The following is a 204,729-nucleotide window of genomic DNA, read 5'->3' as shown; positions in this document are numbered from 1 at the left end:
CACCCAGGGGCCTCCCAAAGGGATCCAGTTTTTGTCTGAGGAAGCGACTGGAGGTGAGCTTCCAGTCCCACTCTGCCATCGACTATGTGGTCTTGAGGAAGTGTTCCCCATTTCGGGCCTCTCTTTTCTTATCTGCAAAATGAAGTGCTAGGGAATATGAGGTCCTGGAACTCCCTCAACTCTGACATACTGTGGTTGAGTCTTAAAACCTGTTTGTCCAGCTGTGAGTCAGCCTGTGAGCTCTATGGACAGTGACCACAATACTCCAGGAAAGGGATGGGCTGAGACAAGTCCAAGATCACACAGCTGTGCACCTTAATCCCTCTCCCTCCCAGCTGGTGGTGGCATCAGGGCAAAGGATGATCAGGACTTCCCGTGCCTGTGAGGAGCCTGGCTTTGGGTCCCATGGGGTTGCCTGTTGCTGCCCCAGAAAAATCTCTTCTGGAGCAGTTGTGATTCCCAAGCCCTCCCACTGAAGGTCAGCTTTGGGGCTCTGAAAGGAAGTAGAGGGAGGACACAGAAGGGGAGGAGAAAGTCCCATCCCCTTCCTCCCTCACCCTCACTTTCTCCCTTGCTTTGTCACAGATGAAATCGGTCGTGGCTTGTTGAAATAGAAACTCTTCCTGTGTTGGTGGAGGAACCTCTGTGAAGCAGGCTCAGTGTGGAGAACATTTTCTTCTGAAGGAGTCTAGTTTCTCTTTATTCTGAACATTTGGGGACTTGAATTAACTCCCCTGGTCAGTCTGTCACTTTTTGTCAGTTCACCTCATTAGTCCATTTCCTTTTATTTAGCTCATCCTTTTTTTTTTTTTTTTCCAAATAAGGAAGACATTAGAAAACAGAATCTTAGAACAGAGACTGGATTAGCTATCCTTCCAAAAGACAGGAGCAGCAGCTGGTAAGACGCGTGAGTGAGTGAGTGAAGTCGCTTAGTCATGTCTGACTCTTTGCAACCCCATGGACTGTAGCCTACCAGGCTCCTCTGTCCATGGGATTTTCCAGGCAAGAATACTGGAATGGGTTGCCATTTCCTTCTCCAGGAGATCTTCCCGACCCAGGGACTGAACCCAGGTCTCCCACATTGTAGGCAGATGCTTTACCGTCTGAGCCACCAGGGAAGTCTTCCACCTGCTGGGGCCACATAGTCACTCACCACTGCTCACTGCTCCTCTTTGTGCAGCTCTAGGTCCTCCCCTCTTTAAGTCTATTGGGTTCTCTCCAGTTCCACTGCCAGAACCCTGGTTTAAAGTCTATCTTTTGTCCTCAGAAAACTGAAGTGGCTGCCTCATGTTTCTCCCCACATCCACTCTCCCGTTCTCCTCACTACAGCCAGGGTGATTTATTAAAAATTGAAAATGTACTCAGTGGTTTTCCACTGCTCATGAGATAAACATCAAAACCTTAAGCCTGGAGTGGAGCCAGATTATGATCTGCCCACATTCAGTGGCCTTTGCTGTGGTGTCCCTCTTTTTGGGGGTTATACAGCCCTGTCCCTTGTCTGTCATTGCAAAGGGGCTGCTGAACAGGGAGAGAAATGTGAGCACACACTTAAGAACCAGTGCGTAACTCACCTCTTCTTTTTCTTTTTCTCTGGCAAAGATGATATATAGACTGCTCTGTCAGCTCAAGACGAGAGGGAAAATGACATGGAGCAGAGCCATGTGAGCATATATATATATCATATGGTGTGTAGTGTGTATTATCTAGCATGTAGTATGTACTATACATGAAGCATGTAGTATGTACTATGCAGCATGTAGTATGTAGTATGTATATACAGCACAGGTTCTCTGGTCTGGATGAAGGCTAATTCTCTGACTGCTGCTTTTCTTACGTTCGTAAATTCCTATGGTTTCTATAGAAAGCACCGTATCTTGGTATTTTTCTTTCTTTGGATCAGTTGTTCAGTCACTAAGACACGTCCAGCTCTTTGTGAACCCATAGACTGAAGCACACCAGGCCCTGTCCTTCACCATCTCCTGGAGCTTGCTCAGACTCATGTCCATTGAGTTGGTGATGCCATCTAACCATCTCATCCTCTGTTGCCCCCTTTTCCTCTCATCTTCAATCTTTCCCAGCATCAGGCTCTTTTCCTATCAGTGGGGTCTTTACATCCAGTGGCCAAAGTATTGGAGCTTCAGCATCAGTCCTTCCAATGAATATTCAGGGTTGAATTCCTTTAGGATTGATCGACTGTTTTGATCTTGCTATCCAAGGGACTCTCAAGAGTCTTCTGCAGCACCACAGTTTGAAAGCATCAATTCTTCACTCCCACATCCGTATATAACTACTGGAAAAACCATAGCTTTGACTAGATGGACCTTTGTCAGCAAACTGATGTCTTTGCTTTTTAATACACTGTCTAGTTAATATAGCTTATCTGTGTTGTGTTAAATCCCAGTTGTTTAGGATCTCTTGAGGGCAGGCCTCTATGAAGAATAAAATGCTGTTGGGCCTACTTCAGGACAGTTTCTTTCTCCCCTGCTGGAAGTGGAGCACATTGTCTCCTTTTTCAGTGCAAGAACTGAGTAGAATTCTGAAGGTAAGTCTCAGAAAGCTGGGGGGAACCGTCCTCATACTGGGCCTCCCCAAAGATTTTAAGTCTCAGACTGGCTGCACTGAGCCTCCAGCATCTGTCGATTGTGATCCAGGTTTCCTCCCTGGTGTCCATGTGCATTTCTGCTCCGGTGCATCAGAGCCCACCTGTCTGTCTCTGAGACCTCGGGCCTGCAGTTGGCCTTCTGACCTACCTCACTTCTCTGATGACTCTAACAGAGCCATTATTGAAATTACAGATTTTCGGTATAGTTTTTCACTTGTTAGAATGGCAACTTCCAAACTCTTCACATGCTGAACCAGAAACAAAAAAGCTGAATTGTCCTTTTTATTCCTTTATTTCCCTGTGAAAGCTTTGCTTTTTTCAATGATTATTAATAAAACCATCTTTCATTTCATTCTTAATTCCCAATTATTTGTTATACTATACCATGGTTTGTCTAACTATTCGTCCTTTGATAGAAATTTGGTGATGTCCAGCTTCACTATTTATCATAGACACTGCTGCAGTAAGATTCACGTAAAGAATTTATTACACTGATAGCTAACTGCTCAGTTTGTCTTGCTTCCTCTTAGATAGCAAGCAATTTTTAACATTTCTTTTGTGGGGACTGTATGCTTTATAGTGACGTTAATGCTATCCTTGGATAAAGACTCTTATGAAGAAACTGGACTTCAAGGCTGTCCATCTCAGTATTCTGGGGGGAAAAAATCATGAAATTTCAGAAGTATTATGCTCACTCTGGTCTTCCCAGGTGTCACTAGTGTTAAACAAGCCACCTGCCAAGGCAAGAGACACAGGTTTGATCCCTGGGTGGGAGAGATCCCATGAAATAGGAAGTGGCAACCCACTCCAGTATTCTTGCCTAGAGAATCCCATAGACAGAGGAGCCTGGTGGACTACAGTCGTCCATGGGGCCAAAAAGTCAGACACGACCGAGCGGCTAAACACACATGCACATGCTCATTGCATCACTTTTTAACAAATTAGTAACATTCTTTTTAAAGAATAAAAAATACTTTATGCGTCATAATACAATCTCTGAACAACTCAGCCTGAACTCAGGCTTATGGGGTGGGGCATATGTGACAGATAGGACAGACTCTAAGTTAAATTTAAATAGCCTCTGTTCTTTTTGCTCAGGAAAAGTATCACTTCCTTTTGCCTTTAAAACTTCTGACTCCAGGGGTGTCAGAGAGGATGAGATATCACTGTTGCACTTGCTGCTCCTCCACTGCAAAGCTGCCAGTTCTAAAGCTTGTAGAATTGAACATGGTGCAGTAGACATCTGGGTTTTGGGTCAAATATTCAAAGCGATGAACCCAAGAGAGGGATTGACAAAGTTTGATTCTCAATAAAGAGTATCCTTTGACTTCCCCAGGACTCCATGATTACTGAAGAAAGTTGCTCATGATTGTGGAGATATGGTTCTGCTGATGATGTATGGCTTGAACAACAGTAGTTAAGGCTACTATGTCCATGGGTGGGTTAGAGTTGACCTCCTGATGACCTCTGCTGTTGGTCGCCGACCATGGGAAATTAAGAATTTAAAACAGCGCAATGCTGGAAATGCTGATTGTACAGTTTGATGGAAGAACTTATTAAAATATTTATTCATTTGGCTGTGTCGGGTCTTAGTTGTGGCATGCAGTCTTTCATTGCAGCGTGTGGGCTTCTCTACTTGCGGTGCTCAGATTCTAGAGAGCATGGGCTCTGTTGCCTCATGACATGAAGGATCTTAGTTCCCAGGCCAGGGATTGAACCCAAGTTCTCTGCGCTGGAAGGCAGATTCTTAGCCGATGGATCACCAGGGAAGTCCCTGGAACAATTTTTACTATCCATAAAATTTACAAAACTCTGATCTTTAAAAGAAAAAAAAAGTACTTTTCCCACAGTGTGTGTTTACAAATGAAATTTCTATCTCTCTGTTTTAAAAAGTTTCTATTTATCTGATGAATTTATCTTTTAATTGGGATTCTAGGAAATGTGAAAGAATATCATGCTCCTTCAAAGAAAAGCAGCCATAGAAATTTTTGACTGAGGTTCTTTGATTTGTTTGATATTAAGCTGTATGAGCAGTTTATTTTGGAAATTAATCTTTTATTGGTTGCATCATTTGGAAATATTTTCTCCCACTCTGTAGATTGTCTTTTCATTGTATTTATGGTTTCCTTTGCAAAAGCGTTTAATTAGGTCCTATTTACCTTTATTTCCATTTTACTCTAGGAGACAGATCCCAAGACATCTCTGCGATTTGTCAGTGTTTTTTCTGCCTATTCTCCTCTAGGAATTTTATAATACCCAGCCTTACATTTACGTCTTTAATCCACTTTGAGATTTTTTTGTATATGGCATTAGAGAATGTTCTAATTTCATTCTTTTACATGAAACTGTTCGCCTTCCCCAGCACCACTTATTTTTTTCTCCATTGCACCTGTCTCCTTTGCTGTAGATTGACTGTGTGTGTGTGTTCTGTCGTGTCTGACTCTTTGTAGTCCCATGGACCATAAATGGGCTTATTTCTGGACTTCTGTGCCAGTACCATACTGTTTTAAATACTGCAGCTCTGTAGCATGGTCTGAAGTCAGGGAGCCTGATTCCTCCAGCTCCATTCTTTCCATCTATTTGTATGGTTGTCAGTTTCTTTCATGAGCATCTTAGTTTTTGGAATATGGGCCTTTTGTCTCCTCTTAGGTAGGTTTATTCCAAGGTATTTTATTCTCTTTGATGCAATGGTAAATGCAAATGTTTCCTTAATTTCTCTCATATTCCACTGGTGGTTTGTCTCAAAATGCAACAGATTTGTGTGTTCATTTTGTATCCAGCAACTTTACCAAATTAATTAACAAGCTCCAGTAGTTTTGTGTCTTTAGGATTTTCTCCATACAGCATCATATCCTCTATAAAATGGTATTTCTGTGGTGAGTGCAGACAGGAAAGGGGAGCGAGGCCAGGTCAGTGTCCTGGGGTGGTCCCTGGAATAGAGCAGGGCTCTCACAGGACACTTTTCTTCCTCTCTCCTTTTCTCACCCCCCTCTCGGTTGCTGGTAGAGGGGATAGCAGCCAGTTGGTAGGGGCAGGGGCAGCTCAGGAGCTCGTAGCCCTCTAGAATGGATGTGGCTTTTCCACAGTCCTGTGCTTTGGTCAAGTCACAAGATTGTCAACCCTTCCTGGTGGGAGCTTTCAAAGACAAAGCATGGCGGAGGAGGGGGGGAGGGGTGATGGAGGTGGGCCAGTGGGGGTGTGTGTAGGAGGTCCCTCAGGGAAATGTGCCCAAACTGATGATGGACACAGCACTAGCAATCACAGTACTGAAATCCTTCCGAGCTGAGTGAAAACCAGACACGCTCTAAGCTCACTATCAGGAGCTAAAGGGATACCACCTGGGGTTTTGAACTTCATCCCTTGAGAACACCCTTTGAAAGCAAGCTGCACACAAACTGCTTGTCAGGCCTGAATTCTACTTTCCATCAGAAGATGCAAGTGTCACTCAGGCCCCCGCAGCCTGGCCCCTGCAGGGCAGCCCTCTTGGTGCAGCCAGGGGCTGAGTACACATCTTGGTTCCTGACACGGCAGTCACCCAGGAATACGATCTGCTCACAGAACAGGAGGTAAAACCCCATATCACACTCTACCTGCAAAGAGCAAGGGAAGTGTTTCTGTAACAAGTCAGCATTCGGACCACAGGGACTGGTCCCTGGAGAAGCTGAAGGTGTAAGGTGGGTGAGGCCAGGGTGGGCAGCAAGGCTGGAGATCCTCAGTGTCCCCTCTGGGGGACAGCTCCTGGGAGCCCACAAGAGGCACAGAGCCTCAGGGCCCACAACAGACCCTGTGCTCTGACAAGACCTCCGAGGCTCACAGTGCACTGAGCTGGGGAAGCGCTGGTCCAGGATGGTCCCAATCTCTCGAATCCCACTGACTGACAGGCAGAAGTCACATTCCCTCTAACTGTCCAAATCAGCAATTTATCGTCACATGCTGGTGCAGAATATTAAACAAAAACTTCAAAGGACACACTCTTGTAAAGCCCTGGGGCCTGGCTGCCTTCAATGATGTTTGTGATCCTTCATGAAGAAAAAAATGCAGCCAATATTGCAAATTCTAACAACCAGGAGCAGCACACAGATAATCTAAGTTTTATTATGAATTTAAAAACCTAAACATTTCATGAGGACTGGGAAGCCCGCCCACAGAGCCACCCTGCTGCATTTCCAACTCCCCATATCCATACCACATTGCACACGCCCCAGTGACGCACAACCCGCAGCACAGCGAGTGTCCTTTATTTGTACTATTGGTAGAAAACTGTGTTTTAGATTTCAAAATCTGTATTACAAAATTACAAGCAGCAGTTTTGAGCATTTCAGCAATGTTGATGAACTCTACTTTGCTGACACAAACAAGGCAGGCCCTGTGCAAGGTGGACTGTCACACGTCCTGAGGCACTGAGGCCGCCCTGCTCAGGACCCATTGGCAACAGTGTCTTCTTCCATCTCCTCTTCACCATCATCAGTGGGGCCTAGAAAACACACAAAGCCAGAAGTCACACCTAGGTTAGAGCACGTGTGGGCGCCCACCCACGATGCTGCTGTTGCCTGCCAGACCCTAGACCAGGTGCAGACGCCTGACAGCGGCCTCAGCCTAGAGGAACTCAGGTCCAGGGACCACCTGTCTTTGGCAGGCCCTGGAAGGATGGTCAGCTCCTAGGGAATGGGTCACAAAGCTGCTTCATGAAAGTCAACTCTATGCCTGCTGTTCTAACCCACTCTGGTCAAGCCTGTAACTCATGTTTTGTCAAGATAAAAAGCCTATACTCTATGTTTTGTTCTTGCCACGACGATGGGCAAAGAAACTAGGAGCATTCCAAAGAAAGATGGGAGAGGATACCTACTACATGCTGCAGATAGTCAGCCAGTGATTCTGTCTAAATTAGGTTTCCAGTTAGACCCAAACGTTACATTTTTAGACACAAAACTAAAGAAAGAGAGAATGTCACCAGGAACTGCTGTTCAGACACCTAGGCCCACTGAAACCTACAAGAACCACAAACAATTCCCACTTTCCTCTCCTCAAGGTGCCCCACATGTGTTCAGACGACACTGAAAAGCCCTACGTGAACCCCAAGCCCACATAACATAATCAAGGGGAGGCATGGTAACTGAGGAATTCTGCCACACTGCAGCGAAAGTGAGCCACGTGACACAGCCTCATCCCTGCCTGTCGTCAGCCCTGTGGGTCTTGGCAGCCTGTGCTGTTCTCAGGGTCACAGGTCCCTCATTTCGCAGCCTCTGGCTGGACAGGGCCCTCTGGCTGGACTCAGAGCTCTCCCTGCCAGCCTGTTTCACCCGTCCCCCCTGCTGGCTCTGGACCTTGGCTCACAGTCCTTCTTCAGGCCCAGGGTGCAAGGCTCTCTCACCACAGAGTGCGCCTTCCCCTGAGAATGCCATTCTGCTCTGTCTAGGTCACAGGTTCTCAAATACTTTAGTTTTAGCACCCAAAGAACTTTTCTTCAAGTAGATTACATTTATCAATACTGTGTTGGAAACTGAAAGCATTAAAAAAACAGTAATTCCTTAAAACAATAAACCTAGTACCATTAATGTTTATATTTTTATAAAATTCAGTATCAATATTTTCTAAAATAAAAATATATAGTGAGAAAGTTGGTGCAGTTTTCTACTTTTGCCCATCTCTGCAATGTCTGCCCAATGGTAGACAGGCCCTTGTTCTGCCTTCAACACTTTACTCGCCAAAATATGTTGTTCTGACTAAAGGGTGTGAAGAAAGCCAGGCCCACAAAGACATGCAGTGAGAAAAGGGAGGAGTATTTTAACAGCCTGTGCAGGCAGCTGTGGATTTCTTTTTGATACTATGCCAAAACTTGACAAAAGTGGTAGTTTTTTGCTTTTGTTCTTTTGGTCTCCCCACTTAGCTTGTAGGATCTTGGTTCCCTGATCAGGGATCAAACCTGGGCAATGAAAGCTGAATCTTAAGCACTGGATCACCAGGAATTCCCCAAAATGGTAGTTTCTTAAAGGTTCGATTGCAAATGCTGGCCCATTTCTTCACATCAAATGATGTGTCCCTGGGCTGATATCCAGGAATGCCAACGATCCTCACTGCTTCACAAAGGACTTCACTGGGTACACAGCAGCTCAGAATGACACCTAGTATCATTAGTCCTGTGAACCCACATACCTGGGCTGAGGCACCAGCAACTCTTCCTGCCACTGCTCTAGCACTATGGGGCACAAATGGTCACACCACGTAAAATGCAAATAATGCCTCGGTGTTTGTAAGTTTTCCTCATGGAGCCCCAGGGGCCCAAGGACCACACAGTGAGAACTGCTGCTCTAATGAATGTCTTACTCACTTTTAGCTTCAGTTCAAACATTATTTCCTCAAGGGAACTTGCCCTGAGCCACTGGTCTAGACAGAGCCCCCAGTTACCTTCATGTCAAACCTGTAACATGCACCATCCGTAGCAGTTTTCACTTTATACCCCAGTCAGTATCCATCATGCTGCCCAACAGAGAGCCGGTGTCCACAATCAGAACAGCTCACATCCCGTGCTCAGGGCCTAGGAAGCCCCTTACTTAGTCCTCCCAACAACCTTCTGAGGTCACCACTACTACTATTTGGTTAAAGATGAGCAAACAGATTTAAGATCAAGTGGGGTTAAGAAATTCATCCAAGGACAAAGCTGGTGAAGCTACGCTCTGAGCCTCAAGTCTGTCTGGCTCCAGAGCCCATGCTCCCCACTGTTAAGTGGGCCCACACGGACAGGGGTCAAAGGCATCGTGGCCACCTCCACTGTTCGCTTTCACTCCATGGCTGTGGACTAACATTTGTCTCAACTGTTACAAAAACCCCAGAGTCCTAGGACATACGCTTCTTTATCAAATGATTTCTTTTCAAAGAGCACTTAAAGGCATTTTGTGCAGATTATAATGGTAAGGAGGCATTCGAGGATCCTTGGATCGCAGCATCTAAAGCAATTTGCGATCACCTGGAGTGTATCATTAATCTGGAAAGGAAGACAGAACGTGGTTCCTGACCTGCTCTGCGTTCCCTGCCAGGTATCTGACCGGACTGCAGCAAGCCCTTCAGCCGCTCCACTTCAGCCAAAGTTGACGCGTTTGCTATAGCGTTCTGGACACCAGGAAACAAGAGAGATGGACAGTTATTTTCATCCAGTTAACAGAAAACACTCACAGAAACTCATGCCACCTTTCTGAACTGGAATATTAAATAGTCTCTCTCGCAGGAAGAATTTTGTTGGCACAGTGAAATCAACCCCAAAACCAAATTATGAAGTTCCCAAATTGATAAAGAGCTGCAGACCCTCTTACAGGAGAGCAAATAATGAGGGCATGTGCCCTAAAATTCTAGTTAATTCGAATTATGCCACTGGATGATTTAGGAGGCAGCATTACCAAATTAGGATTTCTCATCAAGCAGGATCTTTCAGGCAGCAAGTCCTTCAAAGTAAAAATCAAGACAGCAAGCAAAGGTAACTAACTGTTCAGACAAATGCATCCTGAGAAAATGAGAAGACCAGAGTTGCCTCCACTTTGACCAGCTCACATAATTAATTCAAGTCAAACTCTGGTCAAATAATATCTTTAAGCTAGCTTTTCCTTACACAAAAATGTAGCTGGATTCTAACAACTGTGGGAAAAACCTGCAGTGTCTAACTCATTACTTGAGTTGCTACGTGACTGAACAGCTCACTCAGTCTGAGAATCCTGACTTGTGCTCACCTTGATGGCTTCCACATCCCCTGGGGACGGCCCACCTTTCTTTTTGTCAGTCGGCAAACCAGCACCTGGATTGAAACTTGGGAGGGGAGGGAAGAACAAAACTGTCAAATCCAAACTGACAGAAATTGCTTCTCTTTTACTTTCAAAAGCTTTGAAAGTAATTCAACCAGTGTAGTATCTTATCTTTGTTAACAAACTGATACAAGAAACTCTCCTTCAGAAACACCACCCAGTTCATCTTGCCACAGAGGAAGAGGGTGCAGTACTATCATGGCAGACTGAATACTGGAGCGTCCGCTCTCTTCTGCTAGAAATCTCACGTGATATAGGGGCCACTGTGGGCCACGGATCATCACTGTGCAAATTTAGGACTGTGTTAGTCACAAGTGTTTCATTTCATTTCGCAAGAGGCAAAATGCCAGACAGATAATGTTTCTGAAGGCGAAGTGGAGTGAAGTTGGATATCCAGATCTTACGTTTTGCTTCTCCTGGCAATATCCTTTGCAAGCTGTGCACCCCGTTTGCCCTTGAACATTTTCTCTGCTTCCTGACGCTCCTACAGCGACACCACACACAGAGTTAATGGAAATAGGAATACCACGTGCATTTAGATGCATTCCTCAGAAAACATGGAAGAAAACTCTCCTGGAATACTCTGGGCTGGTAAAATACCACAAAGCCCATTTCAAAGTAAGAAGAGATACAGCAGTCCCCTGCTCTGTGAAGGTCCCTGGAGAGAGCAGAGCCCTCTCCCCAAAATTTCCAGGAGGGGCTCTCTGGGAAATAAGGAAGGTAAAAAAAAAATCCCCAACAAAGGAAGAATCATCCTGACAATTACAGCTAGTGCAAAGTGAACAACATGAAGCTCCCCAAGAGCATGTATCTAGGCAGGCCGTCTGCTGTGACAAAGCCCACGGCGGCTCTGAAGTCAGGCCACCTCTGGAATGACCAGCCCCACACACATACCTTAACTCTAAGTCCCACCATAAACACTGCTATGGAAAAAAAATTGACGTAACACTCCCCGACCCCCATCCCCACATTCCTATTACAAACTAATAATAAAAGTCAGTAACAAAAGTATAAAGGAAAAGCACCCACCAATAACAACTTACAACAGAGTAACACTTACTTTTAGTTTCACTTTCTGGAAATCCAGTACTCTGACTTGTGGAACTTTATAAATCACATAGAGTCTGTAATGCTTCTTATTGGTTACAGGGTTCCTTAGAATACTACAAGAAAAGGAACAGTTTGATGCCAGTCTTGTTCCTAGCACAGTATTCAAGAGGTCCATTTTATGGGAGAAGGCAATGGCAACCCACTCCAGTACTCTTGCCTGGAAAATCCCATGGACGGAGGAGCCTGATAGGCTGCAGTCCATGGGGTCATGACACGACTGAGCAACTTCACTTTCACTTTCATGCATTGGAGAAGGAAATGGCAACCCACTCCAGCATTCTTTCCTGGAGAATCCCAGGGACTGGGGAGCCTGGTGGGCTGCCGTCTATGGGGACGCACAGTCGGACACGACTGAAGCGACTTAGCAGCAGTAGCAGCAGCAATGGAGTCCAGGAAGTAAGGAAAAGTTCACTATTCTTCACTTTTCAATGTCATAAGAACCTAATGCTAGGGAAATTTTAATAGAGCCCAAAGGAAACATTTTTAATATTTGTTTTTTTAAAAGTACTTTTTTACTATAACTTCACCATCAAGGTCAGCAATGCTATTATTTTAAAAGACTACTGTCACCACCACAAACAGTTTCCATACCTCAGATAAGTCAGTGACTTGAGAGATGCCAGAGGGTCCAGATCACCCTGTGAAATAACAGCCACAGGTAAGAACAGAAACACCACAGCCCACCATGATCCCATGACATGTTGACACCTCTGCAGAAGGACACACCTTGTCTTTCATACATTAACTTGTCTTTCCTGCCCCAGCACCCAGCACAGCCCTAGAACATCACAGACGCCTGGTGTATTTTTACTGAATAGCTGGTTCATACATTTGAACTTCTTAATATCCCGGACACAGCAGCTTCTGTCTCAACAGCAGAAGAGACGAAAAGAAAAAATATATATCATTTCCTGTAGCAACTTCAAAAGAGCTACTGAGTAATGATTGAGAAAAAAAATAAAAAGCAATGTGAAAAGTGATGTATCTCCAGGGAAAGTTATTCATACAGGGAACCTGGTGTGAGGTGGTTCTTCCTGCTGCTGCCTGGGAGAAATGCAGGCATGTCATCTTTGTCACCTTTATTCTAGGTTCCCCTAAATCTCTTCAAATACATTTTCCAAGGACGAGGAGTATAGTTATAAGGGGGGGAAATATATATATAGGAAGAATGCAAGTTAGTTTTTCAATCTTCCCAAACTGTCCTATAAAATACAGTGCAACAAGGATAGGAAAACCAAAAGGATGTGGTCAACAGCTACAGCCAAACCAGATGAAAATGTACTCTGGCAAGAACCTGAACTTGGGACCAGTAAGGACTAACTGTTGTGAGAGCTATAAGACCTGCACGGTGACGACACCACACAGGAAGAAGCGGGGAAAGGCAAAGAGGGCAACAGGCATACAGCCTAAGAACAGCAGCCAAAGACAGGCGTGTTCCAAGCACAAGCACACCAGGTGTGTGACGAGGCCTGGAGGGCCTCCTGAAACAGGGCCACACACGGACGAGAAACTGACAGAACAGATCTAAACTGAGTGAGCCGAAAGGGGCGACGAGGAAAAGCGCAAGTAACACAGGGGAGCGGAACAGAGCCACAAGCCCAGAGAGCTGCCACTCTTCATGACGACACTGAGCGAGCAATGATGCTCGCAACTGGAGTACCATCATAAAGGAGATCTCCAGAACAGTCTGAAAAGCAACAGCTAGCGGGGAGCCTGGTGGGCTGCCGTCCATGGGGCTGCACAGAGTCGGACATGACTGAAGTGACTTAGCAGCAGCGCAGCACCACTAGAGATCTACAGAACAAAGGAAAATGGAGCAAAGCCAGACAAATGTTGCAGGACCTCACTTTTAAGTGAAATCTCAAAAAACGGAACTCATAGCAACAGAGAGTTGAAATGAGGTTACCAGAGGCTGGGAGGTGGAGGAAAAGGGGGGTGAAGCTACTGATTCAAGAGGATAAACTTTCAGTTATAAATAAATAAATTCTGGAGATTTAATATACAATGTGGTGACTATCATTAAAAATAACATAAGGTGTACCCAATACGATAAAAAAATAGAACTCAAGTGTTCTCACTGCACACACACATAGATGGTTGTTACATGAAGGGGTGGGTGTCAGGGTACAGATATCAAATTTCACATTATACACCTTAGATACTTATAATCTTCATTTGGCCATCATAGCTCAATAAAGCTGCAAAAAACAAAAGAAAGAATGGTAACCTTACACACACAGACCCACAGACAGACTGTGCATGACACAGTGATGTCTCGATGTAGGGGTGGTGAGATGCTTGAGGTGCTGTTTCGTTTAGGAGGTAAAGGTTATGGTTAACTTTACACTTAGATGCTAATTCCCAGTATGCTAACAAAAAAAACAGTCAGTTAATTTCTAAACTATCAGAAGAAGTGGAATACCAAAAAGAGAGACAGCAATAAAGGAGAGGAAAAAAATCTGCAGATGGATGGGACAAGAAAAAAAAATTCTAGAAAAGAGACAAGATAAACTCAAATATACTGGTAATTACATTAAACATAAACAGACTATTCCATTTAAAGACAGACTTAAGACTGGATTTTAAAAAAGGATCCTATCAAATCCTGTTCTCAAGACACAAATTTAAAATATAAGTGCAGAGGAAAAAAATTGAATTTTGGATGGAAAACAATGATCACACAAATACTAACTGAAAAAAAGAAAGCTTGTTTTGTTACACTGCAGTGGATAAAACAGACACCAAGGTAAAAGTGCACTAATAAAATATAAATGATAAAAAGTTCATTTCATCAGTAAGATACATAAAATCTGGATATATCAAATGAAGTAACCTGAAAATATATACAAGTAAAATTGACAGAACTCCAGGGAAATCTACTACCACACAATTTTAATATGCCTCTTTCAGAACTGACAGGACACCCTTCATCTGTGCAAACAGCTTTAAGCACAACTACAACACACAGAATGTACTGCCTCAATACGCCACACATTCTGCACGGGCACACATTTGGGGTTAAATACCTCACAGGGTTTAGAAAGGACATGGCCTCAGATTGGGGGCTTTCTGACTTTTGGAGCCAAGCACTCCTTTGGGAATCTGAAGGACAGTCAGGGACCTCGTCCCTCAGGAAAGGAATAGTCAGGGAGCAAGGAAGGGAGGGGTCAAGGGCATAACAAGCTAAAAATCAAGTCACACCATAAGAATGTCAACATCCAATATTTAAGTGAAAAATTTAGGTTACAAACAATATACAGCCTAAACTCAACAGTGTTAAAAATTATACATTCAGAGTAGAAATTTAAAAAGCAAAAGCGGATCAAAATAGTCATATCCAAACAGAGAAAATGAAACTTGCCCCTTATCTTAAAAGAACACCAGTCTCAAATGATTGTTGATCTAAATGTAGAGTAAAACAATAATTTCTTGAACAAAACTCCCCAACAAAATTTAATGTATGTCACATATGTAACTGTCTAGTAGTGACATTAAAACAGAAGGAACTAGTTTTAATAATATATTGTTTTACCTATTTTCCAAAATATTACCATTTTAATGTCAATATAAAAAATTATTGATAGTGTAAAATATTTTTCTTTTGCACTAAGTCTCTGGAATCTGTAGTGTTTTATACTTCTAGTAGATCTTAAAGTAACCACTTGTGGCTGGTGGCTAGCATATTGGACACAGAAATTCTAGAAAAAAGGATAGTGAGTCTCTTTAGAAGCTGAACAGAACTCAAAGCACCAAGGACAACAGACCGGTGACACAGATTATGCTGGAATTAGGAACTGCTCCATCAAGCCCCCAGGAGAGTCCAAAGGTGAGTGAGCAAGAGTAGAAGATATGTGTAACACAAAACCAAAAAAACCCCATGTCCTAATAATGAAGAAAAAGAAAAAAGGTGAAGAGATAATCTTCTGGACTCTCCAAGTTTTCTATTAAAGGCAGGCAGTGCCTTTAACTCCTCCTTGTAAATACACTTTCCCCATTTGACTTACCAGTTCCACAAGACTGTTATTGGTGAGAATGAGTTCTGTCAGACAGGGCAGAGCCTGATCAAGCCCCTCACCTATACGGCTAAAAGGAAAAGACAAAATCTTAATAAAAGTGAAAATGCAGTAAGCTAAAAACTTGACCTAAGCACTTGCCCAGAGGACTTCAAAGTGGGAAGAACCTTGGAGATCTTCCTTCCAACACTATCTGACAGAAGAAAAATGAGGCACAAAGAAGAGGCGTGTCTGAGATCACAAAAGCGGGATGATTTGAGAACCCACGACTCCAGAATGCTGCCGTGGCCTCTTCCCACCACCATACTAGCCCCAAGACAGGGAGAAAGTGTTGTGGACATAAACAACCTGATTCATCTCAGGTCTTGTCACCAGGAAGCACAGAAATACATGTGTATCTGCAGTCACAGCTCAGAAGCACAGGATACACAATAACCAAACCACAGTCAACAGTTTAACTCAGGAGAAATGTGCCTATTTAAAAAAAGCAGCTCACTACCCAGAACTTCTTGAAGACCCTATCAACACACCTTCAATAACTTTTTTCCAACAAAATTTACAGAGATGATGTGAGCGTGCGCTCAGTCGTGTCCGACTCTTTGGGACCTTAAGGACTATAGCCTGCCAGCCTCCTCTGTCCATGTGATTTCCCAGCAAGAATACTGGAGTGGGTTGCCATTTCCTCCTCCAGGGGATCATCCCAACTCAGGGATTGAACCCATGTCTACTGCACTGCAGGCAGATTCTTTACCACTGAGCCATCTGGAAAGCCCAAAGACATGATGAAAGTGGGTAAAAAAAAAAAATCTTAATTTCTATAAACAATATTCTACAAGTCAGCTGCAGTTAAAGAAAAACAAATACCAGAGGATTTGGGGTAAAATGAGATGTTCAGTTAAAACTATAATTGTTGCATTTTATGTATCTCTTTAATATGACCCCTCTGATAATTATAATTATTTTAGAAATGAGCTAAAATGTGTACAAAGCACCAGACTTTTAATTTAAATTAATTTAAATTAGAAACTTACTATGAATATATAAATATACCAGGTTTCTGAATAAATGCAAATAAGACTTGACCAATGACAAATTAAACTCTGAATCTGTATGGGGAAATTGCTCATTTACCATTTGAGAAATAGGCAGGTAAAAAAAATAGAAATCTAGTTTAACTGGCATATACACTGCAGTTTCTTCAGGGAACTCTGTAGCATCTGCTCTAGGGTAGGAAGCTACTTTCCATTACCGCATGCTTACCATATTCTATTGTTGTTCACTAATAATGTTTTCAGTCTTCTCAACAAAGGAAAACCATCCAGTTTCCTGATTTCATTGTCGGAAAAATCAATGGCATCAAATTGGTCTAAGGTGGCACCGAGATTTTCAATGACAGGAATTTTATACCCTGTAAAAAGGAGAAAAACCCAGACAAGTATTAATATAAATAAAAGGCGCTTTAAAACATTAGTAGCATTTCATGGTAACTTGACTCACAACTTAACGTTCCTTCCCAAAGTGTTTATGTGGCACCTATGCAACCACCAGACCCTGCCAAAGTACTGGTACACAACACAAGGAAGAACACAGTCACAAATCTCAGCTGCCGGGAAGCTTCCGGTCCAGTTGTGGATGTGAGCAAGGTGATGGTGATGAGGGCCATAAGGATGACAGTACTCATCAGCAGGAACCAGCGGCTAACCATTTCAAGATTACTTATAAGTACGTCACACTGCTCTAAGCAAGGCCTCGCAGCTAGAGAAACGGTCTAACAGGACTTCACATCGTGAGCGGCTTTCAGCGTCCAAGCACTGTCCACACGGGGTAGACAACAGCTGTCTGCACTCCATAGGCCAGATTCCTAGAACTCTCTGGGATATCGTCTTAGTATTAAAACACCTCCCCCTTACTTCACCTCCCCCAGCTCAAACCTAGAGCTGAAAGTCAGTGGTTGATACACAACGGTAAGTCACCCTGCGGACAGCTCACTCAAACACCTCGATGCGTCCAACACGGGCATAAAGACTGTGCCAGCTACTCGAAGAAAAAGTTAATGGAGCCAAGGAGCCGTAAGGGCTACAACAAAGGAAGCGCTGCACTCAAACGAGAATCCTCAACGGTGGGCGCACTTCGGACTCGGAGAGAAGGCAGACAGTGAAGGCTGCCTGTTTACTCTCGAGTTCAACCCTTCTCTGAGAAACTCGATTTCAACAAAAACCAAATTCCTGAGCTTTCAGCGGACAAGAAAGCCAGCAGAAGGCAGAGCCTGCAGCCGGCGTTTCTCCCCGGGAGCGGATCTCAGGCCAAGACCGATGGCCGTACCCTCAGGGAAGCCGCCTCCTAAGGACTCGCACTGTTTGGGGGCTTCCGCACCGCTTCCGCCGGCAGGCGGCAGCGCCGGCTTCGCGCCCACAGTCCGGTAGAGGGAAAAAGACAGCAGAAGCCAAAGCGAGGAAACGCAGGGGAAGGATAGCTTCCGGTCCGTACACCGCTCCCTCACTCCGCACCCCGTCCACCCCCTCAAGACGTCATGTTAGTTCCGCACGAAGGCCGCAAGCACCCGTACGTTTATCCCCTGCCCCTCAGCGGCTCAGACCGCCCGGCGGCCCGGAAGACGCCCGCTGTGCGACCGGAGCATTGAAGTGGCCCCGTTGTGCAGGGAGGAGCCGGGCTGAGCGTGCCTCGGTAGGGCCCAGGGAGGGCCTTCCGCCGCCGACGGCGGGATCCAGTCCGGCACCGGGCGCTGGACGCACGCTGCCGGCCACGCCTCGGCGGTCCTAGGGCACGCGGCTGGGCTGGGCCAGGCCACCAGGCCGGCGGGGAGGCCGGACCACCTGCCACCACCCGACTCACCCCGCAGGTCCAGCTCTCGGTCCCGCACCGCGTTGGTGTACTGGGCCGCCTGCTCGATCAGCTCCGCCGTCAGCTTCACCATCCTGCAGCCTCCCGCCCGCCGCTCCTCCCGCTTGTCCCACCGCACCGACGTCCCGGCGTTCCCCGCGCGCGCCGCCAGGCAGCACCAATCGCCGTTCGCGTGCGCGCGCAGCGGGGCATCCAGGCTGTATCAATCGAGGAGCCACGCCCCCGGGCTCGGGCTCCGCCTCCCAGGCTCCAGCTCGGGCTCGGGCTCTGCCCCCGATGTCTCGCGCGCTTTGCTGCACCTCTGGTTGTGTCTCCGTACCTTTCACGTATCCGCAGCGTTGTGTCCGCAAGCTAACAAAGTATGAAAACCCCCGAGGGTAACTTCCTTGCGCATCAATGCACCGTGAGGTGAAAGGGAGGCTGTGACTGTCCTCGTGGGATCCAATGATGGGTCCCGGCTTTTGGCCCCCTGTGCAGACTGGAGCTGGGTCACCTCTCAAGGTCCAGTTTGCGGTTAGGCTTGTGCTCGCTGGACAGTTTGGAGGAGGAAATGGCAACCACTCCAGTATTCCTGCCTGGAGAATCCCACGGACAGAGGAAACTGGCAGTCTACAGTCCATAGGGTCTCACAGTCGGACACTACTGAGCAACTAAACCACCACCGCTGCCACTGGAGAGTTAAGATGTTCTTGCTGAAGCCTGACACGCAGGAAAGTGCGCAGATCAGAGGTCTGCAACAGCGAGAGCACACCTGAAGAAACACTATTCGGAAACTACCTCCCACACCCACCTTCCAAACCCGCCCCCAAAGGCAGCAGCGAATCCCACACCACAGATTCGTTTTGCTTGCTTTTCATAGAGACGCGTGCAGTCCGCTTCTGGGCCTGGTTTCTTCGGCGTTGTGTCCTGCCTGGAATCCATCCAGGTTGGAGGCATCAGTGCTTTGTTTACTTGCTACTGTGTGCAATTCCATTGCACCTCTCATACCATCACATACCCATTTTGCTTCTCACCTTACCCTCTGGTTGCGCCGGTTGCTCCAGTTCCGGCGATTCTCCGAAACGCTGTTGTGAATCTTCCTCTGCATGAACTTGATGCAGCTGCGCCTGTATTCCCCAGGAGTGGAGCTAACGGGACACGGGGTGCGGCATCATCAATAAATGATGCCTGACCATTACTGCCAAGAAGCTGAAATCATTTCCACACTCTCGTGGTGTATAATGGTTTCCATCACTTCCAATGTCAGCTTCACTGGCCCTGTCAGTCTTTATAATTTTAGCGATTCCGGTGGGCCTCTGGTGGTATTGCACTAATGCTTTGCTTTCAATTCAGTTCAGTCGCTCAGTCGTGCCTGACTCTCTGCGACCGCATGGACTGCAGCACCTCGCCTCCCTGTACATCACCAACTGCTGGAGTTTACTCAAACTCATGTCCATTGAGTCGGTGATGCCATCCGACCATCTTATCCTCTGTCGTCCCCTTCTCCTCTCGCCTTCAATCTTTCCCAGCATTAGGGTATTTTCCAATGAGTCAGTTCTTCACATCAGGTGGCTAAAGTATTGGAGTTTCAGCTTCAACATCAGTCCTTCCAGTGACTTTTCAAGACTAATTTCCTTTAGGATGGATTGGTTGGATCTCCTTGCTATATCCAAGGGACTCTCAAGAGTCTTCTCCAACACCACAGTTCAAAAGCATCAATTCGTCAGTGCTCAGCTTTCTTTATAGTCCAACTCTCACATCCATACATGACTACTGGAAAAACCATAGCTTTGACTAGACAGACCTTTGTTGGCAAAGTAATGTCTCTGCTTTTTAATATGCTGTCTAGGTTGGTCATAACTTTTCTTCCAAGGAGCAGGTGTCTTTTAATTTCATGGCTACAGTCACCATCTGCAGTGATTTTGGAGGCCCAAAAAGTAAAATCTGTCACTGTTTTCACTGTTTCCCCATCTATTTGCCATGAAGTGATGGGACCGGATGCATGATCTTAGTTTTCTGAATGTTGAGCTTTAAGCCAACTTTTTCACTCTCCTCTTTCACTTTCATCAAGAGGCTCTTTAGTTCCTCTTCACTTTCTGCCATAATGGTGGTGTCATCTGTGTATCTGAGGTTATTGATATTTCTCCTGGCAATCTTGATTCCAGCTTGTGCTTCATCCAGCCCAGCATTTCTCATGATGTACTCTGCATATAAGTTAAATAAGCAGGGTGGCAATATACAGCCTTGACATACTCCTTTCCCAATTTGGAATCAGTCTGTTGTTTCATGTCCAGTTCTAACTGTTGCTTCTTGACCAGCATACAGATATCTCAGGAGGCAGGTCAGGTGGTCTGGTATTCCCATCTCTTTAAGAAGATCACAGTTTGTTGTGATCCACACAAAGGCTTTGGCATAGTCAATAAAGCAGAAGTAGATATTTTTCTGGAACTCTCTTGCTTTTTTGATAATCCAACGGATGTTGGCAATTTGATCTCTGGTTCCTCTGACTTTTCTAAAACCAGCTTGAACATCTGGAAGTTCACGGTTCATGTATTGCTGAAGCCTGGCATGGAGAATTTTGAGCATTACTTTACTAGCATGTGCTGCTGCTGCTGCTGCTGCTAAGTCACTTCAGTCGTGTCTGACTCTGTGACCCCATAGACTGCAGCCCACCAGGCTCCGCCATCCCTGGGATTCTCCAGGCAAGATGGTAGCATGTGAGATGAGTGCAATTGTGCAGTAGTCTGAATATTCTTTGGAATTGCCTTTCTTTGGGATTGGAATGAAAACTGACCTCTTCCAGTCCTGTGGCCACTGCTGAGTTTTCCAAATTTGCTGGCATACTGAGTGCAGCACTTTCACAGCATCATCTTTTAGGAAAATAGCTTAACTGGAATTCCATTACCTCCACTAGCTTTGTTCATAGTGATGCTTCCCAAGGCCCATTTGACTTTGAATTCCAGGATGTCTGGCTCTAGGTGAGTGATCACACCCTCATGATTATCTGGGTCATGGAGATTTTTTTTTGTCTAGTTTCTCGTGTATTCTTGCTACCTCTTCTTAATATCTTCTGCTTCTATTAGGTCTGTACCATTTCTGTCCTTTATTGTGCCCATCTTTGCATGAAGTGTTCCCTTGGTATCTCTAATTTTCTTGAAGAGATTTCTAGTCTTTCATTCTATTGTTTTCCTCTATTTCTTTGCATTGATCACTTAGGAAGGCTTTGTTATCTCTCCTTGTTGTTCTTTGGAACTCTGCATTCAAATGGGTAAATCTTTCCTTTTCCCCTTTGCCTTTTGCTTCTCTTCTTTTCACAGCTATTTTTAAGGCCTCCTCCCTGGTGGCTCAGACAGTAAAGTGTCTGTCTACAATGCGGAAGACCTGGGTTCGATCCCTGGGTCGGGAAGATCCCCTAGAGAAGGAAATGGCAATCCACTCCAGTACTATCGCCTGGAAAATCCCATGGACAGAGGAGCCTGGTAGACTACAGTCCATGAGGTCGCAAAGAGTCGGACACGACTGAGAGACTTCACTTTCACTTTCACTTTAAGACAACCAGTTTGCTTTTTGCATTTCTTTTTCTTGGGGATGGTCTTGATCCCTGCCTCCTGTACAATGTCATGAACCTCTGTTCATAGTTCTTCAGGTACTTTTTTATCAGATCTAATCCCTTGAATCTATTTCTCACTTCCAGTGTATAATCATAAGGGATCTGATTTAGGTCTTACCTGAATGGTTTAGTGGTGTTACCTACTTTCTTCAATTTAAGTTTAAATTTGGCAAAATAAAAATTTTTTTGATTTGCTTTTCTTCAATAACTAATGTTGTTGTTGTTGAGTCACTCAGTCATGTCTGACTCTTTGTGACCCCATGGACTGTATTCCTCCAGGCTCCTCTGTCCATGGGATTACAGGAGTGGGTTCCCATTTCCTTCTCCAGGGGATCATCCTGACCCAGGAATCGAACCCTTGTCCCCTGCATTGCAGGCAGATTCTTTACTACTGAGCTACCATGAAGTTGAGGATTTTTTCCTATGCTGCATTCTGGTAATTTTTGCAAAGTGCCCATTCAAGTCTTTCACCCATTTGTTTCTATTGGGTTCTCTGCTTTTTGAACAGTTCATTATGGAATTTATTATATATATTCTAGGTATAAGTATATTCTGTGGCTTACCTTTCACTCTTGGGAAGGGGGGTTTAAACTGCTTAAATACAAAAACCTCACAGGTAGCAGGAATACTGTCCTTATGCCTACAATGCAGGACTACCCAGGTTCAATCTCTGGGTTGGGAAGATCCGCTGGAGAAGGAAATGACAACCCACTCCAGTATTTATGCCTGGAGAATTCCATGGACAGAGGAGCCTGGTGGAGCTACAGTCCATGGGGTCACAAAGAGTGAGACATGACTGAGCAACTAACACACAGAACATCCTCCCTGTAATCCAGTTTGGTCTAAGAAAACATCTTAGTCCCCAAATCACCAAATCATAATTTGGGCTGTAATTTGAATCAAATGGATAGAAAATGTGACTGCCTCTTCCATTTTGTAGAAGAAATGAGCTTCCAAAAGGTCCAATTCAAGAAGAGACATCAGCAAAAGGAGAAGTTTTTACTTCAGGAAGCTCTACCCATTGACAGCATCTTTTGTTCTCCTCTGGGCAGGGGGTGGGGTCAGTTTTACTATGGTCATGTAGGTCTGGGACAGGAAAACATTTTCTGCTTCATAGCCCAGGGACGGGGAATCCTCTTCACGTGATTAAAGATAACGTCACCCATAATGAAATAAATCAAAGTCCTGTATCACCTACTAGGATGCAATAAGAAGAACACAACATTGCTTCTGACAGATTTATGTCAAAGATGCTTGACCTGAATGGCAATGTGAGGAAACCTCAGACAAGCACACACTGAAGGACAGCCTGTAAGTCCTTCAGGACTTGGGCTGAGGGCTGGTCATCTTGAAAATGTTCAGGGTCACGAAAGTCAAAGAATCAAGGAACTATTCTAAACTGAAGGAGATGAGAGCCATGATGAGTATGTGCAGAGTATGATGTAAACTGGACCCTTGTGCTAAGGGCATTATCAGGACAGCTAGCAAGAGGTGAATCTAGTCAGAGGATGGGCAGTAGAAATGTATCAGTATCAACTTTCTGATTCCCATGGTTATGTAGGAGAAGATACTTGTTGATAGGAAATGATCTAAAGTGTTTAGGGGGTGATAGGGTAACCTCAGATATGCAGATAACACCACCCTTATGGCAGAAAATGAAGAAGACCTAAAGAGCCTCTTGATGAAAGTGAAAGAGGAGAGTGAAAAAGTTGGCTTAAAGTTCAACATTCAGAAAACTAAGATCACTGCATCTGGTCCCATCACTTAATGACAAATAGATGGGGAAACAGTGGAAAGAGTGGCTGACTTTATTTTTCTGGGCTCCAAAATCACTGCAGATGGTGATTGCAGCCATGAAATTAAAAGATGCTTACTCCTTGGAAGGAAAGTTATGACCAACCTAGACAGCATATTAAAAAGCAGAGACATTACTTTGCCAACAAAGGTCCTTCTAGTTAAGGCTATGGTTTTTCCAGTAGTCATGTATGGATGTGAGAGTTGGACTATAAAGAAAGCTGAGCACTGAAGAATTGATGCTTTTGAACTGTGGTGTTGGAGAAGACTCTTGAGAGTCCCTCGGACTACGAGGAGATCCCTAAAGGAGATCAGTCCTGGCTGTTCATTGGAAGGACTGATGTTGAAGCTGAAACTCCAATACTTTGGCCACCTGATGCAAACAGCTGACTCATTGGAAAAGACCCTAATGCTGGGAAAGATTGAGGGCAGGAGGAGAAGGGGACGACAGAGGATGAAGTGGTTGGATGGCATCACTGACTCAGTGCACATGAGTTTGAGTGGACTCCGGGAGTTGGTGATGGACAGGGCGGCCTGGCATGCTGCAGTTCATGGGGTCGCAGAGTTGGACACGACTGAGCGACTGAACTGAACTGAGGGTAGTGTGTTAGTAATTTGTTTTCAAATTGTTCAACTGTTCTGAAATTTTGCTTTGTGTTTTTTTTCAAAATAAAAAAGAACCAAACAATGTAAACTTCACTTCATTCCAGAGAGAACCACCAGGTGGAGTCCTTAGGTCAGAGAGTTGATTTGACAAGCCCTGTTGTTCAGTTGCTAAGTCCTATCTGACTCTGTGACCCCATGAACAGCAGCACACTTCCCGGTCCTTCGCTATCTCCCGAAGTTTGCTCAAACTCATGTCCATCGAGTCTGTGATGCAATCTAACCATCTTATCCTCTGCCGCCCCCGTCTCCTTTTGCCTTCAGTCTTTCCCAGCATCAGGGTATTTTCCAATGAGTCGGCTCTGCATCTGGTACACAGTATATAGGAGCTTCAACTGTAGCATCAGTCCTTCCAATGAATATTCAGGGTTGATTTCCTTTAGGATTGATTGGTTTGATTTCCTTGATGTCCAAGGAACTCTCAAGTCTTCTCCAGCACCACAGTTCAAAAGCATCAATTCTTCAGTGCTCAGCCTTCTTTATGGTCCACCTTTCACATCCATACATGACTACTAGAAAAACCATAGCTCTGATTATACCGACCTTTGTTGGCAAAGTGGAGTCTGTTAATACAGTCTAGGTTTGTCATAAATTTTCTTCTAAGGAGCAAGCGTCTTTTAATTTCATGGCTGCAGTCACCATCTGCAGTGATTTTGGAGCCCAAGAAAACAAAGTCTCTCACTGTTTCCATTGTTTCCCCATCTATTTGCCATAAAGTGATGGGACCAGATAACATGATCTTCATTTTTTGAATGTTGAGTTTTAAGCCTGCTTTTTCACTCTTCTCTTTCATTTTCCTCAAGAGGCTCTTTAGTTCCTCTTTACTTTCTGCCATGAGGATGGTGTCATCTGCATATCTCAGGTTGTTGCTATTTCTCCTGGCAATCCTGATTCCAGCTTGTGCTTCATCCAGGCTGGCATTTTGCATGCTGTAGTCTGTATATTAGTTAAATAAGCAGGGTGACAATATACAGCCTTGACGTACTCCTTTCCCAATTTGGAATCAGTCTGTTGTTCCATGTCCAGTTCTAACTGTTGCTTCCTGACCTGCATATAGGTTTCTCAAGAGGCAGGCCAGGTGGTCTGGTATTCCCATCTCTTTCAGAATTTTCTACAGTTTATTGTGATCCACACAGTCAAAGGCTTTGGCACACTCTATGAAGCAGATGTTTTTCTGGAACTCCCTTCCTTCCTCTGTGATCCGACAGATGCTAGCAATTTGATTTCTGGTTCCTCTGTCTTTCTAAATACAGCTTGAACATCTAGAAGTTCTCAGTTCACATACTTCTGAAGCCTACCTTGAAGGATTTTGAGCATAACCTTGCTAGCATGTGAAATGAGTACAATTGTGCAGTAGTCTGAATATTCTTTGGAATTGCCTTTCTTTGGCATTGGAATGAAAACTGACCTTTTCTAGTCCTGTGGCCGCTGCTGAGTTTCCCAAATTTGCTGGCATATTGTGTGTAGCATTTTAATAGCATCATCTTTTAGGATTTTAAATAGCTCAGCTGGAATTGCTCAGCTAAACAAGCCTTTCTCCTATTAAACTAAAAACAAAAGGGTTTATTTCTTTACTTTAAAATAGTAAAGTGGCATGGGTTTCCCTTGCTTCAGCACATGAACAGAGACATAAATCCAACTATAGCTGGTTTGATTCATTTTAGGGGTTCGTCTAGGAAGGGCTTCCCAGGTAGCTCAGTGGTAAAGAATCTGGCTGCCAGTGCAGGAGACACAGGAGACACGGGTTTGATCCCTGGGTCGGGAAGATCCCTTGGAATAGGAAACGGTAATCCGCTCCAGTATTCTTGCCTGGGAAATCCCATGGACAGAGGAGCCTGGTGGGTTACAGTCTATGGGGTTGCAAAGAGTTGGACACAACTGAGTAAGCACACATGCAGAAGGTTGAGAATAGATTTTCTTGATCTCGTTTCTCTTGACTAGGGTTTTTCCAGCCTTGGCACTGTTGACCTCTGGGGACCGGATAATTCTTTGTTGTGAGGACTGTCTTGTGCATTGCACAATGTTTAGCGGCATCCCTGGGGTCCAGTGGCTAAGACTTTGCTTTCCAATGCAAGGGGTGTGGGCTGAGTCCTGGTTGGGGAGCTAGGATCCCACATGGTTCGTAGCCAAAACACCAAAACATAAAGCGGAAGCAGCATCCCTGGCCTCTGCCCACTGGATGCCAATACATCCCTCTAGTCATGACTCCAGTTGTCTCCAGAGATTGCCAGGTGTCCCCAGGGAGACAGAAATCACCCCCACGGTAGAACCACTGCGCTTGCAACATTCTCTGCTCTGGGCACTCTGGCTGCTGTCTGCTGGACAGAAAGTTCAGGAGACCTCTGACCACACTTAGTGCCCCTGGTGCGTCGGGGTAGCTTTCGGTGGTGGGAGCTGCTGTACTACGTGGTGGTGTTGTTCTGTGCACAGACAAGCCTCCGAGAAGGGTCAGGACCAGCCTGAGGCAACCAGCAGGAAGGACAAAGCCTGGGCTCAAGAAGGAAAGCAGCAGGAAAAGGCTTGGACAGGATGTAAGCTCCTCCTTTCCCAGGACTATCAGCCCAGCCAGCTGCCTCTCCGCCTGCTGGGCTGAACCTCATGATGCATGAGAAAGACTTGGCTTTGTAATGTATACTCCCCATGCGTGCTATGTGCGTGCCAAGTCACTTCAGTCATGTCTGACACTTTGCGACCGTATGGACTAGCGCTCACCAGGCTTCTCTGTTCGTGGGATTCTCCAGACAAGAATACTGGAGTGGGTTGCCATTTCCTCCTCCAGGGGATCTTCCTGATTCAGGGATCAAACCATGTCCCTTGCATCTTCTGCATTGGTAGGCAGGTTCTTTATCATTAGCGCCACCTAGGACGGTACTTTCCATAGACCCTGCATGTTCCTATTAAAATATCCTTCCTACTGGAGGAATCAACCTGCCTGACTTCAGGCTCTACTACAAAGCAACAGTCATCAAGACGGTATGGTACTGGCACAAAGACAGAAACATAGATCAATGGAAGAAAATAGAAAGCCCAGAGATAAATCCACACACCTATGGACACCTTATCTTTGACAAAGGAGGCAAGAATATACAATGGAGAAAAGACAATCTCTTTAACAAGTGGTGCTGGGAAAACTGGTCAACCACTTGTAAAAGAATGAAACTGGAACACTTTCTAACACCGCACACAAAAATAAACTCAAAATGGATTAAAGATCTAAATGTAAGACCAGAAACTATAAAACTCCTAGAGGAAAACATAGGCAAAACACTCTGACGTACATCATAGGAGGATCCTCTATGACCCACCTCCCAGAGTAATGGAAATAAAAGAAAAAATAAACAAATGGGACCTAATTAAACTTAAAAGCTTTTGCACAACAAAGGAAACTATAAGCAAGGTGAAAGACAGTCTTCAGAATGGGAGAAAATAATAGCAAATGAAGCAACTGACAAAGAATTAATCTCAAAAATACACAAGCAACTCCTGCTGCTCAATTCCAGAAAAATAAGCAACCCAATCAAAAAATGGGCCAAAGAACTAAATAGACATTTCTCCAAAAAAGACATACAAATGGCTAACAAACACATGAAAAGATGCTCAACATCACTCATTATCAGAGAAATGCAAATCAAAACCACAATGAGGTACCATTTCACGCCAGTCAGAATGGCTGCAATCCAAAAGTCTACAAGCAATAAATGCTGGAGTGGGTGTGGAGAAAAGGGAACCCTCTTACACTGTTGGTGGGAATGCAAACTAGTACAGCCACCATGGAGAATAGTGTGGAGATTCCTTAAAAAACTGGAAATAGAGAACTGCCATACAACCCAGCAATCCCACTGCTGGGCATGCATACTGAGGAAACCAGAATTGAAAGAGGCACGTGTATCTCTCATCACAGCACTGTTTACAATAGCCAGGACATGGAGGCAACCTAGATGTCCATCAGCAGATGAATGGATAAGAAAGCTGTGGTACATACACACAATGGAATATTACTCAGCTATTAAAAAGAATGCATTTGAATCAGTTCTAATGAGGTGGATGAAACTGGAGCCTATAATAGAGAGAGAAGTAAGTCAGAAAGAAAAACACCAATATAGTATACTAACACAAATGTATGGAATTTAGAAAGATGGTAACGATAACCCTGTATGCGAGACAGCAAAAGAGATAGAGATGTAAAGAACAGACTTTTGGACTCTGTGGGAGAAGGTGAGGGTGGAATGATTTGAGAGAACAGCATTGAAACATGTATATTATCATATGTGAAACAGATCACCAGTCCAGGTTCGATGCATGAGACAGGGTGCTCAGGGCTGGTGTACTGGGATGACCCTGAGGGATGGGATGGGGAGGAAGGCGGGAGGGAGGGTCAGGATGGGGAACACATGTACAGCCATGGCTGATTCATGTGAATGTATGGCAAAAACCACCACAATACTGTAAAGTAATTAGCCTCCAATTAAAATAAATTAAAAACAAATCCTTCCTTTTACTTCACTTTTCCAACACCTCCTCTGTCCATCCTGTGATCTAAACCCTCCCTCACCTACTCCCAGGGCCCTGGGTCTGAGCTTGCAGGGTTAGGGCCCCCTCCAGACATATGATCAATGATCTAAATGTAATGAGTGGCAGTTTCCCAACTTCAAGAGCATCCTATATTGGCCACATCTATAGTATGTTGCCTTCTTTGTTCTTAAGGCTCCGTTCAGCCCCCATTTGTTATCAGTGCATTTCCTATAGGAAGTGCAGTTCTTCCCAGCCCTGTGAAGAGATACGAGGTATGCTGTCATCTGTGGCCTGGGAGGATGGGGACCTGCAACTGGGGACCACCATGGAGCCTTAAATTGGGGGACAAAGTCAGAAAAATGTCACCCACCAGGAATGAAGACAGTTTAAAGTGAAGGCACCATAGCTGCATCCAGCCAGCTGCTGAAGTGACCATCTCCCTGCGAGAGCCAGCCTCCCTCCTAGGCACATGATGGAACAGCCTGGCCCAAGTCAGCCTGAGCCAGGTCCCGTCAGCTCTACAAGCTGCGGTCTATGACAGGATGGGTTCAGAGGATGTGCCTCATGCGTCTATCACAGGAAGCAAAATCCTCAGATATGTCCTGTCCCAGCAGGGCCCCGACAACCCTCACGTCAGGCCATCTGCACACAGGCATTCTACGTGGTCAGTTTTCTAACCCTTTTAACAAGGGGCTTCTGGGTCCTTAGGATTTGGGGAGCAGCTTCTCAACTCCACACAACAAGTGCCGACCCCAGGACAGGCTGGCCTAGCCACGGCCAGGAGGGTACATGTGCTCCAAGGTTGCCTGGTGGGCTTCTTGTAGGTGGTGTCCTTTGAGACTAACAGGACTTGTTTCTGGTTCAGTTGCAACTGAATGTGTTAAACTGTATGCTCTCTGTGGACAAACAGCTCTTGGGACTGTAATGGCACCTCGCCCTGGAGGTCCTCAGCAAGCTTCTGATTTTAATTCAATCACAGATAGTCCTGGCTACCGACTCCCAAGCAGACACCTCACTTCGTCCGTCCTTCTGCCTCACACTGACGACTCAGGTCAATTCTGGCCCATGGTGGAGTGTGGTAGGTTGCATGGCCACTCCCCATGCCACCCCCTCACCGCTTTCCCATTTTCCCAGAGCTGCTGCCACCTCCACCCAGAGAGTCACCACTGGAAAGCCTGTCCTTGTGGGCAGAGCTGGGGGCACCTGGCAAACCCAGATGAGGGGCAGGTGACCCAGGCCCACAGCAGGCTCAGAACCCCAAGGGGCAGGCCTGGCACCAGTTTTCTCGGGAGCTGTGGGTGGTCCTGCCTGTCACTTCTCTCGTCATGTGCAGCGAGAGGAGGTGCCTCAATCCCCCAGAGAGGGTCCAGAGGACATGGGCTCCCAAGGGCCAGCAGCAGCTCTCCTGAAATCTAGAGACAACCCTAGAATCCCAGAACAACGCCCTCACGCACTTGTTTCTTCCTGAGTCAGTTCCTGGTGGTGGATTTCCTTTATCTGCAGCCAAAGGACTCCTGGTAAGGACAACCTCTACCTACAGAGAGGCCAGGGTGAAACCCCCACAGTGTGGAGCCCACGGGCCTGGGGCTTCCGGCCACCATGCAGAAGATGCTGCAACCTAACTAAACGACACTTGTAGATACAGCTGAAGACACCTGCCGTCTGGGCTCCCCAGGGACAGAAAGGAGGCCTCTCTACATCCAGCCCCTCCCTCCTCTGGCCCAAACTGGGTCTGTTTGCCTGATGACACGCTGGAGCTGGGGCTGTGTGATTCTCCCACAGCTTAGCTGTAGCATCATTTGTTAAGGCTCCAAGACCTTGCAATAAAACCACATGTAAAGCCATCTCATACACTGGCCAGTGCCCACATTTAAATGTTGTGCCTTGGAAAGAAACACAGGCTCCTCTGCCATGGAATGTTAACTCTTTTATTAATTTAGGGTTAACACCGTGTCTGCCTCGTGAATTTCTTTTTCGGAGTTGTGGATTCAATCAACAACAGCTGGGCTCCCTCCAGCTGACCGGTGGCTTGTCAAAGGCGTTACAGTCACAGAGGGGAGCAGGACGAAAATGGAGAACGAGCTTGAGAAAATTTAAGGCAAATGTTAATTCCCATATTAAAGGGACTTCATCAAGCAGATCTGTGCATATCAATGAAAATATATGAAATATTTTTCAAAATAATTAACATTGGTAAAAATTAGAACATGTAGCTTATAAAATGCCCACACAGGTTTGGCAGAAGTAAATTCAACTGTGTCGATAGGCTCACAGCAAATACAGACACAGGTGAGCCCACCTTAAGACAAGTGTCCTGAAAAGCAGGGCCCACGGGCTTTCAGAGCAGCTCCACGGAAGGGAAATGACTGACAACCGGCAATTCATGGACAGGCTTACATCTTGGTAGGAAGAACTGCTTGCTTGTTGAGGCTACCTTCCATCAGGTAGAGGTGACCATTTGGGCCATGAGACTCGCAGAGGCGCAGATGGGATGTGGTGACCCGGGGCCCTCGGCCCACTCAGAATTGAGGGCTGTAGATGAAGGAGGGTCTCTCCATCTCGTCCCACTGGGATGTAACTTTAAGCCATGGCTGTGGTTTCAGAAGTCACTGACCATGTAGAAACAGACGCTCCATCCCCAGTGGTCACAGGTTTTACGCTCCCAGATCTGTTCTGTTGAGTCTGACCAAACCACCTCCCAGATGGTGGCTGGCAGAGAAGCAGGTGCGCCCCAGGCCCTTTCTCACGGGGCACAGCCAGGGCTCTTCGGGCGGCATGGAAGCACGGGGAGGAGGGTGCTGCTTAGGGCCACGTTGGCTGGCCTTTCTGCTTTGGTCTTGGAGATTCAGTGAATGCGTGGTCTCAGGAGCTGTGGATCCCCAGAGTTCATGCTGCTCCTGCTGTGACTTGGCCAGAACGCAGCAGCCGGCAAGGGGGTGTGAGCGGGCATCACCGCTCCCGGGACACCTCCTCCAGGCACCCCCTGTCCTCGCCTGGCCTGGGTGCCCAGAGTCGCCAGGAAGGACCTTGCTCCTAGGGAGACGAAGCTGTCAGATGGGGGCGCCATCCCTGAAACAGGCTCTGGCCGACAGCCTGGAGAAAGGTGGACGGACAGACAGACGACGGGAGGGGCCCTGCCCTGTGCGGGGGCCGGGTGCCCCTACCCGGCCAGGAGGCACGTGCGGCAGCAGAACTGGATGAAGAGCTTCCGTTCACAGAGCCGGTTGGATTTGACCATCTCGCAGAATGTCTCATCAGCTGGGTTCCCCCAAAGGAGAAAAGGAGGGACAGGTCAGATGTGGGGGCCAGACATGGCTGCTCCCAGCACCCCACTCCGGAAGGCAGCCGTCTGCCATTACCCCTGTGGTGACAGGTGGCCAGCCCAGTGAGGCCGGGGCTGGAGCTGAGCCTGGAGACGAGGGCGGATGGGGGAGGAGACAGGTTCGGGGGGTGGGGGTTGGCAGGGTCTGGGGACACCGGGCTGTTCGGGGAGCCCTCCGTGGTCACTGTTCCTCTTTCTGGACGTGGGAGAAAGCGGGGTCAGACTTGGTGGGGGCAGGGTGGGGGCTGCTCCATGATGCCTGGGATGCCCCAGTGGGGGAGGAGGGATGATGAGAGGAAGGGGTTCATCAGGGCACCGGGAATGGCTGAGGGAGCGGAAGAGCCAAGCCCCTAAGGCCAGCCCTTCCCCTGGCAGCTGGCCTCTGGGGACCTGCACTCATGGGGCAGGGACAGCCTCACTTTCTGGGGCTGGGACCTCACCCGAGGAGGTGGCTTCCTGAAGTAAGCACTTCCTGGCCTTAAAGGAACACGATTCTCCAAGGCAAGGAGGCCACCTCATGGTCTGCAGGGCATGCCAGGGCTCTCTCTGGGGGCTTCACACTCTGCCAGGCCCAGGCCGCTGCCAGCTCCATGCTCAGGGACCTCGTGGTGCTGGCAGCTCTCCCTCCAGCATACCAGCAGGCTCTCAGTGCCCAGAGACAGCTTCGGGCTCCTCATCCCTATGCTTCCTGAGCCACGGTGGCTCCTTACCACGGCACGTCTGCCCATGGCCTCTACCCTGGTCTCCAGGCCAGAGTTCTGTGTCAACCCTTCCTCTTGCCTGGAACCCCCACCCTGGTCTCTGAGTTTCCACTTTCACAACCTATCCTCACATCCCAGTCGACCAGATGCCCAGGGCTCTCCCACAGCACACACACGGATCCTTCCTGCGGAACATGCGGGCCTCTCCTAACGCATGCCACCACACCCAAGCCACCTGGGGCTACTGGAGTGAGTGGGGACCACGTCCAAATCATTCCTGAGTCACTCGTTGGACAGACCCACGGTAGCGGGGTGGCGGCTGGATCCTCTCTGGTCAGTGGGAGGGGCCTGAAGGGAAGGGGCACCCCAAGGACAGCCTGTGGTCCCTGCCCCTCTCTCCCATTCTCTTTTGCCAGGCAGCCAAGGGGCTTCGGTCCAGCCCATGCCCACTCACCATTGCTGCACGTGTGGTTGGTGATGCACGAGGTCCCCAGCTGTGTGAAGCCCGCTTTACACCGGCTACAGTTCCTGCTGGAGCCTTCACAGCTCAGGCAGCTCTCGTCACACCTGTGGGGACACGGGTTCCCGATAAGGAGGGCCGCCACCACTCCGGCCCCTCCCAGGGCCCTCCGGCCGGCCTGCCTGCCCTCCTGCAGTGCCCCTGGCAGTAACCCTGCCCTCATGGTGGTCTCTCCTCCTGTCTGACCTCTGTCACCCGTTTGACAAACAGGACCCAGGAGCTGCTGGGGCGCCGCCCATCAGTCTCAGCCTCCTTTGCGGTGAGGTCGGTCTCACCCCTGGGGACAGGGCTGGGGGTGCCCTCTCGGTCCTGTCCCAGAGATGGGACCCAGGACTACTACCATCAGAGCGCCGTGACCTTGGGGGTCAGCACACTCTGGCCTCGGGCCACACCAGCAGCTTTGCTGGGACCTGTCTTGTCCATCTGCATCCAGCTGTGGCTGGGCTGCAGCACTGGGGTTAAGCAGCTGCTCTGGAGACTGGTCGGCCGGCCCAACCTACAGGGCTCACTGTCGGGCCCCTCAAGAGGGCTGGCTGATGCCGACCTGCTCTGGGCCCCGCACAGACCTCGCCTGCCCGCTGCCTCTCCAGTCTAGCTCCATTCCAGGCACCAGGTCTCCCCAGACCCGCTGTGCTGCAGGCCCAGCAGCCCGGGAGCGGGCTCAGATAGGCAGGCAGGGTGGTGGGCAGGAGGCGGCTCAGCTAGTCCTGGGCCTGTCCCATGGGGCAGCTCCTTGCATGGGGCAGTGGCCACTTCCAGTCAGCCCCCCACCCACTACCTCACCACCAAAGATCCCTGTGACTGTGTCCTCCACCTCTGCAGGGTAGCACCCACTGCAGCCCCACCGCCTGCCCTCAACTGCCGGGACCACCACCCACTTGCGTCTTTAGGCTGCTCTGGTGACACTCAGATGGCAGAGGCCTGCACGCATCCTGCCCCAACAGTGAACCCGGAGAGGCCGGGCTGGGGCGGGAGTATGCTGGGAAGGCAGGGAAGGCAAGGCTAGCAACCCCTCAGGCAAGTACCTCCTGCCCCCTGAGTTGTTCTGTCTTCAAAGAGGTTCTTACTCCTCTTCCAGGTCTTCTTCCTAAGTCTCGGGGTGTCCAGACCTCATCTGAAGTACTCAGTGTGGACAGTTCTCACTCTCAGCCCTGTCCCTCAGCTTCATGGGTTTCCTCAGTGCTCAGGCTCCAGCCCAGCTGGCTGGGCCCTGCCCCTTGAACCTGCCCATCTGTCCTCTCCAGGAATGGGCCTGGCTGGCACTGGACAATGGGTCTTGGAGAGCCAGGTTCCCTGGGAGCTGCTGCTGCCCAAGTGGGAAGAGGCCCTGAAGAACCAGGGGACCAAGGCTGTCCATCCTCCTTGGGGAGCCACACAGAGGGGTCTTCAGAGCCAGGGACCAAGGCCATGTGGAGGGGTCTTCGGAGCCAGGGGGTCAGGAGGAGGAAATTCTCTGCAATGCCAGCATCCAACACCTCAGTGCCCCATGCAGGCCTCTTCCTGGGATGCACCTCTGAGACCCGCTGTGTCGGCCCCAGTGCTGGACCCCGCTCCAGGCTGAAAGCCTCATCTCCCATGGGGGAGAGCACCCAGGGAGCTCTGGCCTCTGCAGCCCAGGAGGAGCTTTCCTGGGGCTGGGAGACCTCACAGTGTGGGAGCACCCTGCACCCCCAGGGGTCCAGGGTGTCTGACAAATGAGACTGTTATCACTACAGAACGTGTAGTCCCTGGGCTGTTGCCCTAGAAAGAGTTGATGAGTTAAAATCAAGGTTGACTTCAGATGCTGGTGTCAAGGGGCCTGCACGGACTTGGCCAGGCTGGGTGAAGGCAGCTGGACAGAAGGGCTGAAACCCCAACCTTCCTGTGTGGGTCCTACAAATGCAAGGACTGGGTGGTATCTCATTGACTTACCACAGAGTGGTTGGTGTTCCTGTTTTATGTTTGGTTTCTTGGTTTTTGTTTTAAGAGGATAGGTTACAATCTGGAACAATTCTCAAATATATCCTGGGGGCCTTGAAGATCCCCTGTGGGTCCTTAGCTGTGAGCTGGAAGATGGGGTATGGTCTGTCCACACTGCTCTGATGTGGGCCCCGGGCTCCCTTGTTTCCAGTCTATTTCAGGCTCAACATCAAGGTCTTCAAGGTCACCTGCAGACTCCTCATGGTCACTCAGCCTGGATGAGGCAGGCTGCTCTGCCCTGCTCCTGGGCTTAGGTCACGAAGCCTGGCGTGAGGCAGCCTGCAGCAGGACAGGAGGAGGACACCAAGCAAATGGCCTCTCATCACTGCCCACGACCCACGATGACCAGAGTCCCCAGACGAGGATGAGGCGCTGTGCAGATGCAAAGGAGGAGCGGAAAAGGAGACTGGGAAGGCTTATGGCATCGCTGCAACGGCTGGAAAGGGCTTTAGAATGAGGAGCCTGTCAGGACCTTCTCTTTTTCTCTAAGTTATCTAATTAAGAATCTAAGCAAACCCAACAGGTGGTTTCCACACAGAGTGAGCACACTGGTCTGTGGCAGTAGGTCTAAACAGATACTCAGAAAGTGAACCCCACCCTAGTCCCTGAGACAGAGGCCTCCAGACCTGGTCGCTCCTCCATGGACACTATGCTCGGCCATCTAGGGCTGGGCCGAGAGGACTGCCTGGAGGAGGCACCTACCTGCGGCACACCTTGTGGGGCAGCCCTGGCATGTCCTCTGCGTAGAAGCCCTCACCACAGGCTGGCACGCATCTCCAGTCTTGGAAGTAGAAGCCGGGGGCACAGTGAATGCACTCCTCTCTGCTGGGCCCTGAGGGGTGCGGGCAGAGAGCAGAGGTCAGTGACCACCCACCATCTGCTGGGTGTCACAGATCTGCTGCCTCACCCGAGAGCCAGGTCCTGTTCCAACACCCCAAAAGGCTGCCCCTGCAGCAAGACCACCACCCCCCACTGGTGCCCACCACATGTCTATACTGGCCCCCTCGCCCACTCCTAGGAAGTAGGCCTTACACACCAAGCTCAGCGCACTCCCCCGGCCCCAGCCACATTCACCAGCCTGATTCTAAGGGCCTTCTTTCCCAACAAGCCTGGGCTGGTTTAAGCTAGGGCAGCTGGGTGTAGCCTTGAACTCAAAATGGGGCCTGACCACACAAACTTACTTGTTGGATTTCAGAGATGTAGTTAAAAAAAAAAAAGTAAAATAGCTCACTGGTCTTTAAATATCAATTACATGGAGAAATGGTAACATTTACATACATGTGGTTAAACATGATGTTCTATTGATTTCCACCTGCTTCTCAGGGTAACTTATACCCGCATCCGCAGCCCACGCGGTGTTTCGAGGGGACCGAATGTGGTGTGAGACGACGTGGAGAATGGAAAGAGGAGGTGTGTGGGCCTGGGGCTGACAGAGATGTGGTGTGAAGGATCGGGACAATTTCAACAGAAAAAAAGCCACTCGGTCTCATGGGGCGGGGTGTGGGGACAGAAGAGGCAAAGACTCTGAATGAAGGATCAAGAGTCATGAAGGGAAACCTGCAGCTCAGTCAACAGGGCTCGTCAGCATGGGGCAAGCACGGCCCAGACTGAAGAGACTGTGCTGTCCGTCTCTGCCCACCTCCTCCCCATTCACACCAATAGCAAGTGAGCGCCAGGCATCCACTCTGTGCCAAATCTCCAAAGCACCTCACGGGATGTTAGAGGTGGCCAGGAGGCCACAGGCTGACGGCACAGAGGGTCAAGCGTGGGGAGCAGTCAAGCGTGGGGAGCAGTCGTCTCGGATGTGCCCCTCACTGGACCTCCCCGCACTTTGACTGGGGTCTGGCCTCGGCTGGAGGCCTGGCAGCTTAGGCTGAGGTGTCCAGTCGTCTTCAAGGAGTGACTTGTGGACCTTGTGGACTTGAGGGCCTCACGCCTGCGTCAAGGGAGAACCCCTGCAGACGGCTCCATGCTCCAACGGTTGGTCTTGTGTCTCAGAACCACAGCTGCCGGCCTGGATGGGGTTCTGAGAATCTAGGAGGATGGGGGTGAGGCAGAAGTGGGAGCCCGTGCGTGACGGGCCTTCGTGAAGGACAGGTGCCCACTGCCTGGGTCTGCATGGCGTGCTGTCCCCCTGCAGCTGGGGTGTGGTGGGAGAGCCTGGCACACGTGCTTCTGGACTGATGGCTGCTCCTGTGCCCCCTCCTTCCGCCCCCGCTTATCTCCAGGGAGCATGTGCGTGGGTGGCTCCCCACTGACCCCCACCCCCATCCTACCACCTGGGCCACTCCCCAGCATCTGCAGCAGTCTACTTCTACTTTAATGCTCAATTCACTAAACACAAAGTGGGTGAGATATGCTCAGCTGTGGCTGGAAGCCAAGAAAGCCCTGGATGGGTGGAGGCCCCGCCAAGGTGTGTGCCTCAGCACGGTTAAGACGGTACCTTCTCCATTCTGGATCTTTTACCATGACAACAAGAGCCGGACACAGAGCCGGGTCTCCTGCACCCACCACGGCCGACGGGCACCCCAGGGATCCCAGCCTCCTGACTCAGAGGTTCTGGGACACGGACTGACCATCCCAGGGTCCCCGCCGCCTGGGGTGGGGACAGATGCCCCCAAGCTCCTGTGTATTTGAACCTCCCCACACGGTGCCCAGGGCCCTCACAGACAGGGCAGCAGGGGCCCCTGATTGAGAGCAGAAGGGGAAGGCCAGGTGGCTTGGGCCTCCAGGGGCTCTGGACAGGGACCCTGACCAGCAGCGAGGGGCCTTCTGAGACTCAGAGCTGGAGGCAGGGTCCCTCTACCCACATCAGCCGAGGTGGGTACACACATCCCAGAGCATAGAGGGCACCTGGGCAGGCAGGCGTGGGTGCAGGGCAGCCCTGGGACAGCTGGGCCCCTGAAGTGACAGGTGGCTGGGCTGGGTGAGAGAACCCACAAGCGACTATAAAGCCATCCACCAGCAGGCAGTGTGGGGGTGCCAAGAAAGGAAATTCCATTGAATGAGCAAAAGTGCTATAAAGACAAATGCCTGGCTGGGTGTTATGGACTCAACAGACTGATATTTGAATAGGTGATGCCGGTGATGTTCCTTTATCAATCTGGGCTAAACAACGAGTCAAAGACATAGAACCAACGTTGACAGGCATCAAGGCAAAAGGCAGGAGGGCTGCCCGACAAGCCCTGGCCTTCTGGGGGGCGGGGGCGCTGTCCCAGAGTGGCCCCAGGGAGGCATGGCTTGCTCCAGAGGCCTTGAGGTTATGGCCTTGGCCATGGCACATCTACCCTGGGAGGCTACCCCGTCCTTCTGGGACCCACATTACATCCTTAGTGGAGAGCTCATCCTTACACCCTTTCTGCAGCAAAAGCTCCACCCAACGTGGGTTTCCTAGAACAAGGACCCCAGCGCTGGGTTGGGAATGAGGGTCAGAGGAGAAGATTCAACCAGAAATGTACGTGGGCCACAAACTCCGATGTGCGGCGGCGTCTGCTGCACAGAGCTCTGCAGCACGAGCCGACAAAACAATCACTCTCAGATTCTACACAGAATCTGCGGCTGGACAGCAGCTCTGCCATCATCCCGTGTGTGTGCAGTACACACACACCCCTTACGGAAGCCTTTCCTCTGTGAGTGAGTGTTGAAGCTAAGACAGGCCCAGGAACTAAGGCTATGTCTTAAGAAGCCTTCTCCTTCATTCACACTCGGAACTTACCCTGTCTCTCCCCGATGACTCTTGAATCTTTAGGACTTGAACCTCAGGCACTTGCCCTGGCAAGAGCTAGAGAGCAGTGAGCAGCCCGGCCTGGCCTGGACGCAACCCCTGCCTGGCCGGGCTCCTAACGCCAGGATGTGGGCCCTTGTGGTTTTTCTTTATTTAGTTTTTAAAAATTGTGGTCAAATATACACAATGTAAAATTTACCATGTTTACCACTTAATATAGTTCAGTAGCATTAGGGCTTCCCTGCTGGCTCAGATGGTAAAGCGTCCACCTGCCAATGCAGGAGACACAGGAGGCATGGGCTTGATCCCTGGGTTGGGAAGATTCCCTGGAGAAGGGAATGACAACTCACTCTAGTATTCCTGCCTGGAGAACCCCAGGGACAGAGGAGCCTGGTGGGCTACAGGCCATCGGGTCGCAAAGAGTCGGACACGACTGGGTGAGTAGCAACACGATATTATAGTACAGCTGTGTCTTTCATATGTTGCCTTAGGCATGCTCAGAAAAACTAGGGTAGAGTACACCATAAAAAATATCTGGTCTGGCCCTATGGTCAGTGGCACTAAGGAGATTCACACCATCGTGAGCCATTAGCACCACCATCCACGCCCCAAACGTTTTCATCTTCCCAAACTGAACCTCTGTGCCTGTTAATCACTCTCCCTCCTCCCGGACTCAACGCTGCAACATCCACCCACAGAGCCCTAAGTGCCAGGGCTTTCTGGGTTTCAGGTCCTCCGCCCACCCGCTGGCCTAGGGAGCAGGCCTGAACTCACCCACGCAGGTCCGGCAGGTGTGATGGCACTCCCCACATCGGATGAGCTCAGAGTCGAAGTAGGTGCCTGGCTCACAGTCTGGAATGCAGCTGCCCCGGGCAAGGCTGGTGAACAGGGAAAAAGGCAGGTTTTCACATCCTTTCTGAAACTCTGACTGTATTAGGATTTGTCCTCAACGTCTTTCCTGAGGAAATGAGAGGTGCTAGAACACAGGTGTTGGTGTCACTTCAGGTTCTGAGCTCAGGAAAAGTGGCTGGGAGGGATGCTCAGGCCTTCTGGTGGCCTTGTCCCCAAGCGGGGTGCCGTTTCCTGTGTACTTTCTGACACCAGCCACTATGGAATCTGAGGCCCGAGGGGGTGGTGGGGTCACCCTGCTGGCTCCGTCTCCCAGGGCACAGCTTCTGTAATGCGGGAGAGGGGCCAGCAGCAACAATCATCTTGACACTCGATCGGTTCCAGCCTTGCCCTTGCCTGAAACCTTTCGTGTTTCACAATGAACTTGAAATAAAATCCGCTCCTGGGACCTGGCAGGCCTGCAAGCTGTGACTCCCAGGCTCAGATGAGAACGGGGGTGACCTGCAACTCTGGGGTTTTGGTTCCCTTGCCTTCCTGGCTCCCTGGACCCTCTTCACTCCAATCCCCTGATCTGGAAGTGATCAGAGGAAGCTCAGGGCTCAGGGAAACTCAGGGCTCAGGGAAGATTGTTCCTCTCCCCGTTAGTAACTGCGATAAAGATTAAATGGTGAGAGCTGATGGAATAAAATGCTCATTACGCTTCCTTCCCTCACTCCTTGCTGCACAAGAACTCAACCCTGTGGGAGTTTTTCCCTCACAGTGGCATTCGGGTGGTGGAAGGTGGGCGGGGGAAGGTGGGCCACAGGACCAGTAACCTTGTCCCCTGGCCTGGTGAGACATGCTGAGAGTCACAGAGCAGCTGGGTCAGCATCTGCATTTTAACAAGACCCCTTGCCCTGCCCTGCCCCCTCGCAGCAGGGCAAGGCGGGAGGCGCTACCCTCAAGGACCACCTCTTGTCTCTTCCTTTCTTCAAGTGCAGACCCCAGTCTGAGACTGGACTTGGGGAGGGCCTGCAGCACAATTCCTAACAGAATGACTTCTAAGCTTCTAGACGGTGACTTCAAGGAACAAGTGGTGTGTAATTTGATGGCATGAAATGGGCTAAACCAACATTTCAAAATATTCCCGTAAAAACCTTTAATCCAGTAAGATGTTTTACAGGAAACAGTAAGATGTTTACAGGAGAGCTCCCTGGGAGGAAACACGAGGGCTGGGAGACAGAGAAGGCCGGGCGATGGGGCAGAGGGAGGAACCCCGTGTCCAGACCAGGAGGGAGACAGGTGGGTGGGATTCGGGGCCTGAGAAAGGAGCTGGACTTCCACCCTCCAGCTTCCAGCCCCACTTTCTATCAGCAGATCAGCTTTGACTGATTCCCCAAATGCTGCCTCAGACTAGAGACCTTCCTCATCCTCCAACTTTCTATCCTAAACAAGCTCTAAGTGCAGATCTGATTTTGACTTGGAATCTTTATCCTGAAAGGGCTTTGAGCCTCTGAAATTTTAGCTTTTAGGAAAAAGTGTAAATCGACAACAGACACTAAAACCAGCGTACACCGCGGCCACACCCAACAGGAGGGTCTTACCTGAATCCTTCTTTACAGACAGTACACTTCTCTGGCTCATCAGTGCACTTTTTACAGCTTGGGTGGCATTTAAGGCAGTTTTTCTGACCTGGAGAAAAGTGAGAGGAGGAAAAGAGAAGGGTGAGAAGAGTGGATGTAGGTCAAGCTCGGGCCAACAGGACTGAAGAGTTTCAAGAGGGGCTGACTGATGGAACAGCAGTCACGGGCAACATGTCGACAGAACCGCCACAGCCATATGGGGACCACGTGCCTGGGGGTTGGGTCACAGGCCTTGCACCCCTTTTCTGGACTAAACTCAAGTCCTCAGGTCACCTTAAGGTCTGGAGGGGGCCCTTAGCTCTCTCCTCGGGGACTGGAGGCAGCTGAGCAATTTCCTGAGTGAGATGCGTGGGGCCACAGGAGCCCCTGAGCCCCCCAACCCAACACAGGGTCTTCACAGCGGTCAGACACAAAGCTCAACATCTGCCACACCTTGAAGGGGAAGCCCTGGGTCTTGGCGATCATCCAGGTCACTCATCCTGGCCTCTTGGCCACTACACCTTGGGGCGTCCTCCCCAGGGCCCGCAGGCAGCATCATATATGCTGCAGGGGCTCAGAGAGCACATCTTGGGGGACAAGGCATCGGGGTGGGATGGGGAGTGTGGATGGAGGCGTATCCAACCTGGCCCCTGGACAGGAGTCTGCAAAGGCTGTGAAGCCTGTCTTGCCTGACTCTGAGGCTCCTCTAAAGAGGGTGGTCGTTCCACAGCTGTAAACATCCTTAAAGACTGCCTGGCACCTCCCCACAGCAGTGACAGCAGGGCATGATGGGGCCTCCTACAGGCCCAGGCCAGACACGAGCTCCTGTAAGGCCTGTCATCCGCACCACAGCCAACACACCATCTGAGAACTGTCTCCATTGATTTAACCTAGACTCTCTCTGCACTCTCCTCCAGGATGTGGGGGGTGGAAGGTGAGCTGTTGGCCCTGGGGCCGTCCACCCTGCTCCCCGGGACAGGCAGGGTGGCAGGATGCTAGTGTTGCTCTGAGCTCATGCCCTGCTGGATCTTCGAAGCTGGGCCCTCTTGCCTTGCTCAGCTTCCTCTCCTCAGCAGGGTCGCCTAGCTGGGAGCCTGGTCACTGTGAGGCGCATGGCCCAACCCTGCCCCCCTGCCCCCCTACCCCATGCCATCTTCCTAAGCCTAGTCTCACCCAACAGCAGGCTCTGCTCACTCACGGAGGCCCAAAACCTCCCTGTCTGCAACCACAACTTCAGCACAGCAGCTAAACCACCAAAGCCACGAGCCGCTGACAGGGGTGGGGATGTTGGTGGGGGTGATGGTGGGGTCTGTGCTCCCCACCCCCCCAGCCTCACACCCACTGCTCCAGGACAAGCGGCGGGGTCCTCAGAGGCCTTTCCATCTGGGTGTCTGAAATCAGTGAGCCTAAAGGCCCCTGACTCAAGTCACCTCTTGTTCAACCTCTGCAGTGGACACTGACCTGCACACGCATGACAGCCCCGGCTCCAGGGGCTCCATCTCTGTGTCACATTGAACCATCTTGGCCAGGCCCCGTGTGAACCGCTGTCCACTACCAGGGTCCAAGGGCTGTGACTTCCCCCTTCCTCCCCACTCCTTCCCATGAAGGGTCCTTGCACACAAGAAGCAGAGGGCCAGGGCAATTCTCCGAGGAGAGGGGAGTGGACCTGAGGGGACAGTTCTCCCGGAAGAGGAGAGCCAGCCCCAAGGGGACAGTTCTCTCAGGAGAGGGGAGCCAGCCCCAAGTGGATAGCTCTTCCAGGAGGGGACCCTAGCCCCAACTGGGCAGTTCTCACGGGAGACGGGACCTCAGAGGACAGTCTTCTCAGGACAGGGAACCCCAGCCCCGAGGGGACAGCTTTCCCAGGAGGGGACCCCAGCCCCGAGTGGACAGTTCTCTCAGGAGAGAGGACCCTGCCCCGAAGGGACTGACTCCTATCCCAGGCCCAGGAACAGACACGCACTTACTTTCGTCAGCGTAAAATCCGGCGGGACAGAGTGTCACACAGGAGTTCACCTCCTGATGGTGGTAGAAGCCACGGCGGCAGGTCAGGCACTGTGTGGAGCCCCGGCCAGAGCAGGTCTCACACCCCTTGTGGCACCGGCGGCAGCGGCGGGCTGCGGCGTCCCCAAAGTAGCCCAGAGGGCACGCACTCACGCACTTCCTGTGGGGGCAGACACGGAGAAGATCATACTGCTGGGCCCAGTCCCCACCTGCACAGGGGCACAGGGAGGGGTGGGCCAGGGCAGGCAGGGGGACCCCTCAGCTGCCCCTGGAGGTTCCTGATGCAGTTGAGTGGGGAAGGCTTGCATGGGAAGCCCAGAGCCCTTCCCTCTCAAAGCTTCCCCAAGGGGTGGGGGCACTTGAAGGGCACGTGGCTTCCTTGGGCAGAACTCCCAGCACCAGCAGAAGCCCCCTAATAGGCAGCAAGTGGATCTCCAAGGTCACCATGAGGGCTCAGCAGCTCCCCTGCCAGAGCCCTGGCCGCTGAGTGCACCCCAGGGGGCTGCACCCCTGCCTGGGCACGCAGGGATGGGGAATCCTCATTCTTGGCAGACTCTGCTGGTGTTTACAGCAGTACTGGCCCCAGAGATGATGTTTGTCTGCAGTTTCCAAGCGACTGCCATGCTCAGTACGACCCACTTTTGTTTAACACAATGGAGAGAAAAAGCTTACGAACATAGCACAATGCCACCCGTGGCCTCTGAGTTCTGTCTCAGTCACGAGCTATTCACATGATGAGAACAGAAGGCTGCGAGGCATAAAATTTTCAAGCAGTGACCCTCCAGGTGACCTCCTTTCAGGGTATGTGGCTGTGACCCTCAAAGTGACTTCCCTCCAGGGTGTATGGCTGTGACCCTATATGTGACCTTTCCCTTCCGGGTGCTGTCGCTAATCCCTATGTAGGAGCCGGGACACACAACTGCAGCCCAGCCCTTTACCTGCTGGTCTTGACACTCCCCAGGCTGAAGTGGACGCAGTTCAAGCACTGGTCTGCACCGGGGCCATCACAGCCTTTGTCCCCACACTCCGGATGGCACACACCTTAAAGAAACAACCGTTTCCTTTCACCCACAGAGATGTTGTCTCAGTCATGTCGAGCCCCCAAGAAACCGGCGTCTGGGTCCTACAGGCCCCTGCTGGGCCAACACACCCATCCTGTAGGGACCCGCCTGGGCTGAGAACAGAGGGTTTGATGACCTGAGATAGGGGCTGCCTGAGGACTAGCAGGAGAGTGGTGGGCAGGGATCCAGGACTGTGACATTCTAGCATCCTTCCTGCAGCAATGTCACAATGCAGGGCTGGCCACCACCCCAATCTCCACCGTGAAGGGCAGTGCAGAGTCACATGCAGACCAGTCACCACACCCATCTCCACCATGAAGGGCAGTGCAGTCACAAGGGGACTGAGCATCAACCCCTTCTCCACCATGAAGGGCAGTGCAGAGTCACATGGAGACCAGTCACCATCCCCATCTCCATCATGAAGGGCAGTGCAGTCACAAGGGGACTGAGCATCAACCCCATCTCCACCATGAAGGGCAGTGCAGAGTCACATGGGACAGCTGTGACCAGGCAGCCACTTTCTGATGAGGAATGAAGGAGAGAAGCGGGGTGCACCATGCCGCCACCCTTACGCAGTGATGGAGCTGGGCAGGTCTCCATGGCCCTAGTGGGTCTGGGCTGAGCCCTGCTTGGCTCCCCCATCTTGACCTCAGAGGTGTCCCCCACTGCCTTCTCTCCATCCCCAGTTCTAACTCTGGGAGCTTGTGTGTTGCTGGAACTGGGGGAACCCCGCAGAGCCCGTCCCAGTCTCCCTTCCACCTGTGCTTCAGGGAAGAGACCAGCTCTTCGGTTCTGGCCCTTGGGCTGGGGGGCCCTCCACAGGGATCCTCCTCACCTGGGCACTGGGCTGAGCTATGGTGGAACCCCCCTCCCATCCCCTCCCCACCTCCCCCAGTGTCTCCACTGGGAAGTGGCTCCAGAAAGCCTCCCCATGTGGGTAGAGGCCTGGTGGGGCATTTGAAGGCTTTTGAGTCCCTGGAAGAGAAAACAACCACCTTCTACAAGGTTTCAGTTGTCGGAGAGGGTGGGGAGTAAGTTCAGAGTCAAAGAGGAGGTGACTAGCTGGTCACAAGCATTTCACAGCCAGAAGGGAAAGACACAGGGCTTACTCTGTGCAGCCACAACGGGTCTTTGCTAAGGGCACAATGTCCCCTTCATCCCTCTTTAAAGGGCCTCCAGACCTTCCTAGTGTTAGACTCGCTGTATTTGGCTTTCCTCCCCCAAGGTTTATCGTTGTCAGCATTTCCAAAGTTTTCACTGTGGGTCCCACTGGGAACCCCTTTCAAAGCTATGCTCATCCCTGGGGATGAGCTAGACGGCTCCTCAGGGTCTGGGGGCATGAGGCTCCCCTATCCCTCCCTCAGCTACAGGAAGCTGTTGGATTTGGGCATCAATTTGCATTTGAGCTGACTCTTGTCTGCTCATCCTTTTGTGGCATCCAGCCCTCCCCGAAGAGGCCTGACAACCTGCGGCCTGCGGTCACCTCCCCCCAAGGCAGGTGAATCTCCTGTGAGAAGTTGAGAATAACTTTCTTAACCCTAAGGAGAAGTGTAGGAATGGGAGGAGATAGCCCACACTCCCCACTCTTCCCCAGCCTGGCAGATGGAGCTCCACAGGGCAGGTCCTGGTCTAGTAACCATGTTGTATGCCAACTTTCTGGCACCTGAAAGGCATTAGGACGGCTCAGAGCAGGTGCTCAGTAAATACTTGCTGAATGGCTGAGGGTGAGAAGGGATGAAAGAGCAAGGCACTGGGATACTGGGGCAGCCCAGTGCCCTCCTGTCCACACACAGAATGTCCTCAGATGTCCCAAGATGTGGAAGGCTTGCAGGAGGCCTGGTGCACTCAGTCCCCTCTCCCTGGGGCCTCTCTGCAGGTGAGAGATTAGTCAGGGACCCATTGGGGAGCCCCATGCTAGGTGGGGGTTGCAGAACCCTGATAGGGTGCCCAGGGATGGCAAGTCCAACCCTGCACAGGGGGTGGATAGCCTTGTGCCAGGGAGCGCGGTGAGATCCTCCCAAGCAGGATCCTCCGGTCTGCATCTGTGAGCCCTCTCCCTGTGCCAGTCTCTTCCTGGATCACCCTGAATAGCCCAACAGGAGGGTCATTCCTGCCAGGAATCATTCCTGAACCCTGTCTGCCAGCTGGGCTGCCTGGTCCCACCCCCACTGCTCCTCAGAAGCACCTGGGTTCCCTTGGGCTCAGCTATACCCATCTTCTGGGTGGGTGCGTCTATGCCCCCTTTCCCTCTTCTATCCAGGAGCCTGAATGTTCCTCAGAGACCCCTCGCTTTCTGTCTCACCTCCCAGGGCCTCAGCCACAGGGCAGCATGACACTCTCCCCCTAGCTTTGCAGCCAGCAGGATGGTGGCCAACCCTTGAGAAATGGATTATTTCCTGTGCTATTAGTAAACAAGGAGGTCACAGGCATCAGTGACTCCAGCCCTCCAGGGCAGCCAGGAAGGAGGAGAAGCTGGGCCATCTGGCAGCCATGGGGCTGCAGCCACTCCCTACAGGGAGCCCTGAGGAACTCATGATATGACTGCACAGGACAGAGACCCCAGACAGCTGAGGTGCACATGGAAGGAGAGATTTCAGCGAGGCAGACTCCTGTATCGTCCCATGCACAAAAGGCAGATGCAAGAGTCTGGGCTCACCTGATGGTTCACACAGTAAAGAATCTGCCTGCAGCGCAGGAGACACAGGGGACCTGGATTCAATCCCTGGGTCAGGAAGATCCCCTGGAGAAGAGAATGGCAACCTTCTCCAGTATTCTTGCCTAGAGAATCCCAGGGACAGAGGAGCCTGGCGGGCTACAGTCCATAGAGTTGCGAAGAGTCGGACATGACTGAGCAACTAACGCTTTCACATTCATTTTCATTCATACACAGAAAAATGCTAACTTCCTTGACTTGGGATATCTGGTTTTCTTTAATTCACAAAAATATTTTTGATGTTCAGACTGCCTGCCCTTAGTTGCAAACTTCTGTATAACCTGGCTTCTACCCCTCTCACCTCCTCAGAGCAGTTATCTCAGGGTCACTTGAGATGCTGCCTCCCAGGCTTAAGTCCTAAAAGCTTCCCTCCAATAAAACATAACTTCTCGGTTGAGACTATTTTTTAAGTTGACACCCCTCTGCAGGTGCTGGGCTGACACTGGGTTATTTAAAAACTCTTTCTTGAGTCCTGTGTGGGGTGAGTCCAGGATAAAAACATACGTGAGCAAACATTAGAAAGCAGCTGGGGGTTCTCAATGGCTCTGTCCTTATGGGCTTAGGCCTGAAGGACCAGGTATATTCAGTGAGTCTCACAGTCCTTGCCATTCTCACCACCCAGAAGCCTAGCCTCCATGTCACCATGAGGCTTGAGGTGGGCACCAGGGGATCCATCTGCAGAGACCCTTACTACCCACGGGCAGCTGACCTCCTCTCTGGCCCCCTACTTACCTCCTCCCCTTTATTTACTTCTTGGCTCCCGGAGGGCTGGCCCGGCACCTGTCCACCCCTCATCACAGCACTGCCCGGTGCCCTCACTGCCAGAGCCAGGAATGAACAGGGCCCAGTGCCCCCCAGGCACCATCAGCATGACCAGCTTGGCATCCAGGAAGGCTCCCCAGTTCTCGGCCACCTGTCAAGCTCAGCCCTCAGCTGTGTGAGAAACTCCACAGTCCACAGTCACAGCTGCACCTCATAGTCTCCCCCACTCGGTCCCTCTCCTTCTCCCTCAGCTTCTGTACCCGGGCTTGTCTGTCTGTGACAGAGGGGATCCCCAGGCACCCAGGAGATGGCCCCTCTCCCCCAAGTCCTCACCTCTCCTTCCATGCCCCTCCTGCCCTGGCCCCTTTCCTGTTCTTCTGCTGTTACTGGTATGCCCACCCTACTTGCCCAAGACCCCAGGGAACCTCCTTGAGGGTCAGGAACACCCCTCAGTCCCAAAGAAACCCCTCTAATCCCTGTGGTCGGGCTCTGAGTGGCCTGGGCTGCATAAGTGTTAGAGTGACATTCCAGGACAGTGTGAGGTTAGAGCCATAGCAGATTTTAGCGGGGAGGGAATCCGTCCTTTATTAATAATTACTGAATCTTGCCACTGTTTATAAATCACAGGGGGAAACAGAGCAGATTAGTCCATACATAATTCAATGCTTCATTTTAAAGGCATGGTAGGAGAAATTTAAAATTGAATCACCCATAATTTATGCCTGATCTGTATTGATGGAATTCTCCATTTTGTTATTTTTTTTTTCCAGAAGCTATTAGATAACTCAAAGCAACAATAGTCTTAGATCTCACTCATCATTTATCAAGCAGCTGAAATATTTAGCCAAGGAAAATATGCCCAACCAGAAAGATTCCACATTTCACAATCACTGGGGTGGTTCTGAGGCAAAGGAAAGCTTTCAGCCAGGTATGCCCACGAGATCATGCCCGGCCCAGTGCTGGGAGCATCCACGGCTGCCTAGGCTGCCAGGTCCTTGGCATGGAGCATTGCAGGCTGAGCCAGGGCTACCCGTGGGGGTGCTGCAGGAAGACCACTGGCAAGGAGGCACCCCTACTGCTTGCGAGTGTTCCTCCGACATCAGGCCTTGACCCTGTCACGCGTCCTCCTCCAGTCCCCCCACCCTATCCCCTGGTCCTCTGTGGTCTCCACGCCAGCCACTCCTCCTGGCCATGCCCACACGTCCCGGCTCCCGTCAGTGCCCTGGGCCTTCCCACATCCTGGCCATGAGGACGGAGAGCAGACAGATGAGGGAGAGGGTCTGGAGGCTGAGCCGGGAGCCAGGGGTCCCCTGAAGGAAAGGGGGTGCCCCAGAGGAGTGCCACTAGCCGGGGGCAGGTCCATGTTCTGTTGGGGCACAGGGGACCTGTATCACCGTCCTAGGAAGGTTGTAGAATACTTACTGGTGTGCAGCATACTTACTGGTCTGTAAAAGACTAGGAGAGCCGGGGGAGGAAGGAGCTGCGAGTGCAAATGACCACCATTACTACGACTCCCGAGCAAGAGGAGACCGGCAGCCCTAACCCGCCTGCCACCGGGGAGCGGACAAGCAGGCGTGTCCTCCGGCTGCAGGCTCAGTACCTGTGTAGTCCTCTTCGTCCTCTGGAACCTCGGCCTGGGACAGTGACATGGCAGTCCTCGGGGGCTCCAGCTCCGAGGCAGAGAGCTCCAGCATCCGAGAGCGGGACTGGTGGGTGCTGAAGGCTGTGTAGGGGTGCTCAGCGGTGCCGTACAGGATGAGGGTCCACTCCCTCAGCTTCCCTGGAAGGCACAGGATTCAGATTCACCCAGAGTCCAGAAAGCCCTCAGGAGGCCCAGGACGTGCTCCAGCCAGGGATCTCCGCCCCTCAGAAGTGCCTGGCGCTGCCGGCTCAGGTCGCCAGCCCTCCTCTGACAGCAGGGCTCCCAGCCCAGTGCCATTCCCCCCTTGTTACCCCCTGCCCAGCCACCTCTCCCTCCTTGGGTGGTGGTGCAGCCCCTCCCCCACAAATGACTGCCACCCCCACAACAAGTAGCTCCCTCCCTGTCTGGGAAAATCCAGGGGATGGATCTGGGTTAGGCGGGCCCTCAGCCTCATCCCATGTGTTCCAACATGCTAGCTGGGGTCTCTACCCTGGGTCACAGGACGGTGAGTCTTGGAAACAGAAAGACGACTGGCACCCTCGCTGGTCTGCATGTGTAGGCAAGGGGACAGGGAGCCGCAGGGACCACCCTGCTGCCTCTATGAGGGAAGGAGGCCGGGGCAGCTGGATATGCTCAGGTGTGAGGAGAAGGGGAACCTGGCCTGCACCGTGCAGGTGGGATCACTGATGTAATACAGCCCACAAGGGCGGGGGTAGACACGACTGCAGGCCGCCTCCCTCTCTCAACATGTGTGGCCAGCGTTCGGGGCTGTGGGACTGTGTTGGGAGGGTCACTGATGTCACCATCGTGCAGGTGAGGGGCCGAGGGCCAGTGTGACCTGCTGAAGGACAAGCGTCGGCTCATGCTAATGGGCTCCGGTTGCCCCAGCTACCCAGGGTTTATTGAGAAGAGGACTGACTCCACAGGAACTGGTTCTGCCATGCAGTGGGAGATAGGTCAGCACTGGTTTCTCTTACCCAGCATGGCCGGATAAGGTCCCAGCCTGAGAGCTGCAGCCACCAAAAAGCCCCCAAGACACGCTCAGGCCCTCTCGGCCTGACTAGGATTAAAGCAGGTAAGGAACCTGTCCTGGGCTGACGGACCCCTGGGACATGTCTCCAGAGGGTGTGGCTCTTTCCGTGGCCAAGTTCCCAACACAGCAAATGATACTGACAGGGAAATGCTTCATGTGGGCCCAGGTGCAGCAAACACAGCCAGGCTAGGAAGCACCGTCCATTCTCAAGCCCCAAGGATCAAATCAGTTCCTCACAGTGCTGAGTGAGGAACACTCATGGTGACTGCAAGGGGAGCGTATGACCACAGGCAGCAATGAGGGCTCTACGAGCTGTAATCAGAGTTGAGATTTATTTCAACTTTGTATCATGTCTCCAGAAACCCCACCAAAGGCCTCGTCACTAAAGTCAGATGCTTATTTTAGGCAGAGGTTTGGTGGGACAAACAAGAGAAGGGAGGCTGCTCAAAGCTTGGGATCAGCACAGCCTGTGTGTGAGCGGGGAGAGCAGAACCAATACCAAAAAACCATGGGAACAGCTCCTAAGAGTTCTCCTCATGAGGAGAAACCAGCTTCTTTCCTTCCTTGTGTGTCTGTAGGACACGATGGGTAGGACCTTAGCGAGACTGACTGCAGCAATCACTTCTCGCTATGCGGAAGTCACTGTGCTGTGACCTTATGCTTCTCAGGGCCACGCGCCAATTATATCTCGATAAAGCTGACAAGAAAAATAATCCCAAGAAACCAGCAGGAGGATCTGTCTTGCAGGGAGGCCTGGAAGGGAGGCCGAGAGGGGAGGCCGGGAGAAGAGGCTGGGGTTCAGGAATGGAAGAGAGACTTCCTTTTTATTGTTTTCCTTTGTGGATGGTTTGATTTAAAAAAAGAAAACCAACCAAAAACATGGCATATATTGCCTTTCACATATATGAATATTAAGTCATTAAGTTTAGTTTAAAAATCTATAAACAGGGACTTCCTGGTGGTCTAGTGGCTAGGACTCCACACTCTCTGCTTCCCCTGAAGGGGGCCCAGGTTTGATCCCTGGTCGGAGAACTAAATCCTATATGCCACAGCTAAAGATCTTGTGTGCCGCAACTAAGACCAGGTGCAGCCAAATAAATGATTTTTTTTTAAAACGAGATCAAACCAGTTAATCCTAAAGGAAATCAACCCTGAATATTCATTGGAAGGACTGATGCTGAAGCTGAAGCTCCAACACTCTGGCCACCTGACGTGAAGAGCCAACTCACTGGAAAAGACCCTGATGCTGGGAAAGATTGAAGGCAGGAGGAGAAGGGGATGACAGAGGAGGAGATGGTTGGATGGCATCACTGACTCAACGGACATGAGTTTGAGCAAGCTCCAGGAGATGGTGAAGGACAGGGAAGCCTGGCGTGCTGCAGTCCACGGGGTCGAAAAGAGTCGAACACAACTTAGCGACTGAACAACAACAACAAAGAAACAAACTGGTTATACAGTCGAGGAAGCAAACGTGAAAAAGCTGAGGCCCAGTGCTTTTGATTTACATTTCTGAAACAAACGCGAAGGCTCAAAATCTACAAGTGCAGAAGGAGCAGAGTGGAAGTCCCCCCAACCTGCCTGCCCGAGCCACCATCTCTGTCCACGGCTACTCGGCTACCTGTTTCCTGAGCATCCTTCTGGAGGTGTTTTATTCTTATCCAAGCAAACATGAATACATATTCTGCCCCGTCCCTTTTATCAACACACCTGGCAGCACATTCTGCACTTGGGCTTTTCCATTAAAACACATCCTGCTGATCTTTCCATCACTGCCTCAGAGAGATGTGGCGTCACTTACTAACAATGCTCTTGACAGGCATTGAAGTTGTTTTTGAATGTCTGCAGTCACAGACAGCCTATAGCCTGGGTCACATGAGGAGGCACCAGGCAAGGCTGGCAGAGCAAGGACCCGGCACTGAATCTTGGCTCAGCCACCTGCTAGCTGAGAGGCGTCAGGCAAAGTACTCACTCTCCCTGTTCTTCAGTGTCCTCATCTGTAAAGTGGGATCACATTAACAACACCTACTTCACGGATCGGCCTGGGGAATGAAATGACTTTAACGATCGTAGAGATTCAGAAAAGTGACTCACATGGAAGTGCAGCTCTGGGCTCTCAGCTGCAGGGTAGTCCCTGCGCCCCCTCCCCCAAGTCCACACCCATCCACAGCTCCGAGGATGTAGCCCATAGCCCGTCCTAGCTCCCAGCACTCTTTCCATGCCCAGAGTCCACCCTCATTGTGAGGAGAGGAGACGCAGAGGGAAGAACCAAGGAGGAAGCAGAAGACCCACCATCCAGGTTTATAGCAGAGACCCAGCCCACACTCCATAGGACTCCATCCAGGGTTAGAGCAGAGACCCAGCCCACACTCCACAGGACTCCACCCAGGGTTAGAGCAGAGACCCAGCCCACACTCCACAGGACTCCACCCAGGGTTAGAGCAGAGACCCAGCCCACACTCCACAGGACTCCATCCAGGTTTATACCAGAGACCCAGCCCACACTCCACAGGACTCCATCCAGGTTTATAGCAGAGATCCAGCCCACACTCCACAGGACTCCATCCAGGTTTATACCAGAGACCCAGCCCACACTCCACAGGACTCCATCCAGGGTTAGAGCAGAGACCCAGCCCACACTCCACAGGACTCCATCCAGGTTTATAGCAGAGACCCAGCCCACACTCCACAGGACTCCATCCAGATTTATAGCAGAGACCCAGCCCACACTCCACAGAACTGCATCCAGAGCAACAAAGACCCAGTCCATACTCCACAGGACTCCATCCAGGGTTAGACCAGAGACCCAGCCAGCCAACACTCAACAGGACCTTCACCCAGAGCAGTAGGACCTTTTAACAAGAATGTACTGCTTATTGGTCAACTCTGCACAAGGTATCCTTACAGAAACCCAACCAGTACCATTAGTTTCCAGGAAAGGGTTCTTAAAAGATGCCCTGATCCCAATGCTTTGGCTGTCTCTCCATCAGATTCCTGAGACCATAGAAGAAGGAGGGGCACATTTGCCTGCTCAAGTGCTTGGGCAGCACTGCAGGGAGAGGACAGGATAATCCAAGCTGATGCCCGAGGTCGCTGACAAATGGCCTTGTCTTCATTCACTGTCTTCAGTGCATTTCCTCTCAATGAACTGAGCTCCTAATGAACAAACAGGGTTATTCCTATTCAAAGAGAGAACAAGAATTAAGGCAAGACTAAGGCAGAGTTTGCCAGTAGGAAAGTACCACCAATGATATCGCTTTTCTCTTCCAGCGTTTTGAATTAAGCGCTAATCCAAACAAGCTAGATGTGGGGGAAAGATTTTGTTAGATCAAGGGCTCTGAACTAATCTTTTTGAATTCCTGGCTTTTCTTCAGCCATAAGCAAAGTTATGAACAACAAAGAATTTATTAAATCTCTGCCACCCTCACACTCTTATGGCAGAAACTGAAGAGGAACTAAAGTACCTCTTGATGAAGCTGAAAGAGGAGAGTGAAAAAGCTGGCTTAAAACTCAACATTCAGAAAACTAGATCATGGCATCCAGTCCTATCACTTCATGGCAAATAGATGGGAAAACAATGGAAACAGTGACAGACTTTATTTTCTTGGGCTCCAAAATCACTGCAGATGGTGACTGCAGCCATGAAATTAAAAGATGCTTGCTCCTTGGAAGAAAAGCTATGACAAACCTAGATAGCATTTTTAAATGCAGAGATATTACTTTGCTGACAAAGGTCTGTCTAATCAAAGCTATGGTTTTTCCAGTAGTCATGTATGGATGTGAGAGTTGGACCATAAAGAAGGCTGAGTGCCAAAGAATTGATGCTTTTGAACTGTGCTGCTGGATAAGACTCTTGAGAGTTCTTTGGACTGCAGGGAGATCAAATCAGTCAATCCTAAAGGAAATTGAGTTCAGTTCAGTTCAGTCGCTCAGTCGTGTCCGACTCTTTGCGACCCCATGAATCGCAGCACGCCAGGCCTCCCTGTCCATCACCAACTCCCAGAGGTCTCTCAGACTCATGTCCATTGAGTCAGTGATGCCATCCAGCCATCTCATCCTCTGTTGTCCCCTTCTCCTCCTGCCGCCAATCTCTCCCAGCATTAGAGTCTTTTCCAATGAGTCAACTCTTCACATGAGGTGGCCAGAGTACTGGAGTTTCAGCTTTAGCATCATTCCTTCCAAAGAAATCCCAGTCCTGAATATTCATTGGAAGGACTGATGCTGAAGCTCAAGCTCTAATAGTTTGGCCACCTGATGCAAAGAACTGACTCACTGGAAAAGACCCTGATGCTGGAAAAGACCGAAAGCAGGAGAAGGGGACAACAGAGAAGAGATGGTTGGATGGCATCACTGACTCGATGGACATGAGTTTGAGCAAGCTCATGAGTTGCTGAAGGACAGGAAAGCCTGGCGTGCTGCAGTCCACAGGGCCACAAAGAGTTGGACACTACTGAGTGACTGAACTGACCGAACTGAACTCAAGGAGGGGGTCTTCAGATCTATAGGCAGTCGGTCAAAAGCACAGGTGATAACCCAGGCTTACAACTGGTGTACCAAGCACAGTGGGGTGGGGAAGAGAGGGCAGATAGTCTTGCTGGACTGAATGCTCAGTCTGTAGGGCTGATGCTGTCCTGTGGCAGGTGGTGCCAGAATGGAGTTACATTGTAGCACACCCAGGTGGAGCTGCAGAGAATTGCCTGGCCTGGGGAAATCCGCACAGGTCCAGGAGGGAGGTAGAAGTGGGTTTTTCCCTACTCCATGTTTCTATTTTACAACACCAGCTGCAGTTTTCTTGAAATTTTCTGGTCCTGCTCTTTGTTTTTGCTGCCTGAGTTGCTTCTTCCCCCCAGGGTTTGTTTTCTGTAAAGTCTGTGTCTGTTTTGATGTTGCATAAACTTCTCACATGTGTGGGGGTCCTTTTCTATTTATCAGTGAGGCACTAAGAATGATTAGAGGTTCTGCATGCTGGAATGTGAAAACACACTTTTTGTTTATTGATTTCGTATTCAGCAAACTTGCTAGCCAGAACAAAATGAGAACGGAAATGTTATCATAGCATGCCAGCTAGCTGAGATGTAAACAATGCTTGTTTTCATAGTAAATGCAAGCACTTCGCATCAGAAACAGTGGAGACCGGAAGAAAATGTACTCTTTTTAAAGTGCTGAAATAATAGAAAAGAAACAGGACTGACCCAGGATCCAGTGAAAATAACTGTTCAGAAATAGGTGGAGCCATGGCACCCTCGCCTTGATTCCGGTCGGCAGAGTCAAAATCAACGTGTCAGTAAATAAACCTATCCTTAAAAACAAACCAAAAGATGGGTTGAAATAAAGATATTCTGAGATAAATCCAAGCAGGGAAGGGTTATGGCCAGCAGGCTAAGAAATGGAGAAGCAGCTCTTCAGGCAGAAGGAATATGGTCACACCTAAAACCTGGATCCACAGGGACAGCATGAGGAAGAGTAGCTTTTTTTTTTCCCTTCACCCGGGGCTAGGCCTCCCTCTGTCACCTCTATTTAACCTTCACTACCTGTTTGGATCAGCAGTATTTTTATAATCATCCAGTTCCAACGACCTCCTATTTTAAATTATGGTATTTTCCTTTGACACAAGTCATTTAGTAGTGTTGCTCAACTATCAAATGTATAGGCTTTTTCTAGTAACCTCTTAAGTTTTGATTTCTTACGTGTACTCTCAGAGGACAGGGTTTATATACTACCAGTCCTTGGAAATAGCCTGAAGCTTGCCAAATGGCCCATGACGTGCCCAATTCTCATAAACAATCCACCTTGTGCTGGAAAGGCGAGTGTGTTCTTCAGTCATTGTGTATAGGCCCACTGGTTGGACCTAATTTTCAACTGTGATGTTCAGAATTCTCTTCCTACTGACTTTTGCTGTTTTATCTATCAAACGTACTTGAGGTACCCTAAACCTCCCACCTTGTGCGTTAGTCTGTCTTTTTCTCTTTGGAGTTTTAATGAATTTTTGCTTTATATATTTCGAGGCCATGTCAGGACTGAACCAAATCTTTTATCAACATCAGTGATCCTCTTTCCAGCTTCAGGAAGGCTTTCCACCTTAACGTTTGTTTCTCCAAAGTTAAGGGAACTACATCGGCTTTCTTTGGTTAGCATTTTCTTGGGCTACCTTTTACCATCCACTGATTCTTAACTTTGCAGTTTTCTTATAGTTTAAATATTGTTCTTACATATAGCTCTCTTGGTCAGTCACAGCATGAAGCAGATAGCATAATTAAACTCAGATAATCCAATGGCTTCCCAGGTGGTTCAGTGGTAAAGAATCTGCCTGCCAATGCAGGAGATGTGGGTTCAATCCCTGGGGTTGGGAAAATCCCCTGCAGAAGGAAATGGCTACCCATTCCAGTATTCTTGCCTGGAAAATCCCATGGACAGAGCAGCCTGGCAGGCTACAGTCCATGGGGTCCCAGAGTCGGACACGACTGAAGTGGCTTAACAACAATGAGCAGAGGAAAGGGATGATGGGGTTCCCCAGGGCTAGAAACAGAAGCGGTGTTAGGCCCACAGGTGTACTATAGCCTATAGGCAAGGGGAGGGGAGGGTGTGACCCCAAGGGATGCTGGAGGGATAAATAACTCACACAGAAGTACCCCTTTCCTCCCTCTATTCTCCTGCTGAAGTTCTCTTGGCTGAACTCCACCACAAGCCATGGGCAGAGAGCCTTTGCACAAGCCAGCCTCAAGGCAGAGTGGGGCAGACGCAACAGCAAACACTCAAAAATCTAATCTGACGATCTTTGTCTTCTAAATGGAGCAGTCTGTCTACCTTTATTGGAACTGTCAACATAGCTGGACTTCACAGCTTGTTTTGTGTATTCTAGTTGTTTCGCTACTTGTTCTGTTCTTGGTCTTTCTGGTGCCAGACACAGAAGCCCACACCATCTCTTAACATTCCAATTTCGTCTTTGTTTAGGGGTAATTCACTAGTAATTTATGAAAGATATTTACCTTATACTAAAAAAAAAAAAATCAAATAACAAAACCTCAAATCATACCATGAAGAAAATCAAATCACTAAGTGGGAATAAAAAGAGAATGAGCGAAACTCTAGAGAAGAAATTTAAGAAGTCAAGTGGGCCTTAAAAAGCATCACTATGAACAAAGCTAGTGGAGGTGATGGAATTCCAGTTGAGCTATTTCAAATCCTGAAAGATGATGCTGTGAAAGTGCTGCACTCAATATGACAGCACATTTGGAAAACTCACCAGTGGCCACAGGACTGGAAAAGGTCAGTTTTCATTCCAATTCCAAAGAAAGGCAATGCAAAAGAATGCTCAAACTACTGCACAATTGCACTCATCTCACATGCTAGTAAAGTAATGCTCAAAATTCTCCAAGCCAGGCTTCAGGAATACGTGAACCGTGAACTTCCTGATGTTCAAGCTGGTTTTAGAAAAGGCAGAGGAACCAGAGATCAAATTGCCAACATCCGCTGGATCATGGAAAAGCAAGAGAGTTCCAGAAAAACATCTATTTCTGCTTTATTGACTATGCCAAAGCCTTTGACTGTGTGGATCACAATAAACTGTGGAAAATTCTTCAAGAGATGGGCATACCAGACCACCTAACCTGCCTCTTGAGATATCTGTATGCAGGTCAGGAAGCAACAGTTAGAATGGACATGGAACAACAGACTGGTTCCAAATAGGAAAAGAAATACATCAAGGCTGTATATTGTCACCCTGCTTATTTAACTTCTATGCAGAGTACATCATGAGAAACGCTGGGCTGGAAGAAACACAAGCTGGAATCAAGATTGCTGGGAGAAATATCAATAATCTCAGATACACAGATGACACCACCCTTATGGCAGAAAGTGAAGAGGAACTAAAAAACCTCTTGATGGAAGTGAAAGAGGAGAGTGAAAAAGTTGGCTTAAAGCTCAGCATTCAGAAAACGAAGATCATGGCATCTGGTCCCATCACTTCATGGGAAATAGATGGGGAAACAGTGGAAACAGTGTCAGACTTTATTTTTTGGGGCTCCAAAATCACTGCAGATGGTGATTGCAGCCATGAAATTAAAAGACGCTTACTCCTTGGAAGAAAAGTTTTGACCAACCTAGATAGTATATTCAAAAGCAGAGACATTACTTTGCCGACTAAGGTCCGGCTAGTCAAGGCTATGGTTTTTCCTGCGGTCATGTATGGATGTGAGAGTTGGACTGTGAAGAAGGCTGAGCGCTGAAGAATTGATGCTTTTGAACTGCGGTGTTGGAGAAGACTCTTGAGAGTCCCTTGGACTGCAAGGAGATCCAACCACTCCATTCTGAAGGAGATCAACCCTGGGATTTCTTTGGAAGGAATGATGCTAAAGCTGAAACTCCAGTACTTTGGCCACCTCATGCGAAGAGTTGACTCATTGGAAAAGACTCTGATGCTGGGAGGGATTGGGGGAAGGAGAAGAAGGGGATGACAGAGGATGAAATGGCTGGATGGCATCACGGACTCGATGGATGTGAGTCTGAATGAACTCTGGGAGATGGTAATGAACAGGGAGGCCTGGCGTGCTGCGATTCATGGGGTCGCAAAGAGTCGGACACAACTGAGCAACTGAACTAAACTGAACTAAGGCTATATATAAGTCTTAAGACTATTTAAGTCAAATAAGAGACCACAAAAATATTTATAGGAGCTATGATCCAGAAAGGGTTATTACATTTGTATTTTACATGAAGCACCTATTAGCTTGATAATAACAATACTGACTATTCTCCGGACAAAAAAAGAAAGGGTAATTAAACACACACACACTGTGCACACAAACATATGGGAAAGCGTTCAACCTCCTAATTATCACAATGCAAATTGAAAGGAAGATAGCATTTATCTCCTTGAGAGTTGGCAATGACAGTGCTTACTTATGCCTGATAACCTTGTAGGTTGGTTCAACCATTTTGAAAAGCAAATTGTAAAAATGTATCAGGAATATGTATATTTGTGGTTTCCACTGCTTATCTGTCCTATGACCTTTTATTCTGGTGAATGACTCCAAGAAAATACTTTTAAATTTAGGAAAACACTTTCTGCACTAAGTTGTCTATTTATAACAGCAAAACCCCCAGAAAATAATCTATGTGTCCTAAAACAGTGGGATGTTTAACTAAATGACTTTCCTAGTGGCTCAGACGATAAAGCGTCTGCCTACAATGTGGGAGACCAGGTTCGATCCCTGGGTTGGGAAGATCCTCTGGAGAAGGGAATGGCAACCCACTCCAGTACTCTTGCCTGGAAAATCCCATGGATGGAGGAGCCTGGTAGGCTACAGTCCATGGGGTCGCAAAAAGTCGAACAAGACTGAGTGACTAAACTTTCTAAATAAGTGATGATGCTTCTATTTGGCAAGGTATTATAAAAATACATAAGATGCTGCTTACAGAGATGTGCAAGTAGCAAAAAGAAATACAAAGTCAGACATGCTGCACGGTTAGAAAACACTGTAAAATGTCAAGTCTGAAAAACTCAAGTGGAAATATGGACATACTGAATACGACGTGTTTCTGAAAAAGGATAAAGTTAAGTGTTTCAAACATTCAATGCACTTGAGGGTGGGGGACTGGGGGGAGGGGATCTGGCTGCCAGAATGCTGACCAGGGTGGCTGCACCTCTGTGGCTGATTCGACGGTGGGGAACCTAGGGATGGGGTTTTCAGGAGAGCTCTTCCTCTTCCCACGATTCCCTGTTCATTTTTATCAATGTCTAGTGCATTATTTGTAAAAATGAAGTATTCAAGAAAAATCTCATCTCTTTGTTCCACCCAAGACCAGGAGACACAGAATGATGAATGAAGCCATGACTTGAGAACGTGCACAAGCTTGTACAACCTGGACAAGCAGGGTGTCGCCCTCCCTCTCCCTCCTGCACTAGGAGACTCGGGGGAACAATGTCCTAAAACAGGCCCCTGAAAGAGCAGAAGGGAGGCAGAGGCCCTCTGAGACCCACCAAGTACTCTCAAAGCTAATGGGGTTAGAACAGGGCTTCTGGACATCTGTGTGTGTGGCCTCCCGACGTGCTCAGTTCTCTCCAGGCAGCAGGAGCAATCTCCCAGAAAAGGAGTTTTAGTGACAAACCTGGAAGCCAGCACAGAAGGCATTGCTGGAAACCTGACTTTCTTCCTAGCTGCCAGTACGAGATAAATCGAGCCATCAAACACAGATTGCAAAAGCTCCATTCTTCTTCTCGAAGTGAAGATTAGCTCAAAGCAGATGTCAATTCAACAGTCAATAAAACCAACAAGAGAGTGAGAATAGCTATGCTCTCAGTAAGAAAGAAACATATGAAAGTTACTGAACTGAAATCAAGAAACCATGGAAATTTTTATGATGAAAAAAGGGAAAGAACAGTCACATGGGAGAGACTAATTTCTTCTTTTGTTAACTGATTATTATACGGGTTATGAGTTTAACCTCAGATATGCAGATGACACCACCCTTATGGCAGAAAGTGAAGAGGGGAGTGAAAAAGCTGGCTTAAAATTCAACATTCAAAAACTGAACATCATGGCATCTGGTCCTATCACTGCATTGCAAATAGATGGGGAAACAATGGAAGCAGTGACAGACTTTATTTTCTTGGGCTCCAAAATCACTGCAGATGGTGACTGCAGCCATGAAATTAAAAGACGCTTGCTCCTTGGAAGAAATGCTATGACCAATCTAGACAGCATAGCAAAAAGTAGAAATATTACTTTGCGGACAAATGTCCATCTAGTCAAAGCTATGGTTTTGCCATTAGTCATGTACAGATGTAAGAATTGGCCCATAAAGATAGCTGAATGCCGAAGCATTGGTGCTTTTGAACTGTGGTGCTAGAGAAGACTCTTGAGAGTCCTTTGGACTGCAAGGAGATCAAACCAGCCAATCCTAAAGGAAATCAACCCTGAACATTCATTGGAAGGACTGATGCTGAAGCTCAAGCTCTAATACTTTGGCCACCTGATGCAAAGAACTGACTCACTGGAGAAGACTCTGATGTTAGGTAAGATTGAAGGCAGGAGGAGAAGGGAACGACAGAGGATGAGATGATTGGATGGCATCACTGACTTGATGGACATGAGTCTGAGCAAGCTCCAGGAGTTGGTGAAGGACAGGAAAGCCATGGGGTCACAAAGAGTCGGATATGACTGAGACTGAGCAACTGAAATGAACAGATGAGTATGCACAGCTTAAAACAGATGATTCAAATTATATGGGCTTTTGATTTAAACAAGGTTTACAGCCACAGGCACCTTCACTCACTCCCCCATCCAACAACTGCATGTTAGCCACATTCCAGGTGCTGGAGAGGAGAGACAGCATTCCGCTCTTTCTTAGCACACCAGCATCACACTGGGCCAGTGCTGACAGATGCCCATGATGACCACCCTCCCAGCACTTCACAGGGACCACTGGAGCACACACCCAATCTGCCAATGACCTTGTGCTGAGGTCATGTTCTCTAGAAAGCCAGAGTCTGTGGCAGAGCCTATGGGCTGAGGCTTTACAAGGAGGGGCAATCATGGGGGTAGGGAAGGCTGGGCAGGCAGGGGGCAACAGATACTGAGCTGGCTGTGTGTTCCCAGCAAAGTTGCAGGTTCTAGGCTGAGGAGCTCCTCCCCACGGACCTTGAAGGGCTAGGAAGGGTGTGCGCCCTGCTCCCTGGGCAAACCTCCAGTGCACTCCAGGTGTGATACCTGCCCCTCCAGGTAGCTAGGTGCTGGCGTGAACTAAGACCTCACCTCCGTATCAGTAAACAAAGGATGCTGCCACCATGGAGTCAGCTGGACCAGAGCGCTGCAGGAACTCAGAATGGAGAGAACAGGTTGCCCATGGTGCCCTCAGCTGCTGCAGCACCTCCAGCCTCCCACACAACCATGCACCCTGGAGGACTGCAAGATGAAGAAGGGTAGGGTGCTGGCCTCGGGTGTTGGGGTGCCTGTGTCAGAGGAACGCCTTCAGGGAGCCCAGAGCTCTGTCTCTTCCCACACACAAAAACACGCCAAGTTCCTTAACTTGAGATGGCTGGTTTTCTTTAATTAATACTAATTTTTTGATATCTGGACTACCTGGATTTTGTTACAAAAGCTCTAAAATGCCCTGGCTCCCTGCTTGCCCTTTGGAGCTGTCCCTCAGAGCTATCCGAGAGGCAGTTCCTTGGGCTTTAGCCCTGTGTGTCCACTGAATAAAACCTAACTCTCAACTCACCAGGTATGCATTTTTTCAGTTGCCACTGGAAAGCTGGGATTTACACGTGACCTGGAGGTGGAGAGAAAGCGGCAGCCTTCCCATGTCCTCTTGAGTCTGACTGGCCCTCCTTCTCCCTCTCCACAAGGGCCAGCTCAACTTCAAGCTGTACGACAGGGCAGCTGTGGCCCAGACATGCCTTCAGCTTCCAGGAGACCCAGGGAGCTGACATGGGGCATGACCTCCCCACTGGGCCAGAGGCAAGGTCCCCAGGCAGCGGGGCTGAGCAAACCTGGGAGGACACAGAGGGTGTGGTGCGAGATAGACAGAGCAAAGTGTGAAGTCCAAAAAGAACGACTTCCCTGGGCTTTCTTTGGTCCCTTCCTTTCTATCCAAGGGAACACCACAGGGGTGTCCCTGGTGGTCCCATGGCTAAGACTCCATGCTCCCAATGGAGGGTGTGCTGTTTAGATCCCTGGTCAGAGAACTGGATCCCACATGCCACAACTAGAGATTCCACATGCCACAACTAAGACCTGGTGCAGCCAAGTAAAGATTCTTTTTAAATCTTAAAAAAAAAAAAAAAAAAAAAAAAAAAGACTTGCAATTTCCTTAAAAATGAGAGAGTACCACAGCTTGGTAAGGCAGACAGAACAGCAGGCAAAGAATCACTCAGCTTGCCAAAGAAAAGAAACACATGACAGGTCCAGGGATGCCCACTGCAGACGTCTCTGTTCACCATCTGCACCATCGTGACCTGGAACCTCCCTGGCCTGCAACACAGGGGCCATGATCCCCCGACACCACAGGGCAGGAGACTGGGAGCTTCCAGGATCAGGTTACACCCTCAGACACCCTGCTCCACGCTCACTGCACTCAGAGTCCTCGGGCCTGAAGGCAGCAGGGTTCTGGGGTCTGCAGGCCCGGGCTCCCTCTCGCCCCTGCCTCCTCACAGACTCTGCCTCTTCTCCATTAGGTTGGCGTGAGCATGGAGCAGGTTCCAGCTGCATAACTTACCCAGCCCTGCAGCTTTACTCCGCGTGACTTGGCAAACACACCAACCAAACACGGCTGGGCCTCTTTGATCGCGCCCTGGCTCCGACTGTCAGGTTTAGGGAAAGGAGAAACTCAAAGCTGGGATTCCATAGAAGTGAGCTGGTGGAGTTGGTGTGCTGGGTGGGCTCCAGAGAAAGCCAAGAAATATAGGACCTTTGCTCAAGGCTCGACCCCAGGACACCCCAAGCTCACACAGCCACTCAGAGCTGGGAAGGCAAGCTGTGGGTTATGTTTTCCCAACAGTTTCAGAATCAAGCTGTGAGTAAATTTTTGCTTCTTCTGTATGAAAAAAATGTTGCTTAAGAAGAAGAACGGATATAGAATAGATCTGCTGAGCTGCAGGCTTGAAAGAACGGACTGGATGGTAACCTAGCGAGCAGGCCCTTGACTCTGGTGTTCCCAAGCCCCCAAGCTCTCCACTCTCACAGGCAGGTTAACCCTCCCCACAGGCACCAGGCAGGTCTCCACCTGTGTCCTCTGGGCAAAAGCCTCCCCAGGGGCACGTGGGCCAGTTCCCAAAGGTTGCAGTCAGAACCTGCACTTGTGGGACAAGGTGAAAAGCGGGCAAGTATCCAGGGGAACCCACTGTGTGCCACGTCGTGCTGGAAACGCTCACACCCATCAGGTGCCCAAACACGCACGACGGAGTTCCTGTCACTCACAGGGTCCCCCAGGCTATACTCTGTGGAGCTGGAACTGGGACCCAGGCCTCTTGACATCTGCATTCAGGCTCTTAGCACCAAATCACACCGTGGCCCCAAGTGCGGAACGCCAGGCACACTTGGGAACTTCCACTCACTTGCTACCCTGACACAGTAAACTCTACATGCGAGCCTTCAAGTTGTAGGCTTTCAAATATGTGAACGTGTGTTCACAAGTCCACTCATGAGAGTTAGTTCGCATGTCTGGTGTACACTATCACATGAGTGTGCCCTCTACACGTGGTTGTGCTCATGTGTACTTTACTGTACAGTCCTGCATAGAGGACAGTAGTTCTGTGACTTTATTTCAAGCTCAGGATGTCTAGAAGCAAGTGTAAAAGCAGCGGTGATGTAGCTGGTACTGATGTACTTTTCAGGGTACTGCACTATAAGATTAAAACTGTTTCCTCTCTTTTTCGTGTTTGTTTTTTATGCGGCATTTGTGCAAAAAGTATTATACAGCTACCACAGTGCGGTACTATATAGCCGTGTATGTTAGTTGGACACCTGGGCTGACTTTGTTGGACTCAGGAACAAATTGGACTTATAATGAGGCTCTCAGAATGGCACTCATTCATATGGAGGAGACTTACTGTATTTAACTGCCCATCTCTGTTCTAATTTATATTTTATTTTATTACTGCAAAGATTAAGTAAGTGTTAGTTGCTCAGTTGTGTTCAACTCTTTGCAACCCCATGGACTATAGCCTGCCAGGCTCCTCTGTCCACGAGATTATCCAGGCAAGAAGACTGGAGTGGGTTGCCATGCCCTTCTCCAGGGGATTGTCCTGACTCAGGGATTGAACCCAGGTCTCCTACACTGCAGGTAGATTCTTTACCACTGAGCCACCAGGGAAACAGCTGTTGTTGACTGGTTGCCACTTTTCTTATGAATTGCTTTTTTAAGCTCTCTGCCTATTTTTCTAGTGGGAAGCTTTGCATCTTTCTTAGCAATCTGTGAGATTTCTAGACTTCTTAGTGATTATTTATATATTAATATTAGGTTATATTAATATATAAAACATTAATATTATATATTAATATTGTCTGTCTGCAGTCATCTAACCATGGGAGTTGAGATGTTAAGAGATGAAGAAGGTGTCTTCCTGCCTGTGTATCAGAATTTTTTATACCAAATACTGTTTAATTATCTTCCTTGGAAAAATGAATTTTTAGCATATTGAGAACTCAAATGATGACTGTTCACTGATGAGCAAGATTTAATAAAAGAAAAAAATGTAGTTTGATTTATTAAATAAGCAATTAAACCAATGGTGATTAGACTTTTACTCCTCCAAGTGGAGAAGTAAAGAAATGAACTAACGAAATAAGAGCTCCTGATTGTGAAGTCTGGTCCTTGGGGCAGAGTCAAGGCTCTGCTCAGAGGGGCTGGCTACTGGAATAATAAGGAGTTGGGGTGTGGGTGGGTAGGCAGAGCAGTTTGTAAGGTCTGAGTCCTGGTTGTAATTGAATGCACTCCCACTTAGAGTATGCTCATTCTCACAGCAAGTCCTTGACATAATGAGGTAGATCTGCCATTACATGCAGATGACATGGAACTATCTATAGAAAACCCTGAAGGTTCAGTTTAGTAAATCCAAGAACTATCAGAACTGATAAACGGGTTCAGTGAGGTAGCAGAATGCAGTGTCAGCATACAGAAATTGGTCGCATTTCTTTACACTAACAATGAAATAGACAGGAAATGTAAAAATAAAACAATTCCTTTCAAAATCACATCAGACAATAAAATAAAATACTTGGGACTAAACCTGACCAAGAAGGTGAAAGAATTACACGCTGAGAACTATAAACGTTAATAAAGGAAATGGAAGGTGATTCAAAGAAATGGAAAGATATCCCATGCTCTTGGATTGGAAGAATTAACAATGTTAAAATGGCCATGCTACCCAAAGCAATCTACAAATTGAATGTGATCTCTATTGAATTAACCATGATATTTTTCGCAGAACTAGAACAAATAATCCTAAAATGTATATGGAACTGGAGAAGACCCAGAACTACCAAAGCATCCTGAGAAAAAAGAACAAGGCAGGAGCTATATCCCACCTCCTGTTTTTGTAAAGTTCTGTTAGGACAAGTATGGTCTTCATGTGTGTATTTCCTGTGGCTGCTTTTGCACTCAAACGGCAGAACTGAGTTGCTGGCACAGAGACCAGAAAGCCCCTCACAGAAACAGTGTGCAGTCCTTGGGCTACAGAGAAGTGAAAAAGGCCGTCTGTGAATTGCTCGAGTTTGTCCAAAATATTTTGTAAATATTTTTCTGATTTTAATATTATGGTATTCTTTGCCAAACAGAAGTTTCTACTTATGTGTGTATGAATCCACCAAGATAATGATTTCCTTTCCAAATGGTGCACCAACTGTCAATAGCTTTGATCCAACACTTTGTTTTTGCCCCACCAGTTAGAAACACTGCACTCAGTGTGTCTACATGGCTCGGCTGTGGTCCCTTTGCCTCATCTATTTTGGCACCAATGCCATAGTTTTTTAAAAAAATTTTATTTTTAATTGGAGGATAACTGCTTTACAATACTGTGTTGGCTTCTGCCATACAACCGCATGAATCAGTCATAAGGGTACCTATGTTCCCTCCCTCCTGAAGTGCCCTCCCACCCCTCACCCCATCCCACCCCTCTAGGTCATCACAGAGCCCCGAGCTGAGCTCCCTGTGCTCTGTTTACATACGGTAGCGTATGTGCTTTAATCCTACTCTCTCAATTTGTCCCTCCCACTCCTTCCTCTGTTGTGTCCACAAGCCTGTTCTGTCTGCATCCCTGTTGGTGGCCTGCAAACAGGTTCATCAGTACCTTTTAGATTCCATACATATGCATTAATATGTGACATTTGTTTTTCTTCACTCTGTTTAACAGGCTCAAGGTTCATCTACCTCATTAGAACTGACTCAAAGGCATTCCTTTTTATGGCTGAGTAACATTTCACTGTGTATATGCACCACAACTAACTTATCCATCCATCTGTCCACAGACATGTAGACTACTTCCATGTCCTCAGTTCAGTGCAGTTCAGTCGCTCAGTCGTGTCCGACTCTTTGCGACCCCATGAATCGCAGCACACCAGGCCTCCCTGTTCATCACCAACTCCTGGAGTTCACTCAGACTTGCGTCCATCGAGTTAGTGATGCCATCCAGCCATCTCATCCTCTGTCGTCCCCTTCTTCTCCTGCCCTCAATCCCTCCCAGCATCAAAGTCTTTTCCAATGAGTCAACTCTTCGCATGAGGTGGCCAAAGTACTGGAGTTTCAGCTTTAGCATCATTCCTTCCAAAGAAATCCCAGGGTTGATCTCCTTCAGAATGGACTGGTTGGATCTCCTTGCAGTCCAAGGGACTCTCAAGAGTCTTCTCCAACACCACAGTTCAAAAGCATCAATTCTTTGGCACTCAGCCTTCTATTGTAAATAGTGCTGGAATGAACACTGGAGTATATGTGTCTTTTTTGATTATGATTTTCTTAGGGTGTACGCCCAGTAGTGGGATTGCTCCATCATATGGTAGTTTTATTCCTAGTTTTTAAAGAAATCTCCATACTGTTCTTCATAGTGGTTGTATCAATTCACGTTCCCACCAACTGTGCAGGAGGGTTCCCTCTTTCTACCTCCTCTCCAGCATTTATTGTCGATTTTTTGATGATGGCCATTCTGACTGGTGTGAGGGGATACCTCAGTGTAGTTTTGATTTGTGCTTATCTAATAATGAGTACCACAGCTTTTTAATTATTATAGTTTGAAAATGTTTAAATATCTGCATTTAATTCTTTCAGAATTTTTTTCCCTTGTCTACTCTTTCAGAAAACTTCATGATCATTCAGTTGAGTAACACTCCATCCCTTAGTTTCAAGGTGATATTTGCTGGGAGTGTGTTAAAATGGTAGATTTGTTAAGAATGGATTAATTAATGATACTGAAGCCAGGCAGAGTATATAGAAAAACTCTTAAAGATTGATAACCATCTATTCTAAGCGCCTATTGTGTTTCAAGAGCTCCGGTGAGTTAAAAAAAAAATACAGGGCCAAGTGCACACCTGTGGGTCACAGTGAGGTCTCAGAAGTCAAGTGTCCCCTGGAGCCTCAGGCCAGGGAGAAGGGAGGAGCCCTGACCCTGGTGCACAGCAAGCTCCAGGTTCCAGGCATCTGTTAGCCTTTGTTATTTCATTTGATTTTTATCTCCTAATTGCAACACTTAAAAGCAAAAAACCCAACCACAAACATCCTAAAGCCAGACACCTGAAGGCTGGCCACAGGGATAATGAAGGAAACCTCTGGGTCGGACTGATAAGGGTGTGCTGAACACCGATCAACTGAAATGCCAAGGGCAGAGGCAACCCAGCTGTGAGCGGGGTTTGTACTCGATTGCACTCCTAATCTGGCCTGTGGAGGGAGTGACCCTGGGAGAAGATGCACCGTTTTCTTTGGCCTAGGAACTGAGGAGGAAAACAATCTCCTCTGTAGGTGAAAGAAAAAAAGTTTTAAAACACGACACATACCAGGCTGAGAATGACAGGAGGTGAGCACTGTTTGAGGGAGGGAGTCATCTGAGGACTTAGTTACTCAACCAGCCCGGGGTCTGGTCCCACTCGTGGAGAGTTGTCATCCAGCATACCCCTGAAGTGAATTGGTTGTTTTCTTTCTTAAGCAATTAAGACGCAGAGGATGAAGGGGACTTAAATGCACAGTACTGATCAGCAGTCTGGTGCCCCACGCACTGGTTCTAGGGATCACGGCAGAGGAAGGACTGGCCACATTTTCTGCCGCGGGTGGCTCTGTGCTGCTGCTGCATTCCTGGCCCTGAGGCCAATGGAGACCTGGTGCCCAGGGGCCACCCTGACCTGATGACCAGTGACGGGACAGCATGCCAGCACCGACCACATCCTCGAGGTGGCTCATAGGCCCGAGTTTCTCCTGGGCTTTGGGGTCAGCATCGGGGTAACCCCTGGTTGTCCTAGGTCACTGTCTGGGGCCCCACCACGCCAACCTGCATGGTTCAGGACCTGGCCCTCACTCTTCCCCTCCCGGCCCCTCTATATGCAGAGAGCCAATGAAACCAACGCTGGCTCCACCCGGACGGCCAAGACTGGGGGCCTGTTCCTGTCCTGCACGGGGAGCAGAGCATGTGGCTTGTCAACACTGGACACCCTGTTCCCATAAAGGCCACCTCAAGAGTGGTGTCTCCACAGGTGGAGCTCACACACATGAACCCGCCCCAGGGGCCACTGCAGGGTCAGGCAGACGCTCTGGACACTGAAGGGGGTGTCCCCGCCCCCTTAGTCCAGCAGGTCAGACAAGTCCAGAGCTAGAAGGCAGGTGTTTACACTGCTCTGGGAAAGGACAGTCTTTCCAAAAAATGGTGCTGGGCCAACAGGACCTCCATACACAAAAGAAGGAACTTGGACTCTCACCTCACACTATACACAAAAAGTGATTAAAACCAGACCCAAGTCCTAAACCAAGGAGCTAAAACTATAAAACTCCTGGAAGAAAACAGTTTTCAAGCTTCTTTACCTCAGGTTAGGCAATGGTTTCAACATGATGTTAAAAGTGAAGGAAAACTAGAAAAAATAAATTGAATTTCCTCAAAATAAAAAATGGCTGCATCAAAGGGTACTATTAATAAAGTAAACCATCCACACACTGGGGGAAAAGGTTTGCAAATCTCATTGTTTGGTAAGAGTCTAGTGTCCAGAATATTTAGAGTTCCTCTAACTTGATGATAGAAGACAAGCCAGTTTCAAGGTGGACAAATGACTTGAACAGACATTTCCCCAAAGAAAGGATAAAGTGGCCAATAAGCATATGAAAATATGCTCTACATCACTAAGCATTAGGGAAATGCAAATCAAAACCACAGTGAGACACTACTTTTCATCCACTAGGATGGTTATAACAAAAGAGAGTGCTGGTAGGGAACTTAAAATCCTCCTATCTTGATGACAGGCACTGTCTGGCCACTGTCAAATTTCCCAGCAATTCCTCCAAAAGTTAAATACAGACTTACCACATGGCCCAGGAATCCCACCCTAGGTACACAGCCCAGAGAACTAAAAACACACGTCCACACAAAAACTTGTACATGGATATTCATAATATTAGTTATGAAGAGAGAAAAAAACCTCAGTTGTCCATCAGGTGATGAATGAATCAGCAAAATGCGGTCTCCATCAGTACAACGGGAGAGTAGTTAGTCGTAATAAGGAATGCAGTGTTGACACTGGCTATAATACTGATGAACCCTGAAACATGATGCTACACAGAAGAAGCCAGTGAGAAAAGGTCACAAACACTGTGATTCCCTTTATATGAAACGCCCAAAAGCGGCAAGTCCAGAAATAGAACATAGGTTAGGAGCTGCAGGGTTGCGAGGGGTGGGGAGTGGGGTGACTGTTGAACATGTAGGGATTCCCCACTGGGATGATGACCAAGTTCTGGAATTAGATAGTGTGATGGCTGCACAATACTGTGAATGTACTGAAAGCCATTAAAATGTACACTTAAGAGTGATTAAAGCAGTGAAATTTATATTATGTAAACTTTACCTCTAAGAAAAAGCGAAGAGTGGTTGAGGTACTGTGGCTGAGTCAAGTCTAGGGTTAACCACAGGGTTGAAACACAGGAGGTGTTGGGACCATCCCAGGAGCCACTGACCTTGCTTCTCCCGGTTGCGGACCTGGGACGGCATGTCTTGGATTTCCAGCGTCCATTCCCCCTCGGCCTTCTCTCCCCAGCAGTGCACGGTCATGAACTCCCAGTTTGTAAAGCCTTCATTGGAATGATCCAACAGTCTGCAATCGGAGTCGCGGGGTCAGTCCAGAGGGGCCCAGAAGGGATGGTGGGTGGACCCTGGCTGTGCAGCACCACCCTGCAAGGTGCCTGAACCCTCAACCTCGACAGGTCCCCAAGCGCTCACTGAGGAAGGCGGCCAAGGGGCACTTGTGGCGCCCAGCATGAGATGGGACTTCATCCCCCACCCTAGGCTCCTTCCCCACCCTAGCTCTCACACGAAGACTCCAGGCCCAGGGATCTGCTGCAAGCCCCCCTCCAGTGACTGGCAGAGCTGAAATGCCCTCTCCTGTCCTGGGTTCTCTCCATCATCAATAAGTGCCCTCATGCTCCACCCCAGGAGGGTTCCACAGAGCTGTGATCCCAGTTCCTGGACACTGCAAAGTGATGGCAGTGGGGCCATATCATTCCTTCCTGCAAAGCCACAAGGTGTCATGGAGAAGGCTCTTCCGAAATGCTAACTTGTAGAGTAAAGGAAACACTCACATTGTCTGAGAGCAGCACTGTTCTCCAGAAGATAGGAGTGAGGAACATGAACCACTGCTGAGCCCCGGGGAGAACATACCCTCGCTTGGGCCCCAGGGCTTAGCAGGTCCCCGCAGGTGCACGTGGGGAGAGGAGACACCCTGGGCACTGTCCCCACCTCCAGGTCCCCACAGCTGCACGTGGGGAGAGGAGACACCCTGAGCACTGGCCTCACCCCTCCAGGTCCCCACAGGTGCATGACCCCCTCGGGCCTTCCTGCTGGACCTCCGCCTGGGTCCACTTTCTCTAGCTTGCTTCAGGCAGAAACAGGGAGCCGCTCACGGGTGCCCTCTATCTCCAGCCCTCAGACCCCGAGAAGAAAGGTTTCCAGGCTCCTCATGGATGGAGGAGCCTGGTGGGCTGCAGTCCATGGGGTCGCTAAGAGTCAGACATGACTGACCGACTTCACTTTCACTTTTCACTTTCATGCATTGGAGAAGGAAATGGCAACCCACTCCAGTGTTCTTGCCTGGAGAATCCCAGGGACGGGGGAGCCTGGTGGGCTGCCGTCTATGGGGTCGCATAGAGTCGGACACGACTGAAGCGACTTAGCAGCAGCAGCAGCAGCATCTCACTCTTCCTTCACAACCTGTCTATCTCTACCTCTAATGTGTAGGGGCTCTTTACTGTTCATCAGAAACTCAGGTTTCATGTGACGTCAGACTCAATTCCCAGTCGGGGATTCTCTAAACGTCCACCATGCAGAAATGTTTACAAAGGGAGCATGTTCTACACAAACAGAGAGGGGAGGGGAAAACTGGTACTTTCTTCTAAGAAACCACCAAGGTCAAGGCTGATCTTCACAGATGACCCCCGATGAATGTAGAATAAAGACAAGCTCTTTCTGGGATTGAGAGACGTAAGACATCTGCTTACTCGAAGCAAAAAGCAACCTAGAATCCCAAAAAAGCCGCTGAATTAAGCAAGATCAAAAATAAAGTAGGTGATCGATCCCACACTTGATCTTAGCTGAGAGGTCAAAAAGTGACTAGATTCTGAAACAGACACTGCTGCTGTAATCCCACAGCCTGCCCTGGAAAGATCCAACTCCCAAGACTCAGCTGACGGCCTGGGCTCAGTGTGACCCAGGGCATGGGCAGCTAGGAACCAGGTGAGCCCAGGTTCATAGCCCTCTCATCTCGGGGCTCCCACCCTGGGCCTGAGCAAGGAGTGGGAGTTAGGAGGGGAGGAGCACAGAGTCTGGGCCAGCACTTCTATTGGGTTATCACATCTAGTCCTCATAACTCTGCTAGCTGAGATGGAGGAACCCTCAGGATGCCTCCAGAGCCAAGGAGCAGTGGTACCCCCCTGCACCCGCTGGCCCGTGGAGGAGCAGGCTGCAAGCTCCGGTCTCTGGGTCCGACAGCCCATGCCTGAGAGGTGACCTCAAGAGGGCCGGGAGATGAGCAGCCCTGCCCGGCCTCAGCTGATGCAGGGAAGGCCCTGAGCTCTCTAGTGAGCGTCTGTCCGTGGAATGCAAGCCTGCTACCAGACAGCTTCCAATTTCTCAAGAAGACTAGACTTGCGGATTTTTAAAGGAAACTTCTAAAAGTTCTAACAACAACTCTGGTTGCAAAATAGCACAAAGCTGCAGCTTGCCGGCTAGCATCCTCAAATGCTTGTGCCCACATGGTCCCCAAGTGTAGAAGGTGGCCCGGGCCCCCTCCAGAGGGGAGACACCACTGTCACCCTTGTGCTATGAGGGGGAGCCCAGCAGGGGCACGTATCTCTCCACCAAACAGACAGCCAAAGCCTCTATCACTGCCTGCAGTGATAGAAAAAGTGGAAAAGGTTCTGAATGTCTGAAGGCTAGGCTGCAGGAGGCTATTTCTCAGGTTTGGGGGGCTGCGTGTGTGTGTCTCCAGAGCCCCCAACATGCTGGCGCCTTGCAGAGTCCTGTGACACTGAGCTGTGCCCAGCCCCTACCTACCCCTCGCCCAGCCACCCTCTCCAGACCCCATCCCCTAGCCCCCCGGCCCCTGCCCACCAGGACTCACCTCTTTGCCAGCAGCTGAGACCTGGTCCCAGAAGGGGATGTCAGGTGGATCTGCAGGTCCCCACGGCGTGGGTGGGAAATGGAGACGCGGGCCACCACGTGCTCCAAGAAGCCCACGTGCTGGTCTGAGTGGTCAGCGCAGGCAGTGGTGTGGGCGGTGGTCCACAGCGTCTGCACCACTGGGATGCTCCTGCCAAGGGTACGGGGTGGGCTAAGGGTGGGGCTCCAAACCCCAAACTTGTGCATCAGGGGACAGAACAGGCCTCTTGGTCAAAGCCCCTTGTGTCCCCCTTTAGACACGCCTGTCAGAGTCACATCACCTGCCCTGAAGAGGCTGATCATTCTGGGATTTGCTCAGAGAGACTTAAAGAGTGTCTTCCTGTGCAGACTCAGCCTGTACACCCAGAATTCGGCCCCCTCAGTGTGGCCAGCTAGTCTCCTGAGCAGCCTAGGGTATGAGAGGCTTTAAAACCCCGCCACTCTATCTCAAAGACTGGCCTTGAAGATACAGGTCATGATGCCAAATGCTAACAACAGCAAACACTTCCTGAGTTGACTACATGCCGGGCACTGGCCCCTGGTCTGCATACCGACAAGGACCAACCCATTTAACCCAGAGAGGTCACAGAGCTGTGGGGGCGCAGAGCTGGGACACATGAACACATGTGAGGCTCCGAGTCCCCTGCGTCCACCTGAGCCACGCTGTCCTACATGGACCCACAATCACATTCAAGAAACCAGGAAGTAGGAGAGGAACAAGGGACCTGGGGTCACTGGTGGGGGCCACACTGACTGGACCAGAGGACTCTTCACGGAGGCTGGACAGGAAGTCTGCTCTGGACGGTCCTGATGGAAGGCTGTCCCCACCTCCCCCACTCCACAAAGGGAGTCTGTTCTCTGAACAAACCCAGGGAGTTTTCCATCTGGGGTGATCTCTGGGGATAGGCACCATACCCTGATCCCTCAGGATTCCCCAGACGGAGCAGACAAGCCTTCCCCTGACACTGCTGCAGAGCCAGGCCAGGCCACCCGCTGACGCTTTACCTGCATAGCTCACCCTGACGGCCTGTGCTTAGGAAAGGCCACCCTCTGCCCAGCAGCATAGGAGTAACTCTGCAACACTGGGCCAGCACTCAGTTTACTGCGGGGAGTGCTGTTTCCACTATGCCGACTTCCCTCTGGGGAGGGGGCTTCCCTCAGAGGGAGCTCCCGTGTGGGCTCAGTGTCTCCGGAATTAAATCGCTTGGCTCGACAGGGCCTGAGTCATAAAAAACAATCAAAACACTTATAAACAGTGATGTAATTCCCGAGGAGACTCTCTAAATATTTGAAAACATGACTTGTATACGTCGTAAACTGACTGAGCGATGATGCCTACTTCTCCCAGTGCTTCTCCCAGGTTTTACTATCACTGTTTAGTGGTCAGCAGCCACGCCCAGCCCCACAGGCATTCATTCATCTCCAGGTGAACTATTCCCGCCTCCTGCATTGAGGAGGCAATGTAGGTGCTGGGGAAGGGGGTGGTGGACACTCCCCTGTGAAGACTCACTAAGCAACCTAACATCTCCTCATCTGAAAAGCAAGACAAGGGTGAAACAGACACAAAAGTCACAACCAAGCTCCCACCCCCAACCATCTGCCAGCCGGGATGGGAGCAATCACTTTGCTCTAGAAATGCATCCCACCTAGGAAACCCCGCTACCAGTGATGAGGGGCCTGACCTCAGGGTACAGGAACAGAAGACCTTCACACTCCCCACAGCTGCCTCCCCAGCCTGGCCTTGGAGCTGATGCCCCAAGAGGAAAGTGCATTTTAGGGAGCACACGTGGCGTCCTCACTGAGGTTGGCAGAGCCTCTTGGGGACCCCAGCTGCCGGCTCTTCCTGAGGGCACACAGACTGGCCGGGCTGAGCACAGAAGCTGCGGGGTTTCAGTCAAATCATGCACAGAAACACAAAAGCAGGTAAGCTGCACGTTAATCACAAAAGCTGATCTAGAAAGATCATAAAGCTCCCAAGATAACTGAGAACCGTCTTCTGCTACTAAACTCTGAAACTGTCATCTGTGCACAAAGCCATCTCTCCAGGACCCCAGGGAGCCTGAGGACTTCAGAGGTCCCTTCAGACCCAGAGATATTCAAGCTGTGGGGGTTGCCCTCCTGGAAAAGGGCTCTGGGGACAGAGGTGTGTCACTTCCTGCTGAACTGTGCCATACTCAGTGCTGGACCCTCCAGGTGTTCCTTCATCCTATGCCCCTCAGCAGCTCCCCTCTCAGGGAAGGTGAAGGGCGACCAGCCCAAAGGCTCATAGTCACTTCCTAGATCTTGCATTCAGCTTTCTCCAGTACATGACACCACCTAATTGCTCGTATATCTGTAGAGACAAGTTCCCAATTTACTAAATTCAAGGCACTCACCTAGTCACAGTGCTTATAATCTTAGGGCATCCAAGTGACGTTCAGAACCAGAGGCAGAACTGTTTTTGAGTAAACCAAGTGTTGGGGAAGAGCAGGAGAAGCTGGGCAGCAGCAGGGTGCCCCCGCCCCCTCCGCTCTGCTCAAGCTGGGGGGCCACGGCAGTCAGCACAGGGACCTCCCTCCACTGCCGTGCTTTACAAATTGTCTGTGGTAACCCTGCGGCAGCCCAGTCCGTCGGCAACACTTTTCCAAAAGCATTTGGTCACTTCGTAGATCTCTGTCACATTTTGGCAATTCTCACAATATTTCAAACTCTTCAATGAACTTTGAAGCTTTCACACTTTTAATAAAGTTCTGGTGATGTTTGATGTACAGTTGTAAAAAGATTACGACTCACTGAAGGCTCAGATGATAGTGAGTCTGTTTTTTTCTTTTAGCAGTAAATGTCTTTCTTTTGTTTTCTTTTTAGCAGTAAAGTACTTCTTACTAAGGTAGGTACATTGTCCTCTTAGACACAGTGCTACTGCACACAACAGACTACAGTGTATCAGAAACGTAACCTCTGTATGCACTGGGAAACCAAAAAGTTCATGTGACTTGTTTTATTGCAGTGATCTGGAACTGAACCTGTAACATCTTCCAAGTCTGCCTCACTTTGCACTTCCACCTGGAAGACCCCTCCCCAGCGTAGTTTCAAGCCCAGAAATGCATCCTGGCCCAGAGTGTTTCAGAACCCCTGGGAACCTCACTGTATCTCTCCAGTGTCTATGGTGACTTCTTAGAAAAATGAGGACAACTGTATCATCCAAGTTCCAATACTCATCTCAGAAGCAGGGAGCATTGGACTTCCCTGGCATTCCATTGGTTAACACTCCATGCTTCTACTGCAGGGAGCATGGGTTCAACCCTGATCTGGGAAGATCCCACAAGCCGTGGAGCAACTAACCCCGTGTGCCACAACTAAGGAGCTTGTGCTCTGGAGCCCGTGTTCTGCAACGAGAGAAGCCACTGCAATGAGAAGCCCGTGTACCACAACCAGACAAAAGCCTGTGCAGCAATGAGTACTCAGAGCAGCCAAATTAAAAAAAAAAATAATAATTTCCAAACCTCACACCCGTGTTGGGGGTTTTGAATGAGTGAATCCATACACACAGTGCTTAGAACAAAGGCTGGCACACAGTAAGCGCCTGATAATCATCACCCATCAACCCACTACATATGTATAAGCAGAGCTGTTGTAAAAAGACCATCACATGTGGTCTGGTTTAACGAGACGCCAGAAGAGTAAACAGCATGTGGTTAATGTACAGTTAATTCTTGAACATCTAGAAATAGATGTTCTGCTTTGGAGATAACCCTGAGTCAAAGCTTTTAGTTTTGAAGTATCTTTGCATGGTGGGTGAGTTTTTTAATAAAAGACAAGCCACACTATACACACTGTCTGGATGGTAACCTTCCAAACCTGCTGAAACCGAAGACGAGCAGGTCAATTCTTCTTGCTTGGCTGTCCTTCAGCATGGAGTTGGGTGGCACAGATGTCATCAACTGTCCAGCTGTAGCTGGGTCTTTAAAGATGTAGGGACATGCTAGCTAGAAAATCCTATGGGTCAGATAAGATTCTTAAAAGCTGGGACTCTTTTTCATTCACGGGAATTATACTAAGGTTGATTTTCACTTTTAGAAAGGTTATAAAAGTGTCATTTCACTCTTCTCTATCTGATACCCCTAGACTTTAAAATACCTTTGCTCAGGCAGATGGCACTGGTCATGACCCGATTTACTTTCCATTAATTGACAGAAACTTCTAAGTAGGTTTAAACCGTTTGTACCCCAAACCAGCCAAGAATGCCATCTTTGTGTGCCTGCACGTTACAACAGAGGCTGGGCCTCCACTCATATTTCCACAGTGTCACCTGTATGGCCTGTACAAGGCATTCTCAAACATGAATATGCCCGGTGAGGTCAAGGGACTGGCCCTCCTGCTGGGCTATACTCCACACTCGCTGACAGCCGCCCAGCCATGCTTGGCCCTTATGCCTGTTCTGTGGGTGCCGGGGGGCTGCTCTAGGGGGCGGGTGGGTGAAGGCTGTAATCAGGTGGCCCGGGGAGATCTGGAGATCAGTGTTTGGGAACAGGAGTAGGGGAAGGGCTGGCCCCTGAGGGTGCGGGGAGGGCCAGCCCCTGGGGAGTAGGGCGGGCCTGGCCCCTCTCCTTCCTCACCACCCCACTCCCAAGGGCGCCGCTTTCCCGGCCTCTCCTGGTGGCTCCACGGCCTACTCCATGAACTTCAGGGATCCCAACAGACACAGGCTGCCATCCCCGCACTGCCAGACCCAGGATGCGCAGCGTCCAGACAAGGGGGTCAGCATGGCCTTTCTGCAGAGAATGACTGACCGCTCCCCGGACAGTCCCTGATGGAGCCCGCCCCCTGCCCCCATCACCGCCTCTCTGCTGTGCTGCTGGCCCTCTGCCCCTCTGGCCTGAGCCTGACTCAGGTTCGGGGTGGCACTGGACAGAGCCCGTCAGCAGAGGGACACCAGCAGGGCCTAGGCAGTCCTCCAAGGGCACAGGGGCTGTGATGCCCATGTCTGAGCACAGGCAGGATCTGCAGAGAGGGCAGTCCCGGGACTCCTCTGGTCACGGTCGGGGGACCGTCTCCCTAGACAGGACATACCCCAGGGAGGACTGAGGGCTGGACGAGGGTGGAGAGCTCTTGGTACTCTTCATTCCTGCCCTGCACGTGACCAGGGACACCCAAGCCTCTGGCCCACAGCCCCACACGACCTCACCTACATCACCACGGACTTGCCAGGACGCCTGCACTTAATCCCAGTGAACACGGTTCTCTGAAGTTTACACTGAGGTGGACTCGTCCTTCCACTCAGGAGGAAGGGCAGGGAAATAAGTCCCATGTGGGTACAAAGGTCTGCACAAGATGCCCAAGGAGGCCCCCTCTTCCCCCTCGCTGTCTCTCTCTCCCTCCCTGTCCCCCTCTCCTTTTCTCTCTGTCTCTCTCTTCTCTCTCTCTCTCTCTCTCTCTCTCTCTCTCTCTCTCTCTCTGCTCTCCACAGGAAGCACTAAAGCTGGGTCTAGGACACTCACAGCGTTCCTGGATTCCACCATGAGAAGGAGAAACCAGAAAGAGGCTGAGAGAATGAACAGCCATCCTGGGGGACCCCTGGACCAAGAAGCATCCGTGGAGAGGGAGCAAGGAGAGGCAAGGGAGGAGAAGTAGGTGTGTGGGAAGACTTCCTTTTCACCTTTAAGCCAAACCACCCGAGCAGCTTAGTCAAAGCTACACAAGAACCTGATAAAGGAAACTGGCCATGAGCACTGGGGGCGCCGAGCACCCTGGCTCAAGTGACCCTGGCAGGCAGGCTGTGACCACAGGTCAAAGCAGGCATGTGATTCCATGCGGAGCACCCGGCTGGTGGCCCGTGTGTCCGTGTCCTGGCCCTCACGTCCCTGGGGACAACCGAACCTGTAGCTGAGTCTGTGGTGTGGGACAGCTGGCTGGCTGACTAGTCCTGCGAGGCTAAGGTTGCTGAACGCAAAGACGATTTTCCCTTAGAGACAGACGTGTGATTCTCCTGTCCGCTGGAGTATGTGGCTTTTCCCTCCTCAAAGGACAGAAACAATGTCACACTGTGTGTGACGGCTGCGCCCCTCCACCCGTGCTGTCTAGACTCCATGGACCAGCACTTAAAAAACAAAATAAAATAAAAATAAAAACAACCCTGCGCCACCGAGGCACCACTCTCCCATCTTAAAACTATTTCTGGCAGGAGAAGAATGCTTCATTCAGGAGTCGCCCGACGGGGAGGCCGGCAGGAGGGAAGGGCTGCAGCCCGGACACACCCCCGGGCAGGCGTCACGTAACCTGGAACCTGAGGACCTGTGAGCCAGGCATCTCCCAACCAACCATGCAGAAGAACGTGACAGGCCTCCTCAGGCTCAGGGAACCTTCTATTTTCTTCCGAATTGGACAGTCTAAGGCTCCTCAGAGAAAGAGATGCCTTCCAGCGTCAAGAGTGAGACCTATCTGCTGGGTGACCAGCTGGTCAGGCGGGACGAGCTGGCAGTCAGTCTTCACTATCAGCATCAGGAGGGAAATGTAATTTTTCCAAAGCTCCCACTGTGTAGTATTCATCCAACAAATACTTTCTGAATTCCTACTGCACACAAGGCATCAACAAAAAGTTCTTCTTTGAAAATTTTATCACAAAAGGGCATATTATAAGAAGCAGATGCCTTCAAGGAAAAGGCGACCTCAGAGAGTGATCTATTTTTGTTGACAAAGCAAGAACCATTTTCAATCACCTCATCATTTTTTTTAAAAAACACAGATTTTACAAAGGTTATAAATGCTAGAAAGGAATGCATCTCATTCTTCCTTTCTTCACCAGATTTTAAGGCCTAGAGAAACACTCTAAGAAAGGGTAAAGGGGACAGTGAAACAGCAGAATTCAGGAGAATCATCTGAGCCTAATGGAACAGGGTTCTTGCCATTTTGATTACTTGACAGCTGAAAATTTTAAAACAAAAATTTTAATGAACAAATGCAACTGACTGAGAATAACTTACACAAAGGGCAGTGCTCAACCTTGGCAGGAAGGTGAAGCCAGGACTCTGCAAAACACGGCTCGAGGCAGGTTAAACCCCAGCGCTTAAACCTTCCAGTCATCGGAGCCCAAACACAGCGACACGCTGTGGTGTTCCCTAGACACCAGACCCTGCCTGCAACAGAGGAGCAGCAGGGCTGCCACCCCGGGCCCTGCAGCAGGTGCCATTGCTGCCCGTCACCCCAGCTGGCAGGGCAGCGCCCTCCTCTGGGAGCTCCGCTAAATACACGCTAAGAACTTCCAGTCCTCGTTAGGGGCTCAGGCTGAGGGAGCAGCAGATAAGAGGGAACGATAGCAACAGCAAAAGGCCTCGAAACAGTCCTGGAGTGAGAAGCGATCCCTTTACCCGTCTCATAATCCACAGGGAAAAACGGCAGACACATCTGCAGATGCACCGCAAGTGTATACACACACGTGCACGCACACAAGCATACACACACACACACTGGCGTGCACACGTGTCTCCATCGACAAGCACAGAAATGCACGTGTGAACATCTGCCCCCAGCCCCCCCAACCCCCAAACGCCCCCCAGCAGGGCCCAGTGCATGTGCAGGAGCCGAGCTCACCTGGGTCTCTTGTCAGTGACGGCAACACAGGTGTGCTGCGGGGGCACTGCCATCCATTTCTTGGCCTCCACGACCAGGGCATCCGCATCCACCAGGCCAAATCCATAGAGGTGGCTAACTGAAAAGACAGGGCCTTCAGATGCAGCCCCCCATGCCCAGGGATGGCTGCCTGTGTCCCCCCCATAGCTGCAGGGCCATGGCCAGCTCCAGAGTGCCCCGGCTGCAGCCCCTGTCCCCCAAGGACGCACCAGGGTCCCAGCAACCTTACTCTCTGGACAGAACTCTTTCAGACCAGGAGTGAGGGCCAGAAAATGTGTCCCGTTTGGGTGCAAAGTGAAAGAAATGCTGGGAGGGTCTAGAACTTTCTTTCTGTGAGATAAGGACCACTTTCTTTAGGTTAAAGGGAATTCTTGGCATCTGTGCTCCCAAGAGAGCCCCTTGGATTGCAAGGAGATCCAACCAGTCCATCCTAAAGGAAATCAGTCCTGAATTCATTTGAAGGACTGATGCTGAAGCTGAAACGCCAATACTTTGGCCACCTGATGGGAAGAACTGACTCACTGGAAAAGACTCTGATGCTGGGAAAGATTGAGGGCAGGAGGAGAAGGGGACAACAGAGGATGAGATGGTTGGATGGCATCACCAACTTGATGGGCATGAGTCTGAGCAAGCTCCGGGAGTTGGTGATGGACAGGGAAGCCTGGAGTACTGCAGTCCATGGGTTGTGAAGAGTTGGACACGACTGAGCAACTAAACTGAACTGTGCTCCCTGAGTCTTGAACAAGACGAGAAAAATAAGACCCAAGATACTGTGGCTCATGCAACCATGCGTGCAGTAGACACAATCAAACAAGGCTCCGCTCGTCTCTTTTTCTGTTTGCTTTTCCTGTGGAATTTCCAAGGCGTCCGGGGAAAGCAGCATCGCCCAGTACACAGGCTGGCCTGAGACAGTGTTTAATCTGGCCATGCAGGGGAGTTTCAGAGTTAGGAGGCAAGGTTAAAAACTAGATACAACCCCTTTTCCTACTAATTAGGTCAAAACTGAAATGTAGGTCGGCTCCTGTTACAGTGCACCACCACCACCAACATCCCTGTAAGACAAGGACACATCAGGTCCAGCCAACCTCCTCATTAAAGGAACGTCTCTTGGAACTTGGGGTGACAACGCTTGACCTAAATTTTACAGACAGGAATGTCAGGCTCAGTGTCAAGATAGTTGGATCTGATCCTAAGAAAAGGGAAAATGTTCTCCTTAATATACCATGGCTGAATGTAAATCCCTTTCAAGTGTCTCTGGTAAGAAGCAAGGCAGACAAATCCAGGAGCACACTCCTATCACCACCTGCTCAAGGGGCCTCACATACCTGGCTGCAAGCCTGACCACGGGCTGAGCTCACGGTACCTGGGTCAGCCCCAAGCTGTGATGGCAGACAGCCCTTTTAAAACGCAAGGACTTGCTGACAGAAGTTCTACAGTTATAAAGTAATTCACATAACCATCTCAGTGTCTTCACTGCACAGATGTGGAAACTTAGGGATAGCTACTCAGGGCTAAGAGTGCAAGTTGCCCTCAGGTGGCATGTAAGCAAACTTCATTTATTATGATTGGCATCAGGCCCACGACTGACTGGTGGCTCAGGTGATATAGAATCTGCCTGCAATACAAGATACCTGGGTTTGATCCCTGGGTCGGGAAGATCCCCTGGAGAAGAGAATGACAACCCACTCCAGTATTCTTGCCTGGAGAATTCCACAGACAGAGGAGTCCAGTCCATGGAGTCACAAAGAGTGGGACACAACTGAGCTACTAACACACACATGACTGACTAGATGTAATGCAGTTTTCTTTTAGAACATTTTCCTTTGTGTAAAAAAAAAAAAAAAAATAGGCAAAAATTTAAAGAGAACCATGAAGTCAGTATCGGTACTGGGGCCCCAGATGTGGCAAAGGTTGGGAGGTTTAGGGAGCCCAATACTCAAGTAACTGTAGAATTGCGCTCCTCATTCTTGTGACACACAATTATTGTTGTCTGGGTTTTTTTTTTGTGTGTGAGAAATCCATGTTCCCCCATACAGGCTCTGGAAGGTCACCCACAGGCTCTGCCCGGATGGCACCTGGCCCTGCCCAGCCCCCGAGTCTTGGCCGCACCTTTATGACCGGCACCGTTCACCTTCCAGTCGTTTGCTTTGAGGTGGGCCGGCCTGGACGTCTTCACTAGCAAGTGCTGGACGTCCCTCCAGGTCAGCTGGCTGCTGCAATGACACAAGGACAGACAGCTGTACTCACATCAGTCAGCAATGCCGACCACCAGGTCCGTCAGAGGTGGGGCACTGGGGGCTGGCCTCGCTCCTGTACTTGAGGAGGCCCCAAGACACTACCACTTGGCAAGGGTAGATGTCACACCCTCTCGGTCAAGAATTATTTTTGATCCTCGAAGCCTGAGATAAGACGGTGCAGCAGGTGACCTGACACCTGGGGAAAGTCCAGCCTTGGGCCACAATCCCCGTGAATCCATGAGACGATGGCACTGTGTGTTAGCAGGTGGTGGGAAAACCTGGGCTGCTCTGCACCCCATGAGGGAGTGCTCTGTGCACTGGGGCATGCCAGCCATCACCTGTCCATACCCTACTCCCAGGACTGCTGGCCACACGTTAGAATTTGAGATTCTAGTTACTCTACCTTTATGACATATTCATTCTGGTGTGGAGTACAAGCACTTTGTTAAAGAACACTTGCCTACTACCAAAAATGCCCAGATAAGATATCCTTGCCTGCCTTTTCAACACTTTTCAACACAAGCTCTCAAGACCCCTCTGTGCACAGTGCTAGGACTGCATCATCAACAAGGACAGTCTTCAACGTCTCCTCCTCAACAGCACCTGCCTGACCAGTCCTCACAAACATCCTTCCAACTGCCTGCTCTTTGTGTGTGTATTTACAAACATACATAACATGAAATGTACCATCTTAATGGTTCTTAGACATACAGTTCAGTGCCATTAAATACATTCCCTGTGCTGTGCAGTCGTCACCACCATTCACCTCCAGAGCTTGATCACCTTAAGCCACTGATCCTCTGCACTCATCAAGCACCAACTCCCCTCCTTCCTCCCATCCCTGGCCCCAGCTCCCACCACCTTCCATCTCTGTGAATCCGAGGACTCCAGGCGCCTCACACGAGTGGAGTCATGCGGGATTTGACCCTCTGTGACTGACTTAGTTCATGCAGTGTCATGCCCTCGCTGCTGCAGGGGTCAGGTCTCCTTCCTTCTCAAGCTGAACGACATTCCATGGCTACACAGAGCACACTAACCTACTGATGGATGCCTGAGGCACTTCCACCTTTTGCTGTTGAGTAGCGATGCTACAAACATGGCCATAAAAACATTCCTTTGAGCCCCTGCTTTGATCCCTGTGGGTGCACACCCACAAGTGTAATTGTTGGATCACATGGTAATTCTTTAATTTTTTTGAGGAGCCATTAGTTTTTTTAACAGCAGCTCCACTGTTTTATTTTCCCAGCAAATGTCCCTTCTTTACCTGCGAGACATTTATCTGTAGCTTGGGTCCTGGGTGGGGGGTGTCCTCCTCCCTGGGAGCTCTTACTCCCCGGTCCTAGCCCTGGCCTCCCCTGACTTCACCACATTCTCTCCACTGTGCTTGTTCCTGGCCAGATATTGGCCTCCTGGCTGCCTCATCGCAACGGCTTCCATCGGTCCAGTTTCCAGACTTTCCTTGGCACAAGCTGACCTGCCATCCCTTCATCCAGGGCCCCACCTGAGGACCACAGCCAGCCTGTCAGAGGAGGACCTGCGGCCCCAGATGCCCAGGGCCATGTCCTCTGGCAGAGAGGTGGGTACAGACCACAGCTCTGACAGAGAGGCCGGGTGCAGGACATGACCCCTGCTGGAGAGTTTAGGGACAGGTCACGCCCCCTGGGGAGAGGTCATGCACAGACCATGCCCTCTGGTGGAGAGGCGCCATAGGCTGCATCTCCTAGTGGAGAGGCCAGGCAGAGACCACACCCTCTGGTGGAGAGGGGGCAGACCACGCCCTCTGGTGGAGAGGGGACAGACCACGCCCTCTGGTGGAGAGGGGCACAGACCACGCCCTCTGGTGGAGAGGGGGCAGACCACGCCCTCTGGTGGAGAGGGCACAGACCACGCCCTCTGTTGGAGAGGGGACAGACCATGCCCTCTGGTGGAGAAGGGTACAGACCACGCCCTCTGGTGGAGAGGGGCACAGACCACGCCCTCTGGTGGAGAGGGGGCAGACCACGCCCTCTGGTGGAGAGGGGCACAGACCACGTCCTCTGGTGGAGAGGGGGCATAGTCTGCATCTCCTGGTGGAGAGGCCAGGCATAGACCACCCTCTGGTGGAAAGGGGCACAGACCATGCCCTCTGGTGGAGAGGGGTAAGATCACATCCTCTGGTGGAGAGAGGGCTGACCATGCCCTCTGGTGGAGAGGGGCACAGACCACGCCCTCTGGTGGAGAGGGGCACAGACCACGCCCTCTGGTGGAGAGGGGCACAGACCACGCCCTCTGGTGGAGAGGGCACAGACCACGCCCTCTGGTGGAGAGGGGGCATAGTCTGCATCTCCTGGTGGACAGGCCAGGCACAGACCACACCCTCTGGTGGAAAGGGGCACAGACCATGCCCTCTGGTGGAGAGGGGGCCGACCACGCCCTCTGGTAGGGAAGGGGCAGACCACACCCTCCGGGGGAGAAGGGCACAGACCATGCCCTCTGGTGGAGAGGGGACAGACCACGCCCTCTGGTGGAGAGGGGGCAGACCATGCCCTCTGGTGGAGAGGGGACAGACCACGCCCTCTGGTGGAGAGGGGCCAGACCACGCCCTCTGGTGGAGAGGGCACAGACCACGCCCTCTGGTGGAGAGGGGCACAGACCACGTCCTCTGGTGGAGAGGGGGCATAGTCTGCATCTCCTGGTGGAGAGGCCAGGCATAGACCACCCTCTGGTGGAAAGGGGCACAGACCATGCCCTCTGGTGGAGAGGGGTAAGATCACATCCTCTGGTGGAGAGAGGGCTGACCATGCCCTCTGGTGGAGAGGGGCACAGACCACGCCCTCTGGTGGAGAGGGGCACAGACCACGCCCTCTGGTGGAGAGGGGCCAGACCATGCATCTCCTGGTGGACAGGCCAGGCACAGACCACACCCTCTGGTGGAAAGGGGCACAGACCATGCCCTCTGGTGGAGAGGGGGCCGACCACGCCCTCTGGTAGGGAAGGGGCAGACCACACCCTCCGGGGGAGAAGGGCACAGACCATGCCCTCTGGTGGAGAGGGGACAGACCACGCCCTCTGGTGGAGAGGGGGCAGACCATGCCCTCTGGTGGAGAGGGGACAGACCACGCCCTCTGGTGGAGAAGGGTACCGACCACGCCCTCTGGTGGAGAGGGGGCAGACCACGCCCTCTGTTGGAGAGGGGACAGACCACGCCCTCTGGTGGAGAAGGGTACAGACCACGCCCTCTGGTGGAGAGGGGACAGACCACGCCCTCTGGTGGAGATGGGGCAGACCACACCCTCTGGTGGAGAGGGGACAGACCACGCCCTCTGGTAGAGAAGGGCACAGACCACACCCTCTGGTGGAAAGGAGCACAGACCACGCCCTCCGGTGGAGAGGGAGAAGATCACGCCCTCTGGTAGAGAAGGGGCACAGACCACGCCCTCTGGCAGTGAGGTTGGGCACAGACTCCTCCCCCTGACATAAAGGCCGGGCACAGGCTCTGCAGTCCAGATGACAGATGCGGCCGCAGCCGCAGTCTTGCTTATTTGGGCTGGTCCCTGCTCATGACGGGAGAAGGCAATGGCACCCCACTCCAGTACTCTTGCCTGGAAAATCCCATGGACGGAGGAGCCTGGTAGGCTACAGTCCATGGGGTCGCGAAGAGTCGGATACAACTGAGTGACTTCACTTTCACTTTTCACTTCCATGAGTTGGAGAAGGAAATGGCAACCCACCCCAATGTTCTTGCCTGGAGAATCCCAGGACGGCAGAGCCTAGTGGGCTGCCGTCTATGGGGTCACACAGAATCAGATACTACTGAAGCAACTTTGCTGCAGCAGCAGCAGCTGCTCATGACCGTCAGGCCCACAAAGATGCAGAATGCCTCCCCTTGCCCTGGAAGCTCAGCATAAGGCACCAGGAAGCCTGGGCTGACGACAGAGGGTCCAGAAAGGGAGGCTGTGAGAAACTGTTTTCCTAGGGGGAAACCCACCTGGTTTCTGATGACAGAAATAAAGTTGCACTCACAGTTGCATGGAAACATATCTAAGAAATGGTGTTGGACATGGTTTCTCATGAAGGGACTGATGTGACATTCCAAGATGGCCCTGAACTCCCGGCTGACCCTTGGGGCGTTTCTCACACGCTAGGCTCTTCCTTCATCCTTGTCATGTGCTGCCTGCTGGCCTCCTGCCAGAGAGCTTCTCTCCTCCCCTGGTCGACCTGGCTTTGCCAGGAAGACACGGTGCACATGAGCAGCGGTCCTGGCCCTGGAGCCTCCAAAGCCCCTCAGCTGAGGCTGGCAGCATGCCCGTTACAACTCCTTCCTCCCTTGACCAGCCCTTGCACTTACACGCTCTAAGTGGACGCTGTGTCCAGTGATGCCTGCCGTCTGTAAAATTCTGAGGATGGGCTACAATGATGAGGAGATAGCAATCAGGGAGTTCATGAGTCCACAGGCCAGGTTTACTGGAACAAGTGGCACAAAACAGGGTTTGCTTTCTATATATCCTCAGCTAACAAAATTCCTTGCATGTTTCCAAAAAAGGAGGAAAGAAAACATAGAACAATGAATCACTAAGTATGTGAATGCAACTTTCCACACAAGTAACTATTTAGTATTTTAAAATGAGCCCCAGGACACAGAAGTTAACATTTTGGCCTGAAAATCAAACATACCTGTTTCTTTGTTAAATGGGTAGCATTTGAGCTTTATGCTCTTTCTCCTGAGGCGAATCAACAAACAAAACACACATAATTAGATGGACTCAGCAACCCAAACACAACTTGGTACAATCTCATCTGCAGCAAATGACTCCTTCAAAGCCACGGGTTGTTGTTGGGAGCCACTGTTGTTTAAAACCTGTTTTGATTCCATGACCGTATGCAAAGTGGACCCATCCAACACATGGCAATTTTAGGGTTTTTATGTGGCTTGAAGCAGATAAAGCATCACCACTCATGAGCCCCCTTGACAGAGGGCAGCTGTATTGACCTAAAGTGTGATCTGGGGTGTAGTACAGGCTTGAGGTTTGCGCGCACTAGCTCCCTGTGCCCCTATGAAGGCAGGAGGCTGTGAGCTTGAAAAAGGGAGAGACAGGAAGGAGCCTCTTGACTCCTATTAAGGATAGTCTGGAAAAGGACCATCCTGCTTCGACATGGGCAAACCTGGAAGACACTGTGCTGAGTGACGGACAAACACTCTGGGACTCCACTCATTTGAAGTCCCAGAAGAGTCAGACTCAAAGACAGAGAACACAGCTGTGGTTGCCAGCTGTGTCCCTTCCCCAGAGTCACACGTGGAAACCAGACCCCCAGGACCTGAGGTGTAACTGCCCATGGAGATGGGGTCATAAAAAGGTTGTTAAGGGGAAATGGGGTCCAGAGGGTGGGCAGTGATCCAGGGTAACTGGTGTCCTAATGAAATGATCTAAACACATACATGACAAAGAAGCCTGGTGTGCTACAGTCCATGGGGTCACAAAGAGTCAGACACGACTAAGTGACTGAACAACAAACACACACATACAAAGAAGGCTGCGTGAGGACACAGGGAGAAGGTGATGCACCAAGGAGAGAAGCCTAGAGAAGCCTCAGAGGAAACCAGCCCTGTGACACTCAGTCTTAGACCTTGGGCCCTGGGACTGTGAGACGGAGCCTCTCCTGTCTAAGCTCTGTCTGTGTGATTTTTTGCAGCAGAGCTGTCTTCTGGGGATAGGAGCTGTTTGGACAAAGAGGAACGTCCTGCAGGGGGTGGTGGAGATGGTCATACAACAGTGAATATGCTTCAACTACACACTTAAAATGGCTTAAATGGTAAATTTTACATTATGTGTATTTTGATACATTAAACATTTTTTTAAAAAGGAAAAGAAGGGAAGGCAGGTGAGAACTTACTTTGCTTCCAAGGCCAAGGCAATGATGCCGGCAACCATGGGGGCTGAGACCGAGGTTCCGGTGTGGCCGTCTGTGCAGCGCTGACGCAGGTCCGTGGTCACCTGGTGGGGGGAGAGGGGGGAAGCAAGCAGCCAGGTCAGAGGCTGCCCAGGACACTGCCCCGGGCAGGCTGACTTTGACCCAGGGACAGGAGAGGTGCTACGCAGACACATCTCAGGGGCAGAGGTTTCCACGGATCTGGCACCCCCCAGAGCAACAGGCTGATAGTGGGGTGGGGAGATGGGGTCCCAGCCACACACCCACACCTCTGCAGATGCACCCCGAGACTCCACAGAGAGACAGAATGAAACAGAGGGGCCTCCACAGCAAGACTCCTTGCCAGGCTCCCATCAATGACCCCCAAGTCGCCCCAACTTCAGAGCAGCATGAAAGACATGCAGGCGCCGGTGGCCCGGAGAGCATCTCTGCCGTGAGCCAGAGGCCGAGGATGGGTCAGAGGTCACAGACCACCCCTACCAGGATGTCCTCCTCGTAGCTGGCAGTGTCCCAAAGCCCCTACACTGCCTGCTGCAAGAGCTACACGCGGAGCGCCCTAGGGCAGGGCGCGGACTCTGAGTCTCACCGTGGCACAGCCTGACTGCACGCCCTGAACTGAGGTGGCGAGCTCACGGAGGCACAGGTAGGAGACATCTACTGTGCTAGGAGGGGTGCTGGCCCTGCAGTGACCCCCATGCTAGTGCAGATGGAGCGAAGGCTGCCACCCAGCCAACTGTTAAGTCAGGGGTTTATCCTGGATGATCCAGCAGGCGCGATGCAATCATAGGCCCTTACATCTGTCAGAGATGCAGCTCAGGAAGGACTCGATCTGTGCTGCTGGCTTTAGAGAGGATGCTGGGGATGCAAGCCAGGAAGGTGGGTGGCCCACAGCAGCCAGGAACTGGCCTCGGCAGCCAGCCCATGAGGAGATGGGAGCTCAGTCCTAAAACCACAAGCAACTGAGGTCTGCCAACACATGGGATGCGTACTGGACAGGCCCTCCTGTTGAGCCTACGGAAAACACGCAGCCCAGCTGACACCTGGACTCAGCCTCGTGAGGCCCAGAAAATGGGCCCGTGGAGGCTGCTGTACTTGTACCCACAGAACTGTGAGATGGCCCAGCTGTGCTGTCTCCAGCTGGGAATCTTGGGATCATTTGTTATGGTGCCAACAGGAGACCAACATACCTGCAACTGCCAGGCTCCTGCCACCTATTTGCAAATCCCTGAGAAAGAATTTCTGCTGTGGGGAGAGTCCAGAGCTTCTTACAACAAGAGTGTCTCTCCTTTGTCAGGGCCCAGCGAGGCCGACCATCACCCCGAGAGAGGGAGCCCACGCGGGTCACACACATAGGAAGACTCACAAGGTGCTGGCAGGGACCAGCCTACTCCCCTCCTCGACCCTGGGGAGGGCAGGGCGCAGTGAGGAGGCTGCACCCTCTGTGACCCCAGGATCCTCCTGCCAGTGGGCTACTGATACGCCCTTCCCAGGGCTGCTGGGGAAGCAACACCCGTGCCTGGCACATGCCTGTGCTCAGTCCAAAGTGGCCAGACGGAAATGGGGGTGTCTGGGCAGAAGACTAGGCTCTTGAGAGCAGGGCAGGCCTGGGGCTGGCTCTGCAGCCTCAGAGAAAAGGGTGTGAGCAGAGGAGCCTCCCCTGGCTGGCAGAAGGGGGTAGTGGAGCCAGGGGACCCTCTGTGCCGCTGGGGCGTGGCGTGGCCTGGGTAATGAGAATGTGAAGGCGGGACAGGTGCCGTCTCAGCACCAGGCAGTCATTGCTGTCGGCACTCAGTGCATGAGAGCGACAGGGGCCCCAGCTACGCCTGCCGTAGGACGCCTGCCCGAACACAGACATGAGCTGCCGAGCATCCAGCACAGGGCATGCCCCCTGGCAGGGTCTCTAAGGGACTCAGAGCAAACACCTTGCCTTGGCTGAGCTGAAACAAAATCACCTGCCACCCGTGCCACCAGGGAAGGGCCCTGGACAGCAGCTGCCCACTGTTTTCTCCTCTGCCCTCTGCCCAGCGACACCCAGTTACTGAATGTTAGGGCTCAGAGAATTCTTCATGAAGAGACGGAGGAATAAAGGCATTCTGTAGCTAAGGTGTGTGTTCGTGCATGTACACACACACATGCACATACACACACACATGCACTGGCTGTGTGACTCATTAAGCACACAGAGCTGTAAGCCCTGCTTGCACCATCCCCCTACTCCAGCCCAGGCCTCTGACAGGTCCTAAGTCCAAGCTCAAACCAGCTAGATATTTAAAGCAACAGGACACCATTCAGCATCTCAGCCCCATCCCAGGGGTGCGTGTTCCAGCAGAAAGGAAAGTAACAACTTAATGAGTACTTTCATGAGCTGGCCAAGGCCAATGCCAGGCTGGCAGCAGAAGGACCGTTGATCCTTCCGGTACTGCAGAGGACAGTGGGCAATGGGAAGCCTCAGGCTCCCACAAGAAAGTGTGACAATGTGCCTGCAAATAACATTTACAGATGTGGCCAGGCAGCAGGAGAAATGAAAAGCAGCCAGGGAGTTTTCAGGTTAAACCACGCCTGGCCAGCTCCAAGGTCTCATTTTTTAGACATCTAAAAACCATCCTAAGGACTGTGCACTTGAATTCTGCATTGACTTCAACTTGAAACCCTCCCCTCCTACCTTTTTTAAAGTATGAAAGCATCTGGGGAAGGAACAAGCATGAACCTCACCCATACACTAAAGTAAGAGCTATTTTTAAAAGATAAACCACACTGATTTATGTTCGTTGAAGCCACTGCAGCGGACAAAACCACTCTCAACCTAAAGGGTGTAGAAAAGTCCTTTTGTGAAGAAGGGAACACCCGAGACACTCGGATTTCTAAAATGTTTCAGCGTAGAGCCAAGACTTTCTCTCCTTCTCTTTCACACATGGAAACTGAACGGGCCAGTTGGACCCCAAGCAATGTGACCGCAGAATTTAGAAAGCTAAAAAAAGATACTGTGGTGAGAATGCACCCCATTCTTACAGGGTATTTTTAGACCCCCCGAGCCAGAGAGGGTTTTAATTGATATTCTGTGCCAAAATTAGAAAGGCAGGGTCCGAGGGAGGCTGCCAAGGGCCTGGGGTTTACCTCGAGGCGCAACCAGTTCCCTGATGGCGAGGCTGGCTGCGGCTGGGTCCAAACTGCCCTAACGGCCTCCTGGGACCTTGGCCAGGAACCCTGCCCGCCTCGGGTCCCAGAAGGACTCATGGGACCAGGAGCAGGAGCCCTTCCCCCTGGGAACCCCATCTGGACTCATGGGATCATGATCAGGAGACCCCACTCCCCAGGGCCCCCTGAGGGCTCATGGGACAAGAGCAGGAGTCACCATTCCCTGAGGCCCCTGAGGACTCATGAGACCAGGGGCAGGAGCATCCCCCTCCCCTCCCCGAGACCCTTCTCCAGACTCACAATCCTGCGCTCGTAGAAGGCCCCGCTGCTGTAGGTGGTGGCCAGGGTGGACGCACACTCCTCCAGGTACCAGGGCCTGTGGCCGTTCTCAGTCGTGCTGCTCACGGAGATGGTGTAGACGCTGTTCGTGTAGCCATCACAGGAGCAGTGGTCCCCCTCACGGCCGCCGTTCCCCGACGCCCAGACAAAAATGGAGCCCAGGCCTTGCCGGCCCTGGATGGGAGGGTGGGGACAGGTGTCAGCCCTCACTGGACGGCCCCGCTGGCTGGTCTCAGCCTGGCCCAGCACACCTCCCCCAGGAGGAAACTCAGAAGGATGCACTTGGACCAGATGGGGGCCCCAAGTGTGTGGTTTCTAGGCTTCCTCTTGATGTTAACAGAGTCCTTGACAAAACTCTGGACCCAGCAGAATGACTGGATGGTACTGAGGAGCCCTCCCTGCTCTTCAGGGGAAGATGCAGGCCCTCCCGTGACCTGTCCTGTCCCAGGGCCATGCCAGTGCCTTCCTCTGTAGCAACCCATGGGCATAAACGCCACACTGCCCCCACGTACACTGACATGGGAGCTGATGGATGAACCTAACGTTTCTGAATTGCAAGAGCTAGTCCTGGGAGAGAGGGGGTGAAGGTTCTGCAAAACCAGCTGCAGATGCACCCTTCCTGGGGAGCCAGCTCCTTGAAAAGCAGGTGGCCCAGGACCTATGGGACAAGGCCAGGTGCCAGAATGCCCAGGGCCATCCTAGGAGAGTGCCCCGGGGCCTCCACAGGGCCTCCACAGGGCCTCCACTGAAGCGCTCAGACTGCCAGCTTGGCCAAGCTCCATCCTCACCCATGGGCCCAACCAGGCTCCTCCAGCCACAGACACTGGCTAAACAAGCACACCAGTGCCAGATGGAGCTGACCTGTTGGTCCAAAGGCAGGACCTGCTAGTGGGTGCAGCTGGCCCCAGAGGGCGGAGCCAACACCCATCTCCAGATGGGCAGGCACCCCAGTCTCCTCACCCCTATCCCCGCAACCAAATATGCAGGAGGAAACCCAGGCTTTCCCCAACGACTGGATAATTTAAAGGAAGCTTTCAAAGGAATCCTGCAACCCTGGTAGCTGACTGAAGCCCTGCTTCTGATAGGATTGCAGACATGTGACCCTGGCACCCAAGGCCACCTGGGTTGAGGCATCCACCTGCCCCAGAGGTGCCAGGACACCTCACATGTGGACCAAGTGGACCCCAGGGCCCGCCCTCTTGTGCAGATTTGTCTTCACTCCAACATTCCCGCCAGCTCCAGCCTGGGGCTTGAGAGACAGCCCAGCCCCCGGCACAAAGCTGCCTCATCCACTCTTGTTCCCACATCTCTGGGGAGTCCTGTCCCAATGGCCAGCACAAAGGGCAGTTGCTAGGACTGAGGACACGGGTTTGTCTGTGCAAGTAACACACACGAAGCTCATACAAAGAAGTAAGAATCTGAATGAAATTCAGTCAGAGCCTGTCTCTGATTCTCTCACGAGAATCATCTCTGGACACCTTCACCTTCAGTCCTCACCACACTGTAGGTTACTGATCAAAGGCCGTCGTTACTCGAGGCAGGGGGAGCTACATTCCTGCTCCTGCTTTGCAGAGTGCTTACACTTGTAAGCACCCATACTCGTGAGTGCCCACACTGCCCACACTCATGACCACCCATACTCGTGAGTGCCCACACCGCTCACACGGCCTGCACTCGTGAGCGCCCATGCCATCCACACCACTCACACTCGTGAGCGCCCATTCCACTCACACAGCTCACATTCGTGAGCGTCCACACTGCTCACATTGCTCACACTCGTGAGTGCCCACACTACTCACACTACCTACACAGCTCACATGCAAGAGGACAATGCCTAGGTCTCTCTACGTTGCAGGCATGGGCTTGGCTGGTCCAGGTAAGCCCGAGTCTGTGTTTCTAATGAGCTCCCCAGTGATGCCGGCAAACAACAGGGGCTTAAATGCCAAAGGCTTGCCTCTCTTCACCCTGCACTTTGCAGGAACCCTGGACCCCTGAGTTCTCACAGGCGTCAGAGCATCCAGAGCCTCTCTCCCTCCTGGGAACAGTCTCCTGGAAAAGAGCATGGGAACGGGGCAGAGGAAACACCCAGGGCTGAGGTGTAAGGAATGTCCAAGCTGTCTCTGAGGATTGTGTGTTCATGTTCTGTATCTTCTGTTCACCTGGAAGCCACAGGATGGAGGCTCTAGGGCGGTGGTCCCCAACATTTCTGGCACTAGGGGCCAGTTTTGTGGAAGATGATTTTCCCACAGACTGGGGTGGGGGTGGCTTTGGTATGGTTCGAGCACATTACACTTATTGTGCACTTTATTATCTTTCCACCAGCTCCACCTCAGATCATCAGGCATCAGAAGCTGGAGACGGGGACCCTGCTCTAGGGTGAGGATGGGCCAACCCCAGCTGTGAACTCGCACTTCTGTTCACAAAGACACCACCTCCACTCCTCAGAATGTGTTTCGGCGTCTTGCCAGGGAAGCAGATGGCTCATCTGTGCGTGTGGAATGCTAGTGAATGCTTGGCACTGGACCCAGCCAGCCAGTGCCTTCAGCCACAGTGTGGTAGACTCTCCCCTTCTGGGTGACCAGCCACCTGAGGACCAATATCCAACACCTGTTTATGCTAAAGTACAGTGTCTGATGGCGCCTACCAGAACCTGCACCATCTACCAAGATGCAGTCACGTTTTGCAGGGGAGGCTGCAGGTGACAAGTGGGGCATCAAGGATGAAAACAGATGGAAGAATGTGGTTTGGTTGGAGACCATCAAACTTCTAGGAGGATTCTCAGTGACAGCTTCTGATGGTTGCAATTTAAGGCTCCCTATGTGACATATTTTATTCAGAAAGACTAAAAGAAAATAATGCAATGAACTCAGTATCTTAGAAAACTGACACGTGGCAGGAACCACGCGGTCCCTCTGCAGCTTCTGCACTCCTCATGGCTGAATGAGGCCGGCGGGGCTCAGAACTCAGCACACAGAGCCCTCAGAGCTCCCGACACTCCACCCTCTACAGCTCACCTATACACCTGAGAGAGGTCAGGCCCAGACAACCAGCCCATCTCCTGGAAACAGCTCATCCTCAGCGCTCAGAATCTTTAGAAATCATCTCATAGAAATGGCCGACACTCAGGATTCACATCTCTCAAAGAGCATCTTCAGGGACGACCCTGGTGGTCCTGTGGCTCTGACTCCGCGCTCCCAATGTAGGGGGCCCAGGTTCGACCCCTGGTTGAGGAACTACATCCTACATACTACAGCTAAAAGCTCACATCTGCAACTAAACTGCCCACGTACCACAACTTATCCCTGGCGCGACCAAGTAAGAGAATAAAGAAAATATCTTTAAAAAGCAGCATCTTCCATTCAGTAAAGTGAAAGTGAAATCGCTCAGTCGCTCAGTCGTGTCCGACTCTTTGCGACCCCATGGACTGTAGCCTACCAGGCTCCTCCCTCCATGGGATTTTCCAGGCAAGAGTATTGGAGTGGCTTGCCATTTCCATTCAGTAAAAGTGGTCTCTAACTTACGTCTAATTTTAGGAGGTTCCCCTTGGTGTCAAGAGTGACAGCCACATGACCACAACAAGGGATGCTGGAAATTGGGGCAATGAGATCTGTGCATCTGGCAGCGGCTAATATGCCCATGCCCTGACCTCCCAGCACCCGGTGAGCTCGGCCACTCGCCGAGCTGACTGAAGAGCCTGCACATCTCCTCGGAGTCATGAGGACAGAGGAAGACGTCTGTGTCCTGTGCGTGAGCTATGGACGTGCTGATGTCTACCTGTTCCCCGCTTCTTTTGTCGCATGAGTGTCAGGGTAAGCACAGAGCTGTGAGGGACGTGAGAACGGAGACCCACTCTGGTCACTCACTTCTCAGACATTCAGGCCCTGAGCTGCCGGGGAGGAGAGAGGGCAGGATAAGAAGGCTCACACTTGTGTACAGTATCGCGTGGCCTGGAGCCACCAGACCATGGGGTCTGAGGCTGGGGGTGTTCCAGGAAACAAACCCCCCAGCCCCATAGAAGGGAATTAATAGATAGAAAGTGACCAAACTCAGCACATCCAGAAAAGTGACCATATTGTATTATTCAGACAAAGGAAATCATCAACAAGGGCCTGTGGAGGGGGGTGAGGTGGGGTGCAGAGGGCGGTAAGCCTTGCTTTCAGGACAACCACTGGTACCATCTGACTTGTTAACTATGTATTGACCACACTTTAATCATGGTGCACAGTTTATAATAAAATAATAACTTTAACAGTATGGTAAAAGTATATAAATAATAAAATGGGGTTGACCCAGCCCCACTGTCCTATCTCCCATAGGAGAAGTCAGAGGCATAAACCCTGCCTCGGGAGGCCTGGACTTCCAGCTCTAACCTCACCGGCATTGCCTGGCCACCCAGGGCCACCGGGACACTGACCACAGGCCAGTGTCTACTCCAGGAAGCTGTCCTCACCCAGAAATCCACTGTGAGACCTAGGTTGTCTCCAGGACCCTCTCTGCCCCAGCTTTCCTGACTCACAAGGACCCAGAACTGATGACCATGGAGTGACTGGGGTGTCCTCTTCTGCCCCCCTTGGCCGATGGGTTGAGATGTTTGCTCTGACAGCCCCTGGTGGGCTCCACCCCAGACATCCTAAATGGCTGGGTGGCACACTGGTGGGGAGGGAGCACCATGGAGACCTGATGCCTTGGGGGTGCGGGGTGAGCTCACAGCCTGTGATGCATGGACAGAGCTCCAAGATGGGGGTTCTGTGGGCAGGTGGGCTGAGTCCCAGACACCGTTCCACCTGCAGAGCCCCACTAACAGGCCAGGTGGTCAGTCTAGGACCCCCACCACCCAGCTGCACACCCCAAGCTGGGGGCTGTCAGGCTGCGAGGCAGAGTCCTGGGGTTGGCAGGTGAGCTGCAGGCACCTTGGGAGCAGTGACTCTGTAATGAGATGACATCCATCTGCTCTAGTTTGGTGGGTGCTGCTGCCCTGAGCCCCCACTTGACTTCTCCCTCGCTCTGGCCCTGGTCCCACCTCATCCTGTGTCAGGGCTCTCTCTGAGTCACTCTGACTCTGTGTGTGATCCTCAAATTTATTTATATATTTATTTAATTTGGTGGAGCATATAGGGTATTGCTTCCTTGATCAGGGATGGAACCCCTGCCCCCATACAAGTCTTAACCACTGGACCTCCAGTGACATCCCTCAAATTTATTCACTGCTACCTACATGACAAGATTTCTCCTTACTTCTATGTTGGTTACTTAATAAGACAGACTGCAAACCAGCATGAAGCTGATCCCATACTTGTCTCTTAAAGGGTGAGAAGTGGAGCCCTTCAATGTGCAGAGAAGATCATCTTGGGTTTGTAGAACTGCTTTTAATATTATGTTTTTGGCTCCTTTATTCTTTCCGGTTTTTAACTGTTGAGAGCCCTCACTCTGCCCCTCACCCTGCCCTCCCACCACGGCTCTGGGTCACCACACCTTTCTGATGCCGTGCTCGAAGGCCTGTCTGGCCAGCCGGCCGGGCCCGTCCACCGTCTTGCCATCATCGTCCGGCCCCCAGCTGGCGCTGTAGATGTCGATGTAATTGGGTCTGGTGCCCAGAGACTTGGCCTCCACCACATCGGTCACATCTCCATCCAGCATTCGGATGCCTGAAAGCACAGGCGGATGTGAGAGCCGTGTGGATGCTGGCCCCTCATGGGCGGGGTTCCCATGTACAACATCGGGCCCCACACTCAGCTGAGACCCCAGCCACTAGCAACTCCCACCCTGACAGCCTGGAAACCCTGCTTGAACACAATGTCAGAGAAATTCACAGCAGAAAGAGAGGGATTCAGACCTGAGCACCATCGCAGGTTCAACGATGGTGCCCACAGCCACGTGGGCCCTGGCTGAGGCCTGAGGGAAGGCTGAGGTCACCAGACAGCTGGCTCCTTATGGCTGGACGGCCTCAAGAGAGAGCAGACACCAATGCCAACTGCTTCACCTGCTGGCTCTGCCTGCTCCCCACTCCTTCACCCTCCATGGACCGCAGGCTTGTGTCCCCAGGCTCAGGGTTGACGCCCTAACCCCATGCCAGCATATCTGGAGGCAGGACTTTCAGGAGGTTCGGATGCAGTCATGAGGGGCCAGGGCAGGACTAGCAGACTCAGGAGAACAGATGGCGAGAGCGTGCCTCCCATCTCCTCTGCCGCGTGAGGACACAGATGGCGGTCATCTGCCAGCTGCCACACTTCGGGGCCATCGCGAGAAAGCAGTGGGCTGGCACCTTGAACTTGGGTTTCACGCCCCCCAGAGCTGCGAGCCACAAGGGCCTGTGGTTTGAGCCGCCTGGTCTGTGGTATTTTCTCACGGCTGCCCAAGTGGTTTGGACCCTTAGGTGCCTGGTAGCAAGATGCGGGGCTGCCACCATTGTTCAAGACTGGATGTGACAGTACAGGACGGGGGGTAGGGGGTGGACACTTTGTCACCAGCTCCAGAGAGGAGGCCTGGGGAGGAGGCCCCTCACCAACGGGAGGTGGGGGGAACATGGGGCAGGCCACCGGGGAGACCCTGCCCGACCACCTGTTGCAACCAGTTAGTGACCACGGGGCTACCTCATCTCCCTAAGCTTCTGACATCTGTAACGTGCAGTGATGAAAGCTGTCAAATCTGCTGAGGCACCAAAACATCAAAAAAGATGGTTCACAGCCACTGTGTCAGCAGCTGGTCTGACCCTAACTGTAAAAACCGGGGCAGTAGAACCTACTTCCAGGGGCTGTTAACAATAACTACTTTTTACCTTTATTTTTAAAACATTTACTACTTGACACATGAAGGATTGCCTGGGACACACGTTACAAGCCTACTAAATAAAGCCTGGTACACGTTAGTTACAGAGCCTACTAAATAAAGTAACAGACAACATGAACCTCCATCTTGGGAAAATATGAACTTGAACACCTGAGGCCTTGACCCAGGCCTGCCCCTCACACAGAAAAGTACTAAGAAATGTGCATTAGTTTATCCATTGCCTTAACAGTGGGTGCTTTAATGAGTGGAAGCGGGCTTAAATAACATAGGGTGTACTGGGAATTCATCTTTTGTCAGCTACTTATGTTATAAATACTTTCTCCCAGTTGGTGCCTTGTCTTCTCACTTTGTTTATGGTGTCTTGATAAATATGAGGTTCTCTGTGTAAGAGCCAAATCTTCTTTGGGCTTGTCAGCATCTGTGGAGGATGGACTCCCCCCGTGCTGTATTTTCTCCTTTCTGATTTCTGGGGGCCCCCAAAACCATGCCTCCTGGTCTCCGGTCTGTGTGTCCAGGGCCCCTGTCTCCATGGCTGTGTCACAGATGGGACCTTGGGGCTCTTGGAGCCATGAACCCTGAGAAGGCGCCACAACCAGTACAGGATGCTGGCTGCTTCGTGAGGCAAAGATACAGCCCCGGGGCAAGATGAAGCGCAGAGTGCTTCAGGGGGAAGAGAGCAGGCGCTAGACAGTCCCAGGGTGGAATCACATCCCAGCTGCGTCTGGCCTTGGGCCAGGGTCTCACACTCTCTGAGCCCATGTTTTCCGCAAAACCTGCTGGGGCAGTCGGGAGGATAATAACACCGGGGCCCTGATGCCCTCTGCTTTCTGAAGAAAAAGCAGCTGCTTTCTTCATGTCCTTATCTTTAGCAATGGATTCTCCAGGGCAAGAGACCCCACCAACCATACACACAGCCAAAACCAAACCAGTTCTGCCATCCAGGTGGTGACAGTAGCCTGCCACCCTCAGGCCTCTCCAGGCCAGGGATGGGTGGTGGAATGCCAATGTCTGAACAGGAACAAGACGCCAGGAGACATCCCCCAGGTACGTAAAAACAGAGGACCAGAATGCTTCCCGACACCTCTCACATGCCTCCTCCTCCATCCTGGAGGAAGAGCGACTGATGTGTGAGGAAGAAAGCATGACATACTGAGTTTTTAATTAAGCATCTGTTTTCCCAACACTGACAAGCTGCCAACAAGGAAAAGGTAAATATTTCCAGTGGAGACCTGCTGTTCTAGTACTGGCATTAGATGCGAATGGCTCTCTGGAAATACCCAACTGAAGAAAACAGTCATCATTTCTTTAATGAAAAAATAAAGACCCATTTTCCATAAACTGTCAGGTACAAAAATAATGTGGACAAACCACCTGGATTTGGTTTGTCCTGGTTGTTGGTGTGCCCACAACTGGGCAGCAGGCTGGGTCCAGGGCTCCTGGGAACAGGACATGCGGGGCTGACCCGTCTACTCTGAGGTCCCATCTAGGGAACAAGGTGGGAGAAGTGTGATGAGGAGGGGGAGGGGGCTTCGCAGGGCCTGCTGGGCAGCTCAGCCCCTGGCAGAGTCACATCTGGGAAGACTGCACAGCTGGGCTTGCCGCAAACAGTCACCTTTCCACAGACTGACCTGCACCCACAGCAGCCTCACTGTCCTGGAGAACCCGATGAAAGCACTGATTTTACAAGTCTCCTGAGGAAGTTAAAAAAACAACCACAATTTTCTCATAGTGACCCATCCTTCCTCCCTTCCCCTGCTTCTAATTTACAGAAGAGAATGACAACCCACTCCAGTACTCTTGCTAGGAGAATCCCATGGACAGAGGAGCCTGGTGGGCTACAGTCCATGGTGTCACACAGAGTCGGACTTGAATGAAGCAACTGAGCACACAGCACATGCAAATCACAGGCTTGAGTGCTGCGGGCAAACCCACCCAGGGCCACTGCATTGCCCCTGCAAGTGCCCTGCATCCGTCCATGTTCACAGGCCAGTGGGAGGTGGGCGGTGCTGGACTTGCAGACAGGGTCTTAAAGGAGTAATTAAGCTGAAGTGAGGTCACATGGGTGTACACTCATCCAACAGGCCTGGTGTCCTTCTAAGAGGAAATTCCGACACAGACAACCCAGACCAAAGGATGACCACGGGGAGACAGAGATGAGCAGCTATCTGCTGGTATAGAGAGAGGCCTTGGAAGAAACCAGGCCTGCCAACACCTTCACCTTGGACGTTCAGCCTCTAGAACCGAGAGAAAAGGTTTCTGTTGGTGAGCCAAGGAAAAGACAACCGGAAGAACACCCCCTTGCCCTCCTCCCTCTCCCCAATAGGAAGTCAGCCATCAGGCCGTCTGGAGGAGGGAAGGGGAGCGGGATGTGGGCCCACTCTTGTCTGTTGAGAGGTAGTGTGTTTTGCCTTCAGCAAATGAATGGCAACGCAAGAGCAATGAACAGCGGCAAGTAAAATTAGATTGTGGCTTCCTGAGTGTGACAAATGGGCCTCCCCAACAAATTTTGCTCATTAATCCCGAGTTTATTTTAGCAATTTCCACAGAGAATTGATTTCATCTTTTTTTCCACTAAAACTACAGTATATTCTGTCCTACCCACAGCCATTCTGGGCTGAGGGAGGTTGCAACAGTTGTTTAGAAATGCTGCAAACCTAAAAGGCTTCTGCTCTCATTATGGCCCAAGACAAACAAGCTCTCAGATCTGTAAACATGCCTGCACTGAACAGCCTCCTTCTAAGACCTGAGGCATGTCTGCGGGACTGGGAGGCACATGTGAACTTGCCACAGGGTTACAGGAAGTGTCCAGACACCACAGTTGACCACCACACCAGGTCTCCCTGGGCTCCTGTTCAGTCCGATATCCCTCACGGTGGAAGCGAGGCAGGAGCCAGCGGTGATCAGTAAACTCTTGGGCCCCTCAGAAGAGGCCTCTCCCAGTAGGTCTCGCATGAACCCTGTCTCTTATTTTCTGTATTCTGATGCTTCAGGCCTTGCTGACCCTGCAGGGACTGAACCCCCACACTCCCAGGCTGGCCAGTTCGTAGAGATGGTACAGGAGGCCCCCAGGATATCTTCCTTCGGCAAACCAGACAATCCAGAGCCCACCTCACAAGCATGTCTTTCATTGGTGGTGGTGGGGGGGGTCTTACCTTCAGGTTACTCTCCACTTGCCCCAATCACCCCAGGGCCAGGAACCAGACCACCAGGGGCAGCCCCTAAGCCCCCAGCCCTGAAATGATTCAAACTAGCCCATCTTAAGCCTGTTTACCCCTCCTCACTTGTCTTTTATGCAGAAACCACAATAAGGGCTGCAGATCACTGCTTCCCTTGCTCCTTCTGCCTCCAGAGAGACCCTGGAGCCTGCCATGTGTCCCCCCTGGCAGCATGACCCATTCTCTTGGGAACTGTGAGTGACAGACTCTACTCAGGGACCACTGTCTCCTGACCTGTGGGCCTGTCATAACTGAATAATAAGGAAAACTTTATTTCAAAACAGGTCACTCTTTCATAATCAGATTCTGCTGATTCGTCAGAGAACAGTAAAAAGTGGAAGAACCTCAGCAGTGCGCTGGAGATTTGAAATCGTGACTGAGTTTCGTGGTTTCTGCACCAGGAGCAGGGTCCAGAGAGCAAAGGAGTTCAAGGAGGGCTGGTGGGGTGGGACAGGGGGACAGCAGGCAGGACAGGGACTTAGCCCCATAGGCAGGAATGTGAGGAGCCCTGAAGGATGTATGTCCTATGACAGGATGCCCTGAGCGGGCCTCTGATGAAGACCAGAAGGCAGTGACAAGAAGACAGTCACACCACCCAGCAAGAAGGCCATTGGCTTGTCACGCAGGCTCGGACATGCTGTGTGTTCTCTCCCTGCCTATCTTTCTCACAAGCCCCCAGGAGCAGAACTGCTTACACGGACAACCTCAGAACCGCACATGCAGCCTAGAATCGGCTCACCTGTCCTCTGGGGAGGATGGTGGCCACACCTGCCCATCTCCTCCTTCCTAAGGCTCCTCTCAGCCTCAGGGTACCATACCCAGCAGGTGGGGGCCTTTGATGAGAATGTGGAGGCTGTGGCTACCCATAGTCACTAAATCCCCCCAAACCTCCCAATGCATTTTAAATTTTCCTGCAGTTAAAAACACACTTGGAGTCTTTGAAGATTAATCTGCAGCTTAAATTGTACTCTTAAAATACTCATAAGCCTAAACAGCTTAATGGAAACGCTAATGAGACTGAGTTCTGTGAGCCTGAATTAACATAATGAACTAATTTATGGGCAAGGATTAATTTAGCTGTTATGTACTTAACATTCTCCTGTTTATGAAAGGAAAAGCATGATTCAGTTCCCCCATCAAAACAGGGAACAAAAACACCAGCAGGAATGTGGCTGCAGCACTTGTCCTTCCCAGAAACAGTCAACAGGCTGAAAAGGCACCTGCCTTTTGTCCTTCACGAGGCCTGAGCAGGACACCTTTCAGTTCCAGGGCACCACCTGCCCCCCAGCAGCCTGGGGATCTGTCCCTTGGGCTGGGGGGCTTCACTGAGCTGGAGTTGGACACAGGGGCAGGTTGTGCTCCAGGTGACCCCATCCTGCCTCAGGGAAGTGTCTGAGTCCTGCTAAGCATCAGCTCAGGGGAACAAGTCACCAAAAGCCAGATGCCCCCTAAAATTAAAAAGGCAAGGGCTTCATCACGCACCCTACAGGTGACTTCACCCAGCAAGTTTTCCTTAGGCCAGGGCCAGGTGAGCATCCTACAGGATGTTGGGAGGGGCCCTAAGGTCAGAGGACCCGATGCAGCAGCCTGGCTCACCCCTCCAAGTCTGGGAGGGGCTCTCAAGGAACCAGCCGGGAGGGCTCTGTCTGGAACTCACCTGGCAGGTGAGACACTGATGACGATGAGCTGAAGGCTGGTGGGCGCACGTCTGAGCCCACCCACCACCACTCCCAACCAGAAGCAGACAGGGAAAGAGGAATGGGGAACACTAAGCACAGGGCTAAAAATTTTTTTAATTAAAAAAAGGTTAAGAGAGTGAGAGAATAAAGACAGCGAGGAGAAAGGGCAGGGGAGGGCTCGCCATCCTCTCTCTGTGACTTCCCAGGTTGTCCCAGTTATCACAGGAAGGATGGGGAGCACGGCTTAGAACATATGAGGCTGGAAGAGAGAAGCAAGGCCCAGTTACCTTTGGAGGAAATGTGAATGCAGCCAAGGAGGACTCACATGCCCACTGCGGAGCATGGACCCTTCTATCTGCTCTGCGCCTCCTCCCGGGAGTGGTGGCAACAGTCTTCACCCGGTCACCGCTGCAGCACCAGGAGCCACAGCTGCAAAGGGGCGACCTCGGCTTAACGTCAGGGGCCTGAGCTCACATGTTGGCTCTGCCAGCAGCAGTGGTGCGGACCCAGACGCAGCAGGCAAGCCTCCGCTCTGCCAGTCTCCCCTGGTGTGGAGCAACTGTGCTAACACCCAGCTCCAAGCATCATTCTGAGGACCAGATGCACAGATGACTATGTGTGTTGGTGCAGCATCTGGTAACTAATGGCAACCAGTGACAGCACTGAGCGCCATCACAATAAAAATACCAATTGGCCAGATGACGAAGGGAAATCGAGCCCCTGGTCCACCTCTACTCAGGGCCCTAGAAATAACAGAAGCAAGAAAAGAAACGAATAAAACAGCAACAGCCCTGGAAAACAAGGGACAAGAGGAGGAGGCAGGGAAGGAAGCTGTGGCGGGGGGTGGAGTCGGGGCGAGGGTGGTGAGGGGGATGGGGTGGAGTGGGATGGGTGAGGGGGTGGGGTGGTTAGGGTTAGGGTCCTGCCATGCCAGAGGGTTAGGGTTGGGGTTAGGGTTAGGTGGGTGGGATAGCCACCTCCCCTCTGGGCTGCCAGTGGGCAGCAGCAGGCTTCATTCAGAGTCTGACACCAAGGACGAGGGCACCAAGGCTGGACAGGGAGAACAAAGTGGGCAATGGGGGGGTCCAGTACCACCTTGCCAGACTCTAGCATCTTCTCTCAATAGTTGACAGAACAGCCAGACAGAAAATTGGCAAGGATGTGGAAGAACTCATCACTACCAACAACCAATAGGGTCTCACTTCTAGAACATTCTATGCAACAAGAGAATACACGTCCTTGTCAAGTGCATGCAGAAGACTACCAAGATAGATTCACCCCCTGACCTCAATGAATCTAGGAGAACTGAACTCCTATCCAAGTGTGTTCCACAACCACGAGGGACTCTAACTTGGACTCTAACTAGTAACCAATGGTAGAAAGAGAACAGAGCATCTCCAAACAGCTGGAAACAAAACAACATGCTCTTAAATAATCTATGAGCCCTAAAGGAAGTATCAAGGGAAAAACAAAACATTGAACTGAATGAAAAGGCAAATACAACGTATCAAAATCCGTGAGACATGGCTAAACTTACTGCTATGAGAGAGATTTACGGCACCACCGTTTACATCAGAGAAGAGAAAAACATCTCCAATCAATAATGGAAGCATCCACTTCAAGATCCTAGAAAAAGACTTCGATAAGCCCAAAGCAAGAGAAAGGAAGGAAGCATAAAGATGGGAGCAGAAAACAATGAAGCTGAAAACAGAAAAACACTAGAGAAAATAAGCATAACAAAGAGCTGGTTTTCTAAAAAGATTACTAAAACTTGGTAAACTTCAAGTATGAATGACTTAAAAAAAAGGGGGGGGGGTGGGGAGACCCAAATTACCAACATTAGGAATTAAACAAAATATAACCACAGACTCTACTGCACCAAAAGTGCAATAAGAGAATACTACAAATAACTCTACACAAATAAATGTGACAAGTTAGATGAAATGGACCACCTCCTCACAACATACAAACTACCACAGTTCTTGCCTGGGAAATCCCATGCACAGAGGAGCCTGGAGGGCTACAGTCCATGGGGTCACAAAGACTCGGACACAACAGAGTATATGTGCTCTGCACTCAGTATGAAATAGACAATTTGAATAGCTCTGTAACTTTTCAAGAAATTTAGTTTGTAACTAAAAAAAAAAAAAAATCTCCCCCCAAAAGAGATTTTTTAGGTCAGAAGAATCTACTAGTAGTTAAAGAATTAACACCAATTCTACACAATCACTTCCAGAACATAAAAGGGAGGGAACAATTCTCAATTCACTTACTGAAGCTAGGACTGCCCTGAGACTAAGATCAAACACAGTGTAAAGAGAGAGAGAGAGAAAAAAAATTACAAACCAAGACTCCTCATGAACATGAAAACCCTTTACAAAATATTAGCAAATGGGTTTCAGTAATGTATCAAAAAGGAAAAGAAAACATCATGGCCAAGTAGGGCTTACTCTACAGACAATACTGGATCAATATTCAGAAACCAATAACCCACCATGCTAACAAGCTAAAGAAAAATCACATAAAATATGTCACTCGATGAGGAAAAGGTGGTGACAAAATTTTACACCCATGCATTCTTTAAAAAACTCAAAAAATTGTGAATAGAAGGGAGCATAATGAACTTTCTAAAAAACATTTACAAAAAAATTATTCTTAATGTAAAGGTCCAGACCTTGTTCCTAAGGTCAGGAACAAGGCAGGGATGTCTGCTCTTGGCTGGAAGTTGTAATCATGGTGATAAAGCAAGAAAAGGAAATAAAAAGCACATGGATTAAAAAGAAGAAATAAAATTCCCCCAATTTGCAGATAACAGTATCAAGTATAAAATCTAAAAGAATCTACACCTAGAACTAATAATGAAGTTTAGAAAGGTTGCAGGATACAAGATTAACATGCAAAAAGCATTTGTATTTCTGTATGTTAACAATGAACACATGAATGTCAAAGAAAAACAATGACTTTTATCATCATTTAAATAAAATGAAATAGATATAAACCTAACCAAACATGTATGAACTTGCATGGTGAAAGCTTCATGGTGCTGATGAAAGAAATCAAAGATATAAATAAATGAAGAGACATATTGTTTCATAAACACAGTAAAGAGGTCAGTTCTCCCAGTTACTGTACAGGTTTAACACAATTCCTACCAAAACCCCAGCAAGATTTTTTGCTAGATATTGACAAAATACTGATAAAACTTGTACAGAAAGGCGAAAGAATTAGGAAATATAAAGTGGGAACAATCAGTCTACCTTATTTCATAACTTTCTGTAGCTACGACAGCTAAGACTTTGCTGTACTGGCAGACTGACACAGGCACATAGATCAATGGAACAGACTGAAAGCTCAAATATAAACTCATACAAATAACTCAAATGACTCTGGACAAAAGTGCAAAAGCAACTCAGTGGAAGAAAGGCACTGCAACACACAGTGCCACAGCAACTAAATGTTCATAGGCAAACAAAACAAAAATAAGAAACCCTGACACAGGTCTGACACATTATACAAAACCAGCTCAGAGTGGATCTCAAAATGGAACTAAAAAACTTTTATAAAACTATAAAGCTTTTAGGGAAAAAAAAGATAATATCTTTAGAATGTAAGATAAAGCAGAGCTATAAGATTGATATAAAGAAAAATGACCCATAAAAGTTAAAGTTGATCAATAGGATTTCATCAAAATTTTAAAATTTTACACTGGAAAAGACATAGTTGAGAAGGATGAAATGACAAGTTACAAAGCAGGTGAAAACATTCACAAACAACATCATCATCATAGCACAAATAGCTAGAGCATATAAAGATCTCTCAACACTTAATAGTTAAAAATTAGAAAATGAGAAAAAAGACATGAAGAGACATACCACCAGAGCAGACACACAGATGGCAAATAAGGACATGAAAGGATGCCCCACATCACTAGCCTTAGAGAAATGCAAATTAATGAGATATCACTATATACCCATCAGAAAGGCTAATGTAGAACCCATGACAATACCAAATACTGGCAAGCAGCAGAGAACTGGATCACTCGCACAGTGTCAGTGGGAATGACAAATGCCACAGCTTCTCAGAAAAACACTGCCAGTTTCTTAAAAAAAAAAAATGAACATGTAACTTTCCATAGAACCCAGCAAGCTGCACTCCTGGACGTCTATCCCAAAGAAATGAAGACACTGCTCACACAAGAATGGAAGAATGCTCACACATTCATACAAGAATGTTTCCAGGAGCTTTACTAGTTACACCCCACAAACTAGAAACCACACAGATATCCTTCAGTGGGCGAGTGGTGACACAAACTGTGTTACGTCCATACCATGGAATACTATTTCTCAGTGAAAAGGATCAAACTGCAGATGTATACAACAACCTGGAAGAATTTTGGAAGAACCATAATGAGTGCAAAACACCAGTCCCAACAGTTACATAGTATATGGTTCCTTTTTTTCAAGTTTTATCAACCTTTATTACAAATCAATTAGATAATAATAATCACAAAACTAAGTTCAGAAATTAGAAGATAAAAATTATTCTGACTAGAGAAAAATAAATTTTTTAACATTAATATTAAATAAGTTATTAACAAGTTGGAGAGAAAATGTTTGAATACGGAGAAGCTAATATTTCTGACTTAAAAATCAATGTGGTCCCATACTCTACCCAGACATTGATTATAACCTCTAGTTAAAAGTAAGAAAGCTGGGAAGGAAGATTCTTGAACTTCATTTCTTCACATGTTTAAAAACGAAAGGAAAAGAAAATTTTATTTAAATCAATTCTTTTGGACTCAAAAGTTTTGAATTTTTGCTTAAATTTTAAGCTCTCAACTTTAATTCTTTCTCGGGAAATACAACGAGGGCAAAGTTTACATTTAACCCTCTTAGAATCTATAACACATATTAATGGAACATCTTCATGCATACATTGTAACTGGGATATTTATATTTATCAGTACCATGATTCAATCCCACCAGAGAGTACTCAACAATCTCTGTTGGCCAATGTGATCGGGTACTGACTCTGGGATAGGAAGCAGAGTGACTTCTTAATACGGGGTACAACACGACTGAGCAACTAAGCACATGCACGCACACACACACACAAACACACACAAGAGACTGGTCCCCAGAGTTAATTCACTTTTGCAAGAGGAAGACATTTCTAAAATATTGCTAGTCCCAAATTATGGCTCCATTTATACATCATTTTTGAAATGAGACAACAATGGTTGCCACAGGTTAGGGAAGGAGTTGAGGAGTGGTTGTGTCAATAAAGGGGCTACATGAAGGATCTATCTGTGACTCTGTTCTCTGTCTTGATCAGTGCTAGTATCCTGATTGTGATGCTGTTGCTGTACTTACACAAAGATCACCATGATCGAGAACTGGGTAAAGGATACACTGGATCTTTATGTATTGTTTCTTACAACTGCATGTGAATCTATAATTATTTCATTTGGACACTTGATTGAAAACATCCCAGAAGGTAAATTATTTTCAATATGTCAAAACTGCAAAGATAGAGTATCAGAGAACTAAACAGCTGAGCTTAGGGATTCTCCCAAGACCCAAGACAAAAGGTGAAAGGGATTAAAAGTTTGAAAGTTAAGAGGCTGAGTTTCAGTCACTGTCTTATTAATAAGAGTTCTGGGAGGATGGAATGAGGAAAAGTCAAGCAAGAGAGTCAAATAAATAACAGAAGGATCCCCTGAAGCCAAGCACAGAAGTCTTTAAATTTCAATCTCAAATCTAAACAGTGATGACTAAAGAAACTGTCCCCCCCCACCCTTAGTAGTTAAGCTCACATGATTTCTGGAGTGTAAAATGATTAATAACTCAGGAGGGCCAGACAGGAAAAGGAAAACAAACTCATATCGACACACAGGTTGAATCCCAAAATGAGGAAAAGAAAAAACAATCCTGTAAGATTCTGGAAGAAGAAGGAAGTTATCTGAAAAGGAGCAAAAAATAACATTGGCACTGGACCCCTCATACCAAAAAAACCCAGGGGATATGGGTTTTAAAATTCCCAGTGAAAATTATTTTGAACTTAAAATCTAAACTCAGGCAAATCTGCTGGAAGAAAATAGAGACTTCAAGAACTCAGAAAGTTTACTACCTAGATAGCTATCCATATATACAGCAAAGCACTCAAACATATCTTTTGAAAGAATGAAAGACCTTAGTAGAGAAGAAAGTCTTGTAAAATAAAACAATTACCATAAAAGAAAGACATAGGATCAAAGAGAAAAAGGTAACCAAAGAAACTGGCCCATCTTTGCAGTGAAGCCCTCATAACTGTTGCCACGTAATGTAGAAATATAGTAACAACACGGACTGAAAATCCTGGATGATGCCAACGTGGGAGACAATGCCAATGTGGGGGGCAACGGAGGAGAGAGGAAGAAGGCAGACAGGAGGGGGACTACAGGAGGGTTCTTGCTTAGCTCAGGAGAAGTGGCAGGTGCAGATCAAAGTGCAACATTGCAGAAAGATAAATTCAGATAGGTGTGTTTCAAGGTGTTAGAAAAACAGAACTGGAAAGCACAAATTTCAAGCCATTACAATGAAAAACAAAGAAGAAGCAACAATCTACATCAATCTAGCAAAAGGGAGTAAGTAAAAGGAACCATGAAAAACAGTAAAAAATATATAAGTATGTAATTTAATACATTAGAAAATAATTAACAAAAGAAAAATCAAAAAAACAATAACAAATACATCTGGAATCAGAAGGTGACTACATCAAATTCCCTTTAAAAGAGATTCTTCAGTTCAGTTCAGTTCAGTCGCTCAGTTGTGTCCGAATCTTTGCGACCCCATGAATCGCAGCACGCCAGGCCTCTCTATCCATCACCAACTCCCAGAGTTTACTCAAACTCATGTCCATCGAGTCAGTGATGCCATCCAGCCATCTCATCCTCTGTCAGCCCCTTCTCCTCCTGCCCCCAATTCCTCCCAGCATCAGGGTCTTTTCCAATGAGTCAGCTCTTCACATGAGGTGGCCAAAGTATTGGAGTTTCAGCTTTAGCATCATTCCTTCCAAAGAAATGCCAGGACTGATCTCCTTCAGAATGGACTGGTTGGATCTCCTTGCAGTTCAAGGGACTCTCAAGAGTCTTCTCCAACACCACAGTTCAAAAGCATCAGTTCTTCGGTGCTTAGCTTTCTTCACAGTCCAACTCACATCCGTACATGACCACTGGAAAAACCATAGCCTTGACTAGACAGACCTTTGTTGGCAAAATAATGTCTCTGCTTTTGAATATGCTATCTAGGTTGGTCATAACTTTCCTTTCAAGGAGTAAGCATCTATTAATTTCATGGCTGCAATCACCATCTGCAGTGATTTTGGAGCCCAAAAAAATAAAGTCTGATGCTGTTTCCCCACCTATTTCCCATGAAGTGATGGGACTGGATGCCATGATCTTTGTTTTCTGAATGTTGAGCTTTAAGCCAACTTTTTCACTCTCCTCTTTCACTTTCATCAAGAGGCTTTTTAGTTCCTCTTCACTTTCTGCCATAAGGGTGGTGTCATCTGCATATCTGAGGTTACTGATATTTCTCCTGGCAATCTTGATTCCAGCTTGTGCGTCTTCCAGCCCAGCATTTCTCATGAGGTACTCTGCATATAAGTTAAATAAGCAGGGTGACAATATACAGCCTTGACGTACTCCTTTTCCTATTTGGAACCAGTCTGTTGGTCCATGTCCAGTTCTAACTGTTGCTTCCTGACCTGCATACAGGTTTCTCAAGAGGCAGGTCAGGTGGTCTGGTATGCCCATCTCTTTCAGAATTTTCCACAGTTTATTGTGGTCCACACAGTCAAAGGCTTTGGCATAGTCAATAAAGCAGAAATAGATGTTTTTCTGGAACTCTTTTGCTTCTTCCATGATCCAGCGGATGTTGGCAATTTGATCTCTGGTTCCTCTGCCTTTTCTAAATCCAGCTTGAACATCTGGAAGTTCACGGTTCACATATTGCTGAAGCCTGGCTTGGAGAATTTTAAGCATTACTTTACTAGCGTGTGAGATGAGTGCAATTGTGCGGTAGTTTGAGCATTCTTTGGCATTGCCTTTCTTTGGGATTGGAATGAAAACGGACCTTTTCCAGTCCTGTGGCCACTGGTGAGTTTTTCAAATTTGCTGGCATATTGAGTGCAGCACTTTCACAGCGTCATCTTTCAGGATTTGAAGTAGCTCAACTGGAATTCCAGTAGTGATGCTTTCTAAGGCCCACTTGACTTCACATTCCAGGATGTCTGGCTCTAGGTTCTTAGATGGTATCAAAAATTTTTTTAAAAAGTAGATACACACTGCTTTGTTGTTTAGTTGCTCAGTCATGTCCAACTCTGAGATCTTGGGGACTGTATCCTGCCAGGGTCCTCTGTCCATGGGATTTCTCAGGCAAGAATATTGAAGCAGGTTGCCATTTCCTCCTCTAGGGGATCTTCCCAACCCAGGGATAGAACCTGCATCTCCCGCATTAGCAGGTGATTTTTCAGTTTTTTAACCACTGAGCCACCAGGGAAGCCCACATGCTGCTTACAAAAGGTTAAAAATAAAGAAATGAAAAATACATGAGGAAAGCGATGATAAAATAATTTACCAGGCGTGGCAATATTAATATCCCCTAAAGAACAATTAAAGGCAAAAAGAGAATATGACAAAGGGAGGATTTTTATACTGATTAAAGAAAGAGCCATTATAAAAAAGAGATGATAACTTTTATGCATCTTGTAATGTAACTATGAAATGTGTTATACTGATTAAAGAAAGGGCCATTACAACAGAGAGATGATAACTTTTATGCATCTTGTAATGTAACTATGAAATGTATACACCAAAACAGAGAGAAAGCGACAGATCCACAACTGATATGAAGACTAACATCCCTTCTCAGAAAGAGAACAGGCAGACAAAATACAAGATGCCCACACACCTGAAGGAGCTCAGTGCAGCCAGGTGACAAATGTGGCCTCTGCAGGCACCAGGCAGGCAGGATAGGTGGCTGACATGGACAGCCCTAGGAGACCAGGCGTTGAGCTGGGTGCGGAAACTGCCCTCTCAGGTGGCCACTCTGCAGCCCCAGCTAAGCGTTGCCATGAAGGAACGAGGGCCAGAGGAGCCAGAGCTTCTCATTTTTTTCAAGAGAAGCGGCAAATTCCTATTTTCTACATAAAATCTCTTGATCCATAAATGTTGCCTCTAGTTAAAAAAACAACACTGGTGTAGGCCACACAAAATACATCTGCAAACCAAGGAGGCCTGGGGGCGCGGGTGCACCTCTGGTCTAATTTGTAGAGACTTGTTCGCATAAGCCTGGAGGAAAAGTACTCCTCAAGTACTCATCACAGACCCACTGGAATGCTCATAAGAAACCGAGCATGTGCTAGACCACACAGAGAACTTTACAAATTCAGAAAGGCAGAAATTATACAGAGAACAGTCCCTGATTCCAATAAAGTTCAAAATTAGCAACAAAAGGAGCATCCAAAAAATTCTATATTAAGTTGGAAAAAACATTTAAATCCCTTATAAATAATTTTTTAGCTAAAGGGAAAAAAAAATCAAAGCTGAAATTAAAGATTGTTCAGAAATGAATAATAAGAGCACTGTGTAATTAAGCCAGAGATAGGTAATGAGAGGAAAACAAGTAAAATGTTTATTACTTATTAAAGCACATCAAAGCCTGAAAATAAAGAACAAAACATTCTATTCAAGGAGGTAGGAAAAAATAATAAAAATTTAAAAGCTGGAGGAATTAATAAACAAACAAAAGTAGAAATTCATGAGTTGAAAATAAAAGAACTCAATAAAAAAAAAAAAAATCAAGTCTCAGCTGTGGGAGGGAGATGAGGCCGCATCAAGGAGCTAGGGAAGGTGGAGCTGGCCTCAATCCAGGTCCCGGGTGAAACCTGAAACCGCCCAATCCTGGGAGAGCTAGGCAAGAGCCGAGCAAGAGCAGTCGGCCCTGGATCACCAGGAGCTGTGTACTGTGCTGCCTCCACTGGCTCTCCAGAGGGGCAAGGCAAGCAAGCCGAGTTGTTCAGAAGGAGGTACGGGACCAGATAGACACCAGGAAGCCAGGGAAGGACGGGCACATGGGGTGCTGACTCAGGCATGGACACTGGTAGGGTGAGGCATGGGGACCAGGTAGACTCGAGAAGCAGGGGACGACAGGAGGTGCTGACTCAGGCATGGACACTGGTAGGCGGAGGCATGGGGACCAGGTAGACATCAGGAATGGGGGGACGACAGGGGGTGCTGACTCAGGCAAGGACCCTGGCAGGAGGAGAGAACGGAGTGCTTCCAGACACTGGCACAGGAAGATCCTGAGCTCACCTCCTCTCATAGATACTTAATAATCTAAACTATATATTAATATGAAAAAATGTCCTCTGGAGAGAGACCCAAGAGCTAGCTGCAGCTACTCAACAAAGGCTAAAAAGGCCACCTCAAGGCAGGTAGGAGAGGTGGAGACATGGTCTCACCAACATCCTCTCCCCATCCCAACTCCAGGCCCGGAGACCCACAGTCTGGAGGGAGCTCACAAACACATAACTTCTCTCCGAGAAGCCAGAGGTTTGCTGCCCCTTGTCAGGCCCCACCTCGGGGATCTGCACTAGAGAGACAAGCCTTCCAACTGTCTGGCTTTGAAAACCAATGGGGTTCATGCCCAGGAGAACCCCAGGGCTGGAGGGAATGGAGGGTCAGCTCTTAAAGGCTCCCATGTAAACTCATTCACCCTAGGACCCAGGTGCATGTAAACAGCCTTGATCATATGTGAAAAGATTCAACTGCAAACCTTAAACAATCTGCCAAAGGAGCAAAAGCCTGTTGGGAGTCTCTCAGGGATGGACGCTGGCAGGTGCCATTTCTGCCCTCTGACTAACCTGTTAGCACCTGTCCTCCCGCCCCCCTGTGCTGCTGCTATGGCCCAAAATAGAAGGCAGGTAAGTGTCAGTCGTCCTGCATTGCTACCATGGCTATACCAGAGGCAGCAGACAAGCACCCTTCACCCCACAGTCCCCCAAAGCCAGTGGGCACATGCAGCCCCCACATGGGATGCCCTTGAGAGTGGGCTCTGCTGGCCAGAGAGGATTGTGTTTCTGGGGCTAACACATCCAGAACAATCAAACAGATAGTTCAAAAGACAACTAAGAATGAGGACAAGTTTAAATAATAAAATTCATCACCTACACAGGGCCACCCTGTCAAGACTGGGAGAGAGAGCTGTTTCTCCTAACACATAGACACAAACACAGAGAGTCAAGAAAAATGAGGAAACAGAAGAATTAGTTCCAAATGAAAGGACAAGATAAAAAGTCCAGAAAAAGCTGTAATGAAACAAAGTAATTTACCTAATTAAAAGTTCAAAATTATGGTAATAAAAGTGCTCACCAAACTTGGGAGAAGAATGGATGAACACAGTCAGTCTTTCAACAAAGACAGTGAATATATAAGAAAGTACCAAACAGAAGTCACAAAGCCAAAGAACACAATAACTTAACTGAAAAACACCCTTGAGGGATTCAATAGCAGACTAGACGAGGCAGAGAGAGGATCTGTGAGTATGGAGACAGGGCAGTGGCACTCACCCAAACAGAGAAGCAAAAGAAAAAGAATATTTTTACAAAGGAAAGACAGCTTAAGGGACCTATGGGACAACATCAAGCAGAATAACATTCAAATTAAAGGATACGTAGAAGGAGAAAAGAGAAAAAAGGGGGAAGAAAATTTATCTGAAGAAATAATGTTTGAAAACTTCTTTACCCTGAGGAGGAAGCAGACATCCCTTCAGGAATCCCAGAGAATTCTAAACAAGATGAACCCAAAGAGACCCACACCAAGACACATTATAATTAAAATGTCAAAAGTTAAAGACAGAATCTTAAAAACACCAAGAGAAAAACAATGTGTTGTATACAAGGAAACCCCCATGAGACTATCAGCAGAAACTTTGCAGGCCAGAAGGGCGTGACATGATATATTCAAAGTGCTAGAAAAAAAAGTTTCCAACCAAGAATACTCTACTGGGTAAGTTTATCATTCAAAAGTGAAGGAGAGATAAAAGAATTCTCCAGATAAGCAAAAGCTAAAGGAGTTAATCACCACTAAATTGGTTTGATAAAAAATGTTATGTCATGTCCAGCTGATCCCATGGATTGTAGCCCACCAGGCTCTTCTGTCCATGGGATTCTCCAGGCAAGAATACTGGAGTGGGTTGCCATTTCCTCCTCCAGGGCATCATCCTGACCTAGGGATCAAACCCGGGTCTCCTGCATTGCAGGCAATTTCTTTACCATCTGAGCCACCAGGGAAGGCCAAGAAATGTTAAAGGGATTTCTTTAAGCGGAAAAGAAATGGAACTATTTGGTAATAAGAAAACATCTGAAAGTCAAATTCTCACTGGTAAGGTAAAGGAAGTAGATTAATCACTTATAAAGCTAGTATAAAGATGAAAATATAAAAAGTAGTAAAAAATAGCTATAGCTATAATAAGGGATACACAAAATAAAAAGACATAAAAAGTGACAGCAAACGCATACATTGTGGCAGAGTGGGGAGTGAATGCATAGTTTTAGGATGCACCCAAACTTAACTTGCTATCAACATAAAACAGACTATTATATAGGTAGGCTGTTATGAGTCCCCTGGTAATCACAAAGAAAAACCTATAGTAGATATACAAAAGATAATGAGAAAGTAATCTAAGCATAACAATACAGAAAGTCATCAAAACAGGGAATAGAGCAAGATAAGAAGAAAGAAGCAGAACTCCAAAACAGTCAGGAAACAATGAACAAAATGGCAGTAAGTAAATACCTATCAATAATTACTTTAAATACACCAAATTTTGCAATCAAAAGACATAACAGTTGAATGGATACACAACAACAACCAAGAATCAACTATATGCCGCCTATAAGAGACTCACCTCAGATCTAAGGACAAACACTGACTGAAAGTGAAGAGACAGAAAAGGGTGCTTCACACAAAGGGAAATCAAAATAAACCTGGGGTAGCTCTGTTGATACCAGAGAAAACAGACTTTAAAATAAAGTCTTTAATAAAAGATAAAGATGAGCATCAACCAATGACAAAGGGGGCAAACTGACAATAAGATATAACATTTGTAAATATGAGTGTATCCAACATAGGAGCACCTACTTATATAAAGCAAATATTAACAGACCTAAAGTGAGAAATTGACAGCAATACAATACTAGTAGGGGACTTTAATACCCCACTTACATCAATGGATAGATCATCCAGATAGAAAATAAGGTAATATGAGACTTAAATGATGTTAAATGAGGGACCTAATAGACAAATATAGGACAGTCCATCTAAAAACAGCCAAATATACATGCTTATCAAGTGCACTTGGAGCATTTTCCAGGATATATGTTAGGCCACAAAACAAATCTAAATAAAGTTAAAACTGAAGTCATATCAAGTAATGGTATGAAACTAGAAATCAATCACAAGAAGAAAACTGAAAAAAATCACACAGATATGTAGACATTAAACGTAGTACTGAACAACCAATGGATCAATGAAGAAATCAAAGGAGAAATTTTTGAATAACTTGAAACAAATATAAATGGAACTACAGCATAACAAAATCCATGGGATACAGCATAGGTAGTTCTAAGAGAGAAACTTACAGCAATACAGGCTACCTCAAGAAACAAGAAAACGTTCAAATAATGATCTAACTTTATATTTGAAGAAACTAAAAAAGCAAGAAATGAAGCCCAAAGTTAGTAAAAAGGGAGAAATAACGAAGATCAGAGCGGAAATAAATAGAAACTAAAAAAGTAACAGAAAAGATCTATAAAACTGGTTCTTTAAAAACAAACAAAATTGACTGAAGTTTACCTGGACTCACTAAGAAAAAAAACAAAAGCCTTAAATCATAAATGAAAAAGGAGGCATTACAACTGATATCAAACAAAGAAATAGAAAATAACATAAGAGACTACTATGAATAATTATACATAAACAAATTGGCCAATCGAGAGGAAATGGATAACTTTTAGAAACATAAAATTTTCTAAGACTGAATCATGAAGAACTAGAAAACCCTAATAGACCAATCACTATTAGGAAGATTGATTCTGTAATCAAAAAACTCCCAAGAAACAAAAGCCCAGGACCAGACGGCTTCACTGTTTAATTCTAACAAACAGTTGAAGATTTGATACCCACTCTTATCAAAACCCTTCCAAAAAAACTGAAGAGGAAGGAATGTTCCTAATCTCACGTTATGAGGCCAGCACTACCCTCATACCAAATCTAGATGAGGACATCGAAAAAACAAAATTATACTGTTCAATATTCCTGACAAACCTAGATGTAAAACTCCTCAGTAAAATATTAGGAAACCAAATTCAATAATACATTAAAAGGATCATGCATCTTGATTGAATGGGATTTATTCCAGATATACAAAGATGGTTCAACATCTGCAAATCAGTCAACATGATACAAAACATGAAGGATAAAAATCATATGATGATCTTGACATATCAGAAAAAGCATTTGACAAAATTCCACATTCATTTACAATAAAAATTCTCATCAAAGTGGATACAGAGGGTCCATGCCTCAACATAAAAAAGGCCACATATGACAGGCCCACAGCCACCCACACTCAACAGTGACAAGCTGAAAGCTTTTGCTCAAGATCAGGAAGAGGACAAGGATGTCCACTCTCGCAACTTTTATTCAACATAGTACTAGAAGTCCGTCACAGCAGCTAGGCAGGAAATAGAAATAAAAGTCATATAAATTTGAAAGGAAGAAGTAAAACTATCACTAGTTCTGGATGATGTGATTTTATATATAGAAAACCACAAAGACTTCATAAAAAGCTGGTAGAACTAATAAATTCAGTAAAGCTTCAGAACACAAAGTTAATATACAAATAGCTGTTGCATTATATACACTAACAAGCAACTATCAGAAGAGAAATTAAGAATACCATTTACAACTGCATCAAAAAGAATAAAATATCTAGGAATAAATTTAACTAAGGAGGTGAAAGACCTGTACACTGAAAACTTATAAAAAGATATAATAAAAGAAACTGAAGATGAAATAAAGAGAAAGATATTTCATGTTCATGGACTAGAATAATTAATATTATAAAAATATCTGTACTACCCAAAGCAATCTACAGCAATCTACAGTTTCATTGCAATCCCTATCAAATTCCAATGGCATTTTTTTCACAGAACTAGGACAAATAATCCTAAAATTTGTATGAAACTGTAAAAGCCAAAGCTATCATGACAAGGAAGAATAAAGCTGGAGGTATCATGCACCCTGACTTGAAACTATATTACAAAGCTCTAGCAAGCAAAATAGCATGGAACTGCTAAAAAATAATAATAATAATAATAATATATCAACAGAGTGGAACAGCAAGCCCCAAAATAGCTTGCCCAGAAATAACAAGCCCAAACATATATGGTCAATTAATTCACAACAAAGGAGGCAAGAATATACAACAGAGACAGGACAATCTCTTCAATAAATGGTATTGGGAAAACTGGACAGCCACATGCTGAAGAACAAAACTGGGCAAATATCTCACACCATACACAAAAATTAACTCAAAGTGGATTAAAAACATGAATGTAAAGACCTAAAGCTACAAAACTCCTAGAACAAAACATAGCTGGCAAGCTCCTTGCCATCACCCCCGGTAGTATTTTTTTTTAAATCTGACTCCAAAGGCAACAGCAACAAAAGTAAAAATAAACAAACAGAACCACATCCAACTAAAACGCTTCTGCGCAGTGAATGAAATCAACAAAATAAAAGGGCAATTTCCTGAACTGGAGAAAACATTTAAAATCATCTATCTGATTAAAAAATGGGAAGAGGATATAAACTGACATTTTTCCAAAAAGACATACAGATGGCCAACAGGCACATGAAAAGATGTTTAACATCACTAAACAGCACGGAAATGCAAACTAAGGTCACAGCGAGCTATCACCTCACATCTGTCAGAATGGCTATTATGCAAAGGATAAGAAACAACAAGTGCTAGTGAGGATGTGGAGCAAAGGGATTACTCATGCACTGTTGGTGGGACTGTAAATTGGTGCAGCCACTATGGGAAACAGCATGGCGGTTTCTCAAACAATTGAAAAAAGAACTACCATATGATCCCCTGAGGAGAGCATGGCAACCCATTCCAGAATTCTCGCCTGGAGAATTCCACAAAGGAGCCTGGCGGGCTACAGTCCATGGGGTCGCAGAGTCGGACACGACTGAAGTGACTTAGCACACACACGCCATGTGGTCCAGCTATCCCACTTCTGGATAACTTATCCAAAAATGAAAACCATAATTCAAAAAGATACATTAACCATGATGTTCATTGCAGTGTAACTTACAATAACCAAGACATGGAAGTAACTTAGGAGTCCACTGATGAATAAATGGATAAATAAGATGTGAGATATATATATATATATATGACACATATGATTGCCCATTAAAAAGAAAGAAATCTTGCCATTTGCAACAATATGGATGGACCTTGAAAGTACTGTGCTAAGTGAAATGAGCCAGGTAAAAACAAACCCTGTATGCTGAATCTAAAAAAAAAGACCTCACAGATACTACAATCTCCCTGGATCTGTGAGGAATACATTTCAAGACTTGAAGTGAACCTGATACCATGGATAATATGAAACCTGTATCCTACACTTTTTCTTTTATATACATACTCTTACCTACGACAATAACAATTTTAACAAGACTAACAATAAGAATAAATGCGAACGATTATAGCAATGCACAGTATAAAATTTATGTTAAGGTGGTCTGTCTCTCTTGCTCATTCTCTCTCTCAAAATATCTTATCATACAAACTGAATGCCTTTTCCACCTTAAATAAGCACTTATCATAGACTGTGGTCGTAACTTTTGCAATATGAGATGCAACAGCAAAAGTACAAATTTTTCCCTCATGACAATTTCATGGATAGAAGATTCGTTCTTACCATAGATTTCAATAACTTCAGCATACGAGTTTTTTTGTTCCCTTACTAAGCAAAGAACTTTTACCTTTTCACTTACTGGAACCAATTTATGGACTCTCTTTGGTGTATCCAAATTGCCAGCATTACTATTCTGGGGCTTGGGCCACTATTAAGTAATACAAGCACTGTGTTACTGTGACAGTTCATTTGATAACTGAGATGACCACTAAGTGCCTAACACAGGGACACACTACACAAAGAAATGATTCATGTCCCAGGCAAGGCAGAGCGGGCTGGCTCAAGATTTCATCACACTACTGAGATGGGTGTAATTTAAAACTCAGGAATTGTTTATTTCTGGAATTTTCCACTTAGTATTTCAGGCCATAGCTGACTGCAGGTAACTAAAACCACAGAAAGCGAGACCATGCACAACAGGGCCACTACTGCTCAGAAAAGAGACTGGTGGTTCCCAGAGGGAAGGGGGTCTGATGGGGGGTAAATGGGTAAAGAGGACCAAGAGGTACAAATTTCTGGGTATAAAGTAAATAAGTTGTGGGGATATAACATACAGCATGGTGAATACAGTCAATAATACTATACTGCAAATATGAAACTGCTAAAAAAATGAATCTTAAAAGTTCTCATGACAAGAAAAATCATTTCATAACCATGTGGGATGACAGATGGTAACTAGACTTATGATCATTTTGCACTGTATACAAATATCGAACCATTAAGTTGTACATCTGAAACTAGCATAATGTTATATGTCAGCTGAATTTCAATTTTAAAAATCTAGTTCTCTAAAAAACCTGTTCTGTAGGAAGTAGCAAATTTTTACCAGTCTGACCAAAAGAAAGGGCAAGATGCCATAAATAAGATTAGGAACAATTTAAACTATAAATATGGAGAATATGTTTGTTAATTATGAAAATACAACATAAAATTTATCTCATATATTTGAAAATCTGGAGATTGACGATTTTCTAGAGAAGCTTAACTACCAAATTCCCTTGAGAACAAATAGAAAGCCTGAACAGACCCAGCCCTTTAAAGAGTCACCATAAATGCTCAGACTGATTAACAAGGTCCACCAACATTTCAGAGAACAGGCAATATCCACAGTATATGAAATATTTCAGAGTACAGTAAAAGGCAGAAAGCTTCCTAACTCGTTCTATGAAATCAGCATGACTCTTAGACTGGTGAGGGACAGCATAAAAAACAGCTCAATCTATCTTATAAATAAAGATGCAAAATCCATGCATAAAATATTAACAATTGAATGCAGCACAGAACCTGGGTCTCGCACACTGCAAGATTATTCACTGTCTGGGCCACCAAGGAAGCCCAAAAGACTAATAGTCATAATCAAATAAAACGCATCACAAGAATGAAAGGATGAAATTTCCATTAAACAGATTAAACAGTAAAGTTGAAAAACAATAAAATCACCTTACTAAATGCTTTCTTAAAAAACATGTAATAAAATTCAACATCCATCCTGATCGATACTCTTAGAAGTCTAGAAATAATGAAAATTTACTTAATTTAATCAATAGTAACAGGAGGGAAGCTACAGAAGGCACCTACAAATGATGTTAACACTAGGAACATTCATTCCTGTATGCATCAGAAACAAACAACAAAACCTATAAACAATTATTATTCATTGGAAGTTCTGATATGCTTAAATAAGATATGGGAAAGAAATGACAGTTATTAAGGAGATAAAGTGTTAACTATTACAGAGAGAAAAACCATCATTTATAGATAGCTTTTATTTACACCTGTCTAGAAAAGCCAAGAGAATAAAAAATAATAGCACCAATATAGTTCATTAAGGTGGCAAGATTTAACAAACTGACACACAAAAATCAATAGCTTTTCTATATCCATTTCAATAATAACCAATTAGCAATGCAATTTTAAAAAAATCAACCTAGATATGAACCTAACAAGAAATGCATAGAATCAAAATGAGGACAATGATAAAACTATTTTAAATGATATCAAAGAAGACCTGAATAAATAAAAACATACCATGTTTCTGGGTGGGAAGACTCATTATTGTAAAGATGCCAATTCTCCCCCAATAAATCTATAATTTCCATGTAATCCCAATCAAAATCCCAACAGGATTTTTTATGAAACTTGATAAAGTGGGTTCTCAAGTTCACCTGAAAGAGAAAATGTGCAAGAATAGCCAAGAAATTCTAAAAAAAAAAACTTTAAGAAAAAATATATCCTATCACCTATCAGTTATCAAAAAATCCTCTTTAACTATAATTTAAAATGAAATATTATTTAGGGATTAAAAACAAATAGACTAATGAAACATGATGAAGGATCCAATATATATCAGGAATTTAGTATATGATAAGGGTGGCATGCAGAGATCACTAAACATTAATATTGGAGAAAAGTAAAGTCAGAGTTCTCCACAACATTCACAGAAATATATTGTACATGGATTAAAAAGCTTAACAGAAAAGACAAAACCATGAAGGTTTCAAGATGAACTATTCTAAAGTGAAACTTCTAGACAAAATATAAAACAAGTTTATTACCTTGGTTTTCTAAGCAAAGTCCAAAACCCAAGAGTTGAAAGGGAAGATTACAAATACAATATCATAAAATTTTTAAACAGATTTTAACTGAAACATTACATACAAAAAAACGGTAAAATTCGTCAACGTATAGCTCCACAACTTTCAAAAAATTAAAAAGTGTCTAAAATGAAAGTTTGGGACTTTCAGTTAAACAAGCAGGAGTGATCTACTCTCCTCTCTGAAAACAAAAAAGATGACACCTGCCTCCATGATTCCCGAGGGTACGTTAATTCCTCACAAAGTACTGATGCGCTTGGGGGCCATAGACTGGTGCATGCATGGCTGGGGGAGTCTGTTTCTTTGCCACTGCACTGCTTTTACAGCCAAGATGAAAAGCCATCTAAATGTCCCTTATTTCAGAAAACAGTGATGTCTGACCAGGAATCAGACAGACACATCAACTTTCCAAGAACAGGCAGTTTCTGTGGCCTGATTTGTTGTAGGAGAAAAAGTGATCGTCAGCACTGCTGCATTCCTGCTGAGTCAGCATGTGATGAATGGATGCTACTTCCCTGGTGAGTGGAGGGTCCACTAAGAGGCACTGGACTGGCAGGAGAGGACAACCCGGGTCCACAGTGCCTCCAGCCCAGCTAATGCCCCACTTCTCTTCCTTTCTGTTAGCATCTTACTAATCTCAGGGACGGGGGAGCCTGATGGGCTGCCGTCTATGGGGTCGCACAGACCCCATAGTCGGACACTACTGAAGCGACTTAGCAGCAGCAGCAGCAGCAGCAGCCTAGGAAGAAAGACCTTGATCTTCTCCACCCAGTCACTAACTAAAACCAAAAAGTGACTAGCCTGACACCTCCGCAACAATGCTGTAAAACATAAGGGAAAAGGGGACATGACAAGGGAAGAAAATAATGAAAACTATAAGCAAGCATTGTTCCATCATATCCAAAATTTAAAGAAAACCTGATTTCTCCATGAAGCAAGGGGTCAAAGAGACATAAGAATTCAATGAAGAGAAAACAAGACAAAAGAAAGACCAAAGTGTGTTACCCTGAGGAAAGACACAGATGGAGACAGCTCAACACCTTCAGAAATGAAAGCCACACTAGAAAAAGTGTGGGAAAAAGAAGGCACTGGTTAAATAGTCAGAGACGTAGAAGAAGAGCTGGATAAAAATTGAGGAAAATAAAACAGAAAAGAATTAAGTTAAATATGAACAGAAAGAGATATAGAAACTAGGAAATAGAGATCTGATATACATATAAGTGGTTCACAAGAAGCATAAAACTGAACATATATAGCTAAAAATATTCAAAAGTCATAACAGAAGAAAATTTGCCTATAATTGAAAACACTCAGATCTTTTTGAGGATGCTACATCCCTGGAACAGCTGCTGCAGAAGCCTCAGCCAGAGGTAGCCCCGCAGGGGCTGGACTTCCAGGCTAAAGGAGGCTCACCCACCCTGAGTACTCACTGGAGGGACTGTGCTGAGGCTGGGACTCCAACACTTTAGCCACCTCATGCAAAGAGCTGACTCACTGGAAAAGACCCTGATGCTGGAAAGATTGAGGGCAGCAGGAGAAGGGGACGACAGAGGATGAGATGGTTGGATGGCATCATCGACTCAACGGACATGAGTTTGAGCAAACTCTAGGAGAAGGACAGAGAAGCCTGGCGTGCTGCAGTCCATGGGGTCACAAGGAGTTCCACATGACTTAGCGACTGAAGAGCAACAATAAATCAAGCCCCAAAGTCAAGTCACCTACAAGGAGAAGGATTTAGGCTGACTTCAAACTTTCCCAAGCAACAGTGGATCCAGAAGACAAGCAGGTGATGTTTATCAAGTTCCATAAGGCTGAATACATTAAAGGTATAACTCAGGTGTAAAGGCTACCTTCAGAACTTCCCAAAGATCCTGTTAGCCTTTCTTGAAAAAGTTGAGTGTGTGCTAAGTTGTTTCAGTCATGTTCAGCCCTTTGTGACCCTATGGACTATAGCCCACCAGGCTCCTCTGTCCATGGGATTCTCCAGGCAAGACTATGGGAGGGGGCTACTATGCCCTCCTCCAGCTTGAAAAAGTTAATCGGTGGCAAAGTCCAGTGAATTAAGAGATGATCAAATTAAATTACTTAGGAGTGAAAAGGCTGTACTGAAAATGATGGTGGGGACCCAAGACTAAAAAACTATGAGAATCATAATAACAGGTGACTAATACTGAACCTTGACAATGTAAAAACAATATTTAAAAAAAAGAACTAAAATTGAGGTGTGGGGTGAAGTGAGAACAAGCTGAAGTGAATGCTAATTACTCAGTATGGGAAATATATGTAACAACAAAAAATTAACCCTGGCATCTTTAAAGGCTGTCACAATCTTGGGACATTTTTTTTTTTAATAAAAGAGAGATATTTGAGAAAATATGTCCTTTCCTCACATAAGGAAATATTTATTTGAAGTTCAGCAATTTCCTCCCCTTAAGCTGATTTCTTTTTCTTCTGTTCAATGCACATAAATCAAATAAAGCAAGCATAAACACTAAACAAACATAATTAAACATAAAATTAAATCTAAAGTTCAGGAATATTCAGTTTCACTTGGTTTCTCTTGTATTAAGTTTGCATAAAATTAAACTTAGTATATTTTACTAAATACAAGTACAGATCTTCCTTGACTTACGATAGGGTTACATTCTCGTAAACTGTTCTCAACTTAGGACAGGTTTAAGTAAAAAATGCATTTAATATACCCACCCAACAAACATCATAGCTTGCCCAGCCTCCCTTGAACATTTTCAGAACACTTATATTAGCCTACAGTTGGGCAAATCACCTACAGCAGAGCTTATTTTATAATAAAGCATCAAATATCTCCTGTAATTTACTGAATACTGTACCGAAAGTGAAGACACAACGGCTGCACCTGTCAGCTGTTTACCCTTGCGACTCTGTGACTGACTAGAAGCCGAGGCTCCCACTGCCCAGCACCGTGAGAGAATTCCATATGGAATATTGCTAGCTCCAAAAAAGAGCAAAATTCAAAACTCAAACTAGGGTTTCTACTTTGATGTATCACTTTCACATCATGGGTAATTTGAAAAATCTTAAGTCAGACCATCATGTCTAAGGAACCATCTGCATGTAAATCAAAAGTTAAAAAACAAAACAAAACAATATTGTCCATCTATCCATCCATTCATCCATCTATCCACACTTAGTAAATAAGGTTTAAAGGGTTAGTGTCAGCCGCTAAGTTGTGTCTGACTCTTTGTGATGCCATGCTTCTCTGCTCATGGGATTCTCCAGGCAAGAATACTGGAGTGGGTTGTGATTTCCTTCTCAGGGGATCTTCCTGACCCAGGGATCAAACCCAGATCTCCTGCATTGCATTTTTGTAAAAGAGTAGAGGCTAAGAGCTGGCTGGCCCTCATCTGTGAAATGAGGACAAAAGCAGCATCAATGACAGAGTGCTCTGTAGAGATTATGTAAGACACTGCACACAGACACCTCATCAGTGCCTACGATGTAGACAGAACTCTGTAAGCATTGGTTACTTCTGTTTTCACCAGCTTCCAGATGATATTTTACCTTCCTTGTCCTCCTCTGCACTTTGATAAAGCATTACATACATTGTGGAGTTATTTTGATTTGTTAGCAAGCAAGCATTATTATTTTATAGACATATTTGGACAGTGCCACTTTTTATTCCATTTATTTTCCTGTGATAAAACATGTAAGAAACATGCAATCCTACAAAGAAAGTTGGTAGGAAAAAATTACTCTATTTGTATAAATATATAGTAAACTTTTAGGAGCCCATCTGCAGTGATTTTAAACCATATCCACAATTCTTTGACACTTTTTCATTCAACAGATGCAGCCAAATGTCTCTCTTCTTGAGTATATGTTGGGATCATTTCTAAAGAACAGAGTGTGACTGAACTGACCGTGTGTGACTTCTAAGACCATATCATAAAAAGCACTGCTGCTTCCTGCTGGTTCTCTGAATCACCTGCAGTGAGAGAAGCTAGGTACCATGCCGCAGGCGCTCTGGTAACCCCACAGAGAGTACACACGAGGAGGAAGCTAGGCCTCTTGCCAACAGTCAGGAGGGGATGAAGGACTCTAGCCAACAACCAAATAAATGACCTGTCCTGGAAGTGGATACTCCAGCCACCAGCAAGCCCTCAGATGACAATCACAGCCAACCTCATGAATGACCCTCAGCTGGAATCACTTAGTTAATCCACTGTCTGTGCTAGATCACAAATGTCTGCTGGAGTAACTACTATGCAGCAATGTGCTGTGTTATGCTTAGTCACTCAGTCATGTCTGACTCTTTGTGACCCCATGGAGCCTGCCAAGCTCCTCTGTTCATGGGGATTCTCCAGGCAATAATACTGGAATGGGTTGCCATGCCCTCCTCCAGGAGATCTTCCCAACCCAGGGACTGAACCCAGGTCTCCTGCATTGTAGGTGGATTCTTTACCATCTGAGCCACCAGGACATACACCATGTATTTGGTAAAGAAATAGAAACCACAAGTGTTAGTTCCAATATAGGCAGAGTAATTTCTATCACACTAACTCTTTTAAAAATAATAAATTATAAACTCTGTACTAAAGACTTAAGAAAACAAGAACTTTTTAAGGGCTTTGGAAAGCAACCAGAAGGCAGAAGCAGGTGATTCAGTTCTTAAAAGAGCAACCATACCAGGTATGATGCAGGTTCATAACTTTTCGTCTGAGAGAACTCCTCATGTCTCTTAATACAGAGAAACTAGAACTCAATCAGGAAAATGCAATCTTATTCTTCTGGGGAGCTGTGGGATTGAGTTTGGAACTGTTGGAGAAGCTGGAAATTGAGAGAAATCCTAGAAAGCAGAGAGCTAGAGAAGAAGACATACATAAACTTCCCTCAGATATTCAGCTAAGCCCTGAATGGAGCACACCTGGGCAAGTCTCTAAGAAGCCCAGGTAGAGAGGAATAGGGAGAGGCTGAATGAGTGAGCAGACACTCCAGCTGCTGCCTCTGCAGGGGCATTGCAGTCAACTCGGAGCTTGAACCTTGCCAGCTTAGAAATGCTGGTTGAACACTTCAGTGTTTCCACTGAAATACTAAAAGAGTCACACTATCCTTAGCGACTGAACAACAATAACATCTAAGAGTAAAGACTGTTCTTGAGCTAAAGGATTTCCTCTAAAGCAAAGGGTAAATCAGAACAGATGAGTTATTACAAAATGAAAAATTGAACTGACAGAAAGAACAACACTCAATTGTATTCAGGGATAACAGATCAAGAGTCCCTACAATATAGGTGTACAATATATCGTGTACAATGTCTGGTGTACAATAAAAAATTACTAGGCATGTGCAAAGAAAGAGGAGTATGTTGTACATTATAAAAAAAAATCAATGATTAGAAAAATACCCACATTCCCGACTTATCCCTCACTTCCCTTTGATAACCAGAAGCTTGTCTGTGGCTATGTCTGTGGGTCTGTTCCTGTTTTGCAAGTAAGTTCACTAGTATCACTGTTTTATAAACTCCACATAAAGTGATATCATATATTTGTTTTTGTCTGACCTAAATTTGAGAATAACAGATACATACTATATATGAAACAGATAAATAGCAAGGACATACTATACAACACTATCTTCAATATTTTATAATAATCTATAATGGAAAAAATCTGAAGATACAAGCATATATATATTATATATATGAACCATTTTGATGTACACCTGAAACACTATAAATCAACTACATTTCAATTTAAAAAATAGAAACATACCCATATATGACCAAGCTATTGGAATCAGCACCAAAGACTGTAAAAAAAACTCATAAATATGTTAAAGAATCCAAAATAAAATATAGGTATAATGGATGAGGAGAAAGAGAATGTCAGAAAAGATTTGGAAATAGTGAAAAAATAGCCACATGGACATCAAAGAACAGAAAAGCACAACATTTGAGTAGGAAAGAAAAAGGAAAAAAAATCAATGGGTGGAAATAACAATGGATTGGACACAACAAAAGGAAGGATTGGTGAACTTAAAGAAAATAGTGCAAAAGAAATTATCAAATCTGAGGTACATACAAAATAAAAAATTTTAAAAATGATTACAGCTTTAACCTGTGAGATATATCAAGCAATATAATAGCTATAACTGGTGCCCAAAGAGAAGAGAGAGAAAACAGGACTGCAAAAAAAATTTAAAGAAACACTGACAGAAATTTTTCCAAACTTCATTTAGAAAAAGAAAGAATAAACAATCCACTAAGAAGCACAGCAAACCCCAAGGTGGATAACTATGGAAGAAATTACACCAAGGGCCATTAGAGTCATCACAGACAAAGCATAGAGAGGAAAAAAAATACTAAATAAATAAAAGTAAATAAGGAAATATTTACTAAATATTTACTCTGGCTAAATAAAAGTAGGCAGAGAAACAACTCACATTACATACAGAGGAACAACAATAAGGATGACAACCAACTCATCATCAGAAACAATGAATGCCAGTGACAATGGAAGAGCAACTTTAAAGGACTGAGAGAGAACCATGTCATCCCAGGATTCACCAAAACTTCTTTCAAAGAAGATGAAACTCAGATAAAATCTGAGATGATTTCTCACCAGCATACCTACACTTCAAGAAATACTAAAGCAGTAAAAGAAATTCTCAGGCTGGAGAAAAACTGAAACCAGGCAGAAGGAATCTTGAAGCTAAAAAATAAGGAAGGGTAAACATGTAGGTAAGCATATTTCTTTTCACAAGCCAACTGTTTACAGCAAGAATAAACAGTGGGTTTATAAAATATGAAAACATAAAAACAACAGCATAAAAGATGAAACTAAGTGTGAACTCAAGTAATGGTTTAGGTTCGTATACTATACATGAAGTTGTATAAGATTAACTCCACGTAGATTGGAATTAAGTTAGGATATACACTTAAATCTCTTGAAACTTTAGAAATAGAAAAGATATAAAAAAGTGAGCTCACAGACATACCAGCGTGTCTCAGGGAAGTTCCCTGCTTTGTGCCAGCATGTGGAGAGGGAGGTTGTGTCAGGGTGCCTGAAGGCTGCCTGTCCAGGGTGGGCTTGGAGGGAGGGTTGGGAAGAAGGTGGAGAGGCTGATGCTGTGTGCAGCAGCTCTGGAGACCTGGCTGTCATAGGTTCCCTGGGTCAATGCCAACACCCCCACACCTTCTCCATGGCAACCCCACCCCTGTTCACAGAGAGTTTACACCCACTGTCCCAGGACACAGAGGCAGTGGATGGTGGGAATTCAACTGTCACCCAGATCAGTCAGGGAGACTTTTCTTGGGTCTTCACTCATCAAAGGCTCCAGGGAGACCTTGCACATCTCAACATAAAAGAACTGTCCATGATGGAGTGAGGTCAGGTGACAGTCCTCTGATCTGTTCTCTGCAGGACATGCTCTTGATGATTAATGATGTCACAGACTGACATGTCCCAGCCACTTCAAAGGTTTCCAGGGAGAGGGCAGGTGGAGAGTCCTCATTAAGTGAAAACTGGGGAGCCTTTTCTCAAAACTCAAGAAGCTCCCCAAGGACACAGTGACCCACAGAACCCCTGGCCCAACCTCCCCACCTTTCACTGCTCATCATAGAGCTGAAGGAGCTACAGCCCCTTCATAAAAGAAAAGCAGCCAAGAAGCAGCTGTGCCATGGGAAGGAGGCACCCAGCACAGCCACTGGCGTGCACATGAGCACTTCCAACTGAGGGCCAGAGCAGGTGAGGATGCAGTGCCCCGAGGCCAAGTGGATGGTCGGGACCGTTCAGGCCCGGCACACACTTGCTCAATGCCAGTTCAGCCGCACGCACCTACGAGACACTCCAGAGGACATGCTGAATGATCTTCTGCCATTCTGAAAGGACCAACTGCCAGGCTTGGGCAGGGGAGGCGAGAGGAAGCTGCGTGACTCTCTGCTCTTAAACCCCATGCTGACAAGAGAAGCCTGACTCTCCAATGGAGAAAATAAACAACAGAGCCAGAGATATCCCGGGTCAGGTAGTATTCCCTACAGAGCCCTGGAAGGCTGACCCCCTGGAGAACAAGGCGGGAGCATCCAGCTTCAAGAGCCTCCACGGAAGCATGGTTGGGCGTGGGCAACTGTAAGTCATGGGTGGACTGACCCAAAAGGGAGGCAGGGAGGCTTTTGGGGTGATGTGAATGCTACAAGTCCATGACAAACAGGGGAGACCAGGCAAGTCTGTGGGTCACTATGACAAACGTCCTCTGGCTAAAGCTGAGGGGCAGGTACAGTGGGCCAGAAGGCTACAGCAAGAGTTGGGGCCAAGGTTAGGCTTCCTCTCAGGTGAAAACCATAAGTCCTGCTGGGAGAGTGATTGGCAAGCCTGGGAAGGCCAGCAGCGGGACCCAGTGGCCTCTTGGAGCAGTCAGCTTGACAGCGGTGACTCAGGAGCCAGAAACCAGAACCCACAGAGCCTTTACAGGCCCCAGGCAGCGTGAGGTGAGGCCCAGGATCTGACTGGGTCCAACGCCATGGGGAGTGCAGCTGCCCAGACATGCAGGGGACTGCACCCTGCACCCAGGCCAGCCTGAGCCCCTCGGCAGCGCACTTGGGCCTCACCTCCAATCTTGGCATTGTATGCAACCCCTACAATGCAGTAGGAGTTGTTGGCAGAGGCAGCGACTTCTCCTGCACAGCGAGTGCCGTGTCTGCGGGAAGGAGAGAAGGCAATCAGGACCCTAAGCTGGGGACGCTGAGGTCCTCCCTCAATCCTCCCCACAACTGCTGGGCCATCCGTGAGCCCCCACGGCAGGACCCTCCTGTGAGAAGAGCCATTGTCCCAAAGCTGGGGGACACTGAGGCCGTCCCCCATTCCTCCCTATCACTGCTGGGCCATCCACGTGCCCCACAGGCTGCCCTGCAGATGTGATGCCCCTGTATCAGGCTTGGGCTCTGCTGGGCACCCACGGCCTCTGCATCCCACCCCCCAGGCTCTGCGTCCCCCTGACTGACAGCACAGTGCAGATGCTGGCCTGTCTGCAGAGATGAAATAATAACAAACAAAGGCTTAGGTTCTGTCCCCTGAGCCCTCTCCCTGTCCCGTGCTCACCCTGGGCAGACCCCTCCCCCCCACACACCTTTCCACAGCCATTCCAGCAGAGGGCAAGGAGGAGCGCTGGACACGGAACACTCAACAGCAGTAGGTGGAATAGGAAGAGGTGACCCGAGGTCAGCACTCTCCTCAGTAATGACCCCACTCTACCACCTACAGCAGGCACATCTGAGAAGGTCCATCAGAGATGAGAATCACTGATTCTGAATCAAAACCACCTTTAAAGCCAGTCCTGAGCCCAAGTGTCAGCCCCTGGGGCAGCCCACCCTCCGTCCACACTCTGGACCATGTGTGCCTGCAGCTGGGGCTGTCCGTGAATCATGGTCCCAGGGTCCCACTCGGGACTCACCACGCCACATCTGGGTGGTCCCTCCCTGCCTGCTGCACCCTGCAGCCCCAGGGTGGTGGCCATGGAGTGGGAAGGGCACGTGGGACGTGAGGCCAGGCCTCCACAGGCACTGGGAGCGCTGTGGCCAGCCCGCTGACCGCCTCCACTGGCTGAGCCTTCCTGCGGGGCTCCCTTCCTGTAGGACGCCGGGACTCCAACCTCAGCATCAAATGGACTGAAACAGGGAACGCTGAGGAGGACACACCTTGCAGGCCTCGTGTCAGCAGGGGAAAGAAAGAAAGGGCTTCCACCGTCCTCTAAACACTTTTGGAAGAAGGGGAAGAGCCAATGCACAGGGCCGGCTGATGGAGTAAGGTCTGGCTGGACACTGGACAGGAGCGCCCAGGCAGGTTGGGGAAACTAGACATCACCCCCAGGGCTGCTACCAATGGTGCCAAGTCCCCCAGTCTCTCCAGACCACCCCCACTCCCTCTATCACAAGTCTCAATGACCGAACAGTAATGGTGTGTCCCTCACCCGTCATCTCACCCCCACCCCCAGCCCTCGGAAGGAAGCATCAGGACACAAGGCATCTCTAAGACACCGAGACTCAGCAAGGTCACCCCACTTGCACAGAGCCACAGAGCCAGCCCCAGCATCACATGGGCCTCTGCCACTGCCCTTGTGAGGTCAAAGATAGGGTCAAGAAGGCTTGGGTGCTGACTGAGTGGTCTGAGAGAACACAATGTCATCTGGACACAGCTGGCTGTGCAGACCACGAGATATTCCGACAATGTTGCAAACAGGAATAATGCTGGCCCAACATCCACTGCAGCTGACCAGCAGAGTGACAGCCCACAGGAAGGGGCCAAACCCACTGAGCCTGTGAGCCTAGAAGGCGGTGTGGGGCTGGCTCCTGGTGGTCAGCCCCAGACCCCGCCAGGAGGCAGAGAGGTGCCCCCGGCCCGTCTCCAGCCCAGGGTCCCCATGTGGGCAGCCTCCACTATCTGCAGGGACAGCAAAACAGAGGAAGCAGGTAGGGGTCAGGCAGGTGACCCAGGACGTACTTATTCTCGTTGCTGGCATCGTACCGTGGAGACGGATCGTAATCGTTGCCATTGACGTCATAGCTCGCGTAGGAATCCTAAAAAATGAAACCTTGGTGACCAGAGAGAAGTGGCCCAGAGTATCACAACTCTGTCTATAACTGGTTTTACGCCTTGACTGGAAACAGAAACAAGCTGGGCACTCTCTTACTGCAACAACAATTACACACATATATAATTATGTGGTGAATATACATAAAATTTGCCACCCTAACCATTTTTACAGCTCAGTGGTGCTAAGTACATCCACAAGTTGTGTGGCTGGCAGCACCATCAATCCACAGGATTCATCTTGCAAAACTCTGCACCTCTTAAACCCTAACTCCTGATCCTCCCCCCCGAGCCCCTGGCAGCCACCGTCTGCTTTCCGTCTCTGAGTACAGCTACTCCAGGGACCTTACCTACATGAGATCACGTAACAGAGTGGGATTAGCAGGCAGCCATTATTCTGCTCCCTGTTACTAGGCAACAGGGCTCCTCAGCCACTACTCTGGTGCCTCAATGGGCCCCGCCCCACAAGCAGCCGACTGTCGATGAGCGACCATTATTTGCGCTGCTCAGCTGTTGGTCAGTGCTGCAGTGGGCCCTGACCACTAGTACCTGACACTGAGGAACCACAGTGGCAGTGACTGAGTCAAGGGTCAGTGGTGGGTGGTCATCAGGCGGAGAGTGAGGTAAGAGGCAGATTCAGGCCTTCTCCCAGAGGCCCTGCAGCTTACCCAGCCTTCGGTGAGCTGGGGGCCCAGGAAGCAGACTGGAGACTGGCCCTCAGGGCTCCAGAGCCCTTACAAGGCCACCCACTAACTTCACCCCAGGCCTTGAAGCAGCCGTGAACCTGTCCCCCATCCCTGTCTCTGCGACCTAACTAGCAGTGGCCATCTGTTTGGGTCACAGTCTGTGGGACCTGGTCTCCCCATCTGGGCAGCCTGAGCAGCCTGAGGGCCAGTGGGTGGATGCCTGGCTCCCTCATGGCCCTGAGGGAGTTGCCAACTGAGACCTGTTTCCTCTGAGCCAGGACTGGGACCTTGAAGGGTGAAAGCTGTGCCTTGGGACCTTGCTTTCTTGTCAGGACAGAGAATAACATTCACCTGGTAGAGGTTTGCAGGAACATCACTACCTGGCCACCTGACCTCAGGAACAAAGGATCTGACACAGAGAAGTCTGCAGCAACCAACCTCGCCCCTCCCTCACCTTTTGCTTTTAAAGGGCCTCGCTGAAAGCTTTCAGTAACTTTGCAGTTCTTAGGGCATGAGCCACCCATCTGCTTGTATGAACCTATAATAAACTTTTCTCTGTGCCAAAGTCTAATTTTAGTACCTGATGGGCCTCACTGCGTGTTGGGCACACAGACTTGTGATTTCAGTAACAATCAGTGTGTGTCATTTTTTGACCCAAATACTGTCCACACGGTTCATCCATGCGGTAGCTATGCCTCATAATTCCCTTCATCTTATATTTTTAATATGTATGTTTTTGCTTTATATATTTATAGTATCTGTATAATCTCCTATCTTCCTTTAAGACATGTTGTAAAAGCTCTCCTGATTGTTGACTTCAAAACTGTCATCCTTTGCAAACTAGTATATACGGGGTAGATAAATAACAAGGTCCTACTATACAGCACAGGGAACTATGTAACAGAAAAGATGTTTTACACATATATAGCTGAGTCATTTTGCCAGACAGCAAAAATTAATACATTATAAATCAACTTTAATAAATGTTTTAAGAAGGTAAAATTTAAAAACTGACATTGTTAAGGGTGCATAACCATCTACCCAATCAACATGAGAGGACTGAAGTAACCAAGGCACCCAAGTGCCTTAGAATCTTGAAGGCAGTTCTCAAAAGTTACCACGTGCCAGGTTCTTTTCTCTGTACAACTGGAGGAGTAACAGGCAGAGGGCCCCTACACACAACCCTCACACACACATACACACACACACACACACACACACACACACACACACACAAATACCACACACACGCGGACCTGGAGGTAAACAGACACACAGACACGTGCGCAGAGGGGACAGCCCACACACTCACCCATGCACACACATCTGAGCCTCTCAGGGCCCCAGCAGTGCCCGGGAACCCTCTCAAACACCCTTGGCTCTGGGTGGCTGGGCTCACCAGCACCGCCAGCTCGGTTTCCATACTGTGACGTAATGGGGCGGGGCGGGGCGGGGCCAGGGGCTTAAGTAGGTTATGCTGTACGTTGTCTCAGGTAATGACCAGCGCAGGTGAGCATCTCAGGGAGCCAGTGCCAAGACTCCACTTACGTAGTTTGGGGCCAGGTCGGGGTGGTTTCTCTCTATGCCGTCATCCAGGATGGTGACCACCACGTTCTTTCCTGTGTAGCCCCGCTTCCACGCCGCCTGGACGTTCATTTCTGACCGGCAGCGGCTGTTCTTGTCACCACAGTGCTGCAGGCACAGGAGACACAAAGCCCCCAGCACAGACACGCCTGACACAGACCTGCCAGCCCAACAGAAGTGCTGTGGTGCTCTCGGGAGGACAGGGTAGGACCTCCGTTCCTCCTCCTGGCCCTAGCAGGAGTCATCGAGGAGGGCTGCATCTCTCCCGCCTTGACCTGGCCACGTGTACACGGAAGGCCCTCCTGCCCCAGCCAGGCCATGTCCCCACGGCTTTCCCTGCTGTCCCCGCCCTGCAGGGGCTCCGTCCATGGCTCAAGGTGCCGCCCACCCTCCTCTGCTCCGGGGGCCCTTCACCCTGACCCTCACGTAATGAAAGAAATTCACAAGAGAGCATGTGCCTGACAGCACTGAAATAGGGGTTCTACGCACAAATGAAGCGCATCTGGATCTGACCCATCTCAGAAACACAGGGCAGGGGCAGAGGCCCATGGCCTACTTACCATGTACCACATGTTGGACCAGATGGGATCATTGAAATAAAGTGCCTGTGCGTCGTTTCGCACCTGTCTCTTCACCCGGCGTTTAACTTCCTGTTGCTGGAGCCATTTCACCTAGCAGGGGAGAGATGCAGTTACTCTGTGTTTCAGCAGCCATGTCCTGGCTCCACGAGGCCGCTCTGCAGGTGTTCCAGGCGTCCTTCTCCCTGAACATCTAGGTCTATCAGATGCCTCGGATGGTTAATTCCAAGGAGACATTTTCACTTCAGAGCAACCATATTTGAAAGATGAAAACCAGTCTACACAGAAGGGGAGAGGACCGGCCTTATGGAACAGTAGGAAAATCATCCTACTAAAGGAGACCTTGTGAAATGGCCAGTACTCTGGTGACTCTCATCCCTAATTAAAGGAAATACACGCTCAGGAATGGAGCGTACAGTGGCATAACAGGTGTCAAATGGTTTATCGGGAGGACATGGTTAATTACGATGACCCCTATAACAGAAGCACAGCAACTGCTCCAGACCTGGTACCAGACATGCAGAGAAAACCTAGGGAGGCACACCGCAAAACACTGACAGCGATTCCTGGATGGTGTTCATTTAAGATTTTACTGTTCCTGTAAGATTTTAAAATTACTTTCAGGGTTTTATAAACTTCTTTCGATCAGCATGACCTCCTGTCACAACCAAGGGAAAAAAAGCTTGAGAGGCAGGATAAATGTTACTTAAGAGCAGGAACCTTGGAGCCTGGCTGCCTGGATTCAAATTTGGGCCCAAACTCACCAGCAGAGTGACTTCAAGCAGGGAGCCTCCCTGGCCTCAATTTGCTCATATCACCTGTGCAATGGGCATCACTGTGGCATCACAAGGAAGGATGGCATATAAAGTGTGCCATCAGTGACCGGCACACGGATGCATCGTCATCACATGTGTGTTTGTGTGTGTTTCAAAGTGGAAGAGGTTTCTTTTTCACTTTTAAAAGATAAGGGAGCTGGAACTCCCATGCCCTGAACCTAAATGTTTTCTCGGTCCAGCTGCTATGGGTTCCCAATCCCATTCTGCTGCCACTGGGACTCAGCTCTGCACAGGGGCTGCAGTGGGCAGGATGGGGACACCTAGCCCTGCTCTCAGAAGCTGGTGCTCCAGTTGAGGACTCCCACCAGGCAGCCCAGAGTGAGGCAGACAGGTGGCCAAGGGCAGGGAAGGTAGGGGAGGAAGACAAGGATGGAGCCTTGGGCATGGGGAGCTGGGTGACTTGGAGGTCAGGCCAAGGCTGATGACCCCAGGGGGAGGAAGGCACAAAGATCAAGGACCAAGCAGCTCCCCTCAGACCTCAGCTCTGACCTCCCCACAGGCGCCTGAGCGAGGAGAGTGGAACAGCCCCACATCTAAGGGGGACCCTGATCTCCAAGGACAACATGCTCAGAAGGAAATGTCACCAGGGAAGGTTCAGCACTAAAGAACCTGCCTGCCAATTCAGGAGATGCAGGAGACACAGGCATGGCAAATAAAACTGCACAGTGAAGTATTCTGCTCATAACACCCTCTGATGGCATTGTGAGACTTCCCAAAGTGTTACTGCCTGAACCAGGAAGCTTTAACTCGGTATAAAATGCCTAAGACCCTATGCCCTAATTGGCTGGGCTGTGTGCTGTAAGTGCAGTGGTCGTACCCCATAGACAGCTCAAGCTCCTGGGATGGGATGCTCTGGGCCCACCGGCTTGGCCAACTCACTACCCACCGGGCTGCACTTCCTATCACAGAGGAGGGGGCCTTCCTCTCCCAAGGCCAACTGGGTGGCTCCCACAAATCAGGCAGGTGACAGAGGGCACAGTGCCACCAGTCACAGAACAATCCCCCTGTGGGAAAAGACGGTAAGGGCTCCTGGTCTCAGTGGCTGCTGCACTCTGGGTAAGAACCCAGTTGACACACAGTTTGGGTGGGGGTGACGGCTGGGGGCTGTCCCTGTGGCATGGTCTGGAGCAGCTCTCTCCCCCGGGACAGGTCACTGCAGGACACTGACAGCTGCCAGGCACTGTTGGGCCAATGGACCTGGATACAGTAAATCACTCGCCAGGCCTGCACAGATGAACTCCCTGACGCCAGGCACAGAGGCTGACTCAGCCCATGGTCACCTGGTCAGGGCCAATCCCCCTCTCCCTTCTCCAGGCCACAGCCACAGCCCGGCTTCTCACCCGGCTCCAGGGAAGGGCAGGGGGTTCCTGCGTTCCATCTCCTGCTATTTTCCAGACTGGCCCTTGTGTCTCTGGGGAGAATGGCTCCATGGCCCCTTACTCAGTGGCCTGCTCAGTAACGCTGCACTGTCTCCAGTGTGTCCACTGCTCGTTCGGGTCGTGAGCATGAGTGTAAACACTGCTGATTCCCACCCAGGACCACCCCCCACCCACACACACACATCTCCACTCAGACACAGAGCTCTGCTTCAGGGGCCCCTCAGGTTGGAACCCAGAGCCAGCAGGTCTCTCCAGGAGGGTCAGGGATGCCAGTGACCCCCAGTAAGTGCCTGAAACTGTGGCTTTCCCAAGGGGCACCTCATCGTGAACAGTGAGGCTGTTCATGACAAAGGAACACACAGTTCAGGACCCTAAGGACACGTCATCTGTGGAACCAATTCTTGCCCGGAGCTCGGAAACAAGTGAGCCAGTGCAGACCAGCCACAGTTGCTGAGACTAAAACCGTGATGAAAAAACTCCCAGCATCTGAAGGTCCAGGACCAGATGGCTTCACAGGTGAGTTCTAGCAAACACTTAAGAGATAGCACACATCCTTCTGAAGTGAAAGTCCCTCAGTCATGTCCGACCCTTTGTGGCCCTATGGACTATACAGTCCATGGAATTCTCCAGGCCAGAATGCTGGAGTGGGTACCCTTTCTCTTCTCCAGGGGATCGTCCCAACCCAGGGGTTGAACCCAGGTCTCCTGCATTTTGGGTGGATTCTTTACCAGCTGAGCCACAAGGGAAGCCCAAGAATACTGGAGTGGGTAACCTATCTCTTCTCCAGTGGATCTTCCTGATCCAGGAATCAAACCAGGGTCTCCTGCATTTCAGGCGGATTCTTTACCACCTATAAGGGAAAGCTTCTGAAACTTTTCCCAAACCACTGAAGAGGAAGGAACACAGGCAGTGAGCTGGTGATGATGGCGAGTCGGGCTGGGTGGGGCCTCACCGTGAGCTCTTCCTGCCCCGAGAGGCCAGAGCACAGGGAACGTTGTTCTGTTCTGCTGGCATTTTACATGGCCATTTCACTTCTGGTTGGCTCACTAGGGCCCTCAGAACTTCTAGGTGCTCAGACCTTTTGGTGACGATGGCAGGAGAGAGACTGCGGTGCACACTGGCTACCTGTCAAGGCCATGGGTATATACTCAGGGAAGCCTGTAGATCCGAGGCCTGGGTCACATTAAGATACACATGTGGCAGTGTGTGCAGGGTGAGAGCTGAGCTGTTGGGTGGGGCCCCAGCCTTCTTAGGAAGAGAACTGGTCACTCTGAAAAACCTTCAGGTCCCTGGAAGAAAGGAAGGGACAAGAAAATCCCTGTCGGCTCTCCATTACTCCCATTAGGTTTCACAAGGAGTTGACTGAGGCCTCCCAAAGGTGCTTTCACTCACCCAGAATGGAGGGAACATGGCCTGATGCAGGAAGAGGGTCTCTGCAACTGTAATCAGCTAAGGCTCTGAAGACGAGGTCATGCTGGATTATCTGGTTGTGCCCTGAATCCTACAACAAGCATCCTGACAAGGGACAGGCAAGGGAAGACTAAGACCAAGGAAGGTGAGGTTTTGGGAAGAAAACAGCTCTAGGAGCGCCTGGAGCTGCCAGGAGCTGCAGGTGGCAAGGCAGGACCCCCCAGAGGGACCACAGCTGCCAATACCATAGCTCTGGAGACTCTGGACTCCAGATGGTGAGACAATATGCTTCTGGTGTCTGAAGCCCCCAGCTGGTGGTCACTTGTTATGGCCCCCCTGGGATCACAGCCTTGATCAGGGCTGAGGTGTTACATGTCTGAGAATTCATGAGGCTGTCCTACCTAACGTCAGACCTGGAGCCCCCAGAGGAGGGGCTGAGGGCTGTAGTGGGGGCGCTGGTGTGGGGACTTCACCTAAACAGAGGGGCCATCCCAGGGTGCCCACTGCTACCAGCTCCGGCTGGAGCCCCCACCCTAACCGCCCTTCCCTGCACATTACTGGGCCCTGGGCACCTGCCCCCACTGTCCTCTCAAACTAAAGCTGCCACAAAAGTGGGTCCTGCCCGCCCACCCAGGGCCCTCTCATTGCCTGATTCTCCTAACTCGGCGGCACTAAAACCCACGGTCTCCCTTCAAGCCCCCAAGTCAGGACAAAGCAGGGATCCTCTCCAACACAAGAGTCTCCTAAAGGCGTCAGGACCCCGTCACCCACAGCTCATTGTGGCTGCCACACCCCCGGCATCTGGAGGTCACATGACTCTGGGAGGGTCCCTGCTCCATGACCAATGCCTGGCGCAGTCTGACCCCTGCCCAGGCCCCCTCTGGCCTGGCCTCATGGTGGGTGCCTCTTCACTGTGTTCCTCTCTACCCTCCCCACCAGGGAACCCTGCCCTGACACCTGGGCCGGCCGGGGTGGGCCGCCAGGCTCCTGTGCCCTGAGCGTGTCTGTGCAGTGACGCCACTGACATGGAGGATGTGGACATGGACTCTTCAGGAGCCACCACCCTGCTCCCCAGGAGGGAAGGATGTGTCTCTGTCATGCGAGTGTCTCCAGCTCTCAGCCTGTAACAGGGTCCTTGCCCTCTGTCTTCCTTAAACAGCAAACGACCCCTGATGCTGAAAAGGGAAGCATGTCTCTTGGAGCTGGGGCTCCCCTGATCTGGCTCGTCCAGCACCGCCCACAGCTCTGGTTGGACATGCCCAGGTCGGTATGACCACCCTCTGCTCCCCACTGGCCTGTGTGAAGCCAGGGGTGCATTTCGCTCACCACTGTACTTGTGTGTGCCAGGCGACGTGACACATACAGTAGGAATTCACTAAATGCTCTCTGAATGAAGGAATGACATTACATGAATACGCTTTAGGTTTCAAATATAGCCATAGACAGACTTTTGAAACCACTGTGGAGCAGAGTGCGCGACTGGGCCTCCATGACTGCCAGGGGAGCTGTGTGGACTCTGTGTACAAGACCGGCGCTTTGGGTTTGCCACATTTGAGCCCGGCTCAGCACAGGTCATCTCTTCTGGGCAAGTCTCTAAAACCCCGCGTAAAGCGTTTTCATTTCTTCAGTCCTATTTTGAAGGTGAAACATCACTCTGACTTTTTCTTTTATCCACTTCCTGCATGTTTGCCATTAAACATTTTCGTCATGAGACTTTACCATCTTCTCAAGATGAGGTGAAGAGCAGTGCGTACTTCGGAAGGTAACACCTCCTCCAGCTCTCTTCTTGAGAAGTCAAGTTAAAATTTGGCATCTGCTAAATGTCACTCTGCACTTGAGAGGAGGTAAACCTAAAAGATGCTGAGAAAGAGGCCACACAAATGAGCAGGACCCTAGAACGGCCTTGAAAACTGAGTTATCAGGCCATGCAATGCAGTGTGGTGTGGGCAGGAGGCCCACACCCTCTTCCCTTGGGCTGCTGGGCCAGAAGGCGGCCAGCAGGTCGTCCCGGGTGCGACAAGTGCCAAGGGGCTGTTCTGAAACTTTGTCCCATGAAAGCATGCCACCAGAGCAAGAACAGCCCTTGCACTCCACCCAAAGCCACTGCACACCTGTGCTCTGCTTAACGCCCTCCACCACCCACAGGCCCTGCCTGCTAGGGAAGCCCTGGGCCACCACCAAGAGCCGGTGGGGCCCAGAAGGGGCCCCGGGGGCTCCACTTGGAGACAGAATGAAGGACAACAGCCCTTCTCTGAGACCCTTGTGACCACCCTCCCAGACCCCCACCAGCTCAAGGGGAGGAGCAGGAACTGAATCAAGCTGCCTGCCTCCTCACAGGCCCCACGCTCAGCCTGTGACATGGAGTTCTATTCAGGTCCCGTGTTCGCACACAGCAAGAGAGACAGTTCTGGTCTGCCTTCCCCTCTCTCCCCACCTTGGCATCCTTGAAGTGAGGGACATATCCTTCTGTCACCAGGGAAGGAGGGAGACTCCCTCTCCCGTGTGTTGTGATAGAGCCAGCCATGCCTGCAGACCAGGGCAAGTCTCTGGAAGTCATGAGAGGCCAGACTCCAAGTGTCCAGGGCCCAGATCCGAAGGCCTCTTCAGGAGAGAGGCTAGCAGCAGGCACACTGGGAAAGTAAACCTGTGACCCTGTCGTCTGCCCCTCAGCCTCCAGCCTGTGGAGCGAGGGTCAGATCAGCCCGTCTGGGGCCCCTGCGTGCGAAGGCCTGGATGCTCACATCCCGAGTCCCATCGACCCTGACTGCTCCACACACCTGCTGCAGCACGTGCTGGGCCAGCTTTCTACCGGCCGACATGCAGTGAGATGCGAACTCACAGCGTGAGGACCCACAGAAAGGAAACCACGTTCCCTGACCAGAGCACATCACCTTACAGTTTGTGACGTGCTCCTTCTCTGAGGATAGGCCATGGACTGCAAGTGTAGGACATGAGCAGTTGCCAAGTGGGGGCTTCCTGCCCAGCATCCAGGGCCCCTGGAGGGGGGAGGGGCAGGCTCAAGTCCCAGGAACCCCAGAAGCTGTGTGTAGAGCCGTGTGGATGTGACCTTAGGGTTTCTTTCCTCCTCTGAGAGAAACGGTGTCCACAGCCTTCATCAGCCTTTCCAAGAGGCCTGCGATTCTGGCACAGTTAAGAAGCACAGAACTGAGGCCAGCTTGCAGAGGTGGAGAGTGATCAAAGACAGAGGACTGTCACCCCCTCCTCCGCCCACAGCCTCCTTAGAGTGAGTCTCAGGGAGACACCTGAGCCCCCTGAGGTACCACCCATGGTGGGGAGGAGATGCCAGGCTGCTATGCAAACCCAAGAGCCTGAGCGGTAGAAGACGCAGAAGAGAAGGAAGACAAACCACAAAACAAAACTGATCTAACGCAGCCTAGACGCAACTCCCCCTGCCCCAATCCCCTCACAGGACAGAGGCCACTGGAGACACAGGCACATCTCTATTCCTTCAGCTGGCCAGAGCACAGGCCACCTCTCAAATCCTCCCTGTCAAAGTTGAAGGACAGGGGTCAAGAGGTGACTGCTCATCACTGGTATGAGCCGGCACCACCCCCCTGCAAATGCAGGAGACAAGACGGGACTCAGGAGGTCAGGGTCCTTGATTATCTGAGTTCTCACTTTCCTGAAAGGAAAGGGGAAGCTCCTCCCACCTGCCCTGTGCCCCTAAGGATCACAAAAGGGACGGGGGGCCGGAGTGCTGACTCCAGGATCACCAGCCAGACAGGGCTGCCCGGCCGGCCCTCGTCAGTGCCGTCTGGTCAGTTAAAGCCCTCTTTAGGGCTTCTGTCACAATGTAACCAAGGCCACAAGGTACTTCTGAAGTTGGGCATTCGGCAGTCAAATGACAGGGATGCAATCCGGATCACTGGGCAGCGGGGGACGCTGCCAGACCCGAGCGTCCTGGTGGGCGTTTCTCCCTCAGAGCCACAGGCTCGGGGACCCAGAGACACCTTTCTCGAACATCCCTGGGTGATGCACGATGGGCAGGGAGGGGCTGGATTCCTCACTCCCCATGCTGGGCCGGTCTGGGCACCAGAACTCACATCCAGGGCTGACTGCAGGCCAGCCTCAGCTGGCATAAGCTCGTCAAGAAATTTCCACCCTTGCCTCAGGATCAGTATCACAACCTCTGTGCAGCATGAAGGAGGTTTCCTTTTTTCCCTCATTGCCACCACAACAAGGGAACATAAATTAGACAAAAATAGGAAAATATGTAAAGTTACACTTGTTAAAAAAAAAAGTCATTACATAAAAAGAAGTCTATGAGAAAACAGTAACAGATACAACTTGCTATGTGAACCTACCCTGTGAAAACTGACATCTGCTTCAGTAAACACTGAGGGTCTATCTGCTATTCACCAGGTGGCCTGCCGGACTTGGGAGTGAAAGCAAGTGAGGGTGGCCAGGCCCTGAGAACGTGACTCACCCTCCCCAACCCCCAACCACCCAGGCACAAGATGGGCTACTTGCATCTGAACCCAGTCCCTCTCTCCCCACATCTCTCTGCAGCTCCTGGGCCTGGAATCCCAGGCCTCCTGGGAACGACCTGCAGTTCCCACCAGCCCTGTGCTAGTCCTGGTCACTAACAGATTCCCAGCAAACGAAGCCCTCTTCACTCCCACCAAACTCCGCTGAGCTTGGGTCCTTGGTTTCTGGGGTGGCTGGAAACAGATTTACAGGAACAAGAGCAGGACCGAGGGCTGAGGGCCTGTCTGCTGCTCTGGATGGGCTCGCAGTGCTGGGAACCCCAGGGAGGAGGATGCCGGTGGGTTCCCAAGCCTGGTAAGACAGTGCGTGCCCTGCAGCAGTGGGCAGCTCCAAACATGGCCGGATGAGCTCTGGCCATGTGGCTTTCATGCAGGGACAATATCTAAACAGCCTGGACCCCTCCACTCCAGGAGTCCCAGGGACCTCACAGACCCAGAGCATGGACCTCCCACCACTTAGAGCAGCACCCTGAGCCAGCTCCCAGTGGGAGGGCGCATGGGCTGAGACTGGAGAGACACCAGGGGAGGCAGGGTGTGCACAGGCTGCTGGAGGAAGTGTAGATGTCATCCGGTGAGGATCACAATGCCCAGCCTGGCCGCAGGGAGGCCAGACCAGGGGGCCTGAGCAGGACCACAATAAGGGCTGGGCAAGGATGCCCACAGCTGGCCAGTGAAAGGGGCTGTGCGGCATCCAGGCAATAGAGGAAGGGCTGGAGCAGGGGTGCAGGTGGGGACTCAGGACAAGGCAGGACGGGGCTGCCCAGGCAGAGGAACGAGAGTGGGGGAGGCGCGGCTTCTCTCCGAGACAGAGCTGTGGTTGGGATGTTACTCGGCTTTGGGACACAGTGACTGTAGGACTCTTGGAGGCATGTAAGTGGGATTGTGGGACTTCTTGAGGCATATAAGTGGAAGTGTGAGCCTCCTGGTGAAATCATAAAGCACCACCTTTTAAAGCCTATTTGAAAATTCTGTTTGCCAGTTCATAGCAGCCAGTCCACTAGACCCAGCGGGGTTGTGCTGAAATGTACAGACAGCTGAAGGCCTCCCCGCCCCACATGGGTGGGCCCATCGGGCTGTGTGTGGCAGTCTACCCCACTCCCCAGCCCAACCCATCCCCTCCACCCCCAGCCCATCCCACAGTTCATCAACCCCCAGATCAATGCAGTCACTTCCTGTCCACGTGCTGGTATTTGCCAGGAACTTTGTTTGTTTGCACACCCAGTGGCTCTAGCACACAAAGCACAGATAAAAGTCCCTCTGTGGTTAATGGAAAGATCAGCTTCACTGTTGCATCACTGCTGGAGGAGAAGCTGAAGCTGATGAAGCTCTGGGGCAAAGTCCTGTCCCACAAACAGCATGCCCACCCTGGTCCTGGAAATCACTTCCCAGCTCCCAGGCGCTGAAGGACTGGAGCAGAGAATCAACTCGAAGCCTCCCACCACTCCATGGGAAGCCACCGAGGGCCCCTGACAACATCTTTATCCTTCCATTTCCGTCATTGATCTGGCTGAGCAGACAGTGGGAGGGCTGAGCCAGAGTCACCACTCTAAAATGTAAGGCTTGGAAGACGCAACATCCAACTATCAGCCAGCTTGGAACATAGTCAGAACAAGTAATTTTTAAAACATTTGGGAGCCCTTACAGCTATTGGCTGGTGCTTCTGTAACATCCACCCTGCTCCAGACTCTTGGCGAAAGAACAAGTTAAAAACAAATGCTTTCAGTTGGCTTAAATGACAGCCTTTTGGAGAAACCCAGCGACTGATACCGCACCCGGAGAGCAGGCTGGCTATTCTCCCAAGAAGAGAGAGGGCTGGCCCACCAAGCTCTTCCAGCAAAATGGCCCTTTTCAAAGGCGGTTTAAAACATCAAGCAAAGGTGATTAGGGACAACTGTACAACGCTGGTACAGGGTCAGAGCAGAGATGCCTAAAGTATGTGCATGCATGTGACTGAAGTCTTCAATCTTCCCTCCCGCTGGTGTTCTGTTCGGTTCTGTTTAACAAATGTACACTCTATCAGCTTTTAGGAGAAGTAGGGGTGGGCTTTAAATTCCATCACTTATCAAAGCAATTGTATACAATAGGGACTGGAGCTAATTAAAGTAAAATACCATCTGCATTTGACTGAACTTTATCCTAAGCCCTATAACATTCATTTCCAGTTTGGTCATTCAAACAGGATGACAACTGCATTCCAATGACTCTGGATAGTATTAAATCATCTCTTCCCTTTTTTAATATTAATTACACAACTCTCTGATCGTGAAGGTGTCACAAAACACTTTGCTAATGTGGGAAAGTGTCCTAGTGCATTGCAGGAAAAGAACACTAAACATCTCCGTAAAATGGCTAATTTTACCTGATATTTGATTACAGTGACTTGGTAGAGTAAATATTAGTCAGACTGACAGCTAACTGATTTGGTTTGCATTAAAACTAGACTGATTTAAATGGAGGCGTTTCAGTTGCGATTCTGAATTTGTCATTGGTTCTGTTGTCTATATGCTCTCCCTGGGGCTAAATGTTTAATAAGAACTGTGGGAAACAACTGCAATCACGTGGGCCTTGCAGGCACTGGAATGTGTGGCTGTTTACCTTTTCTCTCCTTCTTCTCTGTTGGCAGGATGCTCCCACAGCAGCTCTGCCAGGAGCTGATTAAGAAACTCTGCATAAAAGGGATTTTTAATTTGAAAAAAGTTAACTGGCACTGCCTGTGAGAGTTCCTTCCCTCTTCGGGGCCACAACTGATGACCAGGAGCCCCTGCCCGCAGACCCAGAGTGAACACAGTGCCTAGAACCCACCCACACGGCACAAGCGCAACACCACAGATGCCAAAGAGGAGCCAGCTGGGGCCCGCCTCAAGTCCTGCCCAGCTGTCTCCTGCAGCCTCACAGCCAGGCCCCCATGTCTGGCCCTGCTGGGGCCATGGGCCAGAGGCCCACCAGGTGGGCATCTCCACGTTCCTGGACACAGGGTCACACTCAGTAGTTCTGAAAGGAAGGTTGGAGCAGTTGAGTTGAATACCTTTAAAAGGTTTACAATTTAGACACTAGAAAAGAGTGAATCCCCCTACCCACCCACCCCAACCCCAAAACACAGGTTACGTCTCCTATTTCACCTCTGCCATAGTTTTAATAATTGAGAAGCCACTTAGTTCTCCAAAATTCCTCGGAAATGAGACACGCAGGGGCCTGAGGCCCTTCACTGCGGTGCTTGTACCTGCACAAACCTCTCCTCCAGCAACAAGATACAGAGAAAGTGTACGGGACTAAAAATAACTGCATGCATGCACGGTTGGGGGAAATTCCCAACAAGATAAGAGCCTGGAACAGAAGCAGGGGACTGCACATGCCCCTTGCACTCCACACCACCAAAGGGGCGGGCGGACCACCTAAGCCACCCCTTTAGCCTGACCCTGAACACACCCTGACCCTCACCCCATATAAGGAACCAGCTCCCCCCACCCCACCCACATCGGGAAGCAAGCAAGCAGGGAAGCCGATTGTTTGTTCCTGCTCTCTCTGCTGCAGCGGGGGCCCCAACAAAGTCTCGCCTGAATCTCTTGTCTGGCCTCTGATCCATTTCTATTGCTGGTGGGGAGGCCAAGCAACCTGCTGGGTAAGAGAAAGGGAATCAAGAAACCTCCCATCCAGGGACAGCCCTGCAAGAATCTGCCTTGCAATGCCAGAGACAAGGTTTCCATCCCATGTTGGGGAACTAAGATTCCACATGCTCCAGAGCCTGAGCGCTGTAACTGGAGAGCCCAGACGCTGCAACTACTGAGCCCACTCAGCACAACTAGAGAGTCTGTGTGCTGCAACTAACACCAGATGCAGCCAGGTAAGCAAATTAATTAAAACAAATAAAAGACACGTAGCCAAATAAATAAATGACAAAGAATCCCACCATCCCATCCTGTTCTCATGCACATCTCTATTGGGGGGCTGTCCCCCATGCAAATAGCATGCCCTTCACTGTGACTCTCCCTGTGGGAACAGTAACTCCAAACAAGCATGCCATTCTCACAAGACAGACCTCTGCGTGCTTAAGAAAAACTGTGGAGGGTACGGCAGCAACTCCCTTCTGAGCTTAGACAGGTGAGGAGCCCCTGCGAACCTCAGCATTGCCCCCACCACCAGCTGCAAGGACCCCCACGTGTCTCTATGTTGGCCATGCACTCTGCACTCAGCCCTACGGTGACATGGGCATGGGGTCTGCTCACTCTTCTCCAATGGCCCGTCCCATGCGACTTAGCCGTTACCACCTGGCTTCGCTTCTGAGAGGAAAAAAAATGCACCAGCGCCTGTGAAAAGTGTCCTTCCAACTCCGTGGTGTGAACACACACAGGTATAACCACAGCCCCACACAGCCAGGTGGGAGGAGGCACATAAGTGCCCTTCATAAACACAAACTTCCTCTTAGCTGTGAGGGAAGAATGGGATTAGCATAGTGTTTGATTCTATCTCCTTCTGTTTGTCCACCCACCCACCATGCATCCAACCATCCTTGTACCCACCCATAAAGCGAACTCAGAACCATACACTGTGTGTCCACCTTATCAGAGCCCAGCTCATGGATGGGCTGGCTCATGCACTGGGATGACTTCCCCACGCTCTTGAAGCCAGAAATCACAAAGTTGTAACCAGAGAAGCATTCCCAGGACAAACCATCTCTCCCATCAACACAAGAGGAGCCCCAATGGTAGCGGGGTGGTGGCAGGGGGTGAGGCGGGGGTGGTGCTTGGGACACCACCACGGCCAGTTTCTCTGCAGAAACTTTACTATCCATGTTCTCTGGGGATCACTGCAGGAACACCCCATGCCTGCTTGGGAGTCTAAATGAACACTCTGCATACTGCTTTTAGGAGAGGGTGATTTCCATGTTCTAAAACTACGATTTACCAATGGCCTCGTTTGTTTGTTGGGGCCGTAACTGTTTGTCACTTGCACTTCACCATCCCTTGTAGCTCTCAATGCCCTGTGACATATCATGTGTGTTTCTATAGACTGTCAGCCCCACCGTCCACTCCAATGGCCCTGTTATGGACATAGCGGAACACACAGCAAGTATTCCAAAATCACCTGGTGAGGCCATCAAAGGCTCACTTGGCCATCTTACATCTTTAATCTTACCAAGTATCTGCTGACCCATGAGTCAAATATTAATCTCAACTCTATGTAGAAAGTATGATTAACCACTGATAAATTAGAATTATACTAAAAACGTTACTAGCCTCTTTTCAAATTACATCTGCTTTCATCTCAAAGATCACAGGGATTTTTAAGGAAAAAGCAACATTCGTTGCCCAAGTTTTCAAGTTCATGGTAACCATTAAGATATGTGTTATGACAACCACAAAAACACCTGCCTGTACAAGCTCTAATTTCATTGTTAAAACAACAGTTTGAATTGCATAGCCTTTATGGGTAAGATGCACACATTTATCTCCACTGATTTCTGTGTATTTTGTTGACTTTTAAAGATGTAAATGATAGCTCTATAGTCACTTGATTATTGCTTCAAACTGAAGTCAAGAATTTAAATTCTCAAGTCTCACAAAGGACCCAAATATTTGGAGTTTTTAAATGCTCTGATATGTAGCTGCACATCTGTTTTGTTTTGTTCAGAGAGGAAAACTTAGGGTCATGGAGAATCTCATTAAAATCCAGACTTGGGCATTTTCAGAACCAAGACACAAACAACCCGCACACGACACTCTAGGCCCTCAGACAGCACCTGCCCAGGGAGCGGAGCTGTACCTGGGGGTCCATCCTGAGGAAGGTGTGAGGGCCTCTGCTGCTCAAAGTCGACCTCTTAAAGGTTTTGCTGTGATAAAAGTGGTAGTAATCATCCAGGTTTCCAATCTGCAAGACAAGAAGCAGGATACCACCAATCAGTATGGTCTTAACAAACCCTGCCTCTCAGAACACCTCCCCTTCCTCTGAGAGACCCATCCTGCCTCCAGAGCGAGATCACCCTCCATGACACTCCCCCACTCACATCCCTGCCACAGATTCAAGGTCTGTGAATGTCAACTCGGAGACCCCTTTCTGGATAAACATTAGGTGGTATTTCCTGAGAAGTACATGCTCCCCAGATCTTGCAGTGAGTTCGTATCATTTAAAGTTTGTATTACCATGGCCAAATTATTTTAGATAAGAATTCATGTTCATTTTGGGTTAAACATCCCTGAAGCAGCTCAGTTCGTGTCAAGTCAGGTCTAAGTCTACACCAAACACTCATTTATAAACAAACTCCATGCTCTCTGCCCCCCGGGTAAACTGAGACATCTAAGAATGAACGTCCGCTCCCAAGAACAGCAAGGAGCCAAGGCAAACATGCAGCCTCATCTGCTTGGGGACTGTGGAAAGGTCAGCTGAGAACACCCGAGTCCCAGGGTGTCCGGGCTCTCGGCCAGCGGCGGTCTATCAGGGTGGATTTCAGCTTGAGGGCTGGAGGGGACGCGGCAGGCTGCTCCTGCGCCTCCTCCCGCCATCCCAGCCCGGACCTGCCTCATGTCTCACAACCCTGGAGCATCAGGACACTGTGCTCAGGAGGCCTGCCTCTCCTCCTAAATTCCACTGGCTGCTGGAAACAGCTGGCTGGGCACGACCCCTGAGCAGAGCCTTGTCACTGAAGATGGAACAAATGCTACACAGACTCTGGGGCTGCCCTCCTCAGGCGGAACCATCCTAGTTTCTCTTCCAGCTCCTGAAGAGAGGGTGGACTTAAGACAGACTGTCCTCTGCAGCAGTCAGAGGTCATGGTGACAAGCCTGGTTTCAGCCAGACCGGCCTCATCCTAACCTTGTCCACTCTCTTCACCGCACACGATCCTGTGATCCTGAGCAAGATTCCCCTCCTGCAAACCTCAGTTCCTTACATGTACCGTGGGGATAAAACTACATACCTCAGGAACTTGTTTAAGCAGGACTAATGTCCACCCAATTCACTGTGACCTTCTGCTGCCCCTCTTCCTGCTCATAGACACTGTCCAGTGCACTGGATGGGACCAGGCGGAGACCTAAAGGGACATGGAGATGCTGAACAGCCATTTCCATGTCTTTCCACAAGAAGACTGAGCAGGTGTCTACAGAGAGAGCCTGCCTGACTGTACCCTTTACCCTCATATCCAGAAAACCCAGCAGCCCGGCTGCATCCTGCTTTTCAGTTTCCAGAGACACCACTTGTCCTTGAAATGAAGAACCTCCTTGTTTGCTCAAGCTTGCTCCAGGGTATTTCAGTTGTTTTCAAGCACAGAACAGTGAACACCACGACGGCTGTGAAGGTCAGTCAGTTAGAGTCTATATGGTTTCTGCCTCATTTAGTGCCTTCAACACAGTTGCTGTTCAGGAAATCCTGGCTGTATTAGGAGCTGGAATTCTCACCCTGGCTCCTCTCCAAGGCTCCTTCAATCCCTCCCTGGGCCTGGGATACACCCTGACTCAGCTTTACCTGCTGCGGAATCTAGGCTTCAGACCTTCTTAGTCTCCTTGTGAGAACAGTAACTACTATCTTCAAGGTCTGTTCCAAGACAGTCCCTCTCCTCTCTCCCCTCACTATACACACATACATACATGCATACATACACAGCACACATACACACAGCACACACCACTTATACACATACACACACACCACACACATATACATACATCACATACATCACACACACACTACACATACACTGCATGCTCATACCACACATACACCACACATAAACACACATCACACATACACCACACACACACACACACATACCCCACACACACCACACACATCCTCACACACATACACACACACCACTCACACATACATCACACACGAACTTCCCTGGAGGCTCAGTGGTAAAGCAACCGCCTGCCCATGAAGGAGATCTGGGTTCAGTCCCTGGGTCAGGAAGATCCCCTGGAGAAGGAAATGGCAACCTACTCCAGCATTCTTGCCTGGAGAATTCTATGGACAGAGGAGCCCAGCGGGCTACGGTCTGTAGGGTCACAAAGAGTTGGACACCACTGAGCGACTCAACAGCAACAACGCACGCACACATACACATACACAGAGTCAGGCACAGCTCTTCATATATGAAGAGCCAGCGAAGCACCTGCCAGGCAGGAAGTGCTCTATACATGGTTTTCTGCAATTATGACTCTTGGTTCATTTTCTACTTCAAGCATTTTTTCAACCATCATAAACCTCATTATTTCTGCCCTGTTTTGCACAGAAGCACTCTTATTTCTCCTCCCACAGTTAACCACTCACTTCTTCACTGAAGTTAATTGTTATGTCTGTCAAAGTGTTCCTCCTAGAGCAAGCCAACCTGTTATTTAACAATAATGCAGCTTTAACGTACAGCAATGTTTAAGCAGAGACATTACTTTGCCAACAAAGACCCATCTAGTCAAGGCTATGGTTTTTCCTGTGGTCATGTATGGATATGAGAGTTGGACTGTGAAGAAAGCTGAATGCCAAAGAATTGATGTTTTTGAACTGAGGTGCTGGAGAAGATTCTTGAGAGTTCCTTGGACTGCAAGGAAATCCAACCAGTCCATTCTAAAGGAGATCAGCCCTGGGTGTTCTTTGGAAGAAATGATGCTAAAGCTGAAACTCCAGTACTTTGGCCACCTCATGTGAAGAGTTGACTCATTGGAAAAGACTCTGATGCTGGGAGGGATTGGGGGCAGGAGGAAAAGGGGATGACAAAGGATGAGATGGCTGGATGGCATCACCAACTCGATAGATGTGAGTTTGAGTGAACTCCGGGAAATGATGATGGACAGAGAGGCCTGGCGTGCTGCAATTCATGGGATTGTAAAGAGTCGGACACAACTGAGCGACTGAACTGAACTGAACTGAATGTTTAATCCACATGTTTGCTTATAAGTGGCCACCATCCCTGGGCGATGTGTCACAACTTTGAACTCCAGGTGTTCAAATCAATTTCCACTCAGGACATGGAGAAACTAAGAACTGAATCCAATGTGCTGGCAAGGGGAGGGATTAATTTCAGAGCCAACTCTAAGCACTGGGCTTCTCAGGTAGAAAGGTGGTACAGAATTTGCCTGTCAATGTAGGGCACACAAGAGACACACTTTAGATCCCTGGTTTGGGAAGATCCCCTGGAGGAGGAAATGGCAACCACTCAAGTATTCTTGCCTGGAAAATTGCATTGACAGAGGAGCCTGGCAAATTATAGTCCATGGGGTCACGAAGTTCATGGGGTCACAAAGAGGCAGACATGACTGAGCATGCACTCATAGATCCTAAGTAGGCCCGTGTCACGGTAGCCCTGGATGCCACTCAGGGCAGCACCTGGCCCTAGAGCAGCCCAGCCTCTCTGCAATCTCTCCCAGTCCCCAGGCTGTGCAGGCCCGTGACGCTGCCCCTGTCCAGCTCCACCCTGAGCAGGGCTCAAAGGGTCTGCACTGAGGAAAGTCATTTCCATTGAGCAATTCCAGGGAAGAACAGATGGCTCCCATAGTGCTGACCAGACAAAGTGCCCCGGGGCAATGCCACATCTGTTTTGGGAACTTATCTGCAGCCCAGTATGGAAAATAAAGGTCTGGGTAAGGTGCAGGGGAGAAGGGGACACTAGCCAAGGACACCCTCCCATCCTGACAACGCCAGGTGCAGAAGCTGGAATCTGATTCAGGAAAAAGTGGAGCGAGTCAGGTCACTGGCTATTGGGAACTCTGACAGTTGCCACCCAGATCCTCCCAGGGTTCTGTGTGCATCTGTATACCCTCTGGGCCCTCCTGGAGCAGAGTGCAGGCATGGGGAGCAGAACTCGTCCTTCCTTGAGATGAAAGATTTGTGAACAGAGCAGAACCCATCCTTCCTTGAGATGAAAGATTTGCGAACAGGCAAACAGAGGGCAGACAGGGCATGGGACAGAGGGCTGCCTGACCCTGGAGAGAATGTGAAGGCAGGAAGAGGAAGGAGGGAGGAGGCAGGGCCAGATGCTGAGGAGGGAGTCGTGACACTGGGAGAGGCCCTGGCACCACCCTCACCTGGATGGACGTGACATCCTGAAGCCCAAGGACATGCTGTGTTGTCAACCACGTCTCGACCCACTCAAGTGCGGCAGTGGGCAAAGGACGGACCACAGGCAAATGATCTATCTCCTGCTTATTGTGTTAGCTTTTTAAATTGTGGTAAAACAGACAGAGGGCTTTCCAGGTGGTGCTGCTGGTAAAGAACCCACCTGCCAATGTGGGAGAAGTAAGAAACACAGGTTCGATCCCTGGGTTGGGAAGATCCCCTGGAGGAGGAAATGGCGACCCACTCCAGTATTCTTGCCTGGAGAATCCCATGGACAGAGGAGCCTGGTGGGCTACAGTCCATGGGGTTGCAAAGAGTTGGACACGACTGAAGTGACTCAGCACACAGAACAGACATAACGTTTACCACTGTCACAGTGTTTAAGTGTCTATAGTTCAGGACACCAGGCACATTCACACTGTCATGCAATCATCACCATCATCATCTTGGGAACCTTCTCATCTTCCCAAACTGAAACCCTGCCCCCATTATACGTGAACTCCCACCCTCTGGGCCCTTCTGGAGCAGTGTACGGGCATGGGGAGCAGAAACCATCCTTCCTCGAGATGAAAGGTTTGCAAACAGGCAAACAGAGAGCAGACAGGGCACGGAATATCTGCTCTGTCTCTGTGAGCCTGACAACTCTGGCTGTCTCAGGGGAACCACTGGCCCTTCTGTGGCGGGTTTGCTGCCCTTACATGATGTCCAGGTTCACCCCAGTTGCCACAGGTGTCAGAACTCCCTCCATCTTTCAGGCTGAACCACACTCTATGGTGGGCATACACCATCATCGCTTGCCTGTTAGCCCACTGATGGGCACTTGGGCTGCTTCCACCTCCTGACTGCACTGAGTGCAGTGTGCCGTGTCTGTTGGTGACCCTGCTTTCCATCCTACGATGTACACACAGCTCCTGTTTCTGTAAGTAAAGCTTCCCTGGGGATCCTGCCCACAGCTGCCCCCACACCATGATGCCAAGCCCAGTGGCTGCCACAGGGACCCATTCCCCCCTCGCCTAGAACAGGCCATGTGTGGAGCTTACAGAGAAGACCTGCCAACCTGCAACTCTAGCATTTGCTGCAGGGTGTGTCTGGGGTTGGGGTCCACCAGTCTGAGACCAGACCACCAGTCCTCACACTGAGGGGTTCGGCTTAGGAGGTCAGCACCTTCAACATCTTATCTAGTCACGGAGCTGCCTCCTCTCCAGGCACCATCCTTGTCCAGTGACCCGGTCACTCCCATCTGACTCACGCTCCCCAGCATCAGGACTGGTTAGGAGTATGAGGTTTCCACGATGGGAAGAAGGTCAGAAAGGATCAAGAGCCAGCAGAGCGGGAAGCTCTGCTTCCCCTCATGTCCCTGCCTGAAGTGGGACGTGGCCCAGCGTGGAGGATGCAGCATTCACCATGTGGCTGCTTCCTGCCCCTTGACTCGCACCTCGCCCCCCTACGCAGTGACCTTCCCCACCCAGATTACGGCCTCCCCGTCAGGGCACTGTCCCTCAAGCTCGCCAGGGCCTTCATGAAATAGGAGGACGGGAGGGCAAGACACTGGGGATGTGGCCACTGGCTGGGGTAAACACATGGACAGCTGACTGCCCCTGGCCTCATAGGTAGGGGTCAGGGAGGAGCCACAGAGATGGCCCCACTTCACAGATGGGAAAATTGAAGCCGAGGAGGCTAAGCCCAGCATTACATTCAGACTCTCCCCACTGTGCCCAGACAAACAGGCAACAACCTCACACTGAATGACACAGGCACATGGGTTAGGGTTCAGGGTCACTGTGGCACTGCTGGTACAGCCTCACAGTCAGACCGACAAGAGGGGAAGTCAGAAGAACAGACAGAGAAGTGGCATGGGCAGGGGGCACAAAGGACACCTTAAATGCAGGGCAACCCCACGGATAAGAAGAGGCTCTTATTTTCACTTGATTTCTGCACTGACATTAACGTGGGCACTTGTCCCAGCTCCACAGTGCCGCCATCCCGGACACTGTGCCCCGGCCGCCACGCCTGCCCATGCTCTGCACACCACCTCCCTGGCCAGTGGCTGAGCCACCTGCTTGACTGACACGGGGGCGGTGGCTGCTGTAGAACCCTGCTGTCCAAGTGCCCAGGCAGTCTTCTCCCTCTCTTATTCTCTCCAGCTGCCAATTAGCCCTTGCCAGCACTGAGCCCCCAGAACCTCAATCCACTCTGCCTCAGTGAATCCAATTTCCAGTCTGTGAGGTGTTTTTTGTTAAGTTTTTTTTTTTATTCTGGCAGGGGTGGGTAGGTGTCGGTCACAACATAAAATTTTTGTAAATGTAAATGCTTTTCTCTTTCTCATCTGTGTTATTTCCATGATGGGTTAATCAGAGCTGTTCTCTTAGCCTACCGCACCCGCCAGAAAATGAACAATCCACTGAGTATGTGAGGCCCACGTCTTTTCACTCAACACTGGTACGTAATTATACACATTCAGTTCAGTTCAGTCCAGTCGCTCAGTCGTGTCCAATTCTTTGCGACCCCATGAATTGCAGCATGCCAGGCCTCCCTGTTCATCACCATCTCCCGGAGTTCACTCAGATTCACGTTCATCAAGTCAGTGATGCCATCCAGCCATCTCATCCTCTGTCGTCCCCTTCTCCTCCTGCCCCCAATCCCTCCCAGCATCAAGTCTTTTCCAATGAGTCAACTCTTCACATGAGGCGGCTAAAGTACTGGAGTTTCAGGGCTGATCTCCTTTAGAATGGACTGGTTGGATCTCCTTGCAGTCCAAGGGACTCTCAAGAGTCTTTTCCAACACCACAGTTCAAAAGCATCAACTCTTTGGTGCTCAGCTTTCTTTACAGTCCAACTCTCACATCCATACATAACTACCGGGAAAACCATAGCCTTGACTAGACGGACCTTTAGTTGATAAAATTGGTAACATTAAAACCCTAGCTAAGTATTCTAAGCCAGAACACTGGAAGAAACGGGATCAAAGAACCCACAGTGAAGAGCTGGATGTGGTTCCCAACCGGGACCCTCCACGAGGCACTTTAGAAATCTAGTTCCACATGCCCTCAGTGCAAAATACAGATGGAAAACAGGCACAAAAAGAGCAGGGAACAGCAAGTCCTATCTTCTCCTCTGTGCAGCTCCCAAGGTCCCTGATTTTTGTTGGGGCTCCTGGTTCAGAACAGGGCAGCCCCCTTTCCCAGGCCTCCAGCTGAAACAACACAACCTGAGCCTCACAGAAGCCCTACAAGGCAGGTGCCATCTTCACTTTCATGGTGTAGATGGGGAGACGGAGGTTCTGAGTGGTTCAGAACCTCCCCCTTACTGCACGCAGCACAGTCAGGAGGTGGATCCAAGTTCACGTCCCTAACCATCACCCTTCTGCCTCTGGACATATCTGCAGCACTGTTGCCATGGTGACCCCACTCACCCCCACCTGGTCCCTGGCAACACATTGTTCACAGCAGCCCAGGGCCTCGTGGGGCTCTCTCTCCTTCCTACCAGTACAGGAACCTGGAGAGAGTCCACTGTGGCCCATGCACACCTCTGATGGGTGTGTCTGTGGACGGACAGGCACAGAAACGGGTTCCTGTGTATTTATGTACATACATATGTATATTATGACTGCATGTGTGCACAGGTGTGAGAATGTGTATATATACATGCATGTTGTACATTCAGATTTGTGTGTACTTACATTTAGTGACTGCAGGCATGAAATCAGAAGATGCTTGCTCCTTGCAAGGAAAGCTATGACAAACCTGGACAGCATACTAAAAAGCAAAGACATCATATCACTTTGCTAACAAAGGTCCGTATAGTCAAAGCTATGTTTTTTCCAGTAGTCATGTATGGATGAGAGAGTTGGACCATAAAGAAGGCTGAGTGCCAAAAAAACTGATGCTTTCCAACTGTGGTGCTAGAGAAGATTCCTGAGTGTCCCTCGGACTGCAGAGAGAGCAAACCAGTCAATCCTATAGGAAATCAACCTTGAGTACTCACTGGAAGGACTGATGCTGAAGCTCCAATACTTTGGCCACCCGATGCAAGGGCCAACTCAATGGAAAAGACCCTGATGTTGTGAAAGACTGAAGGTAGAAGGGGATGACAGAGGATGAGATGGTTAGATAGCATCACCGACTCAATGAACATGAATTTGAGCAAACTCTGGGAGATAGTGAATGACAGGGAAGCCTGGTGTGCAAACAGGAGCAAACTCACTGTGGCTGGGCCTGCCCCCACATGGAGGTCCTGGTTGTCGAGGTCTGGACCACCTCCAGGAGGCACTGAGCTACAGCCGAGGGTCGTGCCCCACCCCGAGGACAGCTCTTCCTAGGAGAAGGCCCTTCCACTTCTTGCCTGGCCCTTCCCCAGTGGCCCCACCGGACCCCCAGCCCCACCCAGCATGCTGAGCTGGGAAGGCTGCACTGACCCCCACAATCAGAGCATTACCCTGAACTCAGCACCACCTTGCTGTCCTCACCTTCACCAGACCCCCTCCTCCTGAGGAGTCCCTCCTCTGGGTGAAGGTACCACCGTCCTCCCAGGCATATTCACTAAGCCCTCCAAGAGTGACAGCCTGAAGGGTTCGCAAGTCTGGCAGCTCCCTGTCACCCTCACCATGGGGCAGGGCCCTACTGCCTCCTAACCTCGATTACAGTCTCCACCACACCGCCATCCCCGCCTCCTGGAGAAGCAGAAGCCCATGGGCCCCTCATAGGGTACGCACATGTCTCCACGACCAAGCCAGGTCAGCTCTCCCTCTGGCACAGGCCTGGCCTTGTCAGCATCGCCCCTGTTCTCTAGCGATGTTGCCATGTGTGAGGGACCCTTGCTTGCTTTCACACCCCAAGCCTGCTCACACCAGCCATCTCACACCAAGTCTACCTCCTGCTCTGATTTTAACCATCACCTCAGCTGTCACGGCCTCCAGGAAGCCCTCCTGGACCTCCCAGGGCCGAGTGTGCCTACATGTGCCCATTATAGCCCATCTTCTGTCCCTTCCTCCAAGATAAGCTCCTCGAAGGCAGGAACTGTTATCTGTATAACCCACAGGCACTGGCAGCATCTGGTACACAGCAGAAGGTTAAGAAATGTTTGGTGAAATGAACAGATCTTGAGTCACACTGGAAGGACACACATCTTCCTGTTCACACACAAAGAGCTGTCCAGTGCAGCGGTGACCAAGACTTTGGGCCTCCCAGCCGTCTGGCCTTTGGGTTCTCTAGCCCCCTTCCCAGGACAGTCCTGAGGCTGTGGATGCAGGAAGACTACCCACCAGCTGAGTGGCTGGGTGAGGCCCAGGATGGCTCCTCTAATGTCCATTCCAAGGGTCACAGGGCTGGAAGGCAGGTGGTGGTGCTCCATGGAGAGGAAGCATCTAGGCGACCACGGGTTGGGGGAGGGCAGCAACAGCTTGCGAAGCCCAGTGAAGAAGGGGCAGGGGCCGAGTGTGATGGGGACAGAGGCCTGGGCCGGGGTGTTTACAGGAAGAGCTCCTCCTGTCCTGCTTTTCCCATAAGTGTAAGCATGGCTAGCTTCATGTCACCTCCCTGTTTATGCAGGGCAGGTGTGAGGTGGGTGGGATCTGGGGTGCTGCCAGGGGTGGGGCGCACCCTGCCTTCCTGGAGGAAAAGGAGATGACTTGGCGGTTTCTGCAGAGCTTCGAGAACAGAAGAGGAGGGCCCCGAGTCATTCATCAAGTCTGCTGTGCAGCAAAGTCATTGATGAGCATGCTGGGTCCACCCCAGATGACATTCCATGGCTCCAAAGGTCCACCACCCACTCAGGCCTCCGATGGCCGTGACCTCAGACACTCAGACGCAGGTGCAGGGCTGTCAAATCGTGAGGTAGGGAGGCTGGTCAAGCGCACACTCTGCTCTGTCCCTGGCTGCCCCAATCTCCTCCTGGGCCAGCACAGTGGAATCTGCCTCAGGGGACAGCTGATAAGTAGTCGTGCCATGTTAAACCTCAAGGATGCAGAAACCAATGGGTTGCAGATGAGGCTTCTGACTTTGCAAGAAAGTATTCAGTTTATCACTCCCGGAGCTGCTCCTGGCTGGAAACAGATGTTCTGAGCCCGGCTGCTCACAGCTGCAGTGGGCTGGCCGCCGGGCCGCCGGGTCCGCATCTCCCAGGGGCCCTAGCTCTGAGAGAGGCGTCTGTGTTTGAAAGTCTTGGGCATCAGAGTTCAGTTATATAATATTACTGATCCCAGTTGGTCTGCTCAAGAAAAACATAACTAATTAGAGCCTATAAAAACCTACACACCAAATTAATCTGGCCTTGTGCTGGTAACTTCCGCCTAAAGAAAGTCATAAACAGAGATGGCCACTGAACCTATATTTAGCCAGCATTGGGTTACCTGGTATTTATAATGAAGGAAGTCCAGAGAGACAGAATGGACAAGTTGTTGTTACTTTTAAAAGCGTTTTTAAAAAATCCTGCTTCCCATTTTGGTCACAGAGACACACAGCGACACTCTGTTACTGAAGTAATTACAATTCTGACCCAAGTTAAGGTTATTGCACAATTTCCTAGTCTGCTCAAATTGCTTTCTTCAAAACGCATCCACCCAAAGCATGTCATTAAGCTGCTCGACTTCCTACAAATTCCTGAAAAACCATTAATTTTTACTTAACAGACTTCATTTTCTCTTCCCTGAAGTCACCAAGCTGAACGGTCCTGTTTCAGATGAGGATGGTTAATTTACAGATCACACTACACCTTTTACATCCACAGAGAGACATCTGAAAAACTGCACGGCCTTTCTGAAGATTTTTATCTTAAACCCTTTACTCTTTAAAGGTATCTATGACTTCCAGAATTAGCCATTTATCCCATTTCTAAGCTCCACCACCCCCCAACTCCATGAAGCTGACTTGATGGTGAGGGTGAGGCTGGGTTCACCCCATGTCCCTGCTGCCTGCTAACTGCTCTGCAGTGCATGGTCTCCAGGGGGGAGAGGGATCCCTGACTGGAAGCGGGACCTGGAACTCTTATAAGGAGGCCAGCATCCCAATCCAACCTCAGCTCCTGCAAGTTTCCAGCACCTCACTGGCAACTACTGGTGAATGTGAGCCCTGTCATGCGGCCCGCCTGCAACCACTTGCCGCTGCAGGTAGCCCAGGGTCCTTGTGACAGGGGATTAGGCTCTCCTCGTGCTAGCACATGCCTTTTCTTTGCTGAGCATGGAAGACATATGGGGACAGCCTCACCGCAGAGGGTCCCATCTCTAGGTAAGACAGCCTGGGACAGACACGCCCACACTGCTCTCAGTAGAGAGCACCTCAGCATGTGAGTGGAGAAGATGATACCAGCAACCTTCAGCACAATGGCCACACAGCACTCGGGGTGGTGTGGGGTTGAGGGATGGTCAGTGCTGGGATGCCCTGAGCAAAGAAACTGGGGAAGGCCCACCTGGTCCTACTGGCCCCCTCCCGGGCTCCCCAAAGAGAAGGGCCAGCACCAAGCTGCAGCCTAAGATTACCTGACAGAGGTGGGTGAGAAGGCTACAAGATTTGATAAAGAAGATTTCTGTCCTTGTGAGAGAAATGTTTAAGACTCAAAGTTTAATATCTGAAACTCTCACTTGAGAGGAATTATCCTAAGGGAAATTAAAAAGTGTTTCGAAGAAATTAATCTTTAAAATATTCACTTTAAAAATACATCACTTCAATACCCCAAAAAAGAGAAAGCAGGGATTCCAACAGACATGTGAACAGTAACGTTCACAGGAGCCAAGAGAAGGAGGCAACTCCAGTGCCCATGGATGGATGGAGCGATAATAAGGTGCAGCCCATGCCCACAGGGACTATCACTCAGTCTCAGAAAGGAAGGCAGCTCTGACATCTGCGACAGCATGGCTGAACCTTGAGGACTTGACACTCAATGAGACAAGATGCACACAGGACAGTCCTGTGTGACCCACGGGGGCAGCAGACGAGTCACAATCACAGAGACAGCGACAGTGGGAGTCAGGGGCCAGGGGAGGGACAGAGTTTCATTTCTGGAAGATGAGAATGTTCTGGAAATGATGGGGGTGATGGTTGCACCACAATGTGAGTGTACTTGATGTCACTGAACAGTTCACTTAAAAATGGTTAATATGGTAAACTTTATTATGTGTATTTTACTGCAATTACAGAAAAAATGTCTCCTCTACGTTCCTGTCCCACCTTTCCTAAAACTGACTTCTCTCCGGGGTCACTCTGGGTGCTGGGCACCCCTAGCCCCAGGGACAGCAGCACTGGAGGCCCAAGGAGGGGAGGCGCAGCCCACTCAGGACAGGACAGAGCCCAGCAACACTGCCCAGCTGTGATTACCAACTGGGCTCCAGGCCGCTCATCCCAGTCCTGCATCCCTCTCTATTACGTGGTTCCCCTAAAGGGAAAAGAGACACCGGGGAGGGAAAGCCATGCCCATGGAGACAGCCCACATCCACCTGATCCCATATCCCTTAACTCCTGATGCCTGTCCTTGGGGGTCTGCAGACCACGCAACCCAGGCCCATCCTGGAAGTTGGCCTCTTGGCCGGTGAGGGTATGGGGGCTGCCCTGCTCAGACATGAGGCTTGTATTTCACAGAGCTCAGAAACCTTCAGTACAAGCACATGAGTGCGTCAGTCACTTCAGTCGTGTCTGACTCTGCAAGCTCATGTAGTCTGCCAGGCTCCTCTGTCCATGGGATTCTCCAGGCAACAATACTGGAGGGGTTGCCATGCCATCCTCCAGGGGATCTTCCCAACCCAGGGATCAAACCTGTGTCTCCTGCACTCCAGGTGGGCTCTTGACCTCTGAATCACCAGGGAAGCCTTCAGCTAAAGCACATGAGTGCCCAAACTCCACAGCATGCACTCCAAGCACACAGGAAGAGAGCCATGCACTGTTACTTGGCTTCAGGACTCAACCCCACACCTGTGACTCACAGTGAAGGGTCCCTTGTGGGGACAGCTGCCCCAGCTCCACCAACACCCACCTGGAGGGCCCTTTCCCAGCCACACAGCAGTCCTGGTTTATAAACTAGAGCAGGGCCTCGTGCTGCTCTCCCCATCGGGCCTTTTGCTGTGGTGCCGTGACTGTCCATGCAGCTGCGGCATCTCCAGTTGCGGGCTGTGGGGGCCGCCCGTCTCCGCCCTGGTCGGACTCCACTCTCTGAGGAGGCGCTGGACCAGCGTCTCTCGGTCCCTTTCATGCTAACATGATGGTTTATGGAGTGTGTGGCCATAAAAAAATCCCAACAGAACTTTCAGATTCAAAGTAAAACTTCAAAAGCACTCATTTATAGGCAAGAAGTCAGTGTGTAAAAGGAAAAGAGAGAGGAAACAGATCACCCTGTTCTGTCTGCCCTCTCACCTCCACCCACGATTCACAAAGTCGACACACGACTGTCTGCCAGCGACTCGTGAGCAGGGCTGAGGATGCCCTCCCACCACAGCACCCCGTGTTCACTATGCCCAGGACACCCATGCAGCTGCCGGGTACCTGTCCACTCACACCTCTACTCTCCCCACAAGTCTCCAGGCAGGTCTCAATCTGGGTCACGGTGTCTGGGACCTGCCTCCGGGAGGAGATTCACAGAAGTGAGCAGCTCAGGACAGGCGAAGGAGGCCCAGTGGAGGCTCTTCTGCAAGGCCAGCACTCAGATCACAGACTCCGAGCAACAGGCGGCCCAATGCTCCTACAGAGAAAGGGGGCCCATGCTTTGACAGGCTGGTATCCTGCTAGTGGGGAGAACTTCTTCACTAGGATTCTGAGAAAAAAACAGGGCAAGATGGGGCCAGGGCAGGGAAGTGACGGCAAAGGGACTCTGGTCACTGCCTAGCATGGAACTCGGGGCAAGGGAGACTCCACACAGTGACTGCAGCCTTGGAGCCAGGCTGCCTGGATCTAAAGGCCAGGTTCTCCATTTCACTGAAGAGACTCCAGGCAAGTTGCTTAATTTCTCTTTGCTGTCATTTCCCTTACTAGGCAGCGGGGATGACAGCACCCCTCCCTAAGCCCCCACCCCACCCCATGGTTGCTAGGAGGATAAATGAAGCAGGACACATGTGAGATAACTGCCCAGGGCCTGACACAGGGCAGGCTGTTGTTCAGGTAGCTTTTTCCCTATTATTTCTGTAAGAAGTAATATGCATCTCACTTTGGAGGGAAAATGGATTGCAACAAAGTCAGTCACAAAGCCAGATAACAAATCCCATTTGCTCTTTAATTTCAATTAAAAACACACACACATATTTCTTTATCAGTGGTCCCCATGGGGAAAACACTCCCACCTCGACAGAGCCAACAAAGCCAGAGTGAAGAGTGCCCCGCCTACTGGCCAGGCCTGCGCTGAGGCCGCACTGCCCACCCCATCTGGCCATCCTCAGGGCGTTTCAAGTCCCTGAGAGAGACTTCCTTCTTGTTCCTTTTTTATCCATGTGCAGAGAATGAGGCTGCAATATACAATTGATTCTAGGCTGAGTCACTTTTTTCAGCTCTGTGAGGTGAATTCATGCCTCTGTCATCACTCATGTGACCAAGTCTGTAAGACAAACTCTAAGTGAGGTGCGCGTATTAGTTCTGTGCGGTGCTGTCTGATTTATGGTCCCTCACTGGAGCTGAGAACTGGCACCTCCACACTCTCACTGGCAGACAGATGGCACATCCCCTGAGTGGGAACAGGGTGCCCAGAGACTGAATCCTTGTGCCCCAGGCCCAGCAGCTTCTCTTCCAGAGCCAGATCAGCAGCGAGGACCTGCCCCTCCCAGAGGATGATGGGCAAATCCTCTGGGAGGGTGATGCCTAGCCTCACTGGGGAAGAGAGAGCCAAGGTGAGGCACAGAGAGCATCTGTCCTGAGACCCGACAGGATCTAACATGACCCTTTGGGTCACACTCCCTCTTTGCCTCCCTGTGGGGAAGGGACCAGCTCTCCTATTTTTCAACAGAAGCTGATGGAGGGCCTTGGGATCAACACATACACACTACTATATATAAAATAGATAAATAACAAGGACCTGCACCATTGCACAGGGAACTATATCAATACCTTGTAATAAACTATAAAGGAGAACAATCTGAATATATATGTGCATTATTATGCTATAAGTAATATATATATATAATATAAATATTAAAAGTGAATCACCTTGCTGTTTAGCTGAAACTAATACAATATTGTAAATTAACTACTGTTGTTGTCTTTTAGTCATTCAGTCATGTCCGACTCATTGCGATTCCGTGGACTGTACCTCATATACTTCAACTAAAAAATTAAAAAATTATAAAAAAGTAGGTAGTACTGAATTTATTGCTCCTACCAATAAGCTGAAGTATAATGTTCAGCTTTAAAATGCAACTCTTATAATACTTTATAATAACTTTTTAATTTTTAAAATTATATAATAATTTTTTAATTTTATAATAAACTTTGTAATAATAAAACTCATTTATTTTTTTTCTCTTTTTTTTTAAATTTTTATTTTACTTTACAATACTGTATTGGTTTTGCCATACACTGACATGACTCCACCAGAGGTGTACTCATTTAAAAAGAGATGCTGGAAACAAATTTCTATCTGAAATATCCCAAAATTTAATTTTTTACATTTTTATTTTATATTGGTGTATAGTTGATTTATATGCTGTATTAATTAGTTTGAGGTGTACTGCAAAGTGATTCAGATATAACCATCCACACACACACGTATCTATTCTTTTTCAAATTCTTTTCCCATTTAGGTTACTACAGAATATTGAGCAGAGTTCCTCCCAATGTTTAAATAACCAACCTAGACAGCATATTCAAAAGCAGAGACATTACTTTGCCAACAAAGGTCCCTCTAGTCAAGGCTATGGTTTTCCAGTGGTCATGTATGGATGTGAGAGTTGGACTATAAGGAGAGCTGAGCACCAAAGAATTGATGCTTTTGAACTGCGGTGTTGGAGAAGATTCTTGAGAGTCCCTTGGACTGCGAGGAGATCCAACCCGTCCATCCTAAAGGAGATCAGTCCTGGGTGTTCATTGGAAGGACTGATGCTAAAGCTGAAACTCCGATACTTTGGCCACCTGATGCGAAGAGCTGACTCATTTGAAAAGACCCTGATGCTGGGAAAGATTGAGGGCAGGAGGAGAAGGGGTCAACAGAGGATGAGATGGTTGGATGGCATCACTGACTCAACAGACATGGGTTTGGGTGGACTCCAGGAGTTGGTGATGGACAGGGAGGCCTGGCGTGCTGCGGTTCATGGGGTCGCAAAGAGTCAGACATGACTGAGCGACTGAACTGAACTGAACCTCCCAAAGTTTAAATGTTAGTAACTAGTTAGTAATTATTCCAATTTTCTGAAACCATTCTAGATCAAATAAAATATAACTAGGGGGCTGCATGCACCCCTGGGCCCCTCTGGAGATCACCCCCACTTCCAGGGCCTGCCCTGCTCCGTTCTCACAGTGCTACTCCTCTCAGCGCATCCCCCCATGAGTAACAGACCCAGCAGCCTACAGTGAGCCCCTGCAGGCTCTACTGTGTTTGTCCCCAGTGACAAGGACAGAGTCTCATGCAGCCCCTACCAAGTCCTCTCACTGAACCCTTGGGAATGCCTATTATTGTTTTTAAACGAGGGAATTTCCTGGTGGCCCATTAGTTTTAACAGACACAGATTTTCAGTTTTGCAACAGGAGGAGCTCTGTCAGTATACCCAATGCCACTGAAATGTCCACTGAAAAAAGGTGAAAATGGTGCATTTTATGTTGCATGTATTTTACCATAAGTGATCACTTTTTAAAAAAGCCTCAAACAAAAAAACAAAACCCTCCTCCATCCATGTGGTGTGTCTGTATACCATGTGTTAGTCTCAGCTGAAAGCTCCCACTTGCCTGGGAGCCCCCAGTCAGCATGTGTCCTGGTTTTCTCAGTCCTGGTGTCCAGCCTAAGTGTTCATGGCTCTCCTTCTGACCTCAGAAACACTGAGGTTGGACAGTCAGCAGTATGATCATGGGCAGCCTCCCAGGACAGGACACTCCTGGGAGCTTTCCCCCGGCCCAGGTCCACCCACCCACCACCCCTGTGTTCCTGGGGTGGCCACCGTCACGGGGTTCCCCCTCTTCTTTCCTTACCACTGTGCCACGGACAGAGGACTTTGATGACCTAATAAACAACCCTCCTGACACCCTGGCCTCAGAACTCCCCTCATCTCTCCCAGACACCCTGCAATTCCAGGCACAGTGGCCATGCCCCAACACCCAAATCCCTCCTTCACCACAGCTCTCCCCACCCATCCACCACAACCTGGATGCTCCTGGTCACTGGCCCACCTGCCCCACCTGGTCCTCTGGGCCTGCTGTTTCAATCACTGCCCTCAGAGCCCTACCTCTGGCGACTCCTGCCTTTCCAGCCCCCTGACCACGTGGTCAAGCTGTCACCTAAGGAGACCCTGAGCACTACCAGGCGTCCCAGTAACCAGAGCACACGCCCCAGAGCCAGATCCCCCCAGCTCAGCCCTTGGCTGCCTCCCTTCTGTGGGCCCCTCTGACCCCTCAGACAACTCTCCCCTGCCTCTCTTCTGTGAAGGGCCTTGCCCAAACTCTCTGGTGCTGGCCCCTCCCCTCTGCCCTCCCTCAGAGTCTACACCACTCTGTGGCCTTGTCTCACCGCTATCCATGCTGCTCCCTCGTCCAGGCCCTCCTCCTCCATCGGATAGGATCCTCCTCATCCTCTGGGGCCAGCCCAAACCTGTTCCTCCTGGACATGCCCCAGACTTCAGAGGCTGTGAGGCACAGCAAAATCCCCAGAGAACAGGACAAAAAGGCAACAGAGACATAGAGGGTCCATAGGACCCAAAACTCCACCCCAACAACAGTGGACAGCATTCTTTCCAGACACACAGAACCTTATCAACACCTGATCCAGGACCAGGGCTAGAAGCAGGTCCCCCACAGCATCCAAAAACTGATCTCCAAGACAACACAGTGTCTGATGGCAGTGGAATTAAGAGCAACATCAGTAAGGTGAAGAGGGAGTCAAAAAATCCACACACTCAGAAATTAACAAACATGTTCATATGACTCGCGGGTCAAAGAAAACATCATAATGGGGATTTTAAAATGCATAGAACAGGATGAGTGAAAATACTACATACAACAACTTTATAAGCATCAGTGAACAAGGCAGTGGGAGGGAAATGTATTACCTTAGGTGCTCATATTAGAAGTAGACACACTGAAAATTCATGAGATTAAGAGTCTAACTAAAACCATTGTTTAACTAAATAAATAAACCATAGGAGAAAATAATAAAGTTAGGAGCAGAATTCTGCAAAAAGAGAAAATAAATTTATAATAAAGAGAATAAACAAGGCTAAAATCTAGGAAGAAGGGCAAACTCACAGCAATATCAAGAAAGAAAAACTGAGAGAAGACACAAGGAAGTGATGTTATAAATGAAAGGAAACATATGACTACAAATAAAGCAGAGAATTAAAAAAATAATAAAGAAGCACTATGAATGATCTTAAGCTAACAAATTTGAAAATGTAAATAATATAAGCAAGTCCCTGGATATCAGACTTTCCATTAAAGAAACAGAGCAGTAGTTAAAAAAATGTTTTCTATTACACAAACAGGCCTACACAATTTTATGGGTAAGTTCTACCAAAATCAAGGTGTGAATCATCTCAGTCTACCATAAACTTTTCCAGAGAATAGAAAAAGAATAAAATTTTATAAGGCCAGAAAATCTTTAATATTAAAACCAAACAAGGACAGTAATAAAGGAATATATCATGGGTGCATTTTTTTTTATGAATACAGAAGCAAACTTTTAATTAGAATATTGGAAAGCCAAATTGAACAAAGCATAAACAAAAGAATCCACTGTGACCATGTTTAGATTATCTGAGAAATGCAAGGGTATTTTAACATTAGAAAATCAATAAATGTAATCATTACATGAACAAGATTAAAGGAGATACAGGAGGACTTTTGCTAAAATTCAACACCCATATGATAAGAAGCTCTTAGCAAGTTAGAAAGAGAAAGGAAATTCCTTAACCTGGTAAAAAGCTATCTATAAAAACAAACAGCAAATATCCATCTTAACAGGGAAATACTGAAAGCATTCCCAATTACTGAAAGAATAAAGGAGTTCACAGCAAGGTGGTTGGATATAAGAACAGTACTTTTAAAAAGTCAACTGGGTGATTTTTTTTTTAGCAACAACTGCTACAAAACTTAAGGTACCATACATTTAACAAAACATGTGTAATTCCTATATAGAGAAAATTTAAGGTATCCATACACTGAACAATGGTGTGATCACTTACCTAGAGCCAGACATCTTGGAGTGCAAAGTCAAGTAGGCCTTAGGAAGCAACACTACAAACAAAGCAACTGGAGGTGATGGAATTCCAGTTGCGCTATTTCAAATCCTAAAGGATGATGCTGTTAAACTGCTACACTCAATGTGCCAGCAAATTTAGAAAACTCAGCAGTGACTACAGGACTGGAAAAGTTCAGTTTTCATTCCAATCCCAAAGAAGGGCAATGCCAAAGAATGTTCAAACTATAGCATAACTGCACTCACCTCACATGCTAGCAGAGTAATGCTCAAAATTCTCCAAGCCAGGCTTCAACAGTACGTGAGCCAAGAACTTCCAGATGTTCAAGCTGGATTTAGAAAAGGCAGAGGAAGCAGAGATCAAATTGCCAACATTGGTTGGATCATAGAAAAAGCAAGAGAATCCCAGAAAAAATATCTACTGCTTCATTGAGTATGCTAAAGCTTTTGACTCTGTGGATCACAACAAACTGTGGAAAATTCTTCAAGAGATGGGAATACCAGACCACCTTACCTGCCTCCTAAGAAAACTGAAAAGCAACAGTTAGAACTGGACGTGGAACACAGGACTGGTTCCAAACTGGAAAGGAGTACATCAAGGCTGTATATTGTCTGCTTATTTAACGTATATGCAGAGTACATGATGTGAAATGCTGGGCTGGAGGAAGCATAAGCTGGAATCAACATTGCCAGGAGAAATACCAATAACCTCAGATATGCAGATAACACCACGCTTATGGCAGAAAGTAAAGAGGAACAAAGAGCCTCTTGCTGAGGGTGAAAGAGAGTGAAAAAGCTGGCTTAAAACTCAACATTCACAAAACTAAGATCATGGCATCCAGTCCCATCACTTCATGGCAAATAGATGAGAAACAATGGAAATAGTAACAGACTTTATTTTCTTGGGCTCCAAAATCACTGCAGATGGTGACTGCAGCCATGAAATTAAAAAGACACTTGCTCCTTGGAAGAAAAGCAATGACAAACCTAGACAGCGTATTAAAAAGCAGACATTACTTTGCCAACAAAGGTCCATATAGTTAAAGCTACGGTTTTTTTCCAGCAGTCATATATGGATGTGAAAGTTGGACCATGAAGAAGGTTGAGCACCGAAGAACTGGTGCTTTTGAACTGTGGTGTTGGAGAAGACTCTTGAGAGTCCCTTGGACTGCAAGGAGATCCAACCAGTCAATCCAAAAGGAAATCAACCCTGAATATTCATTGGAAGGACTGATGCTGAAGCTGAAGCTCCAATACTTTGGCCACCTGATGTGAAGAGTCAACTCATTAGAAAAGACCCTGATGCTGGGAAAGACTGAAGACAAGAGGAGAAGGGGACGACGGAGGAGGAGATGGTTGGATGGCATCACTGACTCAATGCAAATGAGTTTGAGCAAGCTCCAAGAGATGGTGAAGGACAGGAAAGCCTGGTGTACTGCAGTCCATGGGGTTGCAAAGAATCGGACACAACTGAGGAACTGAACAATACACCGAACAAAAGAATGTAAGTCTTATATATAGAAAGTTACAAAACTCTGCTAATAGACATTAAAGGAGACTTAAATAAACAGACATACCATGTTCACAGACAGGAAGATCCCATATCAGAAAGATATAACAACCACATCTAACAGATTTATACATTATATAAAAGTTCTGGCAAATTTCAAACAGGATTTATTTGTTTTGTGGAACTTGTCAAATTGATTCAAGGCCAACATGTTAGACCCAACAGCCCAAGAATAGCCTAGATACTCCTGGAAAAGGATAAGACATAAAGTTTTATTATAAGGCTTCAGCAAGAAAGATGATGAGGCACTGGGTCAGGGACAGACAAATTAACCCAGGGATCAGAAAAGAGACAAACCTATGCAAATACTGAGCTTGATTTATCAGAAACATCAATTAAAATGAGGGACTTAGAAACTGACGGTGCTTGGAAATATATATGGGACTGGGTGGAGGGAGTTAAATCCCTTCTTCACATCAAAAACAAGTTCAAGACACAGTAAGTATTTAAGTGTGAGACATCAAACCAAAGCTTTTAGAACTTACAGGAATGGGTCAGATATCTTCTGTTTAGCTCCCTACATCTCCTTTCCAACCTCTTCCACCTGGCTCTCTGCTCCAGGAACAATGACTGTGTCAGCAAGCTCTGCGCCCTCTGGCTGAGGGTGCGGTTTGGTCCTGGAAAACCCTGGGAAGGGAGCAGAGAGGGGATGAAGGAGAGTAAACATGGCTGAGCTACTCCCCTGGCTCTCCCTGTAGGGTCTCCCAAGCTTGCTGTGTCTCCCTGGAAGTTGTGGCTCTTCTCAAGGCACCTGATCAAGGCCATCTCTCCTCCTAGGCTCCATGACTTCCCACTCTATCGCTTTGGGGACGTGGGATAAAAGCAATTCTGTTGTTAACAGTCCCAGGTGGTTTCTCTGAACTCCACCTACACCTAGGGAAAGGTGAGTCTATCAATTTACCCTCCTCCAGTATCCTAATTTCTCCTGCTGAGATCCTGACTCATAAAGCAGTCCTTACTGCAAGCGATCTTAAAATAGTCCCTCAAAAGGGGATCCTGAGATTGGGCTATGTATACACTCCTAGAGTACTGAGACAACCACCTTGCTGGGACTGGGTGTGTGCACGTGTAGGACTCAGGGTAATCCACGGCACTGGGTTACACGCAAATCCAGAGCATCCATGATTACACATAGTGATATATGGGATGAAGTGCAGGAGGTGCATGGCGCCTGGGGAGAACAGGTGCCTGGCAACCTGACAACTGTGACTGCAAAGCCTGTTAAGTCGGGTGGATTCTGCTTATGGCTTTAGAGAGCACACGGTGGTGGAGGGAGGCAGGAGGGGAATTAAAAGCTATAAATCAGTAACTAAGAACACGCGTGGGGAACCAGCAGGCCACTGTGGCACCCCAGAGTGCAACTTCAAGGTTCCAGAGTCAAAAAGAAAGAAAAAAAATCACAATGCACAACACTTTGAAATAACGATTGGGAAAGGTGGTGGGAAGAAGTGGGCCCGTCAGACTAGACCTGACTTCACTTGTCTACTGAAGCAGCCCTCCCACCAGTGTGAGCAAAGGGTGTGTCCCTGTGTCCCTCACAGTGGGGCCCTTCCTCCTGTGGACCCAGCCCACACCCCCGCCCCCACACCCATCCATAAGATGGGCCCCAGAGGCTACGGAGCTGCCCTGGGGGCATCACTGTGCACCAGCAGAGCCTGCACCGAGAGAGCAGCCGAGGGGATGTAAACCGCCCAGGCAGGGCCAGACAGACCGACACAGTGCTTTCCCCACACCGGGACCTGTAACAGGTAACTCAGACATGCAGGGTGTTTACAGTCGCCAAGACCAGCCAACCAGCATCCAGAGAGAACCAAAGCTGATGGCTGGGGAGGTCAGGGTGCTGGAACTAAGAACACCCATGGGGCAGTGGCTCTTGAGACTCACAGACACTGGGTCCCCAGGGAGTTGGGGTGGCGCTCACACATCCAACCGCCAGGCCCACATCAGAGGTTTTCATCTCCATCTCCAAAAGGGTCGTCCCTGCTGCTGTTGGTGTCAATGGGTAAAAGTGAAGGGATCAGTCTCCTGGAAACTGCTCACCAAGGGGTAAGAGCGTGCTTGGGGGCCGGGCAGCATCCCTTACAGGCTCCAGCTAGCTGTCCTCTCTGTCTGGCAGGTGACAGGGCTGCTCCACCCACCACTTCTCAGTGGGAACCAAGGATTCTGAAGTCAAGGCCGGTGGCAGGCACAGCTGACGGAGGCCAGGAGGGGGTGAGGTGATGACAGAGGTGGTGTGAACCCAGGAAAAGAGGGGCAGCCCTGTGACATGTGGAAGCTGAAGCCCACTGAGCCACTGTGCACCATGCAGGAGAGTCCCCAGGATCTCAGTGCCCAGACCCAGAGCCACGCAGTGAGCACAGGAACATGAGCTGCCTTCAGGGGAGGACTGGACAAGAGCAGCTGGCATGAGTGAGGGCCTTCCCCCACGCCCTCAGACCTCTCTCAGGCTGGGGTACACTGGGGATACCCAGAGCTCCCGGTGGACATCAGACTCAAGCTCTGCATCCACACTGGTCCCACATCCCTGAAATACCACCCTGCCCCACAGGATCTGCCTTGAACTGACATAACCTTCCATGTGTTCTGTTATATTCTGTCCAAGGAGTGGGTCCACCTGAAAGTGTGTCCAGTGCCCCCAAGGGGCCTCTCTGGGGTGATGGGATGGCAACATTCTGTTATATACTGTTTATGGACTGGGTCTGCCTGACAGTGTGTCCAGTGCCCCCAAGGGACCTCCTGGCTCACTTCCCAGCTCCACAACACAGAGCCTAGTACATGTGCCAGGGAATGATGACACGCCCTGACCTGCTCTGGGGTGCTGGGATGGGGCTATTCTAAAGGAAAGGCTGCAGTGCCGTCTGCTGCCCTCTGCAACACTGATGGATAGCATGGGAGAGACTGTTGACCTCAGGTATGGAGGGGCTTCTTCAATAAGAGCACAGGAAGTGCTCTTCAAGTCCCCCTGAAGACTGGCATCACCAGGGCAAGAAGGAGAAACTGGGAAGATTCTATCACAAGGTGCCTACACTACCTTTCAAGTGGCACAGGGCTATTTGAAGGTGGACATAAACTAGTTTACAGTATATGTAGTGAACTCTAAGGAAATCTTTAAAAAAAATACTTTAAAGAAGTATAATTGATGTGTTATGTGAGGAAATAAAACAGAATTATTAAGACGCTCCATTATAATTAGAGAAGGTATAAAAAGCAGGAAGAAGAACAAATGATATTAAGCCAATGATATCAGCAATGATTTTAAATGTGAATGGCATAAATATACCAATTAAAAGACAGAGAATGAAAGAATGGATGAAAAAAAAAATCTTTGTACTGCGAAGGGCACCACCAAGAAAATGTAAAGACAATCCACAGAATGGGAGGAAGTATTTGCAGATAACATACCTGGGAAGGGACTTGTGTCTAAAATGTGCAATAATAAAAGACAAAACAATTATAAATGGACAAAGGATCTCAACAGGTATTTCTCTGAAGAAGACATGCAAGAGGCCAAAAGCCCACGGAAAGATGCTCCACAGAATCGGCCATCAGGAAAATGCAAACCAAACCACAAGAGCACTAGAATGGGTACAGTGCAGAAGACGGGTGATAGCAAGAAACTGGAAAACTCATACACTGCTGGAGAGACTGTAAAGTGATGCGGCTACTTTAGAAAGCAATCCAGTGGCTTCTCAATAGGTCAGAGAGAGCTACCACATGACTCAGCAACTCCACTCCTCCGTATAACCCTAAAGGAGCAAAAGCATAGCTCCACACAAAACTTACAAACGTCCACAGCAGCGTCACTAGCAAGAGACAAAAAAAGCAGAGCAAAAAGAACCTCAATGTCCATCAACCGACAGACAAATAAAATATCCAGATACTGGTATATCCAAACAGAGGAATATTTGGAATATTATTTGGAAATAAAAATAATAAAGTACTGGAACATACTCAAATGAATGAATCTTAAAAGCATGCTACGGCAGGGGTCTCCAACTCTCAGGGCATGGACTAGTACCTGTCTGTGGCCTGTTAGGAGCAGGCTGCACAGAAGGAGGTGAGCAGCGAGCAAGCGAGTGAAGCCTCGTCTGTATTTACAGCCACTCCCCATCACTTGCATGACCACCTGAGCTCCGCCTCCTGTCAGATCAGTGGTGGCAGTAGATTCTTACAGGAGTATGGAGCCTGCTATGAACTGCACATATGAAGCATCTAGGTTGCTTGCTTCTTATGAGAATCTTAACACCTGATGATCTGAGATGGAGCTGAGGCAGTGAGGCTAGTGCCTGTTTCTGTGGGAGATATTTTCAGGAGGATGTGCAGGAGACTGTGTTATGTGCACTTTTGTGGCCAATCAACACCACAGCTGCAGAACTAGTTAAGCCTCTAAATGATCATATATCAGGAACACTGAATTGGTCATTTTGTGTCTGTATATGCTGGGATGGAGTGGCTGCCATGACTGAATGGCTTCTGGGTTTCACTACTCGCGTCAAAGAGGTTGCTTCTGAATGTGGGTCTCCACACTGTGAAAAGATTTTAGAAAAGCAGCCCCACTGGCAGCACATTTCAGTGACACAGAATGGGTCACGAAACTTACTTCTGTGACATATTCAACCTGCTCAACTCAATCTATCACTTCAGGGAAGAATGACAACTGTGCTCAAGCCGGCAGATGAAGTGACTACAATCAAAGCCAAAGTGGAATTATGGGGGCGACGAGTGAACATTGGGACTTTTGATGTTTCAAACAGTAGCAGAGATTTTTAAAGAGACTAAGAGTTTGAGCCTTATTTTCCAACCATGAAAGACCCCCACACTGAGTATGCATGGATCTGCCACCCACCTGTGAATAAGCCAGATGAACTGACTTTATCTGTGTTAGAAGATCAACTGCTTGAAATCACAAATGACGGTGGCCTAATGAGTATGTTTGAGACAACTTCAAATCTCCATACACTCTGGATTAAAGTCAAGGTGGAATATCCTGAGATTGCACAAAAGCACTGAAAACCCTTCTTCCATTTCCAGTATCCCATCTTTGTGAATCAAGGTTTTCTGCAGTGGCAGCAACCAACATGAGATTCCAGAGAAGACACAGGCAACACACTTGGGGTGTCACTGTTTCCTGTCACTCCCAGATGGGACCATCCAGGTGCAGGACAAGCTCAGGGCTCCCACTGATTCTGCACTATGGTGAGTGGTACAGTCATTTCATTATATATCATAATGTAGTAGTAGTAGAAACAAAGTGCACAATAAATGATGTGCTGGAATCACCCCAAAACCCCCCTCCCCTCCTCTTCCATGAAATCTGTCCCTGCTGCCAAAAAGGTTGGGGACCATTGTGTTAAGGGAAAGAAGTCAGTCACAAAAAAGACCACACACTCTATCATTCCATCATGTGAAATGTCCAGAGTAAGCAACTCTGTAGAGACAGAAAGTAGATTAGCTGATGCTTAGGACTGGGGCAGCCAGGGCATGATGGGGCGTGGCAGCCAGTGGGTGTGGGGTTTCTTTTTGGGGTGATGAAATGCTCTAGACCTGATTGTAGTGATGGTAGCACAACTCTATGAAGTGAAGTGAAGTAGCTCAGTCATGTCCGACTCTCTGTGACCCTAAGGACTATAGCCTACCAGGCTCCTCCCTCCATGGGATTCCCCAGGCAAGAATACTGGAGTGGGTTGCCATTTCCTTCTCCAGGGGATCTTCCCGACCCAGGGATCGAACCTGGGTCTGCTGCATTGCAGGCCGATGCTTTAACCTCTGAGCCACCAGGTAAGCCCTCTCTAATATATGAATACACTAACAAAAACAAAATGAACTGTTACATTTTAAACAGGTAAGTCATATGGCTCACGAATTATATCTTCATAAAACTGCTATAAAAAAGAGAAAAGACTGATGCATACAATTATGTAACAGTTAATTTTCGTATTTAATCAGAAGACACCTACACAAGATTTTTTTAAAAATTCACAAACTTGGAAATGCCATTTCCTACACTTGTAACTGGCAAAGCATTGGTATACAGTATACACAAATCCAGTCATCCCAATTCTAGGCACGTGCTCCAGAGAAACTCTGACATACACAAACCAGAGGGCATGCACAGGGATGTTCTAGCAACCATGTTCTTAGTAGAAATCACATTCATTTATTGCTGGGAGAAGGACACTTGCGTGATGATTTGCTAGCTGAAGAATATTGTAGAGAAGTGAAATGAACCACAGCTCTGCTGGGGCTATGGCTACAATGTAGCTGAGCCTTGATGTTAAATGAAAAAAGAAAAAAGAAAAGTCCCAGAACACCATACACACACAGTATATCATTTTTTGTTGCTGTTATTTAGTCACTTAGTAGTACCTGGAGAATCCCAGGGACGGGGGAGCCTGGTGGGCTGCCGTCTGTGGGGTCACACAGAGTTGGACATGACTGAAGTGACTTAGCAGCAGCAGCAGCAGTGTCCTGTGAACCCATGGACTGCAGCACGCCTGGCTTTCCTGTCCTTCACCATCTCACAGAGTTTACTTAAATTCATGTCCATTGTGTCGCTGATGCCATCCAACCATCTCATCCTCTGTCTCCCCTTTCTCCTTCTGCCTTCAATCTTTCCCAGCATCAGCATCTTTTCCAATGAGTCAGCTCTTTGCATCAGGTGGCCCAGAGTACTGGAGCTTCAGCTTTTACAGAACTTCACTTTTACAGAGCTCAAAAGCAAAGCTAAGTAAGGTATAGTCTAAGCATACCTACACCTGTGGCACATGTACTGTTTGGACAGTGGTTACCCTGTGGGGCTGGAGAGGTGTGGGCAGGGTGGGGTTAAAGTAATTAAACAAGGAGGCCATTAGGCTGAGGTGGCTCTACTGCCTTAGCAGCCCACTTAAGCAAACCAAACCCAAGCCTGTAAATGCCTGAAGGTTAAGAAATCAAAACCTAAGCGCAGCCAATCAGGATCAGCTAAGTCAGCTTTCCCAAATAAGGCAGCCGCTGAAGCAACAGCCAATCAGATCACTTCCTCACTTTGTTTCTGCCTCTCCTTTAAAAAAGTCTCACTCCTGTGTTCACACGGCGCTAATATCCACTTCCCCTTTGGTGCTGCCTGATTCAAATCAACTTTTGCTCAAATAAATTCTTAAAATTTTTAATATGCCTTGGTTTACCTTTTAACAGTGGTAAGATGAAAAAGGAATACGTAAGTAATGTTGATAATCGTCTACTTTCTGGGCTGGGTGGTGGTGTCAATAGTTCTATTTTTATGCTTTTTAATAATGAACATATATGCTGTGGGAAATATTTTACATGCATTGAATAACATGTTTCAAAGGTAACAAAGGAGAAGTGAGTGTGCGGTCAGCTCTGTTTCTGCCGCGTCTGACCTGTTGCGTCCCTGAACTGTGCTGTGTCCTCATTTGTCACACGGGAGCAGGAGGGGCATCTGCTGTGAGGAGGCGGCTGTAAGGAGTTATGGAGGTAAAGCACTTAGAGCAGTTTCTGGCCCGGTAAGAGTTAACCATCCTTGTAATTGTCACTATCACCCTTACAATCACCATCATCCTCCTCTTCCTCATAATCCCCCTCCTCCTCTCATTACCCTTACCGTCACTATCATCCTCTCCATCCTCCCCATCACCATTCTCATCATTCTTACCATCATCAACATCCTCATCCTATCATTATTCTCTGCATCACCCTCCACACGCTCCTCCTCCTCCTCTCCATCAACATCAACCTAACCATCATCCTCATCCTTCTCCCCATCCTGTCTTCATCCTCCTCACTATTTTCCTTCATAAGGTAGAAGTGATCCCCAGTGCCCAGTCCTCCAGTATCACTTCCACACCTCTCAGACAGCCTCGCACATTCCACTAGTTGGTTATTGGTGCAGGTGTCTCGCTGGCTGGAGACCAAGTCCTAAAACCAGCTTGCCTCCATGGTCCCCTCTGAGTTCCCACAGCTGGGAGGTCACAGCCCCCTTTGTTTCAGGCACCATCCTCTGGTTTAGCATCTCAATGATCCCTAGCTACTATTCTGTGATGCTCTCAAATTGCTGGCACACTGTACTATTCCCTGGCAGAATGAAAACTGTCCAGTATCAGCAGGGGAGCTTTCAGATCACTGCTTAAACCGTAGCAATCTGGTACTTTGGTAGCTCAGCCCTCACAGCCCAAGGTGGGCTGTGATCCCAGGATGCCGCAAACACCTAGTGTTCCGTGGCTCCTCCAGAATCAGTGTGGAACCCACCCAGGCAAGATGTATGTGAGGGGCCACGGCAGGTACTGGTAAATGGGGGTGGGCCCTGGACTGGGGGGGTCACAGTATCCACAAGAGAGGCCTGTGCAGAGCATCTGTCAGTCCAGTGAGCTCATGAACGGCTGCACTGATAAGGTCTGCCCTCTCAGTCACACAGGAAGAAGTCCATGCTGTGATGTTCACAACAGCCAGATGAGAATGCTGTTTGGACAGTGATGATTACACCCACACTTTACAGATCGGTGTGTGACCTGACACCCAGAGACATCAACCGCTGACCAACTGCAGACACAGTGTTGGGAGAGAACCCCGCTCTTCCAATCCTGCAGTTTGTTTTGGCCACTGGCTCTGACGGCAAGAGCTACCAGATCAAAATAGCTCACTAAAGTGGAAAACGGGTGTAGTGGGGAAATCTGGCTCGTGTAGGAGGAGCAGCAGAAGAGAAAACCACCCACCTCGTGTCTCCTGTCCCAGAGCCCCAGTCTGACTCTTGCTCTCTGAATCAGGAGAGTCTGGGTTCTGTGCAGGCCCTGCTGAGTGATGCCCGGACTGAGAATGGCTTGAGAAAAGGATAAAATTCAGCACTTCCAGGCACACCGTTCTCCATGAGGGTGAAAGTGGACCTGTTGGTTACAGTCAACAGGCAAATGGGCATCACAGAGACATGCCAAGCCACAGAGCCACTCCACGCCCCACCTGCTGTGTCCAGGCAACAAATTATTCCTTCATGAGCTTGTACACCGGCTCCCAGGTGCCCACACTGGCTAACTGACAGTACGTTTTACTGAATCTAAACTCTTCTTTCATCCTCCAAAGACAACCATTAACCAATTAGTTCCAAGCAGGAGTGTCCTCTTTAGCATCGTAATGGTGGACAAGAGTCTGGCAGGGGGATGGCTGAGGAGGGTGAATCCCACGTGGGCTGGCTGGAGTGGCCACCGACCAGGTGTCTCCCTGGGAACTGGTGGGCAGGGTCTGTGTGCCGAAAGTCCAGGCTACCCAATGGCTCATCAGCTCTTTCTTGGTCTGGCTTTTTTCTACCTTTCCCATCCTAAACTTTTCACATCAGCTCATCTTTTCCCCTCAAAAAAGACAAAAGGTAAAAGAAGCAGTATGTCTGAAATCTTCTCCATGACACCTTCGGCTAGCTTTGAAGCCCTACTTTAAAAACAGACAGTGTTCTCCTAGTCTGACTCCAGGGCCTGACACTGAAAGGACATGCCACTTCCCTCTCTTCTGGTATTAACAGACATCACGGTGGTGATGATAAGATTATCAGCATTAACACGCATCCATGTTCACTTCAGGCCTGGCATTTTCCAAGCATCTGATTGTCAGGGGTACCAGTAACTCTGCTTTCCAGCAGAAAATGCAGAGAGAGGCTTAAGTTACTGGCACTAAGGAGAAACGCCTCCTTCACATCTTCATTTGTCAGATTTTTATCTTAGAAGGTGGTTGTTGCTTTTCATTTTGAGCATGTATTTTTTAACTCCTTATTCATTCATAAACTCATTTATTTAAAAGCATTTGTTTGAGTCCAGATTTCCTATTAATAATACGAGGGGCTCATTATTTTGTTTTATAACACACAAACATTAATGTGCTATGTCAGGAATAAAAATCCCTTGTTTTATATGCAGGAGGTCGGGCACTATCCTAGCTGCCAGGACAAAGCAGGAAAATTACGGCGGCCTACATATTTTATCACAGTTAATACATTTTATTTTGCTAAGCCCTCTTAAAGAACATTAAGTATTTAATTAGTTTTATTTCTCTTTACAACAACGGCATTTTATTTGTCATTTAATGTAATTAGTGTAATCTTTGTTTTCCCCTTGAGTCGGCTAACACTCCCCTTTTCATTATGAAATGTTTTCTGTTTCCTTCCAAATTCTCTCCTCATTTTAATTTACCCTCCCCATACAGTGTGCCCTAGGACAATTTTATTTCAGAAAACCGTCACCTCTTCCTGTCGACACTGTCTTCTCATTTTACTATTGTTCCCTATTTTCGCTCAACACCCTTTCATGGCTATTCCATGTTATGTGTTCCAAGTTTTATAACCCTCCGGCCTTCATTTTAATAGAATTAGGAGAATCTATAAATAAGATCAGCTTCTTAGAATAATGCTTTCATTCTTCTTTGCTCTCCCTACCCCCACTTCTCACACATGCCCTAAATTACTTACCAGCAGACCGGGAGCTTCCTCCCTAGGCAGAGGCTCTGTGAGAAGCCTGACGTCGGTGGTCTCCGGCGGATCTGGTCTGGGGCAGCCCCTCAGTAAGGGCAGGGCCCCAGTGTAGGGCAGCCCCCCACCAGAACACCACTGTGAAGTTGCTCAGTTGTGTCCGACTCTTTGCAACCCCATGGACTGTAGCCTACCTGGCTCCTCTGTCCATGGGATTTTCCAGGCAAAAGTACTGGAGTGGATTGCCATTTCCTTCTCCAGGGATCTTCCCGAGCCAGGGATCGAACCCAGGTCTCCCGCATTGTAGACAGATGCTGTACCGTCTGAGCCACCAGGGAAGTCCACTAGTCCTGTTCAATCCAACACTGCCTGGGTCCGCAAGATCTTCAACCAGTGGCACCAATGGTTACTCCATTCTCGCAGCTACTACTGCTGATGACAACAAACTTTCCCATTCAGAACGATTTCAATGGCTGTTCGTATTAACATCAAACGTTCATTGTTACCTGCAGGTCACACTACATCTTTGAGATCAAAGTATCATTTTGCCTTCTTTTCCAGAAAACCCTTTAGCAATTGCTGATTGTTTTCAAATTGAAGGTGATTAAAAAAATAATAATCTCTATGATTCAAAAAAGGGGGGCTGAAAAGTCTGCATGATAATTCAAATCCTGTAACTATAGAAGCACCGCAGAACAGGCCTGAGAAGATAAGCAGCAGGCCAGCAGCAACCCAGACCCGCACCACAGTGCCAGGCTGTCTGTGGAAGGCTTATCTCCCCTCTGCAGGAAGGCCCTCAGATGGCAGGCCTCTGCTCAGCACTGTGCCCTGGGTGCTTTTCCCCTGGCCGAATCTCTCTGTCCCTGGGCTCAGAGAGCCACAGTAATCCTGCCAGATGTGAGCATGACCCTAGAGCTCACCTTACCAAAGCGTCCGTCCCCCAAGCACAGATTCCATGGGATTTCTCTGACGACCTCTTTGCCCCACTAAACCACTAGGCTTCTCCTCGTTATCTCTGAACACAAACTGTCGAGCCTATCAGGACAGTAGGGGATTTCTCCTGAATCTGCCCTATGCCCACCACACCCCTAAGAGTCTTTTCCTCCCCAACATTTACTGTGGAAATTTACAAACATACAGAAAGCTGCAAGAACTGCAAACACCCGCACACTCACCACCCTGACTGCCCCACTGACATGATCGCTGCTGTAACTCACGTTTCTGTGTATCCAGGCCTCTGTCTATCTGTCAATCCCTCTTACTTCTGGTGCATCCAAAGTAAAACACAGTAAGAGTACACTTCCCCTAAGCATCTCAACATCCATACCATCAGGAGAGTTCAGCGTTTGCTCGCAGATTTTTCTCCTCTGAAGTAAAATTTACATACAGTGAGATAAATAAATTTGTTGAGTTTTGATAAATGTTTGCACCTGTATGACCCCAAATCCCCTTCATGACAGAGAACATCGCCATCAGCACAGAATGCCTCCCCACGCCCCTTTCCAGGCAGTCCACATGTTACTTGCTATCCCACTCCCACAGGTGGGTTTTGCCTGTTCTAGAAATGAACTCTGCTTATTTAAGTTATATGCACAGTACGTCATGTGAAACGTTGGGCTAGATGAAGCCCAAGCTAGAATCAAGATTGCCAGGAAAAATATCAACAACCTCAGATATATCGATGACACCACTCTTATGGCAGAAAGTGAAGAGGAACTAAAAGCTTCTTGATGAAAGTGAAAGAGGAGAGTGAAAAAGCTGGCTTAAAACTAAACATTCAAAGAACTAAGATCATAGCATCCGGTCCCATCACTTCATGGCAAATAGATGGGAAAACAATGGAAACAGTGACAGACTTGATTTTCAAATCACTGCAGACGGTGACTGCAGCCATGAAATGAAAAGGCAATTGCTCTTTGGGAGAAAAACTATGACAAACCTAGACAGTGTATTACAAAGCAGAGACATCACTTGCCAACAAAGGTCCGTATAGTCAAAGCTATGTTTTTTCCAGTAGTCATGTATGGATGTGAGAGTTGGGACTACTAAGAAGGCCGAGAGCTGAAAAATTGATGCTTTTGAACTGCAGTGCTGAAGAAGACTCTTGAGAGCCCCTTGGACAGCAAGGAGATCAAACCAGTCAAACCTAAAGGAAATCATCCCTGAACATTCACTGGAAGGACTGATGTTGAAGCTGAAGCTCCAATACTTTGGCCATCTGATGCAGAGCCAACTCAGTGGAAAAGATCCTGATGCTGGGAAAGATTGAGGGTTGGAGGAGAAGGGGATGACAGAGGATGAGATGTTTGGATGGCATCACTGACTCAATGGACATGAGTTTGAGCAAACTCCGGGAGATGGTAAAGGACAGGAAAGCCTGGCGTGCTGCAGTCCACGGGCTCACAAACAGTTGGACACAACTGAGTGGCTGAACAACAACAAGAAATGAAATCAGATGACTCTTTGGTGTAAGCCTTCTTTTACATTCTGCAGAGTCTGTGAGGCTCACCCTGCTGTTACATACCAACTGTCTTCTCTTTACTGCTGAGGACAGATGCCCACTATAGGAACGTGACACATTGTTTATCCATTCTACTGGTGGACCTTAGACACTCAAAGAATTGGGATAAACAAGCTGAACAACCCAGGGAACTCCATAATCCTCTTGGGGAGAAAAGAGAAGTGCTCCCCCACTCCTGATTTCTGAGAAACCAGCAAGGGGTCAGGCAGCTGGTGACTTGCTCTGACAGACAGCCACACATACTAGTCTGGTTCCCTCAGCAAAGCTCCACGACCTGCCAGGGAAACCACGGCACCAGCTCCTGCTGGCCACAGGAAGGCTGGCCACAGCAGCCAATATGTCATCTTCTGTTATGAAGATTTCTGTTACAATACAGAAATCAAACTGAGCTCAGTGTTCACAAACCTCCCCCAAAAGACCTGGGAAGAAAGGTGCATCATTTAGAAGGGTCTGGGCAGTTCTGGTGAGATGACTATTCCCTGGGGCCTGCACGCACTGTCTGTAACAATCTTTGAGCATCTCTTCCGAGCCCAGGGTGCATGCAGGAATGCAGCCCTGCCTGGAGACTTGAAGCCTAACTCACACATCCCAACCACACGGTTCAAGTGAAACACAGACACGGACAGGAGGGGAAGCAGTGGCAAGCACGCAAACAATTTCCTCGGCTTTGCCAGGTGAAAAGAACGCTCAGTGTGCAGGGGCAACGCCAGGAGGAGGCTGAGCGGCCGCTTGGCCCCAGGACAAGCCCAGGCTGGCACAGCCGTCAGCTCACACCATACTCAAAGACTGTTAGTGATGAACTGCAGGAAAGGAACCAATTGCTGGAAAGTAAAACCAACTTTCAGGCTTCTCAGGTGGCATCAGCAGTAAAGAACCACCTGCCAGTGCAGGAGACGGAAATGACATGGGTTCACTCCCTGCATCAGGAAGATCCCCTGGAGAAGGAAAGAGCAACCCAGTCTAGTATTCCTGCCTGGAGAATCCCACTCCTCCCAGAGGAGTCTGGCAGGCTACAGGCCATGGAGTCACAGAGTCGGACACGACTGAAGTGACAGCTGGTTTTAAAATCAGTTGGCTTGAAGAGAGGCGTTTCTATGGAGTAATTTAAATTCTGACATGAGAAGAAAACACCAACACATGCAAGGCCCTTTGAGAGTAAAAATAAAGATGGGAAGCAGGAAGATGCTCCTGGTTAGGTTTTGGAAATGCACTTCCTTGGCTGAAGAGTGACACAGCTTGTCATCATGCCAGGGTGGTTAGTCCTGGGCCTGGAAATGAGCCTCAGAGATGACCTTCCAGGGGGGGTGAACCCATTCTACCTCTGGGGTTTCTTTTGGATTTCAGGTCTATTTGGTGTGAAAAGGAACAATTTGGTTTTTCTGATCTTCCTGGTGTGTCCATGTATCAGAGGAAAGTAGAAAACCACATTCCTTGAAAAAGTAAACTAAAAACAAAACAAACAAACAAACAAAACCTAGAAAGTAGCAGAGAGGTCATGTTGTGTAAGGACATGAAACTCCAGGAACAGCGAGCGTTCATTCCCATAAATGGGAAGCTTCTGCCTCTTGTGCTTAAATGCAGGGTGTGAGGCTCTGGGATGGGAAAGTCGTGGCACAGAAACTTGTTTAAGCCATGGAAACAAGTCCTGCTGCTGGCCTGTGGCTGACAGCATCACATTCCTGCAAAAGAGAAACTATGAGACGTGCATAAGACTGTGAACAAACTCAGGCATGAGTGGCTACTCAGAGGGCAGGACAGAAGTAAGGTTTCTTTCCTTTTTATTGAAATTAGGCTTAACCAAGAACCCAAGGAGGGATTCTTATATAAACTTGCTTATGATTAGGAAAACAACCAAAGATCAAGCCGTGTGTTAGACCAAGTGCCAAGTGGCCAGAAACGGACTTAGTTTCCCGTTTTGAACTCTGTCCTCAATCAGACATACCTAAAGAAACTCTGACTAGGGCAAGGAGGCACAGATCCAGGTACACGGGGTCTGACAGGGCTGCAGGCATGCCAGAGGACACATGGACAGTTATCAGTGGCGCCGAGGCAGTGTCCCAGGGGCGATGCCAGCCCGACACATCTTCCCTCCCAGTCCCCTGCAGTGTCAGGCTTCACACTAGCACCCGACAAATGCCTGCTGTACCTCTGGTGACACCACACCCAGGACATCCCTCGCTCCCCACGTTATGCTCCCCTTCCCGCCCGGCTCCCCTGGTTATCCCCCTCTCCTTGCCCAGCCCCGCACCCCTCCTGACAACACACCTCTCAGGGCTCAGCCAGTGGGAGGCGCCAGGAGGGTGCCGCATCCTCGCTGCCTTGGCACCCACAAGGCTCTGTTGACCCTGCTCCCCCTCCCTCCATCCCCTCATCCCAGCGCGGGCAGCGGCTCCCATGCTGCTGGCCCACAGGAGTGTTTCTCCTTACCCCGCACACACGCCTGGAAGCAGCCCCACCGTGACCATGCCTCTGTCCGAGCCAGCCAGCTGGGTTCTCCCCAGTGGGATGCAGGATGACGCTCCTCCTCAGGCCAGCCTGCTCCCTGCTTCTCCCTGAATTGCTTTTGACAACCATGGACCTTCAAGGTCTGGCTCCAAAGCCATTAGTCACAAAGCCACCCCGATCCTCCCAGGTGAAATCAGCCCCACTCTCCTGTCATCCTGAAGCAGGCGGGTCCCACCTGTGTGTTCCTTGTACTAGTCCTCTGGCAATGGTTTCTTAGTTCTCTTCTGTTGCCAACAGGGACCCTGCCTTGTTCACTCAGTCACATAAGCGACAAGTCCAAAGCCCTGCGAACAGCGGCAACTGCGCATTTTACCTCCAAAAACAAGCGGCCAACACACCCTCTGAACAACATTCAGAGAAAAGTGACAGGAGAATCTATTTACAAACAAAAGATTCATAACCACAAGAGAGTGACGGCACCTACAGATCATCAGGAGAAAAGAAAAATAAACCACTGGGGAAATGGGCAAAAAATATAAACAAATCCTTCTGAGAGGAATTAAAATGATTCAAAAGTTTATGAAGAAGCATTTAATTTTAACAGTAATCAGGGAAAAAAGCATATTAAAACAACCATGAGAGCTGATTTTTACCTGTAGGAATAGTACTGACAATCTCCCCAGAGGACCACTGAGGGCCTGGCCTCCCACCTACTTTCTGGGGGTGGGCAGTGTCACCCGGCCCCACCTGTCTGGACCACCCCTTACTCCCTCCTCCCAGCCCTGCCCCCCCTCACCCCCACCACACGGACTCAGCTTTGCCTCAGCAGCTCCCCGGCCTCTGGAGCCAGACCACCTCAGCTCAGATTTTGGCTCTGGCATGGGCAAGCGCTGCAATCACAGACAAGTTACTTAACCTTCCTGTGCTTCAGCTTCCTCTCTGTAAACAGGGGATAATGACAGTACCTACTTGCAGGGTTCTTAAGAAGATTAAATGAGTCAGTTCAGGGAAGGCATATAATAAGGGTCAAGCAGTATCTGTGGTCCCCAACATAGAGACAAGTTCCATTCCGAGAGGACCATCGTTAAGTCCAATTTGTTCTTGAGTCCAACAAAGTAAGCCCAGGTGCCCAGCTAACACACTTGGCTACATAGTACTGCACTATAATAGGTTTATAACACTTTTCATACAAATATCAGATAAAAAACAAACACAAAAAATAGAGAAAATAATTTTAATCTTACAGTACCTTGAAAAGTTCAGTAGTACCAACAGTATCACCACTGCTTTAACGTTTGCTTCTGGACATCCTGGGCTTGAAATAAAGACGCTGCACTGCTGTCCTCTGTACAGGACTGCACACTAAAGCACACAAGAGCACAACCACGTGTAGAGGATGCGTGCATGTGACAGCATACACCAGACACATGAACTAAGTCATGTAAGTGGACATATGAACGTACATTCACATCTTTGAACGTTCACAACTTGAAGGTTTATATGTAGAGGACTTACATATTCACTACTCCTATTTGTTTTTGCTATTATGTAGCCTACAGAAATTCTCATACAGAGAAGAGGAACAAGAATGATCACTGCAATGTTGTTTATGATATAGAAAAAAAAACCTGGAGAAAAATCAAATAACATGAATTAATAAGGCAATGCTGTAACCAAATATGTGGCTTCAATACAACAGCTTAAAACTACTTCAAAAGAGTGAGGTAGATCTCTACGTACTTTAGTAGAGAGCTTTCCGAGATGTACTGTTGGGTACATCTGGCATGGCCCATTCACCCTCCACGAAAACAGGACACACGGACACGAACGTGTGGATGGAGTGGTGTTGGGGGAGGGGTCAGTTGAGAATGGGATGAGGAGAGGCAGGGGATCTGGGGTCCTTCTCTTCACGAATCTTTCACTGTTTGAATTCTCTGTGAAGGGAGGATATTTATACAGCATACCAGTAGCTTTATCAAATAAGGAAAAAGTGCTTCATAGAATCCTTGTGAGCTGGACTGACACATGTCATCAAGTATGGGACCCTGTGCAAGGCAGGTGATGTAGGATGGGGGCTGAGGTGTAACCAGCATGGGAACCAGTGGGGTGACGTTTGGCAGCAGGTGGAAAGGAGGGGAGGGTGGGGAACCTGTGCACCACCCCACCCAGTGCTGGCATTCTCCATCAGCAGCAATATGACCTCACAAAGAATCCACTGATCTAAATGTCAGAGAAGATTAGGTAAGGTACCACCAGGGCACTGAGTATTCATTAAAAATTTCACCACAAAACAGTTACAGACCCAAGAGGTACAGCTGCAACAACTGTGCAACAACATCAGCCTAAAACTGTCTGTACACGCGTGTGCACCCATATACCCAGATATACAGACGAACATGCACACACACACGCATACACCCACACAGTCTAAAAAACTAAATGATAAGAGGGCACAGCCCAAAATGTTAACAGTTTATCTGGGGCAGGGGTTCAGTTCAGTTCAGTCGCTCAGTTGTGTCTGACCTTTTGCGACCCCCATGAATCACAGCACGCCAGGCCTCCTTGTCTATCACCAACTCCCGGAGTTCACTCAAACTCACGTCCATCGAGTCGGTGATGCCATCCAGCCAGCTCATCATCTGTCGTCTCCTTTTCCTCCTGCCCCCAATACCTCCCAGTATCAGAGACTTTTCCAATGAGTCAGCTCTTCACATGAGGTGGCCAAAGCACTGGAGTTTCAGCTTTAGCATCATTCCCTCCAAAGAACACCCAGGGCTGATCTCCCTTAGAATGGACTGGTTGGATCTCCTTGCAATCCAAGGGACTCGCAAGAGTCTTCTCCAATACCACAGTTCAAAAGCATCAGTTTTTTGGCGCTCAGCTTTCTTCACAGTCCAACTGTCATATCCATACATGACCGCTGGAAAAACCATAGCCTTGACTAGACGGACCTTAGTCGGCAAGTAATGTCTCTGCTTTTCAATATGCTATCTAGGTTGGTCATAACTTTTCTTCCAAGGAGTAAGCGTCTTTTAATTTCATGGCTGCAGTCACCATCTGCAGTGATTTTGGGCAGGGGTAGAATCATAAATGATCTTTTCTCAGTGTTTTTTGCTCTTTTCCATATTTTCCAACTTTTCTACATACCGTATTCTTTGGTATTACACAAAGAAAATTAAGTAACCACACAGTTTCATGTCCAGGCCAGGGCTGGGTGCCACCCTGGGTCATGAAGGCGCTTCTCTGTGGTTCTGGTTTCTGGCTGGGTGTCTGATGGACAGTTCTCTACTCTCATCCAAGGTGGGAAACACGGGGGCTTCAATGGGCCATGGGAGGCGTCCAAGGGAAGCTCCCTGCCCTGAGACTCTCAGACTCCTAGAGGTCAGGAGTGCTATGGGCCACCTTCATTCCTGCACGTGCATGTGTGCCTAGTCACTTCAGTCGTGTCCGACTCTCTGTGACCCCATGGACTGTCGCCCACCAGGCTCCTCCGTCCATGGGATTCTCCAGGCAAGAATCCTGGCGTGGGTTGCCATGTCCTCCTCCTGGGGATCTTCCCGACCCAGGGATTGAGCCCATGTCTCTTGGTCTAACCTGCACTGGCAGATTCTTTATCGCTAGTGCCCCTAAGCCTTTGAAGGGAAGCCCTAGCCCAGGGACCTAGTAAGAAGGGAGGGTCTGAACGTGCAGCTCAGCCGTGCCCCTCACTGGGAGGGTGCCAGCATCTTCTGGACATGGGGCACTGCTATATCTCAATCTTTCCTTTGCCCAGACTGTACCCTCTGCCTCACCAGTTAGGAAACCTCGATTGCAGCCCCACGGCCAACTGCTCTCCGCAGCCTTTCCCAACGTGGATGCTGGAATGAAAGCTGCCTCCGTGGAAAGCCTTGCTCTGACGGGCCTGAGCCTCAATGAGTTACTCAGCTGCCCTGTGCCTCAGCTTGCTCATCTGTGTAACAGGGTTAATAGGGCTTAGGGGTGATGATCAGAGCGGTGCCTTGTGAACAAGAAGGGCAGCTCAAAGCCAACTGGTGGCAGTTGTGACAGAGGTCCTGGAACCCAGTGGCCAAGTGACCCAGTCCCCTGGGCTTCTAGAGGTGATATGGGAGTGGACAGCAGGCCTGGGGCCAGACCACAAGAGGCTGTGGGGTGGCGGGGAGACAGGCTCCCTATCAGGCCAGGGCCCTGGAGCCTGAAGACCAGAGTTCTGCCCCACCAGGCAGCAGACAGGGCAGGAAACAGCACTTCAGTTAGTCCTGAAGAGGGGCAAGCTCTCCAGGTGGGCTCCATGGGAACGGGCGCCCAAGTTAAAGCAGCAGCCCCAAAACAGAAGATGCAGAGAAAGAAAAGGCATGTGGCACACTTCCCGCTCAGCAAAGGTCTGTACCAGCTGGGGTGTCCGGCGACTGTGAGGGCTCCAGGTGGGGATGGAGAGGCACGGGGCAGCAGGGGACAGCTCACTCCCAAGGGCCACACAGTTACGCTCTGCTACAGAAGAGCCTCTGTGATTTCAAGCCTGGGGTGGGGAATGGCCGAGGGAGGCAAAAACCCAATCGCAGAGAGGAGGCTGCAGGCACGACCAGGAGGCAGAGAGAAGGAGTCGCAGACAGGCACCAGGGAGGAAGGCAGTGCAACCCAGCAATGCCCTGGTTTCCGACTTGGAGGATTATGACGGGTGAGTGAAAGGACAGCCTCTTCTCCAGACCAGGGGGCCTTAGGCCCTTATTTGATGAGCCCACCCTGCCCCTTGCTCCCTCCTGCCCCAACTGTCCACCTCGGGGCATCTGACAAGGATCACAGGGTGGGCTGGGTCCTTTCACAGGCAATGATGGTTCTGGTGGAATGAACACGGGAGGTCATGTCTGAGAACCATACCACAAACAAAATGGGAAGCACCCAACCACGACACTAGACACGGTTTATTCACCCCTGTGGCAGACAAGCCCTTTCTCCCATTGAGCAGACCAGCAAGGAAGGCGGCACCAGGGGCAGGAAGTCACAAGGCTCCAGGGAGGTCAGGAAGCTGAAGCCCACAGCCCCGTTCTGGCCAGGTTGTGCCCCACAGTAGCCAGGACTGTCCAGCCCTGCGGAGTATGGCTGGTTTGGGCCCAAGCGGCCAAGGCAGAGACAATGAGCCTGTTTCTTCTTCTCCACGGTGCCACTGACTTGACACTGAGGGCATTGATGGGCTGGTTACCATGGGAACTCAAGCTGCAGATCCCGTCCCATCCCATGAGCACAAGGCTCCCTCCCGAGAGTTGATGGCTGTTCATCCCATTCTGTGCGGTGCTGGACAGGGCCTCATGCCTGCCGCCAGGTCTCCAACACTCCACGAGCAGAGACACTGGGCCTCACAGAGACCAGGACTCGGCAGGATGATGGGATCCTATAGGATGGGAAGGGGCCGGGACATGTAGCTGACCAGACTGGGGAGCAGCTACAGCGTCACAGGGCAGCTCCTCCCCCCGCACCGTGGAGCTGGGAGGGGCCCACCGAGAGGTTCCCAGAAGCAGGGATCCAGATAAGCGGTGGAGGGGAGATGGTTCTGTCCAGATGCTGAGAGGAGCCTGATTGTGCTCAGTCACAATGCCTGCACCTGCCCCCGATAAGAGGCTCTCCCAGAGGTGCCTTCCCCGTGACTCTGAGGGCCCAGCACCCAGGGGAGCACTTAACAAACACAGTCTCAATCAATGTGGGCATGTCTGCCAGGCACAGGTGGCCCTGGGCCGACGGCTCTGCATCAGAGAGACAGCTCCATCGGACCTCATCTCCAGGAGCAGCCAGACAATAGGTGTGAACTGAGGTGCCCATGAAGCACAGAGCCCAGTGGAGGCACAGACAGGCCGGCAGACAGCAAGACGGAGGCCTGGGAGCCCAGGGGCATGGCTGCAGAGCAGCAGCCAGCCAGGAAGGACAAGGTACTGACCAGGAGGGCCATAGAAAGAGAGAGCCTTTCTCATCTGACAGAAAAGCACCAAGGATGCCACGAGGAAGCAAGCACAGAGTGAGGGGTCTGGCCAGAGCAGAAGGCGGTGGAAGGGGCAGAAGGGTCTACACGGCCTGGACGGGGAGAAGTGGGGGAACAGGAGGCCAAAGAGAGAAGCGTGGTTCAGACAGCACAGGAGGCACGGGAGCCCGGAGGGGGCGGCAGCCTCCAGGCCCCCAGCTCTGGGTGAGCCGGGGCCCACAGGGAGGGGGAGGAGGGCCCATCTAGGGGAGAGCCTCAGACTGCAAGGGACTGTGTGCGGCCCCCGGGGAGGGACGGGCTTTTCCCTCCACTGTGGAGACTCAGGAGCAAGCCTCAGTAAAGACCACACAGCGCGGAGCACACCAGCGCCAGCACTGTATGCACGCTCGAGGCTCCCGGGTCCACACGGGCCTGCGTGTCAGCGGCAGCACACAGCTGAAAGGGTCCTCACCCAGCGGCTTACCCGAGTCTCAGATGCAGGGTGACGGCCCTCTGCCGGGCGGGTGAGCAGGCAGGCGAGTCAGAAGGGAGGGCTTCGGGTCCCGGCCTGCCAGTTTGTAATGTGTAGCAAGTCACGCTTAACTGGACCAAGGTCTCCTCACAGTGAACAGGCCCAGCAGCACTGGCAGGCCAGTACCAGGCTCCATGGTGACAGCAGTCCCAGGGAACCACCGGCCAAGCCCAAGCACACACCAAGGTCTCCAGTCAGTGCCAAGGCCATGCTGCAGTCCCAGCTGGAAAGGACACGGACACTCGTGATCATGAAGGCCTCCATGGGCAGGGTACTGGCTAGAGAGAGGGTCGCCAGTGCCAGACGTGCCAGGAAAGACCAGAGGAACTGCTTTCTAGAGGCCAGATCTGTGCAGGGGCCTAGAGATCCCAAGAAGCCTGGAGTGTTCCCCAAAGTGTAGACAGTCCTGTGTAGTCCAAGACCAGAGAGGGGCCTAGACGGCCCTCAGGCTCTTCCATCCCACCAGGACCAACACTCTTGGCCTCCGCCAAGGTTTAAAACAACTTTCCCAATGGGCCATAGAGCTGGCTAGCCCCCTGGCCGGGTTCTCAGTCCTCGGACCCTGGCCTTGAGGGTTTTCCCAGCGCCATGCCCTGCAACTCAAGCTTTGCTCACCTCCCCCCACTGCAGCCCCAGTGACTCATGATACTGCCCATCAAATAAAGCCATGTCCACTTCAATCCATTACCATCTGCATGAAGAGGGCAGACAGGAACATGTAATACTGCATGACCTTCCCAGTCCCGGCTCTGTCTATCCCCACCCCCCAACCGCCCAACCGCCCCCCTGCCCCCCTCCCCCACCCACGGCCCTGCCCCAGCTCACACCAGAAACTTGCCCTTGCTGTTCACAGACCATCCCGGTTGAGAGCATAAAAGCAAGATAGCCTCCAGGAGAAAACCAGTACCTAGTGACTGCTGTTCTGGGCTCACCTCGTCCCTCCCAAGCCCCCAACACTCACTGGAACAAGTTCCAGCCCATCACTTCTAACACCTGGCTAAAGCTTCAGCTTGCTCCTGGTTGTAAGAACAAGCTGTGTGCAGCAAGACAATTTTCCTCTGTTGACAAGTGAATGACAAAGGCCCACCTGAAATTCTGGGCCAGGTACGCTCAGCTCAGTAGCTATTTTAAGTAAAACTATTTAAGGAAAGTTCAAAACCATTTACGGCTCTTAGATCTTTCAGGGCCCTGGCAGCCAGCCTGCTATTTTATGCTCAGACTCAGAACCAACAAATTAGCTCAATACTCCAGGCAAAGCAGAAATGCAAGGGCAAGCACAGAGCCTCAGTGCCACCCTTAAGATAAACATCACTTCTAAGAGCTGCCGACGCCGTGCTGCTGTGATCCAGTGGGGGGCCAAAGGCTTGCTGCCATACTTCTTATGTGAATGAACAACGTCTTTTCTCTGAGTGAGCAACGTCAGAGGTGATGATGTAGGCTGGACTGAGGCCACCTCTGCTGAGAGCTGGCCTGACGGAGAAAGATGACTGGCAGAGGGGAAGGCAGAGGGGTGCATGGGCTCCAGGTACAGCTCTGTCTCAAGAACCCTGTGACTGCAGCCAGGACTTCTGTTTCTCCAGGTCACCGCTTCCTACACAAGTGGACCAACCCAGCCTGGACTTTAGTCTAGGCAGGGCATTCTCACCTGAGCCCACAGGTGACCCAAGAACAGTCATATATGGGTATGATGTGCATTTTCCCCCCCCTCCTTTAACACTGCACGTGTACATCTGTGCGTGCATGAACGTAGGTGTATGTGGATACATGTATATGCATACGAATGTGCATGTGTATATCCATGTACATATGCATGTCTGTATGCAAGTGGGTGTATGTATGTTCTGACACACAAAAAGGTGCAAAATGCTTAAACATAATTTTGTATATCACTTATGTATATTATACATATACATATATGCCTGGCCTTCCCAGGCGGCTCAGTGGTAAAGAATCTGCCTGCCACTGCAGGAGAGGCAGGTCCGATCCCTGGGTCAGGAAGATCCCCTGGAGAAGGGAATGGCAACCCAAATCCAGCATTCTTGCCTGGAGAATCCCATGGAACGAGGAGCCTGATGGGCTATAGTCCAAGGGGTCACAAGAGTTGGACATGACTCAGCAACTAAACAACAACAAACACCTATATGCTTCTATAGCGGATTAGGAATTAGAACATTGCAGATTAAGTTTGAAATTCTACTAACTAGAATTTGATGTGGATCCTTCCAGCCCAAGCTTCTATACTTTCACTACCTGTGTAAGTGTTCATAAGTTCTACAAAATGGCTTAGTGTTCTTTAAAAATTTACATAAATACTATTACACTGTGCACCTGCAACCTGCTGTTTCACTCAACATTATTTCTGGGATGTATCTATGTAGATACACACCTAGTTCCCTCTTTTCTAAGTACTGTTGAGTACCCTCTGGTGTGACAACTTTTCTCCTCCATTCTTCTCCTGGCGGTATTTAGGTGATGTCTCCCTTCATCTAGAGATGCCCCCACGGACACTCCTGTACAAGTCTCCTGGAGAAGCAGTGAGGATCTCCCAGGCTGAAGCCAGGATGTGGACAGGCTGACACAACCGACCTCCTATTGCTCTCCAAGCAGCTGTACCAACTGCCAATTCCTGGCTCCTCCACAGCCCAGGCAGCCCTTCATGCTGACACCATCTCGGTCTGCCAACCCCACGGGCGTGAAGTGGGATGACCACCTTAAGGCGAATCAGTTCCCAGGGAGGCTGGGCACTTTTTCTCACCTGGGTTTCCCTTTCATTCAATTCCCTATTCATATATACCTCCCCATTTGTCTACCTGGCGCTTATCCTTTTTCTTATTCATTTACATATGTTAGTCGCTCAGTCGTGTTCAACTCTTTGCGACCCTGTGGACTGTAGCCCACCAGGCTCCACTGTCCATGGGATTCTCTAGGCAAGAATGCTGGAGTGGGTTGCTATTTCCCTCTCCATTATTCATTTATAGCCTTTTAAATAATCTACACATGAATCTGTTATATGTTATAAAATACTGTTATATGTTATAAATACTTCCTAATCTATTTGCTTTTTTAATGTTATGACACCTTTATTAATGGATAAATCTCTTCCCTTCTCTATTTGATCTTTTTGTGTCTTGTTTAAGAAATCCTTTCCTTTCTCAACTCTCCTACACTGTTGGGTTAGAATGAAAATAGGTGTAGCCACTATGGAGCAAAGTATGGAGAGTCTTCAAAAAACTAAAAATAGAACTACCATATGACCCTGCAGTTCCACTCCTGGGCATACATCTGAACAAAACTATAATTCAAAAATATACATGCAGCCCTATGTTCAGGCAGCACTGTTCACAATAGTCATGGAAGCAACCTCAATGTCCATCAATAACTGAATAGATAAAGAAAATGTGGCACATATATACAATGGAGAAGGAAACAGCACCCCACTCCAAATTTCTTACCTGAGAAATCCCATGGACAGAGGAGCTTGGCATGCTATTGTCCACAGGGTCGCAAAGAGTTGGAGATGACTTAGCAATGAAATAGCATACAATGGAATATTGCTCAGCCACAAAAAAGAATAAAGTGGCAATCTAAAATATGGCACAAATCAACTCATCTATGAAATAAAAACAGACTCATAGACACAGAGAACAGATTTGGGGTTACCAAGGGGAGGCAGGGTGGGGGAAGGATGGACCTGGAGTTTGGGGTTAGCAGTCATTATCTATAGGATGAATAAACAACAAGGCCCTACCACATTGCACAAGGAACTACATTCAATATCCTACGAATGAAGAATATAAAAAACGATATTTATGTATGTACAACCGAATCACTTTGAAATTGACACAATATGCAATTCAACTATACATCAGTAAAATAAGTTATAAACAGAAATCCTCTCTTTTGCCAATGTGATGAAGGTCGTCCTCAATGATACACACTCAGGCCCTCATCCTATCTGGAGTTCCCATACAGTGGGAGGTGAGGGTCTGCTGCCCTTCCCTGCGGAGACCTGGCTCTCTCAGCACCGTGTCCTGGACTGCCCAGCCCTCCCATCCACAAGAACCTCTTTGGCTCACACACAAGCTCCCACATATGCCTGGGCTGGAGTCACTGTCACCGACGGACACGACTATCACCAGGCCACGGCAGAACTGCCATGACCACTGAAACTCATGGTGGCAGACACTGCCCTCCCCATCTTCCTTCTCGGAGTCATCTATGGTATTGGTGTGATTTCATATTCGATATAAAAATCTACTCACACTAAACTAGCTTATACTGAATTTACACATTAGTTGAGGGGACCTGTGACAGTCACCTCTCCCATCATGAATGTAATCTCTCTCTCTATCATTCCTGCCTGCTTTTTCCCAACACTTTTTTTTACAATGTTTTATAATCCTCTCCATGGGAGTCTGACACTTCTCTAGGATTGATTCCTAAGTATCTAACAGCTCTTATGCTCTCCTCGCAGCTGTGGCCATTGTCAGGGGTCTCTTGTCAACAAGCCCCCACTTCTCTCTCTCCTTAGTTCTAATAGTTGGCCTCTGGGTTCTCTTGGATTATCCACATGGTTAATTTTGTCATCTGTCAAGAGTGACATTTGGCTCTTTCCAATCTTTATTCTTTTTTTGTAAACTGTGTTGCATTATCTGGGATTTCCATTATAATATAATGAGTTGAGGGGCAAAAAGAAATGTGTTTGTCCTGTTCCCAATGATGTATATTTTTAAATGGAGAGGATCCAGAGCCTCTTTCAGACTCTGAAAGGGATCCATGATTCAAGACAGGTGAATAACCACTGGTATCATTTGACCCGCACCACACAAGATAAATAGGATCAGGTCCATGGCTGTATGAAGGTAAAGTCAGGGCTTGAGTGCAGCAAAGACCAGGATGAAGAGTCAGGGCAGGCGCCGGGCACACCACCAGCTGCCCACTAAGGGTCTAGGGAAGGTCACTCACAGGAAAACTGGGAGCCAGGAACGTGGAAGGAGACAAAGCACAGTGCAGCCACCAGAGGTGGTGCACTCTGCCGTGTGGACACAGGGCTCCCAGCCCTCGCGCCACCATGGCTCACTCACCCATAAAGGAAAGCCAATAATACATACATCTTACTTATGAGTCACAGATTCTCCTGGCTGAAGAAGGCAAATACGGTTTTTAAAGAGTTCTTACTGAGTAGGTAGAGGCCGGACTGCTCCAGGCCTTTTCCACATTAGCAGTGACTTGGGGGAGGTCGGGGGGAAAGCTGCACTGGGAATAAAGTGTAACAGACCCTCCTTGAGAAACGACACACGTGTACACAAACACACACACACTCACCTCGAAGACAGCTCTTATCCCCTGGGTGTATGACAGCCTCCTGCATCAGTCCCAGCAGCATCCCATTCCCAGGCTGAGTGCCAGGCTGTGTGTAGCCCACCTCGGCTACTCTGGACACTCCCCAGGAGATCCCGGGGGAAGGGTGCACACCCCAACGAAACCTCTCCCACAGGCAAAGCAAAGACGGCAGGCTTCACGGTACAAGCCCCTCAGTAGTGGGATGCAAGTTGTTTGAAGATGGGGTGTGGTCAGGGGGCTGGCAGCTCTGATGCCTGAGGACAGGAGTGGTAAGGGGCCTCACCAGGCCTCTACTGCAATGTCCGGGAGATCCCCGCTCAACTTCAGTTCCCCTCTGTTCACTTAATTATAAGAGCCAGGAACCCAGGCACTTTGTAATTTACTGTGCCATTAAAGAGTCACTTTTAGCTGAAGACAAACTGCTGGGCCACCTGGGCGGAGCAATGAACTGTGGCAGGAGCCGGGCCTGAGCCAACAGGGGAAGCAGGCGCCAGAAGGGCACCAAGAAGCACTTTTTTCATCTGGACCATGAACCAAGAGATTTAGGAACCTCAGATTTAGGAACTGAAGCCAGTGCTGCCTGCCCAAAGGCAAATCTTAAATCACAGGATGTTTGCAGAGACCTGAGTGTTCAACATACAACAAAAAGACACACCAAGGACATGATGGGTTATTTCAGACACTCTCTGACCCCCGGTGTGAAGTACAGTTCAGACAGCAGGATCTACGTTTCCAGAAGGCCGCACAACTCACATTAGCAGCGTTTGCACCGGACTTAGGATGCAAAGAAATGTCACTCACATCAGAGCCGCACCAGAGGTGGCCCACTTCTGTCACGGATAATGATGAAACTAAATTTAACGCTGGCTGGTGGCAGGGTCTGAGTTATGAGAAGGCGCGTCCCTGTCACTCCACTTGATCCTCTAAGTGTGTAGTTTGTTGGAGGTTTGGTCAACGCACAGAGAGGTCCCCCGGTGGGCCCCCACCCACCATAGATCAGGATCAACCCGCCGGGCTGGGTTGGCACAGGAAAAGGGAGCCTGCCTCTGAGGTCCTATGGAGCTACCCCACCCGCGGTCCTGCCCCAGGCTTGTCCCCTCTTGCTCGCTGACAGCACTCCTGTGAGCCAGGTGCGGGAGTGGTCAGGCCCTGGCAGGTGCTCTGCGGCCCGAAACACAATCCCGTCCCAACCACCGAGCACCTAAGTACACAAGGTCAACGTCCCGACAGGCGGGCGGATGGAAAGAAGGAAGAGACCAGCCTAAGGTCACACGACCGGTCCGCAGAGAACTGCCATCAGACCCGCCAACCAGAGGCCCAGAGACGAAGCCAACTCCCCCAAACCCTGCCGGGGGCCTGGAGGGGATTAAAGGCTGGACCCTCGCCTCTGGCTGCGGGGTCCAGGCCGCCCGGAAAGCCCCTTCGACTCCGGCCGCCCTCCCTCCGAGAGACGCGGACGCCGAGGGAGCGCACGACCTCAGTCCCCACCTGCGCGCGTACAGGGTCCGGAGCCCCGCGCCGCCCGTCTAGTTGGAGGGCCGGCGCCGATGGGCCGGGTCGGCGGCGGGAGGACCTGAGGGGACACGGGAGGACAGCGCTCTCCACGGGCTCCCCACCGGCGCGGCTGGGCAGGTGTCCGCGTCGGGGTGCTGCCCGGTTGGCCGCCGAGGACCCCGCGCCGCGCTCCGGGAGACTCCTCACAGGGCGCCCCCTCGCGCCGCGCCCGCCGGCGGCAGCCAAAGTTTTGGGCGCGTGGGGCCATCCGCACTCACCTGGCCCAAGTTGAGGTAGCCGTGCGCCGCGGCCACGCGGTCCGCCACGGCCGGGCCGCCCAGCACTTGCACCGCCCAGTGGTTGGTGTAGACGGGGCGCGGCGGCGGCGGCGCGGAGCAGGCGGCGGGCAGCGCGAGTAGCAGCAGCCAGCGCCAAGGGCGCGGCGCGAGCGGCCGGAGCCCGGGCCCGCCGGCGGCCCTCGAGTCGGGGCCCGCGTCCCCGGCGGCGGCGGGGGCGCGGGGCGGCGGCCGGGGCCCGGGCGCGGGCGGCGCGCGCGGAGGCATGGCAGTGGCAGGCTCGCGCGGCGCCGGAGCGGCGAGTGCGCCGGGGGGTGGGGTGCCGCCTTTTAAAGCCGCTCCGCGCCGGGGAAGCGCCGCCGCCGCCGCGGCGGGCGGGAGCGAGGGGAGGAGGCGGCGGCCGCCGCGCGTTCCCGCCCGCGCGGCCCGGCAGTGCCCTGGCCCGCGCTCGGTGACCGGCACCCGGCCCTCGCGCGCCCCGGGGAAGAGCTCCCCCCTCACCCGTAACTTCCCGCAGACTAAGGGGGCGCTCGGGACACGCGTTCCCCCAGCGGCCGGAAGGCCCAGGGCATCTCAGGTGAGTTCCACTCCCAGCCTGGCTGCCGGCATCTCCCTCCCGTCGGGGTGCCTGGGGGCCTCATCATTTGCCTAACAGTGTTTGACCTCCTGCCCGCAAAGCCTTACTCGTCCCCGCGTGAGAGCTCGGCTCGTCTGAGTATTGGGCGAAGAAACTACAAGGAAAGACGGGTCGGCCGCTCTGAGAACCAGGCCTGACAGTGTCCCAGGTTTGGCTTCGGGAGGAACCTCGGGGACAGCTTTCTTGGGGGAGGACGGCGCTGTGGGTCCCCAACTGTCCATTTCCCAGCAGCGCGACTGTGGGCAAGCTGCCACCCCTTTATCTGTGAGTGCAGTGACAACAGTCATCTCCCCGGTGGCGCTGTTCAGAGGATGACAGGAGCGCTGGCCAGGCACCAGCTTTTGCTGAGAGTTTGTATGAGCTCTGGCCTGCCTCACAGTAGGAGATCACTAGTTGTGCAGGCTTAAACGCCACTCCACCCCCACCACCGGACCCTGGGACCAGTCAGGGAGACAGTCAGTGGGGTCTTCCTGGCTCTGCTGCCTCCAGCAGCCTAGAGTCCAGTAGAGACACACTTGGTGCACCTGGAGAGCTCCAGGAGTGTCACACATTGTACAGGAGACTGGCCAGGGTCTCTTCTGCCATTCCTCCTAAGGGCTGTTGGTCCCAACTGGCCACGCGTGGGAAGCAAGGCTTCACCCTGATTAACACTGGCAGCAAAGCAGAAACTAGGCCAGGAAGGCCTTTAAGTGGGAAGAGGACCAGTGACCTGACCGTCTGCCTCTGGATGGCTGTAGAGAGCTCAGGGTGTGCGTCTGTGGCTTGGCAGGTAGGAAGCAGGTGATGAGGGGCAGGAGCCGGTGGGGACAGAGCAGGACCTAAGGATGATGGCCTCCCTGGGGCCTCTCCAGCCTCCCTCTCAGGAGCCCTTTGGTTTCATAACCCACATGATTCACCCTTTATGCAGGCATGAGTCACCGAGTGGAGGTGGGAGCATGGGAGGCCCGACAGGGACCAGCCGAACTCCTGCTCACACGATCTCCTGCCAGAGGCCCCTTTTGGAACTGGAATTGATTCCCCACACCTTCTCCTCTTCTCTGCACTAAATGCAGTCTGTCCTCCCCTTCCTCCCCTGCCAAGGGGGCTCAGCTCCCTGGGCCTGCCCCACCAGGCAGAATGCAGACCCCTCCTTCCCCACCTGCAGACAGCCTCACCCTGCCCACCCTTGAGGCAGGAGGCCCAAAGGCAGGCAGGATTGCCCTGTGGGAGATCATACCGCTCAATGGGGCAGAGGCAAACCCAGAACCTGCAGCCCACCTCCTCCCAGTGGCACCCTGGCTGTCCACAGAGGAGGGTCACTGTCACTTACCAGCAATATACCTGTCCCCATCTGGCCCCTGTTGGCCAGACTGTCCCTGGGCCAGGACCCTGTGTTGTTCTCCTTCAAGTCTGTGACCCTCCAGGTGGACCTAAAAGCTGTCAAACAGAGTGAAGTAAGTCAGAAAGAGAAAAACAAATATCATATGTTAATACATATATGTGGAATCTAGAAAATAATTTCCAGAGCAGAAATAGAGACATAGGTAGAGAACCAACGTATGGATACCAAGGGGGGATAGGAGGCAGTGGGATGAATTGGAAGATGAGAATTGACATATACAATCCTCCATGTATAAAATAGATAACTAATGAGAAGCTACTGTTTAGCACAGGGGGAAAAAAGGCACCATCTGTTTGCAGGACATTATTAAGTTAACCTTAAAAATGCATTCCAATATACATTAGGTGCAGACAAATACTGTTTGATTCCATTTATATGAAGTATTGAGAATAGTCAATTTCATAGAGGCAGAAAGTACACTGGTAGATGCCAGGGAGGTTGGGGAGGGGGGTGCGGGTGTGGGGAGGGGGATGGGGAGTTAGTGTTTAAAGGGGACAGAGTTTCAGTTCAGGGAGGTGGAAAATTTGGGAGATTGATGATGGTGAGAGTTGC

The 204,729-nt window shown here is 49.2% G+C and overlaps 2 protein-coding genes across 3 annotated transcripts; both read right to left on the bottom strand.

The window, feature by feature from the left end:
* Positions 1 to 7,017: 7,017 nt before the first annotated feature.
* Positions 7,018 to 18,450, bottom strand: SNRPA1 (small nuclear ribonucleoprotein polypeptide A'). Its single transcript, NM_001126355.1, is given in 9 exon segments — positions 7,018 to 7,076; positions 9,616 to 9,709; positions 10,321 to 10,396; positions 10,797 to 10,876; positions 11,453 to 11,555; positions 12,094 to 12,140; positions 15,507 to 15,585; positions 16,776 to 16,923; positions 18,369 to 18,450. Coding segments are annotated over 9 exon segments (768 nt in total).
* Positions 18,451 to 30,849: 12,399 nt separating this feature from the next.
* PCSK6 (proprotein convertase subtilisin/kexin type 6) lies at positions 30,850 to 202,463 on the bottom strand. Of its 2 annotated transcripts, XM_027957143.2 has the most exons (22): positions 202,142 to 202,463; positions 151,990 to 152,094; positions 138,079 to 138,189; positions 137,483 to 137,626; positions 135,159 to 135,235; positions 133,271 to 133,359; positions 98,848 to 99,020; positions 93,337 to 93,549; positions 89,866 to 89,966; positions 83,867 to 83,970; positions 81,719 to 81,836; positions 74,115 to 74,303; positions 71,458 to 71,594; positions 49,752 to 49,931; positions 49,593 to 49,631; positions 44,554 to 44,656; positions 43,579 to 43,775; positions 41,594 to 41,681; positions 39,936 to 40,039; positions 36,140 to 36,269; positions 33,413 to 33,525; positions 30,850 to 32,193 (listed from the first exon to the last, which is right to left on the bottom strand). In XM_027957143.2, exons 1-22 carry the CDS (start codon positions 202,424 to 202,426, stop codon positions 32,096 to 32,098), a joined length of 2,898 nt encoding a protein of 965 aa, XP_027812944.1. In that variant the 5' UTR covers positions 202,427 to 202,463; the 3' UTR covers positions 30,850 to 32,095. The 2 variants fall into 2 exon arrangements, with proteins under 2 accessions (XP_027812944.1, XP_027812945.1); XM_027957144.2 differs by lacking the exon at positions 49,593 to 49,631.
* Between the last annotated feature and the right edge of the window lie 2,266 nt (positions 202,464 to 204,729).

This window comes from Ovis aries, chromosome 18 (assembly GCF_016772045.2).
Source record: "Ovis aries strain OAR_USU_Benz2616 breed Rambouillet chromosome 18, ARS-UI_Ramb_v3.0, whole genome shotgun sequence".
Classification (NCBI taxonomy): domain Eukaryota; kingdom Metazoa; phylum Chordata; class Mammalia; order Artiodactyla; family Bovidae; genus Ovis; species Ovis aries.
Note: the sequence above shows the minus strand (reverse complement) of the source record. Positions and strands in the feature narration are given on the sequence as shown.

Excerpts from the sequence above, each read along its gene's own strand:
- PCSK6 (XM_027957143.2), bottom strand. The coding sequence starts at position 202,426 with ATGCCTCCGCGCGCGCCGCCCGCGCCCGGGCCCCGGCCGCCGCCCCGC. Across the intron at positions 137,627-138,078 it reads GGTCCAACATGTGGTACATG|CACTGTGGTGACAAGAACAG; the intron begins GTAAGTAGGCCA and ends CTGTGCCTGCAG. Across the intron at positions 74,304-81,718 it reads GTCACTGACAAGAGACCCAG|GAGCATCCCAGTGGTGCAGA; the intron begins GTGAGCTCGGCT and ends TACCCTTGGCAG.